This window comes from Gasterosteus aculeatus, chromosome 2, assembly GCF_964276395.1.
Source record: "Gasterosteus aculeatus chromosome 2, fGasAcu3.hap1.1, whole genome shotgun sequence".
NCBI lineage: Eukaryota > Metazoa > Chordata > Actinopteri > Perciformes > Gasterosteidae > Gasterosteus > Gasterosteus aculeatus.
Window position 1 is genome coordinate 3,590,205 of NC_135689.1, and position 242,895 is coordinate 3,833,099.

Below are 242,895 nucleotides of genomic sequence, written 5' to 3' on the forward strand. Positions count from 1 at the left end.
GTTGTTTCCCTCTCTGGGCCACAGTTTAATTTCCTGTAACGTAATAAACAGGCAATTTATTACCGCCGGCAGAGGAGGGCTCCTCGCTTTCTGCTCGTTTCCCATCAGCCAGCGGGAGACTGCCATCGTCACCAGACGCAGAGGATCCTCTTACTGCATGTAAAATAAGAGATTTTGCTGCCAACCGTAATAATCCAATAGAAATGAGCAAGATCACATTCTTGCCTTTTTTTGGGGGGGGGGGGGGGGCGCTATTGGACTCAGCATCCGGTTCTGAAGCGTGGAGCTGATGTGCTTTGAACCCTGCATTTCTGTTACTGGCCATAAGGGGGCGCTTCCTCCGGTTCAAAAGAATAAGTCTGATTGAATAATAGTCTGAGATCATTATTCTACTCGGCTCGAGTTTTATGACCTCAGCAAACATTGGATTTAAAGTTTTCTTCAACTAAGTATGATGTTCTTTTGGTAAATTGCGGTTTTAAAAAAAACAACGTGATCGACAAACCACGTTAGCTTTTTACATTTCAGTGAATAAACCTATTATGTAGCCCGGGTCCTTTAAGTGTTCCTATTAGAAAGGATTCAGCTGTATTCAGCTCCAAAGTACATCAAGGCCTAAAAGCTTGAGACGCTCCATCTGCAAGAAACTAATCACAGAACATTTATTGACAAGGACTGCTGCTTTATCTGGATGTATTCTTCAGTGAAATGACTTTCATTTATGTTGATTTCTTTTTGCTGAATGATTACGACAAACTGGTGTTGTGCTGCAGGAAAAGGAAGCTTCTTTTGTAGCAGCGTTTATTTGCCGGAGAGAGAAGACACAGGGTTTTATTTCAGAATGAGCGCTTAAGTAACCTGTCATTTTGTAACGGAGCGAAACTCAATGAAACGGTGTTATAATAGTGGCAATGTAATGTGTCTGTTATCCCTCCTCACAAAGAGTCTGCAGTCTTTAAAGCAATGTTTGAGTGGACTTGATGCCCCAACCTACCAACTGCAACCCCCCCCCCACAGAAGGCAGATGTTATGGAGCTGTCAATAATCTGCTCAAAGGACATCACTTCATTTTTTCTCATGCTATCAGAGGGGTTGTTCGTCCCGTTTTAGTTTTACAGAACATGCAATGGACGCAAGATCTCATCCAGGTGTTTCTATGACAACAACTGCCGTAACGTTTGATTGAACGGATACAACGAACCACCGCGTCTAGACGGCGGCGGCAGCAGACATCTTCTCTCAATCAATGCAGATACGATCTTCTCTCTCTCTCTCTCTGGCGGTGCAGCTACACGGTCCGAGACAAGAGAACTGGACAAACTGTTTTTCGCCGAGGGCCAATTAGAAACGGTGCGTGAGCAGTCAGTCCATGGCGGAATTAAATGCCGGCCGCCGGAGGCCCCTCGAGCACGCAGCCACAGATCGGGCGCCCACGTGTCGGCCGGTCTGATGCGGCGAGATTAGTCGCGGACGGACAAAGACGCGGGCAGAGACACTTTTGAAAAGTATTAAGTCGTTTATTCGCGGCGTCCCCAGGGAGCCCGGATGGTAGCTTTGTATGTTCTATACGTCGGTAAGCGTTGATGTAAATGAAGGTTTTATTGAAACCCTCTTTGTTGCATTTATATCCGCTGCACATTGTTAATTAAATCACATAATTGACCACAACAAACACAGTACATGTTTACTCTGAACGCATCTGGCTTCTGGGGGTTTAAGGACGCACTCTCTATCTTGCCACTGTGGCTTCATCAAGGTACGTCATCTTTCTGTCCCTCGTTCACTGTCACATGTCATTGGATTTGCTTCGGGGGAATTTTTAATTTCATAAAAGGAGCAGATTCCCCTTTGACCTTTGACCCTGGCTTACCCCGTAGGCGTTGGGTCTGTTTAAAGACACATAGGAGTAATAAAGCAGAGTATATTGAATTGAGCCATCTCGCATATTAAATTCAACTCTCTCGTGCAGATTTAACCCAAATAGTAACGTCGCTCTAGTTATACTCTGACTTAATCCTTTGGCTGATTTTCAGCTCCCGCTCACATTTTGACGCTGTGATTCGTGGAGGAGAGCAGCTTTAATGTTTGCTAGAGTTTATACCTTTATGACCGTCTGCAACATCGAAATGCCAAACTGTTTCCCATTAGATGAGAATAATCTTTCAAGTATCCTGAAGTACATGTTGTGCCTCACGTCCGCGGTGTCTTATGCGACCTTGCAGAGACGGGAGTTTGAGTAATACAGTCACCAAAAGGGATCATCTTGAAAGGTGAAGAGAACAAAAAAAAAAAAGAGAGTCAAGTGAAAGTTGTGAACCCGATGTGCAAAGTAAAAGGTTGAAACGTGAATAATCGGATGGCAGGAGAAAACGCTTGCATTGTACCAACCTTCTGCGTGGAAGCAGCAGCCGAGTTGGAGCGGCTCCCAGCCGACGCAGAATGAAAATTTAATGATCCCAACCGAGATGCAGTAATTACGGCGGGAACGGACTGTCACGCCGGAGCACTTTGTGCAGAACTCCCTGGCATGTCTTGATTAGAGCCGCGGTGCCATCGCCGTGTGCCCACATGTGACGCGGGGGAGGGGGAGGAGGGGGGAGGGGAGCAGGTCGTCGCACGCGTCGAATCGCATTCACGAGGCCGTTCTTACAGCTTCAGACGTGCGTTTGGACGGAAACCTCGACGAGACACTTGATGATGAATGCTATTCTCTTCACGAGGACAGTGACATATGAGTGTGGGTTGGATTCATCGGCCTTGTAAAGCTCTTATACATTTACCTGCAGGCTGCAGTACATCTCTAAAGCACAACCTCAAAGCGGGATGCAAATCACTTTTTTTTTTCTTCACTTTTACGTATTTTTTTGAGGCCTTATTTCTCGTCCTTCTGTATGTACATTAATTTATATAAATATGTATTTTAATATATCATTTATATATATATTATTCGTCCGAGGGTTCTGACATTGATGATGTGGTTCCTACGTAAACAGAAGACAAGTAGGAAGTAATTTCCTAACCAACCGTTAAAGTATTCGGTCGGAGCGTCGATCGGGACTTTAATGGAATACAAACATGATGAATGAGGCAGAAAAGACGAGCGAAGGCTGCAGCAGACCGTTTAATTGAATTCATTCTTTGGTTCCCGCTCGTCCATTCTGCCGCCAGCAAACATACATTAAGGTTGTTTTGTAGAAAGTCTTACTTAAGTAAGGAAGTCCTTCAACTGTCAACAATAAAACGGAATATCACAGTCTTTGTGAGTTCAGGTGTTGCTTTACATTAAAAGGTCCTTCTGATATCCTTCCCATCGGCCCCAAAAATGTGCACTAAAGTGAAGTATTTTGCGTCCTGTCCCAGCACTGCTAAGTGATTTACTCCAGATATTTATTCCTGCATTTGCTCCGGTGATTTATTACTGCCAGCCAAATGTACCGACATTTTTGCAGCACTTTTTAGAGGTGACACTGAAACTGGCTGCAAACTGCAGTTTGCGTGTCACTTCCAAGAGTTTCTGCGAGGCTCGCTGCACCGCTTCTCTCCGTTGGGCCCCTTCCACCCGCCGACGAAACAACAACAACAACAACAACAACAACCAGCGGCAGCAACCCTTTCCACCTGCGGAGCTCTTAGGAAACGTGAAATGGCGGCAGAGTAGTTGTCAGATAAAGAGACGTGAGCTCCTGGTTCTTCGACTCCTCTCTAGTCTTGGCGACGGCGCCGACGCCGGCTCGTGCCACGTGCGTTGATGCATAAAGACGTCACTGTGAAGCGGCATTATTCTACGGGCGACCCGTCATCTATCAAATCGAAGCAAACACCAGCGTCCTCTCGTTGGAACGAGGGTAAACTCTCACACACAAACCGCTTGTGAGAGCCAATGAGGACCGGTTCGCAGGCGGGCGGGCGGGGCCGCACGCGCTGGCCAACAAGTCCCACCGAATCCAAGTCGGCGGGGGCCCCCGAAGGAGCCGCAGAAGCCAGCTGGGGTTCGCGGTCCCTGCCCGACGGCGCCGCTGACCCGAGTTCAGCCGGAGATGCGGCCGCCAGACGGGTTAATCGCACCGCCAGCACAACAAGAGAGACGTGTGATCGACCTCGGCGGCGGCAAACGCGCCCCCCTGCTCAGCCGGTGGAAGTGGGGGAGGATTTGTTGTCTCGGTTGTGTGTGTGTGTGTGTGGGGGGAAGTTTCACACGGCCGTATCGGGGTCAGTGATCTATCTGGATGTTCCTTGAAGCTACGCCATCGGCCCTCGGTGCTTGGAGCCAACATTTCATATTTGTTTTGCCACCAACATGCTTTCTGTCTGCTCACGTAGAAGCGTCTGCTGATTGGTGCATTAATTATCCTAATTACTGATTATTCGTAGCTCGCTCGGGGTAATGGGGATGGCAGCAGGCTCAAAAGGGGCCCTAGTGGATCTTCTAGGAGGAAACAAATCGGTTTAAAGTTTTCCTTTGTGATGACAAAAGGTCAGCCAAGTTTTGGAGATTTTCTTACGCCCACTTAGTTGTAATATGTGTTCCTGCTATATCTAAAAACATAATTCTCACGTTGGGATGCAAAAGTGTGAGATAACGGCGAAAAGCGACCAGGTCCAGAGGCTAAACTTCTCTTCGCCATCCCCACAAAGTGCAGCATCACTGACAGTGCCCCTAAAACCGCACAGCCGTTTGCATAATTCATGCGCGTGGATCTGCAGAATGTGTAAATACATTGCAGCACACACGTATATACGTGAGCGGAGGGAGCTTATGCCGGGATGCATCAAATCCAAGCCGGGGCGAGTGTGTTATCAGCCAAAGGTTTGAGAGCACAGTCTCACCTCGAGGTGGCAACGCTGCAGAAAGTTCTAATCCCAAGTTCTTCTCGGGTGAGAATAAGACCTCAGGAATCTGACAAGAAAATGAATAAACCCTCTTTATTTTTATTTTTTGTAAAGAACTTGGATCTCTAGATGTTTCAGTGTAGTACTGACATATACTGTACACTGGTTGTCAGACAGATTGGTGTTCTTTTAAATGTCACTATTCATGCAATTTTTATGCAAAGCCCCGGGGGGGAATCAAAACACAGACGGGAGATTACAGTGAGCAACACTACGTAGTGGAAATGCAAATGTGGAAAGAAGAATGCAGATTCTTTGGTCTCTCAAAGCTGTATGTGCTGTTATCTTCTTCTAGTTTACACTCTTCATCATCTGCTCCATTTTGCATCTCCACACGCCCGTTTACAGACAAATGGATCGTACCCTGAGAACGACTGCTGCCTGCACAAATGTGGTACTTGAACTAACCCCGTTACGTGATGGCGAGGATGCGTTAAATGTAGTGCTGGTATATTCCTGCATAACGTGAGCCGAGCAGTGCAAAAAGAACGGCATCGAAGTGAACCTCGAGGAACTTAACTAGCGCTGTAAAAATAACTTTATATAGAACATGTGCCATGAGAAGCAGACAGACAGGTGTGTCACTGGATGCTGATCCCAATGGGAGGAAGTTAACTTCCCAAATGCAGGAATACGTTTCAGGTCAAGGCCTTTGTAGCAGCGATCCACTTCAGTTCATTTAAAAGGACACGAAGACGCATCTTTTCTCCTCACCGCCGTCTGCCGGTGCCGGGATTCTCCCTCGGACGGAGCCATTTCTCTTTGTGCACGATTACAACGCGGTGGCTTCCCTCCGATCTCAGTGTTCACGGTTGTGACCGCTCCGTGCGTTCCTGCAGTGACCGCGAGTCCTCGTTCTCTCTCTTCTGCCCAGTCCTGCTCGATTGATGGTGGAAAACATCTGCTTCCCGGCTGGCTCGCCATGAACGGGATCATCATCCGCTGTGATCACTGTGTGGTCACATCGTTTCAATACACTTCTTTAAAAGAAAATGTGGTTCGGAGGCCAAACCACATGGTTTTCAAAGGCTAAAAGCGGCTGGTGTGTTGTCGCTCGTGTGTTGTGTGTTGTCATGCCGGGGCAGATCCATCAGGTTGAACGCGTCCACACACGTCACCCTCTCGCGCAGCTAACGCGTCACACGGAAGCCGGTCAGGGTGTTGTTTTGAAGGTGTTTTTCGGTGTTCTACTCGGCGATGAAATGCAAAGGGCAGCAGAGAAAGAGAGGTGGATCCGTCCGAAGGAATCAATCGCGTAGCTGCTACAATTGATCTAAAGAAACTGGACCCGGTTTCATTATTCTATAATTAATATCGATCTGCCCAACTTTGACACCAAAGCCTCTTTTTATCGGGTGTAATGTTTTTGAATTGAGGTGTTTCATCAATCGTCAAACACCTGTGCGGCACCTGGACATAAAGTACCACGTCAGCCTCGGCGCTTTGATGGCTCAGCTGATAAACGCAAGCAACAGCTCCAGCAGGAGACACTGGGATGAAAGTCGGAGTTGGGGAGATGGGGAAATCGAATTAGACGCACGCTGTGATGTTACTGCCCGAGTCTCAGTGAAAAGGAGCAATGCAGCATGTCGGATGAATACAATTTATTGAATTCAAAAACAAAAGGGAACTGCATAAAACCGATCTCTCTGAGACGAATCCCACGATAAAGCTCGACAGCTCTTTGACTCGACGTGACCAATCGCTGTCCGTCAATCGCAATGAATACTTGGTCGTGAATAGCTTGAGGAATCTCGACTCTCGCGTGAATCGATATTTATTTCCCGCCCAGAAACCCCCGATGGCTCGCAGCAGGATGCAGGCCGGTGTCTCAGTGTTTACCACTCGACACTATAAAGCGGACGGCAGCATTGCTCTCCGTCGCCCCAATTCTACCCAAGGGTGAAATTGCCTTTTCATAATTTCCATTATGCTTTGAAAAAACGCCTCTCACAAAGCTGCGCTGACATTGGGCAAGTTTGTTTTTCTTCACGTCTGAGACCTTGCGTTGCCCAAATCGCTGTTAGCAGCGCTGGCTTTTCACGTTCGGGCGGGAACTTCTGAATGAAGGATCTCATTGTGAAGAGACCATCGAGCCCCGTGACCTGCGAGCTACCAGCCGCCATAAAAGGTCACGTAGCTGCAACGGGAAGAAACACGCTGTTGCTTCGCAGTTTTCTCCAGCGAAAACACATGAAACGAAACTATTGATGCTACTGGGTGAATTAAAGTCACAGGTCATTTATTTGTTTGGTTTGCGTCCTGACTGGGAGGAAGGAACGCAGTGTGATTATAGCCTTAATAATGTTTGACATTTACAATTCACACAAATGTTACAAAAACAGTTCCGACCCTTCGTGCTCTTTTCCATCAGTCGTCGTCCTCAGATTGTGCCTCAGACTGCGAGTGCTGAGGGTGTGAGGTCACGGCGGTTCCACTGACTGCAGCGGGAAGGTGAGCGCGTGGCTCCAGGACGCCGCTCATCCGCCGCCTCCACTAAACTGCACAAAGGCCGCCTGCCAATCAAAGGAGCAGCTTGAATAGAAAACGAATGGAGCCGTTCTGCGGCAGACGTTGCTGCTCTATATCTCGGCGACAGCAATTAGTTTGTTGTGCTTTATTGATTTTTAGAATATTAAATACAGCTCCTTCAAAGAAGCAATCATTTAAACGCAGGCCCAGTCTGGGTATGTATTCAAACAGAAATATCTTCCACGCTATTCCCATGACACCCTTTTAATTCTTTGAATGTTGATTTCAAGACATCTAGTCTGGTGCGAACGACACCTCTTTCCTTCTCTCATTTTATGAATGCCCAACGGGTCGGAACTCCTCTCGCACCGAGCTCGAAGCTTCTGAGGCATCGAGTATTCCGCATGCGTGCTGCAGTGTGCACTGGCAAGTCGTTCCTGCCCCTCCGGCACCGAGCGGCGGCTGTTTGGAGCGGAGCAGAGTGCGGCGCCGCCATATGACCACGTTTTGATTTGGAACCTCCGGAGACAGCGATCCGACGAGAGGAAAGCTCCGCTGTAGGTCCGACAGCTGAATCCATGCGATGGGGGGAAAGAGAGATTGAGGTCACGTCAAAGTATGTACTAATGTGGTGCAGAACTGTCGCTGCCAAATACGTTACGGCACGCAGAGATGTGCTGAAATCACAGAAGCAATATATCTCATCTCCTCCTGTCCCGGGTTAAGAGTGAGCCCGGGCATATTTTTCATTGTTTCTGGCCTCTGGTTCTGGTTCTGGTTAGGCCGGGAAATGTTCTCAGCTGTGGATCCAGTTCTCATGTTCCTCGTCGCAGTGTTCCCACGCAGGCACGATTTAAGTGGCTCGGCATGAGCCCCATAAGGCCGCCTCCTTTTAAAGGGGTACGCGGACTCGTTCGCTGGCAAGCGGTTTAAGAATTTAGCCTGGCCTTAAACTAATCTATTTCAAGCACCCAGATGGTTTTTATATTGAGCGAATGCGCGGATAATTGAATGGAATAATTTACTCACTACTGTTGCTCGGTGTCGGGAGAATCCCCCACGCTGCACCGATCCTGGAAAAGACATAAAGCGAAACACCGGGGAAAGTGTTGCCAGGAAATCACCATGCTGCTGGAAAATCAAAGCAATTGGCAAAGCAAGCAGCACAGAAATCTGCAACGGGCCTGTAGCCGCAACTCATTATTTGGATTTGCCTTTGTGCATTTACTGCCCCCCAATTGGATCTGTGTGATGAATTAACTTATGTGTATTGTCGTGTAGGCGCCGCCCGTCCTATGGGTGCGATGGGAGCGCCTGCGAGCGCAGCATTGCGCCCACCTGGGGAGCCGGAGCGCTCAAACACCCCCCCCGGTGTGTGCACGTTTACCGCAAGAGAGGGAGAGAGAGCGAAAAAATTGTAAAAAGAGGGCAATGGAGGGGAATAGGTAGAGGATGGGAGGGGGGTGGGGGTGATATAAAGAGGGGAGAGCGACAGAGAGGGAGAAAGAGGGATGGAGAAGGAGAGGAATACAAAGAGATGGACCGGGGGGGACGGGGGGGCTGCTGACTTCTTCAGCCGTGCCCCTCCGCCTCTGATCAAAGCGTCCCATCAGCCTTTGGGGCATCTCGTCCCACAGCCTCCCGTATAGCTGCTCAAAATTCTCCCCGCCTTGGAAGCGATTCAGCACCTCGCCCAAACATATTTTTTTTGTCCACTTACGAGCACACACACGTCCCGCCTTGTGCACATGAACGCGCTCTCCACGTGTTTTCCGGTGTTGGCCCGCGACAATACACTATTTTTTTGTTTTTGAAAAGGGAACACGAAATGCTGTGCGGTCGGTGGGCCGGGCCTGTTTTCTTAATCCTAAAAGGTTGGCGTGCAATTTGGCAGCCGCACGTGACAGCCGACGCGGGGACGGCAGATAATGCAGCGCCATCAACATCGGTTTCCTCGTACCGGCAATTCAGTGTGGCGCCCGTGGGATCGTAGCAGCGCGGGAGCTTCACAGGCTGGAGGTCTGACTATAATGGAGCTTGAATTTTCAATTTCACACGTACAGTACTTCAGACAGGGGCCGTGAGGCTCTCAAACGCACCACAGGATTTGCAGGACTTATGAGTTGAAAGTCTTTTAATGGCACAAAAAAGGCGCATATACCGCCTGACCACTTTACTCTCTCGCCATGCGAGGTTCACAGGCTGAGGGTCCCGCCGCTTCGCATTGTTCGGCTGACCCTCCTGCAGCTGGCTTTGTGATGTCTGAATATCGTGCGGCTTCATGCCGCCGCCAGCGCCGCTGGGGATATTCAGCCTCGTTTCTTTCCACTGTGTCCCTCCATCAAATACGGGAAATTAAACAATAGTATTCTCCGTTGTCCAAGGCCATGACATCCCACTCCTCCTTCCACCCCAGATGCCGGCCTGTGTCATTGTTCCAGAGCTGTCAGCGGGTCTTTGAATCCGTCATCAACCTTTGAGGGCCTTGCCTCCTGAGTCCACCATGAGCAGTACCACAGGACACTGGGGCCAGGACGAGGAAACCCCATAGGCCGCATAATCCAAAAGGAATGGATTGGGTCACATCCTCGTCGCACAGACGGATTTTCCCAAAAAGAGAAAATAGTCGTTCTGACAAGCTAGTCCATCGGCTGACAAAAGAGTCTGTCTTTGTCTGGAGGGAAAGTCCCTGATAGCACATGAAGACGGAATCCATTAATAGTTTTTTACAACGGTTGGTGCCGGGCTCCATGAGTTCACTGTTTTACCTTTTGCGCTAAACTTTTTCTCTTTATAATGTGCAATAATGGACAAGACGTAGGGAGAGAAACAAGAGACTGGTCACTGTTCACTTTAGCGTAAGGGACTAGCCATCCGGAAGGCTAATGTTAACTGCTATATCACCATTATCAGCAGAGGACTGTACAGCTTAAAGCCACGCTGCCTGTCTCCCATACTTCCTTTAAACTACCAATAGATCCGGGCCGTCCGGCCACTTACTACTCCATAACCTTAAAATCCTTTGACTTTTTTCAATAGACGTAGTTAATAAGCATCTACACAGCACAGCTGGGCAAGTTGTGTCTTAAAAATGGCTAATGGCTAATCATAAATAGGATTTTTGCAATGCAGTTGTTTGGACACACGTGTCCAAATCTTTTGACTGGTATCCACAGTATATACAGTAAACGGGATTATTCCAGCCATTCAAGATTCTAGCTGGTAAATATATTAAGCATAAATACTTGTTAAGAGTCCCTGTAACTGCAGACGAAAACGCGGTTTGGTAGCATAGAAAAGCTGAAAAAGATTCCTTCAAATCACCAGTTTTTGTTCAGTTGTTGTTGAACAGCTATTAAATACAATTTTCCACATTATTACTGTATAATAGTTGTTTGGCTGATGCTCCCTTAGCAGCCTAACAATGAACAGCGTTTCTGTGAAACTCTGCCAAACACTTGAAAATCTGCCCCTACTTAACATCCCTGGCAGTCTGAAAGTTGCAGCAGGAAACGTTCTCAGGCCGTGTTTGGGAAATCTTTCTTTGCCATGTTTACAAAGACCTGTCCAAAGCAAATAATACTGATACTACTTTTTCTTATACTGTTAATGGAATCGGTACAGAAAATCAACGCACACGTCCTTTTCCGCTGACCGGAGGTGATGCAATACAGGACATTGGCGGTTGGACGTCAATGAAAAGGTCACTTGTCGTTGCCGGAGCAGCGGCGGTTGAATCCTTCCAGGTGCTTTTGTTGACCGTTAAGAACGTGGCTTACAAAACCAGCAAATCTGAAATCTACTTTCATCGTTTGGCAAATGTTGCAGTAAACGAATGATGAATGATGGTAGCTGTGTTCCATTCTCAGATTCTTGGAACCCGGTACTGTGTGTGCTGGGTCGCTGGCAGAGACCTGCGCTCCGCCTGCTACGTGGAGGTTGTCTTCTATTCTCCTGGACACACGGGCAGCAGTAGTTCGGAATGGGTCCAATGGGAGCTTATATCAAACCGCAGACCCGAGGGGACCGCTAACTACTGAGAACAGGTAGTTATGGTGTCATCTTCTGAACTATACGCTTTGCTATTGTTGCTAACCTAGCTTAGACAGCTGTTAACAGTCGCTTGTTAGCTGAGCTAGCTAGGTTGTTCACTGCTTTATCTGAACGAAAACATGCACAACTAATAATATTATTTTGATATCATTAACTGTTAGGGTCGTTGTGGCGCAGAGAGGGTGCGCTGGGAACCTCAAGGTTGGCGGTTTGAGTCCCAGCTGCCCCATGTGAAAGTGTCCCTGAGCAAGACACCGAACCCCTAATTGCTCCTCGGGCAAAAATGTAAAAAGCCATGGGTTAAAAATACAATCTAAGTCGCTTTGGATAAAAGCATCAGCTAAATGACATGGAACTTATCAAGTAGCTCAGCAGCACTCCATTTAAGGCCGAGAATGCCGGTAGTCAGGGTGGAGGACATGGGTGGGGGTCTGAAATAATCTTCATCTTGACACCACAAACCTACAAAGAGCCTCTGCTCATAGATAAACACATTTGGGGTTCTTACCATCTCCTACGTTTTCTTGACACGGAGGATGAGGAGGTGTTTGTGACGAAAGACAATAAGAGCTCTAAAAAAAAAGTATTGCGTGATAACTATACGCGTTAAAAATAGGCGAATGCTGGTCTGTTAACCTTGTAAACGGGTCTCGTGTATTTCCCGAGCTCAACTGACCTGTGGATACTCGGAATGAGTGATTCAAGCCAGTGACCACAGCAGTAAGCTGATGGAGGTCAGCGTGGGTGGATGGTGCTTGTACTGACTCTCACGGCTGAGACCAAAATTCAATTCCCTATCTCGGAGCTGTTTTCCCAGGTGCTGTGCCCCTTTTCTCAGTCACCATGTTGACATGTCCTTGCAGGGCAAACACAGGTGTAATAGATGATGTGAATTATGGTCCCATTCCATTTAGCGTGTCACAGCCGTTCCAGTGAGCCGGCATGGACGATCCCAGAGCTCACCTATAGTTAGTGTTATTAATGGCACCCGTGTTTACCCTGCAAGGACTTGTCAAAAAGGCTGCCGGGAACGGGGCCCATCGTCCAATGCTGCTTGACGAAAACATCTTTGGTCATTTAAGAATGTCCTACTCAGAATTCAGTGTCACTTGGCTCCACCCGCTCAATTCGCATTTGCTTCCAAAAGAACAAACAGCGACTGAGAAACGTTCCACAAACCAATGGGCGACGTCAGCAGAACGTGGTGAGCGATGCTTTTTCCTCAACACAGATTTGTCCAAACAACAATATATTCAGCGGATTTGTTCAAACATCTATCACGCGGGGAGAGAAAAAGCGGAAACCGCCACGGTGAGCTGCTGGATGAGGAGATGCAAATGACAGGCTCTAGTGCGCTGTGTGAACGGGCACTTCTCCAACACGTCGTCAAGGTAAACAATGCCTTTTACCTGCTAGCCTGAGTAAACCAGCCCGACTGTGCCAACACCGTTTCAATGCTCGTCGTTGCTTCTGTCTCAGCGCAGTGCAAATATCTTAAAACCATGCCAACATCTTTATTAGTCAGTTGTAGGTGCTGAAACTTGGCTAATCACACGATGGTTGTAAAGCCATTGCACGGATGCGTCATTTGAAAAAATCGAATTATAATTGTGGCCGCTTGTGGTTGTAGTAGAAGTCTAATGAGAAAATGACCGTACATCTCACTTAACGTATACATTGTTCCAAAAACATCCACTTTTAATGATCTAAAGTGTTAAATCCTTCTTTGGGCCGCACACACAGGCACGGACACGTGCCAATCTCAGTATTTAACAGCACAAGAATCCAAACCATGTCACAGAGCCCATCAGCAATAATAAAAAAGGAGTGGAGAGAAGTGTTGAAGCTCATCCTCGGGACTGAGGGATACGGATGAGAGAGGTGGTAAAATGCCTTGAAGTCATACAGAGGAAATTGGCTGAGCAGCTGCCCACTAATGCAGAGTCATACTCTTTTTGATAGGATTAAAGCCCATTGGTTCACTAGGCATATATATATATATATAGAGAGAGAGAGGGGGAGTGGGAGCCCAGTCAGCCAATCAGAGGCAGGGGAATATAAGGGCCATTAGCTGCTAAAGGATCTAACAGGCCTACCTCCATATTATACTGGGTTTTTTTTTGAAGGGAAAGGTTTCATGCAGCCGCGAGATGCTGGTTCAGGCACACAAACTGCTAATGGTCAGAGGTCGTTTTGATCAGATAATACTCGAACGTGGCCTCGTCAACCTCTTATTAGTCACACGACAATTCTTTTGGGAAAACCGAAGGGCTCCCCTTTTGAAAAGCTTTCAAGTTGACCTTTGTTCAGATTGTCTTTTGATGAAATTTCCCTTTCATACTCAGACGCAAGAAAGGGTTGGCTGAGTATTGGAAGCAAGCCGGAGTCATAATCAAAATACCAACACGATTAACTTGGTCCCCGCACAAAAAAAAAAAGAGGGCATGACTTGATAAACGGAGGGATCAAATGGCACAAATTGAAAGATACGGAAGCTCCAAACCCAAAGCAGACTGAGGGTCAACATCTAGTTCTGTATTCCTATGAGCGCTTCAGTTTCACACACACACACACACACACACACAAAGTATACCTAGTTTTATTCAGTGCGGTAGACTGATTGTTACTCCCGTCTATTAAGTTTGAGTACTTCAAACCGAAAAATAATTCAAACGAGGTTCATCAATTTGTTCCTGTGGATAGAAGATGACCGAGATGACATTTCATCATTCCAATTATTGCCCAAATGCCCAGATGCTCGTACATCTTGTGCTGCTCATTGTTGTGTGTTAGACGTGTTGTCTGGTGCTCAATACACTTTATGGCTTTGACGGACACCAGCTTAAGAACCCATCAACGTGATGACACGTAAGTAAGTGGTCTCACAGTGATCAAGATGGAGCTCAGAGGGGAATGGGGGGGGGGGGGGGGGGGATTATAGCATGTTTTTTTTTTTTGCCCCCCTCCCCTCCAACCTTCACCTGCGGGTCACGTGGCACACTACACCGCGGTCCAAGGTTGAATCTCGCGGGGCTCCTTCGTCACAGTAATGGAGAGCAGACGGGCCCGTTGGGGTCTCTCCCGATTAGTGACCTGTCAAACAATCCAACAATGCACGGATCAGAGGTCGAGGCGACGCGGGAACTTTTCACGCCTGCTTGTTGACGGCTCTGCCGCACATGCGCGCTCATGGAGGCTCCGGGTCGGGTTTAAAAGAGCCTTTCGTTCGCAGCCTTGAAGCCTTCTGAGGCGCCACGAGGAGAGAGGGATTTAAAACACACACACACATATATATATATTCATATTTATATTTATATTTATTTATATGTACCAGGGGGACCTCGGAAAGACACCAGGCAGGCGCGCTCATTTGCCTCCCAACGAATGTTGCTTTAAGTGCGTGTGCCTGCGTGCGCGCGTGTGGAGTTTTCCCGCACCGGGCGGTAGGAGGGGTCGAGGAGTGACGCTGGCTGCGCCTCGGTGCTGAGCGTGGCGCTTACCTGCAGAGGAGAGAGCCGCGCACGGGAGGAGAACTCGGGGACGAGCCGCCGCAGCAGCAGCAGCAGCAGCAGCAGCAGCAGCGCAGCGCAACAGCGACGGGAAGCGCAGCAGAGGAGAGAGAGAGAGAGGGAGAGAGAGGGAGGGAGGGAGAGAGGGAGGGAGTGAGGGGGACGAGTAACGAGGAGGGGAATTAACTCGCGCCATAGACCGGAGCGTCAGTACGCATCTACCCGCTGTTATTTTTTGGTTCCCCGTGCAGGCAGCTCGCTCGCTCGCCACGATGAGAAGCGACTTCGCGCTGGTTCTGACTGCGGCGCTTCTGCTGGACTCGTTCTGGGTGAGATCTCTTCCGCTGACGTTTATTGGGAATGCTTTTGGAGCAAGTTGTGAGAGTGGGAGAGGTGTGTGAGGGGGCTTGAGTTTGGAGTGCATGGCCCGGTGGTCCAGTGTCGGTGCTCGGTGCCGCAGCGGCGCGCGGCGCTGCGCCCCGGTCCTCCGCGGGTGCGCCAATTGGTCTGAACGTTCTAAATAAAGTCCGCCTGCGACGCTCGTCCGGTTCGTCTCTGGACCCGTCAGCGGGCTTTTCACGACGCGACCCGAGTTCCGAGCGCTTCCGAACCACTCGAGATGACGCCTCTTCATAGTGTCCATCAAACCAATGTGCCCGTGAGGGTTATTTCAGCTTAATCTCTAATCTCTCCCTCTGTGGGGCCCCTTTGACCCCCCCCCCCCCCCCTCCCCCCAAAAGCATCCGCCTACAACAAGTTCACCTTTTAAAGTTACGAGGTGCTGTTCCAACCTCCCCTCGTCGTTGGATCGGTGACACGAGAATGGAGTGCGCGCCGGCGGGCGTGAAACGCGCCTCTCTGCGGCTCTGCAGCCTTTATTCTCACGGATTTCTAGCAGAACCACGCTCAGACATCCACCCCCCCCCGTTATTCATTCTCCCCATAGGGGAAGAGCAGAGTGCGTTGTGCCTCCTCTTCTCCAGAGAGAGTGTGTGTGTGTGTGTGTGTGTCTGCGCGTGTGTTTGTGTGCTTTGCTGCGCACTTGTTTAGGCGGTCAGATCAATTCCACCAGCAGTGAACGTTACATGTCGGGGGCAAAGTTTTCTGCAGGCCGTTCAGTACAAACGCCTCACACACGCATGCATAGCTCTGTACTCCCCCCCCACACACACACCACCACACACACACCACCACACACACACCACCACGCAGTGTAAAACACATTAAAGATAAGACACCTCTGCTGCATTCTTGCTGTTTTCTGTGTGTCACTTAACCCTTGTTACACTTAAAGAATCCCCTCACGTCATTGGCTGGTTTCTTTACATGCAAAGCCTTTTTTTTTTTTTTTTTAAATCTGATATTGTCCGAGTGTGTGTGTGTCTACCGAGCCATGCGCCTTCTCCCGCTAGAATGCCGTCTATGGACTTGTTGATGAAATAGATTTCCCGCTACCCTCCGTACGACACGCCGCTCCTCTCCTCTCCCGGGCTTTAGGGCCAGAGAGGAAGCGACCAATCGATGGAATCCATGTTCATCGATGTCTTGCTTTGTGTTCCCTTCCCTCCAGAGGAATAATGGCGAGCGCGCTTCCGAAGGTCCTTGCCGACCCGGCTTCTCTCGAAGCTTCTACTCCCTGCTGATTTCAAGGGATGTACTGCGAGGCCGGGGCATACGCAAAGGTAAGAGCTCCCCTCGCTCGGAGGGAAACGCTTTGGGTCCATGCGGACGCCCGTCGGGTGTTGTGGTCAAGTGCGGCTGTGAAATTTGGGAAACCGGGGAGCCGCCTCTTCGAAACGGTCGGCTGTAGCCGTGGTCGTTCGAACATCTCGTCAGATGTTTCCACGTGGCCACGGATCGTGCCTTTTTTTTTCCCCTCACGCTCCTCCCGAAGTTCCAGAATGTGTTTTTCTCATTGTTCAATATCATCGCCGTCGTCATCGTTTGTCCCGCCTCCGTCCCACGGCGAGCCCACCGAGTTTGGAGGGGCCCGATAGTGCAGGAAACGGAATCGACATCCTGCGTCTGATCTGGCACCGCTGCTGCCGATGTGGGCTAATTGCAATTCTCTATTGATCCCCGTGTTCTTTTTGTTTTTTTTCCTTCTCCTCCCTCACAGCTCAGCTGAGCTGTATTGTTTCGCCGTGGGCGCACAATAGCTCTTTTGTGGGTCGGCAGTGTCTCCGGGCAGCGGCTCGATGTAAATGTCTCACTCTCCTTAGCAAGGGAGGAGACCTGGTGGGGATGCGGCTGTCTAGACTCCCTCCCTCCGTCTCCCCCTTTCTCTCTCTCTCTCTCACACACATACACACACACACGAACGCACAAGTTCAGTGTATTGTTTCTAGGCTGGTTTCCTCTCTGGTGTCGGTGTTGTTCTTTTTGCCGGAGCGATGCACGTTCTGGGGGTGGGGGGCGTCGGCCTGATTGCGGTGTTTCATTAACTTGAGTGGCGTCGCCGGGCAGCGATGCCTTCCGGCCAGCAGGGGGCGTTAACGCAATCACAAACCATCACACAACGAGCCGTCGCTGCCGCCCGGGAGAGCCGTGTGCTTCTTGCTCGGGTCTCCCGAGAGACGAGCTTGTCTCCGTTCAGATGGGCGCTGGTCGTCCGAGGTTCCTACGCGGTTGTTTCGGCTGTTGAGGATTCGGTTCACCACCAACAAGAGAAGTTTCTGGTGTGACGTTCCAACGTGGGCCTCACAAACACTCACTAAACTCATAAAAACAGACTTCGGTCACATATTTTGGACCATTGGGTCAGCGATTAAGCGATTCCTGCTGCTCTCACAGCTGCAGTGGCCAGACACACGCACACGCACACGTGTGTGATTTACAGGGCTCAGGCGGTTGATTTATAGTTGGTAAGCGTGTCAGCGGAGGGAGGAAGGAAGCTACTCTGGAAAGGCTTTAATAATAACGTTGTTTAACCCAAAACCATCAAGTGGGGGCAGGAGTAATGACTCCCCCCTCATGCACACACACACACACACACGTATGTGCCGGTGGGGGAATAACGGGAAGGACAGAACTAGGACCTTGGCCATGATGGGGACGATGGTTTTGGGGTCTCGACCGTTTGTGTATTCCATCATCCAGCGCGTCGCTCTCTCCTCTTCGTTTCTCCAGCGTCTCGATTTTATTCGTGCTCGTCGCTCTCGGCCCTCCCACGAGACCGTCCTTTGCTTTGTTCCTGGTTGAACTTCCTTTTCCCGTCGGTAAAGATTGCTCATTCGGATCGTCTCGGGTGTTTAGGCGGACGGCGGACGGCGTCCAACGAACGGCCCCTCGATGTGAGCGCGGCACGCCGCATCGTTCCTGCCGACCGGACCGATTCGCGCTCTCTGTTCGTCAGGAAAACCGAGTCGCCGCAGTTAATGACGGCGCTGTAAGATACGCCTCGCATATCTTGGAGGCATTCGGGTCGGATGGTGTCGATTGGTGTCTGATTGGAATGCGCAGGTCAGAGGTCAAGGCCACCATGACTTCCCCCAAACCAATGAATATGCCAATTGTAAGAACTTCACACAAATGGCCGAACGTTGGCACAGATTAAATGACGACGTCGCGGGCAGTCGCTCGCGGCGTGGAGGCAGAGCTGCCAGAGTGGAGCTCGGTAGTTAACATCATTTAATGGTTAAGTATTTGAATGAATTAAATACGTGCTGCGGATTTTGCTCCTGGTACTTAAAGCCCGGGGATGGAGGTCTCAGCTCAGCCGGCCCACTCTGCAGACCTCTGTTTGGGTTACCTTTGCTTTGACTGGCTGTGCTTTCCGCACACTGTGTGTGTGTGTGTGTGAGAGAGTTAAGGGGGGATTTAAAGAGCCATTTGTTAAACTCCCCATGTGCTTCCTTTGGACGCGTCGGTACCTGAGCTATTACATCGCTGACGTCCACAGTGCAGCTTCTCACATTTTCTCTGCAGTCATCTTTTTTTGTGGGTGGTGGGAGGGGGGGGGGGGTCTTTGCTTCAGTCAAAAAATGTGATCCCCTCGGGCAACTCCTCAGCTGAATGGCCTGGATGCCTGTATCATGGTGACCATATCTCTCCTCAACCCTCCTGGCCGGCCTCAGGATCGCTATTGTGCTCATAGATACGTTTTCTCTGATGCACTCTCTCTCTCTCTCTCTCTCTCTCTCTCTTTCTCTCTCTCTCTCTCTCGCTCTCTCTCTCTCATCCCAAGACACACACAGTCGGCCTCTTACACACAATCAATGTCTGTGACTGCGTCCTCACATGCTGCCATTCAGTACAGACGGCAACGCGGCGGATGCCATTTCCCTCTCTGACCCAGATTCCGTCCCCCCCCCCCCCCCCCCCCCCCCTTTGGGTGCCACCTGTCGCCCACCAGGAGGCCCCCCCCCCCCCCCCCCATAAAGAAATCTCCTTCAGCAGGGACCCGGGAGGCCCCCGGGTGATGAGTCTCACTCGGCTCGAGAAGCTTTTCTGTGAGGTTTGAGGAGATTTCCCCAAATATCCACTAGCAGGGCTTCTGTTTGCTTTGTACCCTGAACTTCATTTTACAACTTGAAGCGCAGAATTTAAATTCCAATGAGGTTTAACTATATTTCACGGGGGGGGGGGGGGGGTGGCGGCTCAATATTGCAAAAAAAACTCACAGGACCCTTTGCCTTCGATGTGAAGAATTCAAGCACAATTACCTCCCTTTTACCCAAAATCTGTGCCAACACACACACACACACACACTTCAGTGGCTCGGCGTGGCGGTGACGTGGGGACCGGAGTCCACTACGAAGCTCAAATAGAATTAGATAGTTTTGATTTGCTGTTTACCTTTTGGCCCAAATCTCGCAATACACAATATTATCTGGGTCGATGGAATATGGCCTTTACCCCTGTTCTGCCTACATAACCCTCTTTGTTTCTACTCGTTATAAACTCTTTACCACATTCAAAGCAATTTCTTCTTTTTGTAGTTCAGAATCATTCGTGTGTTGTGGCTGCAGCCTCCCTCCTGTATGAACATCCATCGTCAAACCACCGATCCTGCACACAGGGTCACAGGGGGGGGGGGGCTGGAGTCAATCCCAGCCAACTTCAGGTGATAGACGGGGTCCATCCTGGACTGGTCGCCAGCCAATCGCAGAGACACACAACCATTCACACTCACACACCTACGGTGTCACCAATCAACCTGATCCCCAGTCTGTGCACTGTGGGAGGAGGCCGGAGTAACACGCAGCCTCCACGCAGAAAGGCCGTTGGGCGGATTCGAACCCAGGACCTCCTTGCTGTGAGGCGACGGGGCAAACCACCCACGCCACCGTGCCGCCCCTGCACGAACATGATCTCCTGAAATAATGCAAAATAACAGCAAGAACCCTTCTCCTCTCTCTCTCTCCCGCCTGTTGGAGATGTTGACTGTTTGACGGACACGGCGCCGCTTTATGCCGTCCGGGTGGGCCGGAGGCTAATCTGACCTCGGGGAGCCGCCACAAAGAAACGGGTTGACCCGTATTTACTTAACGCGCAACCTGGAGCCCGATGTGTGTGTCCAGGGGTCTTTCAGGAACTGCGCTTGGCTTTCCCAGAGAGGCTCGTATAGATGATTTAGTCAGGCGGCCGAGCGTTTCTCACCCCGTGAAGGTCTAGACCATGAGTGGTTTCTGTTGGGGGGGGGGGGGGGGGGAGGTGTTCCACCTGCAGGAGTTCCTTTTGATTAACATTGTGAGGCCGCGGGGACCCCACGCCGCCGAGCACTTAATGTGTCCCCGCCTCGAGTGCTCCGAGGCGGCGGGCCGGGCGCTCCGGCGGGCCGTCGGCCAGGTTCTTATTTTTCCAAGCCGGTCATTAGAAAAGAAAGCAGGAGAGCGGAGGAGACGAGCGAGGAGGCAGGGGGAGGGCATTACTTTTAATGAGATTTCTGACATCTCGGCTCCTTTTTGGTTTTAAGAGGGGAGACGGGGAGCGAGGGAGGGGGAGAGCGGACTTCCTGCAGATTGAGTTGTGCTCGTGTGTGTGTGTGTGTGTGTGTGAGAACTCTGCATACTTGTCATCTGCTCGGTACATTAAGAGACCTCCTGCCTGGGTGTGATGGGTCTTCTGGGGTCCTACAAGGACCGGGGTTACGGCCCTTCTGAAGACATTAAAGCCCTTTTAAATAGGTTGCCTCTTTAATGCACAGATGGTCTGCACGGGTTGATGGCAAGGGGACGCTCTCTGTCTCACACACACACACACACCTACACAGTTGCCCATTTTGTGTGAGGTTAGGACTTTTTGTTGTTCTTGTGGTTGATGTCAGATTAGGACTCCGCGGTGGCGGCTGTGAGGTGCCCCTGCTGTCTTTTGGCGAAATAGTTTGTCAACAGGAGCGGCGGCCCAGGCGCTCCCGGGGCTGTCCCTTCGCCGGGACGTGGTGGACAGGGGATTACGCCAGCTGGATAACGATAAGCCCGCCAGGCTGTTTTCCTCCTCCTCCTCCTCCTCCGCTCGCGTGTCACACTGACCATGTCCTTCAGCGGGGATACTGTCGGAGGGAGGGGGAAATCGAGGCTGTTTGTGGAGAGAGAGAGAGAGAGACGGGTAAGATAAGGCTCCGTGTCCCCGAGCAGCAAGCGCAGCATCATGTGTGCTCGGGTCGCTGTGGAACATCCATGCGCGCAAACATAGGAGGCAGAAAAGGGGATTCAGATTCTACAAGCTGTCCGGCCACCACGACTTTGTCTGTCCACGGCGGCGTTTTTTGATTACGTTAGAAAACGGAGCCGGCGTGACGCCACCAACACAGTGAGGATTACCCAGTATTTTGACTATTCAGGAGCCCTCAATTAAACACCCCTCCTGCCTTGAGATTCCCCGGATTCCAGATCGTCATAGTTAATTAAAAGACTTCTGTCCCTTTCTCACACTTTTCTAATCAGCCAGAAGACGTTCTATGATCTCTCTGAGAATGTGGGCGGGGCAAATCCGAGCGCGTTACAGCCTCGTGCGCTATTCCTTTTGCTTGCAGATCCCTCGCCTGTGTTACGGGACGATGAAACGTTGGAGCCCCTCAGAAGACGCGGCTGTCTGCTAATCGCTAATTGTGTCCTGAACTCCTTGTGAACGTCCCCCCCCCCCCTGATGATAAGTTCTTGAGTTCAGCGCACAGTCGAGGGGGACGGACGGAGGGAGGGAGGGAGTCGGGGGAGGGGTGGAGGGGCTTGGGGGTCAACAAACAGAGCGGCAGTCATGTTAATTAAACCAAAGACAATGAAGAATCGCACAGTGTCCCGGCCCTTCTTCCTTCGCCGGGCTAACCGCTAACAAGGCGCTAGCAGAGGCGCTTCCAGAGCAGCTCTGATCTCTGCAAACGGCGTCTGATGATTGGTGTCGAGATAGATCTTAGGGGCGTATTGATTTCCTCGCTGGGGGCTGGAGGTCTTTACATCTCCTTGTAGTTTTGGGCAGAGCGAGGAAGGCGAGTCAAGTGGTTGTTGGTCTGCAGGAGTGCAGGATGCAATTAGGTGAAGACGTTCAAAGTAACAGCTTTTCAAAAATGACCAAACCCCATTGATGTGAAGCGGAGACTAATGCTGAGTGAGAGTGTGTCAGCTGTGCTTTCAATTGGCAGCTTTATTACCAGTGTCTTCAATTGATCCCAAACTACAATTTTCAAGTACGAAACGGAATCAAATCCTCGTTTTTTTTTTTAAAGGTTGAACTAGTGAATGTTTCATGCTTCAATCAAAGATTGATTAATAATTGTCCCTTCAAGACCACATGTCCAAAGTCACTATTAAGGCACGCTGGGACGTTGGTGCGTCAATTCTGCATCACTGCTATTAAAGTGAAGTCTGATGTTGAGTTAATGCGCACATATCTGAATATTCATCACACGGTAACAGTGAGGTCCCCATTTGAAATGGTTGTCATGGAGTTTTTAAATAAGTTGCACATTCTCATTTACTCTGATTAACATTTGCACTGAGCATTGGATACATTCACCTCTGCAGTGAAGATGACTATCTATGGTTACAATCCAGGCCACAGTCGAGTGTGTTTACGTGCAACCTTTAAAATACTGCACCGCGTTGGGAAGCGTCCAACGGGAGTGTAAACGGCAATCTGTCGCTGTGTTTACCGGCTGTGGCGTTGGAATCGGCTCGCCTCTCATAAGACGCTGAAGAATTGGAGGCGTGCAGCATGTCCATCACTTACATCATCAAGGCGTCGTGCTCTTGGAGACGGCGGGCCACTGCCGCCGAGAACTTTTATCACACTTTTGGCTGACGCTCTGTACGGCGCCGAAGCTCAACGCCAGCTCCTGTGCAGCATTCCTCCGTCTGTTCGGCGTAAGAAAGGCCTCCCAACGCTGGTTGGTCCAACTGCACGATTAAATGGAGGCTCCGACCGGGCGCTTCCAGCCTCGGGAGCGACACACTTTAAAAGGGGAAAAAAGGGCACACGGCCCAGAAGTCCTTTCTTCTCCCGCTCGCTTGTCGGTCTATTGTCTTTTTCCGGCACATCAGAGGAAGAAGGGTAATAAAACGGCCCCGCTCTCCTCCTCCGGGCCCGGGAGAGAATGTAGGGAAGCAGATAAGTTGTCTCGCTCCCAATCTGAGAATGTGATCAAAAACAAAGTGAATCCTTTTGCCGCGAGGGAGCAAGCTCCTGTGAGGGATTGGGGGGAGGATACAGAGGATGAGGAGGAGGAAGGGGGAGAGAGGGAGAGAGGAAAAAAACGGCATTTGCTCATCTGTCGGGGGGACGAGGGGCCGCAGACGGGACTACTTCCTCTGCTCGGGGTCGGGCGGATTCACGCCCCTGTGTGTCGGCGGTTTGGCGTCTCGTTGGCCTCATTGTCCAGTAGCGATGGCGGCTGCTTGGTTGGCCTTCTGCGAACCCTCGCAGAGGTCAGTCTCACGAAATTAAACATTGCACGTGCCCCCCTCCCTCTCTCACACACACACACACACACACACACACACACACACACTCTTAGATCGCTGACAGTCCTCAGAACCAGAAGGGAGGGCCGAGATACAGAGATTAAAGGATTACAAAGCGATGGTGTAATCCAGCTGTCAATCACACCTCATTAGCAAACATAGGTTTTTAGAACAGGTGACAGGTAGTGAGGCAGGAGGGGGGAGGTGGGGGGGGGGGAGGGCAGGATGTGGTGGTAGGGGAGAGTGAGTAAAGGAGGAAGGATGCGGGTATAAGGGAGCGGGAGGAAGAGGGAAGTGAAGAGGAGGAGCGCAGGTAGCAGCACCGCTTTTCTCCTCAGAGAGCTTTTATTAAGCTTTCATCCGCCTCTCGTCTCCCCCCCCCCCCTTTACCTCCCCCGCCCCCCCCCCCCATCACCACCAGCAGCCCTGACAGAAGCAGATGCAGGGAGCCCCCGCCATGTCAGTCACGTCTCAAATGCACGGTTCGGCTTGTAATTCCCTGATTAATTAAGAACAGTCATTTGTTAATTTAATTATTGGTGTTGGGTTGGGGGGCGGGGGGGGGTCTCAACGCCCTCCCTGTCTCTCTCTCTGTCGCTTTCTTCTGCCGCCCGCTCCCCCCCCCGTCCTCTTCTAATTTGCCCTGCAGCTTTGAGGAGGGGAAATGAAAGGTATAGCGGAGGAAGCCTTCAGATGGTTTATTAAGAATTGATTTGCCACGGTGGCGGAGAGAGACAGACCCGTGGGGAGATACGGCGCTGAAGTGCCTCCCAGCCAGAGACACCCCCATGGGCTGTGTGAGGGGGAGTGGTTGGGGGGGGAGGCAGGAGTGAGAGACAGAGAGAGGGCAAAATGATTGTCGTACTGCCGGGGTGTCTACGCCGCGTACAATTCAACGCCTGCACGGCCCTCAGCTGGTTGCTAATGCCGAGTTGTTTTTATTAATGGACTCGCATAAGCAGAATGCATTAAGCCCCCCCCCGACCCCCGACCCCCCGCCCGCCCCCTGACCCCCTTTAGCTAGTAGATACCTTCAGCCTCTGCCCTCAAACTCACCTGTGTTCCTCGTGTCAGGTGAGCTCGTTTTTTCTTTCCCATTTCTAATCGTCGCGAGCTGATTGGCCGCCGCTGCGTCTCACATCCTCTCGCTTAATTCATGCACAAGGTATTCATGGTTGCGTTCGCCCGTTGCGCGTTAAGGAAACCGGTTGCACGGACGCAGCTCAGCGTGTGCGTCCGTTTGTGTGCGCAACGTCGGCGGCGGTCGGCGAGGATGGAACTGGAGGCCATCATCCGGCGAACGGAAGGAAGAGGAAGAAGCCGCATGAAGACGGACTCTGCGGGAGCGGGATGAAAGACCCGGGCTCGCGGGGGGGGGGGGCGGGGGAAGGCGAGCGCCGCGTTCTCAGCCAGGTGACAGGCGACACGCTTGAGCCTGAATTAGCTGCCAGTCAGAGGCGCTTCAAAGAACTTCACACATCCGCTTCCTCATTGCCGACTTGACTTGAGATTATTAAACGGGCGGCGATGTAAACACCGTGATGTCAGCGACCATAAAGGCGCCGCTGGTAGTTCCTTTCAAACGAAGGCCGTCCATGACTGCCGACCACGGGGACTTTCTCAAAAGCTTCTCGCCGGTTGACGGGTTGCCTTGATCTCAAAGTGCTCGACGTGCTGCGACGTAGTAACGGCGATTTAAAGGAGCATCGCGGCGTTTTGCTTCCTACCCGCCGACCGGCGGCCTTCTGACCCGGAGGCATAAGCCTCGGGCCTTTTTTTTTTTACCTTCACTGGAAAGTCCACAAAAGGGGCCCGGGAGCGGCGCTCGTCTTCTCCGAGGAGGATGCGTGGAACCCGCTGGCCAGTGAAAATGGAGACAAATGATGCCGCGTTGAAGGGCAAAACTCTCCTGAAGCTGAGAAGGTAGATTATTATTCGCCGAGAAGACGCGATCTCAATGGGACCGTGTCGCAGAGGGAATAAAAATCCGTTTTTTTCTTTTGAAGCGCACATTTGCACACAAGCGTTCAAGGCCGAAAGGGAACCGTCGACGGAAGTAAAACGCGACGTCACATCCAATCCATCTGCTCCAGCGTTGTTTATCGCGTGTGGAGTTTCACCGGGCGCGACGGCGCTCGGGTGTACGTCAGCACAGAAGTGATTTGTCCTGCAGAAGCGGACTAATGAATGAGGCATCCTGCTCGTGGGATGATATTAGCCTGGGTAGCAATTCCTTTGATGTGATTAGCTCCATGCACTGGCTTGACAAATTGGTCTGTCCTTACCTCACAGCTGAAACACTAATCTATGCCAAAAAACAAAGAAACTCCTTCCGCCTAACAGAACACGTCGCGTAGTGTGTGTGTGTGTGTGTGTGTGTTAGATTGATGAAGAGAGATGGATAGAATTGAGTTAATAGTTAAAACAAGAGTCCACAGCCGCACTGAGGATTTCTAGCATAATAATGTTTGCGGTTGAAGCCTTTGCTCGCAGGGGGATGTGACGAATAAATAGCGTATTTGGGACAACGGTTCAAGGAAATGTTCCAGTGCATTTGAGTTTCCTGTTTCATGAAACAATCTAAGTCAATTTGAGGAGTAAAGGGCTTTTATTGTGAAAGCTTAGACCTGGTCTGCTCTTCCTAATTTACAATTTAACCTTTAATAACCCGTTCTAACTTACTTTTGTTTGTTTGTTTGCTATTTTTTTATAAATTTTGTATTTATGCATGACAGTACTGCACTGCATTTATTAGAGATGCAGACTTTCACCCCGCCGGCGGCTTTATAAGGAGACGTTCTAAATATTGAACTGTAATTTAGACACCAGTGCACGGAGGTAATTGTGCTGGAGAACTTGCTCTGAAAAGTCTTTTACATATTGGAAGTCCATCAGTTCAGCCACTTACGATGGTGTTTAATGAATTCCGCGGGCGCTGGATGGGCGACCCGAGGTGGAAGACAAAGAGGTTGTATATATTACAACTATCTGATGGGACGTCTTCAAATGAAGCCGAGAGTATTCTCACGTCATCTTCAGCGGGGAAAAGGGGATTTGCTTATCTCGGACTCGGAGGAACGGGGTCGTCTTCTCTCTGACGGCAGTAATTGAGCCCCCGTCTGCACGCGCCGTTGGAAAAGGACTGACGGTATTATTAGATGAAGAGGCTGCTTCTACGAGAGAACTTTGCTCGAGCAAACAAAGGAAATCGTGTTGATAAAAATGGTGAAAAACAGAAAAAGTTAGATGATAATATATAGAATTAACACTGGGCCTCGTAGTAGATGAATAAATGCCCCCACCAACATGAGGAACAATGCAAGTGAGAATCTCAACATCACTCCAGCCTCTCCGTCCTTCAGCCCCCCCCCCCCCCCCCCGTCTCTCCTCAGTCCTTCACTGTGGCAAGTGGAGACTCTTATCATTGATTTTCCCTTTTCTCCCCTCTGTTCGCTCACTGCAGCGCTTCCCAACTTATCTCCTCTCGGAGGCAGCGGTGCCGCAGTGGGAGGGCACTCAAGGACAGATTATTTTTGGGGTTTCTCATTCCTCATATTTCCCCCCCCCTCCCCTCCGAACTTCCTCGGCCGGTGTGTTCCAGCTCTGTTTACGTTGTTTATCCGCCTCTGCCACCTGCACCCGCAGCCACCGGGAGGCCGCTTCGGGCTTCTCGCCTCGCCGGCGGATGCGTTGCTCGGGTGAATGTTGCAGCGGTTCTTGCGCGCGTGTGTGTGTGCGTTTGTTTTGCTCCTCCGGTGGCGGCGGCGGCGCCTCCTCCGTCTGAGCCGTGGTAATCACTGTGCTTCAGCGCCTCTGTAGGAGTCAATGAAGCTGAACTCATTGTCTCTCTACATGGAAGTCAACAATTGTGTGAATTCCCTCGCGACACCGCCGCCACCGCTCAACCGTCCTCCTGCATTTTTCATCAGTCCCCGGCGTGTCTCTGTTTGTCCTTTTTTGTGTCTCCTTTTCTCCCTTTCTGTGTGTTCATGTGTGTGGTTTCCTCGTCCCACCGAGTTCCATCGAGGGTAATTGAGCTTAAGAGTGTTGTGATTTAATTCCCATGTATGTATTTAATCTGAGTCATGGAGTCTATTTAAGGTTGCTAACAGCATCATAATCTAATTTGCAAACAACAACAGCTGAAAGGCATCTCGTGAAATTCTAATGTTGTTTTGAGTTGCTGTTTTTTCCAAATGGATGAAAGACATTTAAAGGGATATTTCTTTGCAGGCTTAAAGTGCAGCTGGTTTGGGGTCTGTTTGTGTCGTTAAAGACGGCGTCCCGCGCCGCCCCTGGACCGCGTGTGCAGGAAGCGCGTCCCTGCTGAAATGGAAAGAAAATGCTATCAATAACTGCGCGGAAGCTAAAAAAAACGCCGCGACCGCGCCGGCAAACCTGACGTCCGCCCCGAATCCTGAAACTCCCTTTGACAACGTTTGACCTTCACGCTGCACTGCAGAGCACATTAGACGGTGGGCTGGTTTGCCTCAAAACCCAGGCGACCTCAATGGAGTGTGAGGGGGGGGTCATAAAAAGGAGGTTAGCTGTGCGGAATGTGTGCAATGGGATGGTAAACCAAAGCCAGGGAGGGTTAGCTGATTGCCGGGTGGGAGGGGACGGGAGGGGACGGGAGGGGACGGGAGGGGACGGGAGGGGACGGGAGGCTTTTCAGCGTTTGGATGGAAGTGGACTGAATGTGGATCTAAATATGTTGCAATTTCGTCTTCTGCATATAAACACTTGATCATATTTATGTCTGTGTGTATAATAACACAACACAATTATTAAAGGGTAATAATAGACCCGGCTTATAATAGAGTGATTAGGGATTGCTATTGGCAATATGTGGTAGAGTTACTGTGAAAAAGAGCAGGGGCTTGTTTAGGGGCGGGTGTATGCAAATGGGATTGATAATGGGATTTTATTGTCCAATTAATTGCGTCTACTCGCGCCAACAGAAACAGCGCTCATGCAATTACTGCAAAGAGCGAGAGACGGAGAGAGATACTTTTGCATGCCAGCAGCGTGCTGTGCGAGTCTTTTCAGCACCGGTTAGCTTCCCTTGGCCCGATTACAGCGTATAAATCGGTCCGCGGCCGGGTTGGCTCGAGAAACGTCCTCCTCGCCGTCCGTTTGCTTCCATCGCCGAGGCTCCTCAACAGGCCGAGTCTTAGAGGGCTCGCTCCGCGGCCGGTTGGCTTTGAGCTCAAGTAAGATAACTGCTTCCCCTTCCAGCGGCCTGTCTGACCTCCAGCCAGCGGAGCGCCCGGACAGAACTCTCTCCGTCAGGGGGGACAGAACTCTCTCCGTCAGGGGGGACAGAACTCTCTCCGTCAGGGGGGACAGAACTCTCTCCGTCAGGGGGGACAGAACTCTCTCCGTCAGGGGGGACAGAACTCTCTCCGTCGGCGGGGCGGTACTTTTCCGCTCGTTGGGTCCGTAAAATGAAGGGAGGTGGAGAATTTGTGTTGAGATGCTTTTTCTTTGAATTCGGGCCTTTTTGCTCGGAAAATGTCACACACAAAGCGCTCAGGCATCGGGGAGGGGGGGGGCACTCTCAAGGCCGAGGCCCCCCCATAAACATGAGGTGCACACGCGAATATAATATATAATACAATCGAATACACACCGATAATTAATCAGGACTTCAAGAACCTAGTGAGGCCTGTTTGATGCAGGGCGACCTGAAAGCTGCCAGCTCCGTACCGACAGAGCTTGTTTCAGTTTGGAAAGACTGCAAATGTCGCCGTTACGGAGAAAGTCATCCAGTTCAATCTGTTGTGAAATAACAGATTTTCACCGTCGGGGGGGAGGGACACAAATGTTTGTTGTAAAAGATCCCACAGGATATTAGTTTTCTCTTTCCGCATCTGCATCTGTTTGTATTTCTGCACTGTGGGTCTCGTGGGGGTCTCGGGGAGAGAGGGGGGGTCGGGGGGGGGGGTTTAGCCTGCTGAAGCAGACCAGTGGAGACACTGACATTTAGAATCAAAGGCTAATGGGATGCCTGTGTCCGCCCCTGCACTGTCGGCGTGTTTTCAGATCAGACCGTCTGGAGCCCCGATGCACGCTCGCTCTCTCTCTCTCTCTCTCTCTACACCCCCCCCCCCCCCCCTGCCCCTGCCCCCCCCGCTCCCCCCTTCTCTGTCAAAACGCGTCGACTTCATCGTTTCGTCTCCACGTGTGGATGGGCGGTCAGTCTGGCCGTCTGCGTGTCTCTCTGGTGGCTGCACTTGTCTCACGCCGAGAGAGAGAGAGAGAGAGAGAGGGGGGGGGAGGCCGAGGGGAGGCAACCAAAGAGAATATCGGTGTCTCCTCTAATGGAAGGACACATGGAGCTCTGGCCTTACAGTGGCAAAGCGAGACCTCCGTCAAACCACTCATTTATTCTGTCTAAAGCCTCGTTTATTGTAACCCGAGGCTCCGTCGTGGAGAACATCCCTAATGATGAGAGCTGCACCCGGTGGGTCGAGACGTGGGAACGATCTCCCGTCCCCCCGCGTCTTCCAGTGACCTATTATTTGACCCCCTTCGGGGGCCAAAAGCTGCCTCTTGCCTCTCGGAGCCTACAGACTAATTTTCGATCATATTTCACCAGTGCACATCCTCACAATACTCAGCGCTTAAATACTTTCCTCTGCAGACATTTCGCCCCTTCAGGGTAACGGACGCTGTGGCCCAAAGACCCCCCCACCCCCCCGCACCCCCTTCAGGACATCAGTAGCCGAGGATCAGGAAGCACACCTGTTACAGGAGTGTTGTAAATGTTACTTTTAAGTGGTTTATGTGCTGATGGAATTGCTCTTCTCCCCCCCCCCCCTAAAAAAACGCAGTAACATTTCAAATATAATAGAACGACAGGAAAGGTTTATTTTGCACTCGGAAATATCAACTTAATCAGGAGGAGCGTATCATTGACAAATCCGGCCTGACATTTAGGTCGCTGGCAGGTAATAACAGAGAATCCCATTTCACGCGTGTGATGAGAGGCGTGTCGTCCTGATTGAAGAGGGGGCAATGCGTTCGGCACAGCGCTTTCCCCAGGTGTCCCAATCAGTCCTGTAGTACCAGCTGTTGGTCTCCGTCCACAGTATCCACACATGCACGCGCCTCCGCCAAAGTTCTCCTCTCAAATGACCGTTTTTTACAGTTGTTGCTTCACAGTTGGTCCTTGAAAGAGTGTTGGAAGAATGTGGTTAATGTTGCGCCCGCAGAGACGAGCCCCGACAACGACGGCGGCGTCCACCCGGTGACGGGCCGAACTGTATGTTCACACATATCATATCTTTAATCGGCAATTGGCCAAACTGCTTCACGGACCCGCCTCCTGTGGGCCAATTCTCTGTGGCCCACCCGAAGGATCAGACTGGCAGGCAGGACGCGCGGGAAAAGTATATATTTTGTGCCAGATATCATATTTGACCAATTGTATTTCATTTAAACATCTCCATGGAAACCATAGAATCCTTCAGCCGCCGAGAAAGACTCCTGTTGTCTTTGAAGACGCACCACCTCGACAAAATGTCACCGTCGGCGTTTCTTCTCCTTCCAGACCGTCTGTTCCATTTCAGGGCTCCACAGGGGACGGGCCCGAGTGGTGGCGAGCGAAAAAAAAAACCTACAGCACCACCATCTGTTCGCATCGCCATGTCTGCGAAGGCGGGTTTTAGGCGCCAGCCAGGGCGCGGAACCCCTCAACGCGACGCAACGGCGCCACACGTTGCTGGCGGAACAAGAGGCTCCGAAGAGGCAAAGAGAAACCGGACGGCTGCTCGGACGGAGCGGTTCGCGGTGTAGACTGAAGGGGAGGAGCCGAGTGCAGCCGGGACGCTCCCTCCTCAAACCCACGGGACCTCTGGTCTCGGCGAGACAATGAATAAGCTCACCACCCGGCGGTCTGCGGGGGGGGGGGGGGGGGGAGGGGTTAATGCCCATCACCCCGCGATTACCTGTGCGCTTTGCCACCCCTGATCGGGCACGCCGGGTCTCGCCGCCGAGTCGCTTTGTGCTGTTTTCCGACGGCCTCTTGTCCTGCGTGTACCGCACACCCACTGTAGGGTGCACCTGAGGGAGACTACCTCGCTGCCCCGCAGGGCAACTTCACCCTGCCGCTCTGCAGCGGGAGATGGATGTCAGGTCGGGGAGGCCCTTCGCTCCCGGTTTACCTCTATAAACAAATGTGAATAAGGGCTGCAGGGGATGATTTGTTTCCCGCGGTTTTAGCAGGCGCAACGCTCCCTGATATCCATACGCCAGGAGTACTTGACTCATTCGAAGGGGAAGAAAAAAACACAACAGCGACGGCTAAAATTGAGTTCACATATTCCTTTCGGGGTGAACGGGATTGACAAATTCAGCGTTTTCTCAGACAGCGATGCTGAACACACTGCCAAGCTGTGAGAGGTAATTTCTGAGGAAGCAGCCTTATCTGTCTCCCTCTTCCCCCCCCCCCCCCCCCCCCGCACCGCCCTCCCACTTCCACGGGGGAGGAGAAAAGGGGGAAAAGAGCGGACAGGAGATGAGAGCCGTCTAGAGAGGAGGTGGATGCGTGCAGTGCGATCGGAGCTCGCCGTGTGATTGAGGCAGAGGCTTCGCGCACACACACACACACACACACACACAGACGGGGATTTCACAAGGCCTCAATGTTTAAAATATGTCCATGTTCCAAATCTCCTGCCATCCACAAACATCATGTCCCGTGACCTCACCCTTTGGTGCCTTCCAAAGTGGGCGGATCCGCCCGCGCGGGACGCAGCCCGTCCCGAGGCTAATCCCAGATACAGAGACGGATGCAAGGTGAACAAGCGGAGAGAGGACAAGCGGCGAACCTGACGCAGCACCCGGCGGTCAACCGCGCCTCGTTTTAAGCTTTAACGAAATGTTAAACGTGTCAGCGGGAGAGAAAAGGCTTTAGAGGTTAATACTTTCTTTTCCGATCACAGGCTGTGAACATACCATTTTGAGCGTGTGCTGCTAACCGAGCTTGTTAGCCGCACACGCTGTGTCGAGCGAAAAGTGTTTATCACAAATGTAAATCTGCATAACCTCCTCCTCTGCGGTTGGCGTTGAATGCACGTTCCGCAGTACATTGATACGCTCGTGTTATTATTTCAAACGGAGCTCAGGTTTCCAACTCCTACATTTGTTACGTGTGCGTGTCTTGCATGTTTGTATAAACACATATATACACACAACCGCTCAAATGTGTAGCTCTGATCTGTTTGAAAAATGGAGAATAACTCAAATAAAATGAATAGCCAGCGGCCCGAGAAGCAGCTCAAGCAAATATCCGTCACAGCTCGTTGCTAAATTGTTTGTGGAATCATTCCCACCTGATTTATGCATCTATTTGAAAAGGTTGTTTATGGGAACAATAAACAACATACGGGACACCGGGAAGCCTCTTTGTTTCGTTTAGGCGTGTGCACTGTGCGAGTGAGAGACAAGCCGCTGCGTAACAAGCCCTGAATACATCGTTTTTTTCCTCCCAAGCGCTCACAGAGGCATTGTGGGAATTACTGCGGGCAGGCGAGGAGGAGCGTGCTCACTTTCTACGGTATGCATCGGTTTGGCAAAATCCAATAAATGAAGTGTGTTATGCATTAATTGGTGCATTTAACTTTCCAAAGGAACAGCGTCGAGTAACGCTGTTACTTCACGTCTTTCTCTGCTGGAGAGAGATTGGTTTCGTATTATCAGCTGCAGGCGCACAGCACCAACAATTGGAAATCTACCCTCTATTTTTCCTTTCTCCCTCTTTTTAAAGATGACAACTTTTTTTGTGTTTATTCGGTATCGACGAAAGGTGGCGAGTCAACAGACGCCATGCAGCAAAGGGGCCTCCGGGCCCGCGGCGCTCCACACGGGCAGCTGCTGGGCACCCTCACGTTTTGGGCCACGGATATTCTCACGAAGCAAATGATATCTATTTAAAATACAAAGCGTACTGTTCCTCTCAATTAGCGTTGCATTTCGGGGCTGAGCAGATTCAGTGAGTCCGCCGTTTGGGCTTCGTCAGTGAGCCTCGTGGGGGAACAGAGGGCCTCTCAGTGCTGGCGGGCTGAATGATTTGCATGCCCCTCATGCTCTCGGCACCGCGTCATCCCGACAACAGAGAGAACGACGACTCTCTTCCCCCGACGTTAACCGCATGGATCTCATCAATAACGAAGTCTGGTGCTCAATACGAGAAAAAAAAAAAAAAAAAAAAGACAGAACTCACAATGCTATTTGTCTCTAGAAGGAAAACCTTGCTTTTGTCATTCCGTGTTTGTTTGTTTTGTATTCATCCGCAGCGGTTGACGCCTCGGCTGGAATAATGGCCGAGTTGTGCAGGTGCAGCCTGCGGCAGGTGCTGTTCTGATCTGCCTACCTGGTTAAATGGTGTGTATGAGCGAGTGCGGCGGTGCATGTCTCATGGCTGATTGCATAAAAATTCCTCAAGAACACCCAACAATACCAGCGGCCTCAGAAGTCGTAATCTAAACCCGTTGAAGGACTGTGCGTGTTTTTTTTTTAAATTACGAAAACCTCTTATCACTGCATTCATGTGCTTATTGAATTCATTTGTCGATGCGGCAATCTCCCCCCCATATTAGCTGTATAGATTTTTTTTTTTTCATCAACATGCATTCAGAAGATAAGAAGAATAAATGAAGAGAGCAAACGGATGCTCAGTGTTTCTGAGACACTGCTGATCTTTTCAGTTGCGAGGAGAAGATCAAAAAGAACAAATCTGCCGAGAGGTTATTGCGATCCATCCCTCTCTCTCTCTCTGCGTATCCTCCGTGTCCCGCCTCCCTCTTTCTGGCCATTCATCACATCCCCGTCCGTTCGCTTTCTGAACGCTCTCCTGCTCTTTTGTCCTCCGTCCCCCCTCACTTCCTTTCTTCACCATCTACTGTCTTACCTAACTGGGTTTCCTTTATCCAGGGTTCTGTTATTCACATTCTCCTAAACTGGCCGGGATGAAAACCTTGCTGGCGTCAGCGGAGGCCCAAGAGTCAGAGCCCCCCCCCAACGGGGTTAATCGCCATTTACAGAGAAAAAAACCCAGTAGAGAAGAAAGCAACAAGATGCAAATAAATCCACACATGGGTGACAAATGAGAAACCGGTCGGTTGTTTCCGTCGGCGTTTTCCCCCCGAGCGGCTCCTTCTCCCGGCTTCCTGTCGCCCCCCTTCCCCCCGTCCCCTCCCCCCGTCCTCGCTCGCCGCGTCGGGACGGTCTGAGAAGAGAACGACGCAGATTGCCAGCGAGAGAAAAAGCGCGCGGTCATTAATACTGGGAGAATTGATCGACTCGGGGCCTCCGCGGGTTAGCCTGTCCGCCGGTGATTGTAGTTGCGCTCATTATCCATCTCTGCTCCAGGTAATTACCGGCTTGTTTTGATCGGAAAGCTTTTAATTAGCTGCTCATTAGCATTGTTTAATTAAACTCACCCCGCGCCTTTTATAACGCCGGAGCGCCGCTTCCCTTCTTGGGAGATAACGGCTGGTTTTGTTTACGCGTTTATTCAAGTCACCGGAGTTGGATACTTTAGCGCGTATGTTGCATTACGCTCAAATGCCGGCGTGCTTGTAATTAAGTTTCACTGGGGGGGTCGAGGGGGGTCGAGGGGGAAAGTGGGAGGACGTGGACCATCAAGACGCCGACAGCGAGAAGAACGGCAAGCGCTCGTTTCCTCTCGTCTGTCTATCTCTCTTTGCTTTTTCTGTGTCGCTTCCTCTTTCCCACCACGCAAACGCTGACGCGGCGTTCTTCCAGCTGAGCGCTTCACCGAAGGACGGGGAGTGTCTATATTTTAGGCCGGGATGTCTGTCCGCACACTGGGTGGTGGTTTTGTTTTCTCAGCACGTCCTGGCGGAGTGTGACAGGGAACAAAGCGCCAGTGTGCGAGGCTCATGGCGAGCACGCCAGCGAGCCGATGAAAGCTAAAGCCTGCGAATGTGGCTAAGCTAACGGGCTACGTAGCCTGTGGCCCGGGGAGCGTCACGTGACCCATTTGCCAGCGGGGGGGAACACACTTTTAGAGAATGAGACATGGTGGACTTCTTTGTAACCGGGCCAACACACACACACACACACACACTCACAAAACCCAGAATCCACCCAGAAAATGGGAATACTTTTCAAAACACCCGATCAACATCTGTTATTCTTTTCCGATGATTAATCTTCAAAGGTCAAATGGACATCTGCATAGGTCCTGTCCTCTGGAGCTCCTAATGTTCCACAGGCGCAGCTTGTTGTTTTAGCGTCAACCAAAAAACAGGAGGGTTTGTGTTTATTTATGTCCGCTTATCTCTCCTTGTCACAAGAAATCAGCTTTTTATGACGCCCGCAGGGGCAGCAAACTAACCGCCACACTGAGTCATCTGAAGTTTCGAGGCTGTACATCCTAGGATAGTAATATGTTGAATTATCTTGTATTATGTCTACTCTTTTAGCCTTAAGATAGCTGTGGTGTCCCTCCCCCCCAACCCCCCCCCCCACACAGCAGCTTCCTCATTCTTATCCTTATAGCACATTTATATACATTAAGCTGACGTCTCCTCCGAGGTGAATTAAATCTCTGTGCAATTCCACCACTCATCGCTCTCCACTGCTCTCCATCCTCCTGCAGCTCAGTTCCCAGCGGTGGTCTGTGGGGGGTGGGGGGGGAGGGGGGGAGAACTCGAGAGTCGTCAGCGCCCAAATGCTCCCAGAAAGCTACGGGAGCGCCAGTTCTTTTCTTTTTTCTCCTCTACTCGGGGGACACTGGCGCAGTGATTCGCGTAGCCGTGTCCAGGAAGCGGAAGACCCATCGAGCCCATTGGGGAGCACGTGGAAGTTGGTGAAATGAGCCTGCTTGGCATTGTGGGTAATGCAGCAGGTCGCGCTTAAGTGTACTCGTGTGCGCATATATAGGCGTGTATGCATGAGTGTGTGGCTCCACAAACACACACACACACACACACTGACATCAACGTGGACACAGTGAGGTCGCTCATCTGCTGGAGACCCAAACCGAGAGTCTGCAGAAGGTGGAGAAGGAGGTGGATGAAATAAAGGTGAAAATTCAATGGCTTTTAGTTGCCGACCTTCACGCGTCCCGGCGCCTTCCTCTCATGTGCAGCGCCGATAACCGGCTGACTCTCGGTCGGGAGAAATGAACTCACTGATGCAATGCGCTCATTTTATTCAGCACGTATACAGAAATCAGAAGAACGGGTCCCAAAGAGTTGCCACGGGCGAGGAGGAGGAGGAGGAGGAGCAGTCAGCAGTTTTTGCCGAACGGAGCCGCGAGCCGTCGATTCGTTACTCTGCATATTACTCATTACTCAACTAGCGCTCTACATCACCTGACCCGCACACACCGGCCCAAACCACACAGCGGCTGTTTCCAATCATTTGAACATGTCCACCGTGTGTGTGTGTGTGTGCGTCTGACTTCAGAGGGCCGCCGTCCGGCCTCTTCATTTCGCAGCGTCAGCGTCGGCTTTGGCAGAGATGCTCCTCAGCGATTTCTGCAACACAAAGAGTTAAGACGGCTGTGCTCTTGACTCGGTGCTAATCCTATTACTTGAGAGTGCTGCTCTTAGAGGGCTCCAACCTCACTTTTATTGGAAATCCTTTTGCCGCCGTAAAGCCTTTTAGCCTTTGGCCGGCCGATTGCTTTCATAAATCTAGTTCCCGGCCTTTGGGGCGATTCCCTCATGTTTGTATTATTCGCAGTGTCACCTATGGACACGCGTGCGCGCTGACAGCCCGCGGCTGTGCCCGTGATTGGCCCGCGCCGTTCGCCCGCACCTTTCTTCTTTTAATCGGTTCCACAGTTTCATTAGCGACGGGCAAAAGTCAAGAAAACAACCCGCCACTTTAATTTCCTACTCAGCCGATCCCTAAATGTTTGCGCTTTGTCACTGCCACTACGCCGCCGGATACACCCGCTCCCCCACCCCTCCCTCTAATGCATCTCATTTCCGCTGCGGGGCGGGGTTCAATCCCCCACCTCCTCTCCCGGCTCCTCCGTGTTCCCGGGCGGGGGGGGAGGTGGGAGGGGGCGGCGCCGCGTCTCGATTGTTGCCGGTGGCGGGGGGGGAGGAGGAGGTCAATTGGAAGAAATTGCGCTGCGGCCGCCGCGGAGCCGAGGCGAGAGGGAACAAACTGGATATTAGCCCGGCCCATGTAGGCTGGCTTGTTTACACCGTGCACGCGCATCACCTCCTCACCGGGTGACCGCGCCGTCGTGGCGAGTGCGCCGATAAGTGCATGTAGTTCTGTTGTACGTCTGCAGTTCCACTTTGAGTTTACGTATTCACGCGTAGGTGTTGATGATAATGAAGGATCAGCTGGATCACAACCACGAGCAGCTGGGAGGCGCTCCGTAGCCCCGATCCCAACGGAAGAGGACGACGCGCCGCCGGCCTCCCGCACGCGCTAATGGAGGTTGGCATCCGCAATTTCCGGCGGAGACCTTTTTGTTGTTGTGATGAGTAATTAACAACGGCCTACAAAGACGTCGCTGTGAATATTTAATGGCGACAAAGCGGGGGAGTGAGCAGACGGCGTTAAAACTACGGCTCATGTATAATTCATGCCCCCCCCCCCATCCCTATATCCCAGGGTGCACCGGGCTCCCGCTGTACAGAGGAGAGCCCAGCGTGTGGTATTGGTGGTAACGAGGGGCTTGGTGTGGTTCTCTGTGTGAGGGTTTGTGCGTCTCTCCCTCTTCAGCCCCTCCCTTTTTCCATTACTCGGGTCTGACTCGCTGTTTGCCGTGGCTCTGTTATCTCCTCGCCCTCGCCGTCTCTCTCTCTCTCTCTCGGCGTCCTCGCTCGCCCGTACAGTCCCCTCATTTGTACAACTCTTCACCTCGCCGAACGCAGGTTTTTTTTCCTTTTGTGCGCACACTCACTCCCTCACCGATACCATCACAACCAAGAGCACAGAGGGAAGCACACGCGCACACGCGTGTTTCATACGTACACGCCTTTCTGTCCCTCGCGCAATCATTCGTTCTCCGAACACGCTCGCGGTGTGGAGCGGCGTCACCGTGGACCCCAGACCCCGGTTCTTTGTTTTTTAGGTCTTTTTACCCAACCGGTGTCCAGCAGGCTGCTCTCCCGCGGCGTGGGGAGCAAGACGGATGGCGTGATTAAAAAAGAACACATGGTTTGACATTTATTAGTTGCTTTTTTAGTTCAGATGTTTTCTCATTTCCTCGTAGCATTGGACAAGGTTTCTTTCTTTGCTTTTTTACAACAGAAATTGATTGCCTTGTTACTCAGCGTCTGTCTTTCACTTACACACACGTGTTCTCTCTCTCTCTCCCTCTCTCTCTCTCTCTCTCTCTCTCCCTCTCTCTCTCTCTCTCTCTCTCTCTCCCCCTCTCTCTCCCGCTCTCTCTTTTTTCCGTCCCCCGGCATTCGGAGGGAGTAAATCACTATTGATTTCGGGCCGACTGAAGCTTTCTAGCTAAGATGCTGTTGCCGTGCACCGCTATTTATCTTTTTTCTATTTTCGCTTCATGTTTTTTTTTTCTTCTTTTTTTTTAATCACACAAAAACCAGTTCACCAAACCAAACGAGCCGGGCGCCTTCTTGAAGAATGTCCACCTGAAAACCGACCAGCTGCGAGATGATCCGTTTTTTTTTCTTCGCTCTCACCCACCGAGATGCTCCTTGATGGCGACGAGGCGCAGATGTCCGCGCAGACGCTTTACTGCGCGTGTGCTGATGTGCTTAATGGACTCATTAAATCAGCCACAGCGAGGCATGTGTTCCCGCTCATGCTGCACCCGCGTGAGGCGCCGCGCTAATGCCATCCGCAAGCCTCCCCGGTTAGCCACATGCGCTAACGCCCGGCACCGGGCCAACCTGTACGGAAGCCTGTGCGATGGTGAGGTGGACTCGGGACGTGTGTGTGTGTGTGTGTGTGTGTGTGTAGGGTCCTAAATGGAAGTTAGGGAGACTGCTTCCACATTTGGCCTCTTTAGCACACTGGGGAAATTTTGTTAGCCAGAGAGACGTCAGCTTCATTAGAGTTTTCACTTTATTTTTAATCAGGCGGTCCAGTGAGGTAAGAGCTAAAATAACAGTCATTAATAGAGACACACAATGTCCACCAGGATCTGAATGTCCTACAGCAGGGAGCAAAAAAATCACCCAGACAACCAGAGCGAGAATTTTTTTCTTTTTTTTAAAAATCTTTCCAGTCATAACAAATTAACCTGCAGCTGCCGAATGCAAATGACTGATGTTTTTATGCACAGCTTGAACATCTGAGTCATCCTCGTTATGGTGTCATCCCTGTCACCTTTGCTTTGGCGCAAGACTTATACGTGTGTGTGCGTGTGTGTGTGTGCGTGACCTGGCGCTGGCCTCCGTGACACACCAGCGATGTAGACGAGGGGACAATGGGATCAGCGCGGCTAATGTCGGAAGGGAAGGCGTCATTGGAGATCGTGTCTCGCACATTTCCTCTTGAGGGCCAGAGACCAACGGCCGAGGCTCAACGTTTAAAACACGCCGCGCCTCCCTCTCGCTTCCGTCCTGTCACTCGCCCGCCCTCAACGCTCAGCGGATCATAAACGGATAGCGTCACGGATCAGAGTCACTGGTCGGATCACAGAAAGGGAAAAACAGGGAGCAAGCACAACTTCTGGAGCGCCATGATTGTGCTTTTTTGCTAGCTAGACTAATTGATGATCATTGATGATCCAAATAGGCAGATACAGATACCGTTGTGGTTTGATTATAGCTGCTGGTATATAAGGCTTTAAACCGTTCTATTCTTTGAATAGAAACTACTGTTCTTCACAAAAAAGAAAACATTTACATTCAAAGCCAGATCTTACACTTTTAAAAAGGCCTCTAAACGTCAACCCAACCTCCATATCTGATCAGTGATGCCAGTTGCTGAAGGTTGAGTCTTTATTTGTTATATGTACATTTTTCATTGGACTCAAAGGGGTTTTCCTTTAGGATTTACCGCTACGCAATAGCAATAATACCAATGCGATGCTAATAATACCAAAACATTGAGTCTGCTGACATTCACTGAAAAACACACACCTGATATTGTATGTTGTTCAGAGTTCATAATATATCCCATAATTCAACTTATCTTTACTTGCCTATATAGTTGCCGTTCCGTGCAGCACTCACTGAGGTTGGCAGTAGAAAAGGTCTCTCGCTGCAAGGACACGTTGCTTCAAAGACTTCTAGTGCAGTAAATTACACAATTATGACCTTTTATCACCAAAATTGTGGCGAAAGACGTAAATTTGCTCCCCATCTCCCCTTCTTCCCCCTCTGTGACTGAGCACCTGGGCCTCGCCTGTGTGCACCAAGTCTCCGATTTATGTGCTCATCCTCGGCGCCACCTCACATCAACCCTATTAATGCACTCCAAATATTAGTTTTCTCCCTCATTACCAAGCCGGGCGCCTGAACCCGCAGCGGCCCTGCAGGATGGAGGCAGCGCGTCTGTGTGAATTGAGCCAATTACGCTACATTACCCCGGCTTCGCTTTTTGCTCCGAGAGAATATTTTTGCGGCCTTCCTATTTGTTATATATAGACAACAAGTCCCCCCCCCCCGTGTAGTTATGCTGAGAAAGCCGTGGCGACGGCGGCGGCGCTTGTTTGTATACGAACGCGTTCCGCTGAGAGCCGCGCCAGGTCCGCTAAAGAGCCGCTTCTCGCTAAGCCGAAGTGGGAGACAAGTAAACAGAGAAGGAGAGGAGAGCGGCGCGTCGCGAAATCCCCATCTGCTGTAGAGCGGGCCGCTGACACTTTCAATCTGTTGCCCCCCCGTCCACACTCCCCACCCCCCCTCCTCCACTCGCTCTCCATTATTGCTCTCATCCTTGATCTCATCCCTCTGTCTCCCCCCGGTCGGCTTGGTCCACCGATCACAGATCCGCCCGCGGTGACGAGGCCCCCGGCTCGGGCCGCGTCCGACGGTCACCTGTCTTTTTTGTTTGTTTTGGTGAGTCAGTTCCCGGGAGGTTGGCGGGAGACGTTGCGGGCCGTTGCGGGCCGACGCGAGCGCTCGGCGCCGAGGACAGGAGGGATTATTTTCTGCTCTTTCGTCTTCAGATGGTCGAAGCGACTGGCGAGGTTGTAGATGCAAACCAATTGGATTTGGTCAAATGTTTCTCCATGATTAGGAAGTAGGCACTTGAAATTGAAGGAGGATGTTTCCTTTAATGGTCGGAGGCCACGTTATCAGTGGTTATATTGTGGGGAAAAAAAACCCTTGTCTCTTGTGTGTGGCGAGAGCAGCAGGTAAATTCATTCAATTATCAGCCTTTATGAGCTCGGTTAGGTCAAGAACACCATTACGTTAGATCCGATCAGCGAGAGATGGGAGATTGGCTGCTCTAAATGGGATTTCTACACGTACGTGGATAGATTTTCCCCCTCGTGGAGATGTATTTCCTGGATGTGTCAAATAGAAACATCAGCAGGACTACCTGCAAGTTGCATGGAAAATGGACATTTAATTGATTTCCCTGCGAATTAAAAGATACCATTAGTTTAATTTATTTCATATCCCAGTTTATTAAATGTGGTCATGCATTGCCGTTACTATAACAACTCTCTCCTGCTCTTCTGGCGATGGCAGCAATGTGGAAAAAAAAAGAATGACGACCAAAAAGTCACATAAACAAATCTTAAAAAGGAAAAATAAGAAGAAAAGAAATGCAACGATGACAAACACACACACAAACACACATACACAATCTGTGCTGGTTAGTCGAGGGCTCTCTGTGGCGCCGAGCGAGAGGGACCAGGTTGTTGGATATGAAGAATGAGGAACTGCGAAGTCCAAGCGAAAGACGGAACGAGGGGTCACTAAAAGGGTCACAGCAGCCGGTCAGCAATGTACGACCAGATTTCATTTTTCTCTTGGTTTATATTACTGTGTGTGTGTGTGTGTGTGTGCGTGTGTGTGTGTGTGTGTGCGCCTGCTGCTTTCATCAGGCCAGCGGCGGGTACATATCCTTGTAGGAGGAGATCATTCTTGTTCCCGGTGCATATGCCGCTGTTTGCTTATTGTCCATTGGTGCACGTGTGCATGCGTCCGGATCCTCTAAATGGTTCTCCTCTCCTTTCATACGGCAGATTTAACCATCCTCCTCGTGGGGCTTCTGTTGGCCTTTCACACCTCCGACTCAAAGTGCCCTTGTAAATGCGAGATGGCAGCATAGGGCTGCGATGAGGGGGGGTTGGGGGTCTCTGAATCACCGAAAGCTTCAACACACTTCAACACTCGCAGTAGTGATGTGTTGAAGACACACAAAAGAGGACGAAGAGCAAACTATTACTTTCCATCTTCTGAGCATCGTTATCGTAATTACGCCGCGGGTTTCCATCCGTGGGAATCCATTTAAAGTTTACTCCTCACTCTCCACAGCGTCTCGCCCCTTTTTACCTGCCGCTTGCTGCTACATATGAAAAAAATGCCAATCGCAAAAAAATGTCAAAGCCATTAGTGACTGCGCTCAACGGTTCCTGTTTTTTGAGTCCGCCTGTGTGGTGCCCACGCACTTTAAATCACCGCTTGTGTGCGGCATGACCAATACCCCCCAGTCCACCTGGAATCCAGCTTTCCTATGCCCCTTCTTTAAACCCCCCTTCTTCATATCTGCTTCGTACCTTCTCCATACCTTCTTCATATCTGCTTCGTACCTTCTCCATACCTTCTTCATATCTGCTTCGTACCTTCTCCATACCTTCTTCATATCTGCTTCGTACCTTCTCCATACCTTCTTCATATCTGCTTCGTACCTTCTCCATACCTGCTTCATATCTGCTTCGTACCTTCTCCATACCTTCTTCATATCTGCTTCGTACCTTCTTCATACCTTCTTCATATCTGCTTCGTACCTTCTTCATACCTTCTTCATATCTGCTTCATACCTTCTTCATATCTGCTTCATACCTTCTTCATATCTGCTCCGTACCTTCTTCATACCTTCTTCATATCTGCTCCGTACCTTCTTCATACCTTCTTCATATCTACTTCGTACCTTCTTCATATCTGCTTCGTACCTTCTCCATACCTGCTTCGTACCTTCTCCATACCTTCTTCATATCTGCTTCTTACCTTCTTCATACCTTCTTCATATCTGCTTCGTACCTTCTTCATACCTTCTTCATATCTGCTTCATACCTTCTTCATATCTGCTCCGTACCTTCTCCATACCTGGTTCATACCTTCTTGATATCTGCTTCATACCTTCTTCATATCTGCATAGGGCTGGGTGGTCCTTTTCGGTGTCAATGAATTATTGTGTTTACCTGAAAAAGCAATACCCTCACAAACAGGGATACCGTCTTTCTAAATACCGTGACATGGATTTTTGACCACACCGTCCGGCCCTATATCTGCATCTTATCTACATCATATCTTCTTCATATCAGCATCATACCCTTTTCAAACATGCGTCACATCTGCTTCACACCGTCATCATATCTTTCAGCTGTATTTCAGCTTGTATTATTCGGATATCACCCACGTCCACCATCACTCTTTGTAATTCGAGGGTGGGGCGAGGGAGCTTTTCCAGAGGAGGCTGGAGCCCCAAACGGTGGAAGTTGACAAGCTCTCTTGTCCCGTGTGCTCTTGCATCAGCAGCTGATCGCGCTCGGCAAACCAGAAAAGACCGAAGAAGAGCGACCACTTCACACTGGAAAATTGAAATCACTTGGAAAGAAAACGATCCCCTGTGACCGACCTGAGGCCTTCAAACTGCTGCCCCGCCCCGGTAGTTTCTAAAGGGCATCCTCTTTTCATTTGGCAGGACATGACTGAAAAGAGATGATAATGCTGACCGTGCACTGTGTGCCAGATCCATTTGTGCAAACACAAAAACCCGCTGACGGCCCATCCGGCCTCGCGCCGCCTGAGGTTCGGGGGAAGGCGGAGACGAGAAAGCGCGTCTCGTTTCGAGTCGTCCCTCTTCTCCCGTCTCCGTGCGAGTCGGGAGTCGGGAGCGGGGGAGGCGGATGGGAGCCGGAGATGTAATTCCCCGTCAGTCTGTCAGCCGCATGACAGGCGGCGCCCTGTGAAGAGCGATTGCGGTCCCCCGTGTGTGTGTGGTTGTGTGTACAGTACGTACCCGTCGGTGCGTATTCCCGACACGCATCGGTGGATCCGAGGCTTTGCCGTGCACCCCCCCCCGCAACCCCGCCTGCCGCTGGTCTGTCGGCTGCAGCTGGCTGCCATGGTTTTGACGTATCCCTCTTTTTTGCCCCCGTGACCTTTTCATTTGAAGGGAGAGAAGCCGTTGGATTTCAGCATCCACTTGTTATCGTAACCAACAGGGACTGATTTCCACGGCAGGATTCCAAAAAGTACCTGGGAGCTTTATTAGAATAGAATGAATGCATTAACGTGAGGTTAAAAGGTGCATAATTAAACATAAATGCACTTAACACCCGCATTTATTTTGAATGGGTTTGCTCTGCCGGCCACTCCTCTCCTGCGTAGTGCATGCGGTCTGCATTCTAAGACGGACAGAGACGGCGGTTCGGAGCTTTAAGAAAAGACGCCTGCAGCTTTCTGCTCGGCTTCGTGCCAGACGGCGGGACAAATCCACCTCTAATGGGGACAAACATCCCGCTGAGGATGTGATACCAACATCAAACAGCACAACACACTTTGAATCGAGTCCGGCTTCTCCTGGACTAGTCGACAAAGCTGATGACGGACAGAAATAAGGTTTTTATTTGCTTACGGTGCTGACGGCGACGGGTTACCAACAGCAGGAAGCTCACTTCCTGTTTCAAAGGTTTAAAACATCTTTGCAAATATCATTGCAGCGTTTCTCTTTTTTGGTTGCTCTCCCTGGCGTCGCCCTTGTCTCCGTCTCTCTGCCCGATTCCCCAATGGGGGGTTTTAACGCTACGGGGGTGGGGTGGCGTGCAGGGTGAGGCCTCCGCCTCATTATGGATCTCCTCTTCGTAGCGATTCCTTATTCAAAACATGGCCACGGATGGATATTATTCTTTCTCCGTCGATCGCCTCAAGCTGTCTTAATAACCGCAGCGAGGGCGCAGTAAGTCGACTCCGGGGGGGGTGGGTGGGGGTCCTAAAGCCAGATCCTTAAATAAAGGGACAGTTTTACAAACGCGACAACATTCAATGCCAGATTCCCGCCTTTTCACCGCCTCCGTCCGTCCGTCCGCGGCGTTCCAACCGTTTTAAGAAGCGGGGGGGGGCCGAGGGGTGAGAGGGGTTGGGGCGTGCGGGAGAGTGATGGAGATGAAGGGGCGAAGGTGAAGGAGACGGAGGAGAAGCCAGTGGTGCTGAGCAGGTGGAGGGCCTAAGCGATGCTGACGGGGACGCGCTCGCTGCAGAGCTGTGGAGTGGTGTTGTGTGAAATTGAAACGGCGGCGCATCGGGAGCAGTTATTTGCAATAGATCTCAACTGCTTCACCCCTTTGAAGGTTGCCCCCCCCACCACCACCACCCCCACCACCCGACTGCCTTGCCCACTACTCCTTCTCCATTTTTTATTTTTACCTAAAGCTCTCTCTCATCCTCGCCTCCCCCCTCAGCGTCGCGCTGAGCAGTAAGGGCATCGATACCCACGGACCCTTTTCACATCAGCAAGTATTTCTAACAATCAAAGGCAACTTTCTAAATATTCTAATTGAGTCCATTTGAGCTGTCAGTCTTGTGATCGTCTTGCCGACAGGAAATGGGAAGTGAGACGTGAAGTTCAGCACCGTCAGCCCCGTCGGGTCGTAGATGCTGTGCTTAAAACAGGAATCATTCCACAAGCGTTCGGACATTGTCCACTGATGCTCCGATGGAACTAAAAAAAAACAAGAGAAAGGAAAAAGATGTGTGATTACAATCAAAAGTGTGAAACCGAGAATGTCCTCCACGCCCCAGTCGCCCAACGGGCATCATGACGCATTTGAATGAATACGATTTGCACGCACTCGCGGGGCGCTGCAGTGCGTGATGATCGCTCCCGAATGTCAGTGGGCACGTTGGACCGGCAGCAGAAAAGGGGCTGCAGGTGTAGTTTACTTTTCAAGTATTACGACAACGATTCATTTACCCCGAGAGTGTTTCTCAGCACCCAAAAACACACACACGCGTCTCTCTCCATCAGGCTGGAGGACGACTCAAGGATTTAAATCACGCATCTTGATTGAAATTCGTGCATCTTGTTTGGATGCATAGGAATTTAAAGTGGAAAGAACGCTTAACATTGTGTGTGTGTGTGTGTGTGTGTGTATTTGGATGTAATTACTCCATGTTTGCAGCCCGAGGACCTCTCCATCGGCTCTGTGACGCATGCTGACTCCTGAGGGAAATGTTAACATGCAATATAAACTACAATACGTTGCATTAATTATAGCAGACCACAGAAACACTCGTATCAGCAGCCATTTAAGTTGTGTTAATCCACGCTTCTGTTTTTGTATTAATATTGATGCGTTCGTGGGAGAAAAAAAACGCCGGGCTCTGATTACTAGGACCTCCAGGCTTTTGATAAAGGGCTTTGGGGATTTCTGAAAAATGCATGAAACATAAAAGTAATATGAAAAGTTTATTAACTCTAAACATCCTACTGCACACGCAGCTACACGCCGCTAATTAAAAAAAAACACTCCTGCGTCCCCCGTGGATCACGCGGCTTCGTTTTCGGAAGCCTTCCGTTATCGCTTCCTGCGCGTTTACCTGGAGCCCGAAACGCGTGGCGCCCGGGTCCCCCCCGCGGAATTCATCCCAACTTATTTCTTTGTTTTTAAAAATCAATTTGCATTTTTTTTTTTTACCTTCGCCGTGCTCCCCGGAGTCATGTCACAGGCGCCGGGGGGGCGGCGGCGGCGGCAGAGGTGGCGCATCGCTGACAGGCCGGCGCGAGCGAAAGCAGCGTGCTCGCTGCGCTTGACCCCCCCCCCCAAACCCCCCACCCCCCCTCGCTCCCAAAGGAAGTGCTCGGCTGCAGACGAATGCATCGGCATGTTTAGAAGAGCCCCTCTTCAATCACACTGCTTTTTTAACTTCTGTGTTCACGGCGTCCTGACGCAGCGATATAAACAGTGGCTGAACTCTACCTGGTGGCCGGGGGGTTAAGTTGATGTGCTAGCCTGTTTATATTCATATAAAAGAAACAGTGGTGGAATACCAACCGTCAGTGAACCTGTGGCTTTTTGCATTCATTCGCTATCAGTCCTTCAGCTCCTCTGCAGACCGACATCAACTGTTTGTCACTGTTTCAGCGTCGCTTTCTTTTGTCTCTTTCTGCAGCCGGCGCTGGAGGCTGACGTTTTAATGTTTCTCCCGTATGGATTTTCACGACAGAAGGCCCAGTTTATTCTTGGCGTCTTGCTCACAGTGACAATAGGAGTTCATGAAATGTTAACTCTTCAGCCCCCCCCCCCCCTTCCTGATCTCTCTTTGATCCCGTCTCCAAGACGCTCTCCGTCTGCGTGTCGATCCTTTGTGTTTGGCTCATTTTCATGCATAGACCACATTCCCTGCTATTATCCATTTCCTGCCTCGCGTCCAGAGTTGCTCTTTCCTTTCCGCGGGCACAGCAATTTTTATGTGTGTGTGTGTGTGTGTGTGTGTTTGTGTGTGTGTGTGTGTTTTACAGCTCGAGTCCGTGTGATTCCAGGTCAGAGAAATGATGTCAGCTTGTAAAAAGTCAGGTCCTGGTGTTTTTAATTCGTGAAGATTTTCAGCCTTCCTCAAGTTTATTCTTAAGAAGAAGAAGAAGAAGAAGAAGCCATTTTTAGTTGGAGCAGATCTGCTGCCGGGGAGCAGTGAGGGGATTGGTGTCTTGCTCATGGACAATTTGACATGGGACATGGAGCCGCCGGGGTTTGAGCCGCCAACCCTGCGCTTCCCGGCGAGCCCCTCTCTACTCCACCCTCTATACTCCACCCTCTCTACTCCACCCTCTCTGCTCCATCCGATCTACTCCATCCGATCTACTCCACCCTCTCTACTCCATCCGATCTACTCCACCCTCTCTACTCCATCCGATGTTCTCCATCCTCTCTACTCCACCCTCTCTACTCCATCCTCTCTACTCCACCCTCTCTACTCCATCCAATGTACTCCATCCTCTCTACTCCACCCTCTCTACTCCATCCTCTCTATTCCACCCAATCTACTCCATCCTCTCTACTCCATCCAATCTACTCCATCCTCTCTACTCCATCCTCTCTACTCCATCGTCTCTACTCCACCCTCTCTACTCCACCCTCTCCACTCCACCCTCTCTACTCCATGCGATCTACTCCACCCTCTCCACTCCATCCGATCTACTCCACCCTCTCCACTCCATCCGATCTACTCCACCCTCTCTACTCCATCTGATCTACTCCACCCTCTCTACGCCATCTGATCTACTCCATCCTCTCTACTCCACCCTCTCTACTCCATCCGATCTACTCCACCCTCTCTACTCCATGCGTCGCGGCGGCCCCCTTCTTTCAGTTATTGTTGCCGACCTGGTCGCCACGCTTTTATAGAGCCGATTGCAGATTCATGTCTACGCCAACGACAAAATGACATATTAGAAGTTAGCGGCTAAATGACCTAGCTAACGGCGCTAACGCAGTGACCCACTGGTGGAAACCATAACCAGCACCTGGTATATTTCCTATATATTGTCATAGAATTGTAATTGTATTTCATTTTTGCGCCTCCATAGAAACATGCGAGCGCGAGACCTTTTGACACGCGTGCAGCAGAAGCCAGTGTAACGGCCAGCTCACGTGTCACGGATCAAAGGGACACAGGTGTGTTCGCCCTTAACCGCCTCTCCGGCGTTATTTTCCGTCTGAAGAAAGACGAGACGTGGGGGCCACGCCGCGACCTCAACCTCCCGCCCACATCTCCTGTCACCACGGCGATGAGCGATGAGGTTCAGCGCTGGGGTTAAATGACCAGGCTCAAAGCCCCGATTGCTGTAGTAACCCGGTAACGGTTGCCGAGGGAAGAATAATGGGGGTGTTTATCCCACCTGCACAGGTAGAAATCTAGAAATGTGTGTTGCGTCATGCAGCGACGCAGGGAGGGAGAATGAACGACTCGGAGAAGCTACGAGCTCCGAAGGACAGAACGTGTCTGCGTGCATCTGTTTGTGTCCCGTGACTGTGTTTGTGTCTCGGCGTGTCAGGGTGTGTGTATCGGTTTGGTCCGTAGCAGAGGCCGGTGTCGCTTCTAATCTGGGACAAAGCCGGGGAATGAAAGGTCAACTCTGCAGTGGAACACAGAGAGATAGAGACACACACACACACACACACACCAAAGATACGGACAGAGACAAGCAGCCATATAGACACATTGAAACCAAGCGCACAAAGGACGATATTCATGGGAAACATGACTGATGTGAGAAGGTTATGATTCACACTGGGGATTCGCAGGTATATGCCACCTATATGTGTGTATATGGAGGTGCACACAGACTCAACAGTGGAAAGGATGAGCGTGCCTCTGGAACCTCCTGGGAGGCGGGAAGACAATGGAAGCAGAAATGAGAGAACGGAGGGAAAGGAACGGAGCCAAGAGAGTTGAGTGTGAATTTCCTTAAAGTGCTCCATTTGGTGAATGATTATTTCCTCTAAAGCTGCAAAGAGCATTCGTTCCCCCAAAGGAGTCGCTGCTGTACCCACTGCACCCTTCCGCTCCTACAGAAGGACGTTTTACGGGATGACTTTGCCGCACTCGGAGCCCGTGCGGGGAGCGTCCCTGATGACTCCAGATCCACCTCAGAACCTTTGCGTGTCTGCTTAACGAACAGCACGTCAAATCACCGCTCCGCGTCCATCGCGTCTGCCGCCACGCTTTGTTTTTTATTTGCCTTCCTCCGCGAAGGCTTCCGACGGATCGCGTCTGCGCCGCTGCTTACTCACGCACATCTCGTCGGCCCGTACGATCGGCTCAGCGTGACGAGCCGGGAACGCGGAGGGAACGAAGCTCGCTGTCGCCGCAAATAGACGTCCGGGCATCCGTTGGTTGGGGGGGTTGGTGGGGGCGGCGCACACGCGAACGCGCCGCCGCCCCGTGACGATTCAGTTGTTCAGAAGGTCGCAATCCGCACCCTGCGGGTTTATTATTTTTTGCGATCCGCGGAGACAAAGCGCCTCGGCTCCCTCCGGGGGGGGGGGCGATGAGCAGATTGGTCCGTCGTCGGGGACGAGACAAAAGGCAGCCCGGCCCACACAAAGGTTTATGAAATGGCACGGCGGCGCTGCTGGAGAAGCTCACAGGAGCCTCCGTGGCTTACAGGCTTAATGCCAGGAAATGTCACTACCTCACATCAACCGATATGCAGATCCCCCCCCCCCCCCCCAGGTAGCCAGGGGACGCCTTTCATCGGGGGTCACAGGCCGATTGCTGTGTTGTGGCTCATGGTCCCCTGTGCATATTCAGAGCCACGGCGCCGTCACCTCCACGACAACAAGACGCCGTCTTCCCTCCACTTTGGCGCGATGGACGGCAAACGTTCGGCGGTCGGCTCTCCTCACCCCCGTCCCCTCCCCCCCCAAGATGGGATGGGCTCCAAATGCTAATGACAATTGATCGGGACGGGCATATTTAAAAAAGGAAAAGAAGAAGGAGAAAAGGGAATCTGGGGTGATTGCTGTCACAGCGCTCAGTGTGCGGCTGATTCAGAGCATCATAAATATTAATGTTGGACGCCCATCAGAGACGGCAGGACGCCGACGGTCCCGTGATTACCCGCAGAGTGTCGCGCACGGCAACCTGTGCGAGCCATTGGTTCAGTCACACACACACACACACACACACACTGGGGGAGTGAGAGGTCTAATTGAAAACATAAACAGCGGTGGTGATGTGTGGTGACAGAGTTGATTAGGCCGCACACGATAACCTGGTAGAGCTTTATTAGGAGATCTGGGAGAAGACGTCTGTCAGTGACACAGCTGGTGTGTGTGTGTGTGTGTGTGTGTTTATATATGAATTAAATAACCTTTCTCTGATGTCATGACCATCGGTGGCTTGACAAACCCTTGTTAAATAAATCGCTACGGGGGTCAAAGGCCAAATGCCAAGACAGTCTTGTGACTTCAGGACAGTTTTCACTTAATTCCAGCAAAGGAAAACACCTACGGCGCTTTACAATATATATATATATATACTATTAGTATAGTAAAGCTCAGTCTCGGTCAACATTTCATCTCACAATATTACCGCCCCCCCTTCAGTCAACAGAGATTAGTAATAAGTTGTTTTCGATCCTTTTTCTATACGTTTGTATCCAAGAAACCTATGACCACATTTATGGCACATTAAGGACATTTCAACGCAAAAGTTCTTTCTCATGGACTTTAAAACGGGGCCGAATACCCTCTTCTGAAATGACCCCCCCCCCCTTCCCTTTGAAGGGTGCCATCGGCTAAGCCAGGCACGTCCGTATTGATGCACGTAGTTGGCAGTCTGCGGGCGAGATCCACAGAACATCCAGGGCCACGGAGAAAGTCGATGGTTCCCCATCTCTGCTCGCCCCTAACGGACAGCGAGGGGGGGGGGGCTGTTTATTACCTCGTTATCGGCCCCAATTACTCACCGAGGTTATGCGTCATAATCCACCGCCCCCCTCCGTCGGCCGTCTTTGACCACAGCTCCCGGGAGCGTTGGCTGCCTTGCGGCTCCCTCTCTCTCCCCCCGGGTCTTTTAACCGAATTCTGGCATTCCGGTGATTGAGCTCTTTGTCCCTCGAGTCCGAGCATTTGGCGTTTCACCTGAAAACCTCTGCCCTCTGTGCCACGGCCGCGCCCCCCCCCACCGTGACCCTTTCTTGTGAGCGCGCCGGCTGATCCGTTGAAAACAAGCCCTCCGTCGCCGCCGTCTGCGATCTCTGATCCCCGTCGATGGCAGAGGACGGGTCTGCCTGCCGGCCTCCCCCCGGGGCTGTCAGCCGCGGGCCTCTCTAACAAGGAGGGGCGAGGCTAATTGAATCCTAAATCCTCCCGCCCGACACTCGGGTTGAGTGGGGGGGGGGGAACGGACGCCGCCCTCCGACGCTTTTGACCGCCATAAACGGACGTCAGCGAGACCTGCCGCTTTCTTTCTCTGTGCTTCCGCTCGCTCTACAGGAAAACGGAGGCGCTTGTGGGTGGGGGGGGGGGGTCGCGACCTCAATCTTGGGCACAGCAGCAAAAAAGGCCGAACGCGCTCGCAGGAGTCAAACGATTTCCAATAAGATGAAGTACATTAATGAATAAAACAACGTCGGCCTTTGTTTGAAAACAGCAACCCCGAAAGAATCCCCCGTGAATACCAAGCCCAGCGGGGGGGTCCGGACCGGCGCCTTCGTCTCAGTTCTCTGGGCCGTTCCTACCTGTAACTTTACCTGGGAGGAATGTCTGCAGGAGCCCCCCCCCTGTCCCTCCCCCCCGCCGTGTCTCTGATAGAGAGAAACATCGTCCGAGATGAATCATTCCGAGGTCGTCGGCGAAGCTGCTGCCACTCATCCGCTCCGACCGACCGCCTGTGTCCGATTCCTCGTCTCATCGGTCCGTCTGTTCTCCCCCCCCCCCCCCCCCCCCCATCGGTCTCTCTCTGTCTGTTTCACCGGCCGTCCTCCGTCTGCTCGCCGCTCAACACCGTCCACTGTGCTGCAAAGTCGGCCTCACGGGAGCATTTCAGGTTGTTAAACACACCACGCGTCCACTGTAGGGATTCATTATTAGCAAACAACACCCCCCCCCCCCCCACACACACACACACACACAGAAAAACAGACACATGCAACACGTATACACGTCTTAGAAAATGGATTTCCAGTAATTACTGCTGTTGTCGCGCGTCCTCCCCCCTGTATTTCCTCCCGGCTGTTGTGGGTTTAAGTGGCTGTTGTGGAACAAGACGAGCCCCCTAATGAAATGTTTAATATTTGATGGCGTTGGATTTCACCGCTGATAAGCGCCGCGTGCGTGCGTGCGTGCGTGCGTGCGCGCCTCCATTAGCCGTCCGGAGAGCCGTGCACAGCGCGGGTCGCGGCCCGTCCAGCTAATGGAGCGGCCCCGCGGACCCGCCGTGATGGAAAGTAACGACGCCAACGCCGTTCCACGGTTTTACAATCACAGGTCATCAATTATTCACAGGCGCTGCTTTATGGTGTTCTGGTGCGTGGCTGTTTGTGCCAGGGGACATTTAAGAGATGTTTAGTTGGAGGAGTGATGGAATATTCCAGAGGTGTGAGACTAGTGTTTGTGTGTGTGTGTGTGTGTGTGTGTGTGTGCACTTTATGGAGAGACAAATGTGTGAGAGAGAGAGAGAGGAAAGAGAAAGAAGGACTTGAGCTCTTGCAGTATTGATGCTGCCGACGTTCAGATGTAAAAGCAACTTTTAAAAAAGAATAAATCTAAAGCCCGTCGTACTGAACCGGTATTCAAGGTTGACGCGTACTTGTGTGTTTTCTTCATGCCGTATATTCCTAACTGAAACTCTTCTCTTCTACATGTCTTTCCACCACATTGTCGTCGTCTTGGGGGGAAAACAGGTAAGAATAAAACAGTTACTTCATTCTTCTAAATGATTAGCCGCCTCCCCCCTCCTCCTCTTCCTCCCCCCTCCTCCTCTTCCTCCCCCCCCCCCCTCCCCCTCCCCCTCCTCCTCCTCCCACCTCCTCCCGAGGAGACCAACGGCGTCTAAAGTCCCGACCGCCATTGACTCTGGGCGAAGGGGGCAGGGGCGTTTGGGGCAAAGTTGAGGCGGTTCGGTTGACGGTGGGTCGACGAGATGGATGTGGTCCGTCCCCGTGAGTCTTCCCCTCGCTCCCCTCGTTAGACACACACACACACACACACACACACACACACACACAGAGAGCGACCGCCGGCCGCCGCCACACTGTTCTGACCTAACATGCCCCATATCGGTGGGAGCCACAGAGCCGCGCCATCGCCTCGCGTTCACCCGCCGGGCGACTGTTTTGTGGGACTCTTTATTTCGGAGGACGGCCCCCCCTTTAAACGAAATGAGCCGGGGACCCTGGACGTGCAGCGGCGTGCTTCTGTTGTGTGTATCGTGTACGCGGCAGCACACAGTGGGGGCCCCCGAGCCGCTGCTGATCAGATATGCAAAGGGTTTCATTTGCCGATATTAGCCGTGCCGGCGCGTATTCCCCGCTAAGGAAGTGGTGCTCCCCCCACAATTACATTTAGATTACAGAGTGGGAGCTAGCTGGTGTTAGAGCTTTTATTTAGGGAGGACCAAAGGTTAGAAAGACTCCCCGGAGGAGCCGCATGGAGTATAGTCATTAGCTCAGCGACCGGGAGCACTATAATATACATTTTATTTTCATTTCCCTGTCCTCTCCTCTCCCTCCCTCCTGCGTTCCCTCCATCTTTCGCACGCGGCACTGTGTGATCCCCGCGGAAGCCGCCGCCGCTGCGGCGCTCATTAATGCGGCATTTTCAACGGCTATTCGTGCCCTTGGCGGCGCTTAAAGTCAGCGGTGGCCACCGCTCTAACGTAAATGCTGACCAATGCGTCACAAAGGCCAAAAATGCAGCACTTGTGTTGCAACGTATAAAGTTGGCTGCCGGTGTTAAAGAAAAAAAGAAATGTTGAAGCAGAACCGGAGGCGGATGAGTCGCGTCGTGGTCGTCTCTGGTCGTAGACCTTCAAATCCTGGGGAACGCTGCGCTGCTCAGATCCGCTTTGTGCTCCAGTCAACAGTTTGTTCCTAAAAATAAATAAAATAATAATAATCGCAGCGCCAAGAAGGAAATAGTTTGAGGCCAAATTCATAATTAGACGTGAAATTTGATTACTTGGTCAGCACTTCACGGCTCCTTTTTCGATTTGTGCTTGAAGTCCGTAACTACGTCAGAGAAGAAATAAATACTAAAAAGTATGAAACCGCTATCCAGTTACTTTTTCTCGATCAACATTTTTTAATTATAATCGGAGGGTTAAGCTCCCATTTATTAATTTGCTTGTTCTTACTGAGGAAAAAAAAAAACGTTGTGTGATGTGTGTTTTTCCCAAATCGTCACCACGGCGACTGTGACGTCCCGCTGGGAGGCCCCCGAGGCGCCACAACAACAGCTGATCCCGGCCGGGCTGTCCGTCAAGCCACAAGTGGGGGGGAGTCGGGAGGGAGGAAGGGAGGGAGGGGGGCGTTAGTTCCAGAGAGTCTGCCAGACACAAGTGATTAATGATGATCATGTGGCTTTACAGAGGACCCGAGAGGGGGGGGGGGTTAGTCATCACAGCAGATGTGCCGGGCCTCCCGCCGGTCGCGCCTCTCACCGATGCAGCAACACAACGACAGCGGCGGGGCCACGAGGGTGTGGGGGGGGGGCCGGGGGAGTGAAAAGATGCTTACAGCACAACAGCAGCGCGCCTCACGAAGCGATGGAAGACGCCCGCCGGTCGGAGCTCGAGGCGCGACGGTCGTCTCGGCAGCAGCGAGGGGGGAGAAACCGCGAGGGTCGCCCCATGGTAAATAGAATAAAAACGCACGCAGCTCGAGGAACGTGGAGCGGCGGCCCGTTATTCGCCATCCCCGAAACAGGATGCGATTCGGTTGGGTGCGGCCTCCCCGCCATCCTCCCCGTACGCGGGGCAAGGGGGCCGCGTCCACACACACACACACACACACACACACACACACACACACACACACACACACACACTCCCTCGCACTCAGTCACTCGAGGTTGTTGTTGGCCCCCCCGACGCGAGCGGCTTCATCATCCGCCCGCGACATATTTCACGCCAAGCGATGGCTCCAGACTGACGAATGAGACGCGTCGTTGGACGGTAAACAGCGTGATTTATGGAGGTGATTTCACGCGCCGCTCCCACTCGCCGCTCCTCCGACTGCCCCTTTATTCCGCTCTAATATTCACGCAGAAAGGAGACGCGTAGGATATTTGTACAGCCGCATCGGCCGTTAGAGAGGTGACACATCTTCCCTCCTTGGCACTTAGGTGTAATATTTAAACCCAGAGGCCCCGGCGCCCTGCGGAGCCGCTGATCGGGCAATCGAATATGTTAATGGGGAAACAGTTAATCAGCAAAACCGCTCATCTGGGTGACGATGACTGCGGCGGCGAGGAGGAGGAGGGAGGAGGGGAGGGGGGGCCGAGTGGCTTGGCTCCACGCGGCGCAACGAGCCAAAGGCAGCCGAAGGAGGCGTCCTCGGGAGTCAGACGTGAGAGCTGTGTGCTGAATCCCGGAATAGCCTCCTCGCAGAGAACGAGGGAAAGAGTCTGTATTTATTGGAGGAACTCGCTCTGGGATTAGATCGGCAGGACGCTCGCCGCGTTAGAATTAAGGGGGGTTTTGCGTCATTTGCGTGTGCGTTCGGTAATCTCCTCGCCAGCACTCATCCGCGGCTCCCAGGAGATGACGGCGAACGCCCCACGCCGGCATATTGGCCGCTGACGCATCACTGTAGGCATATTATAGAATGTGACGTGAAGAAGATATCTACAGCACATTTAGCAAACACACACACACACACACGAGGGACAGGAAAGGAGGCAGAAAGGGGAAAGGAAGCAGGAGACACGTCACGCGGAGGGACGAGGCGGCCCTGATAGTAATTAAAGTCACACTATTGAACTCCGATTGGCTGATAATGAGGAAATCATTGACTGGGGAGGACAAACGTGTGGCAGATCCCGTTGATCCGGGACCGGCTCCTCTTTTTGTTGTTGTTTACGTCCGTCTGTGTTTGTTTCCCCCTCGGACTCCTCGGTTGATTAACTGCGAGTTACCTTCAGACTCGCCGTGACGTCCGTAGTCACTTTGATTGCAGCGCCGTTTATTAAAACCAGGGACGTGTATTCACAGAGGGGGGGGCAGGTCCTCTGCTGGAGGGCTTTGAAAGAGGGTTGAAGCTCCTCCGCGTTGTCGGCTGGGGGGGAAACAGCTGTTAGCCGGCGCGAAAAGCAATAAACTTGAGTGCGAAGCCTGTCGAGCTGCTCGGCCGTCGCTGTGAAACGCGGCGCGTGTTTGAAGATGCCTCTAGACTGCAGCGGCGTCAGGACCCCGCAGCGAAGGCCTGGCGGATGGTCGTCGGGGGGGAGGTCTCGCAGAGGTCACGATGTTTGTGTCCTTCCTGATGACCTTTCGATGTGGCTGGAAAGGGAAACAAATCAGCGCGGCGCGGCTTTTGAGGGAATCGTTAATGCGATTGGAGCTGCTGCGTTCCCACAAAATGAGAGTTGGAAAGCGACGCGAAGGGGAGACAAATACGCTCCGCGGCGTTAAACGCCGTCTCCGGTGCTCGTGCGCGACACGGGACGCTCTCTTTGTCTAAACGGAGGAGAGAAAACACAGGAGCTCAACATATAATTAGTCAGAAAAAGCAAAGACAGCAGCTGTGAATAATTCAAGATGGCAGTTTATGCAAATGGCCCCAAATCTGGGACACGGCGCAGGAGGTTTTTTAGCGTTTTACTGCTGACGGGAAGAAACGGCGGCGCGTCGGCAGTGTGTGTGAGGCGCGTTCAGTCCGAACGCTTTCCGGCGCCACTTCATTACTTTCGCATTTCTTGCAACCAGGGAAAAGGCATCTTTTGGCGGCGAGGGCGCGGCCTCGCCTCGCCCCCCCCCGCCGCGCCTCCTGCTAACGGTGCATTTAAAAAGGCGAAGGAGACGACTCTCTGCCTGTGATCATCCCGAGCTTTTCACGAGCGGCTGTCACACTTTGAAATCCGATTCAGCCGTCACGAGCCTCCATTTCCTTTTTCCCCGTCGTTTGGGGTTTTTATTGTCAGTGACGGCAGTCAGACGAGGGGGGAGGGAAAGGGGGGGAGGTGGGGGTCACTCCTCGTCAGTCTCCTCCCCCGGGTTCCCCTTGATGCCGGCGGTCTCTCGTGATGAAACGGAGCGGCGCTTTGGAGGACTTCTTGAAAAACCCGAGCACTCACCTCCAAGCGCCGCGACACTCAAAGTGAAACTGCGATCTGAGAGCCGAGGCTGTTGTCGCCGAAAGCACCGTCCTCCTTCTGCCTCCAGGGGCCTCGGGGGGGGGGAGGAAAGTTCCTCAGCTCACTTTGCTGCAGAGACGACCGCGTCACACCGGCGGACTTCATCACCTGAGTAATTGGACTCTAATTAGGTCATTTTAATATGGATTGTTACACGCGGTACCCGACGCACATCACCTACGAACACGTTTTTTCCCCCCCGACGATATTCTTGATATCATCGAGGTCGCTGTCGTTTAGGAAGCGGGCTTGACGTTTTTTTTCCGTTGTTGCTGTGAGTGGAGACGCGGCGCGTTGCCTGGATGGGCTCAATAATTATTGCCCTGTAGCGATCGGGAAGAGTGGCGAGTGGCGAGCCTCGGGCCGCCACAAAGGGGCCTTTGTGGCGGTGACAAGCAAATCGATTTGCATGAATCCGCCTCATATGCCTCCGACGCGGCTTCCTTCATCTGCTCAGGCTCCCGTCCTTCTTTGTCTGTGCCCGTGTTCTTTCCTCAGCCTTCTTTAAAAAAAAAAACTAAAAAAATTGCTTTCTTTTTTCGTGGGTGTTTTACCGCCGCTCCCCCAGCGCCGCTCGTGGTTTCCTCTGTTCGCCATTCATGCCGTGGCGGTAAACGGTGGCCGCCTCCCCGTCACCCCGGTGAACGCTGCCCTGGATCCCCCCGCGTCAGCAGAACGGGGCTGAAAAACATCAATGACCATAAATCCCTAATGGCGGAATATGGATCGCGCCGACACCGAGCGGTGGGCCACAGCGGAGACACCCCCCACCCCCCCCCCCCACCCCGCCAACTCAACGCCGCGTGCCGCTATCTGTGCTTTTTGAATGGCGATGCAGACGCCGCTTCACAGGAGTCCACCGCCTCCCTTAAAATTCTAGAGGGCGCGAGAGGATGCGCGACACACGCTGACGTACATCGTAATAATAAATAGGAATAATAAACCCACATCCGATAGAACTTCACTGATACTAAGGGATAATATTTAGTAGTATAGTATTTTAGTGTATCAAGTTGTGCATCTTGTACTTCTGTAGTGATATTGTTGAAAATGTGGTTGAGTATTAAATATTGATATAATAGCTCATTTCACACTCACAACAGTTGATGTAATTTTTCTAAAAAGCTCCATTTGTATTTTGATGCATCATTCTATTATTTAGAATGAGTCATTTAGGGGATTTGAGCTATTATTCCTCGTTTGAGTTCCAAGAAGTTAGAAGAAACGACCTTTCTTGAGGAAGCGATGGCCGTATTTGTCATCTGTGCTCGCTATTGTTAATGTATTCAGCTCGTAGTCTCGCGACTCTCAAGGACAAAAAACGCTTTTGATGAAAAGATTCGCTGTTGCAGCGCTCCGGTCTTAATTTATTACACGTTTCATTTTAATTTACCACATTTCAGACACAATTGCTAATGGCCCATGTATTATGTTGTAGGCATCTGCTATTATCAGCCAGTGTGAAGATTTATAGCCTCAGGATTTATGGAGAAGGGCCTCTTCTCTCTGTTAATCCAAGTCAAAGCACCAATGCAGCCCGTGAAAAAAGGTATGAATACACGCACGCACGTCCATGGGACGGGAGGGATCGAAGACGTGTCCCAGGGCAGAGCTCTGCATGTTGACCCGCTCTGCAGCCGGGCCCGGAGGGGGAATAACAAACTAAGGATGGAATGTGCAGCTACGTGTTTGCTGGAGTTCGGTCGACTCGCGTTAAGAAAAGAGACAACTCGGAGAACGTACCTCCAACTTAAACTGTGATTAATGCTGAAGAAAAGCCAGAAGCATGTTCTTTTCTTCTTTTTTTCCCCCCCAGTCTCTCACTCGGCACACTGTCCTCACCGGAGTGGCGAGATACGGACATGAAAGCGCTAGTCAGAAAAACAAATTAAGTTTAATCTATTGAATTAAGACGCTCGCCGCCCTTCACAGTACATGTCCTGCTTCAAAGCCCCCCCCCCCCCCCCAGGATTCGATAACTATGTGTATATATACTGTATATGTATATGCACATGTATGTAATGATGCCATTACTGAGCCGGGCGCATACTGAGTCATCCAGGCCTGGATTTCCACACTGGAGGAACACAGAGGTGAGATGAACCGCTGAGGTGTAACTCATAAGCCATAATTGTATTTTCTCTCTAAATTGCCCAGAGGACGGGAACAGTGGCTGGTTGGGGATTAATTCCGTCTAAACTGATTTAAGCGCAGTGCTTTTCAGCAGTTGATTAATCATCACCTATGAGCTCTTGATTTTATGTATCCATTAGCTTTTAATATGATTGCCTTGTTTTAGAGACGTAACCTTTTCCGAGATTGCATTACTTATCTGAGGCCGCATGTTCTGGAAAATGAGGAAAAAAAGGGGCGAGTGGCTGCGAGCGGGGGATGCGGGGGCTCTGCTTTGCCGGCGCAGTCGCTTAAAAGGTGAAGCGGCAGAATCTGACGGTGTTAATATAATGCTTTATGTGCGACGAGGGGAGAATATTAAGCAGCTCGCACGAGGCAGGTCTCTTCACAAACACTTTGCACGCGTCTGTCGGCGAAACTGTTTCGCCGAGGTTGATTGCGACGAAGGAGTGATTGTTACACTAGCCTGACCGCTAGGTTAGCGTCTACGTTAGCGCCCACGTTAGCGCCCACTTTAGTGCAGGAAATTCTCGGGTGGGAGAAACGGAGCTGGTTTCACTGAACTCGACAGCACTCAAAGGGCGTAATATTCTATCAAGGGTACTGAAATACCTATAGTCTGTTTTACATAATACACGGAAAGACTGCGACCAGAAAGATGCTAATTTCCAGTTTGTGTGCGTGCACGTGCTTTGCCCTCACTGAAGGGGACAGGTTGCATGCTGGTTTGTGATGAATAATTTACAAAGAGGTTGAATTATTAAAGTAGAATTATGCTAGTATGCGAGCCACCCTTAATTAGCTGACCCCTCAGTTTGCTAATTCAACCTCCATTAAGGGTTCACTGAACCACCTGAACTCTGACCTCCCTCTCCTCTCTTCTCCATCATCTTCCATCATCTATTTTTTTTTTTTTTTGGGGGGGGGGGAATATAGGCTCATATCATATTATAACATCGTAATGAAACCGAGACAACACAACTCTGTTTTATATCACATTACACTGGATATATTTGGGTTTTGGATTGACAAGAGTGGCCAAATGCTACGTTATGATTGGCCAGTGTGTGTTACAGGGCGGGACTTGGTCAAGGTGTCAATTCTCTACTGTTCAGACCCCAGAATGCATTTTGTTACCATGTTTTCCAATGTAACTTTACTAGGAAAATAGCATGCAACAATAATAACATTGAATAAAAAATACACAATATTTTATGTATCTCCTCTCCTGTAACTCCAAATGTAGCTTCTAAAAATAGTTTTTTCTTCATAGATATTATTAGAGAGAATTTAAACGTGTTAAACTTCACAGTCCATCGATGCCGAGCTCCAACTAAGCCAGCTAAACCTCAACCAAACCTACAACCACCGTGCCACAATAAAACAGTTAAATCCCGGCACCCACAGCATGGAGATGTTCAGAGAATACAAAAAGATCTCAGGTTTCTTCTTTGAGCTCCTTAAAACCAGATCAACATCTACGTTCAGTTGGTACACAAGCCTTCCAGTTCCGTGTGGCACTGCACACCTACGAGCCCGGCCGCGTTCCCTCATTTAGATTTAATAAGAGAGCGTTATGAATTATGAAGTATTTGTATACAAATGAATAAGTCAGATGACTGTCGCTGGTCTTAAGTGAATCGAACAACCGGACGACCCTGAATACCACTCGCCCCAAAGTGGCTGACAACAAACAACAATCATGCTTATGAACTGCACTTTAAAATAAAAAACATCAGGAAAAACATGAAGAAATAGCCAAACCTATTATAAAAATCCCAAGGTTATCTTATTAAAAATGTACACTTGGATGAAACATAAATCAGCACATTTGACAGCGGACATATTTCATATTCTTTGGTTGCATCGGGGCCATTTAAATCTTGTCCAGGTTGTGAGATCCGTTCACACGGCGGCTGCAGCTCGCTGAATCCCTTTCACCGCATCATCTCCAAAATGCAAAACTGGCAAAACGCCGAGGGTGCGCCTCAATGTATATAACTTCTGATAAAGTTAACTTCACACTGTGCGTAAACCCACCTGCAAGCCCTCAGTGGATTTCACTCAGTCTCCTTTTATAAATGATTGCCTGCAGGGATCTTTACGCTCCTTTTACCAGCCTCCTCCTCCGGCTGAACTTTAAGAAAGCTTCCATAGCGTGTCATTTGTGGATAAGAGCTTTCACCCTGCGAGTAAATTAAGCATAAAAACATCATCTGAATGAACCCTGGAGAAGAAGTCTTAAGATATTTAATGGAGCGCACTGAGACGTGTCAGACGTTCGAGCTGCGATTAACCCTAAAAAAAAAAAAGGCATCTAATGCTCCTATTTGTCCAAAAAACGTTCTGCTCTGTGGATCGCAACCGTGGACTGTAGATAAAAAGTGTCAAGAGGACTTTTAGATGGTTTCTGTTATCACACTGATGGAATTCTTCTTTTTTACAACATTATCCAATGCTGTAAAATAAAAAAAGAGGCTTCATGGCTGACAGCTGTGATTGACAGCTGATAAGTTAAACACAGACACAGGCCTCACGATGTATTCATTCTATATACTCATAGAGACATTATGGTCCCTGTGTTCTAATGAACACATTTAACTAAATTACCCAATATGACGTCCACTTGCACTCCAGGTCGAAGGTCACAAAACTATTTCAGGGGTTTAAATGAGGAGGGATCCACTTTCCTATTGACAGACGTCGATGTACCTGCAACATGACCACGTCGCGGCCGTGTCCACGTTCAGTACGTGGAGGCCTTTTCTCGACTAGAATGAATTCCCCGCTGCTTAAACAGACAAACATCTCCTTTATCCTCCCCCCGCCTCATCTTGTTTTTGCAACCAACCCACACGGTGAGACGGGCTAACACTCCCGGCTGAGCTGCTGCTACAACTAGATGTCAGGTCATTGGGCGCGTCCACGACGAGAGTCTGATGGACGATTGTCCCCCGAAAGCACGACGGAGGAGCGGCAGCGGCTCTTCTTCATCTCCGCTGCAGCGCGGGCCGCACGTCGGCCCACTGCCGCTCCGTCTTCATCCCCCACAGAGGAGGGACTCTACCCATAGTGGTCAAAAAGGACACTTTGTGGCTCTCACGCCCGACCGGGATGCTCGCGTCCTGGCAACTCGCAATCGAGGGGTCTGAAGATTAATAGCAGGTTGGTTGCCTCTTTGAGGACCAGTCGCCATGATGTCTGCTGGTCTGCAACATGATAATTGATCCTTACACATGCTTACTGTGGTTCACGCCACCAACAGTACAACTAATTACTAATCTCCGTGCTTTATTATTCTTTTTTACCCAATTAGCTCCACCTGCGGTGTGCAGTGCTCATTCCGGCACCTGCTTTTCATTTTGTGTGGAGCTACGGTCGCACGGACCCTTTTCCCAGCCGCCATGTCGACGTGTTGTTGTAATTAATCACGTAAATTATGGGCCTGCTCCTCTTAGGTGGGCCGAGGACCCGTTGTTCTGCACACGGGCTCGCCGAAACGCCTGTGGCACACCGAATGGAATGCTTCTAATTGTATTTAGCTACACCTGTATTTACCTCGCGTGCCGACGTGGCTGCTGTGTAAAAAGCCATTTAAGGTTTTCCTTTCATTTCCTCCCAACACGGACTTAATGTCATGCTTCTGATGCGTGCATGTGGTGTAATCCCTTAAAATGTTCATCCGTCATCTACCGGTTTAGTAGAGTATTCTTTTTTTTAAACATCTTTTTAATTTATGCTGCTGTGATTCAAACAGTGACCAATAACTATTTGGAAAAGCAGCAGATGTTAATTGGGCTTCTTTTACTGTCGCCAACCCGTTGTTGTTGCAATTGAGGGAAAACCCTCTTATCATTGACGGTGATATCAACGCGCCGCTCGCCGCGGCACGCCGTGTCTCCTGGTGTGATGATGTCAGACAATGCGAACGTAGATTACAGCCAGTCAATGACATTGTGTTCAGCATGTTTACAATGTAAGTACCTCAAATGAGATCCATGGATTCGGCTTCAAAGGTCGTTTGCATCAACAGAAAGTCTTCGAGGGATCCTTAAATTGCGTCGTCATTTTCTGTCGACTTGCCCTTCACTTGAGGGAGACGAGTGCAGCGTGACAGAGTCGTTGATCGGCGCCTGTATGTGTTGCTTCGGTCCGGAGCTTTTAACGACACGTCGCACAGCGTCAGTGTCAAACCCGCTGCGTCACCTCGGCCCTTTTCCCATTTAAGCAGCGGAGTCTCGTGTCGGTTCACATTCTGCTCCAAAGAAAGAACGCAATCTAAATGGGCAACGTTTCTTTTGACAACATAAGGAATCCGACGGGATTCATTCTTCCCAACGTGAATTCCCAAATTGTATAAGTGAGTGGGGTCGGATGGGACACTTTAATGGGGGCGGATTGTGTTTTTCATGATGAACAACGGTAACCATGGAAGTCAGAGCTTGGCCACTCTCGTATTATTTGAATCCCGTTATTTAAAACTGATCCCAGATTTAATCTTTTTGAGGATCAACGACAGATTTTCCTGCTTGAAGCCACGGCAGCACGTCTCGTTTTTGTCTCCGCGTCCTGCGGGAGTTTGCATGTGCGTGTCCAAGTCGGAGGTTGGGTGTATATTTGTTGCATTTCCACGCCTGTCACTCATCCTCCCAGCGGTGGAATAAAAAGCCAGATCCAAATACTATCGTAGCGTCTCCGTCCCCGCGGAGAAAAGGCCTCCGCCAGCAACCCGAATTATTCATTTTCTTTTCCACCAAAGGAGATCCCGCCATCAAGAGCGAAGAGGGGCGCTCCGGAGGGAGCGCGTGTTAATGTTGTTTAAGGCTCCTACAAACGATGCGTTATAGGAAAAGAGCAGAGCGGAGACCCGGGACGTGATTTGCATTGATTTTTTTCGCTGATGGCTACAAATAATGACGTTTCTCTTGATCCACGGGAGGAACAGGATGGACTGTGAGGCCCGAGGGCACGCAGGCGGGCTCTCACATGCGCTACAGACGCCTCTTTAAAAACATCATATCACACACACACACACACTACGACATTTGCCTGTACGCATTCAGGTCATCATCTTCTCCCATGCAGCCCAGATACAGACTGAACACACACTGGCATCCACGCGGAACACAGACTGACAAAAACTACTCGGACACACACACACACGCACACACACTCACTCGGGCCTCCTCCGTAGCGCTTAGTTTCCCCTGGGGGGGAGGGGGGTGGGTTCAGTTTAGATGAAATGTCACTTTTAATGGAAATGGGGAATGGAATAACAAAACGCACGTTTTCTTGGATTGCTTTCGAGGCCGAGGTGTTTCTGCTAGACGGCACAACGACCACGTGTGTGTGTGTGTGTGTGTGTGTGTGTGTGGCGCTTGAGTTCCACCCAGGGCAGAGGACGTCGCTTTCGTAGTCCGTCGCTTCGGAGCGCAGAGCGACCCGGCGCCGCTTTTGTTTTCTTTCCCCTGGAGGAGCACTGAATTATGGAGCAACGTTAAAGTGTCTCGGGAAGAGGAAACGCATCTACTGTACGAAGAGTTTCCCTCCGGCGGACCGATCCACATCCACGGGCAGCGCGTCCAGTCTTCAGCATTGAGAGGAAACGCTCAAACAGCCACCGGCACACTTGGGAGTGGCGGATCAAAGGATGGCGAGGCCGACGCGGGGCAGGTGCGTCGCCCCCCCCCTCCTCCCTCCTCGAAACCGCGATAAGGGGCGGCGAGCTCCTCCGACGCGGCCGTTATCTCCACGTCCGTCTCCTCTGCCGACTGCCGGCGTATCGCCGCATCTCCAGATACGGCCCTCCTCCGCCAGAGAGGAGATCTCAGGGGACCCGACCTTATCGTTACATCACGGCTTTTCAAAGGGCCTCCCCCCCGTCCTCCACCCCGCCCTCCGATGGCGTTTCGGGAGGGACGCGGAGAGCAGCAGGCCGCTGTGGCCTACGCATCCTGAAATGTCATTAGTCTCATACTTTAGATTTCCTTCCATGCGTGACCTTTCCTTTGACCTTAGTCTTCCTCTTTATGTCCTCATGATCACGACCCGCCGCCGTGCGTCCCTCCAAAGTGTGCGTGCGTGTGTGTGTGTGTGTTAACCTGCGACACCAACTCGCCTTTCTGTTTGTGCTCCATTAACTTGCTCTTCCAGTCTTTAGCGTTGTTTGGATTGGTGTCATGCCCCTAATCCCCCCCGCCCCCCTCGTTCCCCTCGGCTGTGCTCATTTCTTTTACTTACATTGTCCAAAACTATCAATCGGTTTTCCTCTTCCTCATGCAAAATATACTGAATGTTATTTGACTCATAATTCATTCAGAGTTTGACTTTTAGAAGAAATCAATTCTGTCTGCACAGCTCCACTCCTTCTGGAATTGGGTTTTTCTTCTTTTCAGGAAGATATATTATTTCATTTAGTTTCATTGTAGTTGTTTATTTTTTTTTTTTTTTGCCTTGTAATATTTACAATATTTACCTTTTATGTATTTGTCGGACACAATCTTAAATGAAAGGGGGGGGACATTGAGAGCAGGTGGAGTTATCGCAGCCCGTCGGCCGAGACGGCTTCGCTGCTCTTAATTAAACGAGGATTTACGGACGGACTAAAGACGCCGCGCGAGACTTGACGCGGGACACTTTGTCTGCCTCTCCCTTCCTCTGTTCATCTCTCTGCTCCACACACACCGCCTCCACTTCTGCCGAGGGGGGTGAAAGTTGGAGACGAAGGACCGAGACCCTTCAAACCCCCCCATCCTCTCCTCCTCCACCCGTCCGCCTTCTAAAACCTCTCTCCTCTAGCTGTCTCCTTCACTTCTTCTCCGACCCCCCCAACCCAGTGAGCCGTCCAGGTCCGTCCCCCACCAGGGCAGACACAGCACAAGGTGACTCTATGTAGAGCCCTCCCCAGGAGATCGGAAACACCTGCTCCGACATAGAGACACGCACACACGAATAAACACAACCCCCCCATCATGTCCACCGTTGACGAGTCGTCGCCGAGGACTTCGTACAGAGAGACGGGGCGGACGTATTCTGCTGACCATATTTTGATCTCCGATCTTTACGCCTCGATAAGGTCAGTGCGCTCGTAACAACCGGTTTATGGAATATTGATCCGCTATTGAGTCCGGTTCTTGCCAGATGGCGCCCAGCAGGTGGCCTTGAGGCGTAATCAAGTTATCGGCAACTTTAATCGACAAAGACCTCTGCGATGAAGACAGACCGCGTGTCCTCAGGTAATCCAATAGAGCCGCGTGCGTCTACCAGCTGCGTCTGTTTCGGTCTTCTCATGTCTCCCATTTTCATGCAAAAGCCAGCAGTGATAGTATTCAAGCGAAGGGCGCCGGTGATCCTCTCCCCTCCACCGCCCCCCTCTTTACTCCGGCCTCTTTTCTCTCTTTGTTTCCTCCACCTCCACGTATCTGGTCGTGTAGGTGAAGATGAGTTATTGTGGTCGCGGCGATGCCGCTGATAGATGAAGGTTAGCTCGGCTCCGGCCTGCAAGACGGCAGAGGACAACGGAGGCTGCCATCCATCCTCCACGCCACCTACACGCCGCAAAAGCCTCACCCTACTGCGTGGCCTCTTGGTGTGCTTTAAAATACATTGTGAAGAGAAAAAAGAAAAGAAAGTAGTGTCAGTAGGACGTCACCTTTTTGGTAAATGAATGTGTGAATGAATCCATGCGTCGGGTGTGTCAGACCGGCCTTTGGATGTGATTATAAACCACAGGTTTACTCCTGCTGGGGCATCACTCCGCTACATGCTACGTGCATGGAGAGGGACAATCATGCGTGTGCGATATGCAACGCGCGTTCTCACTTTGCCTCCAAAACTTCCCGGCACACGTGACCCCCCCCCTAAATCAAAGGCAGCGGCTCCTAACATGTGCCAGACTCGGTTTTCGGGGCAGTTTCGACACGTCGCGGTTTAATCGGCGTCCCCGCTCCTTTATCGGCCACGTGACGGCAGTTGGGGGCGGCGAGCGGCGCCGCCGCCGCGGGAGGAGGGGCGGGCCCAGAGTCCCAGAGTCCCGCTTCCTTATCCTGCTCGCCCAGGTGCCTTCCTCTCCCACGGCCGCTATCGGCAGGAAATTACACGCACCTTAAGCCCGTTACCACTTCAAAAGGAGCGGCACGCAAGCCGTGTGCCGCGCCTCTTCGCCCTGTCGAGAATATAATTAATAATGGCAAATTCATTAGGGCTGGCAACAAACAGCACGCAGGTCATCCCGGGGTCTGCAGGTAAAGGAAGGTGCGGCGTGCAAATGTCAATACGTCTCGAAGCGTTCGCTGCATTGAGGTGTAAATCTCTTCCAGGAGAACAGGTGCATGAGGTGGGAAAAAAATAAATAAAACGTCTCGGGATTCATCGCTTCGCTTGCAAAAGTCACGGATTAGTATTATTTATTTGACTTGTGAGTAGGCTGCATTTCCCTGCAGTTTTGATGGCACACCAGAGAGCCTGATGATTATACTCTGGCCTGTAACTAGATACGTTACCAGCGGCTGACACTTCAGTGCGTTAGAGGCACATCCGTCTGCGGGGAGACGTGTTTACCTGTAAACGAATGCGTGTCTGGAATGAGGGGAAAAAGAGAGTTATCACCGCCGTCGGCCGAGTCGATTTGCGTGTCGCCGGGGCTGCTCCGTTAGTTCAGAATCCATCACTGCAGGGGAAATGTGCCGCGGTCGCTATGGAAACAGAAGCAGGAAGTAGAGACAGCGCTGCCCCCAAAAGTAGTAACGGAGTAGCGGTGAGGACACACATTAAATTGAAATTTCCTTTCAAGGGAAGAAAAGAAATAGAAAAAGAGATGGAAAGATACGCTCGGTCGGACAAGCTATGCAAGTCTTGACTGTAATGATGAAATTCTATCTGGCGGCCGAAGTGAATGTGTAGGTGGGCGTGTGCGCGCGCATATGTTCCAGTGCTCCACGTGTGCGCGTGTATTTTGTGTGTCAGTGCAGAGGAGATGAAAGCATCCTTGGGTGTCATAACACATTACGGTCTTGTACTTATCTGGCTCTTATCTCTCCCTGTGTCCCAGCTTAACTCACTCGGCCCCCCAAATGCTACACCCATGCTCTGACCCACTAAATATATTCGACGGGAGACTTGTGTGTCTTCTGCTGAGCTAAACGAAGCAGCCAAACTCCTCCATCCTTCCTGATTGGTCAATGCGATTAGTAATCCATAAAAAAAAAGTCTGCCCACATGTTGAATTTAGTTTGGGTTTGTGAATTCTGTTAAGCCTTAACGCCCTTTTCGCTTTTCGTGTTGTCCGCTGGTTCTAAACTGCAGCTGCACATGAAAGGGATGTAATTCCCTTCGAGGTTGTGGGATCCGTTGCCGTGTTTAATTAACGGGGTCACCGGTCCCGACGCTGTGTTTACGGTCAACCAGGGCGCGAGTTTGGTAATCGAGTTTGGGGCACCTTTATGTCCGTCAAGCAGAGAACAACGGGTCCCATACGGCCGTGTTGTGTTTCCCAAAAAAGATCACACTTGATGAAATGCGGCCCTCTTAAGGAAGTTGTCGTGGTTGTCGTGTCGTGAAACCGATGATGATCCGTTGATTGTTACAAATCAAGTCGCTGGACGCCAGCATACGCCGCTATAGCCGCTGAAATTAAAATATACAACACAACCAAAATCAAACCGCGACCTTAAGACCTGCAGCCAAATGAAATTGTGGATTTAACAAATAAATGACTACCCGGCATCCTGCCACAACCGCAGTGGACAAAGTTCAGTTACAGCTAAAGAGCATTACTAATATCGCCGTATTTTCTGCAGGACTCTGTTGTGCATGTTTCATCCATCACACATGATAAGAGCGGATAAGGGAAAGGTACCCTCTCTGCACTCCGATCAGGTTCAGCCGTGAGGTTAATATGCACCGGGCTGTACGCCTGCCTTCTGCCCTTTTAACCCTCAACGTCAATACTCACCAGTGTACGAACACATCGTTGAGGCGCCTCCGTTTGATTGGCAGTAAGACGTTGACCCCTTGAACCCTCCATCATACCTATGAACTCCTTTCTTTAGGTGTTGGCCATTCGCAGCAGCCGAGGGGCGTCGGGTCGCGGCTGCTTCCGTCGGCGGGCGTGTTCTCCAGCACAAAGAGTCCAACGTGAACCGCCTCTCGTTTCCTCTCAAAACAGAGGCATCAGCGCCTCCTCCTGGCCTGGTCTGCAGGGCTCATTTCAAAGGCCCCCCCCGTTTCTCCGCGCGATAATTACCCCAACAATCCAGCTCGACGACGAGCCGTTTGCGGATCGTCTCCACCGGTAATCCCAGACGCCTGTGTTACACGGTGGCGTTCCTCCCTCCGACGGCAGGATCCGCTGGTGTTGAGGGCGGGAGTGGAGGAAATCGTCTACCACAGCGGTATCTCCAAAATAGCCCAAAGGCTCTATTGCAGATTTTCCCTTGAAAACACTGGAGCCATATTAGACGAAGTCATCGCAGCTTAGTTCCATGTCCCCGCTGTGCTGATGTCCCAGTGTGTTCATCTGATGAGATGATCTCGATCTGTTTGCAAATGCAAATTTGTCCGTGTAATTTCTGGCGCGCACTGTTTTTCATGCCGGGGTGTCTTGGCAGAGAGTCTCTTAATATTTTTCTGCCTCCAGTTCACTGATCGTTGGTTTCGTCTTTTACTCCTAGCGCTGTGCTTTGGCCCAGGATCGTTAATATCTTGGATCTACACTTCAGCAGCTCGATCCTGCAAAGTGATGAGGGCTTTCGCTCTCCTCGTCCGAGTTGTACGAGTCCTTCATAGAATCTCCTCACACCTCTGCCTTCTGAGGCAGCTCTTCAGATCTCTCGGTGAAGAGAAACCCTACCGAAGTGTCCGGTTGGAGCAGTCGCCGCTCCCCCACCTCCGCCGCCCGCGGGAGCCAAACAATTCGACGGATTAGGCGCGAGGAGCATCCGCTGCTTTTATGGCGGGTCCGAGGTCGGCCTGAGACGATGGTTTGAATCATATTTGCGCCTCCTCGTTACCCTCCCGTCTGCTGCCGTGGGGCTCAGCCGGGATGCCGGATCGCCGGTCGACTTCGAGAACAACACACCTTCAAATACTCTCTACACTACGCATGCTAATCGCAGTGGATGCGCTCGGCAAAAGGGCGCTTGGGAGGGGTGTCAAGAGGGACGAGTGCATGTAATTGGGAGAAAATCGGGCCATTTTTCTAAATAAATAAATATATTTTTTGGTGGTTGAGGCTTCAGTATTGAGTTGAGTCGGTTTAAAGATCCTCACAGTAACAGCAGCACTGTGTTAAGGGCGATAAAAACGTTTGATGTTATCACGCGCCTTCTTTTCATTGCTGATATTTAAAAGAAAACGACCAAGTCGACATGCCTAAAGGAAACGGTCCGTTAAACACAGACTCCATTAAATGTAAAGCGTTGGGTCAACAAGTCATTACTTCCCGGTTTGCCGAAGGAACAAGAGTGTTGTGATTCACAATTAGCTTGGAGGAGCTTCTCCACAATGAGCCGAGGAGTGACCTTGACGACGGGCGCGTTGGGGAGAGACAGCTGGTTCTTATCTCCGAGGAGACCCGCCGGAAGTCTGCTGTGCGACAGTGATGTCTATCATTCATTTAGCTGTGACCTCGTCCTCCTTCGACGCCGTCTCACCGCCGCCACACTTTGCAGGGAGAAAAAAGCCCTCCGATGGTTGAATATCATTAGACAACAGAGGAAGTTTTGCCCTTAGTGAAAGTCAAATGATGTTAGCAGCTCAGGAGTTCTGAAATAATGACATTGAAGGAAAATATCAGTTATAAAAACGACCCCGCCGTACTTTGGCTTTTATTGTATTCACTTTTTCGTTTTCTGATGTCCGTAATTGGATTGTATGGACCAAGTAGCAGAAGGGAAAGCATTTATTAATAGTTAAATGTTGAATCAATTGTGGTTTATTAGACGCTCTCTCCTCTGTCGTATCTCAGCTTGTCGGTTTAAACGCCCCATCTCCCCTGAGGTTTGTTCAGCCTCTCTATTATGTGGTCCTTTTTTTTGTATTTTTCAAAGAGTGCTACATCCCTCTGTCACTTCGCTCTGCTGGTATTTCTTTTTTCTCCCGTGTTTTGTCGCCATGGGCAGCGCGAGGAGGCTAATTACATTTCCAGCAGCAACCTTGTTAATGACAATGTTGTAATGCCTTTCAGTTATTGTCGGATTCACTTGCGACATTTGCGTTTACACAACTGTCGTTTGCTTAAAAGCTTTTGCCTCTTGTACGGGCGCGCGACGACGGGCTCAATGCCGTGAACAAAAGGAGCTTCCAGAAGACTCCGCGGGGGGGCGGTGGGGGGGGGGGGGGACCTTTGGAGTGGTTGACTTTGGTGCAGTGCACATTAATTTATGGAGTGTGCAGGTGTCAGCGTTGTTTGCCGTTTGATTCACTTGGGGGGGGGGGGGGGGGGGGGGGGCCTGAACGGAGGTACAAAAGGTCCATTAGAGGTTGTTTGTGGTTATTTATTCACAGCTCGCGTTCCTTTTATTTTTGTACAAATCCTTAGAAATGCAGCGTCCTTTTCCTGAATTCTCTTTTGACCTCGGCTTGTGTCCGTCCTCTTCTCTCCAAACGTGTTTAAAACTATTCTAACTGGGCCAGCAGGTCTCAGCCGGCCCGTTGGCCAGTTTCTAAGGGAGCACTTTGGGTTTGTATCACACAGACGGGTGCACATGGATCCTTTGTACCGTTTCTTGTCAAGTTTTACTTCTATCCCACTTTTCCCTAATCTTTGTCTTCACTCCACTGGGGAAACAGAACTTTGTTTTTCCCTCCGAGTGTTTTATCGCCGTTGGCGCCTCCATTCCATCTCCGAGTAAATCCTTCTTTCTCAGCCCTGAGCGCCACAGTTCTCCCGGAAGAGGACCGCCGAGAGAGAGAGCAGACAGTCCTCAAAGAGACGCTGTGATAGGACAGTGTTTCCCTTCTTCAGCCTGGAGAACAGGTCCTCCACCTGTGGGGGAAGGAAAGAGCGAAAAATGAGAGCGAAGCGGATGCTGCATTTGAGCTTGAATCAGGGCTCGCTGGCTCGGTCGGTTGTTGCTGCGCTCTGTCTCTGGGCTCAACAAAGCGGGACGACCGGGGGACCTCGAGGACTTGGCTCTGGGAGCCAATTGACTGCAGCACTCGGAGTGGGTGGTGTCTTCCTTTCGGGCCCTCTCAAACCCCGGGAGCCGTCCTCGGCTCTGAATCAGGCATTCAGCCGGCAGTCGGTGGCCTCCGAGGGCTGTTGTGTGGCTGTTTTTTCTTTTCCTACTTCTGCTACATCGCATCCACGAGTGGCTCACAGAAAGTCCAGCACAATGCGGTGCGTTCAGGGGACTCATGCCTACGAGGAAATGGGTAATCCTTTATATAGAAAGCTGCACTATTCAGCACGCTCGATTACTGTAGTCCGCAGGATTTCACGCGGACCCATCTCCAACAACCTAGATACGCTACAATCTAGATTAGCACATCTTTTATTTAAAAGATGCAATCATTTAACGTAATAGCCGTGGTTTATATTTTCAGTTTTGAATTCGCCGTGTCTTTGGAAATGCGAGGTACACACTGAAATCTGAGCTTACTCGACCTCACCAGAACCTGTGAGTCGGATTGGCTTTTCCACTTCAGCGGATTGAATGCCAATCGCACCCAACGCCTGTGAATTACATGCAGCTCCGGGAAGCCGGACGACATCTTATCTCACACGCACGTGTGTGTGTGTGTGTGTGTGTGTGTGTGTGTGTGTGTGTGTGTGTGTGTGTGTGTGTGTGTGTGTGTGTGCCAGCCGGGCGGACGCTGTTCCAGCACACCGGCTTTCACCGCTGCATCCTCCAACATCCTGGAAAAAAAAATAGACAAAAATACATGTAGACCTTGTGACTAAGGACAAGCCGCTTTTATCACAGAAGAGGTTTGTTTTAGCAAAGGACTAAGGATTAAATTAAGAATGAGAATCTCTCTCTCTATATATATATTTACGGATGTTGTTCAGTTATATGTACTACTAAATACATACATTGGCTGGGAGAACAGACTGTATGGGCAGAAGTTTCACTTTCCAACAGGACTTGAACATATCATGTGTTTTCTCAGGAAAAGCAACCAAATCAAAGCATAAAAAGTTTGTTACTTCATCAAAAATCAGGTAAAATACTTTAAATTCAGAAGTGGAAAGCTGTGATTGACTCGGATGAGACCAACGATCATAAAATGTTGATCGGTCGGTAAATAAATAGCTTTTATTAACTGAATCCACGTGGTGTGTGTTGATCTAGACGTAGTGTAGCTGTTGTGTGTCAGCAAATGTGTCCTCAGGCGTAAGATTAAAAGGCGTTTTAACGGGTGATTGCCGCTAATTTTCACGATGAAACACTCCGACGTTTCCAATGGAAATGATCAACGCTGCCCGTTGTTCAGACTAACAGCTTTGCCCTTCACACCCCACCGGCGTGCAGACTATTTGGCTTTTCTTCGCTCCTTATCAATAACAGGAAAAAGACGGTATTTATGCTCAGGAGCTGTTCGTCTTTAATTCCACACAAAGGAGGAGCTCGCGATGAGCTGCAGCGACTGAACGATCGGGTTGGAGATGCACAACGTAGCCGGAGGCCCGTTTTAATTCTCATCCCCCGAACCTCGGCTTTATTATTAAGGCTTTATGGAGAAGTGCAAAATAAGAACATCTGTTATGAACATTTGCTTGTGTGTGTGTGTGTGTAGATGAAAAAGTGGGCAATAAAAAATGTAATTTTCCAAGAGGGCAACAATCTGTCGTAACATTTTCTCTCGGCAGTTTTGTGGTAAACGCTTCAGACGGATGTTATCGCAAAGGATATTATTCACCGAGTAATTTATTGCAACTTTGGCTCCCAAAAATGTAGATTACAAGATCAGCAGTAATGTGCAACAGCTGTTGAGCCCTCAGAGTTCAGGGGTCTGCGTTTTAGAGAGCGACTCCGTTCCCCCGCTTGGTCCTTTCACTCCGGTTCGACTCATCTGCCGTCAGCTTCATTGAAATAAATGAAAGTGCTTTTGTCGGGGGGGGTAAAAAATAAACCTTGATAAATGATGATAAAAAGAAGGCTACGTACCTCTCGTTTGCTACAATGACAAAACTGAACACGCACTTTGTGGTCGCCGCCTACGCTCTGGTTAGGTTTTTGTATTGGTGTGCGTGAGCTTTTTGTGTGTTTGTGCTGATTGGGAGACGCATGCCAGCACTGTGTTCCAGTCAGTACATTGAGCAGTGTTCTCCGGTGGTGTCACCTGCCAGATATTTGCCTGTTTTTTTACACAATACCTTTTGATTGAGCTGATTTAAGGGGATTAGGAGGATTTTGTACCTGTATAAGGCAATGAGCTGTTGTGTCTCTTTGAATACTGAAATCAGACCGGCTGACAGGAGGACTCGCACATCACATAGAGATGTAGATATATATTCATATCTATATAAGTGTAGCACAGCGTGCATACCTGATGTTTCTGGCGCAGAGAGGAAACGGTGGGAACCGGTAAACAGGAGAAAGGTGCCACATGAAGACGGGTCAAGGGTACAATACGGAGAGAGAGAGAGACGGTACATATTTGACAAAAGTGGACAGGAGATTGAAAAGCCGAGGAGAGAAATCTCCCGTGGACTACTACTCCATCCTGCGTCTGATCCGTGGGTGGCAGTGATGAGTGATGGAGGACCACTCAAACCGAAGGTCGTATCCGGGGCCCTTGCCATTTAAACTGCCACTGTCGCCGGGGAGGGATGAATAAAGCTTTCACTCCGGCGTTTATTCACCCGGCTTTCGCTCTGTGGCTTTGTCAGAGGAGGAGGGAGAATGGATGATGGGATCGTCAATAGGTGATTCAGAGATGAATATGTATTGGATTTATCTTATCGTTCTTATTTTCCACAAAAGACATTCCAACACCCTCAGATTAATGTAACGAGACTGGAATCCTCCTTTTCATTCTGTCACTCGACACACAACGAGTTTCTCTTTGGATGTTAGTTGTCCCACAATAGGGACACTGAGCGAAGGGGAATGAAAAGATCGCTTCCCTCAATCCAGCTCAGTCGGATTTGGGCGATCGGTGTGATTATTTTGCACAAGTGAGGGAACAGACAGCGACGAAAATGACAAAACCATTTGTTGTCGGGGGGGGGGGGGGCGGCGCGGGAGGGGACTAATTCCTGGAGGGAAGCAGGGCGTGTGTCTGAATTTGGCACGGCCGGATTGTCAAAAGACTGAAGGACAGCGGTCGATCACCGTGGTCTGGCCCGGGACACAAAGCCCTTCGTCTGGCGCTGAAACCGGAGCCGGGGGCTCAGATGGGGCCGTTATCCCCCCCCCCCCCCCCAGATCCCCCAGGCGGGCCGGATTCTTTCGGCCAGACGACCTTCGCTGCCCAGACTCTAATATCTGATCAAGGACCATCTGCTGGGGCTGCCAGAGCCCAAACGCCGGCCCAGACCTCTCCGAGTGGAGCCTGGTGGGAAATCAAGCTATTAGCGGGTAATCGGGGTGATTGCGATGGCCGTCGGAGGGGGGCAACGCGGCACCGCAAGATCACCGCAGGGACGACACTGTGGCTGCTGTATTGATCACACAATCTTCTATTCTGAGCTTCTTTTTTTTCCCACCACCTCTCCGTCTAATCAGCTGTTTCTGTTGACAGGTTTGAATATGTTCCTCATTTAAATGTGAACCTTTTCTACAACACCGGGATGCGCAACAAGATGAAGTTTGCCATCCGAGTTTGCTCGAAAAAAGAAAGAAAAAAAACATACCTGAAAATAAAGCCGCTCCGAAATCCGGCCGTGTTGCCTCGAGCGGACAGTGCGGCTCACAGGAAGTGGTGCAGCACCGATAGCGGCCGGTTCAACGGGCGATGTGCCGCACCGGCGCGATGCTGCACGCTCTGTTTTCGTTTTGCTGCTGCGGTGCAGTAATTAATCCAAAGGATTGTGCTGGCAAAATAAATGCTTTCCATTTTCATTAATAGACAACTCATTAGCGCATAATGAGCAAGACGGCAGCCGCTCCCCGTGCACGATGAGCATGCGCCTCGCTCGACTAATTAAAACCCAGCATTTTCATTCCGTCTTGTTGTTTTCTTGTGTGAAAGCGGCACCGGGCATTCTCTTTTAAAACGTTGCATGGACGAATCACCGCTGAAGGCAGTGAAAAGGTGTCTGTTTTCATCAGGGCGTTCCTGTGGAGCTTCCTGCTGAAGGGGACATCGTCCTCGAGAGGACCTGTTGCACCCGGTGGAATAAGAGTGGTTCTGATTGACATCTCTTGAGAGAAAACTCACTCGGGATTCTGTACCCTAAAGAATAAAAAACAGAGCACACTTGGAGACATTTAACACGGAATCATGTGATCCTCAGCGTCCAGGTCAACGGTCACGACTGACTGGTGTCGCCATCCGGCGCGAGCGCGATGAAGAGAACGCTTCACCGCTGGAATTCACCCTCAATTGCATCATAGGGACGAAATATCAGTCGCGGCTAATCATCTGAGGACAGACCCTCTTGTTTCCTCTCCTTCACACGCCAGAGCTGAAATGCAGTCGTCCTTATCTCGCGCTCACTTGCAGCGCCTTTTCCGGTCGCGCCGCGGTTTTCTAATGTGCGCAGATGAAGCGATGATTAGCCGCGGAGGATTCCTCACTTCATGGCGCGGCTAAAATCGAACCCAATTGCTGGCTGTAATTAAAACTGTTACCCGAGCGAAACCGCTGCAAGGCCACAACTTCAAGAGGTCAATAGAAGACAGGTTTCCAATAGCCGTCTAATTTAATCAGCGCGGGATGTATAGTGTATGTTGGGGATCAGCGGGTCAACACGTGCAAAGGTTTTTACCAGAGACGCAAACAACAACGGCGTCTGTCCCGCCCGAAGCCGCGGCCGCGCAGCGTTTGTGCGCCAGAAAGGATCCAGCGCAAATGCCGCACAGCGCTTGCGACTGTACACGAGGTGGAGAGACACATCTGTGCCCCGTCCGCCGAGAGGCTTCCCCCTCATCGTTGACGACGCGTCCATCCGTCACAGCGTGCGCGGCGGCGTTAATCGAGCCCCGTGCGGGTGGGCCGATCCTTCATTCAGACACGCGGGGACGGGGGGGGGGGGGGGGGCGCGGCGGCAAAAGCAGCTCATTGGTCACAAACCAGAGGAAGGATCCTCACTCAAGCTGAAGCTCTCCTTGCACATCACGTCCTGTGTTTTGATGCTCCCAAGTGACAGATGGCCCGCAATGTGCCAAACTGCGCCGGAAAGTGCTGACGGCGGAAAAAACGTCGCTTTCAGCAGCGCGGCAACTTCGGCGCCGTTCGTTACGTGGGAGAGACGTCCGACCGAGACCAGATGGGGAGTCGTTTCACTGTTTGAAGACCCGATCTGCCGCCGAGGCGGGCGGAAGGACGTCTTCCCTTTTCCTCGCTCGCCACTTTGCACGTCGATGGCAACCACGGGGTCGACTTCCATCCAGGAGATCTGGTGTAGAAAAGGCCGTCCTTACTTTGAGTATTCCTCCGATTCAAGCACAGCCACGAAAACGGGGAGTTCAACCCTTTAGGGCCTTTAAAGTTTTCCGCGACTTCGCTTCTGTTTCATCAGCCTTTAAAACTGGAAGCTAAACTAAATGTGAACATTGCTTGTTTGCCTTTTGACTCTCTGTTCTATTGAAACGATGGAGATCATATCGCATTCCAGCGTAAGGATGAGAGGGCGCACGTCTGCTGAATAAATGAACCGCGGTAGAATCCCGCTTCTTCATCATCTTTGACATCGAGGGGCACAAATAGCTGGAATGCAAACATTTCTTCAGAAGCAGGAGATGTTTGCTTGCTGACTTATTTTGTAAACCGGTCTATAAAGAAGTAGCCGTCGGTGTCCTCGGGCGTTCTCATGGCCAATTCTTGACTTTGCGAGGCTTCCATACGTTCCCCGGCTATCGACGCGCGGCCCGCTTTACATAATACTCCAACGCGCCGGGGGCCCATCAAAGCGCCGCCCGCATACGCACTGCAAATTAGTCTCCAAATCCATACAAGCCCGCTGAAGGAATGCAGTAATCAATGACGGAGGTTTTTCCCTCCCCAAACGGCGGCGTTGTTCACAGCAATCAAGCGCGGCGCGTCTCTGCTCCGAGCCGGGCCGAGGTGCTGCTTTCTGTTACAAGTTATTATCGACGAACCGACGGCTGTCTGGTCGTTATTCATCATTACCCAAAAAGGGTTTGTTCATCTTCTTCTGATTCCTCCCCCGCACACACACACACACACACACACACACACACACACACACACACACACACACACGATACACACGACACGTCTCGCACCCAAGACTGGTTGGCCGTGCAGCAGCGCAGGGGGGAATAAATGAGCCGCGATTGACGTTATTCGATTCATTTGTGTTTCGAGTGGAGCCCGAGCGTTCTCCACCCGCGCTGGTCCAGAACATCGCGATGCAGGTTCACACGTCCTGCAGTATCGTCTACAGCTGCTGCAGGTGTGCTCGCTTGCTCACAGGCGTGTGGCCATTCTAAAGGAGTCAAAGATGGAAGAAAAGTCTTTATTTTACCGGTGTCAATGAGGCATTAGAATAAAAGATCGTTTGAATTTGCAGTTATTAGTCATCATCTCGTTTTTCAGATTTTTGAATTTATTCTGAATGTAAAAATGGGAATTCAAATCACTTCAGATGACATGCGTCCCTCTTTGTGTGTTTTGTTGAAATGTTTATTAATCTCATTAAAACGGATCTTCTCAGCTTCGAGAAACCTTGAAGACAGTCGACTTTTGCTCAGGCACTTGCCAGAAAATCTTTTGCCAAATTCTGTTCCTTTTTTCATTATGCACGTGAACAGTAGAGTTGGGAGCAGGATATACGAGCTCATGTCTTATCGTCTATGTGGCCACGCCGAAGGTGAGAGTCTGTAAAGCCTTTCGGGTCAGAAGGAAAACGGTACCACGGGTTCTTCCTTCGGTGACGAGCGTGACTGCGCCGGGACTCTCAGCGCCCCGCCAACTAATTAACGGACGCCTCCGCTCAGATTCCGGCCGCCGTGCAGGCGGACGATCAGACCGCGTAATAACCGGGGGGGGCCAATATTTGCTCAAATCCACCGTAAACACCTCGCGAAAGACAAAAGTGTGCAAAGCCTTGACGCTCGGTCCAATCCCACGGCACGCTGCCCCCATAAACAGCCGGGACAGCCCCCGCAATGGGCGCCATCTTTGCTCTGGCAATTAGGCGGAGCTTTTTGGATTACGACTTCTTGAGCCCCGGCGCACCACAAATCCATCCGGATTCAATTAGCCCCCCCCCCCCCACCTCTGTGTCTGTGACCATTTGGGCTTTTCGGGCACAAGGCCAGTAGAGAAACATTCAACAAAGTTACTATAACAAAAGAGCTTTTTATTTATTCCTTCACCCCCCCAAGTTTGACAAATCTATTAAATAAAAAATGAAAGCATGGGAGCTCACAGGCATCGTCCGTGTAAATATTTTATGAGAACTGTAAGCTGGATTTGGTGTTTTCTCCTCCGTTGTCGCTGATGGGCTCCGAGTAACGAACCCGACTGTAAGGATGAGTCTCTCTCTCTCTCTCTCGGGTGTCTGGAGGCTCATCTCTCTACGCGAGGCCTCTCGTCCACGCGTTTGCTCGGTGATGGAGTGTTTGCGCTTGTGGTCCCGCCTCCTGCACGTGATGCGTGTGTTGTGTTGTGTTTGTTGCCCGCCGGCTCTCTTGACACGTCTCCTCTTTTCCCTCCGCAGATACCGCGCTGCCACCGCAGAAAGGTAAGGCGGCACTCAGTCAGGCACCTGTGGATCTCTCTCTGTCTCCTCTGAAACCCCCGAATGTTCCCGTTAACGTCTCTCTTAAAGAGTCCCTTGTTTCCGTTGTGGAGACGAATCACCGTTTTGTTGATTCGTCTCCACAACATCGTTTTCAGAACTCCTTCCTTCCATATTTGCATATGCATACATATCTTGGGAAAGAAGGGCATGGAACTGGGGGGGCAGTCAGATGGTCTAAACAGCTCCAGGGGGTCTACTTCTGAGTTGCAGCCCCCAGAACGCCGGCTCTCAATCGCGGCGGAGGGCGTGTCACGTGTCAGTGACATAAGGCAAACGTTTGGATACGTTTTCTAATTTGATTGAATGCGAAAGTGTCCAAACTTTTGACTGGTACTAAATATATACATTTATTTTTTCACCTTCAGATGCTTGTAGATTCTGTGCCTTGATATATAATCTGTCTGGGTGTCAGGCTACGCTTAGTGTGCCTCCTCCACACACACACACACACACACACACACACACACATGGCGCTGTCAGATGGGCCCGTAAAGGTAAGTGATGTGTGTCGCGGGAGCGTCACTCTCTGATAGATGCTGAAGGGGAGCGGAGGCCCGTCCAACACCTCCGATTGAAATCCGTCAGCGGAAGCGTCTCCGTGTCCCGTGCGCCACGAGAGAGACGAGCCGGCGCTTCCCGTTGGTACACCGAGTTGTATCGCGGCCACCGGAAGGGTTTTTCTTCTAACCTCAGCGATATCGTGATTAATAAAGGACCTTTTCATAATGTGACCTTATTCTTTAGTTCGCTACTCCTGCGGAAAAATCCCCGCCCCACCCTCTACCATGACATCCTTTATCTCCCCCCTCCCCCCCCCCCCCCCCCCCCCCCCCTTACACTCCTCCTGCCTCCCCCTCCTCTGCCAAATGAAGTGTATTTATGGCACCTGTGCTGGAAAAACTGTCTCTAGGAGACGTCCCTCTAATTTCATTTTCAAAATGCCAGCGATAAATTTATCAAATGGCGCTGGATCGAATCGGAGTCACACGCAGTGCCATCCGTCACAGGCTGTCCCCCGGGGGGCGGGAGGGTGGGGGTCAGGGGGGGGGGGGGGCGGCGTAGGCGTACTTAAGCCAGCCAAGAACCTCTGCTGGCAGGAGTAAAAGACTGAGCGTTAGGGGACGGATCTTCTCGACGGGAGGAGAAACCAGACGAATGTGCTGGCGAAAAAAAAAAAATAACGCGCTCGGGCCCACGTGCGTCAGGTCGGGAGCCTGCGTGAGTGCAGACGGGGGTCAATACTGAGTCCGGGCCCCAACCCGGAGGCCCGGCGGTGGGATCTCCGCTCGGCGCGATGGCTGATTCACTGCAACATACGTTCATTGATCGTTTGGCCCGTTTCTGCATTCGCAAATCCCTCTCGGGTTCAAGCGCCGCTTTGAGCTTCCTCCCGTCGCCCGCCTTTGAAAAACGCCAGGTTCACACGCCCTGTGGCCTCTCAATCCCCCCCCCCTCCTCTCCCCCTCACCTGACTCTGGCAACTTTTCCTCTCTTCATAAGTGCGCTCGTGCCCGGGCGCAAGTGAGGGCGAAGCCGCTCAGAGCTGACGGGGGGGCCGATGAAGTCGCGGCCCGTAAACTCCTCTGCCGGGGACACGCGCTCCGATTGGTGGCGAGAAGCGGCTGTTGTTTCTCTGTCGCGCGTCCCTTTGCACATTTTGGCGCGTGCACGCACTCAACCGCTAAGCGGCCCGTCCATCACGTGCGCGCTGTCACGCGCAGGCTCTGCTCCCACGGCTGCGCAGACGTTGATTAACGACTCTAAACGCGGCATCGAGGGAATTCGCGGCGAGGTGACGGGTAGAAAACGAACGCCAGAGATTCAGAGAACAATCGGGCTATTGATTCCTGTCAGGTGGAGGGGAAATAAAGAGTGGGAGATTTAGCTCCCGCGTCCATGAGCAGATTGTAAACAGGCGCTGTGATCCCAGCCTCTCATCGCTGCCGAAACCCCCCCCCCTCTCCCCCCCCAGAGTGAAACTCTGCTAATCGATCAATCAAGACAAACGACAACGTCTCCGAACGTTTTTCAGCTTTTCAACTTCATCTCTCATTTTTTTTGGGTGCGCATTGGTGGCGGCTTAATGTGCGGTTGTGGGGCGCAGGTCAGCGAGGGGGTCAGCGGGGGGGGGGGGGTCAACAAGCTGCCTGCTAGGCGGCGTGAAAGGGGGCGCAGCTGCTCTTTGGCCCCCATTAGCCCCACGTGCTAATTGTCCACACAACGCCGTCGTCTCTCTCTCGCCTTCGTTCCTACCAACCGCCGCATTTGAAACATTCTGTCTTCACGCCGGTGATTTTGTGTGAAAACGGCTCCTTTAGCTCCAGTTAAACAAATGTGTGTGTGCGTGCGTTGCTGCCTCCGCTCACGCGTGTCTCTCGGTTTGCGAATCTCCTTGAAAATATACTTTCGCGGAGGATTGAATCTTATTTTGAGGCAATGATTGATGTAAACGCTGTAATTGGGAATATGGGGCATCCGGCTCCTCCGGGGCAAAAAGATCTGACCCCGGTGAGCAGCTTTGTCCCATCGTGTGTGTGTGTGGGGGGGGGGGGGGGGGGATAAGAGGCCAAATATACAGCATCTTCTCCGTTAAGGTGGACAAATGCTTTACATGTGCAGACTTCCTTCACGCCGTGTTCTGCCCGGAGCAGTTTAGAGTTTTAAATCTATTTATAATTTTGAGAGTCTAGTAAACTTACCACTAAGCTAAAGGCTACTTCTGACAGCACAGCACACATTTACAAAGAACACGTCAGAAGGCCTGTCATTGGAATGCGATGGTGAAACTGGGCTCCTGGTGTGTTTTGGCACGCGGCCCCTCTAACGTAGTCATCAGAGTTCACAGCTTAGCTCTCACAATTGTTAACTGATAGCCGCCACGCACTGGTCCTCACGCGATCTCAACTCGAATCCGGCTCCGAAAAGCACCGCCGAGTGCGAGGAGACCCGACGGTAAACATGGAGTTGACGACTACTGCAGGGGTCTAAATGATGATGTGTGAGAGACCTCGTTAAAGGAAAGACAATGCAATTAAAAGCTCATCATGCCCACTTGATTCTGCCGTTTTAAAGCCCATCCCTGAAACCCCTAATGTTTATGGTGCTTTCATTTTTAAGTTAATTTGTACCTTGTCGTTACTGTTTTGACAGTTAAGAGGTTAAATGTGGCAAGAACGACCATGAAGAGAACGATGCTATTCACACTAAAAGCTATTACATTTGGATTAGTGTTTTAATTACTAATATGGCTTTCTAACGCATTACATAATGAATCTGTACGTGGTGAATAATGGTAAGTACAAGAATCGCAACATGAATCTCAAAAATACCAAATGTTTTACAACCGTTATGTTGTATATGATTATTTGTTAAAAGTAATAAAAGAGAGTTGAGCCTCAATCTAAAACACGTGCAATGTGTGTCCTCATGTAGGAGGGTGTCCTTTTATCGAAGACCGTCAAATCCACTTTTATTCAGATTACTTCATTTGTTCCCCACTCATTTGGTTTGTAGGATGCATAACTAGACTTAACTATTCTCTGCATTTCCTTTCCTCTGCTGGTTAATTACCGGTAATTAGATGTTGTATGTTGCTAATGGCAAGCTGGGTAATGAGGACAAAATATACAAATGATATAAATCCAATGCGTGTCGCAGGGTCAAGTGACTTCCTTCATTTCTATAATGAAAACAGGACATTATTACACATTATTATATCAGCCGCAGTAATTATTTTGGTTGTTTTTAAAGCGCCCGATGATATGATGGTGGTGCTGTGATTTACTGTTGTCAGTACGCTGTCTTTACTTCTGTTAGTTATACATTAATACAATAATGTGTCCTTTTCAAACACAAACATGGCAGCAAGGCCGCGTCCTTTTCTTGAACGCTTCCCACTGTAATATTACAGCCTTTCTTGCTCTAAAAGGGATGAAGCCTACGGACGTACCCGACCCCCGACCTCTCCTTTAATAACAGTCCTTTAGTAATGGTGGGCTGAAGACTGTGGTGCCTGCAGGTTGAATCTTAATGAATCGTAATCACTTGATGACGGTTAATCTTGCACCATTGTCAAGTTTGTGTCCGTCCCAATGCTTCGTTTAACGCCTCACTCAGCCTTCACATGTGTGTTCCGTGCTGTTTAGCTACATTTAGCTGCTTAAATCATCAAACCAAGTTGGCGAGCATGTAAACAATTGCTCAACGATGGCTTAGCAAACCCAACACTCATGCACAGGTGCTGCTGTGCACTCTTGGACAGTCGTGTTCATCTTCTCCCTCTCCGTCACGGCAGTGCAGCAGTAGTATGCTGAGTGAACACAAGCCCGTCCATGCAAGATGAATTTGAATGACAACCCGCTGCACAAATAGGCTTTTATAAACTTACTGTCACAAAGCTAGTTGACATTACAAACACACATTTTGTGCGTGTCCAAGGCCGCCCACACAAAGGAAACAGCATTCTTACTCTAATTTACCTCCATCAACCTGCTCCCACGTTTTTATTTAATGCAATTAAAAGCCGGGAGTGCAACAGGAGTTGCTTTTGGTCTTCCAAAGCACACATGCATGTTCTCTTATTCATTTGTTACTGCTACTAATAATACCGACTGAGATGGGTTTAATCTAATTACATTGACCTTAAAGCACGTGTCCTTTTTTAAATGAAATATTGCGTACTCTGCAGGGTCGTCACAGGCCTGATCTTAGTCTACTACCTCCTAATAAGGTCTGTGATGTGTTGGATTTAAAGGCCACCAGAAGACGCTGTAAGTTCACGCTGGACCCTCGAAGACGAGCGAAAAATTAAAACTTCTGTGCCAGGATTTGGGGGGACAAAGGACACTGGTTGTGAGCGGTGGTCTCTACTGCGACGCCCCTGGACCCATTAAGGCCCCCCCCTGCACATTGAGCCAGAGACGAGTATAACAAAAAGAACGGAGATGGAAGTCAACGGAACACCACTCTTTCCTTATAGGATGTCGTTCTTAAGCCTTAGCTGCCAATTAGATATGAGAGCCGCCTGTTCCCTCGAAGGGGGAGGCGTTAATTTGAAATTCTGTACTCGGCGCGGCACGGTCCCCCCCCCCCCCGATTGCGCTGGTGGACGGAGTTTTCAGACCTTCCACACAGGCCAAGTGTAATTGACCGATGTAGAGATAGACGGCGGCTTGTCCTCAGCGCTCTCTCTCTCTTGGGTGGAGCGGTTTCCGTTCAAGAGGCCCGTCGGCGCCGTGTCTGGCGGCGTGCGGCAGGTATGGACCGGAAAACAGGGCGGCGGCGATTCCCGCGGAGCCAATAAAGTCCCCGCCGGGATCGGAGAACACGTTACTGTCACACGGGAGCACCCGCTCCGAGTTACTCGGGACGATTCATACATCTCTGTCTGTTTACCCACAAGGCGCCGCGGTTCAGGCCCGGAGCCCAGCGGAGGCCCGGCGTGTGCCGGGGGAGCCGGTGGCATATTGCACCCAGCGTGGGGGCGGCTCCCGTGCGGGCGCCGCTCGGCGGGAGGATTCGGTCGGCTTGGATTAGCTCAGCGGGGAGAGAACCACCGGGTACATCAATCACTCCTTGGACACCTGAGAGGAACACCAGGAAAAAAAGCGGCTTCCACTTGGTAAACAAACCCCTTCAGCCACGTTCATCAACAATTACACAATGGCTCCCTCTTTGGAAATGGTTTCAACTTTCTAGATTTCTCCCGTTTACTTTTTAATAATTGTGATGCCCGTGATGAGATAAACACGTCTGCTGACTCCGCAGTCCAACTAATGGAGCAGAAGTGTGTCACCACGGTAACGGCAGATGGGAATTTTGATGCCAAAAATGATTAAGAGAGTTGAATCGTTAAAAGAAATCCACAAACGGGAGAGAGCGCGTAGCCGGTCGCCGCTGACAGACCGGTGGGGGGGGTCGTGTCTTTGTTCGCTCGAGCTGGTTTCGTTTCCGACCGTCGGATGGACGCCGTCCAAGAGTTTATTACCGAACTTCATATGCAAAGTTTTCTGACACCGACGAGGGCCAAGAAAAAAAAATGAATGCGAGTCTGGGCAAATTGGCGTCACTCACAGGGGCCCAGTGGGAGGACATTCTCAAATGAAGAAGTCATGTCTTGCTTCGCCTTCCTGCCCGGCGTAGTTCAGACTCTCATTTCATCCCTCACACTTCACATTATCTGTTCAATCTATGCGCTTTACAGCATGAGGCGCTTTTTAAGCAAATCATTCATTTTATTAATTAATAATATGTTTTGTCACAGGTATTGACGGATGATGCAGCATCACAGTGCGAGGTGTATTTGCTTCAAGCCCCCCCCGCGTTCGCTCCTCCGAACGCCGCAGAATTCCCACGCTTCCGTCGCTGCTTTGAAGGCGAACAAAGGAAAGCCCCGTAGGCGTTCGGAGGCCGTTTGTAGGGACAGAAGGACGCTGCAGCGAACAAACAGAAATCCCATAATCAATAGAGGCAGCAGGGGAAGTGACTGGGTGAAAGAGTTCTGTGGAGGAATCATTCAATAAGTCTCATTATAATGAGCCACCTGAGGGAGAAGGAGAGGGTCTCTGAGGGAATGCGGCGCTGCTTCCCGGATCGGATCAGGAGGAACTCGTTGGGGAATGAGAACAAATATCTGCGGAGTGATTAGTCTACGAGTCTCAGCTCAGGTCATTAAAAAGAAAACAGAACAACCATATCTGTAAATGTTTTACCAACGCATGTCCTGTATTTCCGGCGGGACCACTCGAGATCTTCGGTCACCGTCCCGTAGCGCTCTCAGGGTCCGACGTGGCCCCCGGGTGGATTATTCTTCCGGCACAAATCAGCTCGCGGCCATCAATAATTCAAGCGGAGGTCTTTGGGAAGTAAACACTGCTCAGCCCATTAGGAGGGCCGATTGGCACCAACGTGGTACGCGACCCCAACGCCGCGCCCAGGGGCCCTGCTGTGCATGGACGCCCGATGCTCGGCAGAAGAGGCGGGAATCCCCGCGGACCCGTCGTGCGTGGCGGCGTTAGCGTGCACTCGGTGCTGAAGATGAGAGCAGACGGACAGCTGGCTCTGGGGTGTGTTGAGTTTTCCCGCGTTGACCTCCGGCTTTGTTTTTTCCGAGCATGGAGGAGATCGCCCTCCGACTGCGCGCCCCGGTTCTACCCTTCCTTCTCCGAATGGATGGCTTTCTGTCCCGTTTACCATCGGTGGTTTGTCTTTCGTGTGCCTTCTCAAGGCCCGTGTGAGGCGAATGCGCAGCGAAGAGATCGGGAGTGGTCTGTCCGTCCAATGCTCATTAAAATGAATAAAGTAGGAGGTTTGTGCACTGTACCTGCAGTCGCTCTGTTTGTTTCTCTCTTTCCCTCACCTCGCAAAGCTCTGGAGAACGTCCATCCAGTACAAACAGCATCTGTCCGGGAGAATAAGAACGTCTATAATCGCTCCCCAGAGTGACAACCGTGGAGAACAGACTTCTTTCTTCTTCTTTCCTTTTAAACTTTTGTTGTATGACGTGTGTCTGGTCCTAAGTTATCAGCGATAAACATAAGTTGGCAATGACTCACGTATGATAATCCCAGTTCCAGCCTTTTGGAACACAGCTCAGCGGTACACCAGATGGGATTTTACGAGGAGATCAAGTTGCCGCGTTAGATAACACCCCGAAACGTGCGATAGCTGTAGTATTGTTCTGCTGCCTCCTCTCCTTCCACCCCGCCTCTGATACGGTCCCTGAACGCTACCCTTTAACATATAGCAATCAAACAGCAGCTGCTGGAGGGAGCTTCTTCGTCTTTGTAAAATCCTATGTGATGGAAAGCATATTCACACCGGACCGCATTTTTTTGTTGAAGGTTTTCATGCCTATTGATTTATGTCTGAATGCAGAGAGGAGGGAGACCGAAGGAGTCGGCGGGGATCCCACGTGGAATAAATACAGTCTTTTTAAATCCGTGCATCTGCGTCTGTGTGTAGCGAGCTCTGCGAGGGCGTGAAGGTGAGCGTGGGCCCACTCCTCTGTGTGTGTGTGTGTGTGTGTGTGTGTGTGTGTGTGTGTGTGTGCGCGACTTCAGCGTGCGCTCGGGTGGCCATTAGCTCCTTTCCTAGCCAGAGGAGACCAATCAAAGCCGCCGGGGGACCCGGGGGCCGCTGTCGGAGCCCCCGGCGATGGAGAGAGGGTTTGGAACGGCTGTAAATAAAACCGTAAGTTACTAGCGTCGACTGCCAGTGAATTGCAGTTAATTCACAGTAAAATTTGTTCAAGTTTACGGTAACATACAGTAATCCATTTTACGGTAACATAGTGTAAAAACAATTTACGGTATTATACCGTAAAATAGCAGTAAATTCCTGGCGTCCACGCTGCCAGTAAAATACCGTTAATTTACGGTGACATTTTTTAGAGTGTACCTGCGGACGGTTCTGCTGTGCTGCTAAACGTTACCGATGTGTTGAGGAATCCGTTTTCCTCCTCTTATCAATCACGTTGTGCTGCCCCAAATTTGCATTAATGTGCTCCAAGCAAAGATTATTTCAACAATTATTGTTATCGTCGTCTCCACGGCCACAAGAGACGAGGCTGAGGCATCCACGAGCTGAAGGTCAGCTCGGTCTATTACGGGGTTAACGCATGCAGACAAGTTGTTGCCGATGCTGATTCTTAAGGGGCCGCTTCAATGCAGCCTCAGGCTGCGAGAGCATCGACGTAGCTCTGCCTTTAAAATAATAAATAAAAAATGGATTAGTTATTTAAAACGCGTACACCTCTCTGCTATGAATCCCACGTTTTAATCCAGTAGAGAATTAATACAGATTTCACTTACAGTGTTCATGAAAGGGAAATTACGCCCTACTTTTGACCTTATTGTCGCAAGAGCCGACGAAAAACGCATTGATTTAAAAAGAGAAGAGAAGCTTTCCACGGCGCGAGGATGCTCGTTGGAGCGAGTTTAAAACAACCCCCCCCCCGTCTCTCCCGAGCCGGAACGCGGAGAGAAGCGGCGCGGCCTTCCCAGTGGGTGTTATTATTGTGCGCTTCTCCTGCAAGCCTTTGCGCGCTGAAGCGCCTCCCGTCAGCCGGGCCCGGGCCACGCCTCGGGGCTTTGGTGTCATACCCTGTTACAAAAGAAACAACTGCCCCCTCCCCCCTTCTGCACCCCCCCCTGGCCCTGAGGATCAGTACCACAGAGTCTCCTCCGTAGGTAATAACGATGAAGAGCTCCATTCACTAGAGCGGCTGCTTTCCCTCCACATACGAATGACACCTCAGCAGGCGAACTGCAGGCTGGGAGCCGCCGGGCCTGATTGCCTCCCTCCGGGCAATTTTTTTTGGGGGGGGTAACCTTCGCTATACCCACCCAGCTCACTGAGCCTCGTCCTCCATCCTATCGTTTCCTTCAGTGGGGACGCTATTTTCTTTTTCCTTCCTCTTTGCTCTCTTGCTCGTTGCCTCTTTTGCCCCCCCCTCGCTCTCTGATTTTCTCTCTCATCTCCATCATCAGCTCTTGTATGTTTCCCCTCGTCCACCTCCTGCCCCGCACCTATAGCCGGTCTTTGAGGTCCCTATGCACTGGAAGTCACTGATGCATGTACCGGTCACCGGTGCTCATGGGTAATGTGTAGATCATTCATCCGCTGGACAGGTACGTAATGGAGGCGGCGGGGACGGAGGGGAGAAAAGGGGGACAGTGGGAGATCTCTGGAGGTATGAGAATCCATTTCATCGGGACTCAGTGGAGCATAGAAGCTGAACTTATTCTCTCCTCGAGCTCCTCTCTCCATCTCTCTCTCGCTTCCCCCGCTCCACTATCTCATTGCTCTCTGACTGCTTGCACTGATCACAGTCGTTAGCGACGCGCTGGCCAAGAAACTGGATAAATCCCAACACAAATTAGAACACAGTAGCCATTTATTTAAGTCAACTTGTTCTCTGCAGTCCAGAAACTGCGGAATAAAGGAAACTCGCTGTCTTTGCCTCCTTCCAACGCATCTCAGCGGGCGCGGTACGGCATCAGAGCAAACAGGAAAGGCCGAGAGAGAGAGAGAGAGAGAATCCCACTGAGATTTCCTCTCCAGTGCTACGAAACCATGGCGGTCGGCCCGCTGCGCTTGAAAAAGCACGTGGAGACCAGCAGCAGTGCCGCGCATCCGTGCTCTTTCAGTCACCTGTGAAATAGAGCCGTGGCTAAAACAGCGCCGCGCGCCCGCGCCCGGGACCTGTAGCCAACGACGCGCACGCTAATGCCCTCTAATGGCACCAGCATGCGGCACAGGTTCCACTTCATAAAGCCAAATGAATGACTGTTCGGCTGACTAACACACGCCGTTTGACCCGGCACACCGGAGGAAAAAAAGACGGCGTGGGAGACGGGCAGAATTGCTCATCAATCAGGCCCACGGACGGTCAGACGCCCTCGTGGCGTCGTAGCAATGTGCCGTGAATTGATTATGGAACAACGAGACGGAGTAAAACGCTGCGTCTCGCGCGTTTATAGCAGAGTGAACACTTCTTCTTTCTTTCTTTTTTTAAAATTTATTTTTCTTTTTTTCCATCTCGGCCGTAAAAGGTTGTAGCAGATGTTGATGTTTCTACACGATGCCTTCGATGGAGTGTCGGTACTCTGCATTATGTCTAATTTGGAAAGGAGACAGTGATGGAGGAAGATGACGAGTGAGTGTGTGTGTGTGTGTGTGTGTGTGTGTGTGTGTGTGTGTGTGAGGATGAAGTGAAAGACACAGACAGCCATGGGGGGTTTCGCCGAGTGGGCTTTCCACTCTAGTAGCACAGAAATGATGCATATCTCCACAGCGCACACTTTAATTGCCGCTATTAATATCAGTTAAAGTTTTAACACCTATTTATTAAAACTTTAACTTTTCCGAGACCTAATGTGAATAGCATTACCAATCTCGAGGGCTGTGCTCTATAAAAAGGCTCCGGCATAAATTATTTATGCGCTACCACTTCATCTGGAAGATCTCACTCTTACAGATTTGTTAAAAAGGAAATAGCCCAAAGGTCTTTTATTAGGATGGATTTTCGCCGTTAAATACTCGACACGCGAGTTCCGTTCATTCGTTTCTTGAATAATTCTGTACGCGTCACCTCCTGGTTGCCTTTAACCTCCTCGTCGTTAGCTTGTGCAACATGACAGGACGTCTCCGGCCCAAAGTGGTCCTGCAGACCGAGAGCATCCCCAACGTACACTTCAGCCTAATTTGTCTGTTTGCATCATTAAAGAGCTCCCCTCTGTCCGACAGTGTGAAAAGCCCTCGCAGAAACGTTCTTCTTTAAGAAAAAGTGGGCCAGTATTAAACCGGGGGAAACATTTTTCTGAGTTATTTCCAGTTAATTACAGTTGAAAGATAAGAAACGTTCCGCCCCGGCACCGAGTTATCTGCCGTCCGCGCTGTGAAGTTTACAACAAGTTTTTAAGAACATTCGACGGGCGACGGAAGCAGTGTGAAATGCCTCAGCGACGCCGGAGGAGATAAAAGCAGCGGGTTCCTGTGAGATCAGCGGCAGCCCAGCGGTGTGTGTGTGTGTGCGTGTGTGTGTGTGTGTGTGTGTGTGTGTGTGTGTTGCACCGGCACGAGGAGGGGAGATGCGTCGTTGCACTGGACTGACGTCATTCTGATACCACACGGGGGGAATAACACGCGTCTTATGTCTTATGCAGAACGTGAACACACACAAGGTATGTTTGATGAAAAAAAAAAGCTTTAAAGCCGTGTTTTTATTTTTCTCTGAAGGTTTTTATGGACGTTTGTCAGATAAAGAGGTGGAGCTTTTTTTCATGGCGCCCGAAGCCGTCGCTTGGGACTTATAAGTATTTAATCGACTCGGCATAGCGGCTCCTGCTTCTCACTCCTTTCTGTCTCGTCTCCTCGGCCGACCCCTCGCTCTTCTATTTCATCAACTTCCTTCTTTCCCCCCACAGTGGTCCCCCCCCCCACCCCCCCGCCCTCCGCCATCTCCACTTCCCGGCTTCAGCTGGAGAGTAAGAAATGAAGCTCGTACAATTAAATATTAACGGCCTGCTGATGAGGGGATTGAGAGCGAGGGCGGGTGGTGGTGGTGGTGGTGGTGGTGGTGGTGATGGGGGGGGGGGGCACACACCACTGAATCCTCTGCCCTACTTCTTACTGCTAATGTCCACTGGGAATTATTCATGTATCCGCTAACCTGCACTGGCACCCAGGAAGGCACGGGGGGGGGAGGCGGGGGGTAGAGGGAGGGGGGAGGCAGAGTGGCACTGAGTGAGCCTGGGTCGATCAACATTAATAGAAATTCTATTGGGGCAACGTAACTCCGGGGTGGACGCCGGCTTTCATTATTAATCACCCCGTCCGCGGGGCCGAGAGTGGCTGCCGAGTGAAGTTTCTTCCGCCTCTGGTGCAAATTGAAAAGGTAATTGTCGACACGCCGGCGTGTCGGCGGTGCGGACCAGCGGGTAGCTCCAAACACGTCAACGCGTCCCAATTATTCCTCCCCACAGCGCGCCGGCGAAAGTTTGTCCTGGCGTCTATATACCCGGAGTTAGATGACGGCAGTCAGGCGTAACGCCAGATGACTTTTTAAGAGGGCGCCCCGGTTTTTTAATCCACGAGCTATTATCATATTTGTCTTGGGCTGACTCGCGGCTTAACGCGCACTAATAGCAGGAGGAAAATGTGTAAACCCTCCTGAGGGACAATGCATGTTCCAGTTCTGGTGTTTGTGCAGGCATTAACATAAACAAGTCCTCATAATCTCTCCAATTAGACTTGATTAAGCCGGGTTTATGCAGCATCCGAGCAGCGCGGGTCCTTGGAGCGCCATCGCGAGGATCTCTAGAAACCTCGGTACTCGTTCTCAGGCTGTTGGACCCCCTCTGCGCGGTTCTGTTTGCGACACGCGGGGAGCGGGTCGGGACAACGTTCCCTGCCACTGCGCCTTTAAAACGGCGCGGCGAGACGTCCGCGTTCAAAGAGGAGGCTCCACGCGGCTGCAGGAGGCCGCGGAGCAATTAGGGCGAACGAAACGGAGGGGGGCCCCCCCCCCTGCGGCCCCCCCGCGGCGGGAGGACGAATCGCGGAATCAAACCGCTCCTGGAACCCACAGGGGACGAACACCCACCAGCTTATCCCCTTATCCCCCCCCCCCCCGTCCCGCCACTGGATCTCCCGCTCGGATGATCGTGGAATCCAGCTGGGCGGTGCTTTTTCATGGGGACTTTTTCCCCATGAAAAAGACACACACACACACACACACACACACACACTCACACCTCCGCAGGATGCACGGCAGGCAATTACACGGCCCTCTTGTTTTTTTTTGTTGTTTTTTTTATACGGAAAGACCCAGAAACTCACCTCTGAGTTGGAACTTGAAATAGCTGATGAAGGTTCTCGGCGGGACAGCAATGATTTCTGTCCCCCTTTGGAGTTTTAAATTCCAAACGTGTTCATTGCCCGGCTTTCAAAGGCCTCCCAGCAGCTCACAGGAGCTATTTGGTATCCGCAGTCCGAGGAAGAAGGTTTAGCCGGAGAGAGAAAACACATTAGCAGGGATAGAGAAGAGAGGATGATTTCCCCTGCTACTACTCTGGCTTTTAAAGAGTAAACATAATAATTGTGCCCACCTTTAAGTGTCTGGGGGTTCTAGGAGGGGGCCCGGTCACACTCGGCATTACGCTTGGATGCGGCGCTCCAAATATCCGCTTTGTTTTATTAACTCTCACAGGCTCCCGTCACATCACTGCTAATGACGCCATTACCGCGGCGACCGTGCATCATCAGCGACATCGTTATTTTCCATCGCTATTTTTAAAGCAACATAAATGACCGGATGATGATGAAAGAGATTTAACGGGGAGGGGGGGGGGGGGGGGGGGTTAAAAATGAGATCCAAAACAGTGATCATTTAAATGAAAAAAGGCAGTTCATGGACTATTAACTTAAGATAATTACGTAAATGTTTGTTTTTAAAAATGGGCTTCAGAAGATGATTCTGACTGAGCCTGAAGTCATTGTTGAGTTCATTCCAGAAAACACGATAGCAAAGACCATCAAGGAACGACACGCGTCACATTCTCTTTTTGTAAGTCTCTCAGCGCCGGTGCTTCAGCGGCGTTTTGTGTGGGATTAGCAGCGATATTGCTTGTTTGGTGTTGTTGATAATGTGATTCAGCTAATGACAGTGGTAATTGCAGTGGGAGAGAAGGAGGACTGGCCTGTTTGTTGCTGAGCTTGTAAAAGAGTGGCTGAACATGCACCTGCCATCTCCAGAGATGCTCATTAAAGAGGAGGAAAGCCGAGGCCCAACGTCTCACTTCCCCCCTGCACACACACACACACACACACACACACACACACACACACACACACACACACAACAAACGCACTTTGTAATCAAAGTGGGATTTATTCCAATTTTCCCTTTTAAAATCTGCCAATTCTGAAATTACAACCTAAGACTTTGTATAGATTAGATTAGATTAGATTCAACTTTATTGTCATTGCACAGGGTACTGAGGCAATGAAATGCAGTTTAACATCCAACCAGAAGTGCAAAATAGCAAAAAGTGCAAAGTATGTGCATATGTAAAGTGTAATAAGTGAATAAATAGATATGTACAGTAACAAATGGATATACAATAACAGTGCAGTGTATGTACATATACTGGTTAAAGGCGTGAGACGATGACATCACACCGCCAGTCACGATTCGAATTCTGCCACATGTGGCGTGTTTAAGCCGTGTTTAGTCCAAACGCCACATGAATGCAGCGGCACGTAAGTAAGTTCCCAGCGACTCTATTGAGATTGTGACGGTATCTCGGTATGTGACTGTTTTGCTTTTTCAGGTAAACGCATTAATTTAACTTGCCTCGCAACTGTCCGGCGGGTCAGCTTGTTAGCGCGTTAGCTCGTCGTGGCTGCTGGTGTTTCCACCAGCGGCTCAGCAGACTTTGCAATAAATCGTTTTCTGATCCAACTTACGTCATGTAGAAACAGAGTTACTTCTGGTTGTGAGCTGTTCCCAGCATGCAGTTCGGCGGGGTCATTTTTAAATATGTACAATTATAAGGGCCACACGTTGTTTATGTGTCACAAGCTGTTGTGTCGTAGTGTTTTACCCTGTTAAAGAGTGTTTGTTGTGCGTTATTCATTGTTATTATAACTCAAGCGCGACACACGTAGGACCAGTAGCCCCGGCCGCTGGGCGCCCTGCCGTGACGTGTACAAATAAATTCAGCCCCGTCAGCAGTTGCGGCGTAACAGCTGTATGAAGCGGTACGTGAGAAATTCCCACCGTACGGAAATCTTACACCGTTGGAACCGGTACACCGTGCAGCCCTGTGTGAGCGTAACGAGCCTCCCAGAGGACGGGAGTGCATCGATGTGTGTGTGTGTGTGTGTGTGTGTGTGTGTGTGTGTGTGTGCGGTTTCCTTCCTGCAGAAAGAGCCTGGAGGCCGAGCATGTGACTAGAAGGAGGATTTTGAACTTTAAACCGTCTCATCTAATTGGCTCTCCGGTTCCTTTTGGCTTCCCGCTGCTTCTCCGCCGTTCCACCACGAGCCCTTCTCCCCCCTCCCAGCGAAATAAAGAGCGCCCTCGCCGAGTCTGTCATACCCCCACCCTCCCCCCGTCTCACGCCGTCAATCACCCCCCCTCGCCGTTCCACCCTCCCCCTTTTAACTTCTCTTATCTTTGCCTTTCAAAAGCTCCTTGTCTCTTCCAGCCGCCGCCCCTCCCAGCGTCATTTGTTCGACGCCTTTGATTTTCCCCACTTGAAGCTGGGGGAAATAAAAAAAGGTTAAGCGGCGTGATTGTTAGCGGCTGGGTTCCTGTCGGGCGACCTCTTTAAAGGGTCGGCAGGAAGAGCAGGAGACGCGGATGGAAGAGCGCGAGGACGACGCGCCGGTCCGTCCGAGAAGTCGACCCGTTGTCATTCTGCCACACTTGAGTGTTTCTCTGTGCGCCGTGTCCCTTGGTAGCATGTTCTCTCTTCAACGTCTTCAACCGCGGGTAGAAACGATGAGTATGTACCTGAGTGCTCGTGTTTCAAACAGTTTTTCATCTTCGAATCTAGGTTTTTCGCTTTCTTCCACACTTCTCGGAGGGAAAGGAAATACCCGGGGATCTTTTTTTTACCTCCGTCCTCATGGCTGATTTTGCTCCACGTTGCGGGTTTGCAAAGAACGGATTGATCCCGGTCGCTTTGTGTCTTTGTGTAGCCTCTGATCAAGACATCTTAAAAAGCCGAGAATAACACAAGAAGGAAGTGATGAGCCACAGATGTGGCAGGCGGAGGTTATGAATGTAAGGAATAAGGGAAACGTGTTGGGATTCATCATACAAGGCTTTGTATTTCATAATAGTGCAATGTCTTATATCCATGTACCCGTATCAGCCGTATTTCCTCCTGGATCACAGATAGATTGATAGACAGATGGATGATTGTTTGGATGGAGAGATGGATTCATGGATGCATTAATCAATGGATTCATTCATGGATTTATTGATGGATGGATTAATTGATCAGTTTATGGAGAATGGGATTAAGGAATCTTTTTTAACTTGTTGAAAGGCAAAGTCTGCCACTTTCCTCCTGTCTGGGTCGGTGGTTGGTTGGGTTGGGTTACAGACAGAATACATATTAAAGATATTACGTATGTCTCTCCCTCCCCTGATGTGTGTCTGTGTGACGCCTCGACAGTGTGTCTGCACGTTACGATCTCATCTCCTCCTTCCAGTTTCTGCGTTTTCTTTTAGCTCCACTTTCATTTCTCTGCGCTCTCCCTCCCTCTCTCTTCTTTTGTTGTCTGCGCCGTGCTTCGTTACTCTGATTTTACCGTGTGTCTCAGGTCGGCTTTGCACCCGGGGGGGGGTGGGGGGGGGGGACTGGGAACGCGCGGCGGCGGTGGTTGTGAGCACGACGCCCCGCCGGGCAAATAAATCCCCCAAATAGCATCACCAAATTGCCTCCTGTCAGTGCTCCTTAGACAGCAGACGGGTTGGAAGGGTCGCACGGAGACAATCCGAGGCCGTGCAGATGCATCCACCTGGACACACACACACCAATCTACCGAGACCCACTAATGATGTCCTACGGCAACCGTGTATTTTGGGATGGACTCAAATACCTTTTAACTCCTTATCTGCGGTATCTGGTTTTATACGGCACCACGATAAAACAAAAAGCCTCTCAGCAGACGACTGCAGAGTAATTACAGAGTTAGTTGAGCTCCAGTTCCCTCTTATCTCGTCCAGGGGGAGAGGAGCCCCATGGACGGACTCCTCTGTTACCTCGTCCTCCCCAGCAAGCAGCAAATCGCTATCAGTAATAGATTCACCCTGCGTCTCTTTCTCCTTCTCTGTCCTTTTTTTTGTGGCTTTTGGTCTGTAGCATTGCTCCGTACGTTGACCCGTTAAAGAAGACGTTCACACACACACACAAACACACGTTCGTGGGAGGTTTTTACCGCAACGTGGCGCTGAGCTGCCCGTCGGTATCAAACCCGTCACAGAGAGGAGCAAAGTCTCCGTCCCCCGTTGGATCCGCCAAACAGCGGCCGACTCTTAACGTCACTTAACGTCCTCAGCCGCCCAACAAAGACACACCGGAGCCTTTAGAAGAAGGAAGCATGACAACAGGAAGCTCAATCAAAGTATTTCCCCTGAAAAAAGGGGACCTATGTGTTACTCTCCCCTCTCCACTGTGTGTGTGTGTGTGTGTGTGTGTGTGTGTGTGTGTGTGTGTGTGTCTTTGTGCGCGCGGCTCAATGCGAGGTCTGTTTGTGCGTTCAACAGGGGACAAAAACACAAATGGACTGTGAATGCCGAGTGTAACACGAAGAGCCCTCGCCGCTGTTTTGCCTCGTCTCCCCTCTGCTGAGGACAGCGGCGGGTGTCAAAAACCACAGCGGCGCTTGACACGCCGACGCCGCCCGAGTCTCGGGCCAGCGGCTGTCATTTCGGCGAGCCGGAGCGCCGACGGCTCGGTGCCTCCTTTGAAAAGGCCTGTCACTTTGACGCGGCGCTCCCTCGCCCGTCGGCCCGCATTCCTCACCGCCGAGGAACCCGTAGAACCCCGTGTCACCCGAGAGCGCGTTTCCCGCCCACTCTTGCAAGTGTCGCCCCACCTGCTGACCTCAGAAAGGGGGGGGGCGGCGCGTTAAAGACAGCGGGTTTGCGCAGGCGGAGCAGCCATAATGAGGCGGCGGCGGCGGCGGCGCTCGCCCGGAATATGTTTAATGGATGCGCTGTTGCCGCGCTGAGAGAGAACGAGCAGGTTAAACGGCGACGTCTGACATTCCCTCGCCTCTAATTGGGGAGTCACAAGGTCAAACGGCAAGCGCTGCCACTCCGCAGCTCCCCGCCTTCCGACCGCACGCCAGGGGCGGAGGTGGAGGGGGGGGCCGGCGAGTGCACGGCTGGCTGTCAGTTTGCGAGTCAACGCCACCCCCCACGAGCACACGCGGTGACGCTCCCGGCTGTTGAACCCGTGAGTGGACTTGCTAATGCTAATGGCCGCGTTTCGCTTTGGAGGGCAGGAAACAGTTAATAGAAAGCAGGAAAAGGGGCGGGAGGCGCCGCGCGCCGCACATCTCGCTTCTCTCCAGAAGTCGGCTAATAACGTAATAACGCAGCGGAAACACAAAGCGTCCCCTTCAAACGGCGCGGCGGGAATAGGACGAGCCGGAGACAGTTGTGTCGGTCTGATTTGACCTCGCCCGGCAGACTCGGCGTTTTTGCTCAACGCCGCTTTGACGGCGATATGAAAATCACGCTCAGGTTTCCAGGCAACCCGCCTCATCGTTGTAGCTGCTGGCCGAGGTCTTTGCACAGCGTTGGTGCTTCTGGATTACCGGTATCTTATTTATATGTTAGAGTTCTGGGGTCATAGTCGTTCCCCTGTGTTGAATTATTTGAATGAACAAAATATATTTTCAAAAATCAAAACGCAGAAACAACTTCGCTAATGCGATCAAATGAAGTTTGTCCATTTGCGTAGAGTAGTGACCCCCCGAGTACCGCGCGCCGCGTGGAAACCTGCACCGGATGCAGCGAGGAGCAAAAGGTCGCATGTAGGATGCAGCGGTGACGCACAGCCTGTTCCAAGCGGAGGCGGTTAGTCATTGAACTTCCAAGGCTTTTAAACTCTTCCAAATGGAGGTGATCCTTCTGCTGGGAGAGAGAGAGCAGAGGATGGCTGGAGGCAGAACATCCACCTTTTGACATGAAGAATCTATTATCTTAAATCCAGCATTCCGCGCCGCCTCGTTAGAGCCCGTTCTGAGCGGCTTCTTCTTTTGGCGAGGACTGAAACCAGCGATCGGACTCTGTTGGACTTCAAAGAACTTTGCTCAGAGGTATAAATCGAGTGTATATATAAAAAAAAGTGTATACAGCATATGCAAATAGACGTCAGGTGCTATTTCCAAACCGCGTCCAATGTGCAGGACTTCCTGCAGCATATCTCCTTCTAAAGGGCCCCCGCTTACTATTCATCCCCTGTGTGAGCAGATGCCGGACGGCCCCGCGGACGCATCCCTCCTGCTGGGAAGGAGATCCTTTGTTGAATGGATGCGTTGATGAATACTCGCGGGCGATGAAGCGCCCAAATGTTTTGGAGTCGAGGGGTCGCTTCGCGCTCCGGACTCGCTTACCCGAGTCTGCGGTTCCACTCGGGCCGCGCGGAGCCTTTTAGCGTCTCAGCATCTTTCAGCTCTCCCAGCGCCATGTTCTCTGGGAAGCTCTCTAGTGAATGTCTAGTGAAGAGGGCATCACAGTAGCATTGAAATGATAAAAAAAACATGTATGCATGAGTGTGTGTTCACCTGCTCCCAGGAGGCTTTTGTTGAAAAAAAAAAAAGATTAGAGATACATGAAGAAATACATGCACAATGATGTCTATATATATATTTTATACCACAACAAATTAGATGGTCAAACGGTCAAATTAAGTCTCTTACCAAACCAAACATGTCAACACACATGCCGAACACGTGCAAAAACACACACGCACTCCGTTACTGCACTCGAATATAGCGTCCTGTCCCTCTCTGATCTAATCCCAAGGTTCTAAACATTCACCCCGGGCCAACACACTATCTGCTCTAATCTCTCTGTAAGTGCATTTCGGTACCACGCACAAAAACACAAATCATAGCACCTGCGTCCGCGCATCGCTCCGCCCCGAGAGCGGATCACGGCGTGCGCGCTGCCTCTGAAGGCAGCCCGAGCTACAGGGGAGGTAAACCCTGGTTACCCGAGACACGCAGCCCGGGCTGGACTCCCTCGATAGATCAGAGCAGCCCCCCCGGGGGGCCTTCTGTCCACAGCCATCTTCCCCTCTCTCACACACACACACACACACACACACGCACACGCCGGTGCTTTGCAACGGTGTCACGTTTCTGGCCGTCAGCGGTTTTTGGGGGGGGGCAGACGGGGGAGTCCTCAGAGCGAGGCGCGGTGGCCCGTCAGCACGGCCGGGTCGGTTAGCAGTGATTTCCTGAGGCGCATAAAGCAAGCGCCACGTCTGCGCCGATACCGTCCAACGGGCAGACGGCGCCGAGCCGAGCGGACGGGACGAAAGGATCTCCAGCCACAACTTGAAAACTACGTTTTTTCTGGAGGACGTCTCAGGGGGACAGGCGCAAAATTTGGATCATTTTAGACGGATGGTCGTACAAAGTCGAATAGCATCAGAAAAATGATGTTGACATTTTGCAGTAGAAACACATTCTACAAGCATGAACCCAGAAATGTGCATGATCTGCTCCCTTTAAGCTGCATGACAACAGGGATTGAACGAGATCTCTCTGGGTCACTTTCATTCAACCTGATTGGTGTCTCTGTCGTGATGTCCAAATTAGGACTGTGATGACCAATACATGTTTTCAGTTAATTAAATGTATAATTACTTTAGCAGTATTCCTCTCAACAAAACAAAAGTCTGGTGTGAAATTAAGAGAAACAGTCAAACATGAACAAACAACTTTTTTTAATAAAAACAAATTCAAAATGCTACCAAAATTACTGCTTAAAGAATGTTTTGTCTTATTTTCTTCTTATAATTATCAATTATCTGTATAGAAAAATAAGCCCATTAAGTGATATTTGTTACTCACTCATTAACCAAAACATTTTGCATGGAGAAAAGCACAAAGCGCTTGATATAAACACGACGGTGGCGCTTAGAGTAGAGCGGGTGGGCCGGGAGCTGCGAGGTTGGCGGTCTGAACCCCAGCTGCTCCATGTCCAGGTGTCCCTGAGCAAGAGACACCAAACCCACAACTGCTCCCCGGCTTACAGCTGCACACTACTGAGCGTTACAAATGTAAATCCATGGGTTAAAAATGCAATGTAAGTCGTTTTGGATGGAAGCGTCGGCTAAATGACACGAAGTGTAACGTAAAATACGGATCAAACTATCATGAATCTGTTTTTTTGTGTCTGTGTGGGCAAAATCAGCTCCACCGATCGCTCAATGGGTCACTGAACCCAGCGTGGAGGCTTGTATTTTGCGTGTGTGCGTGAGCGACCGATCCTGCTGAGGCTGCATTTGTCAGGTAAATGGTGACGATGACAGCAATAAAGTGGAGACGCTAATGGTCATGGAGGCAATAAGGAGGAGTGCGTGGAGCCGCCTTCCCAGCAGACTCGGGTTGAGGTGCTACTGAGACTGAACTGCTTTCGGAAACGGTTATGGCCGTCATTACAACGCCTCCGCATCTCTAACAAGGATTATTGTTCGGAAAAAGGACACGCCAGGGGACTTTTAAATCATCTTGTTTGTTCGCGCCCGTGTGTGTGTGTGTGTGTGTGTCTGTACCTGCCACCACGCGCCCCCTGCGCGTGTTTTATGTGCGTCTGCGTTGCTCTCCGTTTCTCAGTGAGCGCTCCCAGTGGTGTGTTTAAAAAGCGACAGGCGAGGCGGGGGAGCCCGGGAGCGACGTGTGCTTAAAAGCACGTGTCATTTTCAATAGAAGATGACAGAGTTCACAGGTCTGCTGCTGCATCCTGTTCCCGCCGTGCAGCTGCAGGCGCCGATGTCGTGGGATCAAAATTATAATGTGGTGCAAATTGTGTTCACTTTGCCAGGTGTCTGTTTGGGGAGGGGGGCAGGTGGGGGGGGGGGGGGGGGGGGTCAATGCGTGCGGCTCTCCCGAATGTTTCGCTCACATTTTCAATTCTGTAAATTTGCTGTTCATCCTGTTGTTTATTCCTCTCAAAGCGGAGACTTGTGCGTTGTGTGGTTTCCTGCACATTAGTCACCTGAAGCAAAGCAAGCCGAGCACACGCAGACGTGCTGACAGACAAAGAGAGGCAAGCGCACGCCGCATCGTGTCCCCCGTCATTACCTCACACCATTATGCATGCACGGGGAGACAATTCTCTCTTGTGCTCCCAATCAAAGGACGGGTTGTCAGCATTTTGTTTTGCGCCAGGAGAACATGAAAAGACACTGTATACCGTGCATGAAGCCTGTGTGTGCACTGTAAATGCCCACGCACACACACACACACAAAGGCACGCACTCGCAAAAGGGACGTTGGTGCGAACAAATATGCAGCCGCACAATCTCCGTCTGCGTGTATTTCTCTGCACGCGGGCACCAGGAAGCGTCCTCACTCGGAGACACCCAGAGGCGCCGGCCGAGCTCGTCAGGGCAGATCTCCTCTGGAGACCTCTCCATTTTAGAAGACACGTAGCCAATTGAAAATGGGCAGATGAGACCGTGGCTGGACGTAAGCACGGGGCGGAGGTTCTGTATCAGACTTACTGTGATTCACTTCAGCTCCTTTCTGCTGGCGGTGACCGTGTGCAGCTCCGATATCATCTGGACGGGAGGCCGACTCGATTGTTCTGGTGTAGCCGGTAATTCTTTTGGCTGCGCGGATGTGATGAGACAATTTAGAGGAGAAATGAAAGCTTCGGCTCCTCAATGAATCTCCGTTATGTCAGATACCTGTTTCATCTTTAAACATCTTCATTATTTATAGTGTACATACCTGGTGGGTATCACTGTTGTTGGTTGTTGTTGGAGTTGGCCTGTGTGTTTACTGAAGGTTCTCCGGATGAACTACAGATGTAGTGAGGTGCTATATAATAAATATGCATTTGTGACTTCATGGATATGTGCAGGAAACAAAGAGTGGAATAAATTGTTTAATCCGTCAGTTTGACCATCAATTGTTTATTATGCAAAACCAGGAATGGAAATGTGCAGCATTCCTTTGCAAACGTAACCGTGGCTGCGTTAACATTATGAGCAGCTCGAATGATCCAATTAGCACATTTAAAAAACAAAAAGCTTCTTCACTCTGTCTTTAAAACAGACCAAAGAGTCGTTAAGAGGTTGCATTCAGTACATTCACTCGTGCATGGACACCACACACTACACACACACACGCACATGCCAATGAGCTCACTCGACCCCCTGCCACGTTCTGATTTAAGAGTAAATGCGGCCTCGTGTTCCCCATGGTGACATTGATGGGCAGCGCTGCGCTCTCCTCACTTCACAGCTCCAGATTCAGGGCGTAAGGGAGGTGGACTCGCGGGCAGCGACGAGGGGGGGGGGCGTGTGCCGAGGGTGGAGCAACCGTGGGCGCCTCCATCATCCGGCGTTATTCATCCACTCTGAATAACGATGCGCTGCTCCCTCTGATCACACTCCCTCACACAGTGACCCACTGACAGGCCGCACATCCCACCCTCCAATAGAGATGTATTCAAGCCCCTTGGGCGGGGCTACAGTCCGGGCCTATGGGTAGTTCTGAAAGCCTTCCCCGTGTCACGGAGTCCACGGAGAGTGAACGCGGTGCTTTGGGGGTTATTATCATACAGCCCGTGATGCTTTGGCTTTTTGTTCCGGTTCTCTGCACAGATCTGACGGCCTGTCCGCCCGCTCTTCATCCCCGAGCCTCTGAAGCTCTCGAGCTCCACGCCGGAGACACGGCCGTACATATTCATGTTCAGGATATGTAGCCGGACTTTGGGAGAAAAGTCCAACAGCGCATTTCGGTCGTTGCATAAACGGAGAAAATTGTGTAGCGCCGTGATGGAATAACTGTTAAGCACGATGGAATTCGTGGTTTTATTTTTAAATCAAAATGCAGCAAACTTTTAAACTGTCTTGGAATCATGGAAGAATAAATTTAAACCTCTGTTCAAACATTAGTTGAGTTCTTGCTCTAAACCTAGATTAAATATAATTCTCTCAATATTTAAACTCAAATTTAAAACGTGATCCAATATTAGCTTTAAACGGAGGTTTCATTTTTGAAATGTTGGCCTTTTTTAGTTTTAGTTAGCAAAATAATATTATGAGAAAACCCTAAGCAAGGATCCTGATGACTAAACTGTTTAACTTTTGGCAAAACAAAGATTAGCTTTTAATTGCATCAGAGCTACCTCCCACTTTCTAATCTCATATTATAACTCATTATGAAATAATATGAATCCAGCCAATGTGGTGCTGCAGAAAAACCTCGGACACTGTCACCATGACACTCACTGTGCACACATCCAGATACTTCCCCAACCCGTATACCCTCATCCCTTACTCACTCATCCCTTATACCCTCATCCCTTACTCAAACATCCCTTAGACTCTCATCCCTTACTCACTCATCCCTTATAATCTCATCCCTTACTCACGCATCCCTTAGACTCTCATCTCTTACTCACTCATCCCTTATATCCTCATCCCTTACTCACTCATCCCCTATACCCTCATCCCTTACTCACACATCCCTTATAATCTCATCCCTTACTCACACATCCCTTATACCCTCATCCCTTACTCACACATCCCTTATACCCTTATCCCTTACTCACACATCCCTTAGACTCTCATCCCTTACTCACACATCCCTTATAATCTCATCCATTCCTCACACATCCCTTATACCCTCATCCCTTACTCACACATCCCTTATACCCTCATCCCTTACTCACACATCCCTTAGACTCTCATCCCTTACTCACTCATCCCTTATAATCTCATCCCTTACTCACACATCCCTTATAATCTCATCCCTTACTCACACATCCCTTATACCCTCATCCCTTACTCACTCATCCCTTATACCCTCATCCCTTATACCCTCACCCCTTACTTACTCATTCCTTATGCCCTCATCCCTTACTCACACATCCCTTATAATCTCATCCCTTACACCCTCATCCCCTTTTCACTCATCTCCTACACTCTCATCCCTTACACCCTCATCCCTTATACTCTCATCTCTTACACTCTCTTCCCTTACTCACTCATCCCCTTTTCACTCATCTCCTACACTCTCATCCCTTACTCACTCATCCCTTATACCCTCATCCCTTACTCACACATCCCTTAGACTCTCATCCCTTATACTCTCATCCCTTACACCCTCATCCCCTTTTCACTCATCTCCTACACTCTCATCCCTTACACCCTCATCCCTTATACTCTCATCTCTTACACTCTCATGCAGTATGACAAGAGGGGCTCTTTTGATCCTTGTGTGCTCTCATTCTCTATTAATCAGTGTGAGAGACATCGGAGTCCCATTCTGTTCCCGATGTGCACCAGCGTCCTGCAGCTTTCTCAGTGACAGCTCTATTCTGAGTTCCTCCGAGCAAATCCAGACTGCCTTTCTCCCCTGCGGGAGCCGTAGACGAGTCCCCTCCCTGTTCCGTCAGTGCAATGACAACCGACTAATGGGTGGTTCCCTCCCCAGCTACCTTTCTTTGTCGCGTGCACACGGTGTGTTTGTGGGAATAGGAGAAGGGGCCGCTGGGACCGTCTTCACATTTTCTAGTAATTGGTACTTAAGATTTGAGTGCTGCTAAGCAACCTTGTCTCAGTTGGCCGAGCCATCGCATTAGGTTGCATGTGGATAATGACATGGATATCAGGTTTACGCTTAAACTCCTTCCCTTTTTTCTTCAACGTTCGTCCTGAGACAACTTTTTAATTAATGTGTGATCTGTTTGTCATTATAGCTTTGATGACCTTAAGTGATTGTGCGAGTGTTAGAGGAGTACAAAGCTGCAGGGTTTCATTTCCATGTGTATCGAGGATCCTTATTTACCCTAAAATGTGAAAACCTTCTAGTGAGACGAATAGAAACCTACTTGGCAATAGTGTGTTAAGTCACCTTTGCTACTGCATATGCATGAAGGATACAACATCAGAGATTAGGAATAACTGTTATTTCTAGTTTTCCAGTTTCCAACTCTGGGATTCATTCATCTTTAAACATCCACACTCTATATTCACGCTATTTTCATCCCGTCTCGGCAGCTCAGACACAATACTTCTCCTCCATCCTTCACTGTGGGAGGATCGTTTGAAACCCGCGTGCCAAATAGTTTTTCCATCTCCATAGAAAAATCAGTCTTCCTTCACCGGGCGAGGCAGAGTGAATGAAGGGGTTTTTCAGAGGTGACTGCGCTGTGTTCTAATTATAGTCAGCACACAGTGCCTCATAAGGAGAACAGCATCAGCCAAATAAAAGCACCGTGAATCACTAGATCTCCATTTGGAAATTGAGCCCCTCGCTAATCCTGTTTTCAGCCATATCAATTACATTTAGCTTCTCACCTCATTTTCCCTCCAGCACTTCCATTTAGTAGACCAGGGCTGTTTGTGTCCTTTCCCACACACGAGCAGCCCGGACCACAACAACAACAAAAAACAGAAAAGCCATTTGGCTGATGTGGCCACACAAGCTCGACATTTACGGCGGCATAAAATAAAGTGCTGTTTTCTCCTTCAGCAGCTGAGTGGACAGATCAATGATCGTCAGAAAGCCTCCCGGTGTGTGTGTGTGTGTGTGTGTGTGTGTGTGTGTGTGTGTGTGTGTGTGTGTCCATGTCTTTATGCTGTGTTTTGGTGGCTTCTCACCCTTCGATGTTTTTCCTCTACGGCACAAAGGTGCACTCATCATGCCTTCAAGTGTGCGTCACGGCTCAAACCCACTGTGAAGGGAAAGAGCAGATTAAGCGAGCAGAATACACAAAAACAAAAAACAAATGAGCACACAAATTATGCTTCAGCGGCTCTTTATTCTGTTTTTTAATATTAACATTTAAGTGTGAAAACCCATTTCAAACGTGGAGACTTTGCGAACGTAATTTGAAAAGGGCTTTTCATCTCATCTTTGCAGCAACCTCCCAGAGAGGTTTGAAGCCACCGGCCGCCACTGAATGCTGCCCACAATTAAAATATATTCAAAGGATGGTTCATTGCTAATGTTTTCTGCTTGAAGGCAGAGTTTAGGTATCTTAAGTGAGGACGTGTGCATCTTTGTATTCGTTGAGAGTTTTCAACATCAGGAAAACGTTTCAGTTTAAGTATACACTCTTTTTACAATATTCCTGCCGGTTTATTTTGCCAACTGTTTCCAACGGGGAAAATGAAGCTATTGTATCAAATATCACATATTTAGTATCTAACCCAAGCCACCGGACCGTATTAAACTAAATGTTTGCCGTGTACACACAGTGGCTGCCGGTCTGCCGCTGCCTGGATTATTTAGTTCAGTCTGCGTCGTTTTGGCTCCACTGGCCACATTCTCCATACTCTCTGCTCCTAAAGTCCTATTGATTTTCCTTTTTTCTGATGCTTTGTCTACTGCTGTCCTGCTGCTGTTTGTCCTCTCCTTAAAACTGGTTTCCTCTAAATTGCCCCAGAGTGCCCACTTGCACCTCCGAGTTAATGATTCCTAGGATATAACAAGTCCTGACTGTTTCTCTTCATCTCCTATCTTCTATTTATTTCAGTCCAAACATCACTTTTCATTTTCCCCCTGACATGTGATGGTCACATTTAGACGTGAACCTGCCTGCCATGTATTGGTTGATTACTTTTGATTCATCTCATTGTTCGAGGCCTTTCCTTTCCCAATGCACTGATTGATAATTGTCACTGATTCGGGATTAGTTTCACTGTTTTCTTTGCCTTTTTACATTTATATTCACCCAGGAGACAAATTAAAGGGAAACCAGACGAATTGAGCGCAGAACGAATCATTTCAAATGTAGATGTTTCCATAAAGGGCAGCAGAGGTAATTAAAATATTTCAGCCTGGGATCCATGTGAATAATATTCCACCGGCTTTGTAGATAAAGCAGAACTCAATACGAGGTGTTCAACTGGGGGGAATCCGAGTGCTTGGATGAAGTACCCCCCTATTGATTTGTCTTTGCCCCGAACCCATCTGCCACTGGCGCCATCGGCCACACTCATTGACTCGCTGAGTTCTCTCTCTTTTCTCAACAAGAACCACTGAAGCTGATCTTGTGCATTGATTTAGCTCAACGACAAGTGAAGAAATCAAACAGATTGGAGAGAGGGGTGGAGGGAAGGTGGGTTGGGGGGGGAGAAACACTAGCACACGTCCATCCCGCAGCCCCTGGGATCCGTGACCCCGCCCACCGGACAGTGACGTCACCGCACTCAAAAGGCGCGTTGGGAGATCGAACTGTGCGTTTGTGTCGTACCGGCGGGGGCCTGCAAGCAAGGGTCATGTGACCTCGCAAAAGGAAGGGATTCACGTCATCGAGACAAGTTTCTGTGTTAGGCGAGGGGGGGAGGTCAGACAGCGCCCGGGGGGGTCGGGTCGTTAGGTCCGAACCAGCCAGGGAACATGTAATGGAACTAATAAGCACGTATCCTACTGACCCCGAGCCCGCAGCCAGCGAGCGAGCGGGAGAACCCGGCCCCTTTCGCCTCGACTCCGACGGTCAGTCACGTAGAACGTCTGAATACGCGGGCAGCTCCGTAAAAACGAGCAGCCCGACGAGTCCTTCAGCCGGCGGAGGAGCCGGGCCGAACCGAGCGGCTTTGCCAGGAGCTGATTTATCCGACGATAAACTTCCCTCCGTCTCGGCGTCGTTTCTCACCTCATGCGAAATATGACCCGGCGGCGGCATTAGCGCCGCGCAGGCTGCCGCATTGTGCCGATGTCTCACGCGTCTCCGTCCCCGCTGACACTGTTATCGCGTCTGTTGTCACGGATCTAATCACCGGCTTTCAAAGACTCGCACTTTATGATCTTCCTTTCTTTTCTTTTTCTGGTGCCCCGGTCCTCCCTTCACTGTGACTGCACCGAGTTTTTGTCGGCACTGGTTCACTCGTAAATAAGCATCTGCCGTGTATCTGACGCACAGCACGGCAGCCGCAAATCAAGTTCCAGCAGGACTTCGAAATAAATGAGGCTCGCTCGTACCCGTGGAGAGCACATTTAGGACTTGCAGGGTGTTTGTTTGTTTGATGTTAAACAGCAGTGGTAATTAGTGCCGATCCTTGCTCTGATGGCTTTGTTTGCTTTACTTTTCACAGTTTGGATCGCGGCCTCATAACCAAATGCGGCTCTCCTCCTTGTTTTTCCCCCCGTCGCGGTCAAGGCCGGTTAACTGGAGTTCAGTTCTTCAAGCAGAATTCCCTCGCAGCTCCAGACGCTTCTCCGTTCACGTTCTCACCGTAATTGCTCGCGGACGGAGAGAAGGCGGGCGAGGTTTCTGACCGCCGACGCCCTCGACGGGCCGTGAAAGCTCTGTTAGCCCGTTAGCCGCGGTTGTAGCAATCCGACGGCCTCCACGTATCCGACGCTCCTGTCCGAGCTTTGATGAGCTGCTGGCTCGCGTCTCTCTTCCATGTGCCAAGAGACGGAGCTGTGAGCTGTGGGGCCGTCGTTAACGCCTGCCCACGCTCCGCCTCGCCATTCCTTTTTTCCGCGGCTAGCCTCCTGCTAGCCTCGGGGGGAGACGGGTCGCGTGGGCGAGGAGAGAGGGTCCGAGGCCTCTCCGTCCCCTGACTCCATCCTTCCCCGTTCCCCCCGCCAACGCTCCCTCGTGGTTTACACAAATGCCTGATGCCGTTATCTGCTCAGTGGCGAAGAGAGAGGGGGGGGGAGACGCTTCAAGAGAGAAAGGAATCGAGAAAGAAAAGGCGACGCCGGGCTGCGCGAGAGGCACGGGGCTTAATGCGGCGTGTTTGTGTCTCGTACAGCCAACGCGAGCGCGCACCTCACATCTCACAGATCCTTTTCATTCTGTGGACGCTCACAAAAGGCCAGTCGCCGCAGTAAGCGTGGACAGTGGGGGGGAGGGGGGATGCGGGGGAGGGGGGGGGGGGGCGCAACCCTTTTCACATCCAGCGGTGAAGTCTGAATCATTTTCTGTTTAATGGCAATCATAACTCATGGTGCCGCTGTAATGTGCACCGCATTAACAGTGTGGGAGCTGGCCGGGGCTCATCTGTGCCTAATGCGCTGTAGCTGCAGGCGGAGGGCGCTCATCGAACACTGTTCAACCATCGCTTCCTCCTCTTAAAGTCTTTTGTTTACTTTGTCCACTCCTCACGCCCACACTGGGCCGGGGGGGGGGGGGGACTTTCGAGACACCTCTCGCGGTGCACCGTCTCTCTCTCTTGAGGCCACGGTTACCTATATTTAGCCTTTAGAGGTTATATTTGCTCATTATTTCAACAGAGCAGTGCAAGCGAAGTCTTACTTGTCAGGGAGCAGCGCGCCCTCCGATGCTAATGAGGTGATCCCGTGGCCACGTCCACAGGCCACATCCCGGGAAAGTGTCAGTGCTGCTGGAAGCCCACTGGAGCTATTGCGACGTCTAGGAATAGAAGCGGCGCAGGTGAGGTGATTCGCCCGAGCGGGCGGAGCTGAGAATGAGGAGTGATGGAGAGTGATGAGTGCGTCTGGATGCAGATGCAAATCAATGAAGCTTCGGCAACAGATCCAATGTGGTGGTTGTCAGTGGTGCTTTACAAGTAGAGTCACGTGGAACTCTCCAGCTGGAAGGCTCCATTAAAGGAAAAACAACAAGCAGAGGGCATGATACGTTAAAATACAGCAGGTATGCACAAGGCACGACATCGATTCTTTCCAAGAAACACCACGAAGCCAACGCACCTCCTGGCGGCTCTGATTTGTGTTCACCTCGCATCTCGGACGCGTGTCACGCCGCAGTCGGGCCGCCTCCACGCTGGTGATTTAAAACAGATCGGCTGCACCTGCGAGGACGGCGGGCAGGCGAGACGCACACGGACCCACGCGGAGACGTCCCACCTTGATCCTTCTCCTCTTTTTTTTTTTTTCACCCCGCGCCGTCGACCGGTTCGGTCCGCTCGCCCCCCCCACCCCCCCCCCCCCCCCCCCACCCCCCTGCCCCCTTCCCCGGGGGGGGTTTAAAGAAACGCCGCCTCCACTCGCTCCACGCTTGTTTGCCTGAGGCGTGCGAGGATTAGCTAAAGCGATTATCACAAGCTTTCGCAGTTTTGTGGAGATGAATCACGGTAATGCTGCACGGCGAAGCGCCTCGTGCGTTTCTAAACCCCGCTCCTCGGTTTGTGATTTTACAAACTCGCGGGCAGCCAGTTGGCTTCGCCTCACTAAGCCAGGTGCAGATGAGTCAACTCTGGCCAAATTGGCAACTTGTCTCGTGTGTGTGTGTGTGTGTGTGCGCGCATCCACTGTGCACACATGTTCGACCATGCACACCAGTCTGTCGAACTCAGTGTGCAGCACAGGCGGAGATGCACAGACAGTGACGGCGTGCACACTCCCATTCGGCACATGCACGGCGGGTCGCGCGGTATTCGTTTGCATTCCAGACTTATCCGCACAACGTTGCAGCTTTTTGTCGTCTGATGTTTGAGTCTGTTTGCCTCAAGTGGAGCTGTCACACGTCCTTCGGGGGACAACGCGCGGTTCGTGACACTGCTGCAGTGGTGTACAGCACATCTGCTCATGTTTTTATCTTTCTTCTAACTGCCAAATGATGTTTAAATATTATGTCCCGACTAAATAGAAAATATTGTTTCCGTTCTGACGTCTTCGTCAAACTGCACTTTATTTGTCGTCTTTTCCTTTGGCAAAGTCATTTCCCTTCATCCCTTCTCCGCCGCTCGTAGTTCCGTCGCACCGTCAGCGATCTCCCACAGATGGTCCGGTCTAATTGTGTCGGCTTTTCGCTGTTCTGCAGCCTCCCTCCTCCCGCCGCCGTCTCCCGGGCTGAACAGATGATCGCGGGCCTCTGGTTTCTCTCCGCGGCTCCGGAGGATGTTCCCATTAACAGGAGTCGTCAGAGCAACCTGCTAGCGCTGCTAATTTATTCCCCCTCATGTACACGCAAACCGTACCGTGAGCCGACGCACGCACCAAACTCGCACTGACGCGCGCGCGCTTATTAGCGTGCAACGCCGCGCCGACACGCGCTGGGCCCACCTCGCATAAAAAGTCCTCGCGTAAACGCGGGCCCTCCCCTGCTAGTTTGCACAACAATTAGCTGCGATAGAAGTTGCTGCCGCATTCCGACTGCCTGACAAATGAAACGTGCGCAATGGTTTGTCAGAGCGTTTGTGTTTGTTTGTGCGTTGCGGGCGGATTTGGAGGGGAGAGTGTGGGCTGTTAGGCCGCCGTCTTTGTTTGTGCCCCTGGGAGCCCTTCTCTCTCTGCCAGCCTCCTTCAGCTCCTGTGATTCTCTGTGTGTGTGTGAGTGTGTGAGAGGCTTTAAGGGTGTTTGCCGGTGTATAGGTGTTACCTGACAGGCCCGTCATATCAGTGTGCACCTTATCAACGGTTGCAGCAAAGCGTTCCTGTTTTTCACACGTTCACCCACAGGAGAGATATTTGGACCGCTCAACCTGTGTGTCGGCACGTGTGTGTGTGTTTGTGTGGACGCGTACAAATGTATTCATGCGGACACACAAACATACTAAAACCACTCACCTCTACCACCCTGCTGTTGCCTGCGAGCCTCAGGACCCATTAAGCTGACGGTCTTAACAGCTGCATCGCAGAAAAACATGTTCTCACTGACATTATGACGCGGACGCCCTCGGGAAGATGTTGCCGGTGATCATCAGTGACTAATGTTTCTCCTCCTGCGTGCCGGATGACACCATACACTAGCTGGCAGGTTTATAACACACGTTGTGGACCCCCCCGGGTGGACCCACGTCCTCTGGTTCTTACCTCCGTCGCGTCCAATCGCAGTTTCTCGCCACAAATGAGAGACGTAAATCTACAGGTCGGCTCCGCTGATTCCGAGCGTGTTTGCGGCCCGTGGAGGGGATAACTGCTCGCGGGAAGAACATTGTTGCGTAAAGCCTGTTGTGACGCGTGAGAATCGGCTGGACTGCCTCGCGTGATGCGACTTCAGGCTGCACTGGTCACGACTGAAAACCTGCGTTTTGAAAAAAATGCGTCGTTCAAACGAGACGCCGTGCATTGTGGGTGACGCAATAGCACTCTGGTTGTTGTTGTTTTCAAGTCGCCTTTGATCCCGTTGAACGGGGGAATCAATGCGAAGGGTTGAAAATTCTTTGCATGCTCTACTCCACGGTGCTCTCGGGTCGCCGATCCCTGTTGACCAATCACCGCTCTGCCGCGTCCCGCTCGCCCTCGCAGTCATCGATTTCGGCCGCCTGTTGAACTCTCCGCTCGTTTTCCCGTCTCAGCCGGACTTTCAGACCCACTAATTGTGCGGCTCAGCCGGCGTAGTCCTCCATCAAGCCTCCGGACCTCAGGGGATCGCAGCCTGATGGCCATCTTTCAAGGAGAACAAAAAGAAGCGATATAACCTCCTACTAGTAAAAACATGTTTTATTGTCCTCCACGCAGATTGCCTGCTTGCATGTCTCCCCTTTTCCACGGTTTAAAGGCCGGAGGGGATTCTCTGCTTTATGCTCTGACCCCGACGATTGGAAAAACAGAACGTTTTCTTAAGGTTTTGATGGAGAGATGTTGATTAGATTTGAGAAATACTCTCTGTGTTTCCTCCAGCAGTTGGGGAACGCAATTTAGTGCAGTTTGCTACCTTGGGGAAGCAAGAGAAAACAATATGAAAATGATTTATTTTTCTTTACAACTCACATATTTGGTGCTCGCAGGCAAAGAGTGAAGGAATAAAAGGCAAAGTTGCGGCCTTTGTTCGTGGCGTTCCGTACAAAGCTGCCTTTTTATGCTACTGTATCTTTATTCATACTCATGTTTCTCTGTGCGACATAGAATACAAAGTCATGCCGTTTTTCGTGTAGCGGATAAAGACTGGCTTTCCTGGAGGGATTAGTACGCCTTCTTTCACACCCAACGCCAAGCACATTTTCCCTTTTGTGTTATTCGCGGGATTTTTGTTGCAGGACCTTCAACGGTTATTTGTGTCAGTTGCTTCGTTCGCGCCAGGAGGAGTGGCTTATCTCCATGGAAGCCGTTATCAACCAGGCCACTTATGTCTGCAAAACTAAACAGAGACTTCTTATGCATAAACTCTAGTTTGCTGCAGCTGTATGAGCCCCAAATAAACGACCCCGCTGAAGGGACGCCGGGATATCTTCCAACGATGCGACGACGTTTGTACCATATAGTTTACACACATGCATGTTGACCATCCAGTGGGGGGATAATAGCACGTTCTATATATAAACGCACGAAATCAGGAGAGAACCCGGTCAATTTTCATCGAAAGGACCACTACCGGTCCGCTGCCCGGTGGTTGGGGACCCCTTGCATTGGGGTTAGCAAAATTAGAATGCATGAAAGCAAAGCCAAATATTGCAGAGCCCGGCTTGATGTAAATTGCTGACGGCAGCAGAGTAAACTGCGCACCGTCAGAGACTAGACGCCCCCCTCTCCTCCCTCCCTCCTCCGTCTCTGCAGCCTAAATCAACACCCCCCCCCCAACGTATCCTCTCATACCTTGCAAACCACCAGCAGTCCTGCAGACGCCAGACCGCGTTACGCAAACACACAAATGCCGACCTCAGACTGGAAGGATCCCTCCCTGCAGGGTTTCAGGCGTTGCAGAATTTGCCGCAGCGGTGATTCAAAAGTCGGGCCAAGGTCTGAGACACAGTGTTTGTTTCAAATATGTCATTCGATTTGTATCGATCCACAAAACTCTTAGAACCGCAACCACAAGAGCGCTTGAGAGTTGTTGTTCTTTCCCCCTATAGCCACAGAGAAAGAGGAAGGGTAAAAGGCCAAATGACTGCTGGGAGGGCATGCTGGGTAAATATCTTTTAGCTGTGTTAACCTTGTGCGTGTGCGTGTGCGTGTGTGTGTGTGTGTGTGTGAGCTCCACAGCCCCTAAACTTCCCTTTATGGAAAAGTTGGGAAAGTTTGTGCTTACTTTCACTTACTTGTTGTTGTTTTTTTTAACAAAGGGGCTTTTCTCATCCTGGGAGAGGCTTTTTTCTGCTTGATCTCCCCCCCCCCCCCCCCCCCCCACCCTCTCTCTCTCTCTCTCTCTCTCTCCCTGCCTTCTCCCCTAATCACCAATAAAGCCAGAACTTATTGCCAAAAGACATGATTTTCTCTCCTTTTCTCATTCTCTCTCTCTCTCTCTCCGTCTGTCCCACATTCTCTTACGTCTCACCACAAACACACAACGCAGAGGAAAAAAGTGGTGCGGTGAAAATATCCCACAGCAAAGCAAACAAGAGTGGAAGCTGCATCGCGATGTAGGCCGTCTTTGTACCTATTGGGGTGGATGTAAAACATATAGCTGGAATACTCAGTACAAACTTGACATTTCCGTGTTGGTTTGATGAGTCGCTTTTCATCGTCGTCAGCTGGTCTGAGTCATGGAGGAGGCAACACGCCGATTGTTGGCAGAGCCGACTTCAACAAATACAGCCCTTCTGTGCTCGTTTAGAGGAATACTAAATCATTCGTTGGAAAGATGCTGACCGGGCAAAAACAACGTCTTTGTGGTGGTTGTTGTTGTTGTGCATGGATGTGCACGTGTCCTTGTGCCTTGTAATACCGACACAATGTTGATATATTTCCCGTGAACACAAAGAGTCGGCTGCTCTCCTTACACGATATATCACATGCATTTCAATTGAGGAGCATAATCCCGTTGCTCCCGTTGGCCTTAATTCGTTCCTTCTTACTGTAGTGAAGAATTTTTTGGGGGGGGAAGGAAAAAAAAAAACCCACCCACTGATCCCGTCGCCTTCCAGGAGCCGGGGAGATGTGAAAAAACATCCTTTCCTGCCAAACTGCTCCCCTCCACCGAGTCCTGGTGTTGATTTCTCTGTTTCCCGCGGAGCAGAAACCTTGGACGACTGACTGGAGCACCAATCTGAGAGTAGGTGCACGGAGACGAGTAATTGAGTCCGTTACCGGCCAACCGCGCCCGAGCCAAGTCTCCGGCAGCTCCGAGATCAGCGAGCGTGTTAGCACCGGTCACCCCCCCACACACACACACACAAGGCCTCTCTTGCAGCCCCTTGATTAGCCACCCAACTGAGCCCGGCTAATTCATTTGTTTTTTTACATAATTTGGATTTTCTAGCAAGAGAAGTGGGGTTTTTTTGCGCCGGGTCGAGCTGCTTCGCAGCGTAACATACGGCGCCACAGGCCGTCCGCGTCCCGGGACACGAGACGCTTCCAGCTTCCCTCCGTTGGTGCGCGGTCCTCTGCAGCAGCAAAGCCCGGCACGTTTTTTAAAAGGAAATTAGTGCAGGAATGATTGAAATTTAAAACGACCTTTTCGTGGTTGGAATGAAAGCATTATTTTGTTTTAAGTTAATGAGATGGGCCTTTGTTTCCCTCATTCCGTTCCCAACGAGCATTTAGCTAATGCCAACAAACAATCTTTTTTCCCTTTCTAGCTCTCCCTCTCTCTCTCCCTCTCTCTCTCTCTCTCTCTCTCCGCTGATGCAGAGAAACAACAAAGTTGTGCTTAACATTAGCCGTCACATCACCTCATTATTTTCTTTTAATTTGCTCGTGTCTTTGTTGTTTGTCGAGCAGACAGCAGCTCATTCAATTTCCAACGAGCACGTGGAAGTATAAACGGGCGGAAAACATAAAGCAGTCGGATAATTGAATCGTTGGCGCTGGTTTGAACCGTTCTTTGATGCACCGTTTCAGTTTCCCGTCAAACTCGATGCATTTGTACTTTTGCTCGGCCTCTGTGTCTTTGTTTGAAACAGCTTTTGAAACCCATTTTGGCTTTGATGAGCTGTCTCCACGCTCTCTGCCTGGACGGTCATGCGGAGTTCGAATCTCTGCGGCCGTGTGTGTGTAACGCGAGCCGCTCGCTGCCGTCGAGCGTTTGCATGAGAGGATCAGAACGCCCGAGCCCCCCCCCCCCCCTCCATCCCCCATCGTCCCCGGGACCGGCTTCAATGGGCCGGTTTAATGTTACTCCGAACCCCATTTTCCCTCTCACAAGTCCGTCCCCCCTCCCATCGGTGGCGAACGTTGGACCTGGCTCAGCCCGCTCCTCTGTGATTGGACCCCACGCGCCCCCCCCCCCCCCCCCCCCACTGTGGCTGTGCCTCTCATCCGCGGCCACACTCGCCTCCCGCCATCCGCCCGCCTCATCCCGCTTCCATCTCTCCGGGTGCCTTTGTCTCCCTCTTTCCCTCCCCTCTCTATTCTACCCATCCATCCATCTGTCCCCTGTCTCTCTCTCGGGAGGCCGGCCCAATTAACCTGTTTAAACAGGCATCTGAGCGTCCCATCCATCGCAATGTGGCCGCGCGAGAGAGAGACAGAGAGGGAGGGAGAGAGCCAGCCGCCCTCCCCCCCCACCCAACACACACACACACACACACTCCCCCTCAACTCCAACCCTCCCTTTTGCTGGCCTCCCCCTTCCTCCTCCGCGTCACCTTCCCACTCCCCTGCCCTCAATGGGCCTGATTTGCAGGGCAGAGGGGGGGGACATGTGATCCATCGCGTCCCGACTTTGACCGATTCCACCAGCTACGGCTCCCCTCGGCGCCGCCTCTGGAGATTCACGCCACTTCAGCAGCGGCAACCTGCCTACGAGCGTCTTTCGCCTAACCCCCCCCCCACCCTCCACACATGCAGCCACACTCTGCACAGTTTCATCAATCTCTCTTCTGCCCTTCCCTTCTCCCCCTTCTCTTCTCACCCCCCCCCATCCCCCCCCCGCTCTCTTTCTCTCTCCCCTGACTGCATCCTCCCTTCCCCTTTCAACACTTGTCACTTCCTGTCAGGTTGGCCGGCGAACGCGGCTGGAAGGTCACCGCTGTTTTCACCGTCGCTCTCCTCTGTGTCCTTGTCTCCTCGAAAGGGGCGGGGAAGAAAAGTTTAATTGGGAAAAGAAAAGAAGAAAAAAAAAAGGGGGAGGTTTTCGGGCTGCGATGTCACCCGAGGAACACTGGAAGCGCCATTTCACCGCCTTTTTCTGAGCGGCGTTTGTGTGCGTGTGTGTGTTTGTGACCGCTCACGTGGTCGAGGCGGCGGAGGAGAGGCGCGCTGGCCGCTCGCCGCGCTGGGGCGTCTGTGTGCTTTGGCCAGATCAATGTTCAACGCGCTTCAGACGACTTGTTAATGTGCAGCGCTGTGCCGTTGGGCTCCATCGCTCTGCTGTTGGCCGACTTTTATAATCTCTCTTACAGCAGTATCGACCCGACTGTGAGGGAAAGGGCCGCTATGAGGAGGTGTGTGCGTTTGTGTGTGTGTGTGTGTGTTTGATTGAGGGGTAAAATTGGAACTGTCTTTTCTCTCTTTCTTTAATTGGAGGCAGAACAGGAGCCTCCGGGTTCTCTCGCCTGTCGATGCGCCCGTGCGAGCCCGTCGGTGCGGCGAGTTTGGCTCGACGTGGTCGAGACACGCGGGCAATCACGGAGAATAACCGCCGACACGAATGCACGCGGGCACGCCGTATTCCGATGGCCGTACACCGGCCGCTTGCCTCGCCGTTTGCCTCAATCGATTTGGGCTCCTAATGATTTTCATGGAAAGATTTTCTTGCCGGGTACACGAAGCGAGTGCCGCGCACCAAATCAGCAAAACGGAGGCCGCTGGCATGTTATGTTTGAAAACGGCATCCTTCTATCCGGGGCGGCCGGGAGGTCGGGAGGTCATCACCGAGCAACCGGAGCCTCACCGGCTGGAATGAAAAGTAGAGAAATGTCGCCGTCGGTGTGTCGGACCGTTCCACCGGCTGCTGCGTCCTCCTCGGGACGGAAAGGGCAAAGCAAGCCAAATGTCCCAGGATGGGACGGTGGCGCTCTGGGTGGGCCCGCGCGGAGACGATTCACTGCTCCTCAGGTATTTACCCGCGACTGATGCCCCCCGGAAGAAGGAAAACACAACGCGGCGGCTGCGATGACTGCTGTGTTTTCCTTTTTGCTCCTGGTCACATGACCCGACCCCACTGGCTCGCTGCTTTCCCCGGCCAGGACGGGACGGCACAACGTCCCAACGGCTGCAGCTCCTTTACACCACTTTTGTACGGATTGTGTTCTTTGAAAGTACTTTGCACACTCATTCATTTAGTGCTGAGAGACGCGTGTTGTTGTTGTTGTTTCCCCCCCCTCTGTTTGCAGACACTAAGCCTGGAAAATACAATAAAGCACGCTTGGAATTCGATTTTTAGATTTTTCTTATTGTCATTAAAACCCGACAGCCTTCCAAAAGTCTATTTGCACGGAGACGTTTGCCAACTGGCATGTTTGTTACCGTCCCCCCCCCCACCCCACCCCCCCCCCTCCAACCTTGCAGATCTAATCAGAATGTGAAGAATAACAAAGAAAGAAACGGATTGGGATTAGACAAAGAGCAGGCAGACTTCTTCAGTGGTTTGTTTGGGTTGGAAATGTTCGGCTACACAAAGAGAGGAGCGGTCTGATCGACAGCGCCGGCTTTTCTCTTCCTCGCATTGATCTAATCCGTCTGCCGCGTCCCGTCTCCTCACTGAAAAGCTCTGACTCGCCTCCGAGTGACTCTCTGGACGTCCCGCTTTGGAGAGGAGGAGCACCGACTCGGGCAGGCCGGCACATTCAGGGCCGGACGGAAAAAACAAAAAAAGATGGCGGGAGGGGTTCCGTGGGGTTTATCCTCCCAAATGCCGTGCACGCGTGGGGAGAGGAGGGGAGGAAAGGCCACGGAGACGAGGACGGGAGGCCGATGGTTTTACGCTTCACTCGTCTTCTCCAACTACGTGACACTCATAAGACACCAAACACATGCGATGCGGTTCGGTTCCGCCCCTCGATGCGGCGGAAATGGTTTCTCCTGCCGTCACCTCCCTCCGGTTACCTCGACGCCCGTGTTCCATCTCGTTAGAATACGTATCTTTATTGTGCTCCGTTATAAAGGAGGTTTCCAGCTCATTTGCTGCACATCGGCCACCGTTTGCGATAGTTAACTAATAGCTAATGGCTGTTTTAGTTGGGTATCAATCAAAGCAACCACAAAATGTCTTCATCTTATATGTGAATGTCACTGTCAAACGTTCATTCACACTTTTGGTGGGTGAGTTTTTTTTGTGTCGGTGTCACATTTTTTTTTATTTAAATTTGTATGGTTGTGTAAACAAAATTGACCTGATGCAGATTTCCCTTCTGTGTTTAGAAGTGAGACTCCCTGCAGAGTCGTTTGTTTAGTGTGACTGCAAAAGCGGTTTTAAATTCCCTGAAGCGCATTCACAAGCTCCTCTTTGAAGATTCCCTAAACGTGTTGTTTCAAAGTGTGACATGCCGAGTGCTGCATGCAGCGTTCATGCTTCTCGCGTGTCTCCAGTCCGTCTCGCCTCAGTGTGAAGAGGACGGGACGCACCGGACCTCCTGGCCGAGAGCTGAGTCCGGCTGCCAGAAAGAAAGACAACAACAAGTACAGCAATTTGCCCTTCAGATTAAAAGCTGAAAGCAGTGTTTTGTCACTCAAGGATGAAAAAGAAAAAACGCATAGTTCACTTGAGACGCGAGTGGACAGAAGGGCGCAGCTTGAGTTTGTTTTGTTCATGGTTCTAAATGTCCCGTTTATGCAGAAGACGCTGAGTGTTTTTTGTTTAGTTTGCTTTGAGCCGTGTATTTCCTTTAAACGTCTCTTCAAGTGTAAACCAGACCTTCTGCTTGCTTACGTCTACATATGTGCAGCCCGACTGGACCACAGCAGCTCAGCGTCACGTCGCGGCTTATGAGAACTTTTTTCCTCCTGACGTTTTTTAACTAATGGAGAATAAAGTTGAGGTTTTCCAGCGTTAAAGAAGGATAAAGTGACAGGATCTTTCTATCCGGCGGCTTAAAACAGCGCCGGTGCAGTTACATCTCCAATGTGCGAAGTGAAGGACAAGAAGAAATCACATTTAATCAGCATCGGTTCTCCCTCGTGTAATATATTATACCCTTGTGTTGCCGAACTCTAAGGCATAATCTGCTTTATGGTCTATTTAACTCAAAAAGCAAGAGGAACATCATGCAGTATTGAAGAAGACATCAAACTAGAGATTGAGAGCGTAAACTCGTGTTTGCAATGTTCACTGAGGGAACACATCCATTCTTATCACAGACTTCTAAACAAGCTGACATCTTTCTTTTTCTCTGTATGACCCCTTCCGACGGCGAGATGAGTTGAGACGTTATCTGACGACCCTTTAATGCTGAATCGCTGCCTTTTCTCTCGCCCGCAGTGGAGTTCGACGACTGCGCGGGCAACGACGCTGTGGTTTTCCGGAGCAGCGACCCAAACTTCGGCGCGCGAGCAGACGGCTCCATCTTCGCCCGGGCGGAGGGCGCCGGCCTGGACCGGCCGGTCCAGTTCAAGCTGACGGCGAGCGGCCCGCACACGGGCTCCTGGGAGACGGTGGTCCAGCTGGCCCTAATCGAGCCTCCATCACTTCGGCTCCACGGAAATGAGGTGAGCCTTCGCGCCGAAGCACATCGTGCTTCAAACTCCAATTATGGCGGCAGAGTTTCTTCGTCCTCCCCTTTTCTCCAGCGGTCTGGTGATAGCAGCCGGCAAGAATCAGGTCAGAACTCCTCGGGGCTTTAGAGAGAGAGGGAGGGAGAGAGAGGGAGGGAGAGGGAAGTAGCAGTGGCACATGGCTCAAAGTGATAGAATCACACTGCCACAGGGGGGAGAGTATGATTCCCCTCCGCCATAAGCTGTTATTGGAAAACATCCTGTGCCTCGGATCCCCCCGGGGGTCCCCGACTCTTCCACCTCCATTTAAAAGCTGTCGGCGGGGGGGGGCCGGGGGGGGTCAGCCGAGGACTGAGCGGCCTGAGCTCCACCGCGCCCTTGATTACAGAGCCGCGGCGCTGAATGTCCTGATGGAACCCCAGATGGGGGCGAGCGAGAGACAACACATGCACGCGGGCCCGAGGTCACCGGCGCGCTTCCTCGGGTGTGGTCATTCATTGTTTCCGTCTCAAAGCGCCGGTCGGTACCGAGTTAACCGCGTCAACTTCGGAGCACATGACGCGCGCGTGTTGCTTTCGTAGACAGATTCAGCTGTTGTTGCAGGAGTCGAAATTAACAGAATAGATGCAAATTGTGGGACTTAATTCCACTTTCGTTTGCCCTTTATTGCAGCGCTAAGCCGAGTGAAGAGTCAAACACCCTGGCGCTCATAAATCAGATATGTAAACAAAGACCTTCACATGAGGATTTAATAAACCCTGAACTCTCGAGGTGTGTGTGTGTGTGTGTGTGTGTGTGTGTGTGTGTGTGTGTGTGTGTAGTGTAACCAGAAGATAAAAATAAAAGCTGCAGCGAGGTGATCTTAATGAACATTCTTCTAATAGTTTTGGAGTAGAGTAGATTTTGCTTCCGGTCGGCTTTTCTCTGTAGTGCGGCCAGAATAAAAAGAGGAGGCGGCAGCTCACAGTCTTCATCGCGCGCCCGGAGACAAACGGGACGTCGGAGTGGGACATCGTAACAGGTCCTTTCGTTCCCGCGCTTTGGTCGGTGTGGTGCGAATCCCCGATGGGTTCAAGGTCAAAACGTTGGGCCAAGCGTGGGGGGGGGGGGTTCAACTAACGCCGCGGAGGTCGGAGGTCAGAAGGAGGCCCCGCCTTTTCACAAACAGGTGTGCAAACGCTGAAACAGAATGTGATGTCTCTTTGTGGAAGCGGCGCTTTGTGGCGTGCCCCGTTGAGTAGTAACTTCCAGATGTTTGGGTAGCTGGGGGCGGGCTGATATCAAAGGGGTTTTGGGGTAGAGCAGCGGCATGGGGGTGCAGGAGGGGGGGGGGGGGGGGCTGGGACCACCGCCAGCTGGCTGAGGCACCAGGGCTTACGGGGGAGTTAAGGGGGGTTCATGACGCCGCTGTGTGTGTGCGTGATTGTTGTTTGTGCTCCTTTTTTTTGGGGGAGGGCGGCGAATCAAGTGTGAATTTTGCGAGTGGCGCGTGGGATTTGTCATTAGCGCGTGTGGCCTGCGTGGCGGTGGCGTCTTTGTCTAGCGCCCTGTGATCGGAGCCTGCAGACTTTCCTCCTTCCTCCTCTGGAATCTGAGAACTTCCGGGGCTTGGCTCCTCCCTCCCTCCCTCCCTCCCTCCCTCCTCGGGCGCCGACATCGCCGCTTTTCTTTTGAATGGATTTCATCACCTTCCTGTACTCTGTCTCTCACTGCCGGCGGAGCTGAGCTGCAGTTTGATCAGAATTACACCGTGGCGAGCGAGAAGCCCACTTACGCCTCCAGCAGCAGCGATGGGCACAGCCATCTCCCTCTCTCTCTCCCTCCCTCTCTCTCTCTCTCCGGCTGCTTCTCTCTGTTTTTTTTTATTCATCCCTCTAAATTTTTCTTCCACGTCTCTCCTCTGGGAACTCACTAGTACCTGTTAACGTGTAGATAAAAGGATTTGGAGCATGACTTATTTAGGCAAGGGGAGGGGGTGGGCTAGCCACATCTGTTTCTGTCACCCCCCCACTTCCCCTCTCTCACTCGCTCCCAAACACGTCCCCCCACCCCACCTCATGCCTCCCCGACGCTGCACTGGCCGGATGTGGGGCAGCCGTCCCCTGCAGTCAGCCCCACCGAGCCGTCCTCTTTCTGCAGGAGATGAAGACGTTCCTGCAGACCCGGCTCACAGCTGTCTCACCCCGCCCAGGCTGACAAACCCTGTTTGCGCACACGGGCATGTTGCGCTTGGCACAGGTCGCCCCCCCTCACAAACCCCTCCTCCCCCCTCCCCGAACATGAACCGACCGTCTCGGTGAACTCGTCGCGCGCTGCAGCGAGCAGAGGATACGGTGACACGTGCACAAGGGGAGGAGGACGGAGGGTTGCAGCTTTTTTGGAGGCCGTGACAGCAGGTGCAATGTGATCTAGTTTTTTGTGTTTCAAGGGGCTTCAGCTCCCCTGGTGGCCAAAATAAACATTACACACGCTGTGTTCTGATCATATAGAGACAATAGAGTCAATAATAGAGTCAATATTTGCCCGGTTTTTCCGTCATGTTAATGCCACAATCATTTATCCGTAAACCACCTCGGTGGATTTTACAGTTAAATTCCGGACCAGCTGTAGTATCAGAATTGGCGGCCTGATATCGCGTCCCCTCGAGGACGACACAGACATCCGCATTGGCCACCAATCATGGTTAAATACACGCTTCATCTAAATTGCATTGCACAGTACACGTTGTCTGAAATGCAGCGTCTGGTTGATGAACCCTCCTCCAAACCCACCCACACAAACACAGAACACACCACATGGCGAGTTACCGGGCACATTTTGTGTGAAGCCGCCACAAGAGCTTTCCTCTTGGGCGTCCATCTAATGAAGTCAGCCTTGAAAGCCTCGTTTCTGCCGGCGGATCCGAGCCGAAAGCCTCCGAGGGACGTTGACCAGGCGAGAACAAACGGAGGGAGATGAAGGGAGAACACTTTTTATAGACGGCGTTGAGCGGGGGGCGGGGGGGGGGGGGGGGGGCCCTAAACTTTCGATATGGAGCCAGAAGCCGCTGGCATCTTCCAGCGTCCGTGTCGTGTTTTATTCCTCTTCTCAAATGTCAACTGCTGAGGAGGAGCGGTGAGGCCGCACTCTGCACATAATATAAAACAACGAATCGGAGGATGGTAATAAAAAAATACCACGCTGTTATTATGTAAATGTATGGTGATTGGACCTCTTTCTCTTATGCTCCCAAATTCACGGATTTTTCTAACCCTCTGACATGAAAACCCTCCCGCCCACACACATGGAGCCCGCATACACTGTATATCCTTCACTCTCTTAACCGTAGTGAAACTGAGCAGGTCTTGTTTTCCTCTCATCTGTAGCGCGCGGCGTCCAATCACCACCTCTTCTCTTTGTGTAAAACGGTACCACCGGGGGTTATACGGTGTCTACATTATGAGTCAATTACGGGGCCACTTGACCCGGCAGACGCGCAACCGGACACGTGATCAAACACACCGACTGCAAACTGCCAAGAGGAAACGAGGCTTAAAGGATATATACAGTAATATCCAATATACAGGATTGCTCACGTCTCGACCCGTCAAAATGTTTTCACCTTTTTCTACCTTTATCTGCAGCCATATATATTTATAGACATACCTCCCTGTATGTACAGCACCAGTCAAGAGAAGAAACCCAAATGACTGACATGCACCGCCCCCCCCCCCCCCCCCCCCGCCGGGTGGGCGAGGCTCCGTGCTGCCGTTCCACCGCCGGGCAAACGTCGAGGAATCACTGTTACTGAGACGAGCTGTCGAGACCCGCTGACTGGGAGGAGAGAGACGGGGGGGAAACAATAACGCTGTGGGTGTGTGTGTGTGGGGGGGGGGGGGGGCCTCAGGGGATCTGGCTGGAGACGGAGAGCGCAACCGATGCGCAGCTCCAGCAGTCACGCCTGTGACTGAACCGTCGACGTGTTTTTAACTGGCTCGTAAAAGCCTGAGAAATGTCGGCAACTTCCTCAACAACTCTCCAGATTGCCAATTTATTGCAACCTTTTATGTCGCGTGTACACGGCAGGTCTACTGTGCCCCCCCCCTCCCCTCCCGGGGACACAGCCGGTAGTTAAAAAGTAGGCCTTCGGGTCGATGGGTGTAACACGTAGCTGGATTAAGAAGCTAATCGATCGTCGAGCAAAGTTCTTCTACTGTGTTTTCTTCCTCACTGCGCAAGGGAGCAGAATGCGTCTCACCCGCCGCGTGTTCTGTGCACGAGGTCATTCATTTAGATGGGCGATGTCTAAGATGGCTGCTGCCCTCCTCCCCCCCTGACTCATGGGTGAGTTAATGCTCACGAGGAGGTGGGAAATTGGCCCCTTTCAAGCCTCCTTATTTGAGCATCTTTCAAGGCGACAGCTTTGTGGTGGTCGTTTCTCTGCGGCTGCAGGGAAGCCGTGTATGAATGTATGAAGGGAGAAGCACATAATGGGCTTTTTATGCGCGCTGTTGACAAAATCCACACTTTATGGTCGGTTCCGCATGCGCGCGTACAGACGCGCAGGCTTTCTCGGAGACTTCGCGTCCCGCTCGAGGCCGCAGCACGAAGACACGAAGAACGCGGACAAATAACATTTCATGCTTTGGTAAATATCACAGTTAACTAATGATCGGCCACAGACAGCGTGATACACAGGGAGGCTCCCTGGGTTGCTATGAGGTGTTTAAATTGCATTTAGTTTACATTTCCTCAACGTAAGAAATTCTTTAATTACACATTAACATCAATTATATTGCCTTTGTTCAACTCTTGGCCCATTCTCAACATCTCTGATTTAGCTTCACGATAAACAGTCTATTAAATATGGATACAGTGTATATGATGTATATTCCTCTTCTTTCTGTTATTCAAGGCATTTTTAACACAGACTTATTCTCATGAATCAGTCTCAGTATATGATGCAATATCCCTTTTTTTTCTCCTCATGATGTTTCGCAGGTTTTTCAAAAGTCCTCTGATTCCAAATGCGATGCATCAAGGTAGCTTGACGCAACATTTGGCAAACTCACATTTTGTTTTCCATAAAGAACTCCCACATTTAATGATGCCGGTGTCCCGTACAGAGCTGTCACGGGCATCTGCGGCGTATTTCGGGAACCTTTCAGTACGCGCACCTTTAATGCACCTGCCGCAAGTTGCAGCAGGCTGCAAACCGCCGCCGCCGCCGTAAAGTCCTCTGTCCTCTGAGTCGTATTAGACCGCGAAGGTGTTTCAACGACCCTTGTTCTCGTCGCCAAGCTTCTCAATAACCAATTAACAGAGAGACTAACCCCTCGGCGAGCACGTGAGTTATCGTGCCGGCGGGCGGGCGAGCGAGTGAGAGGATGAATCATTGGAGCCGGAGCGCTCTGTTTCCATGGCGACGTCGTGCATTGCGGTAAAGCTACAGCGGTGACAGAATTAGTGTTGGTCCAAGGAACAAGCTCGGGACGCTGCACAACGGAAAAAGCATTGCGAGGAATTAAAAGGTCGGAGCTATTTAAGTTTCCCCCTGATGCGTTTCTTTTTCTTCCCTCTGCTCTCATCAGTGGCTGTTAGCGTTAACGCCGCGTCCAGCTTCTTAAATAAAGCTTTGTGTCGTCTCCTAGGTCACGGAGGGGAAGGCCGCGGCGAGGAAGGAGGCGGAGGAGGAGCCGTCCCGAGCCCCGCCCCCCGTCATCACGTTCTCGGGCTCCAGGCCGAACGGCTCCAAGGGTCTGCGGAGGCAGAAGAGGGACTGGGTGATCCCGCCCATCAACGTGGCGGAGAACTCTCGAGGACCCTTCCCCCAGATGCTCGTCAGCGTGAGTGACGCTTCTTTGTTTTTGTTTTTAAATACACAGCTGGGGGGGGATTTCTCCAGGGCGCTTCAACAAGCGCCTCGCCGATTGGTCGTGATGGATCCGGGGGGGTGGGGGGATTATTTATCTCGTGTAACTACACCCACAAACCGGCAGGGTCTAAACAATCCTCTTTTTGCCCCGAGTCGTTTTCCCATCAGCCCACTAAGCAGCTCAGCTCTCACCACCGCGTGACGTCCGTCGGGGGACCAACGAGCACACGGTTTATTCCTCCTCTCTTTTCCCTCCATCGGGCCATTTCACCAAAGGTTGCCCGAAGTTCAGGAAGCGCGGTTTTCATGGCTCCTTTTATAAGAATACGATTTGTCACGGGTTCTTCACCCGAAGCCGTAACTCTGGGTCTCCCGTGACGTATAAAGAGAAAGTGTGAAAAGCGGATATTTTAGAGCCGGGGCGGTAGTTCGTCCCTCCAAGCCCTCGTTAAGGACGCGAGGCTGTAAACCGCGATGATGAACACGGATAATGAACTGCAGCCACGTCTCCGGAACCCAGAAAGTCCAGATAGCAGCACCTCAGCCGCTGGTGGCTCATTATTCATCCTTTATCCAATAAGCCCGTCCTCATTTAGGATTCCACATTTCAACAACCGGCTCCCAGCGCTGCATATTAGATTCCCGCAAAACTGCTACTTTGGATAAGTGCAACAAAAAAAAAAAAAAAACACAACATGGCGAGGGTCGGAGGTCGGGCCTGTGCGAGCCGCTACTGAGAAGAAGAAGAAGAAGAAGAAGAAGAAGAAGAAACACAAATAAATAACGGTTTGTGTGAAATGTGTTGTTGTGCGACAGACTCAAGTGCTTAAAATTCGGAGATTGTGTCGCAGTTCGCTTCTCGGTGAGCAGAGCTGGAGACTCTTTAAGCCGGTGGCGTCTGCGGCTCTTCATCAAAAAGCATCATTCCGCGCCCACTCTGCTTCTGCCTCCAGCCGCCGCATCCAGCCGTCAGCTCACAGAAACCTCCCCAATCTCTTTTGGGTCTTAAATTGTGCAAAAAGAAGCACTTTTGTTTCTGTTCTTTGCTTTGCTGCTGCGTGTTATCCGATCCCCGGGGGGGGGTAGAAACGGGCTGCTGGAGCCGCTGGAAGATACGATGCTTCTCTTCACAGTGGAACAAAACTATCAATCAAAGAGCGGAGAGTCTCTGTTCGGCAGCGCGGGCGTCAGAGCGTGGCCCCTTCTCGTCTCCACCCGAGTGGGGCAGCGTTCATCTGCTTCCTTGGGAGGGAGGGGGATGGCGGGGGGGGGGGGGGCAGCAACACTTAGAAGTATTGTGTTGTGCATCCAAACACAAACCCTCTTTGTGCGGTAAATAAGTGCGTCTGGGGGGCCGGTGGATGGCCTTCGCGGCGGGCGGGCGGGGGGTGGGAGGTGATGCGTGCTGATGCCTCCGCCGGCTCCTCGGGCTCCCGCCTTTCTCGTTAGCGATGACTGGAGGGCATGCGGGGCCGCGCGGAGGCCTGGAGGTTTTAACAAGGAGACGGGGGGGGGAGCTCGGGGGGGTTCTCATACAGTCTGACCTCCGCGGCCGCCTGTTGACGACCGTTCAAAGCTATTTTGTCTCGGCGCAAACAACGACAACCAAAAAAACCCATTTAGTGCAATTTCAAGTTTTGTGAAGGAACACGCGGCATCGGGGGCTCTGGGGGGGGGGGGGGGGTCTTTCCATCTCCGGCGTCCTCTCCTGTCTCGCTCGGCCTCGGCTCCTCCGTGTGCGGCGCTTGTGTGACGCCTCCCCTAATGGCCTGCGGAGTCGCTCCCTCTCCTAATGGGCCGTTCTGTCAGCCGGCGCGGCGCTGAGTGACACGCAGGAGGCGGACTCCCCCCCCCCCCCCCCCTCCAGCCGCTGTCCCTTTTTCTCCGCCCACCCGAGCGGCCCTCACCTGCGTCTCCGTCACTTTGACGGGGGGGGGGGGGGGGGGGGGCGGCGCGGGACCGGGCAGGTGTCAGGACGCAGGGGCCCCCCGGCCGACCGGCCGCTGACGTGGCCCCGGGGAGATGTTGACTGCTTGGGTAAAGTCCTGACAGAGCGCCCCCCCCCCCCCCCCTCACGTTATCGACTTCTTTATTAATAGCAGCTCTGAAATAATTGCTCCAGACTCCTCAGTTTGTGCTGACGGGTGACGCACGCGGTCACTCCAGTGGCTAAAACCCCCCCCCCGGTGTCAGAGATGTTCAGAATGTTGCTCGTCATTAGCTTCACGGATGTTGCATTGTCCCGTCCCCCAGATGATGGACAGCAGGGCTGCGCTGGAAAAACTGCAGCAGCTGCAAAGAGAGGAAGCGGCAAAGAGTCGGCATCAGCAGCAGCGCGGCAGCCTCTTGACACGACGTGCATAAATGCATGAAGCGGCGTGCAAATGCGACGGCGCGCTGAAACATCTCGACTTACAAGAGACGCCAGCGCCGCACGACTTTCAACAAAACGGGATTCTCTCTCAGCCCCGTGGAGGAAGGCGGTTTCCTAGGAAATAAAGAGAGGAAAAGATACAGAAAGACTAGAAACAAAGAGCGGGGGGGGGCGGGGGGGGGGGGCATTTTCCACAATAAACAGGTGTTCTTTGTCGTTCTGTATCTTCCGCAGCCAAACAGCCATCAATAGCATGTAAGGGACATCGATTTTTCACAGAGGCTTTTTGAAACCTCCCATTGATTCGCACACTTCTCCTACGGCAGAGAGGCATCGATTTCTTCTGCTCGGGTAAATAAAGACTCAACGTGCCCCGCCCTCCCCCCCTTCCCCCATCCCATCCCACCACCAGCCAACTCCCTTAACCCTCCATTAGAACAGCAGTCAGCAGAAAAAATGGAGGAACGAGACGAGCTATTAATAAATGTTTGTCCAGCGAAATGTCTTCTTCATTCTGCGGCAGCATCGGTGAGACATCTGTAATCATTCAACATTTAGAGGGATGCTTTTGGGAAATATGCTTATTCGTTCAGTGCGCGCGAGACGGTATTATATCATATGACGCTACAGGAAAAGGAGACTAACCAGGATTAGGGCTAAAAAAAAGGGTTAGAGGAGGCTTAAAAAAATGTTTTTTTTAGGAAAATCTTTTACAGATGCACGTTTCCTTCTACCGCTTTTTTTTATGTTGCCGTTTGGAGTATCAGGAGTTAAATGTTAAAATTCAACTAATGATTTTCTGAGTAACAAATAGAGGGTTGCAACCCTTTTGTTTGAATAATACAATATATTCAATAAAACTCTGTATGGAGGTCGATCGATCCATTTATCATCCCGTCCGTCGGTTGGCTTGTCATCAGTGGGTGTGGATGGATGGAGAAAACACACAAGGTATCGACTAGAGACAGTGAGGCAAACGATGACAAATGTGCCCGTGTTCACCGGCGAGACAGCCATTGAAAAAGAGTCGGTCAGCACTGCAGGTACTCGCTGCCCTCCGATGTCTTATTGTTGAGTTGTTTTTAATTTCGTTCGTTTTTGAACACTGTTACCGCGGCGCGGCGCTCTTCTCGGGCCGGTTACGCCCCTCGAAACAAAGCAACGACGACACAGTTGCTAAGATGATATTCAGTAGGATACTGCGACTTAAACACGTCAGTATCAAAAACCCGGTGAGTAAGTGTCCTGATGTTGGCTGGAAGCGCCGTTTGCCTCAGATTGCCAGTCGTCTCCTGTCCGTCGCCTCGCGCTTAATGGACAGATGCAGACCGGCAGCAGCCTCTTTTCGTCCTGTCTTTGGCTGTTAATCCACTGCAGCACTTTTGTGCTTTTCTTCAGCCTGGTCTCCTGCTTTAATGAAACGACAAGCACAGTTATAGAGCGATTTACATGTAGGAGGAAATACACACACGCAAATACGTGTGTTCACATGCATGATGAACCACATCTCCACTCAGACAGACGGCAAAAGAGTTTCATGATGGAATGGAGAAGACTGTTAGGAGCTTTGGACCTTCCATTCATCCTCTCTTCTCTTCTCAAACCTGTTGCTGAGAGACGGGACTTTTGGGAGCTGGAAAAAGGGAGGGAGGAGGGGGGCTGTGAAAATGCTTTTTTTTTTTGCTTTTACATCCGTCGTCTTTATTCTACCAGCTGCCGTCGCGACAGAGAAGCCAGATATTTCAACAGAGCGTTGCTGCATCCCTCAATAATCACAGGACATCATCGACAGAAACACCACAGGAGCATTAGCCGCAGCGATGCACCAAATAAATGGCTGCTTATCTTAAGCCCTTTATGCACTGACATAAGGAGGGAAATAGGTTCGTTTGATATCATTTGCACCAATAATTTGCTGTAAGCTATTTATTTCTCTGTAATAGCTTTAGCAAACGTGTCAGATAAAACCTGAAGCCTGAATGTTAAACAGAATACCTCCATTTGTATGTGATTGGATGCGCGTCTGGCGGTGTCCACTGGACTCGCCGTTTCCACGCGTGTCTCCGCGTCGAGGAAAGCCGCGTGTGCATCCGTCTACCGGTGGTTAAAGGCCGCTCTGCTTCCCTGAGGACGGAGACGAAACCGAACAAAGAGAATCCCGAGGAAACAGGCGGGACAACGGGCGCCGTACTGTACCAGAGAGATGATTGGATCGGAGCAACACGAGGAGGAGCTGGAAGGGGGGGGGGCGGCAGGGCTAGAAGGGCATTAGGGACACTTCTGGGCTCGGGGGTTTTGGGTCTCATGGACCTCCCGGAGAATCGGTGTCTCCTCGCCGCTGAGACGCACACTCACTCACTCGTAAGCCTCAGCAGAGCGCGTGTTGCTTTTATATGTGTTCGTTGTTTGGGGGTTTGTTCAGTCACATGTCTGCTTCATCCCCGAACAAAGAAGAAAACAGACAAACAGGATCTTGATTTAGTTTTTTTAGCAGCAGCAACATCGGGACGCTCGTGTTTTAGGATCACAAGTCAAGCCAAATTTTCTGGGCGTAATGAATCCAGGCTGTGAAAGCACTGACATGTGGAATCACTGAGTCACACATCCGCTGCACATGTGTTTATTTATATATTCCGTCTCAAAGTGGAGGTACTTTCTCTTAGCAGGCGTTCAACTTCAAGAGAAGAAACGCTAAACGTGTTTCAGTTCGGGGCAGACCTCCTAGAGACTATGAAGACGCCCGGTCAGCGTCTGCTCTTTGTTTCACGCAGTAACTCAGCTTTAAACTCTTGTATTTTTTGACCCCCAGACGCCAGGTTCCTTCCAGCACAAGCGCCCCCTTGTTTGGGAGACATTGCAAATCATTTGGCCAAACCCTTTTTGGCGGTTTGACGGTGTTTTGGAGGGCGTGCGCGCTCCGTCGCTCTGATCCGCTCTGAATGTAACACACTCGCCACCAGCAGAAGTCAACGTTTGGGGGATCTTAGTCAAAGGGGAATGAAGCTGCAGCTGAGATAACAAGCCGAGGCCACATGCGTGAGACATCACATGATGTGCATGATCCCAAACCGGTGACTCTCGCTCAGATTACGTTATTATGCCAAGATCTGAGCTCATATGAATCTGCAGATTATTTTCAGGGAATATTGATTTTAACAGCGTGTTAAAGTGTTTGTGACAATTTGTGATTTTACTTAATTGTTAACGTGTAGATGTGAACACATCTACGTCTATTGGCTGGATAGTTTTCGCAGTGGACGTTTGATATATTCACATTAATGCCCCCCTGCAGTGTGCAGGCTTAACAGGGAAGTATGGAAACACCCTGTTTAACGGTCAGCCGTAGTGCCGGCTGGTGGAAGCTGGTCCTGACTTTTGATTCTGAAGTGGAGCTTCCCGTTGTCCCTCCGGCTAATGGAGGCTTTGTGACGGAGGAACACCCTCCGATCATTAATGAAACATTCGAGTGTAAAAAGCAGTTTGACTTTCTCCTTAAGAGGGGGAGGTGAGGAGGTGATGGAGGGAGGAGACTCGGTGTCCCCGATTCTCTCCTCTCGGCTCCCCATTCGTTAGGCGCTTACCGCCCTGGCCATGAGAAATACCGTATAAACTCATTTTCCTTTCCTCCAATGGAATTAGCGAGATCAATGCAATTACGTTTGTCAGCCCGAGGAGATGGAGTCTCCTACAGTCTCCTGGTAACGGCAAGAAGAACAAATTGTTTCTACGTTTCTATATTTGTCCGGAGCTTTTGCCCTTTGTTTTCCTGTTTGTGTTCAGGGAAGTGTGACCGAAATGTAATTTTCACTGTTTAATATCTCATTATTTTTAAATTAGTGGCGTGAAGTGCCGGTGCATTTTCATATCGTTCGTAGCTTCGCCGCTGCGGCTTGAAAAATTGCGGCGAACGCTTCGACATCCGAATCTTTACAGTGACAAAACACACACACAACATAAATAAAGCATATCACACTGGCTCTGCACACACACACACACACACACATACACATACACATGTTGACAAATCCCTCCTCCCAAGACATTCCTGTGTGATATGACATGAGGCTGCGTCCCTCGTGGCTTCACTCGGTGTTAAATTAAACAGTAAATCATCTCAACAAGAGACGGCAGAGTTATGAGTGAGTCAAGGGCAACAGTTCTGGGCTCTTTAATAGGAGATGAGAGGGACTTTATGAAGGAGATAAATAACGGCTTAACAAACGGCCCGCGTCGGGTCCCCTGGAGGTCGGCCTCGGCGACCCTGCGGCTCGGCGCCATGAAGGAGAGCCGAGAATCTCTCTTCCCTCTCAAGACGGGAAAAATACGACGCGGGGACGAAATTGGAGGAACGTGGGGACCAGCGATGAAGCCCAGGGACCGACGGGGGGGCGAGACGGTCGATCAAAGAGGAAGAACACGTCTGTGTTCTTTGGCCACTATTTGTGGATCCTATCGCTTTAGCCGCGTCGGAAGATCGGGTCCGGTTGTCTGACTCGCCGGCTTTGCCCCCGAGCAGAAAACCAGGAGCAATTTCTGTTTGCTTGATTGAAATTTATTGAAAAACATGAAATAAAGATGTTATTTTTGGTTTGGATGCCCGATGATGCCAATCACCATCGAGGGAGGTTACAGGGCTGAGGCCGAGGTGAAAAGACGGTACCTGCCGTAACCCGGCGCCCGCCTCTCCTGTAGGGGGCACACTTTGCTTTTAACACAAAAAATAAGTTTTAATACATGACAAACTTAAATGCGGCTCCTACACGGACAGAGAAGAAGAAGAAGAAGAAGAAGAAGAAGAAGAAGAAGAAGAAGAAGAAGAAGAAGAAGAAGAAGAAGAAGAAGAAGAAGAAGAAGAAGAAGAAGAAGAAGAAGAAGAAGAAGAAGAAGAAGAAGAAGAAGAAGAAGAAGAAGAAGAAGAAGAAGAAGAAGAAGAAGAAGAAGAAGAAGAAGAAGAAGAAGAAGAAGAAGAAGAAGAAGAAGAAGAAGAAGAAGAAGAAGAAGAAGAAGAAGAAGAAGAAGAAGAAGAAGAAGAAGAAGAAGAAGAAGAAGAAGAAGAAGAAGAAGAAGAAGAAGAAGAAGAAGAAGAAGAAGAAGAAGAAGAAGAAGAAGAAGAAGAAGAAGAAGAAGAAGAAGAAGAAGAAGAAGAAGAAGAAGAAGAAGAAGAAGAAGAAGAAGAAGAAGAAGAAGAAGAAGAAGAAGAAGAAGAAGAAGAAGAAGAAGAAGAAGAAGAAGAAGAAGAAGAAGAAGAAGAAGAAGAAGAAGAAGAAGAAGAAGAAGAAGAAGAAGAAGAAGAAGAAGAAGAAGAAGAAGAAGAAGAAGAAGAAGAAGAAGAAGAAGAAGAAGAAGAAGAAGAAGAAGAAGAAGAAGAAGAAGAAGAAGAAGGAGGAGGAGGAGGAGGAGGAGACGCGGGGCGCCGCTGTTGGCCAATCGGGTGAGAGCTCCCCTCCCACCTGTGGGAGACAGACCCAACCAATGGATTCTGATTGAAAACAAAAGCCACGGACTTTAAAGCAAATGGAAGTCCTCGGGCGTACGATTGAATTGAATGGAAGCGCTTTCGGATGTCGTGTGATGTCAGACTGTAATCTCCTTTAACGCGCTGGTGTTTTTCCAATTCCCTCTTTGGCGCTTTCTGTCCTGGAGGTAGAATCTAATTGGAGGCCTGCGCCAGAATAATCTGATCCTATTTACTTTGTCGTTTAAACTGAAAGGCCTCAGTCACAATCTTTTCAAGCGAGTATAATGAAAACTGTCATGGGGTTCACGTACACACACACACACAGAGCCGCACAGACAAACACGCATTAACAAGCGAGCACACATTAGCAGTGTTCTCATGTGGAATAAGATTCTTCACAGAGCAATGAATTGCTTCACAGCGTCACAAGATGAAACCGCTCTTAAGATAAACAGTGTTGCTCTGGATGAAAAGTTGCCGTTATTTTATGAGGCGTTCTTAATCTCTGCAGGTTTCTCATTTGCTTCTGAGTGTTTTCTGCCGTTTGCACATTTTTATTTGCTCTTCGTTTTTAGGAGGACAAGCCCATTTCCTGCCAACGCTCTCTAAAAGCTTTACCATCCCACATTGTCCATAACAGCGGCATGGCGCCGGCTTCACGCGCGGTGATTGGGGTGGTGGGGGGGGGGACGGGCGGCAGGGGGGGGGGGGGGGGGGGGTCGATGCACGGCTCCACTCAGCAATGTTTTTGCGATGACTTCCGGGAAATCGAGCGATGTTCACGAAAATCTCCCCTCAGCTGTCTCTGGTGCGTTTTCTGATCTCCATCAATCAATGAACGACGAGCCAGCTGCTTTTTGGAAAGAAGAAACAAGCAAAACAACTAAAACACGCACACCAGCCATCTGTGTGAGCCGTCCTGGGAGTGTTCACACACACACACACACACACACACACACACCTCTTCCCTCTTCCAAGGTCCATTTGTCAACATGACAGCTGGACTCTTGCTGCGGTGGAGTTCGCCAAGCAGAATCCCTCGCTCGGCTAGCGGGAGCCAGAACATCCTGGGAAGCATCCTGACACACACTTACAGGAATGCTCTCCATCTGCGTGTGTGTGTGTGTGTGTTTGTGTGTGTGTAAATGTGCAACTATTGAAAACCCCCATCATGCAGCAGCGCGACAGGGTCCGGCCCCTCTTCAGCTGCCGCCCGTGCTTGGCAGCGGGCCGGCTCGGCGGGGAAGCCGCCCAACACCTCGTCGGGGCTTCCAGTGGCAGCTCGCTGCTCCCGCCTCCACCCGCACCCGCGTAGCACACCTTCTCTCCTCCACCTCCTCCACCTCCTCCTCCCCGCGGGCCGCGTCCACCGCAGTGAAAAAGACAATGCGGGACCGTTTGTTGTTCTCCCACGGAGGCCACGTGTCTTCTGGCGTCTCCTCTTCCTCGTCCAGGCGACTTCTCATAAAACTTCCTCGCTCTCTGCCGCGGAGTTTTGCTGATGCGGTCAATTCAAAGCCTCTTTCACCCCCACCCTCCCCTTCAGACTCGCACTCTCCTCACTCTTTCTTCCCTCCATTTTCCCTCTAGTCTGCATTTCTTCACTGCGGCCTGATGGATTTAGAAAGCGAGAGCGGGGGAAAAGAAGCACGGGGGGAGAGGGGGAGTCTGAAAAGTGAACGCTACAGAAGTGTGTGGGTATTGGCGTTGGGGAGGAGGAGGTGGGGGGGGGGGGGGGGGGTAAATGGCCGGGGAAAGCGCAATAGCAGCAGATTCCGTGCCACTGTCACCCCTCTCTCTCTCTGCTTCGAGTCGCCAACACTCTTTCCTCTAATTACCCAGATTGTGTTTCCCGCGGATGAAGGCACGATGGAGGGAAACGGGACCAACGGGGGGGGGGGGGGTCCTTGATATCGTCCTTGTCAAAGCCCCGGGGGGAGAGAGGAAGGGGGGGTGATAAGTCATTCATGCATCCATCACAGACCCGATTTCACAATTTAATCAATCCCCTAATGAAAGAGAGTGACGGAGAGAGAGAGAGAGGAGACTCTAACCCTGCCAAGCCGGAGCGGAGGGGTGCGGCCGCTCTTTGTCTGACACCACAATGGCCGCCTTACTTTCATTCTCCCTGCCCGGAGGGGGGGAGGGGGGGCGGGCGGCGAGTCCCTCCATTGTTAAGTCCAGGGAGAATAGCACCTCTAATTTGCCATAAGCCGGCACTATTAAAGAGCGGGCTCCTTTCACACTGCAATAATTGTAAAAGTCATTCACTGCTCAACTTCCATTACGCCGTGATATTTCCTGCTAATGTGGAGGAGGGTCTCCTGATAATCTCACCTGCGTCCGTTTCCGCCATCACTCAAATGGCACAAAAGCCCACTATCTCTCCATTAGGTTCACGTGGCTTAATAACCCCGGATGAGTCATCGCTGAAGATCTAACGGTGGCATCTTCAGCAAACGGAGGTTTTGTGACGTACGAGTCTCTACGCGTCCGCGCGTGGGAACTATAATCAGGGTCATTCTGAAAGGTCCACGTCAGCGACGGCATAAAACGAGCCTTTGGCCGCATCGAAAACACAACAGATTCAACAATCACCAACTGTGTCGCGACGTCCGGTCTTATTTTGTAGTTTTCCGCCACTCGTGTCCCCGGGTAACTTCACTTCCTGCCTTGTCCTGTCATCCCCTGTGATTGTCTGATTGTTTCCACCTGTGTCCAATCCCCTGCACCTCCCTTGTGTATTTAAGCCGTGTGTCTCTTGTGTCACTTGTCGCGTCCTTGTCTATCGTCCTGGATGTCTCTAGTTCCTGCCTGCCGCCCCCTGCTTTTTTGCCCCCTGGTACCTGTTTTCGTTTTTGCCCCTTGGCCATTTTGTGTTGGAGTTCATGACTATTAAAGTCCTTTTGCTTTAAACGTCTGCGTTTTGAGTCCCGCCTCCCACGACACCCCTGACAAACTGAGTTTACAGTTACACGCCAGCCTTTGTTAATTACCATTAAACACAAAATGAGGCGAATCCAGAGACAAATGTCCCCCCCTGGAGACTTGCATGTAAATTCTTCTCACACATTCAACAGGTGTGTCTTTCATTACCGCACAGAACGTCTGTTCACGTGATCCTCCCCCAGCTGTGAACACAACATGTTATGCAGCTTCTGTTTCATCTTTAAGTTAGTTAGTGCGTTTTCTTTAAAGACCGAGGTACCGAACATCAATCCCGCGCTCCCTTTTGAAGAGATACAATGCTCCACTTTAAAGCCTGAGCAGAAGTCTGTGTTTAAAAAAATACAGCAAAAGCCTTTAATTCAGACACTCTGCTGACTCATAGCAACAACAAAAAAGGCCGACAAGTTGTCTGTTTTATCTCGCGTCTGACAGACGGGAGTTGGCATGTGATGTAAGCTTCCTCTCAGACATTCTGCTCGTGACCTGCAGGCCGATACCTGCATTTCCTGCGCTGCCTGGACTGTTTCTGCCGTCCCGCTGCTCACTGTCCGCATGTTCATTCATAAGAAAGCTGAATATATTCATATATGGTGCTCACTTTTTGTTCCCCCTCACAGTAGAATTGTCTCCTCCTTCGTGATAAAGGTGTCGGAAAGGTTTCATTCACAAAGCTCTGTTGAATGAAACGCGATCTTTCGTGTCACCAGATGCAGACCGATGAGCCGCGTGTGATTTACGGGCTCTTCTTGTGTCATTTGTTCCACTAAAACAAAAGCAATGACGAGACGGTAAGAAGCGTCTGATCCAAACCACAACACTGGAAGTCAATAGCAGGGTATTTTTACCGTTATTTAAAGGGGACACTATTAGGGGAGTAAGATGCGCCTACATAGTGGGTTTTAACGAGCGAACTGCTCGTTAAACGCACAGCGAACCCGCGGAGGCGTTCGCGCAAACACGCCGGTTCCCAGCGGCGGAAAAAGCAGCTTGTGTTTGCCGTTCGTCCAATTTGCTGCACCTGCCTTTTTAAGGTAATGGGAGATGACTCGATCAATTCATCTTACGCCCCCGAAAAGGAATAATTAAGAGATTAAAAACTCGCACTTTGCATAGCTAGTCAGTTCCTTCACTCGTGCGTCTGTCAGCCCGCAGAACGGATTAAAGAAGAGTTGATCACATCTGGAATACAGGAGACCAGCGTGGAGTGGAGCTTCAGTGTTTGCAACGTGGTCCATGTGGAGGATTCACAATAATTAGTCCGTTGCACACGCCTTGGTTCTGCACAGACATGGTGTCATCTTCCACTTTGTATTTATTCATTTGAACCTCAAGGTCAACAAAGTCGTTGCTTTCACAGCAAAAGTTTTAACCTGAGACACCTGAGACCAGGCAGGGCGACCGCGGTGCTTCTCTGTCTGCTTCCGTGCTTTCAGATGTAGATGTAAAAAGTAGATAAAAAGTGGCATTACATTGGCCAACGTGCAACACAAAGCAACATTAGCCTTTCTGTGGCTAACCTTCACTCTCCTTTAAGCTCGGCTTTGGTCTCCACCAACTCCAATATATCTGCCCCTGATGCAGCTAAATGCACAGCTATCATCAGCAGCTGCCGGTTAAATGTGGCTGGCATTGGGCGCGTTTATAAGTGTTTATTTTTATATCCGATGACTCAATGTAAACGGCTTATTCAGATGTAAAAGCATCTTCGACTACGGCAGGAAGCTCGGTCACATGTCGGCGTACCGGCGGTTTGATACAAACATGCATCTATAACTGAGAATGGAGTCCTCTGCACAGCAGTAACCGCGCTGGTACCACTGTGTTGTTCGCCCCTCGCTCTTCATCTCCTCCTCGCTCCTCCCCAAAGACCCGGTGCCTGGATAATTTCTCATTTCATTCAGTTCTGCCTGACAGAAGGGAGCTAAGCTCACTGATAAGATCTCCTTAAGAAGCAGACAAGTTGTCAGTAATGAAGGGAATTGCTTTGATCCGTCGACAAATAGGTCATTTAGGCCGCGTCTGGTTTCTGATGTGTGGTGATGCAGTGATGGCTCTCTCTCTCTCTCTCTCTCTCTCTCTCTCTCTCTCTCTCTCTCTCTCTCTGTGTCTCTCTCTCTCTCTCGCACAGCATCTCTCTCAGCTGAGCGCTTCTCCTCCACGATGGACACACAAACACACGACAGCACAATTAGAAGGAGCGAAAAACGACACAAAGACAGAAAAAGTGATTATAATTGACTCGAAAATAATTCCCTTTATTAGCTCCTTTGTTGAAGTAAAAACTAATAATGCAGCTGTTTGCTGCTTGGTGCTCATCTCCTGCTGAGCTCTTTTCATCACCATCTCTCCTTTTCCACAAGCTGAGACGGCGGAATGATAACGAGAGCCGCTCACTATTCTGTCAGAAGGTTCTACGGCAAAAGGAGAAAGCGGATAATATGCAGCAGCAGCAGCTGCCATTATAGGACCTGTTAATGCATAAGCGTAGCATGTGATTTTTTAAAAATAATTTACTTTACATGCATTATTAATCAGGAGCCAGAGAAAACTTGCATGCTTTAATTTGCACACCGCTGTGTGTGTGTGTGTGTGTGTGTGACCACCCACAAATGTTAGTAGAAGCAGATGAGGACTCTGGCATCGTCCCTTAACAATTTTGAAAGCGTTTACCACGTGAACGTTGTGGGAGGGAAAGCTAATTGGCTCGGACGGCGTTGGAAATGTGGGGTGGGGGGGGGAAACCCAAATGGAATTATGGAGAGCTATCACTTCCTAACTGGTGAGGATTTATACGCCACTGCCGAGGCCAACGGATGGAAGTAATTTCATTTCTAATGCACGGCTCCTGTCCCCACAGAGGAGAGGAGGGGAGGAGAGGGGAGGGGAGGGGAGGGCAGAGGCCACGGGGGAGACGGATGAGAGGTGGGATGCGTAATCGTGGCTTGTGTTTCCTAATGCGACGGGAGGGCTTGGGGACGGGGTGCGGGGGCCTCCGCCCGTCGACGAGCGCGATGGAGGCGCAGCCCGCCGGCTGGATGTTGGTTCAGTCGGGTGGTGTTTAACGGGCGGAGGGTTCCTTTGAAGTGATTGCAGCCTGCAGCTCCTTAATTATCACAGCTGTCAGCACCGATTGGCTGAGATGTGTGCGGAGCGTTCTGACGCAGCGCCTCCTCCCCCTGACGAACACACACACACACACACACACACACACACACACACACACACATTGCATTAGCTGTGGCAGCTCTTACAGGGGTCGTGTGTAGCTGGTCACATTTGTTGGAATAAGCCACACCCCCAGGGGAGGAGGGGGAGTGGTGATAATAGCAGCGTCGGCGAGGATGACAGTCCGGCTGACACCTGTCTCACACTCCACGGCCGTACCGTGTCCTTGTTAGTACCTCTAGTGTGTGTGTGTGTGTGTGTGTGTGTGTGTGTTTTCCTCTCGGCGGGGCCGAATTCCCAGTGTGTCAAAAGTGGCTAAATTGGTTCCTGAGTGGTGAAGGATGGAGACAAATGTGGACAGGCCCACTCTTCTGGTGCACTCCACGGAAATAGTCATTGGTTAGAAGTAAAAAAAGGTTGGCCAAGGTTTTTGCCCGTGTGTGTGTGTGTGTGTGTGTAGTCCGTGAGTAGAGTGTGTGCCCACATGCTGCAGTAAGTGTATGATTGAGTCATTTTGATACAGCGGCTGATGTTCAAAGGTTGTCATGTAGTTAATGGACAGAGACCCGGACTGAATTCAGGCATTAGAATGAAAAAACTCCTCCAAATGAGACCCAATTACGCAGCACTTGAATCCCAAATCACAGTACTTAATGCACCTGGTAGAGCAAAGTAAAGAACATCCTGCTCCACCGTCTCACGCGTTCATCCAATGATTCTCGCCCGCTCTGCACCCGTGGATCTGTTGTTTTCTTCCGGCCCATTTTTGCCTTCTGGAAAACGTGTTTTCTGCGATGACGCCTGTTGTTGTCTCCTAATTAGCCAACAATTACATCCTCGCTCTCCAGTCCTAATTGTCATTTTTCTTCACGACCTCTCCGTGTTCCCCCGCTCGGCTCCAGCAAAGCTTAATAAATCACTGCTTCACTGTCAGTTAACGGTAAATATATGTTGATTTCATTTCTCTCTCTCCAAATATTGAATTCAAATTTGTCTTTGAGGCACTCCGATTCTGCCAGGCTCAACGCGCGGCGCTCCCTGCGGCAGCACAATTAGAATCCTTGAGAACGCGCCAGCTAGAAATGCCAAACTGAGATGCGTGTGTCTGAATAATGTGCAATATCAGATTTCAGAGGTTGTGTAAAGACAAAATTATTACGCCGTGTGGGGGGGGGGGGGGGCGTTCTTGTTATTAAACGGCCCGCGGCGGATGTGAGGGGGGGGGAGCCGGTCGCCCGTGGCTGTGACAAAGTCCGACTGATGGACTGATGGACTGTTTTGTTGTGCTGCAGATTCGCTCCGACCAGGACAAGGACATCTCCATCAGATACAGCATCACCGGGGTGGGGGCGGACCAGCCGCCCAACGAGGTGTTCAACATCGACCCCGTGCTCGGAAAGATGTTCGTCACCAAACCTCTCGACCGAGAGCATCGCTCTTCCTACCACGTAGGTCTCTTCCCCCCTCCTCCCCCTCCCCCTCTCTCCCCCCCCCCCCTCTCTCTTCCTCTCACGTTACACTGAACAGCCTTTGCCCTATGAAATGAAATGCTGAAACATTACTTACAGCCAGTTGACCCTTTAACACGTTCATGTGAATTAGAATAAGTATAGCTCCACGTTATAAAGAGACTATGAATAATTGATATCTGAATAACTGATCTTACGTCTTTTTAAAGTGTTGTACTGAGTGGATTTTTCTTACATCCGTTTACATTTTTAAGTGGTTCAGTCGCGAGATAATTTTCTGGAGCATCTGTTTATGAAATCAAGTCCATCAGTTGTATATAATCAAGTATTCAGTTGACTCAACACTCAAAAATAATATATCAACACGGCACTAAAATGTGTTAATATGAATTATCGTGAATGAGAAAAACACCTGACCGCCTACGTCGTTACGTCAAAGAGTAGAGGACTATTGTGCGAACGTCAGAATGAACCTCTAAAACAAACTAACTAGTGTATACACACACATCTCCTCTCAGCTGGTTCAGGCATGAAAACACAAAAGAGTCAAAAGTGCAATCAGACTTCAGGAAAGTGCCGACTCGTGTGCAGAGCCGCGTCACTTCCCGTCTCCGGCTTCCTGCGTCTCTCACGCGGCGACGTTTCCCAAACCGGCCGACCGGTGTGTTTCTGTTTCATCTCCATCGGAGCTTCTTTGAACACGTGAGTCTCGTGTCCGTTTGTTGGCCTCCCAGCGGGATGCGAGGGCAGCGTGCGGATATCAGGTGCAGGGCAGAGCGCACGAAACAACGATTGACCCTTGAGGATCCTCACCGCCCCTGAAGAGGGATTCAGCGGCGAGAGGGCTGTTCATTCCACAACGAGCTTCCAGGCTCTTTTCACTCTCTCCTCCGGTGCAAAGAGCCCCTCGACTCTTCGTACATGGCGGGAAAAAAGACTCACTTTTCTTCTTTATCTGTTCCCGAGATGTTTTTATTTATTTCTCCTCCGGCCGCTTCCAATCCCCCCCCGCTTTCCCTTTTCCATGACTTTGGATGAATATCCCTTACATCAAATACGGTGGAAGGGGGCTGGAATCGATTGCAGGCATTTTTAACTGAATCAATGTTTACCTGCGTGCGCCGTTAGGAGCAGGATGTAGATAGTATCCCCCCCCCCTGTATGGTATCAAGTAAACATCCCCGGGGCTTTCAGCAGACAGGATGTATCGCTGAATAAGTCATGTTCAGGGATATAAACATTCCCAGGTAAGCAGAAAAGAATCAAAACAGCTTAAGAGCTGCACGGAGTTCACTTTGAGATTCGTCTTCGGCCTGTTGGTTTGACCTCTAAGAACGGAGCGAAATTACGAACCACCAGGTATTTCAAATCAGCATTTCGCTGATAATTCCTGTACTTTTTCCGCTCTGGTTTCATTTTCTCGCCGAGACGCATTCGGAAGACGTTTTACGGCGCGTATCGATATCCAGTACGAGTCGTAGTCGGTGAGTCCATTGATCTGAGCACGGCTCAGTTGAATCGGCTGTTTGTGGCTTCAGAGGGAAGGGGAGAGATTTCAGAACTCTCTTTCAAACAAAAGCAGACAGAATGTTGGCCGGGCATCCAACGCGCTGATCCTGCAGCAGACAACTCGCCTTTGCAACAGAGCCAACTTTTTACAAATAAAAGCCCCAAAAAAGAGATTTTTTTTTGGGGGGGGGGGCTTTTGTGAGATAAAAACTTCCGCGTACCAAGTGTAAAGGAGATAAGAAGTCTGGGGAAAGTACATATCTGCAGAGAAAATATTCCATTTCAAAGATTTAGTGTTGCGTAACTTTTTTATACTTTACAATTTAATAATGCAGATTCCATCAGCTTGTGTACTCACAGCAGAATTTAAATTCAGAAAACAGTGCAGAGGTGTTTTTCTTTCTTTTCCGTTTGCTTTCAGACGTTTTCTTAGAAACTAAAGGAGTCACCTTGAAGCATAAGAGGACTTTCAGTGAGTTGGTGTTTTATTCATGTGGCTTCTCTCTCTCTTTTGTCCACTCCTCGGCTGAGAGGATGAGGGCGTCGATCCCACGGGGGATGAAAGAAGAGGGAGAAGTGATATTTAAGCATGACGACTATTAAAAGATGTAATAAATGAAGCATACAAAGAACTTCAAACTGAACTAAAGTCACCTGAAATAAATACGTACGGCTGATGTTCAACGCTCGTGTCTTACACTCTGATCCGTGCAGGTCACATCCTCTCTGTGAATAAGCGTCAGGCCCCTCCGATGAGAAACGACCTTTTTCATCCATCATTCATTACTTCCCGCCGCCATGATGACAATAATCACAACCTCACATGTTGGCTCTTCCTTCCGTCTCCCAGCTGCGAGCCCATGCCGTGGACATGAACGGGAACCAGGTGGAGAACCCCATCGATCTGTACATCTTCGTCATCGACATGAACGACAACAGGCCCGAGTTCAAAAACCAGGTCTACAACGGCTCCGTGGACGAGGGCTCAAAACCAGGTGATGAAGCCCGGCTGGGCGGGCGGGCGGGCGGGCGGGCGGGCGGATGGACGGCGGTTGGAGGGAGGGCAGCTATGGTCTATCGAGAGGGGTTTGGTTGTCCCCCCCCCCCACCCCCCCCCGAATCTCCGGGGAGAGTTTTCCATTCCCCCTGATTGGGCGGGTGGAGGAAGGATGCGTCTCCCCCGCTGGAGGCCTTTCATTGGCCATAAACCAAAGAGGGTGCTCGGGCTGGAGAGGAGACTGAGGATTAAATGTACCCCGCTGGAGCACCGCTGGGACATTTAATGTCTATCCTCAGACGGGGGGAATCTAAGAGATGAGCTCTCTGTGAGCCAGATTGTATTACTCGATCCCGGGAGGCGTTCAGGTTCTCGCCCTTTTTTCTTTCTTTTCTGTTTTGTTGTGCTCTCTGCCGCCGTCCCGTCCCGTCCCCCCTGCGGCGTTGCCCCACACAGTGGACGAGTCTCTGCGGCGTGCATGACATTCAGCCGAACAAAAATCATAAAAAAAGGGGAGAGCTTTAGAGTTTAGAGCTCCAGCGGTTTCAATGGAAGGCCAATTACAGACTTGAATTAGTTTGCAAATTAAAGAGTCATTATGGGGACCTAATCCTGTCAGGCACAGCTTAGGACGCCCGTACAAAGGGACCACATTAAACCCCCGAAGAGTGCAGCTTAATGAAATTACCCCGGCGATGTGCGACGCATTGTGACTCTTCATCTCCTTCGCTCTATCCCTCCATCTCCAGAAAGAAGAGGCGATGGGCGGATGAGCGCGAGTCAATCCACTTGGAATCAAACCAAACATGGAGCCTGTCCTCCTATTTCTCTCTCGGCCTCTCTCCCGCCCTCATTTTCCCGCTGACTCCCCCCTCCTCCCCCCCCTCTCTCGTAGCGCTGAGAGGCCTTTGGAGTGCTCCCCGCGGCCGAGTCATTGACAAACGTTGCTTTGAAATGTAATGAAGTTTGAAACGGGAGCTGCGGTTACAATTATCCGCGGACAGGGCCTGTCACTGGCGTGATATCACTATCTCGGGCAATTAGAATCGGCTGCGAGAGGGCGGGAGAGCGATCGGGTGACAGGCGGCGATCCCGCAGAGTTATACGAGTGCAGCGAACACGTGGTGCATTCAGGGGCTCCTTCTCTCCGGCAGAACCCAGTCCGCCTGATGCTAAATGTCTGCGCTCAAGTTGGATTAATTATCATTTTCAGTTTCAGTTGAATCAATTTAGGATCAAATCTCTTACTTACATAGTAATTATCATCACAACAATGTGGTTCTGATCAAAAAATACAATTTAATGCGATCACACCTGTACGTGTGCATATTATATATACACGCGTGTCTTTATTGTTCACGGAGCAGGTGTGCGACGTTTCCCTGCCGACGCCGGTCGGTAAAGATGCTCTCACGTTATAGCAGGTGTTAACGGACTGCCGAGGAGCATCCAGGTGGTTTATTATCACCCCAACGTGAATATCAGCGTGATTATTATCAGCGCGGTGTTTGTCGTTAACATCTGCTAGTGGGACGGTTGGTTAAGCGGAGCAGTGAATTAAACGTTGCGTAGCTCTCAGATGAAAAGGCAATAGCACGAAATAATGCAACGTTTATTTTGAGGAAAACTATGTTCTGTAGTGCAGACAAAGGGGGTGGAATGTTTTCATTTTGACCACTAAAATCATGTAGTAAAGTAGAAACGAGTCCTGGGGTCAGCTAACTGCTAGCGATGTGCCTTAGCGACACGTTACCCACCATAAGTCTGCACACTACGAGTTTTATCCAAAAACGGGGGATTGTCTGTTGTGTTAATTGTCTAAAAGTCCCCCCTGGTTTGCTCTTGTCCTGCTGGGACACAACGCGCTGACAGCGATGCTTTGCCCCACCAGGAACCTACGTGATGCACGTGTCGGCGTTCGACGGCGACGACAACACCACGGCCAACGGGATGGTGCGCTACCGAATCCTCTCCCAGATGCCGCACAGCCCCATCCCCAACATGTTCACCATCAACAGCGAGACGGGGGACATCGTGACCGTGGCGCCGGGGCTCGATCGAGAGGTCGGCCGTCTCCACTGAATGAACGGATGAATGATCACTCTGAGAGCGCGACTCGCTAATGATGTTCGGCCATTTGTCATCAGACACACACACACACACACACACTCGCATTTGTGAATTGCCTCTGTCTGCAATCACCGCGTGAACGGAGCTGCAAAAGTTGTGACAAGTTCCAAATGTGTTTATTCTGGCGACATGGACGTGTCAGGAACAACTCTGCGAAGAAATCTCTGAGACGGATCACCCCCCCCCAAACCGTCAGCGGTGACAGACCTATTAACAACACATCGCACTGCAGTGGCCTGCTCACGGCGTGTGTGTGTGTGTGTGTGTGTGTACTGTATGAGCTTGTGTGGTAAAGATAAAGTGGAAGTATCTGAGCTGGAATGCCCTTGACACCTGTCAGAAACACACAGGGTCCATATAATCACATCTGCTCTCCATAAAACAACGGCAGCAGAGTGCGTGGGGGCCGAGAACTGAAGTGAGCGAATAGAGCTGAGGCATTACAATGAGTATTACAATGAGGTGGGAATTTGGCGATGAAATAGCGTCGGCCATCAACACCGGAGCACGTGAGAACCAAGCTGCTCCCTTTTTTTACGGGAGATCATTTGAAGTTGGATGTATTTACAACGTGGATCGCTGCTCGATTGAGCCATTGAGGATTCTTCCTGTGCACATGTGGACGTGTGCCGGGTGTGGGTGCGTGAATGCAGAGGTAGTCCATTCATCTCCCACCGTGCATTGCACACAAACTGTCAGGAAGCTGCATGGCGGGGAAGGCAGGACTCAAACGCAAAGTTTTCCAAAAACAAAAAGACTTTAATCGTCAATAAGGTTTTCAAAAGCAAAAGGCAAAGGGGCAAAAACGGAGACAGGAAACGGGAACGGGGACTTGGACATGGACTTCCATACATTGAACAGTGACGCGACAAGTGACAACAGACACACATGGCTTAAATACACAAGGGAGGTGCAGGTGATTGGACACAGCTGGAAACAATCATGACATGACAGACAATCACAGGGGAAGACAGGACAAGGCAGGAAGTGAAGTTACCAGGGAGAACAGAGGCAAGAAACTACAAAATAAAACCAGACATGAACCCAAACTGTGAGACAACGTCACACACAAGATGCTAGGCGTGCACTCTGCGCTGCTCCCCATGTCCACTTTCACTTTGGAAACTTTGAAGGTTTCCTCTTTGCCCTTCCCCTCTTGTGTCCGGGGTGTTGGAGGCGTGAAAAAAAAAAAACACCGTCATCTATTTTTGGTTCTCCTCCTCCCTCGCCGTCTTTCATCCTCTTATGTTTTCTTCCCTTCCATCACAAACTCCCACACTGGTTCTCTTCTAAAGGTTTCCAGTGGTCCGCAGCGGACTTTTAAGGGCTTGTTGACAGTAACGGACCTCCGTCCTCCAGAGGAAGCTGCGTGCGCTGCCGTGTTGCAATGCTGAGAGGTTCGGAGGAGCTCTACATAATTACTCCCTTGTCTAATTAGTGAGAGTGTTGTGTACACGCTGTACACTGGCTGATGGAACCGTCAGCCAAGCGCTGCCTCTGAACATTAAATGGAGAGGTGTGTGTGTGCGCGCACGCACAAGGGTGTTAATGAGAGTGTGTGTGTGTGTGTGTGTGTACGGGGTTGGAGTTCAGCATCTCGTCTAGCATCGAGATGAGAGGAGCTGTCTAATCCTCCTGATGTGGCATCTTGGCCTAATTGGGATATTTACTCGGTAATTAGCAGGTGAGGGAGACACTGGGAATGTAATTGGGAATCTCAGTAAAGAGACCTATTACCCGGGCTGTCGGCTCCCGCGCTCCATCCTTCCTGCAGCCCATTAACTGCACCGCGGGACAGAAGACGAGCCGGGACGCCGGCAGAGACGGCGAGAAGCAGCCGAGTGCAGAAAAAAACGAAACGAGGCGAGCGCATTTCGGGCTCCTCGTGAAGTGACGCGGCGTCATTTCAGAGGGAGAGATGGCATTCATCATTCCCTCCTGTTATTGCTCCGTGGATCTAGTCTATTAATCTCTGTCCGTCCCCCGATTCTGTGTTTCAAACAAGAGCACGGACAGCTGCTGTAGAACAGAACCCCGTCCCCTGGGATGCACACTCTGCGGATGCTGCTCTGGGCTGACGGAGGAGACTAATAACTGCACGTTGTGTTGTTCCTTTCTCTCCGCAGAAAGTCTCGCAGTACACCATCATCGTGCAGGCCACCGACATGGAGGGCAACCTGAACTTTGGCCTCTCCAACACGGCCACGGCCATCATCACCGTCACGGACATCAACGACAACCCGCCCATGCTGACCTCCAGGACCGTAAGTCGCTGCGATAAGGGAGGAGGAGGAGGAGGAGGAGGAGGAGGAGGAGGCGGTGGAGACGATTAGTGTGTTTGAACGGAAAAGGAACAGAAGAAAAAAGGGCTAAAGGGTGACAGGTTGTACTTAAGAGAAGAGGAGGAATGGAGAGTGGAGAAGGAGGGAGGGATAGAATAAGGAAATGGAGACAACACTTATGTCGTTACAAAGGAAGATTTACACAAGGGCAGTGAAGGAGGGTGGCTCACACACACACACACACACACACACAGGAACAAGGAATCCATACCATTGACTTTCATCAGCAGGGAAACGAGAGCCAGCAAATTGTTAATGATTGTTGTCACGACAGCGGTTTTCAAAGCGATGATCACGTGGCACAAGGTCACCACTGAGAGCATGTGAAGAGGAAAGAGCCCAACGTAATGAAGAGTATGTCATGTGACAGCAATTCACAAGCACCGACACAACATTTACAAGTGAAGCGGGGCACTTTGCCTTGTTCAGAAGTTGACTTTCCTTTCCTCCGCTCTCTTTACACTCAGTCTCTTAACGGATACGACCCCGAGCCAATATTTACAATTTTATTCTTTGTTTTTTTCGTCTTCTATTTCATGTTGCGTGTCGTTTGGGCTTCGGGTGTCTCCGTGAGTTGTGTCGGTTGTACAGTGGCGAGAGGAGCCTGCCGCTACGTTAGGCTCGGCCCTTTGAGGCGCTAGCAGAGGAGTTAGCGTTAGCATTCGCGCTAACCATCGAGACCCGTTAGCGGTGATTAGTTTGCACTGGCGCTGAGCATGCGTCCAAACCGTAGAGCTCATCAGAGAACATCACACACAGCAGGAAGGAAGAAGGAGACAGACACAAAGGAGACGGGAGAAGAACGGGAAGTGGGGGGAGGGGGGAGTTATGAGCGGACCACCCTGTTGCCTCCGAGACAAGAAGTGATGAGGGAGCGATGGCGAGGGGAGAAGCAATGAGGGATCGTTTCGGTCACAGGAGCTGTTTTCTGCTCAGACGCGCCCTGCTGTAAATCAAAGGCCCTCCCTGAAACCTCCCGCCACCCCTCACCGATTTAAGATCCCCCACTCACACTGGCGAATTGATAACCGCGGCTAGCTATAGATTGATATTCTCTAACTGTATTCCACCATGTTTGAGTGCATTTCCATCATCGCCGCGGAGGGGAGTTAATACGGTCACGGATATTGATGATCAGCTTTAGTGGAGGCTTCGGAGTCACGACAGGCACAGCTCCCTCAATAAATCACCCGCGTTAGTTGTGCGGTAACGTTTTAAGAGCCATTTTGTTGAGAATGCAGGCCATTATGCAAATATTTAGCATTTGCAATAAACCCCCCATGGGTCTTTCAACGTGTCCCAGAAACATAAAGTTTGGGGAATTTGTCTTTTAATGTTGATGATTAATATTTCCTCGCCGCCCCGTTTGTCGGAAGGCGGCCCGAGGTTTGGTGCACGCGGGGGCTCCGGGTGCACGCGCGCTGTGCATCGTTTCTCTCGATGCAGATAAATGTTCCTGCGCCGGCTCACGCGGGACGTTCCTGCATAAAGAGACCCACCCTCACTCCGTCGGGGGGCGGCGTGTCTCAATGCAGGACGTGCGTTGTCTTCAGCTGTAGTAATGACAGAGGGGCGAGAGGCGCTTTGCTGCGATAAAAGCAGAGTGCACTCTGGGCCATGAGATCCGGTGAGAGAGGAGAGACGCCACCGCCATGCGTCAATCCGCTGTCAGGACGAACCCCACCACAGTGTACGGCGCGCTAGAACACAGCATTCGGCTAATAAATCACCGAGAGTGAAGGAAAGGGAACAAACCCCGAGGTTTTTCCCTGACAGATTGAAATGCTCTTTGTTCAAGCACACACGCGTTGAATCAAAAATCCACTTTTTTTGACAACGACGCTACCAAGACGTCAAAGCTCCAGATGAAAGACTTAAAGAAGATGGAACAATGGCTCAGTGAGCGTGAATGTAGGAGCCGCTTCTCTGAAATGCAACCTGAGCACAGTCGTCTCAGTTATTTGACTATTATGTTGGTCAAGTCTCACTGCTACTTGCAGCTGAACTGAAATTAATTTGCAAAGTTATTACACTGATGTTAAAGGGAATTAAAGAGCCGGCGTACAATGTAAGAGTTCCCCCACGGGAAAAATAAGGCTATTAAAGCTGGAGCTCCGGATGCTTGTAACTCCACCCGCCCGACAGAGAGCTAATGAGAGGAGAAGTGCGTAACCGTACGGGTGACCCCTCCCTCAAAGTCCTCCATCATCACCGGTTAACTCTCCTCATTACTGCCAGACAGAGAGACGCTCGAGGGCCCTCAGGAGCCACCTCCGAACAGCCCGCCGACTCATCCGGGGCGGGCAGCCGCCTCGCGGCCGGCCCCGGACGCGTCCGCCGTCTTAAGAATGTCACCGAGTCTCCGCGGGCCCCTTAATCCGCCCCGCTGCTGTCGGCTGTTTGCTGGGTGATGCGCGGGGTTGCCAGGCGGGGTATTATGGTCTGTCGGCGTGTTTGGTCGGGGGCTTTGCTCCTTGATATCCTGCACTCACATAAGCGGCTCAGTGGCTCTTCTGTCAGCCCGCGGCGACCCCCGCGGCGCCGGGGGCGGGGGGCCTGTTGCCCGCGCGCCAGGCGACGACACGCCGGCCTCCCCTCGTCGTGGCGTCACCTGATCGGATGGAGGTCCGGTGGGTGTTTGGGGTTTGCAGGGTGGCGTTGCATTCTAAGCTGTCGTGGGTTCGTCTCTTATTGGGCTTCATCCCCCTGAGCCTGTGCAGCTTTGATCAATCCCCACCGCAGCAGACATATGACGGACAGCGGCTCACTCCTCATCAGGCTTATCGGGACGGAGCACATGTGTTTGCACAGCAATGGGGACGACTAAAAGCCCCTCACATGCACTCAAACAGCTGTTTGAACCCTCCCCGCCGCCGCCTCCTTTCTGCTGAGCCATTCTCCCGTCCTTTGTCACACCGGCTTTCAAGGGAATTAAATGTTACTGCTGGAGTGTGGGCAAAAAACAAAAACTGCAGAAAACTGTAAAAGTGGAACGACGCCCTTGTGTGCGTGTGCTTACTGGTGTGCAGCTGTTTACTGCACGGTAACTACTCCGCTGTGGAAAGGAGCCCGGATCATTAAACTCACTCTACCTGAAAACTTGAAAAGGATGGTCGGCTCTATTGAGAGAAATCTTTTATTAACACGTTGTTTTCCCGTTTTTTCTTCTGTAGAATGTGCCGGACTTCAACGGGTCCCAGAGCAGCAGCCTCAATGACCGCCTTGTTTTCTCCTGCGTTCCGCAGTTTTCCGGCGAGGTCCCGGAGAACCGAGTGGACCTGGCGGTGGCCAATCTGACGGTGATAGACGCCGACCAGCCGCACTCGCCGAACTGGAACGCCGTCTACCGGATCATCAGCGGGGACCCGTCGGGGCACTTCACCATCCGCACCGACCCGGTCAGCAACGACGGCCTGGTCACCGTGGTGAAGGTAGGATGCTGGCAGCGCTCTGGATTTGAACCCCGGGCAGCAACAATAGAGCGCAGGAGCTGAACGGGCTGCAGTCTTTTGCCCTCCGTATGCCCCCTTACGTCCCACTGAGGGATCGGAGGCCGCTGCGCCCTTCAGAGGGAGAACCCCCCCCCACCACCCCCTCTCCCCTCGCGCGCAGACTTAAACACAATGGCCGGTGAAACCACTGTGGCAAATGAGGTATTGATTTCTCAATTACAAAGGCGACGCTTTTTTTATCCACTCATAACGTTGCCGTGGCAAAAGACAGCGACAACAAAAGCGTGTCTTGTAACAACCTGCTGTGTTCGTGTTCAACCTCTCAGACGCAGATTGTCCCGAGGGGCTCTATCCAATCCGGAGCATAATAAAAGAATAGACTAGCTATTGTGCTTCTGCTCTGTGTGCGTGTGCGTGTGTGTGTGGATGTATGTGTGTGTGCGATGGGCTCATCCGCGAGCGGCTCGCTGTGAAATGTGGCCATCGCGTCGGGCCGCGTTATGCGTCACGCCGCGCGTTCGCCCCGACCCCGCGGACCCAAACAGCGTTCGTCTTCTCGTCTGAGTGCCGCAAATCACATCGCATCACATCGCATCGCATCGCATCACATCCTACAGTACTGTTTAGAAAATAGCAATAACAACAGGCTGTAATTCCCGCGGCGCCCCGAGCGACGAGCATTGGCATTTGGCTCCTCTTCATTATCTCTAGATGGCTGCCTTTAATAATCCATTCCGCTCGCTGATGTGAAATCCAGCGGGCGGCCGAGTAGCAGTGAGCTTCCACGGGGATATCAGGAAGCCAGGAAACAAGAGGCAGGTCACCCCCCCGCCCCCCCCCCCGCCTCGGGGGGGAGAAATATTCCGTCTCAAGAAGTAAGCAGAGAGGCTGCGGCCGGCCTGTCAGACCCCGATGGAGGTAAAGAGCAGAAAACAACAGGAGTTTCAGGGTTTCCTTCTTTCACGGCATCAGGTGCAGGCGAGGGAATGCGGCGCCCCCCCTCGAGGGACCCGGGCGCCTCCGTGAACCCGGCCCGGGGCGGTAAAGGGGAAGTAAAGAGTCCAACGGAGCAAATTAGGTGAGAGGGAAAAGGAACGAGAGAAAGTGAAAAGCTCACGAGGCTGAAGATGGAAGCCGGGTCATTGACCTCTCACCCCCGCCCCCCCCCCCTGTGGCGTCCCCCCGGGGGGCCCGGGTGTGCGTGCATGTGTCGGTTGGCCCGCGGCTGCACTCTGTGAATACCGCTGCAGATCGATGAGCCGCGGCTCCTCCTGCAGGTGTGTTCCTCCGGGTCACACTCACAGACACACACCTTCGTGCTTCCTTTTGCTCGCACAAACTACAAGCGCCCGCACAGACGCATCGTCTACTGGGCGTCCTCGTCAACCCGACCAGGCGACGCGACGCCGTGACGCGCTCGGAGTCGTTAGCGTCGCCGCCAGACGAGGCGCTGATCATCAGCCGCCCATTTAGGAAATGTGCCAGCAGGGCCTGCAGGCGCCGTATTTGTTTTCTCTTTTTTTCCGTGCTTGTTGTTGTTGTCATTTGAACCTGATTGTGTAGTCTTCATTAGTGAAGCTCGGATCTGTCACTTTGGTTTAGGCTCAGCGGGTAAAAAGCCCTGTAGAGTACACACACACACACACACACACACACACACACACACACACACACACACACGCTCTAAAGGCTGAGCCATGACAGCACCCTATGAATAGTCTAAGCCCCACTGCCTTTGCTCGGGATGTGTGTGTGTGTGTGTGTGTGTGTGTGTGTGTGTGTGTGTGTGTGTGTGTGTGTGTGTGTGTGTGTGTGTGTGTGTGTGTGTGTGTGAGGAGAATATGGGTCTATTTCATCAGGGGAACACTTGACACGGCATCTGTTCATTTATCACGTCCTTCATCATCAACGAGGTTCATCGCATATTCCCCAGTCACAGAGACATATTAAGAGGGGATTTTAACACTGCCGCTTAAATTCATGGCATGGTGTGTGATAGTGATGATAATACTACCAACAGTGGTAATAATCTATTTGTATTACCTGTAAAGAAAGTATTTTTAAAGCTTTTAATTTGTTTTTCTGGGAAAATGTAAATCTTTCACACTGCGAGATACATTTATATATAATAGATGCATATATTGGAAAACGATGCAATAAAAAACATTAAAATCGACTTTATAAATCCATTTCATCAGAGGTGGATTGTGGTGCATGTGTTCATTATATTTTGTCTACCCACTGTACAGATTCACACTAAAGTATAATACTGACTATTAATAAATAATTAATAAAAGTATTCCTATGTTATTATTGGTGATGTATATATAAATATATATACAGTATATAGATAGATAGATATTCTGGATGTGAAGAACATCCATATGTAAAGATACAGGGCAGTAATGTCTAGAAGGACTGAAGTCGCCGCGTTGAGCACCAATCCAAACGCCCCCCAACCGCCGGCTGCTCCACCTTTTAAGAATCAAACACCGTTAACGCGCCGCCCCTTCTTCCCTCCCCCCTCCAGCCGGTCGACTTTGAGATGAACCGGGCCTTCATGCTGACGGTGGTGGTGTCCAACCAGGCGCACCTGGCCAGCGGCATCCAGTCGGCGCTCCAGTCCACCGCCGGGGTCACCATATCCGTCCAGGATGTCAACGAACCCCCGTACTTCCCCACCAACCCCAAACACATCCGCTTTGAGGAGGGCGTCCCCGCCGGCACCAGCCTGACCACCTTCTCGGCCTCCGATCCCGACCGACTGCAGATGCAGCAGACGATCAGGTACCGGGTGGCCGCGGCGCAACGCGCCATCAGATGTTCGATGAGATTCTTATTATGAGGACAGTGCAGTCTGGTCGAGGTTTGGCTTGCTGCATTGTTAGTGCAATACTGGCCAGGAATACCTCCGTATGCACTAACAGCAGGATAAAAAGACTCTTGGATGGGTTCCATGTCAGTAGTTAGGGGTCGAAGTTCACCAAGGGGACTGTATTTTGGCACCGGCGATCTCTCAAAGTCTGACTGTGGGAAGTTTATTAGCCACCAGAGAACTGTGAGCGGGGAGGGGAAGGTTAATAGGGAGCAAGCGCCTCTGGGGTAATCAGAAGCGTGCGCATTGTGTAGACTGCATGTGTGCATACGTGCAGGTGCACACACACACACACACACACACACGAGTCGCAGGAGAGCGAGAACGGGAGGGAAAAAGAGGGGGGCGGGATAAAGAGAGCAGCTGGCTCGAGACCAGACGCCTGACACAGCGTTACGTCCACCTGCAGTGTTCCTCCTCTGCGCTCGGCCTCTCGGCCTGGCTTTCAAATGGAAACCAACCTCTAAATGACCAGCAGCTCCTTCGCCGCCCCGCTGGCAGCTCGACAGCAGCAGACGACCGCTTTGTGGCCTCCTACTAACTTTGAGGTGGTCTGTTGAGTGCGCTGGGCTCGGAGCGGATGTGTCGAAGGGGAGGAGCTTAAGGTCGGGCGTGGCGGTCCCGTGCAGGATGCAGTCCTTGTTTATGGTGGTGGGCGGGCCGGTGTGATGCTCGACCAGCAGCGGCTGAGTTATGGAAGGCCGATAACACCACCGCGCTGCAAGCCTCGCACTCACACTCACACTCCAGCAGCCGCTTTGTTCCCATTTTCTCTGGGGAAACGATGTGAACACATTTGCATGCTAATTTCCCTGCAATTGAGAGTGAATTGGGTGTATGTTATAATTTAGAAAGGCGGCAAAGTCACCAGCTGCGTTCTCTCTGGACTCACTTTGACCTCATTGGTTCCGTACCTGTTTTTTCCTCCGTGGCCCGTTCAAGAGTGCCATTCTGTGCATCTTGGGAACAAGTTACAAGTAAACTGACGTCCGAGACGCGTGAAGAGGAGGGTGACGGGGGGGTTTAACGGCCAAAGCCCAGCATGGTGAACGGGATCCGGGTCGGGGTTTGAGCGGTCGGGGCTGCTCACCAACAGAGGGGCCGACTGGCGCTGTGCTGTTGGGACTGCGGAGGAGGTGTTGGGGGGGGGAGGAGAGTGAGGCATCGTGCATCGCCTGCCAGACACCCGACCGGTGAAGGGGGTGGGGGGGGGGGGGGGGCACAGGCACCAGAGACACCGGCATAAATGATTACCCGGACCTCCTTGGCTAAGCTTGCGACATGCATTTTTCATCCTCAGGGTCAGGGGTTTGAAAAATAAATGTCATCCTCCCCCCTCCTCCCCCCTCCCTCCCCCCCCCCCCCCCCCCCTGCTGCTCGCTGAGATCACCGACCTGCCGCGGCTAATCATACATCCAGTACACTCGCGCAGTGAAATGAGAGGAACCTTCAGGTGGCGGACAGCTCGGGAAAAGCAATTGGAATGAACCACAGGAAGGAATAATTCAACATGGAGGAGTTAGACCAGATTTAACTTGGTTTCAAGAGCAGCGCCAAAGTCAATATGGACTGTTTACCTTTCCGCAAAGACACAGAATTGGCCGAGCGTTTCATTAAAAGTTAGAGACGGGGACTGGCAAGTGTCCACAGCAACTTCGGACTCGTCAACAAAGACACTGTTGGCTGTTTGTTCGATCCACTTTATAACTTCCAGGTCCAATCCGAAAAAGTGACTTTTTTTTTGTGTCGCGGCTTTTATCATCAGAGCCACACGGCAAAGAATCAACCTCACGCACAATTTCCAAAACATTTCCATTTATTGTCCTCACTTTTTCGGAAAATAGCGCGAGTTGGACGAGCGGATGGAATCTACGCTCATGTGTGTTCATTAAATAAGAGGTTGGATCGAGGAGACAATTAGCCGAAGCAAAAAGGGAGGTCAAGCTAACCTGGCTCTATCACGGAATAAATAAATAAATGCTACGCTAATTGTACCCTTTAAAATTTCCGTGCGATGCTCTGTCTATTTGCACCCTTTAGTTTCCGTTTTCCCGGTAAAGGTTGCAGCAGCTTGTCTGCCCTCCATCGCACGGAGAAAATAATACACATTTCTATGTATTTCTATGTATTTCAGCCGTGACAGAGTGCTAGTTTGGCACAGCGGACAGACGCAGAGCAGCAGCGGGTATCGAGTGCGTCCTAATGGGCTTCATAAAACCATCATCACACAGCCGTGCTGTCTCCTCTCCCGTCTCCCGTCCCGGGCTCCCTTGCTCCCCCCACCCATCAACCAGCATAATCCCCCCCTCTTTTATTACCCCTCCCTCCCAGTGTGTCGGGCTCACTGTATTCAGTCCTGCCGGGGGCTTCGCAGCCCGCCGGTCAGCGGCAGGTGGGCCGGAACCGGCCCGCGTCACAGCGTCTAGAGTGTGGGAATGTCATCGCCGTGATCCCCCTTCCCCGCACGGCGCGGCGCGTGGGGATCATGCCCACTGCCTGCTGGGAAAATCCCACCTCCCTCGCTGCAGGGGAGAGATTATGCTCTCCTCACCGCCTCCCAGGCTTTCACTCTCCTCCACCTCCTCCTCCTCCGCAAGCAAGCAAGCAAGCAAGCAAGCGTACGTGCGGTATTTTAATCAAGCGCAAATGAACGGAGAGAGTTAGCAGGCCGCAGAATAAAAGCGAGGTTAAGGTCGGGTCCATTTGAAATGAGATGGATTTAAAAGCTGGAAGCGTTCGGTGCGTGAAGCCGGAGTGATGTGGAGACCTCGTTGTGTGAGGCCAAGGTTCCTCGGGAGCCGGGCGCCACTTGATGAACTCGGCGTCGCGGAGGGAACAAGCCGAGGATGAGAAGATACGGACGAGGGATAAGAAAATGTATGAATACAAAAGCAAAGGAAGCCGAGGCGGCGGCGGCTGTGAGATCTGATAGAACTGAAAGTGAGGAACAAACGCCGGAGAAACAAGAACAGTGAGATCAGAGTGAGATTGCGCTTCAATCCCGGTGATGATCCCCCGTTCCTTCCTCGCCCTTTATCCCGGGGGATGTCGCCACCTGCCACCGCATCCCGTTTCCTGTCTGACGATCGGTACCGAGATGCTATCACCCCCCCCCCCACACACACACACACACACTGTGACATTTGCAAACCTACACACTCTACATCAGGCGTGTGCATGGACCTGCAGGAGAGCTTAGCTCCCTCCTGCATAAGCAAACACTTCCCTGAATGTGGACACGCGACGCACAGAGGCGGGTGCAGCAGTGCTTAACTGGGGGGCTAATTGACTTCAATGGGCGGCACACGGGAGTGAAAAATGGGGCTGGAATTGACCGTCGGCCGGCGGGCTCTGGAGGAGAAGTCGATGAAGAATTAAAGCGTGTGAAGGTCGCGCTGATTCGGCGATCTGTCTTCCTGCGTGTCTTTAGGTACTCGAAGCTGAGCGACCTCGCCGACTGGCTGTCCATCAACAGGACCAACGGGCAGATCGTAACCACGGCGATGCTCGACCGGGAGTCCATCTATGTGAAGAACAATATATACGAAGCTACATTCCTGGCAACAGACAATGGTGAGAGTCACGCGGTTTCATCAGCGAGCATTTGTTGTCCGTTGTGTGTGAGTGTGTGTGTGTGTGTGTGTGTGTGTGCATGCATGCGTCCTCTTCCCCACGTCTTCATCGCACAGATTTTACAGACGTAAAGTGACTCTTGTTATACGGTGCAGATGAAAAGTGGATTGCCTTTTCTACAAAAACAATGCATTGTTTATCTGAATATGTTTCCTGCTCATCTTTTCTCTGCGGAACTAAAAAGCATCGTGAAATAAAACCTTTGAAGCGCTTTCACCTCCAAAACCGCGTACGCTTGACGCACGCTCGAGGTCAAGGGAGTCAGGTGACGACGCGCTGGAGTGACAGACAGGGTTGCTCGGGGTTTTTTTTATTTATTTTTTTAAACATAGACGTATTCAGCGGCGGCGCGAGGACGCTGAAGCTCCGCGGCGTCCATGTGCCGCGCGTGTGCGGGTCGACACAACCTGGTCACACCAGCGACGCTGCCCTGCCCGGCCTCCTTATCTGCCGCCCGCCTCCCCTCCCTCGCTCACAATGTGCCATTTATATTTGTTCTGCCTCAGAGTAGAAGCTGGAGTTTAACTGAGCACAAACTCAATCACAGCAAACAAATACGCCCGCCCCTCTTTCTCAAGTGGAAGTGAGTGGTTTTTGGTGTTTTTCTTATTCCCTCGTCCCCGAATTGCCTTATCAGTGATGTGCAGTGTACTTGTGTTTTTACTCAAAGAGCGAGCTGGCTCTGGAACGCCGCCGCATTTGTACGCGTGTGGAGAATGATCGCATTGGGAGAAGCATTAAGGTGAGCCTGTGTGCGTGTGTGTGGCGTCGCCGGTGACTGACAGAAGCAGACAACAGATGGGCAGCAGGAGGCGGGAGGATTAGAGGTTGACTCGCTCCTCACAAACATCTCACCTCATTTCCGTGTTGTTTGCGGGGACTTTGTTTCCTCTTCAAAGTTGTTACCTTTTGCTTGAAAAACTCCTTCATCTGACCTCCTTCATCTGACCTCCTTCATCTGACCTCCTTCATCTGACCTCCTTCATCTGACCTCCTTCATCTGACCTCCTTCATCTGACCTCCTTCATCTGACCTCTGTTTAGTGCACTTTTTCGAGCTGCGATGTTTGTTGAATAAAGGAAGTTGTGAATCCAGCGGTTACCGTCTGTGTGTGTGTGTGTGTGTGTGTTGCTGGAGTGCCAGCTGTCTCACCGTGAGAGGGATTATGGTAAGAAGTGCTCTGACACACTCGGGACAGGAGGACGGGGACGTGAGGAGGTGGTGACAGCAAGGCGTCGCCCCCCCACCCCCCACCTGACACAATCTGACAGGGCGAGACCCTCGTCAGACGCACCCACCTGCTTCTGTTCAGCTTTTTTTCTTCATAGGAAAAAACGGTCGTCTCTCTCTTTGAGTCCTTTCGCCGCCGTGCCTCACGTCTCTGAGCCGCCATCAACAAAAAAAAAAAAGGGAGTTAATACAAATCCTTTTGAGGAATTTACACACACATAATTATTTATTTAGCTGGTTAAAACCCACATAATGCTCCTATCGGCCGCGGCAAGCTGCTTCCACATGTCCCCCATACGTGACTGGGATTAACACAGCCGCAGGGTGGAAAGCCTCCGCATGTGAGCCGCACACGTTAACGCTTCTCCGTGTACCTTTCTCAAAAGGGTGCACGTTAAAGGGGGCTTTCTGGGGTCTAACTTTTAGAACATAGTTTCCATATTACATTACAGGTCATTTAGCAGACGCTTTTATCCAAAGCAACTTACATTACGCTTTAAACCCATGGTTTTTTTCACATTTTTGCCTGGGGAGCAATTAGGGGTTAGGTTACATGGAACATGGGGGCAGCCTGGACTCGAACGAGCAACCTTGTGCTTCCCAGCACACCTTCTCTAACCCCTGCGCCACGACGACCCACATTGTAGGGGTGTACAACCTATTGTAGTATTGAAGGTCACCGCTGTGACCTTCAGACGCAGAATGAAGCTACCCAGCGAGCATTTTTTGGTTCAAAAGACGAAGTGATTTAAAAGTGAAAGTTTTTTCAACGTCTATTCGTAGAAACGTCTATGTTCAGACCTCATTTCAACACAATTTTAATGTTACAATGTTAAATTACGTCTTATGCTCACCGGGTACATATGCTACGTTACGTGTCCCCGTCAGATAAAACTTTTCATCTGAACATTTTCACCTGAATATACAGCCAGAGACTAATATCTATTGGTTGTCTTGTCTCATCGGGACCCGGAGTGTGACAGAAAGTCCAGACTGCATCTCTTCTCACAGCCACTTGCCTCCTGCAGTCGGACCGAGCTGCCTGACTCACTTACAGCCGCCCGGCTCTAACCGGCTCCGGCTCCTCACGTCGCCAGCGTCCTGCTCCGCTGCCGTGTTTAATTGGCAGATCTGTCAGCTTTGCATAAATCTTTGGAAATTACATCGGCCTTATCTCCTCCCGGGGACGGGCCTCCCGGGGTCGCCCCATTCCACCCGATGGCTCGGCTAGTGGGGCATGGCGGGGAAACGACTCGTAATTGGTGGCGGCTACGGGTCGTCGCCCCCTGACACCCACTCGATAAACAGCTCTGAGCTTTATGCGGCTAAGCGCTCTGTTTTCATACTTACACGTACACATTCATGCCCCCCCCCTCCCCCCAAACTCTACTATCTCGCTCCGATTCTTTTAAGTGTCCATTCTCTACTCCCGGCTCTCTATAAAGTCTGCAGCTCTGTTCAATCAATGCCGAGGGCTTCGGGGGGGCCGTCTGCAGATGAGCTGTGTGTCTGTGTGCATCGGCGCATGTTATTACAGTAGCGATGCAGCACCTGCAATGGCGGCCGACTGCAGCAACACGGCAAAGGTCTCAAGCCGCCACGATCATCTCCGCCAATTGACAAGTGTGGACTGTGCAACAATTTCACCGGTTTAATAGCAGCCTAATTAGACACATCTGCATGTAGAGTAGAGCCCATCCAGTGCTCAAGCAACGGTGTGCAGGAACAGATTCCTGAGGTGGGTCGGCTCCCCCCCCCCCCCCCCCCCCTCTTACGGGGTAATTTGATCACATTTAGTTCCCGATTAAACCATTGATTAATGCCGGCGAGTCCACTAACTTTAAACCACAGATGCGCTGAATCCGAGGCTCCGCCGCAGCGCCGCGGACTTAATGAATGTGCGCTGCCTCCGTTGAATAAACCGAATGCATCACGCGATGCGCTGTTAGTCTGCCAGCGGTCTCAATAGTCCCGACTGCCTTCACGCTAAGCAATTCATTACCAGGAGCGATGTGTGGGCAGGACGGGGTTTCATGCGTGTGTGTGTGTGTGTGTGGGGAGGATCCTCCCTGCATTTAGGTGAATGGTGCGTTGGAGGCCGCCGGACTGCATCGGTGACCCGGCGGGCTGTAAATACGCACCGACTTGTCTGATTGTGTTGCAGTCATCGTTGTTGCGCCTCTGATGGGCTTCGACGGGGCGCCGAGGCCAAACGGGCAGATCGTCCTGTGGCGTCCGTCCCTCTGACGTGAACCCCGTCCCCTTTGTTCTGTGACATCACTGGCCTCCCTCCCAGCGCTCGCCTTCCCTAACTACGTTGCCTCCCGTCCCTCCCAGGCTCTCCGGCAGCCAGCGGAACGGGCACGCTGCAGATCTACCTGATAGACATTAACGACAACCCCCCGGCGCTCATACCCCGCGAGTCTCAGATCTGCGAGCGGGTCAACAAGAACGTGCACGGCGTCAACATCACGGCGGCAGACGCCGACACGGACCCCAACGCCGGGCCTTTCGTCTTCGAGCTGCCGAACTTCCCCAGCAGCATCCGACGCAACTGGACCATCTCTCGGATCAGCGGTGAGGACGAGGATCACGTGGAGGCCGAGCGTCCATGAGGGCGCTGCTGTGTATTAGTTTCGAGTCTTGATTCTATTCACTAAATGACTAAAAATCAGATGAGACGCTCGTTATGAGGCTAAATTTATCATTGGAGGTAGAACTGTACTGATTACATATATTTTCCATATGATATATTTAATAATAATAATTTTTCAAACATGATTTTAGTGGGTTTATTACAAAGGGCCCTTTAAAACCAACAAAATCCTTTTTGGACCACATTTTCTTAATTATGAATAAATAATGAAGATATTTAGATGTTCTTGTGTGAAGTAAATGAATAATGAACACCATCATTTTAAGCCACTGAAGCATAGAAGTGACTCTTCTGCACGTGTGCTGATACGCGTCTCCTCTCCTCTCCAGGGGACTTTGCTCGCCTGGGGCTGCGGTACCAGATATACTTGGAGCCGGGGGTGTACGAGGTGCCCGTGATCGTCTCCGACTCCGGGAACCCGCCTCTGTCCAACAGGTCGGTCATCAAGGTCAAGGTGTGTCCCTGCGACGAGCACGGAGACTGCACCACCCTGGGGGCCGTGGCGGCCGCCGGCCTGGGGACCGGCGCCATCATCTCCATCCTCATCTGCATCATCATCCTCCTCAGTGAGTGCCAGCTCCCCTCCACACACACACACACACACACACACTCTGTTTTTGTTTAGAAACATTCACCCGACTGCGGCACAACAACGCGAGCGATAGTTTGTATTATGCATTATGGCCTCGTCCGCTCGGCATCTTCTCCGGCATCTTTCTGTCTCCTTTTTTCTGCTCGTGGAAAATGATCTGCTGATTTCTGTGCTGCCAGTGACTCGTGCCGTCGGCTGCGGGGTTTTGTCCTGCATATTTTAAACGCGTCGGATGATTTCCCACCACCGCCGGTCTGGGGAAGTAACTCACATGTAGTCCTTTATTCATTTCGACGCGTTTGATCAAGCGCTGCGCATTAGGCTTCGCCATTTCTCTCTCAGGGAGGGAAAATAACACGCAGACGCGACCGATGCATAACGACGCGGTAACAACAGCCCAAACGATGAGGAGGAGGAGGAGGAGGAGGAGGAGGAGGAGGAGAAGGAGGAGGAGGGAGAGGAAGCCGTGAGATGTTGACCAACTGTGTAAAGCCTGACCTGGTTCGACCTAAGGAGACATGGTGGTGAGGGTTAGAAGAAGAAAGAGAGTGAGGGACTCGAGGACACGGGACGGACACTAGTCCTCTGGCCTCTCTTCTTGTCGTCTGGTGTGTTTTTTTTTGACGTCCAAAGAGAAGCGGCAGCAATGCGCTCATGTTTGTGTTCGGCTCCGTCCGACACAATCAGAATAAGAAAGACGTTCTCCCCCCAAATACGTCTCCGGCTGATGACATTTTGGACCGAAGGGATGCGGACTGCATGGGGCACTGATGCAGAATATTGCAGTGTGGCCTGAAGGTTTATCGTGCTCCTGTGTGTGTGTGTGTGTGTGTGTGTGTGTGTGTGTGTGCAGGCATGGTGCTGTTGTTCGTGGTGTGGATGAAGCGCAGAGAGAAGGAGAGACACACCAAGCAGCTGCTCATCGACCCCGAAGACGATGTCAGAGACAACATCCTCAAATACGACGAAGAGGGAGGCGGAGAGGAAGACCAGGTGAGCCTCTGAGAAACACACACACACACTATGACACGCACCGCGTTGTGCGCTGACGTGTGTGCCTGCGCGTCCGTGTAGGACTACGACCTGAGCCAGCTGCAGCAGCCCGACTCCTTGGAGCACATCATCAGCAAGCCCCCCGGGGTCCGCAGGGTGGACGAGCGTCCCGTCATCCCCGAGTCCCAGTACCCCATCAGGCCCGTGGTGCCGCACCCCGGGGACATCGGGGACTTCATCCACGAGGTAAATGCACGGGGACGGAGTGTGTGGGGGGGGACGACACTTCTGGGAGACGTCCAATGTGTAAACTCCAGAGTGGTGATGGGAGGGGGCGCGGAAATTCGCTTTCACGGTAGCTTTATGTTGACACACACACACACACACACACACACAACTCCAGCGGTGCGGGAGGATGCTGATTGACAGACTTGACGACAACACGTTCACACTCCAGAGGTGTCGGCAGCTGTTCGGCTTTGATCCACCCAGCCTTGACTCTCTCTCTCACACGCATGTGCATCACCTGATCTCGCTCCAGCAGTCTGGTAAAACACAAACACGGCAAACACATGGTGTTCCTGCCCCCCCCCCCCCCCCCCCCCAGCCAACCCCTCCCTCAGGGGTTTGAGGCTTTTTAGCTGCTCAGCGTCTCCCTGTGTTGAACGGGATGAAGTCGCTTCTCGTCGGGGTCCGTCGGCCCTCGTTCGTCGATTTAAGTTACGGGTCCCGTTGCTCTTTGATGCTTTAGTGGAAATTCTCATTACATCACGACTGCAATGAATGAATCGTTTTAGCATGTTTTGCTCTAGTTAGTAAAGATTCTCAGCCTCGCCTTTAGCAGACACGATATATTTATGAGCCGGATGCATCACATCGTTCATTATTCAACTAAAGGTCGTGATGCTCTTTGCTATCGACTGTACGTTCGTGTTTCTGCTGCTCTCTTGCAGAGCAGATCCTGATCTCAATGCGACTACCTGATTAGATAATGGTGGTAATAATTTAGACCCTCTAAGGCTTTACCGTAGTATCACAACCCTCTGAAGCCTGTATTCTTTCTTAAAGAAGCCTGTTAAATATTTCACTCAACTCAACTCAAATATAGGGACAGAAATTGCATGATATGAACTTTATTCCACGTGTACCCGGGACATGAAATGCAGAGCGAGTACAACATCAATATAATGTTTTTTCCACAAGTTTTACATGCACGATGCAGTGGATCCCAGTCCAACTGTTTTTTTGTGATATGTGAATTGTGATATTGAACAAAGAATAGATAAATAACAGAAAGCACCATTCTGAGCTGGTAGTTCATACCTCTGCTGTTGTTTAGAGTTTTGAATTCTAGATACAAATATCAGTTCATGAAATGGAATGCATTGTCATATATTAAATTACCTAATTACCTAATTATGCGACACAAGTAGATCATTTATTATGAAATAACGTCGTAAAGAAAGCATTAATCACCATGCAGCTGTTTTCTGCAGGGCCTAACATCTCCCCCCCCCCTCCTCGTCCCCCACAGGGTCTGCGGGCAGCAGACAACGACCCCACAGCTCCTCCCTACGACTCCCTGCTGGTGTTCGACTACGAGGGCAGCGGCTCCACCGCCGGCTCCGTCAGCTCCCTCAACTCCTCCAGCACGGGGGACCAGGACTACGACTACCTCAACGACTGGGGCCCCCGCTTCAAGAAGCTGGCTGACATGTACGGAGGAGGGGAGGATTAGATCCGACCACTCACACACGCACGCACACGCACACACACGCACACACACACACACACACACAGTCAGCTGGCCCGCCATGCAGTGTCCCCGACACACACACACACACACACACACACACGCGCGCGCCCTGATTGACCCCAAGTTAACAACGCCATGTTCGCACCGACCAATCAGACGAGCCGCTGCTGTGTTTTCGGGGGCTTTTCTCCGCCGTCTCCTGCCGAGAGACTGAAACGGAAGATCTGAATCGCAGGCGTCTCACAGTTTGTACTCGCTTTCCTTTCTGGTCTGATGCTCGGTTCAGGTTTTTGGGGGGTTTTTTTCAAAGTGGTTTTCCTTTACTGTGACTTTACTTCCCTCGCTCCCCCCGCCTGCCTCTCTGCAGGAGCTTTAGGTCTGTCTGAGGCAAACAGAAGAAGAACACAGATATGAAAGTCCTTCCTGGTTTCATTTTCCTTAAATAGAAGCACTGTCATTTAAAGAAAAAAGAAAGGAAAAAGTGCCTTCAGTGGTGCGTATTACAGCAGACTCCCGCTAACTCAGGATCGGTTGCCATTTTCTGGGCTTACAGGCCTCCACATGACCCCCCCTGACCCTTTAACTCAGACTCCTTCCCTTGTCGTTTTCTATCGTCCTGCAGGGCTGGGGTGTCTGCGGGAGACGCCAGTGGCGATTTGAGAGGAGCGCTGGCTGGCTTTGTGTAGGCGTACTGTGCGCGGCGGGCCTGCAAGCGCGTCTGTAAGTGGTGGACAAGTCATTAACTCTTCACGCCGGCCCCGCCCGTGCTCGTAGATCACGGGCGACTCGAATGCGACGGCCGACCTCACAGAAAAAACACATTACGGGGTGGGGGGGGGGGGGGGGGCGTCCGTTAGAAGAAATGCATTGTCTCTGTTCGTCGTGGCTTCAGTAGCAGCTGTGTTTGTTTCGAGCTGTCTGTATTTGCACAAAAAAAAAAGAAAACCTGCTCGTGACTAAACTTCCAAGTGTCACCTTTCTAATGTCGTTGTGTGTGAAGTGCGTATGAGGGTTATTTAAGGAGACGGTGCCTTTAGGACCATTTAACGTTGGCATGTTTGTGGGACGACTGACTCGGCGCCGGCGTCAAAGAAGACGATATAAAGTGTTGAAACGCGAGGGGAGCGAAGATACTTCAAACAGCTGTGATAGCATCACATACAGCTGTGAGCCGAGAGCCCCATTCTCATATCTCTGTTTTTTATGGGGGGGGGGGGGATTTTGTTGATTCATCGTTGTTTCCCAGCGAAACTTTTAATGTACCAACTTCGGTGGCGTTCGGCCGTCACAGGAGCTGTTGAAATTGAGCCTCGGCCCGAGGTTTCAGCGCCTTAACAATCTGTCTCTCTCCAGCCAGCGCTGGAAACAGAGGAAGTCCGTTTACCAACTTCTGTGTTTTGTCCAAGGAGACCGAAAGGCGAACCAAAGCTTCAGCCGCAGCGCTTTAAGAGGCGCTTCTGTCGTGCGTCTAAGCGAAAACGCTCCGGCTCCTGTAATCTCGTTCCAGACGCTGGAAATGAAGAGTTTCAGTCTTTGTGTTCAATCATTCAAATGTGCAGAACGCTGGTCGCTGATCTGCAAGTAAGCGCGTTTCCCGCTGGACGCGGATGGAGCAGATCTATTGATTATGAATCTGCCCCCCCCCCCCTTAAACCACCTCCGTCTCATTCTCCGCCAATCGTTTCCCACCTGCCAGCAGTTCAGACGAATATCCAGAGAGTCCATTCCCGCAAATAGTCATTAGGAGGAATGGATTAATGAGGGGGGGATCTGTTGGGTGGGTGGGGGGGACAGACCTAAGGACTGGAGAGGATAAACTCCCACAGAACATCATCACAAAATAAACACAGCTGTTACTTTCTGCCATTTGCGATCATTTCCGACGCCCCACATTGTTGTACATACAGAACACCGTTTTTATACATTTGGTTTTATCCGTTTCTGTGTTGTCGTTGCACTTTTTTTGAACCCCAGTTTTTGCTTTCACTCGGCAAGGTATATATTTCACCACAAGAAGCCATCGAAGAGATTCAGAACGACTCTCTGACCCCGCTCGAGGTCGCCTCCAGCGCCCAGAGAAAAAGCCGCTCGCTCTCCTCTCGGCCTTACTGTACATACCTGAGTGTTCTGTATTCTATGAGCGTCCGCGGACACCTCGGACCGGCTTCAGGGCCGAAAAACATCGCAAGAGGCCCACACACACACACACACACACACTTTACACAAGGTAACTGACAACTGTAACATGTCGCACATCCCTACGTGACACAAGGACATGAGACTGAATGTTCTAAAGGACTCGCAGTGACACTCTGCCCGGTGTTAGTTAAAGGACACACACACACACACACATACAGGGGAGGCTGCAGCAGACGGCAGACTTTTGTTCGTCGCGGCCCAGAAACCACAGAAAGACAGACGGACGGCAGCTTGGTGCGAGTCCTCTGCTCGCGTCCGAGTGTACATAATTTAGTATTTGCTTGAAGCTAAACCGTTAGGCAAACTGTACCTGTACAATTGGAGCTTTTTTGCATGTGTCTTTTTATAACGGACAGATGAGTTCTATTAGCGTAACCATACAGCATTCTCAAAAACGTCTCGCAGCCGGCATGACCGAGGTTGCCCTCCAGAGGGGACGGGGGTGTACGATACCGACGGGGTTTCAAACGGAGGAGGAAATTTTAAAAAAAAAGCTGAAAAAGGGGGGATTGCACAGTTATCGAGTCGGAAGACGTTTTTTTTTTTGTAAATTGTCAACAGCACAAATATTTTGTATTGTTGTTTGTACTATTTTGTAAGAAAATTAGGAAAGAGAAAAAAAAAAAAAAAAAAAGGGAAAGAATGTGTTGTTTGAAGCGTGTGTTTATAGTGCCACTGCAACCTTGGTTTCCAAATACCGTACCGTTAAACGCGCCGCCTCGCAGAGCAACCGTGTAATATAGACGCTGAGCCCGGACTCCATGTGTTATAAATAAAGATGTCCCCCCCTTATAAGAACGCTGGCTCCTGTGTCTTCTGTGTCGCCCGCTGATTGTTCAATTCACTGAAAGAGAACTTCCCTTTATTTACATTTTACTTAAATAAAAACCATATTAGTTTCAGTGTGACGGCTCTGCGTCTGCATTTCAGTATCACCGTAAACCTGCATTTACACTTGAATCAACTGTATTCTCTAGTATATAGAACAACATTGTAAATAGGAGTAAAAAACGTAAAATGTTTGCTCTACTACACTGTGACATTTTTATCATGTTGTGACAACAATTTTTATTAAAATATTTTATTATAAAAAAAAAATGTCTGGACAAAATATTTGACTTTTTATTGATCTTCAGGAAATAATATACTTTAATATTTAATGGATTTTTCAATGGCATTGTTATGGCTTATGCAGTGTGCGACAGGATAAAGCAGCTGGAACTAATGGAATAATTTCCAATAATTCATGAAAAATAAACCAACAGAAATGTCTGGATGTCATAAGAAGTCCAACAGGCCAAAGAAACAAAATCCCACTGGGCTCTTAAACGAACCACAAAACACGTCCTGCAGGTACGCGGCTGGTTCCCCCCCTCAATGCAGACGGAGGGTCGAACCTCGTCCTCCTGGTGCAGGTTTTCTTTTACATATTAAAGGATGACGTTGTGTCAAGATACTTCACAATTACCCTTTCAACTGTTTTTTCCAAGTTCCATAATGAGACTTTTTAATGAGTTTTCTTCTCAACAAACTTTAACATTAACATGTATTTTCTGTACTCATGTGTCGCTCCGCAGAGCTTCATTTAATGTGATCGTGTCCAAAGCCTCAGACCTTCTGCTGGAGGACCTTGTTAAGATCAAAGGCATGGAGGGATTCCTGCGTTTTAAGGCACCATGTATGAAATGTTAACCAGCTTGTGTGCACCCACATGTGCAAACTAAATAAGTAGTTTAGTTCTTCTGTGTGTTAAAATGAGACGTAAGGAAATAGAGGGACTCGTTTGTTTCCAGCTTTCTGATGTGCTATTGGTTGATGTATTTTTTATGACATAGCATAAAATAGCTGTTTTTATTGGATGAAAAAATCTTTTTCATCGTTTTACACTGACTGTCTCAAATAACACCATTTTTGGCCAAATTTGTAGTATTATGGTTTTTTTATTGTATCCCATATTCTGATGTTTTTCTGGCATAACACATAATAACAAATAGTTTATGGCACTATTGTGACATTTCTATGACATACGTATGGCATTCTGTACTTTGTGTGCTACAGCCTCCTATAACACGCCTCTTTAAATTTAAATCAACCACAAAAACAATCAAATATTTGTACGGGTATATAAGTGGCAAAAACGTGAAATGTCAGTATGCAACGTTTAGTAATGTAACCAATGTAGTATTTACAACAATATCAAATTAAATGGATAACTGCAACAGATTGTTTAGCGTGAGATGGTTTTCTGATCCTCGGTCAGTGCGTTGCAGGTACCAAATGATCACATAACCCTCCAGCAGAACTTCATTATCGACATTCCTGCTGTGTTTGGAATCCTAATGTAGCCGCGGCCGCCGTACGAACCGAACAGGGAGCTCGGTTTGTAATCAGGCAGTCTGAGACGACCCTTCTTTGGGGCCCAGCGGGTCGATGAACCCCCCTCATCGACTGACCTGTCGGAGCGCGTCAAGGAGCAGGCGGGCGGAGCGAGTCACGCCGCTCGCACATCAAGCCACTAATCCGCCTCCTCAAACTACAAGAAAACGGCGGCCAAAACGACCTCTGCTGCGGCCTCCCAGCAGCCGTCCGTGGTTGACGGAATAAGTCGAGATGGATTAACTCGGTCAGCGGTTATATGAATATTGGTATTGCCCCATGCTGAAGTCTGATACTGTGCAGGATCATCTTTATATGTTGGTATTGATCCATTCTTCTGTGTCTGCTGTGGTAAGAAGAGAAGAGTATCAACTTAATCATCCAACAGAAATGGAAAAAGCTTATTTCCCTAAAACACCCTTGTTGTATTTTAGCTGCAGGGGTTTATACTTGGAAAAGGAGACAAACAAACACTTAAAAAAAAGCACAAACAGAACTTTTCAGATGACAATGTTGTCGTATGGAGTCGAGTGGGGGGATTGAGTGCTGTATTTTCTCCCTTTCTGCACTTTACCGCGGCATCCTGTGACGTTGTGTCACCCACATTACTAGTGACTGCTTCTGTAAAAGGTCATTCTATGTTCTCAGAATGAAAGGGTCAACATTAACAAAACTCTCAGTGGTAACACTCAGAAAAGCTCCAAACTCTCATTCTCCAGTTTAGCGAGAAGGCTGAATTTGTTTTTGAACTACGTTTCCGAAGCTAATTAATTCACATGTTCTTGTTTAGCAAGTAGGCGCTAAAAAATACTGGGAAAGACTGATTCCCTCCTGAGAAGCGACTGTTTATTGCTTCATGTTCTCTTGGTGTTTTTTGACTTGATAAATACATCCAGAGGCCCCATTCGCACTGCAACATTATCACATCGGATAATGAGTCTGGGGGACCAAGTATTTTTGAGGTTATTTGAGGGGAAGTAGTAACACCACAATGTAGGTATGTAAGTCCCGCACTCAAAATGTCCCCTAAACGGTAAGTGGACCCTAAGTGGAGACAGATTGAACCTAAAGTTCAACATTGAAATCTAGTCAAAGCACCTGCAGGCACATTGAATGTTTCTGGTCTCTGTATTCGTTCTTTCCCTCCGTACTGTCGCCAAGGTGACGCATTCTTCCTCTTTCTGTGCAACTATCAATGCCAGTTCAGCTGAAGCTGATTTTGATTGAGCTGATTTCCCTCGAATTAGTGTCAGATGAAGGATTGATGTGTAGCAATTGAGGCGGTATTGTTTCACTATAACGTACAGCTTTGATTCTTTAAGTATTTGAGGTAAATGCAGTGATTAACTTTGAATTACGGACATTATACTGTTGTAGAATTATTGTGCTGTATGTTGGGTGTTTTCAAAAGATATCCAGAGGTACACATGCGTGACATAAAACATGTCCCGTGTTCATGCTCACCGCTTCGGTGCGTCGGCATCTGCCAGTTTCTGATTCCAAATTCACACTTTCTCACAACCACGAGCCAGACAACACGTTGTTATAAAAGAAAAGAAAAAACACCTACAAGTCCAGTTTGATTCATATTTCTTGAACTATTTAGAACAGAAGAGGAATAGACTCAATATCAGAGTTGAGGGTTGATATCAAACATGTTCCAGATGTTTCCTATTTGCTTGGAATATATTGTACAATTCCCTTTTTATTTAAGATGAGAAACTAATACATTCTCTAATATTTGTTGGCGCATATAGCCAAGTGTGTGTGCCTCTGCGTGTGTGTGTGTGTGTGTGTGTGTGTGTGTGTGTATATATATAGATACTCGTTCTCTCGAAAAAGTAAAAAAATTAACTAATTAATCGTACATTTTGAAATATATTAATCGCGATTAATGGCGATTACAAGTTTGTTTGTTTGTTTTTCGACACAGCACCACTGTTTACTTGGGGCACACCGGAAGACCAGAAGTAAACAAGTTGTGTTTACTGCGTTTTATCGCATTTATCTCGGCCACATTAATTGCATAGAATAAGGCGTTAATGTTGGTGGCAGCCCTAATATATATAAAGACAAATATATCTATATACAGTATATGGCTATATGCCAACGGTATATCTTCCCTCTGTAGACATAGACCCGTCATCCATCCATCTTTACCATTCCCTCATATTCTCCATCAGTGACTTTCATTTCCTCTATGATGGCCGGAGGATGTGAGGGACGGAGGAGGATGTGGGAAGGTCCCATTAGATATCTATCTAATGGTTGCTTTAGCGAACCGCCTGTGGACCCAGACAGAGAGACACGTGGAGGGAAAAAGAGATGCCCCGTGTTCCGAGTGCTCTCCCGGTAATGCGTTTATGCTGCGAATGATCCAAAGTGCGCTGCTCTGTGCAGTAAGAGCAAACAAATGGCCGCACCGCATTGGCTTCATTGTCCCACGTCGATGTTGATTTATTCACAGCAGCGGCGGGCTGTTTTATGCAGATTGCCCGATTCCCCCGCGGTGAACTCCTCCTCTATTCCTCCCAGAGAGTAACTACGCCGTTGGGGGAAAGGGGGGCTCCGATGAGACACGAGAGAGGGTTCAAACAGTCAAGAGAACCACACTAAAACGTTTATCCCGGCCTTTTCCCCCGCGATCACGTCCACGACAGGTATCACATTCACGCACATCCAAGAGGAACCTCAGTTTGGACGGCAGCGTGTTATTATACCACGAGAGCCATTTCAAAAAAGGGGCATAGAAGGCGTCTAAAAGGCGATAATGTTTCCTCGCGGGTCGGCGGGACCACGCCCCGGAGAGAGAACAGCTGCAGCTGACCACGTTACGGCTGGCGAGGGACGGAGATAAAGGAGTGAAGCTCTGGGCCCATAGTACTGCCCGAAATCCCATTTAGATTCCATTCTTGCATCCAAATCGTATTACGCTGCGCGGCTATTCACAGAGAAGCTATCTATCACTCACGCGGGCCGCGCGCACGCAGCGTCAACACGAGGCCGACCATCTGCCGCCACTCGGAGACGCGCCCCCCCGACGGAGGCGCTGCATTATGGGGTCGCTTTGACGCACCTCTCGAACATCTAAATTATTGCATCGTTCTGCATTAGCAAGCTTGAACGGTAGCGTTTGTCTTTGTTGGTGCGCATCTTCCGATTACATATTTTCATCATAAATGTTCTCCAAAGAGTGGAGTCTGATTTATGGGATCTCAGCGCCACAATGAACGCTTTGCTTACATGACTAAAAGTCTAAACTATTTATGTGAAGCAACAGGAGAGGGATTTGCGAAAGTGGAATAGCTCAAGAAGCCCCTGCCAGAAAAAGAAAAAAAAAAAAAAGATCTTATTGTTTTGCTCGGTGGGAAATTTCTTACACTCAAATCCCCTCGGTGCTCTCTTGCCGGGTTCCAAATCTTCCACTTCCTTCATTTCCACGGGATAGCGTCTCAAGAGTTCGCATTCTCCCATGCGGGGGGCCTCCACTAATTGGGTCTCCATCTTGCTTTGGCTCGCTTTGTGTTACTGCTGAGCTCCTCGGGATCTCGTGACGGTTCGTATAATCACCGCAGCCTCCAGGACGGCGAGTATCTATTCCAGATTCTCCGCTGTGCACAAACGAGACAATCTGCAGCTAACCTCTCTGTTCCTCGCTGAAGATGCACAGATCACCCCCCCCCCCCCCTCCCACACACACACACACACACACATTGTGTTTATGATTGCAAAAGGTCAGCTGTTGATTGGTGCACTGCAGCACATAATCACGGACAGGATGAACTGAGATGCCTCTAACATGAGACAGAAATTGGCTGGTGGCTTACGAGGAGGAGGCTTAACACACTGAAAATGTAAAAGGTTCCCCTCATTTGTTGCAGAATTGCTTTAGCTCCCACGGAAACAATGGTGATAAGTGAACATATTAAAACACACACAAAGCAGCTATGATGCAGTTTTAAATTACAAATCAATTACTTTCCGGTGGCGCTGTGACTATAAATGTCACGTTTGCATCCCGTTACAACCATAAAAAGACACCAGCAGATTCTATGTAAGAATTATTTTTTTACATCTTGTTCAGTGAATTAGTGAATTACTGTAAAGGTTGTATATAGATTTAGAGAGAGAGAGAGAGAGAGAGAGACTCCACATCTGCTCTTTCTGTTCTTTTCTTTCTTCTTTTCTTCTCATGTAATCCTTTCATGGTGTGAACGTGTAGTTCTTCACCACAGAGCTGGCAGCTTTCCCTCATCGGTCTGTGTGTGTGTGTGTGTGTGTGTGTGTGTGTGTGTGTGTGTGTGTGTGTGTGTGTGTGTTTTAGCGGTTTGAAATGCATGTTCCCACGATATAAATCACAACATTAGAGACTTAGTGGTAAGGGTTAGAAATAGAAAGAATCCAAGAAAAGAATGTCAATAAAATGTCCCCAAACGTCACAAAAACGTTCACGTGTGTGTGTGTGTGTGTGTGTGTGTGTGTGTGTGTGTGTGTGTGTGTGTGTGTGTGTGTGTGTGTGTGTGTGTGTGAGTGAACGTCAAAGCTCAAAGCTTTGTGAATAAAAGCGCAGCGTCGACTCACTACCTGCTTTTCTTTACAGCTTTCCGAGGCGAAGGCTCCACTCCGGAGGAGGAGTGTCGTGGTAGTTTCCGCGTTACGCGTTGACACGTCGATGACTTACCGATGAATGATGATACTAATGAATGCAGCTCAAAGTCTTGTTATTCTCTCCCCTGCGAGATTACACGTGCTGCATAACGCTTTGAATATCAACTATTTTAAATCTACGCCCTCGACAGACGACTGGAAGGCTCTTTTGTTTCCGCTCGTTCATTATTCCTTCAGTGTGGGATTTCCACCTTCAGGGGACACTGGGGTTAAAAAATTCCTCATCAGGTCAGTTGCGCTCGCTACTTTAAGGCAATTAACCTGTACAGCTATACTTTTATAGCCACTTAGCGTCCCCCGAAGAATGCTTCAACTTTTTAAACGGCCATTATTGCCCCGGGTTTCTCACTCGGCTTGATTAGCGCGAGAAGCGATGTCACGGCTCGCGTTGCCGGCGGCCTCGCCGTGGCTGGAGGAGGTTGAACCAACAATGGAAACCCGGCGATAATAATTACACTCGCTAGTCTAGAAACAGAAAAGAAAAAGGGAAACTTCCAGAAAAGACCTTTCTCCCAAAACGGCAATCTTGACAAAATGATTTTAAAATAAACCTCTGCTAAGTCGTTGTTTATTGAGGCAACACGAGCGACGAGGTTCGGCCTATAGAGTCGCTTATGGACGTATCGCAATGCTGATGCACCTGCAGTACTTTTACTGCTGAATTACTTTTCTTTTTTCAACCCCTTAAATGGAAAGTCTTAATCAACCAGGGTTTAAATCTTCGGATTTACACTTTAAAAGAAAGTGCTCGGACAAACTCCGGGCAGCCGAGCGGACCGGACACCGGTCGACTGCACCTGTAATTCATGGACACTTAGCATGCCGTGTGCGCCCGGCGGTTTGTAGAATCCATAAAAAGAGATGTTGAGGTAATTACATCTGTCGTGATATATTGAAAGCGGGAACGGGAGAGCGAGATAATCAGAACGGCCGACAGCTGTGGCATGCAGATGCTTTCAGACCTCTTGTCCACGGCGATAAAACGAAAGCGGGTCATTTTAACAGGTAACAGCTGTTCACCGCTAATTTGTTCAATCATGCGCAGAGGAGGCCGGCGGCGGTTGTTTTCGCGGCCCCCCCCCCCCCGAGGGGCCTCCTCTCTCCTGTTCCTCCGCTTTCAAAAAGAGCCCCGTAGTGGGAATCCATCACCCGAAAAAAAACATGCATGTTGAAAAATACAGTACGAAGAAGCGGGAACGCTTCTCTGACGATGCAGGTGGGAGGGGCTTCGGTCAACGGAGGACGCGGTCAACGCCAGGGGCTGAAAACAGAAACGTCCGTGAGTGATCATTGGCCTCCTTGACGTGACAGCAGCGGTCCTGGTGGGCGACCGCCGCCACGGCAGCGCGGGAACGTTCGAGAAAACACCGGAGAAACAGGCCCCGCCTCCGGTGGAGAGAAATGCATCATGGGACCATGGCGATCACTCGCAATCGCAACGTTACCGTTAGCGTTGAAAGGTCGTGGAGCCGGGGATTGATTTATTGCCACGAGGTTCCCTCTGCAGCACGAGCTTGCCTCGGCCTTTTCGGGAAAAAAAAAAAAGAAAAATTGCATTTTTTCCAGCAATTAGGGGCCAGTAAAACCATTCCAACCAGTCGATCACCTGTGGGGGAAAAAACAGCTGTTTCCAACCAAGCATGTGCTGAAAATAAACCAGCGAAAAGCTGGAGACGGAGAATCAATGCAGTAAACGATGACTTATGGCAACATGTTGCAGATCATTTAGAGCTTTACAAGGTTTGCTAGATTTAATTATTGGGATTTCTGTTCATTTGAACTTTTTGTCTTTCTCTGTTTTCTTTCGGCAGGAAAACTTTTAAATAAACTTGTTTTCCAGAGTTTGCTTTAAACACGCACGGCTGGGGGAAAGGTAGTATTTAAGAGCTTAAATGTTTCTAATATTAATCCTAAAGCGAACCTTTCGTGTCTGACAGCTACAGAATGTCAAGACGGCCTTTTTTTTTTCGTTCCGATTTGTTCACTCGGAAATAAAACAGCCATTTCCGATCCAGTGAGATAAAATCTAATCTCGACATCCATCTTTTCATTTTCAATTTATCAACGTGCAAAACCAATTTTAGATTGGATGCTGCTGGGACGAAAACAGTGAAACTTTACAGTATAAGAACTTTGTCACCTGGTGAGCCATCGACTTCTAATTCTAAAGCATCGGATTGTATTTATCGTATTTACAGCCCTTTTAAACCTTTCTGTTCCACAGCTGGAGCTCCGTCCACATGCTCGTAGCGGCCTCAGCTCCCTCAGAGCAGAGCTCACAAACAGGGCGGCTGACGGATGTGAAGGCAGAACCTCTTCCGCCCCCTGAAATCCTCCGACGCTGAAATGTCAGAAAGGAAAAAAGCAAACGCTGAAGCCGAAATGTTTTTGTTTTTTTAACTCAAGCGGAGTCGTGAGGCCATTTTTATCTGAACCGTTGGGGACATTTGTCCACAAGCAGCAGTTTAAGAGCTGCTAACGAGGTCTCCTCTTATTTAAGATTAAGTTCTGTTAAAACAAAGCCGAGGGAATGCACGAAAACGCCATCGCTTCCAAACCGCGACGATGATGAGGAGGACGGCTTCGCTAAAAGACAAATCCAATCATCATCTTCAATCTCTGAGGATGGAAATGTTTTCTCCATCCTCAGCTTTGACGTTCATGGTCCCCAGAGGATGTTTTCACGGGGATCATGTGACAGAGGCTTTAAGTCAAACATCTCAACAAACGGATGGATGGTCGCACACGTTGACCACCTGGTGACTTTTAATGAGATGCCGTCATTTCATTTCATTGATCGTAAACGTGTTTCCTTCTCTTGCTTCTGCAGCTCCTTAAAAGAAACACATTTTTTGGCCGGTTGAAATACGGGCGGATATTTTCAAACCGTAAACAGGTCTAATCCATCTGATTTGGCTGGTTATCAGTTCATAGCGGCAGGCTGAACAAACAACAATGTTTTAATGTGCAGTCTTTCCTAAATTGAATAATGAATGAATATTCAAAGGCCTTGCAAGCCTCTGCGAGGGATATCGGGACTCAGTGAAGTCTCTCTTGCAACATGTGTGAAATGTATTCACTCATCTTCATAGCTGTCACTCAGGGACATTATCCGGTGAGCAGCCAGCAGCATCTCATTATGCAAAATCAAACAAGGCAGTGGAATTGAGTTCGGTGTCCCAGAGTAACGTAAGTAAATATAGCCTGACGGCTCATATCGGAGGAGACTTAGAAGACTTCCTGTGCTTGGATATCGAAGACAGCGAAGACAACGGTTTGGACCGCAGGCTTCGGGATACCTTGCCTGCAAAGGGGGGGGAGCGGGACAGACAACTTCCTAAGCCTCAAATCCCACAAATCTGGAGGAATACGAGACGCCGGTTCGATCCCCGGCGGAGGACGTCCATCTGCGCGTGCAGGGGGTTCGCATCAGATCCTCTGAAAACACATCTTAAACCGAAGACAATGCAAAGCACAGAGGAGCTGATCTCCTCAGACACGCTGGTGCTTTGCCGGCTCTACCGCGTGCTGATGAAAGACGCCAGGTGACAGGTGACGCGCGTTGGGGTCCAAGCTGGGGCGACAGCGCCCTCCTGTGGAGACTCTCCGCCCGCCGTGCCGACGATCACAGACGCTTCTTGAAATACAGTTTATTATTCAGGTATGAAATGATTGTGGTGGAGCAACACATCAGATGACTTTTATACAGTGGAACACAATGGAAATACTCCAAATTACCTTGAAAATCTTCATATTTCAGTAGAAATACTATTCTACTCGAGTCAAAAAGGAGGTACAACACAGCGTGTGTGTTTATGTATGTTTTTTGTTTTTAAGTCAGCACTTTGCAGGCTGCTGTGTAGCCTCACTAGAAGCAACCAGACCGTTAAGGAGGGCGAGCTGTGAGGTGGAGACGGTTGCCCCGGTGACCGGCGGTCTTTCAGGAGCAATAACGTCCTCTTTGGAGCCCAGCTGGCACTTCCTAATGGGACTTTACGATTGCTTTTACCCTTTAAGGGACGGCACTAGTAGGAGTAAATAATGTTTTAAAAAATACGCCGCTAGGTGCTTTTCCCAGCGGGAGAAGCCTGTCCGCATGATATTTGAGGAAGGAAGCGGCCTTTGGGTCCACGTGCGAAGCACTATCTCTGCAGCGAGGTCAAAGGGTCACCAAGGAGCTCAAACTGGGCAGTGCATCACTTTAAAATATTCCATATTCATAAAATGAAAGACCAGGTGAATCATTTATGCAGAACAGCTTCTTTCACTCGATCCCCAGACCCAGAAATATGACCTTTTATTCCCTGGTTGAACAGGTTGAAGCCATTTTTTTGAACATAAGACTAAAGGACACGGTGATTTAGGCCCGACCAGCACGGAGGTCTACGTTTCAGTGAGGACGGGATCGAAATACATCACAAGCATCCCGTCAATTCTAATCTCTGGATAAAGTCATATTGCACAAAAAAGAGGGGGGAAGAAAATAGGGAATATTTCCAAAAATCTGAATAAATGAGTAGTGTGATTGAGATGAATGCATGAACATCCCCTGAATGAATTAGAATGAAATAAAAACAAAGCAGGTTCAAAATTGTTTTTTTGACGCCCGCTTTCTTAAAAGTGTTCAGCTGAAAAAGGATGAATCCGTTGTTCTACATGCGTCTGTATAAACACTTTCTCATTCTATTCTATTTTTATTCTCAGTTTGAAGAAAAAGTGACACACGTCTGAGCTTCACAACATGAACAAACCTTCCACAATAACAAACACAGTCGAGATGTAAATATTCTTTATCTTTTGTCTTTTTAATAGAGATCTTTCTCTTTCAGTCCATTATAAAATAGCAATTCAAAACTTTTTTAAAATTCAGATATTTACATATAAACAAGTGGCTGTGCAAAATGTACAAGATACTGGCAACAAATATGCTCTATTTGTCTTATTTGTTTTTTTACAGGTTGGAAAACAAGACAAATCTCCCAATTTAAAGTCGCCAACTGATAACCTTACAAAAAGAAAACTAAATATATACAGTAACAAAATATGATAGTAAACACTCTCTCATAAAATAAGCAACGGTTTTAAGACCAATATTAGTATGTGCACTAAGAATATAAAAAGTTAGAGTGGGTAAGTTCATTAGAAAAGTGATCATCCTCCATTGTTCATAAATAGAAAAACGTGGACATAAAACTCATAACACATAAAATGTGTTACAGGCTTAAAAAGACTAAATCAATAACATTATCGGGATTCATTTCACAAAACTCAAGTAATTAAATTCACATCACAGCCTGGATGCTTTACATTGTTAACAGCCGACTTTCAACCTTTTTCATCCATTCAGCCGTGCAGAGAACAGAGCGAGCAAGTTCACGTCAACGTTCACCTATTAAAAAGGTTCGCTGCTCTCTAGGTGGATTTCATCAAACAGAAAATTTACTATTTGAATCTTTCGCCATTCTTCTGACGTTTTGGATCATCTGCAGGCGATGTGAAGTGCGGTGGAATCAGTTGTCCGCCGCCGCGCAGGGAACTTTTCTTCTAATCAAATTTAAATGTTATCGCCAGGAAAGAGATGAATGAAAACCGCGTCTTTGTAGTGAATGCGCTAGAATCCCAATTAAAAAGGTCGACCACGGCGTCACAGTGAAAACTACGAGTGGCGAGCGGTCGAGAACCCATCGGGAAAACACAGAAGCGCCGCTTTCCGTTTCCCCGCGAAACACCGAAGGCCTCCTTCAAAGTCCCGCGAAGGTTTCGAGAGGACCTGACGCGACTGCAGCCGGTCGGCGCGTCCCGGTCCGTGCGGCTCAAGAAGGCGGGAGGGCTCTGAGCTGACTCCGCCTCCTTCACGCCGCTATTTGAGGAAGCCTCGGTAGAGCAGGTGGGAGCGACTGGTCCCCCGCTCGTTCTCCAGGCAGAAGAGCAGGTCCCTGAGGTTCACTCTGGTGATGCGCTGCCGCGTGAACTGCCTGGAGCTCGAACCGCCGGAGCCTCCCGGCTGACAGGGGCCCGGCCCCGAGCCCTGGGGGCGCAATGCGGAGCCACAGGTTGGACACGACTCAAAACAAACACAAGCCTTTTGCCGATGCCAAACGGTGCCGCGTTGCTCACCTCGGCGCTGGCGCCCCGGACGGGAGAGTCCATTTTCCGCTTTTTTCTCGGGCCGATGGCCGCCAGCGCCGTCAGGTTGGCCTCCCTCTGTCGGATCTGAGCCAGCTCCTGCTGCTGCATCTGGAATACGAGCAACAACACGCGGCTCAGTCCAACGCACGCAAGCGCGTCCACAGCGCGCCCCCCGGAGGCCGTCATTTCACGCGACGCCGCCCGGCGTGTACTTGCCTCTTTGGCCTTCTGCTTCAGTCGGAGCTGCTCGGGGTCTTCTTGCCGCGACCGGGACTGCCGTGAGATGAGAAGGACATTTTAATATTTAACCGTGGATTATGTTCAAGTCATTCAATGTGCTGATTTATTCATCCATCGGCAGAGGAATACATGCTAGTGACGCTGAGGCGAGGTCGCCGTCACTCATCCCCCTGCGGCCGATGACGTCATGTGACGTTGTGCGAGTATCCTCACCTTGGCAGCCTTCAGGAGGATCTCTCTCTCCTTCTCCTCCTTCCTTTGCTTCTCCATCTGATCCAGCTGTTCGAAGAACCTCAGCTGGGTCCGCACGTCGCTGGCCTGCTCGCACCGCTCGTCCTCCTGAACGGGGGGGCAAGGCGCCGTGTGAGGCTACGGGTCGCACCGGCTATGAGGTCAGTGAGAGAAGAGCAATGATCACCTTGAAGGTCCCGTTCCTGTGCTGCGCCACGAGAGACACCCTCTCCAGCAGGTGGCGTAGCCGCTGCTGCGTGGCGTGGGCAATGAAGTTGGCGGCGTCGGGGCCCAGCTCGCTGACGCCGAACTTCCTACCTGTCACGTCGGAAGGGGCGGGGACAGGGATTTAGAACCTCGCATGCGGGGACACGTTCATTTGTCTCTTTAAATCCGGGGTTCAAGGGTCTCACCGATCTCCAGAGCTCTCCGGGCGAGTAGAGCGGTGGACAGGAAGGCCTCGTCTTTACAGGATCGAGTCACCGCGCCGACCAGCTCAGAGTTGGTTGCTAAGATACGGTCGCTCTCCTCCGACAAGTTGACCCCGGCCATGGAGGCCACGTCATTGATATCGTCATCATCCCTGGATAAAACACAGTGACACAATTTACACATTTTTGTGTGGAAAACATTCAAACTAAATAAAGTTATCACACGTCAAAGAAACTACTAATTTTAAAAGTCCCTCCGCTGGGAGTACCAATAACGATTAGCTTCAGATTCCTCGGGCACCACGTGGTTGCCCATCAGACAGGAGGCTTCTTTTCTTTCGTGCTGTTCCACCGAACAGAAGAAAAACAACAGACCAAAACGCGTTGGGCTCTAAATCAGCTTCTTATGTGAAGAGATTCACGGCATTAATTGGACGATTACCTGAACCCGTACGGTCCAACTCAATCCGATACAGTAGCCCTGTAATGAATCCCGCCTACATCTGCATTTATTACTTTTGACAGCTGTCTGCCAGACAAACTCACATTAAGGATTTGCTCTTTGTAAATGTGGATAAATGTTCGCTTTCTGTCGACAGAAAAGCGCTAACTACCATGAAATATTACCCACAAACGCTACGATTATGAGGTGATTAATCACCGCATTAATTAGATGAAATGTGTGTGCGTAGTGATCAATTTATCATCAGCTAGAAGATGAACGGAAGCCAGCACACGTCAACAAGAGGACGTCTTACAAAGAGAAACTGTTCTCAGAGAGATTTATTCATGACCGTGTCATTCTTAACACGTGTGTGTGTGTGTGTGTGTGGCAACATATGGAGAGCTAAATGTTTAGTAATGTTAGTTTCCAATGTAATTGACTACATTTTGCCTCTTTGTTTGATTACTGCAGGACTTTCCCCCTCATGAACAATGCACAATGACCATGGGGACTTTGTCATATCCCTGCATCACATTCAAAACCGGCGTTTTTTTACACACACACACCATCTTTTGTTAAATCTAACCCATGGTTCGAAACCCCCCAACGGTTTATTAATACGGAGAGAAATACAAATAACCTTTGTTGCAAACAATGAAAGGCTGAAACGTGTGCCGTTGTATGAATAAAAAAAGTTATTTGGCAAACGGCTGCTGTGTTTCCAAGGTAACGCAGAGTAATAGAAAAGATGTTACGGATTCTGAACTGCCTTTGAGAATGTAAGATATTGAAACTAGGGACCTCTGACCCTGCCTGAATGCAGTTTCTCTGAACGCGTCACAGACCTGAAGGTTCCTCCTCCTGCTTCCTTCAGCTTGTTCCTCTGCGCAGCAATGAGGGAGGCCTGACTGACCACTTGCAGCCCTTTTGCCCCCTGAGCCAACGTCTGCTTCATTGCTGGTGTTACGGACGCACACAAACAGAAATCATTAATTACTAGCCTTGAAAAAAATTATACATTTTGATTACATGAAAAAATGCACAATGAGAGAAATTATGTTATTTTTCAAATCAAAGTGGCTCAGTTTAGTATCCTGCAATTAGAAAAACCTCCACAAGGTGGCAGCACTTCCATACCGTAAATGGAAAGTGGGCAACAGATTAAAAAACACAGACCGACTCAGAAGGAACCAATTGCCTGTTAAGTTCACTTTATAGAGAAGACAAAGAGAAATAAAAGAAGCACAGGTGCCCCTCAAACACACACACACACACACACACACACACACCTGTCGGCTGCTGCTTGACCACCTGCGGGTGGCTCACAACGATGCGGCTGTGAGGTTGACCTCTGAGGGTCCCCATGGGAGACTGAGCCAGCGCCACCTGCGGCCTCACCAGCGTCCCGTGTTGCTGTGCACAGTCAGAGGCAGAAGAATGAGAAGCGGAACCACAGCAGAGACGGGAGAAAAAGCCCCAGTCGGGCTTAAATTACCAGCGCGGGTTTGCTGGGAGGTGTCTGCGTGAGGCTGATGACGGTGGTTTTGGTGGCGGCGGGGCTGCTGGAGGCCGTGGAGACGGGAGGTCGCAGCACCACGGCGGTGAGGGCCGTGGAGGTCGCTGCAGCGGGCTGAGGCAGCAGGCTCTGCTGGATGAAGGACTCAGAGTCCGGGGTCATCTGACGCAGCGCTGGGAGGCTCCTCTGCAGGCGGACGGAGTCAAGTTGATTAGTCCCACCATAGTAACCATAGTAACCATAGAGTAAGCTGCAGATGGTCTAAAAAGCAGTTCAAACACTGGTCACGTTGCAGCTGAGCTTCACAGACGACTTGAAGCTTCCCGTGAGTGTGAGCCGTTTTCTGTCTACCGGTTACCGGTGTTGTTCTACCAGAATATGTGTGTCTGCCGGTGGTGGTCTCACCTTCAGGAAAGGCACAAGGTACGGCTGCGGTGAGGAGTTGAGCTCACGGTACAACCTACTGGTGAAATCCTCTGGCTCTATCTTCGCTTCCTGTTGCCCAATAAACACAGAGGACAGAACAGAAAGTTAAGAAAACCACCCGGAATGACAGAAAAGGAAGACGTTTTAAAGGCGGGGTGGGAGGAATGTACCAGCAGATTCTTGACCAGCTCCTTGACGTTGGCGATGGTCTCTGAGGATTGCTTTCCACTGGACGCCAGCTTGATCAACGTGGACAGAAAGTTCCGGCATTTCTTCACATTCTCCAGCGTCTCCTGCAAGCACATGCACACAAACGGCGCTCTTCCTTAAATGTACAAGTCCGGCATACAGCAGCAACATATGAATAAAGGAAATACCCGTAAAACGAATGAGCGTCTGCACGTTTTAGTTTTGAAAGTTCACAAAAGACAAAAGCATCCGAGGTTAGTACTTCTCTCTTACAGCTGTGACAGCTGTTGGAGTGACAGGCGTCCCGGTGGCCCTCTGCGTGGCTGCAGGACCGGCCTGCACCGGGGTGGGCGTTCCCAGCGGCTGCCCGGGGGCGGGGGCCGCGCCTCCCAGCACGATGGTGTTCTGTGTGAGTGAATAGGCGGAATGAGACTTCCAACGTAGTAAAGAGCGGGGCGGGCTTATTTTGTACCATTCATATTTTCTTTGGGATCTCTTAGTTTTCTCTTCTGACAAACTGATCAGTGACGGATGATGTAATGCAGACGTAGCAGGTGAAAATCTGCGTGTCCTGCAGAGGAAATGTTGATCTATTTACCCGCTGCAGCAGCAGGTGGGAAACAAGTCTCAGACCCACTGAAGCGTATTTTAAGTGGATCGCTCTAAGAGTAAAACCTGTGTGTGTGTGTGTGTGTGTGTGTGTGTGTGTGTGTGTGTGTGTGTGTGTGTTGGGGTTACCTGCAGTACAGGGGGCCTCTGCAATGTGGTGGTGGGCGTCACAGTGGCCTGGACAGCGGACCCCTGTTTGATGATGGCGGTGGGGGCAACGGGACGAGCCAGCGGCGACGCCCCCGGAGCCTTCAGAGCAGCAGTGGATTTCAGAGGAGCACACGTGACAGTGAAGGAATAATTAAGGCTGCTAATTGTTTTATCCAATGAGCACGCTTAATATTACTGCAATTTACTCCGAGGGTTTATTTAATTGTCATATGAAACGAGCAGCCAAGATGTAATTCAATCCAGTGATAAAAATGGATCAGATCCACTTTGTAGAAGAAATAAGAAGTGAGTTTTCATTTCCTATCAGACCGCAACAAAGTAGATATCATAAAATATATAACAGTAGGCCTAACTTCACTTATGACTCTTATCATTTTTCATTACGTGCCGTAAAGTGTTCAGCAGAATTACTCTGTTTCAGTAAGTAACAAGGAAACAATATTGAAGGTGCCGTCACATCGGTCTGTCAAACAAGGTTATTATTCGCGTGGACCCTGAGCCAGTAAATCAGCGTGTTTGCCGTGTCACCCGGTCCTGGTACCTGAAGGGACGCGATCTGGACCGGTGGAGTGCTGGTGGGGGCTGCCGCTCGGGGTGTCATGGCGCTCTGCGACTGCGACTGTGCCTGCATCTGAGCCAAGGTCTGCTGGTGAATCACCAGCAGCTGCCCGCTCTCACTGCGTACCAGGACCATGCCTGCAACAGGCAGAGGACATCAAAAGATCAGGGCTCTTCTGTCCTGGTCAGTCTCGCCAATATCCTGTTTGTGTGTGCGAGTCAGGTTTGTGTGTGTTGATGACTGCCAAGACAACAAAGTACAACTTCTTCTCTTTTCTTGACAGCCGATGCTTTATTGTGGGCTTGTATATTACTACGCACTGCAGACTCGTGTTAACAGTTCACACTTCAGTTCAAAGAAAACCGTAACCCTTCACAGCTGAGGGTAAAAATCTAAACCTACCAGTGCAAAACCTTGTTTATGTCACAGGTCTAACAATTCGCCTTTGAAAGCTGCTGTTGGTATGAGAATAACAACAACAAGACACATAATAAAGACTAGTTTGACATACAGGCTAAACACGCTGACTGCCCTTGGCGTTCCAGAATTAGAGTTCCCTAGTGTGTCAAACCATTTATTCACTTAACAACAGCTGAGAAAGGTCAACAAACAACAACAACAAAGTGGCCTATGAGAGAAAGCCATGCAGCTAGATGGCGTAAAGGTTCCCACACTGAGAGAGAGAGATGATCTGACATCCACTTACCTGGAGGCAGCTGGATGTTCTGGATGTTCGGCGTGGCCTGTTGCGGCTGCGTGAGTCGAGGAGCCAACACCTGCGGAGCGATGGCTCGTGTTCCGCCGGGGGGAGCCAGCGACGGCCTCGGGTTCTGCAGCACGGACGGGCTCCTCGCGGCGATCTGCATCGCGCCCTTCGCCGGGTCCAACTTGTTGACGCCGACCGCCGGTGACGTCAGCGCCGCGTCGTCGCCGCCGCCGCCGCAGCCGCGCGAGGCGTTGGCGGGAGTTTGCATAGGCGGCCTCGCCAGAGTGACGGTGGGCGCGCACCCGGCGGCGTTCGGCGCGCTCGCCGGGGAAGTTTTGATGATAGCAGTCGGTGTTGCGGCGGACGCCGTTGTGCTTGCTTTGCTCACAGATACCGGTCCGTTGTTGATGAGGGGGGCGGCGGGCTGGGGGGAGGAGGGGTGGTGGTGGTGGTTGTTGTTGTTGTTGCCGGTGATGTGACAGGTCACCACAACGGCACTTCCATTCATAGTCCCCGGCTTAGACGGACTCTGAGCGGCTGTCACGCTCGACGTGGTCCCGGCCGCTCCGTCCACGCTCGAACCGCCGGACCCCGTGCTGCTTATGACACCTCCCCGCCCTCCGGTCCCTACGGCGGCGGAAACGCACGACAACAACGGGTGAGGAGGGTTGTCGAACCAACTCGACGTTTCCCATTAGTTTCGGGTGACCAACACAAGTGAATAAACGTTAGCTAAAAAAATCTAAAACGAACCTGTTGATCAACGTGACCGCAATTAGCGCGTGTTAGCGAACCAGACTGAGCAGCTACATCTTACCTGCTTTGGCAAGCTCTTGTTGTGAAAGTCCCATTTTGCTGCCCTGAACATTAGAGTTGCGACCTACAGCGGGGTTTCCGGCGTGATTTGACGTCACCTGGACGTCGGTCGCTGCGTTTACTCGCCTCTCTCCCGTTAGCTCGGACTCCAGAGATCCGACAAGATCATTAACTACTTTTTCGTCCACCTCTGTGTTGAAGAAAACATCATCCAGCAAATCGGAGCCCGCCGCCATCTTTGCCCAGCTGCGATCGCCCCTGAGACGCATGCGCCGATTGGGTGCGCTCTCCGATGACGCGGCCTCGGCGGGCGCTTTGATTGGTCCTCCGAGTAACATATAAGCCGGAACAAAAATAACAGCGAGTGGAAGCGCGAAGTGCACGCTACTTCGGACAATTCGGCCGGACGGGGACACTCACAGAGCAACCTGTAACGTCGCTGCACATTTATACACAGTACCGAAACATTTTTGTCTACGCATGTTAGTTATTTATCGAGACCCACCATCCTCCGGCGAGGGGGCCGAGCAGCGGCCTCCGGGGAGCCGCTGCGCCCGGCTGAGGCGACTCCACTACGGATACTCGCACCCGCTCACTCCACACCTCATAACCAGCGGGGGGGGACAGAGACGTCTTCAGGAGCTCCGGGCCGGGCAGGACCCGCGTTGCTTGGAGAAGATGCACAGTGGTCCGCTGTTGTGAGTGGGTGTATGGACAGTATTTGGCCAGGAGGGGGCGCTGTTTCGCCTTATATTGCATGGAGTCACGTGTCACTGATTACGCCACTACGTATAAGGGGGATTCCCGCGAGAGTAGACTCGCGGGAACGGCCATTTCCGCAATTGTGACAGCAGCTGACTTCATGACGTCACCACGTCAGCTGTCTTGCTAATACCTTTTAATACAGCTCTTGATTGTTAAGTATTTTACTATTATCAAGCTTTTGTTTCCTTATCATTCAAAACTATACACGTTGTGTGTGTGTGTGTGTGTGTGTGTATAATAAAATGGAGCACCATAGTAAATGTATATCAATCATAAAATAATTTGGCAAAATATCTCAATGGATCAGATCAGAGTTGTTACACAGTCGCTTTTGTATTACATCAGGAATCAGGAACATCACACTGCATTAGCGTTATAAAGGTTCCATAACGTAAGAGGAGGTTGGAAACAGTAACAATTACAGTTAATATTTTATTGGATAGGGTTACATTTCACACACACACACACACACACACCTACCTACTATAAATTAAATTGGTGATGTACCTGAACCACTTCTGTGTGTCTACATTAATAGTGATTAACCACATAGTATTTAATATCTATGATTCAGTGATCAATGAGGCTACATTCTGTAAGATAGGTGACCTCATTAGTACTTAAACAATAAACAGAGATCATGGAGGCTACAGATAGGTGACATAGTGATTAACATAATTAATATCCATGATAAAAAGACTAACAAATTGTAGCACTTGTAGAGCCATTGTACTTATAATGGCTCTTATCTATAGCCAGTTGTAAATCAGCTTGACTAATGACATGTCATGTAATATGATCTAGGCATCAATGGTGCTGCAGTTAATTAATTAATTAAATAAATAGAAACATTTACAAGCATATGCAAGCAACTGACTAGATATTAAATATGTTATAGAGAAATATACTAATTCAAATGTGGAAAATTTGTATTTATTATTATTACAATTCACAGATTCTTTGAAGCTGACGTCATGCTGCCGGTTTAGAGTCTCGATGACGGTCCTCATGTCCTTTGATTAAAACATGTTAATGCACAATGATGGACAATAACAAGCTGCACTCTCTGGATACAGACAAGATGTTGAAGTTAAATTTAAACATGAAGTTATGAATCTAAACTCTCTCCTCAAACAGACGTAACGTTACCGGTGAACAACATCAGTCTCTGACACCACATTAAAAGGTATGAACACCTTTTATAACCGCTACGGAGACGTGTAAACCAGCGGAGCATTTCACAGAAGACTTGCAGAAAACAGGCTGCTCTCTGCGGGTTGAGATGAGCTGACCGCCCGGTGCTGGAGGAGTCTGACGGTCCCGTTAACTGGACCTTAAATCTCCGACATCCACGGAGCAAATGGTCACGAATGCTGAATGTTGACAAACCAAGTGCAGAAATGTTGCTTAAACAACTAACTTCTCGTCTGAAAAAGTCCTAAAATTACATTCCGTGACTTAAATATAGTAGTATTTATAAACTTCGATCTGCAGTAGTGTTTATTTTCCTCTGTCGTTGCTGAGGTGAAATGCATTCTGGGATATTTGGCTCTCACAAGAACAGACGAGCCTGCTGCGACGCATGCCCGGTAAAATGGGCGGGGCGAGTCCCATCCGGGTATTATCACCGTTCTCGGCCAGATGCGGACTTTAGAATTGTCGCAGTACTCGGGCTGCGACTGATGACGTTTCACGAGTCCACGAGAACAAAAGTCCACACAAGAACGCGTGTTGAGAAAGGGTCCCCCTCTCTCTGTGCCTGACGCTCACGCAGAGCCAGGCACGTGCACAGACACGTCGGGATGCTGGTGCTCAAACCAAAACAAAAGTGCACCGATTGCCCAACTTATTAAAAATGAATAAATAAGTAAAACACAAAGCATGATATTTACAACTTATATATTTATTTTTCGTTAAAACTAACTCAATGTATCTAATTGAATGAATAACAGGCAAAAACTGACAAGACAAGGCCATATTGTACTTAAGCAATAAGGTACTCGAGGCGAGGCAGTACTTTTATTGTTACTTACTGTTTCCTGTTGAAGCATGAGCAGCATTAATATACCACAATATTACTCAAACACCTGGATCACCATTTCCTTTAAGAAGGAAGTGATATCGTATTTACATTGCTGTGATCTATTCCTGTTTAATTAGATAAAAACATCAGCAGGTCAAATACTTCACATGCAACTTTTTCTCAAAGACAAAATGTGGAAAGTTAAAGAATGCAGCTTTAAGACACTTAACTGCAGTGACTACTTTAACTATTTCACAGAGACATTTTAATTTCTTTAGATGAATCTTACTAATGTGATGCAGGAGGAGCATGTGAACATAATTGCTGTAAATTTACGGTGCATTTCTAACGGTATCTTACAGTATGTCATAATAACTGTAATATACAGTTACATTTCCATCCCTTGCTTGTAAATTAACGGCCAATGTCATGAATAAACAGTTAAAACTGTCAATTTACAATAATAGCAGACTACCGTAATTCAACTGCATGTTACATATATTTTATGAAGTGGTGGAAATACACATACAAGTGCAGTAAATCACAATCCATCTACATCTTTTGTAGGTTAATGTATGGAAGCCCATGTCAGCCACTGAAAAACAGGTCCTGTAAGTCATCTTAATGAGATAGTATCTCATGAGATACGATGATGACTTTGACTTACAGAACGTCACTATACAAGCAGCTGTCACTTTTATCCAAAACGCCCACAGGTTTGACATCATTTTATGTGGAGTAATCTGGGGTTAGGTGTCTTGCTCAGTGACACTTCAATTTGGCACAGAGAGCAGCCAGGATTCGAACCGCCAACCTTGCGCTGCATAGCGCACCCTCCCTATCCCAAGCGCCGCCTTCCCTGTTGTTTCAGTGGTTGGAATGTAAAGATTATAAATATTTGTATTATTCAAAGTGTTCATTACCTAAAAGTCATTTGAGTGTTAATCGTGACCGACTGCTCCTGAACGCAGACGCGTAATCTCAGTTCATCCAGAACACCTGTGCAGTTCAACATCGGAGGAGTTTCTCATTGCCTCGTCTCTCCAAGTAACGTTGGTAAGTGTTATTTGCCTAGCATGATTAACATTCTCTTTCATTCTCTTTCCTTACATCTTGTTGTCTTCATCAACTTTGTAATTTTAATATTTTACCAATGACAGTGTTTCTAAATCTTTTATTTTGGTTTGTTTTACAGAGGCTCTGGATTAAGGACGCCAGCCGTTTGCTGCGGTCAATTGACCATAGCGTGTTCCATAGCGTATTGTTGCAGTTTACCTTGTTCCTAATGATTTTATGATTCATTTTTCTATTATTGTATACATGCAGCATATTTTATGTGGGTTAGAGAAGGTGTGCTGGGAAGCACAAGGTTGGTGGTTCGAGTCCAGGCTGCCACATGTTCCATGTCGAAGTGTCCCTGAGCAAGACACCTAACCCCTAATTGCTCCCCGGGCAAAAATGTGAAAAAAAGCTATTGGTTTAAAGTAATGTCGCTGAAGTCGCTTTGGATAAAAGCGTCTGCTAAATGACCTGTAATGTAATGTAATGTAATGTCTTAAAGGCATCTAATAAACTCCAACCACTATGACCGAATTTCTTTAATTTGCGGGGAATTGAATGCAAAAGTATACGGTTATAAGTAAACGGTAACATTCTGGTATTCATAACACAAAAACAGTAATCGTATCGTAACAAACTGTAATCCAATATACGACAACATACCGTAAATTACTATAGGGCACTGTAAATAAAACAGTAAGTTACTAGCGTCGACTGCCAGTAAATTGCAGTTAATTCACAGTCAAATTGGTTCAAGTTTCAAGTTTCAAAAAACCATTTACGGTATTATAACGTAAAAACTGTAAATTCCTGGTGTCCTTGCTGCCAGGAAAATAACATATCATATATATATCATATACATCATATACATCATATATATATCATATATATATCATCATATCAGGAAAGAAGAAGTTGACACAATAATTACTCAGAAAGACAAAGATGTGGTTTTTCATGTCGTCATCCGTTCCCCTGGTTCTGTCCATGCAGATGTTTTTATCCATCTGATAAAAGAGATTAAAGGTTATTTAAGAGTAACAGGTGTAAGTGTTGTGTTTGATCTTTGCTGACTGCTGGTAGTAATACACAAGTACACTCAGATTGTACTACATGGTGTGTTGTACTTGAAGTACCTGCAGCTGTTTCCATCCTCACATTTTCATAAACGCTCTCCTCTGGTTCATCATTCGTCCCTGTTAGAAGGATCAGATGAATGCATGAAGAGACACTTTATTCTCCTTTATTAAAGCTCTGCTGGCCTACAAAAGCATCTCAACTACTGCAGCTTGTTCCCTTATAGAAGTATTCACATTAACCATCAATGTCTTTAAGCTCAAACACAGAATCTGTGACATCATCGATACACTTTGTCTTTAATTTAAAGGACGGTCAACCAGTCACTTGATCATCTGATTCTAGTATTTTAACAGCTGTGTGATGAACACACAGGATTTACTGCACCATGTTCAGGTTCCTCAGAGCCTCCGATTGCGTCATAGAGACAAGAATCACCTGCAGAGCAGTGAGGATAAAGACAAAGTCGTATCAATCATTTGAACCACTTTGTATCAATTATAGAATCTTCTCAAACAGATAACCAGAAATGGAAATGTTAGCATTAAAGTTAAGAAGACATTATTAAATAAATCAGGATTAAAGCTGACCATGAAGAAGAGAAGCGTAATGTCCGTCTTGAGTTTCACCCTGGTTGATCATGTGGTCTGTAGCTGCGCTCTGATTGGTCCTCTGAGACCTTGTGGGTCCAAAACATGAAGTAAATACAGAGGATTTAATGAGGAACATGTAAAGTCCTGCTGCCATGTTCAGAGTGAGAGAAGAGAGGCTTGTACCGACCTGCTGAGGCTTGAAGCTGCAAGAAAAAGGTTCCACATTGATCATTAATTTGTGTGTGTAATAATATCTGTGACTTTGACTTATTTCAGTGAAATCAGTCTGATATCAGAAGGAAAAGATCTCACCTTCTGACTTTCTGTAGCGACGCAGAAACAGCAGCAGGAGAATAATCAGTAAAACTCCAGAAACCAGACCAACAACCAACGGCACGAGAAACACAGAGCTTGATGCTGCTTCTTCAGGATCTACACACAAGTACACACCAACCATGAAGAGATACACAAGTAACAATAATAATACAGTTTATTTATAACACACTCTTCATCAACAGATGTCAGTTGCTCAGTTACATCTTTAATTAATGCTCAATATGTCGGGAGACAAATGTCCACTTAGTGGCAGTGAGCTACAGAATGGTCTAAAAGGTACAAAGTGAGCAGATAACTCTACAGCTCCTCCTGGTTTGAAGTCAATGGTGGATGTCAATGGTCATAAAGAGGAAAGTAAACCACAAAGACGTGTTGGATAATACAGAGAAATGATACTGCAACAAACTAAGATTGTTGAATTGTTTGTTGAAATAAATATTGAGTTATATTGAGATATAAAACCTTTAAATGAATATAAACTCACTGTGTATAATGATGTTGGCTGCATTGCTGAACTGTGTTTCAGACTCACACCAGTACACTCCACTACTCGCTCTAGTGTTGGTGTTGCATGTGGATCCATTCATTTCTCCCCAGTTATAACAGGATGATATGTGGCCATCTTCATCAACCCTCTTCACTCTCCACTTAGTAGAGTTTCCCTCACAGATCAGTGACAGTGACTCTGTGCTGAAGTGCTGCAGTCTGTGAGGACTCACTGTGAGAGACGCTGCTGGATTCACACCTGAAGACACATCATTAGGAGACACACACAGGACAAACAATGTCAACACAAAAAGGACATTTATTCCCTTGTTCAATAATATAAAAGTCTGAACAAACTCACCTCCAGACCAGACAAACTTCAAACGACTATACTGAGTGTAAATTGCAGGATCTCCTCTTCTAGCTCTGCACACATATCCTGCTGTGTGTGTCTGTCCATGAAGAATGTAGGAACCCTGTTCAGTCCCAGTGGTGCCACCAGCTAGAAGCTCATAGGTGTAGTAGGGGGAGTAGTAGAGGTATGGCATGTTTGGAGCAGCCTTATACCAGAAGAACCTCCATCCTGCAGACGGAGGTTCAACACTGCAGGTCAGAGTCACTGAGTCTCCAGGACTCGTCCATGATGGAGACACTGTGAGGACAGGCTGAGGGACACCTGTTGGAAAGAGGTTTGACAGAATAAAGACGTGTTATGATGAGTCCTTGGTGGATTACTGTCACTGCTGATGTCCTCCATCTTTTCATCTGTCTTCAGGTGTTAAACAGGTGTTTGGGTACAATGTCTTTAAACATAGTAACTAATCTCACATTTCAAATATTCTATTTCAGATTCTTTGTCCTTAAATCTGCACTTGTAAGAGCTCCCATCAGACATCAGAGAAATGGTGATTTCATGTGTGTGTTGATGGTTTGTGTCCATCTTTAATCAACTTTCCAAATCGGCTGGCGTTGACGACAGGATTAAGGATTCAGCCCTCTCCAACCCAAACAATTTTCTAGCTGCTCCAGAGTCCAGCTGGCCCGTCTTCACTTCCAGCCCAAGCAGCTCCCCAAGAAGGAATACTTCTTCTATATGGCGTTATATTTGTGCCACAATCCTGAGCGCGTAATTTTAAGTTTTGAGCACAGAGAACTATATTTTAGCAAAGAAAAACATATTGCGTGCGCGCAGTTTACTCAGGTGCCCTCTCCACAAACTGGTTTTCGGCGCGCAGGCAGCCGTTGCTGCGCTCTCTCCACCTCTTCACTCTGCGCTCGCTCGACGTTTCACTCACGCGCTCGCTCGACTTGCAGCAGCATTACATTTGTGCCACAGAACCAACCAATCAGAGAATTAAAGAAGGTCCATTGTGATTGGCTGTTGGTCTCCAATCACAACGCTAGTAGAACTACCTACAGCATCGCGGAAGCTCAGCGAGTTGTTGAAGTTTGCAGCATTTGTGCTAAATGCTAATGGCCTGGATTAAAACACTTGCTGTTCTCATCATTTGCTTCGGTCATGTCTGATGGTGGCTAGCCGGACTTCTAATATCACTTTTTTTCGTCATCTTTAGGAAGCGTTGTGATTAGATGAGATGTGTAAATACTTTAGATATAAAAACCTTTAAATTAATGAAAACTCACTGTGTATAGTGATGTCGGCTGCATTGCTGGACTGTGTTACAGACTCACACCAGTACACTCCACTACTCGCTCTAGTGTTGGTGTTGCATGTGGATCCAGTCATTTTTCCCCAGTAATAACAGCGTGACAGGCGGCCATCTCCATCAACCTTCATCACTCTCCACTCAGCAGAGTTTCCCTCACAGCTCAGTGACAGTGACTCTGTGCTATAGTGCTGCAGTCTGTGAGGACTCACTGTGAGAGACGCTGCTGGATTCACACCTGAAGACACATCATTAGGAGACACACACAGGACAAACAATGTCAACACAAACAGGACATTTATTCCCTTGTGCAAGAATATAAAAGTCTGAACAAACTCACCTCCAGACCAGACAAACTTCACATCACTATACTGAGTGTAAAACACAGGATCTCCTCTTCCAGCTCTGCACTGATATCCTGCTGTGTGTGTCTGTCCATGAAGAATGTAGGAATCCTGTTCAGTCCCAGTGGTGCCACCAGCTAGAAGCTCATAGGTGTAGTAGTTGTTGGTGGATGACATGTCTGGAACAGCCTTATACCAGAAGAACCTCCATCCTGCAGACGGAGGTCCAACACTGCAGGTCAGAGTCACTGAGTCTCCAGGACTCGTCCATGATGGAGACACTGTGAGGACAGGACGAGGGACACCTGTTGGAAAGAGGTTTGACAGAATAAAGACGTGTTATGATGAGTCCTTGGTGGATGACTTTTACTGTTCACTGTTTTATTTGAAATGATCAATATTATGTGATAATTGATCAGCTTAAACAAAGATTAGCTAATTAAACTGCATCCGTGTCAACTTTCTCCTATGCTAGTTAACATTTATTAATTATCACTACATTATATTACATTGAAGATTGTATTACTTTCTCTTCTAACAGGACGGATTTTGTGATCAGCAACACAATGATATTCACCACTATGTCCTCTAGTTAGAGATGGTGATTTATATCTATTTACTGCTCTGTTGGTGGTAAAGAAATGATCATTCTTACTGAATGAGTAATTCCAGTCAGTGTCGTTTCCTTCCCTTGAGTCACATATGAAGGTAACTTTCTCTCCAGTAAATAAAGGGGACCAGTTTACGAATCTTTCTTGTATTCATCATAAATTAACTAAAGAGAACAGAAATATTAATTGTAAAATAGTGACAGAAGGTGTTTGTGGTGGCTCGGCTGCAGAGGGGACGGAGAAGGGAGTGGTTCGGGGAACAGTGCCGGGGGAGGCATAATCAGCCTCAGCTGAGATTAATCAGTGTTTGTGTTCCTCCTTTAAGTCAGAGAGATCCGGCGACAGCGAGGAGCGAGGCGAGGAGGCTGGAGCCGGTCGTGCGTTGTAAAAAGGATAAAATAAAGACTGTACACTGAAACCCTCAGCCGCATCCTCATTATTCCGGGACCCCCACGGACCCACACGTTACAGTGGCGCCCAACGTGACTGGGGAAAGGAAGCGGCGGACGACGACCACCAGCAGGGGATGGCGGCCCAGCCGATTGTGTCGCTCGGCCAGATGATCGGGAACCTGGCGGCCATCCTGAGGGAGCAGGCGGACGGAAACCGACAGTTCCTGGGGGCGCTCCAGGCCCAGGTGGGGAGACAGGCCCAGGCGCTGAAGCAGCTGGCTGCACGGCCCGGCGACGCAGAGGCCCGCGACGCTCGCCAGTCTCCCGCTCCACCGGATGTCGGCAGGGGACGACGTCCAGGCGTTTCTGCAGGCCTTCGAGGCAACGGCGGAGGCGTGCGGCTGGCCGGCGGGGGAGTGGCCGGTTCGGCTTTTGTCTCTCCTGACCGGGGAGGCTGCCACCGGCGGCGCGATTACGCCGACGTCAAGGAGGCCGTAACGGACAGGCTGGGGCTGTTGCCGGTGGATCACCCGTTCGCGTTCGGCCAGCGGCTGTGAGACGCCGTCACGAGGTGGCTGCAGCCGGACGGTGCTTGAGGGGTCCAAGGGGTGATGACGCGGGTGGTGCTGGAGCAGTTCAGGTGGTGGATTCGGGCTGCACGCAGTCTATGATTCACCAGAGCCTGGTTCGGCCGGGGCATTGGTGGAGGCAGCGCGGGTGTGTATACGGTGTGTGCATGGGGATGTTCATGAGTATCATGTGGTATTGGTGGAAATTAGATATCTGGGGAAAAAGCATAGAATAAAGGTCGCGGTTAGCTCCCGCCTGACGCACCCCGTCATTTTGGGTACCAATTGGCCGGGGTTTGATAAGCTAATGGGGGAGGCTACGGGGGTGCGTTCACGACCGACAGAGTTATGCGGGATGTGTGCTGTGCTCAGCGGTGACGCGGGGTCGTCCGATACTGCAGACGGGGAGGGGGAGCCAGCTGTTGAGACCGTTGAGACTCCGACGGCTCCCGAGTTTCGCTCCATGGAAGATTTTCCACTCGAACAGTCTCGTGACGATACCCTACGCTCAGCCTACGACCAAGTGATACAAATTGATGGTCACCTGGTGCGCCCTGACGCAGCACAGTCATTTCCGCACTTTTCATTGATTAGGGACAGACTGTATAGAGTGGGTCGTGACTCGGACGGGGAAGGAAAACACTCAGTTGCTGGTGCCGAAAAGCCGCCGCTGATTTTCCAGGCGGCTCACTATAACCCGATGGCTGGTCACATGGATACGAGAAAAAGCTAGACCGGATAATGACCCGATTTTATTGGCCAGGCATCCGGAGGGACGTGCGCCACTGGTGCGCGTCCTGCCCGGAGTGTCAGTTAGTGACACATTCCGAGGGCGTCGTTGCGTCCTCTGCCGTTGGTGGAGGTTCCGTTTGAGCGGATCGGCATGGACCTCATCGGGCCGTTTCACCGGAGCGCACGCGGATATCGCTTTGTGTTAGTTCTCGTGGATTACGCAACGCGATATCCGGAGGCAATGCCGTTGCGCAATATCTCTGCAAAGAGCGTCGCGCAGGCTATTTTTCAGATTTGGAATCCCTAAGGACATTCTGATTGGCCAGGGCACTTCGTTCATGCCGCGCACACTGAGATAACTTTACGGGTTACTGGGCATTAAGTCCGTTCGTATGAGCGTGTATCACCCGCAGACGGACGGGCTGGTGGAACGCATGAATAAGACTCCGTAAATTTATTAGCGACGAACGGAATTGGGACCACTGGCTTGACCCTCTGTTGTTTGCAGTGCGGGAGGTTCCCCAGGCCTCCACGGGATTTTCTCCCTTTGAACTTTTGTTTGGCAGGACGCCGCGAGGGGTGCTGGACCTGATTAAAGAAAGCTGGGAGGAAGGTCCGAGCCCCTGCAAGAATGAAATCCAGTACGTCCTGGACCTGCGAGCAAAACTCCACACATTGGGCCGGATGTCACGAGAGAATTTGCTGGAGGTCCGGGAGCGACAACAACGGCTGTACGACAGAGGGGCCAGGCTGCGACAATTCACACCGGGAGAAAAGGTACTTTTATTCCTACTTCCAACTCTAAACTCCTAGCCAAGTGGCAAGGGCCCTTTTGAGGTCACACGGCTTTGAGGTGGTGCGGTCTGACAGGGGCGGGGGTACACAGATATACCACCTGAACTTCCTGAAAGCCTGGAGGGGGGTGGAGTCCGTCGCTCTGGTCTCTGCGGTATTGGAAAGGGAGGAGCTGGGGCCGGAGGTTCCAAAAGCAGGTAATCATACCTCGCTCCCTCGAGAGGCTCATCTCTCCGAGAGCCAGAGGGCGGACGTTGCCAGGTTGCAGGAGCGGTTTGCTAATGTGTTCTCTCCCTTGCCAGGCCGGACCGACCTCATAGTCCACAGTATCGAGACGCCCCTGGGCGTGACGTTGAGGTCACGACCCTACAGGTGGCCCGAACACAAGAAAGAAGTGGTTTGGAGGGAATTGGCCAGTATGTTGGAGTTGGGGGTAATAGAACAGTGCCTGGTGCAGCCCCATCGTCCTTGTGGCTAAGAAGGATGGATCTGTACGGTTCTGCGTGGACTATCGCAGGGTGAATGACGTGTCACGGTTCGATACCTACCCAATGCCCCTTGTCGACGAACTCCTGTACCGGCTAGGTTTTTTCACGACACTGGATTTAACCAAGGGCTACTGGCAGATTCCTCTGTCGCCTGAGTCCAAGGAGAAAACGGCATTCTCCACCCCGTACGGTTTGTACCAAGTTACCACACTTCCCTTAGGGTTGTTTGGGGCCCCGGCAATGTTTCAGCGCCTCATAGATCGGGTGCTGCGTCCGCACGCTGCATATGCTGCTGCCTACCTGGACGACATTATTATCCACAGCACCACCTGTAAAATGTAATTGTTGACCTTACTTAAAAAAATGAGTGCCCTTAACACATTTCTGCCGAATTTGTTGACAATACTAAAGGAAACTTAGTAAAGTACACTTTCTGCTCCAGAAAGTTATGAAAGTTATGATTTCAAGTAACGTTTACTTAAAAGAATGAGTGTCGAAGAACTGCACTACGCATGCGCACTTGACCACCGAAGATGTGATTTCCTTTGAGGCGGCTGCTGGAAGCGGAAAGAAACCACTGCTCGGTCCAGAAGGTAAGTTTCAGCTAACGTTACATGATCAAATGTTACCGTTTACTGGCACCGTTCTACCTAGCAAACTTACTCGTCTGGTTGCCATATTCTTCACCTGTTAGTTAACCTTAGTTTTTGGGGTTTAACTTTATCTCTTTGATTTTCAAAGCTAACGTTAGCTGTTAACATTTAAGCTAACGTTAGCTTGACCGTCAGTGTGGAACCTTCTAGTATAAACGTAAATGTTAAATATAACAACAACTTGCGTTTCAGAAAACTCGGAATGCTTATTAGCAGGTTCAAAGATAATTTATGTTAAGTCAATCTTTCAGCGCCACTTTTGAATTCGGTAAGAATGTATTTTTGTTAGCTTGTTTTATTGTTTGTCTCCTACTGTTTTCTAAGAAGCGACCTCATCGGGAAACATAGTCCTGTTTATCAATTTAACGTTAGTAACGTTAACTTGCACTGCACTTATACAACGTTACGTTTCACTTAGCGCTATTACATTTGATGTTAACTTTAGTTAACCGAAACATGTATTAACTTATTTAACGTCCAACAGGAGGTAGCGGTTATTAACGTAATCACGATTAAAGAACGGGGCCGCCTAACGCGCGTGCGTAAGCTCTACATCTTCCTCCTTGTCAGGGGGCAGATAAAATTAGTGAAATGTTAAAATCTTCCATTAAACAGATGGGTAGTTAGCGGTCAATGTGCATCTACATGGGTTATTTACAGTTTGACTGTTTGCTTTTGTTGTTTCTTTTGCAGCTTGCAACTTCAGGAATATCTGCAACAAGTCACTCCGGCAGTAAGTTTCTCAAGCAAAGTACTAATAATCATGGGGTGACCAAAGTAATGCCACCGCATGCATAGCTGTCAATCTTAGTAATTATGTGTGTTTGAAAAAAAATTCAGAGTAGGCCAACAGCAGTCCTCCGTGGCCTTCCTGTCGTCCTTGGAGATGAGAACACAGACTTCTTTAAGACATGCTTTGTAAGTAGACTTTACTCAAAAATATTATCTATATGTGAATTGTGAGATGCATGTACTGTAAAATATATTATAACATTGTTTTGCGCCAAAGCCGTGTCTCAAGTGTCCTGCATTTGACCCTGACATGCAAGGAGCAGCATGATACAAAATGTTAGTTTGCAGCTGTGTCCTGAGAAGGGAGGGCGGTCGACCCGATCTCATAAACGCTTCAAAACAAAGGACTTCTGTTCATGGCCTTAGTTCATATCTTATTCCGTACGAAAGTTCCGGATCCACGTTTTTACTTATACTAAGTACTATGTCAATTAATTATTATTTGCACCGGCCACTGAGGAGGATCTTGTGTGTGTGTGTGTGTGCTACCCTCAGCTTCACCTGGGTTCTTATCTCAACCTAGTTTGCAGCTTCTCGTAACTGGCACGGAGAATGTCCTTCACATGTGTATAAAAACTCAGCGTTTTTACTGCTCGGAGACGCCATTATACCAAACGCTGAGATACGTGCTTGTGTGTTTGACCTCCTGCTTGCAAGCAATAGTTAGAGCCAGATATCTGCGGGGAATTGCTCATGTAATATTTTTCTCTTCTAAATACTCTTACTCTAATCTTACTATCTAAATCAATCACAGTAGCTGTGTCTCTTCAATGCTCCGATAAGTGAAATTTGGGGAGCATTGTTTTTCTGTGAGGCATACACATGTAACTTATGTGTTCTACTATAGAAATGCAATTTGACATGCAATTGTGGTTTTAATGCTGCTATTGTTTTTAGGACTCTCGAGACATGTCTCACACCTCCATGGGGACAGTGATTGCCGAAGACGATGCCGACTTTCTTCACACACTGCACCTTGAATCCACAACTACTGCGGCCATTTTGGAAGGAACACTGGTGATACATTTCCCATCAAAATCTGCCACATCCCGTGTGCCTGCTACCCTCAGACACCGAGGAACATCTTAGGGTTTGTTCAAAGAGTGCTTCTCTCACTTGGACCAAAATCCCTCAAAACCAAACTACAATCACTCTAAAACCTACTAATGCAGTGAGGAATTGTCTTCATGATGTTTAAGGTCTGTGACATGCTGCGTTAGATCCAAGAACTTCACCCTTACTCTTTACTATGGAAAATGTTTTGTTCATGTTGTCCAGACATTGTCCATCTGTTACAAACCATAGTCCAAATTTTTCATGATGCAAGGCATGCTATTTTCATATTGTGGGTAATTGCATGTTTTTTGCAAACGTTTAGTTCATTCTAATATTTGAATACAACAAACAATTAACATAACATTGATTCATATTTAATTGCCTTTAGTCTTACAGTTAAATTGGATAGGACAGACTTTTTTTTATCTGTGGGTGTGGTGGCATCTTTCAAATTCCATTAGCATAAGAGAGGCAATCAGTTTATTTTATTGCAATGTTAAGATATTTTAAAAGTTTGAGCAAAATGTCCACATTTCAAAACATGTCATTTTTAATTGGTTTAATTTTTAATCACGTTTTAGATTAAGATAATGTGTGAGGAACTTCCTTAAAAATAAACTTTGTCATTGCATTACAACCAGTGTTGGGCAAGTTACTGAAAATGAGTAATTAGTTAGTTACTAGTTACTTCTTTTAAAGGTAATTGAATTACTTACCAGTTACTGTGTATCAAAAGTAATTAGTTACTCTGGAAAGTACCTATTTATTGTAATCAACAGGCCTTCAAATCAAGCAATAGTACAAAAGTCCTTTTTAATACTTAACTTAATACAAAATAACTTTCAGGCATTTGCCTGAAGGCAACGGACTCGACAGTTGACAGGATGCATCTCATCTTCAACATAGCAATCAGTCTATTCAGCTCTGCCCGGTTTATTGGCTGCACTGCAGTCCATGTAAAGTGGAGCCGTGGTTGTTTGCGTGGAGCGGCGCCTGCAGCATCCGCGGGGCTGCGCTCCTTCGTCATGAGTGACGCGATGCTGTTTACGTGCACGTACGGCGACTATTCTGTGACACACAACGTTTGGTGGCCTATTGGTGACTATTTTGTGCTGACAGGCAGCTATTTACTTACTATTTGCCGGCCCTCCGCTTCGCGTCACAAAAGAGTAACGCGAGTAACAAACTCATTTCAATCTCAGTAATTGTAACTGCGTTAATTTATTTAAAAAAATACTTTGTTACATGCTCGTTACAGCTAAAAGTAGTGGAATTACAGTAATGACTGTTCTGTCTTTGTTTTCAAAGCTTACAGTTTCTAGTTCAGCTTACTTGAAAGTTTTCAGGCAATCGGTTTCCTGATTATTTCTTAGTAAAGGGAATGGTTGGATTAGTAAATTTAACCTTTTCTTATTAGTACTGCTTACTTAATATAACTCAGATCTTTAAGTTGTCTGAACTGACTTATTTATTTACAATTGGACGGGTGGAGGTACGGTATTTGGGGTACCACTTGGGGGGCGGGCAGGTGCGCCCTCAGGTGGACAAGACGGCAGCTATCGCAGCCTGCCCGCGGCCCAAGACAAAAAAAGAGGTGAGGCGGTACTTGGGGCTGGTGGGGTATTACAGGCGGTTTATTGGCGGCTTCGCGGACCTCACAAGCCCCTTGACCGACCTGACCCGGAAAGGTGCGTCAGATGGCTCCACCGCATTAAAGATGCCAACGCCCGGATCACTCGGTGGTATCTGGCTCTACAGCCTTTTAATTTCAAGGTGGTCCATACCTTAAGGGGGGGAGTAGGTTCGGCCGGATGGCTCCCCGGCCTAAGTCGGGCGGTGGGGGTATGTGGCGGCGGGCGTGGTTTGGCTCGGCTGCAGAGGGGACGGAGAAGGGAGTGGTTCGGGGAACGGTGGCGAGGCATAATCAGCCTCCCCCTGTTTGTGTTCCTCATTTAAGTCGGAGAGATCCGGCGACAGCGAGGAGCGAGGCGAGGAGGCTGGAGACGGTCGTGCGTTGTAAAAACGATAAAATAAAGACTGTACACTGAAACCCTCAGCCGCATCCTCATTATTCCGGGACCCCCACCGACCCACACGTTACTGTTTAATTGTCTTGAGTGAATGTATCAAAATAAAGAAAGTTGTATAGAAACCTTGAGCGTGTCCACAGTAGAGGAGAATATTCAGCGCTAAAATAAAGTGAGAAACATCATCAAACTGACAGAAACTATTAACTTCTGGCATTTAAAAAGTTGTATCTATGAAAACTATGATTTAAACAGAGAAAGTACTCACAGAAAAGCCCAAACGCACCAAACAAGGTTTGTCCCATCCTCACGTCCACGCTGACACTCAGCTTGTGAGAAACGCTTCCGCTTCGTGTCAAGAGACAGTTTGAAAGGTGTGAAAGATGCAGAGAAATGTGGAAATGCAGAGACAACAGATAATTATCAGATGTGAGGTTTTCTCTAACTTCTGCTTCTGTTTATGATCCATTCTTTATTCTACAGCAGCACATTTTATTTAAAATATATCCAGTGACCCAGAGAAAGATGTTCCATCCTTTCAGAACGACTGATATAAAAACCCTGTGAGATAAAGAGAAGTGAATTACAGGGGTTGTTCATCTTTTTTGTATTTTTCAATAGAAAGATAAAAACTACATGTAAATATACATTTAGAGAAGGTATAAATCGGCAAAACCTGTAAAACACATAAAAAGAGGAAACGGTTAAGATGATTTCACAATCCACCTCATTTGCATAAGACGAAATGGAGATGAACTCTTTAGTTCCTCATCGGCAAAAACATGTTGAGAGAAAGGAGAGAAAACGACTAAGTTTATTATATTATATATATATATAACCCCTAATCCCAACAAAACAAATGGTGAAATTAAATAAACCGTTTTCATGCATTGTGCTTTTAGAGAAAAGCAGCCAGAGCGTGAGAAGAAGAACCACAAGGCTTCTCAGAATAACCTTTCTTCCCCTTCACACATAAAAGATGTGTTGCTGTTGGTTGTGTGGTGTCACATGACCACATTCACACCAGGACTCATCTGCTTCTACAGAGGTGTGATACTCTGTGATGTAAGATAACAATAGGGGCGTAGCCAGGACATTATTTCTGGGGGGGCCAGCTCTGGCCAGTCTTTTATTTGGGGTGGCACTTGATTGTCAAAAACTACTATTTTAAAACCCACACACTGCATCACTCAGAGCAGCTGTTTTCTAACGGCTCATCTAGCCATAAACAATGGATTGAACCTTCTTATGGACACTAATGATGTATTGATAATCTGGAGGGGTTTTTGTATTTACTTTTTTTTTTTTGCCGTGCCGTGAGGTTGGGGGGGGGCGACAGGGTTTGCCATTCTCTGACCAATGGTGGCCGTGGCCCCCCCTGGCCACCACGTGGCCACGCCCCTGGATAACATGTTTTATTTCTAAAAAGTAGACATTAAGTTCTTAAACTGCAAAAACAAATCATTTAGCACTAATGCAGTAGACCCGTGCATTAGTGCACGTGATGCAGGCCTGAGCAGATGGTAGATCACCAGGGGCCTCGTTTATAAAACCTTGCGTAGGATTTGCGCCAGAAGTGGCGTACGGATGAAACATAGGACGTGCGTACGCACAGAAATATTCAAACTTATAAAACCGTGCAGCGCAGCTTTTGCGGCTTCATGTCACGCCCATAGTGGCCCATGTATAGTCTGTGGAACGCCCACAAACGCTGAGAGCAAAACGAAGAAAACTCTGTGTGAAGGGTTATCTAAATCGATACAAATGCACGGTAATTTACTGGCCCTCAAATCACGCACCTGTCAGGCATGAACAAACAATCACAGAACTCCGTCGTAGGGACAGTCAAACACAATCGAGCACCGAGTGCTCGATCCAATATACCACACCTTCAGGCAAATGCCTGAAACTGTTATTTTATATTAAGTTAAGTATTAAAAAGGACTTTTGTACTATTGCTTGATTTGAAGGCCTGTTGATTACAATAAATAGGTCTAAAAAATAAGTTTATTGTGTTTGACTGTTCAGTACTATTTATATTCATTACATTTAAAAAGCAGACATAAAAGTAACTTAAAAGTTACTTTCCAGAGTAACTAATTACTTTTGATACACAGTAACTGGTAAGTAATTCAATTACCGTTAAAATAAGTAACTAGTAACTGTAACTAAATACTAATTTTCAGTAACAGCCCAACACTGCTCGTAGGGGCCGATTAGGGCGTCTGACGTCCCCTTGTGGTCCTCTGAGGACATTTCAGACTCGGCTGCTCGGTGAGGTACGGGGAGGCTCTCTGGGAGCCCGGTGCCTCTTCCTCCACCTCGTGTCCGTATCCACGCCGCCATCGCCCTCAGGTGACCATGTGTCTGCTACTACAACAGAGGGGGATTCGATGTCTCTTTTGGATTTATTAAGCCTGGAAGGACATGCAAACACGTTTTAAAAGACAGGCGAGTGGCCCAAAAAGGGAAGAAGTATTTTCCCTCTTCCTAGTGTCTTGAGTGAACTGTTTTGATGCTGAGTTCAATTCCAGTTACTTTTTCACATAGCGCCAAGCTAATTATGGTATTCTAAGAGACACGCAAACGTGTGTGAAAGTGTGTAAAACTGTTGTGTAAAAGAAACGCCAATAGTGCCTCTCATCAATAACACGAAAACCCGTTTGATCGATCTGCAGCGTAAAACAAACAAATACAAATGAACACATTTTCAAAAAGAAAAGTGAAATATGTTCTGCAATAATATTGGCATGTTATGCAATTCATCCTCAAAACACAGCTGTTGCTTGTGAGATGCAGTCAAACGGACGGTAATAAAATGCCATGATGCCATCACAATGCGTAATGACGCTGATGGCTGATCTTGCGCTCTTGGAAGACGTGACACATGGAAGGATTGGCGCTGTCGTGCAGCGCACCATCGGCCTGTTTAAGGGCAGATGGCGCTGCCTCGACTGCGCTGGAGGGAGGTTGCTGTTTACTCCTGATAAGGTGTGCTGGCTGGCGTGTGCTGTGCTACGTAATGTGGCACAGCTTCGAAACGTGCCTCGACCCCCTGACGCCGATGCCTGTGTTGACCCAGACCCTGTCCCCGATCCCCAATCATTGCCGCCAGTCTCTCATCAAGAGGGGACAGCTCCGGTGTCCCCCCCGTGGCAGGAACACTTTGCCGATGGTGCGCTAAACGCTTTTTTGCATCCACTTTGATGTCAGACCATTTTTTCTTTATTTCGGCCACGGTCCGAGGTTGTGAGGCTGCAGCATTGCTCTGCAACCTTTCGCCACTCGAGTGCCTTTTTGGCATTAGTGATGTCCATACTGTGCCCTCCAAAAGGCATTTGACTTCTCCTTTCCACCTCGCAAATGATACTTTCCACTGAGTGAAGTTACGTTTCTTCGTTTTCCTCTCAGTGTTTGTCATGATTTCGCAATCGATGAATATTAATTTATGGGCGTTCAACAGGCTATATATGGGCAACTATGGGCGTGACATGAAGCCGCAAAAGCTGCGCTGCATTTAGAAGTGATTGCGATTTATTAAGGCAAGGCAAGGCAATTTTATTTGTATAGCGCTTTTCATACACAAGGCAGACTCAAAGTGCTTCACATAACATTTCGTACAATAAAGTGAAATAAAATGCAGGAATTAAAAGACAATTAAAAACAGCAAATAAAATTATAAATGAAAATCTTATTTAAATTGTTTAATTAAAAGCAGAGGTTAAAAGTGCAATGTAGGTCAAATTTAGCAGAAGGCGAAGCTGAACATAAAAGTTTTCAGTCTTGTTTTAAACGTGGTCAGAGTTGGGGCAAGTCTTAAATCTTCAGGAAGTTTATTCCAGCTGTTTGTTGCGTAGTAACTAAATGATGCTTTCCCATGATTTGTATTTACTCTGGGAACCACTAACAGATTGGTGTCAGAAGATCTTAGTGATCCTGAAGGCTTATGAAGTGGAAGCATATCAGTGATATACTTTGGCCCTAAACCATGTAGTGATTTATATGTGAGCAGTAGGATTTTGAAATTAATTCTCTGACATACTGGGAGCCAATGTAAGGATTTAAGAATTGGTGTAATGTGCTCACATTTTTTGGTCTTTGTTAGAACTCTAGCAGCAGCGTTCTGAACAAGCTGGAGCTGCCTGACAGAATTTTTTTGGAAGACCTGCAAGGAGACCATTACAATAGTCTAGCCTACTAGTTATAAAGACATGTACAAGTGTTTCTAAGTCTTGAGCTGACATGAGCCCTCTAAGTCGTGCTACATTTTTGAGGTGGTAGTAGGCCGATTTTGTCACTGATTTGATGTGACTCTCCAAGTGTAAATCTGAATCCATAATGACCCGCAGATTTCTGACTTTATTTGATATTTTCAGGGACAGAGAGTGAAGGTGTTGGGTTACTTTAAACCTTTCTTTTTTAGCACCAAATACAATGATCTCAGTTTTGTCTTCATTTAGTTGTAGGAAATTTTGACACATCCAGTCTTTGATTTGCTTAATGCACTGGCACAGAAGATCTATGGGGCGATAGTCGTTTGGTGATAGCGCTACATAGATTTGGGTGTCGTCAGCGTAGCAATGGTGGTCAATTTTATTTTTTTGCATGATTTGTCCTAGTGGGAGCATGTAGATGTTGAATAAAGTCGGCCCTAAGATCGAACCTTGAGGGACTCCACACGTTACGTCAGTTGTTTCTGATACGAAGTCACCAATGGAAACAAAATAGTTCCTGACTTGTAGATATGACCTGAACCAGCTTAAGACTGTGCCTGAGAGCCCCACCCAGTTTTCCAACCTGTCCAAAAGTATTGAGTGGTCGACAGTATCAAATGCAGCGCTGAGGTTTAAGGGAAAACTGCGTAGGACATGCGTGCGCACGGTTTTAAAGTCTGAATATTTCTGTGCGTACGCACGTCCTATGTTTCATCCGTACGCCACTTCTGGCGCAAATCCAACGCAAGGTTTTATAAATGAGGCACCTGACCCGTATTTGTCATTATTGGAGTTGCGCCCCCCGACTCCTCTAACCTGAAATGACTTTGACACCCTGATTTACAGCCTCACGAAATACTGTCCTCTTTGATGGTGTTATGGACATGGTGACCCTGTCTTGTGTCCACTTTTCCTTAGCGGAAACCACACATGTAGATCTTACAAAGAAATATTCAGTAATTCATATTTGGATCTTTACATTTTTTTTCTTTGTAGTCGCTTTGAAGCTGATGTCCTGCTGCCGGTTTCAATGACGGTCTCCCCACAAGTCCTTTAATTGAAACACTTAGTTTTAATGCATAATGATACACAGTACAACAAGACTCACTTTATGGATACAGACAAGACGTAATCGTTTAATTGAAACAAAGTTGTGAATTTAAACTCTGCCCACAAAAAACGTAAACAAACAGCAGTCTCAGGTTAAAAGTTATAAACACTCAGCCTAGTTTTACTATTCTATCTTATGTATCTTAGAACCGCTACGGAAAAGTGGATATAAAATTTCCGAGGAAGCCAAGTGAGACACAACCTCTAAGCTGTGTAGGTTTTACGGGGGCAGCAAATCCTATGTTGCTATTTCATGTAGTCTGGTGAATTATTACAGCGCCCAGCATCATTTTATCAGGACTTACACACGCTTGTTGTCTAACCGACACTTTGAGCAACGACGCTCTCTGTCAAACACACACACACACACACACACACACACACACACACACACACACACACACACACACACACACACACACACACACACACTCAGTCAGTCATCTTAAACATCTCATTATTTTTGCAACCACCCTCCCAAAAGCCACGGCGTCACATCACAGGGAGACTGAACAGGTGAGAGAATCACTGATGCAGATGGAATCAAAAACAAATACATACAAATATTTAAAAATGCCTTAAGAATTAAAACAAGGGTGTGTCTATAGCGGTTACATCTCACTCACACACCTGGATCACCATCTCCTTTAAGAAGGAAGTAATATCGTATTTACATTGATGTGATCTATTCTGTTTAATTAGATAAAAACATCAGCCGGTCAAAAACTTCACGTGCAACTTTTTTATCAAAGACAAAAAGTGGAAAGTTAAAGAATTCAGCTTTAAGACATTTAACTGTATTTGAAAGAGACACTTTCATTTGTTTAGATGAATCTTACTAATGTGATGCAGGAGGAGCATGTGGACATACGTTCCCTGTAATCTCTAATATTCATTTAATTAAAGAAATGACTGTAGGAAACACTGCTTAGAAGTTTATTGATGCATAAAAAGGTTAAACACAAACAGGTTAAGATAAAATACAAACAGCACCTGTTAAAACTCTTTAAAAGTCAAAGATAAACATTTACTTTAATCGTTTAAATGAAAGCATTACTTCATATTGAGTAATATCACCAACGTTCTGAAGCTCAAAGACGTCAAACTACTTTTTTCCATTTTTCAAACAAGCCTCCGAACCAGCCTTCAAAAAAACTTTTTAAAAAAGTGACTGAGGAGATAAAATGATATGTACAGTAAACACTGAAAACCAACATTTGAATAAGTAAAAGTATTAATCTTCTATTTTAAAGACATATGATGTATTTCTTTTAAATCATCTTTTTGTGGGTTAACTACTACTACTACTACTACTACAAAATACTGTCTCATATCAGGAAAGAAGAAGTTGACACAATAATTACTCAGAAAGACAAAGATGTGGTTTTTCATGTCGTCATCCGTTCCCCTGGTTCTGTCCATGCAGATGTTTTTATCCATCTGATAAAAGAGATTAAAGGTTATTTAAGAGTAACAAGTGTAAGTGTAGTATTTGACCTTTGCTGACTGCTGGTAGTAATACACAAGTACACTCAGATTGTACTACATGGTCTGTTGTACTTGAAGTACCTGCAGCTGTTTCCATCCTCACATTTTCATAAACACTCTCCTCTGGTTCATCATTCGTCCCTGTTAGAAGGATCAGATGAATGCATGAAGAGACACTTTATTCTCCTTTATTAAAGCTCTGCTGGCCTACAAAAGCATCTCAACTGCTGCAGCTTGTTCCCTTATAGAAGTATTCACATCACCATCAATGTCTTTAAGCTCAAACACAGAATCTGTGACATCATCGATACACTTTGTCTTTAATTTAAAGGTCAACCAGTCACTTGATCATCTGATTCTAGTATTTTAACAGCTGTGTGATGAACACACAGGATTTACTGCACCATGTTCAGGTTCCTCAGAGCCTCCGATTGCTTCATAGAGACAAGAATCACCTGCAGAGCAGTGAGGATAAAGACGAGGTCGTATCAATCATTTGAACCACTTTGTATCAATTATAGAATCTTCTCAAACAGATAACCAGAAATGGAAATGTTAGCATTAAAGTTAAGAACACATTATTAAATAAATCAGGATTAAAGCTGACCATGAAGAAGAGAAGCGTAATGTCCGTCTTTAGTTTCACCCTGGTTGATCATGTGGTCTGTAGCTGGGCTCTGATTGGTCCTCTGAGACCTTGTGGGTCCAAAACATGAAGTAAATACAGAGGATTTAATGAGGAACATGTAAAGTCCTGCTGCCATGTTCAGAGTGAGAGAAGAGAGGCTTGTACCAACCTGCTGAGGCTTGAAGCTGCAAGAAAAAGGTTTCACATTGATCATTAATTAGTGTGTGTAATAATATCTGTGACTTTGACTTATTTCAGTGAAATCAGTCTGATATCAGAAGGAAAAGATCTCACCTTCTGACTTTCTGTAGCGACGCAGAAACAGCAGCAGGAGAATAATCAGTAAAACTCCAGAAACCAGACCAACAACCAACGGCACGAGAAACACAGAGCTTGATGCTGCTTCTTCAGGATCTACACACAAGTACACACCAACCATGAAGAGATACACAAGTAACAATAATAATACAGTTTATTTATAACACACTCTTCATCAACAGATCTCAGAGTGTCACAGAGCCATAAAAACATACTTAAAACAAAGTAAAACTAGTAAAAACACAGGTACTAATGTGTTGTAGTGCTAAACAAGTACTACAACACACACACTCAAATACACAAACATGAACCCTTGATCACACAACATTCACCTTTCACTGCTGGTCATGTTACATCTCTAATATTATGTGTTTTTACTGAACATGAACATCTTTAAAACTATATTGTCTCACACAAACAAATAGTTTATCTTAAGATTACTTCTAATTCAGTGACACCTTTTCTCACTCAGACTGTAACACATGTTACAAAACTCGTACTCACATTTCACTGACAACCAGCTCTCTGCTGAGGTCAAAGTCTCCAAACCTTGAGGTGATTTCCTTCCTCTACATTTATAAAAGCCTTCATCTGACTTAGTAACTGCAGAGATAAGCAGCTCCCCTCTGGCAGGATTTGGGATGAGTTTGTCATTTTTATAGAAATCCACATTATAAAGAAGGTTTTCTGTCCTCAACTTGCAGCCAAGAGTGACGGAATGTCCCTCAGTCACAGGACGGACAGAACTCACCAGGATGACATCACCACCTGTAAAGAGACCAGAGGACAGGAAGTCAAACAAGCTGATGAACAATGAGGAGAAGACATTTATAGTTTACATTTGTTATTCACAGTCACACAGTAGCTGAGCGAATAGCTGCATTTCATGGATGGAAGAGACGGCCCTTTGGTGACGTACATGCTCACAGTTACATCTTTAATTAATGCTCAATATGTCGGGAGACAAATGTCCACTTAGTGGCAGTGAGCTACAGAATGGTCTAAAAGGTACAAAGTGAGCAGATAACTCTACAGCTCCTCCTGGTTTAAAGTCAACGGTGGATGTCAATGGTCATAAAGGGGAAAGTAAACCACAAAGACGTGTTGGATAATACAGAGAAATGATACTGCAGCAAACTAAGATTGTTGAATCGTTTGTTAAAATAAATATTGAGTTAAACTCATCATAAAGTCACCTTAAAAATGTCAGCACTCTATAATAAGATGTGTAAATACTTTAGATATAAAAACCTTTAAATGAATATAAACTCACTGTGTATAGTGATGTTGGCTGCATTGCTGAACTGTGTTTCAGACTCACACCAGTACACTCCACTACTCGCTCTAGTGTCGGTGTTGCATGTGGATCCAGTCATTTCTCCCCACTTAGAACAGATTGACCTCTTGCCATCTTCATCAACCTTCTTCCATCTCCACTTAGTAGAGTTTCCCTCACAGATCAGTGACAGTGACTCTGTGCTGAAGTGCTGCAGTCTGTGAGGACTCACTGTGAGAGACGCTGCTGGATTCACACCTGAAGACACATCATTAGGAGACACACACAGGACAAACAATGTCAACACAAAAAGGACATTTATTCCCTTGTGCAAGAATATAAAAGTCTGAACAAACTCACCTCCAGACCAGACAAACTTCACACCACTATACAGAGTGTAAGACACAGGATCTCCTCTTCCAGCTCTGCACACATATCCTGCTGTGTGTGTCTGTCCATGAAGAATGTAGGAATCCTGTTCAGTCCCAGTGGTGCCACCAGCTAGAAGCTCAAAGGTGTAGTAGTTGTCTCTGGATGACATGTCTGGAACAGCCTGATACCAGAAGAACCTCCATCCTGCAGACGGAGGTTTAACACTGCAGGTCAGAGTCACTGAGTCTCCAGGACTCGTCCATGATGGAGACACTGTGAGGACAGGACGAGGGACATCTGTTGGAAAGAGGTTTGACAGAATAAAGACGTGTTATGATGAGTCCTTGGTGGATTACTGTCACTGCTGATGTCCTCCATCTTTTTATCTGTCTTCATGTGTTAAACAGGTGTTTGGGTACAATGTCTTTAAACATAGTAACTAATCTCACATTTCAAATATTCTATTTCAGATTCTTTGTCCTTAAATCTGCGCTTGTAAGAGCTCCCATCAGACATCAGAGAAATGGTGATTTCATGTGTGTGTTGATGGTTTGTGTCCATCTCAATAAGTGTTTTGTCTTTGTAGAAGTCAGCATTCTTCTGCTTTCTCTGGTCTCCATGTCGACAGTGAAGAGTCACTGATTCTCCTTCATACAAGGAGGACGCAGGAGTTAAAGGATCACATCTCTGTCTGTGGAACAGTTACTTCTTTGCTTTACTAAATCAGTTTCATTAAATGAACAATGATACAAGATATCAGTGATTTATGTTTCCTACATAATTATAATTTACATTAAGTTGCAGACAGAAGAAGATGTCAAAGTCAGTCTCCCTTTAATAAATAATAAAAGGTTCACTGAGTAATGAGAACATTTCACCTGGAGGAGGCGCCACACTCTGCTGATGTGTTTGATCCATTTGTGTTATCAATAATTAATCAATTTGTCATTAGGGATAAAATATGGGATGGTTTGTCTTAACTGTCCATCTTTCTATTGTTTTATTTAAAATGATCCATATTATCTGATCCTTTTAAACACACAGCTGATTAAACAGCATCAGTATCAACTTTATTACACTAGTTAACATTTATTAATCATAACTACATTATATTACATCAGCACTTCATCAAACAGGTTTATTAAATCAACATGTCTCATTAATATAAAAGTGCTTTAATGAACTCGCCGTGATGGTAAAACTTTGATCACATACCTGATGAAATGATACTGCAACAAACTAAGATTGTTGAATTGTTTGTTAAAATAAATATTGAGTTAAACTCATCATGAAGTCACCTTAAAAATGTCAGCACTCTGTAATAAGATGTGTAAATACTTTAGATATAAAAACCTTTAAATGAATATAAACTCACTGTGTATAGTGATGTTGGCTGCATTGCTGGACTGTGTTACAGACTCACACCAGTACACTCCACTACTCGCTCTAATGGTGATGTTGCATGTGGATCCAGTCATTTCTCCCCAGTAAGAACATGATGACACGTCACCATCTTCATCAACCTTCATCACTCTCCACTCAGTAGAGTTTCCCTCACAGATCAATGACAGTGACTCTGTGCTGAAGTGCTGCAGTCTGTGAGGACTCACTGTGAGAGACGCTGCTGGATTCACACCTGAAGACACATCATTAGGAGACACACACAGGACAAACAATGTCAACACAAAAAGGACATTTATTCCCTTGTGCAAGAATATAAAAGTCTGAACAAACTCACCTCCAGACCAGACAAACTTCACACCACTATACTGAGTGTAAGACACAGGATCTCCTCTTCCAGCTCTGCACATATATCCTGCTGTGTGTGTCTGTCCATGAAGAATGTAGGAATCCTCTTCAGTCCCATTGGTGCCACCAGCTAGAAGTTTAAAGGTGTAGTAGTTGTTGGTGGATGACATGTGTGGAACAGCCTTATACCAGAAGAACCTCCATCCTGCAGACGGATGTTCAACACTGCAGGTCAGAGTCACTGAGTCTCCAGGACTCGTCCATGATGGAGACACTGTGAGGACAGACTGAAGATCTGTTGGAAAGAGGTTTGACAGAATAAAGACGTGTTATGATGAGTCCTTGGTGGATTACTGTCACTGCTGATGTCCTCCATCTTTTTATCTGTCTTCATGTGTTAAACAGGTGTTTGGGTACAATGTCTTTAAACATAGTAACTAATCTCACATTTCAAATATTCTATTTCAGATTCTTTGTCCTTAAATCTGCACTTGTAAGAGCTCCCATCAGACATCAGAGAAATGGTGATTTCATGTGTGTGTTGATGGTTTGTGTCCATCTCAATAAGTGTTTTGTCTTTGTAGAAGTCAGCATTCTTCTCCTTTCTCTGGTCTCCATGTCGACAGTGAAGAGTCACTGATTCTCCTTCATACAAGGAGGACGCAGGAGTTAAAGGATCACATCTCTGTCTGTGCAACAGTTACTTCTTTGCTTTACTAAATCAGTTTCATTAAATGAACAATGCTACAAGATATCAGTGATTTATGTTTCCTACATAATTATAATTTAACATAAAGTTGCAGACAGAAGATGTCAAAGTCAGTCTCCCTGTAATAAATAATAAAAGGTTCACTGAGTAATGAGAACATTTCACCTGAAGGAGGCGCCACACTCTGCTGACGTGTTTGATCCATTTGTGTTATCAATAATTAATCAATAACTAATATATAATTTGTCAATAGGGATAAAATATGGGATGGTTTGTCTTAACTGTCCATCTTTCTTTTGTTTTATTTAAAATGATCCATATTATCTGATCCTTTTAAACACACAGCTGATTAAACAGCATCAGTATCAACTTTATTACACTAGTTAACATGTATTAATCATAACTACATTATATTACATTAGCACTTCATCAAACAGGTTTATTAAATCAACACGTCTCATTAATATAAAAGTGGTTTAATGAACTCATCGTGATGGTAAAACTTTGATCACTTATCTGATACAGTTAGAGAGACTTTATTACTTTCTCTTGTAACAGACGGATCTTGTGATCAGCAACACACTGATATTCACCACTATCTCCTCTAGTTAGAGATGATGATTTATATCTATTCTCAGTGAATGTATCAAAATAAAGAAAGTTGTATAGAAACCTTGAGCGTGTCCACAGTAGAGGAGAATATTCAGCGCTAAAATAAAGTGAGAAACATCATCAAACTGACAGAAACTATTAACTTTTGGCATTTAAAAAGTTGTATCTATGAAAACTATGATTTCAACAGAGAAAGTACTCACAGAAAAGCCCCAACGCACCAAACAAGGTGTGTCCCATCCTCACGTCCACGCTGACACTCGCTTGTGAGAAACGCTTCCGCTTCGTGTCAAGAGACAGTTTGAAAGGTGTGAAACATGCAGAGAAATGTGGAAATGCAGAGACAACAGATGAACATCAGATGGGAGGTTTTCTCTAACTTCTGTTTATGATTCATTCTTTATTCTACAGCAGACATTTTATTTGAAATATATCTAGTGACCCAGAGAAAAGTGTTCCATCATTTCACAATGACTGATATAAAAACCCTGTGAGATAAAGAGAAGTGAATCACAGAAGCTCGCTGAAACAGACCAAAATAAATCCACCAACTTTTAATTAGCCTTAAATATAATAAGTGCAGGAGGATTTGGAGCATTCTGGGACGATGAAGATTATCTTGTATTCTGTTTATCTTTTTTGTATTTTCCAATATAAAACCAAAAACTCTACATTTAACTCTACATTTAGAGAAGGTATAAATCTGCAAAACTTTTAAAACACTTAAAAAGAGGAAACAGCTTAGACGCTTTGTGAGGCGTCAGGACTTCGACTCAGTTGCAGAGCAATAAGGCAACGTAAAACTTCTTCCCAGGTTTGGAACCTTTTACTTGCAGAAAAAAAGTAATGTGAAACAAAAGGTAGCACAGGCGACCTTCACACGCTCTGGTAGAAATACAAAAAAAGGAAAAGGGCCTGGAAAAGAAGTAACACAACAAGATAACCACAAACCAACACTTGGAATACCAGAATACAAAAACATGCAACTCGGGGAGGGCGGAAAGACAACCTGACACAGACGAGTGGGGAACTGAGGCTTAAATACAGGTGGAGGTGATTGCAAACTAAACGCAGCTGTGGGGAGAAACGAAGGGTGAGAAACTAGATACAGGAAGTGCAGTGGTTACAAAAATAAAAATAGGAAATTAATCTTCACTGTCTCTTCGAGTCGTCAGATGCTTTCACAAGAAAACTGCAGCCAGAGTGTGAGGAGAAGAAGCACAAGGCTTCTCAGAATAACCTTTCTTGTTCCCCTTTACACATAAAAGACGTGTTGCTGTTGGCTGTGTGGTATCACATGACCACCTTCACACCAGGGCTCATCTGCTTCTACAGAGGTGTGATACTCTGTGATGTATGATAACATGTTTTAATTCTAGGAAGTAGACATTAAGTTCTTAGAGTAAGAGTAAGTAGTAGAGTACTCTTAGTAGAGTAAGTTTTAGAACTAATGCAGGAGACCCGTGCATTACGTGATGAAGCCCAGAGCAGATAGTCGTAGATCATTTTAGTCGATGTATTCAGAACGAACAATGTAGCATCATTTTCATCAGAAATGATGGCTATAAATGTTGATTTGACAGACATTGATTATGTAATGAGATTGTGGCTACAAGGCCGATGGGAAAAGGATCTGCTGGCGATGGGATCATACGGTACAGCTGTAGACCCAGAGGAGTCAACACATCTGTCCACTAACTGCAGTCCTCACAGTGATACATGATGGTCAAGAGGATGTCATTTTTCTCTCTACTTGGTCAGATCAATACCAAAAGTATCGATACTAAGCTTAGTTTCTGCTATTGATCTTGCTAGGATCAATTCGAAAGACAGTGATCAGGCTCACGTTAGCTCACACTCTGGTTATAGAAATAGTCTTTAGTGATGCACTCGCCTCATGAAATGTGACAGTGTAAAAGTATTTATCATATTAGGAATCAGAAGCAGCGTCTATGCGGTGAGGCTCACTTCTTGTTGCCAGCGTGTCTGATGCATCAACTTTCACAGCTCTAGTTTAACTTGTCGTGATATTTGGGCTCTCAAGTGTCACGCATTGAACGTTGGTTCCTCTTCAACCTCCCCGGCGGTAGGTCCCCCTCTGGCCCCCCTCTGAGAACCGTAGCAGCTGCTATCCAAGTAAGTCGGACTACAAAGAATCAGCCATGCCAAATATCAGACGTCCAATGAAAAGTTCCTCAGCGAAGCGGCTGCCAATAGAATGACGTAGAAGCCAGGTGCGATTAAACTGCAATCAGTGGGCGTGGTTTAAAGTCAGCCGTGGGAGCCTATAAGTGTTTCCGGTCGCTGCACGGCTTGAACGCTGCTTCATGACTTCCTGCTGACATTCGCCAACGAACCCCCTCCAGCCATGAGTTCATCAAAACCCTACATTGGCTGTAAAATAGGGTTGATTTCCAAAGCTCAAAATCGTTATGAAGGCATTTTGTACACGATTGATAAGGTGAACTCCACAGTAGTGCTGGCAAAAGGTGAGTGACGAGAGCCTGTGTGCGGCAGCCTGTTATTCCACGTTTCCCTTTTTGGCGGCACGATTGAAACTCATTCATTTCTATAACCAGTCCGGTGTTTTGGGACTGAGGGGCGACCCACAGACCGACCAACACCGGCCAAAGACGACGTCTATGAGTACATCACTTTCCGGGGAAGCGATATTAAGGACATCACGTTGTGTGAACCTCCGAGATCGCACCACGGCCTTCCCCCGGACCCCGCAATAGTACAGGTGACCAAAAGTTGCATGCACAAAATGTGCGAATAACCAAGAAAATGTGCATGAAATTGTTCTAAATTATTGTTCTAATTGTTTCAGTCAGCCAGTGTAGGCCCTCAAGGTGTGTACCCCGCTCTGGGGCCATTTAGCCCCCTGAGGATGCCTGCCTACAACCAGCTGGCCGCCAACTCTCTGCTCAACCAGCAGTATGCAGCGGCTCTCGGCCTCGGTAAGTCAAGGAACATGTGTCGACCCTTTAATCGGCACCCTCAGTGAGGCCGAGTACTTTTCTCTAGCTTGTTTGCACACTAAAGGGATTTTTGTTTTGTTCACGGAGGGCCAGTGGTTCCTGGTTTACAAGTCAGGAGGGGCCCAATGGTGGAAAAGGCGAGTCAAACTCTGCATGTGGACCGACTGAGGCAGCGGGGAGGCTTCGCTGCATCCCAGGAGCCGGCGCAGCAGTGGGAGAGGAGGCCCCAGAGGCCCAGACGAGCGAGTCCCCAGAACAGAAGGGCCACCGGAGCCAACCGTAAGACAGACATTAGCCTGACAAAAGGCCAAAATGAAATCCTGATGTTTTCTAATATACTGAAAAGAGATGAACTAGCGTTCTCAGAAATTGCTTAATCGGTTTAGGAAATGTCCGCCTGTGCAATTTAACGTGGGAATCTTGAGTGACTGTAAATGTTTATAATTTCAAGTGAAGTCCGGCCCCGCTGTGCCCAGTGCTCAGCAGGAAACTCTGCCGCAGCATTATGACATCAGGCCTCCACCTAGGAGACCAGGTAATTGTGAAAAGCATCAACTTTATTTTGGATTGTCTGAAAACCTTAAAGTTCTTTTTTAACAATCAATGCATTTTGGATCACAAAACGCAGGAGCTCGGCGAAACAGAAACCGGAGCCGAGGCCAGCTGATGGTGTCTCCCGTTCCATCGGCCATCCTTAAGTTTGACACCGACTTTGATTTTGATTCCTCGAATGCCCAGTTTATTAAAGAGGAGCTGGAGAGGGAGGTGCAGGACCGGATTAAAGGTTGGTTAAAATGTTCTCTCCGTATGAGTTATTTATTCCAGTTGACTTGCTTTGCGTGACTGTCTGCAGATGGAAACCCTGAGGTAGGCGAGAAGGAAAAGGACAAATTGCACTCGACCGCAAAAGAGGACAAGTTTGGCCCCAAATGCTACTACGACAAAGCAAAGTCTTTCTTTGACAACATCCCGTCCGATAACAAGTTCAGGTAAACTAGTGGCCTTTCTTCCCCCTCACACATGCACATCGCCGCGTCTCCTGTACGTTGCGCTACAGGCTTGTCCCTCTGTCCGTGTCCACCAACCGTTTCAGACTAACGTGGGCAGAGGAGCGGAAGCGCAACCTGGAGACTTTTGGGGTCCCGGGCCGGTTCCTGAGGGGCCGGGGCTTCAGAGGTGGCTACGCGGGACGCAGAGGATGCGGCGCTGCTCAGACGGACTCTCCTCACAGAATCAGGACGGCCGTGGAGTTCTGAGATGTTTGCTGAACCTAATGGGACTGATGCCCGTTATGAGGATCAGCACAAGCGGATTATTATTATTATTATTATTATTATTTATTTTTTTTCTTCCCTGAGGCAGTTTTCCTGCCCCATATTGCCGGGATTGTATTTTTTCTTGTTTGGCCCCATTTTAAATATGGATGCCCGCCTCACTAAATGGTCCACCGTTTGAGACCAATTGGTCTCTCCTCAGAATGTCGGCGAGAATATTTGTTTTTGTTTAATCTTTCAATTAAATAGTGAACTTAATTTGGGTTTTTTCTGCTACTTGGAAGAATTTCACTACCAAACGTGTATTGGTTTAATAAGAAAAGGATCCGGCTTTGCCTCAGCACACTTATACAAATGTAAAGTATGAATATTAATCTAAAATGAACTAAGTTAAAAGTAATTTAAAAGCTCTGTATTGTGAATTTGACCGGTGTTGTCATATTGAAGCAACAAGCTAATTCAAATAAACTGGTAATTGCTGATGTGCTTTTTTGCTGAGGATGAGTCACGTGATACTGTCAGTTACTTGTATACATGTCAACCTTGGGTTGACATTCTGTGAAATGTAACTAAATAGTTCCCTATTGGCGGTATTATGCTTACTTGTTCCTTGTGGGTTGTTTTAAAGCTGCTATTCGCCCCAACGGGCATCTGAGCCCTTTTCATGCTGCTATGCTTTTGGCAAAGTGATTTTACTCCACCACTAGTATGTATCACTTCCTTCCTTTTTCTTTTCATTAAAAAATATTGTCAATTGTGGGAAAGGTAATCGCAAGTAAAATAAATATTTTTGCTCCTTCGATAATTAGACGGACTTAAGAGGTAGTCTCGTATATCTGGAGGTGTAGAGAAAATCAATTTGTGGGCTACAATGTGACTGATTGGCTTCCTTTAATCAAAGGACCGCGGTGTCGGCTACTCACCGTCCGGGTTGTACCAAATACTAAGAGGGGGGGGGACCTGTCGCGTAACACTTCATATACGTGACATTTATTATCGTGCATAGCAATAAACGACTAAGCAGACGCACGTGGTTAAATTACATTCGGTTAAATCCAGTGTCTTAATTGCCCCCCCCCCCCCTCCTCCCCGTGACGGGATATCTCACCGTAACACCACTACCCCCCCCTCCCCCCCCCCCCGTTTCCCGGTGATGGACGAACTGTACCCGCGTAGAGCGCTGCGATCGGAGTGACAAACATTAGAATGAAAGAAGCGCTTTTGGTTCCCACGTGACAAAATGTCCGTGGCGTTCCCACCGGCGCGGGCCAGGGCCAAAGGGCACGTGACGCAGCACGCGATCCAAACGGTAAGAGACACAAAGACGTACACGGCAGCGCCGCGGGCCACCTGCTAAGTTGCGCGAACCAAGCAAAGCCGCGGCGACGGTGACAAAACGCTGGTTCCCGTCGCGGCTCCTGCCCGCCCCGTGACCAACGTGCTCAATTTGCGGGATAAACAAACGTCAGCATGTCAACGATTTATAAGGGCAACACTTGTCACAAAGCGTCGCGGCAGGTTCAAGCGGTTTTTATGGACACAAGTAAAAAGAGCGTTACACGAATAGCGAAGCCCGTGGTAAGAAAAGCGCGGTGGTGTTTGATGGAGGGAAACTGACTGCTGATTTAAAAATGCAATAACTGACCCAGAAAAGGGGGGTGGGGGGGTTGAAGATCTGTGAAAATCCAGGACGACGCTGCACGTCGTTTTTCATGCACTGATCTGAACTGTTGGTGTCGCCCAAAGATGCTGGATGAAAATAATCATCTAATACAATGTATTATGGATTACCAAAGCAAAGGAAAGAGCGATGAATGCACACAGTGAGTGCTTCCTTTTTTTTTAAATTCCTGACTGCTGTTGAAGTGAGCACATGGACTGTTTCATTTCCCCCTTTTTCAACAGGTATCAGCAGATCCTGCACAGAAATCTAGTGTACTTGGCCACAATAGCCGATTCAAATCAGAACATGCAGTCACTACTACCTGCAGTGAGTCCTCCACAAGTGACAAATATAACAGTAAAGATTCCTTCCTGTCTTTGTCAGTTGCACTTTGACCCGACCCCTGACTCTCAAAAAGTAAATTACTATATATAAACTTTTGTTTATATTTTGTACGGCAATTTGTCTGCTGATTAATCCATAGCGCAAGAAAAATGGAGGACGGGGTTTCGGACACGCAGTCTCACCACGTTTTTTACACTTTTCTAGCCTCCCACTCCCAACATGTCTATGGGTCCCGGAGGGATGGGCCAGAGCGGGGGACACGCTCCAAACAACCTCAATGACGCCATGGCACCAGGACTGCCCAACGCATCAGTGATGCAGAGCCAAATGAGCAACGGTGAGAAGCTGCTTTTGCTCAAACTTGATTTCCCCCCCCCCGCAGACGCCGACTCGTCGCCCGTCCCCGTCTCGAGTGCTCTTCTGATCCTGACTCCGCTGCGCGTCTTCTGCAGAAGCTGTTTGTCTGTCCGTAGCGTGTCAGTCGCCTGCAAGCATGCGATTTAACTCGAGTTGAGCCGAGTCCGATTTGTTTGCAGCCATTGCAACTTCTTCCTTCTTTCTCCGGTTCTTTCTTCTTCTTTTTTTGACACTCATCCCTCCATCTTTGTACAAACATGCAAACTTCCCTATAGAGATGAACTGAATGTGGGCCCCGCCCGCTGATATGCCATGGCCCCCCGCGTTTGGACCCGTTGGGCTGCTCTGACTGTGCGTGTGTGTCGTCAGGCTCTAGCCACGCCCCCCATGCAGCAGCACGCCGCCCAGGTGCAGGCGGCTGTTCCCCCCCGCGTCCCTCAGCCTGCGAGCGGGCGGCTACGGCCGCGCTGCGCCTCCCTCTCAGGGCAACGGGCCTGGTTGTGGCCCTTCCTCTTCCTCCACCCGCGGAAACCTCAGCGTGCAATCCAGCCAAGGTGAGCCGGGTGTCGAGCAGCCTGATCACCGGGGTAATCGGTTTGTCTTCTATCAGACGGAGTCATATCAGCCGTATGATTTCAACACGCCAAGAAAACGCTGTCAAACCGCCGTGGTTGCTGCACTCATTAGTCTTTTTAAATTCCCTCCAAATGGAAATAACATTCAGTTCATCAACGAGGCCTTGACCCCAGGATGCAGCCCCCCCCCCCCCCCCTTTTTTTTCTACTTTTCTTTAAGAGACCCCTGTGTGACACACGCCCCCCCCGCACCCCCACTCCTCGTTTTTGCCCGGGGCCACAAGTTCCGGGGACCTCATTTTGCATTTGTTGTATCTGTTGAATGCCGTCCCGGTTATGTGCGTGAAAGCGTGTTGCTGCATATTAACGCGCAGCATCTCTTCCCAGCCTCCATGATGCATCAGCAGTCTGCTGCGCCGCACTACTCCTCGGCCCAGGTCGGGGGTCAACACTATCAGGGACAGCCGGCCATGATGGGTGCGGGCGCTCAGGGAAACGGCGTGATGCCCCAGAGGCCCCTGGGATCCTACCGCTCCGCACAGCCGGGTAGGTGGCGAGCCTTCTTCCCGCCTGGATGCGTGTTTTTTTAGTTTTTGAAGCTGAAGCGAATGAGGCCATCGCCGTCGCCTCAGTGCGACTAGCGGGCCGACCGCAGATGACCCGCCCGTGTCGCAGTTGGTTTGCGTCTTCGGAAATCCCTTAACTTGTGCGGCGTCAGCTCGGGCCTAATAATAGCTCCGCCCCGTTAAGTCCGTTAAAAGGGTGGAGGTTATGACCATGTGTACAAAAGGGCGGGATATGGTTTCCGGGGCAACGCGCCATGATCGCACGTCGTCGTACACCCTGGTACATTTCTGTTTCTCAGTTTCATCAGTCGTGTGTCTCTTCCAGAGAGTTGTTGTTCTGTTGGATTCCACTGAAGGAGAAAGGAACCGTCTGGTCTCTGCACACCACCGAGCGGAGATCGCTTCACTGTCATTAGTGTTTGTTTTTTTTAGGTCAGCGCCCAACAGCTTCCTCCACAATATCATTTCAGCCCATAGAAAACCACCACCGGTGAAAAATGACATAATTAAGTTAAAAATAAAATTGATATTTAATATTAGAAATAGCCTTATAACTACATAATGACTTCCAAGAAAAGCTGTTCAAAAATAATCATCCTTCATTATATACTTCTATCATTTATTCTCAAACACACATATGCTCACACACAGACACACATAAACACACAATCTGGAACCCTGAATCGCCCCAAATGTCCTGGCACAGGAGTCCGTGGGATGAGACGGGTTCTAGGGAGAGCAGCATGGACCCCGGTGGTCTGTGTCCACATTGTCCCCTGCTTCCTCCCCGGTGTTTCTTCATGCATAACATGAAGCCTCGGCCTTGTTGCTTGTGATTCCCTACGAATGATTTAACTTCAGACTGCGAATGCTAATCCCTCTTGTCAACGCCAGTGACTGTTGCTTTGCTGCAGCGGAGTCGCTGTGTTAACGGTGCGCTCCACAGGTCACGGGGAGTACTCGTATCAGCAGTCCTCATATGGCGAGCAAGGCTACGACGGATCCTTCGGCGACTCCCCACAGCATTACTACGAAGGAGGTAGCCGTCCGTCATCTTGTGTTCGGGGTATGTTCTTCTTTTCACGGTCACAGTGGCGCCTCTTATCATTTGGATGCACCTCCAGGCAACCCTCAGTGCAGTCAGCAGCAGGCCCAGTACCAGCAGGGATCCGGCCAGCAGCAGTATTCCTCTCAACAAGGCTACGGCGGAACGCCACACGGAGGATACGGTCAGAGCGGCTCTCACGGCCTCCCGCGTGCCAACGGCGCATGGAACAATCCGCCGCATTGACTGAATGCGACCCCTCTGCTGCAGGTGCAGGCCAGGCTGGATCCTCTCAGTATCCTCAGTACCAGCGGGGTCAGAGCGGTCAGTACGGATCCTACCGCCCCTCTCAGGGAGGCTCCGGGGCGCCGACGCAGAGGCCGGCCGCGTATGAAACGGTACGTGAAAGTAGAGCGGATCTCCCGATTCTCTGCAGCACAGACGGATACCGGCGCGACAGATGGGAAAGTATGTGTATCATCCACATGATTCCCCGGTTCCGTTTGAAAACCGTATTAACTACCGGCTTCATGACGTAGCACGGTGAATTTTATCGTGTAAGTAGTTTGAGGCATGAACATCATACGGTCTAAAACTCTTTTCTTGGTTCCTGTATTTTCAAATCGAGTATAAAACATTAAGAAAGCAGATGGGTGCAGCAACGCGGTTGTAACTTGAGTTTCAAACGATGTCTAATCTCTGGGTTTAAATCTTCTTTTACATTGCAGGGTCAGTATGGGAACTATCAGCAATAAAGTAGCACGCCGCCGTCCAAAAACCGGAAAAAAGAACGATTCAACTGTGGATTAGAAGCTGCGTCAGATGTCTCAGCCTCTCATTAATCACCAGTAGAATACATAATCAAATACGATGCGTCTGTTCTGCTCGCTACAGAGATGCGTCGCTGAGGTTCTTCAGCGCTGCTGGCCTCCTTACGGACCGTCAGGGGGCTTTAATGGAATAAAAGCAGTTCCGTATGGATTAAATAGGCACTCGCGTGATTCAATGGGCCTCAACAAATTGCGTGCATTCTTCTGTCTTTGCCCTCCACTTGTTTTTATCCGAGCTCAGGCTTCTAATATAAATCTAATTTAGCAAGTCTCCTATTTTTGTGCTTTTTTTTGTGTGCATAGAGCAGGTTCGGGGTTTGTGAGGCTGAGGCGATAAAAAGCAAATGTTCCTTCATATTTATCCAATAGGTCTGCAGCAGTAACGCGGAGAAGGAGGGAAATAGAAGGACATGGCGGTGAAGTCGTTGGTTCTTAAGCCTGACTTGATCGTGGGCCCGTGTTAGTCAAACATGTGATGTGTTGCTGTGTGCTCCAACACGATGTGCTTTCACTCTCTATGTCCGTCCGTCTGAGGTGATTCAAAGAGCGCGTCGTTGTCCACGCGTGTCACGCAGGGTTGTGGTAGTCATTTATTTTTGGCAGTCTACAGCGACACGTCGTTGGGTCAGAAGAGGAGCACACTTCCCAGACGCCAATCAGTAAAAGGTCTTTACATGAAAAACACACTTTATTTTGCAATGACAGTCTGATATTTTGTGTTTTAGTGCGATTTGGGCCTTTTTTTAACAAACCATCTTCTTGAAGCCAAAGTAGCTCTCCGGCACCTCCTCATTTAGTGCAATACACTCATGTTGAGATCAGTTTAAACTGTATATCATTATTAGTAGTTGACACAATGACTATAGGGCTGGTTTGTCTAATGCTATTAAATATTATGTTGCGGGTTTCAACTGACATATTAAGGAAAACTATGGTCTCTATTTATGTGACAGCTTGTGTGAAGTAAAGTTTTTCAGTGATCAGGTTTATCATTATCTTTTGTATTAGATGAAAAAGTGATGTTTACGATAGAATAAGTGGTGAAAGGGTTATTTTCTTAGTTTGAGGAGTAATGGGGATTATTATTGTGGTTGTGAGGCTCCAGTTGTGCAGTTTATTCTGAAAGTCTAACTTGACTTGCCTCACAGAGGTAAAATAATAATGGTTATAATAATAGTTCATGGGCTGTCAAAATGAACGTGTTAATCTATGCGATTAATGTGGCCGAGATTAATGCGATAAACTATATTAACGCAACTTTGTTTACTTTCGGTCTTCCGGCGTGCGGGAAGTAAACACAGTTGACCCCGGAAACGCCGCCGCCGCCGCCGCTAGCTGCAGTCAGTTAGATCGGAGAGAGAGAGAGAGAGAGAGAGTCGGTAGCTGAAGATGGAGAGAACTTTTTGCATTGGAAAGAGAACAAAGAGAGGAGAACTGGGCCGAGGAATTCCTCCACCTGAGAGCAAACGGACCTCTTACATTTAAGTTATTCACTTCTAGAACAACCACTTGACCCTTTGTTTGGTTTGACACAGTATACGTCTGTTGCTGGGTACACAGGCGTTATGTGCACACCCCTGTACACCTTTATTACTGTGCTGAGTAGCATTACAATGTATCTCTTCTGTCTTGTTGAAATGAAATGTGTTGTTTATATATATATATAATATATATATATATATAATTTAAACCAAATGCTGTTTTTTATGATACTTCAAATGCAGAATGATAGAACATTTTGTTGGCAGCCAAGTGGTGCTAGACGAAGGGTTTTAAGGGAAAAGTTACTGTGCCGTACGTCACAAATATGGACAGAGATAACTAGCGTTTGAAGTTTGAAAAATCTGATCTGGATGACGAATAAGACGGAGACTCACCACCAAGTTACATCGTCCTTGAATTCCAATATAAGTTCATAGATATAGAGTTCATAGATAAGGGCTACGAGGACAATGGTTCATTTGAAGAGTGTTATTAATTTATTTGTAAATTAATTTTCATGTTTAATTAGTTTATATTAGTTTGCAATTGTTAACATATATAAAAATACTCCGTTTCCTGACAGTCTCCGCGTCTCCTTCTATCCTTGTGTTCCCACTTACAGAATACCAACTTCAGCTTTACTGATTAGTCAAATGTTCTCATGTGTAACGGAATTTCAGCTTCAATAACACTATTCATTGAAAACAGAACAAAAAATAACCTAAATTGAGCAACAAATAACCTTATAAATAGTATGTTTTAATAAACTGTGCCATCTAGTGGTGGTCTCGTGGCAACAGGTCAATCCTCTATAGTGGCAATAAGGAAAATAGGTTAAACTAAGTGAAGGTTAGAGACAAACAAAACAACATAATCAGCTGACAAAATCCCAATAAATTAAGATATTTTGAAAAATGAAACCCCACGGTGGTGTGGTGGTTGTCACTGTCGCCTCACGGCAAGAAGGTCCTGGGTTCTGGGTCCAACATTGAGACTACGAAGGACAATTTCTGCCGGGCAAAGAAGGCAAAGATCTGGCCTATGATCAGATGGTCTGCGAGCACAAAACAACGCTTTCAGATCACCACATCCAGAACCCGTATCCTATCGAGCAGAACGCGTGTTTGGTTCTGAAGCTCACAGAGACAGAAGAACAACTCGCAAGTGCTGAACTCACGGTCAACAACCAGACGTGGCAGCAGAAATATGACGATCTGGAGGAAAAGAACAACAACAGTCCTTGGAGTCTAAAGCAACAGGGTTACTCTCCACCAACATCTCTCTACAGCCGGCAGGAGGCCGACAACCAACAGTTGGAAGCAGAATACAAACTGCTGAAGATCAAGACAGAGGCTCTGGCTGCTTTACAAAAGATCCGACAAATGGAGGACATCATCCCCAAAGGAGATCAGATCACCAGGATCCAAGAAGCAGAGGACGACAAAACAGTCCTTGAGAACATCTGCCCAAGGTTATTATCGTTAACGAAAGCGAGGTGTGATTTTTTTTTTTCGTTAACTGAAATAAAAATAAAAACGAGCCTATATAAAAAAACGATAACTAACTGAAACTGTATTGTGTCTTTACAAAACTAACTAAAATAAAACAGAATTATGGAGAAAATGTCTTTAGTTTTCGTCTTTGTCAATGCTATAGAGTTTTTATTGGGTTTTAGATTTTTTTCAGATTGAGGTCTCTGAGACTCCCGGCTGGCCTCTGGTTAATGACACAAACACACTGACTGACACATATTTCATAGTTGTCTTTTGTGGATGGCTGTCCATCGTCCTAAATACATTTTTAAAAATGGTATGTTTTGTTGAGTTTTTATTACTTATTATAGCTTGTATCTACAATTCATTTTGAGCATTTAGTTTTGCAAGCAAAAAATGAAGCTTCCCTGACTGCGCCCCCCCCCCCCCTTGGTCTGTTACATTCTGCGGTAAAGACTAAAACTAATACTGAAACTAATAAAAACTAAACTAAAACTAAGCATTTTCAAAAAATAAAAACAAAACTAAACTAGCAAACCCACTTTAAAAACTAATTAAAACTAAACTGAAATTGAAAACAAAAAGTCAAAACTAAATAAAAATAAAAACTAGTGAAAAATAACCTTGCATCTGCCTCGACTTAAAAACAAGAAGAGAGGCATCGTGGGGAGACGGATGGAGCCGCTCCTCCAGATCCATAATCATGATGTTTTTAGACTCCAGCACAGACGGTGGCGGTAGAGGGCCAAATCGCCCAAGAAAACCCCCGCCGTTATTAACAATCGCATATTCACTGTCCCTCCGCGGACTCCGTAGTCGCGGTGCTTGCTGGTCCTCTGCGCTCACCGCGCAGGAAGTAAATGTAAATATGTGTTCGCAGTGAGATAACTCTTAACATCAAAGATAACGAAAGATAACTCTTTCATCACCGTTGACTCAGCAACGCCGAAGCAACAGTCGCGATGTTCGCCTCGTTGTTGAGACTTAAAAGAGCCCGGCTGCTCTGCCCGGAAGTGCTCCTGGGAGCCCCGGAGGCGAGGAGCGCGGGGTCCAGTTCCCTCGGTCCCGGCTGTCCCTGCGGGCCGGCGGCGTGGAGGCGCAGCGTCACCGCGGCCGCGAGGGACGTCGCCACCTGCGCTCCGCTGTGCGCCAAAGTCCGCGCCAGCGCGCACAAGAGAGATCTGTCCGAGAAGAAGCTGGTGGGTGTCTGAGCTAAACTCAAATGTAGCATTATTTAACCCCATCTGGGTTACTTGGGGGGAATAACACTAGTGACGGTGCAGAAAGAGATCAGCGCACTACTTTCTGTGTCTTTATCCCCGAAGTTGCCTTCAACAAAATATATTTTTTACATGTCACGTGCACAATCCTGAACAAAAATTAAACTTTTATTAGACTTATTTATCTGCATCTAAAGTCAGGTAAATTGTCAATAAAGTGATGCTCAAAAGCGTCTCCTCTGGGTTTGATGTTTCTGCTTTTATATACTCATTTCTCATAAGAATGTACCGCTGACATACCAGCTGGTAATAATCATTTGCTGAGTCCTTCTGTGTGCATTCGGCCAACGGTCTGGTTTCTCTTTCCCGATCGGGCTGGTAGACGCGTCACTTCGTGGACCACCGCCGCGTGAAGCTGCAGGCCGGCTCGGGCGGCAAAGGGGCGTCCAGCTTCCACAGCGAGCCGCGCAAAGAGTGGGGAGGACCCGACGGAGGGGACGGAGGAGACGGAGGGAGCATCCTCTTCAGAGGTAACCGGGTCCGGGTTCTGCAAGTCGTCGCGAACCTTCAACATTGAGGCTTTTCCTTTGGCCGGAGCTCGTTCTTCGTTTGCCATCAGCTCAAAACGTGCTGCCCTCATTCACTCCTTTATTATTATTTTTTTTTACTGGCTTTCAGCGAACAAGTTTGTCAAATCGTTGGCGCAGCTGCTTCCGGTTTACAGGGGAGAAAACGGTCAGTCGGGGGGCAACAAGAACTGTTACGGCAAGAACGGCGTCCCCACTTGTATTTCTGTGAGTCCATGAATTTGATGTGACGGTCATTTCTGAGAGTTTTGTGCACGTTTCTACCGTAAAGCTGACTTTGGTGCTTGTTTGTTCTACAAAGGTGCCTCTAGGCACCGTTGTGAAGGAACACGGGGAGATCGTAGTGGACCTCGCCGAACACGGCCAGGAGTACCTGGCCGTGTTCGGCGGTGCCGGTGGGAAGGGGAACCGCTTCTTCCTTTCCAACGAGAACCGCGCCCCCATGACGGCGACCCCGGGGGCGGCGGGCCAGGAGAGGATCCTCCAGCTGGAGCTCCGCACCATGGCCCACGCCGGACTGGTGGGGAAACACGCTCGGCACAGAAATGGCGATCGGCATGCGGCTTTTTACGACTCACGGGATATGAGCTGATTTGAGTTCTCCAACGCTTCTGGTCAGGTGGGGTTCCCTAATGCCGGAAAGTCGTCGTTGCTGAGGGCCATCTCCAACGCTCGGCCCGCTGTGGCGGCTTACCCTTTCACCACGCTCAACCCGCATGTGGGCATCGTGAACTACGGGGACCACGAGCAAATCGCAGGTAGGACCGTTTGTATCAGACAGTTTGTGTGTTGTAGCTGCAGCTTTTATTCCAGAGTTCGACAAACGTTCGTCTTTTCCCTCTGCTGTGCGTAGTGGCCGACATCCCGGGCCTCATTCGAGGGGCCCACCTCAATCGAGGCCTCGGCATCTCCTTTCTGCGGCACATCGAGCGCTGTCCTTTCCTCCTCTACGTCTTGGACCTTTCCGCTCCGGAGCCGTGGACGCAGCTGGAGCACTTGCGTTACGAACTGGACCAGTACGAGACCGGCCTCTCGCAGCGGCCGCGGGCCATCGTGGCCAACAAAATGGACCTACCCGAGGCCCGGGAGAAGGTGGAGACGCTGAAGAGCCTCGTCAGCGAGCGGGTCATCCCCGTGTCGGCCCTCACGGGACAGAACGTGGAGGAGCTCATCCTCCACCTCAGGGAGCTTTATGACGGCTACCTCTGTGGAGAAGGCAAACCCTCCAGGTGGTAGTGGCTCCACTCGCTCAACTGATTTTTATTGTTTCTATTTATTCTGCTCAATAAAATACTGCAAACCGGACATATGTTGAGAATTCTAAATGTTGGGATTGACAAATGCCCTTTTAGGTTATTGCAAAATGAATACGTTATGCAAATTCAGCCAATGGAAGGATATTTGTGTGCATGAAGATGGTTGTCGAGGGAAATAGAGTTTGTTAGACGGGAGGGCAACCACATCGTTTACACCAGCGATTCCCAAAGTGTGGCCCGCGGCCCACTGGTGTTCCGCGAAGGTACTGCAGGTGGGCCGCGAGAGGTGATTTACAATAAATAAATAAACAAAATGTTTTTTAATTTTCAATTTTGAAAAGTTTGAAATTAATATGAAAATATTTATATTATTTGAACAATTCTAGCGGCACATTAGTTGATGAAGCACAAACAATTTAAACGAACAGATTAATAAACAATAAGGCTCTCGCTCGAAACGGCTGCTCTTGTCCGCCTGTCGTTAGTCAACAAAACAATGTCAATGGGGCCCCTCTTGTAGTATTAAAGTAAATAAATATGAGCTGAGAAAATGGTATACAAAACATACGTTGTCGGTTAATACATTTTTAATCGGTTAAATTCTTACGGTCATATAATCATAGTTCATGTTTTGATCACAGTTGCGATTAAAGGTTTGGGTGGGCCGCAAAAGATTTTTAGATTTCAAATTGGGCCGCGGCATTCTTGAGTTTGGGAGCCGCTGGTTTACACCATTTGTTAATCTACAATTATAAGTTGCAATTCCTAAACGAGCCAGCAGAGTGCGTCCGTCTCACCTAGTTTGTCCTCCGCGTGGCCCTTCATTTAAACTAACTAAAACAGAAGCAACAGTTCTGGTTCGTTTAAGGGCAAACCGCAAATGCTGAATGTGCAAAATGCATTTCTTATGTGTTGGAAATCTTCTAACGCCACATCTACATGCAAATTCAGTTTCCTTTATTTGGTCCTATGTCAAACAAATTCACAAACGATATCGTTCTTAGGACTGAAAATAGTAAACAATAGACTCAAAGTACTTCAACTTTTAATGGTTGACCATGACACTCTGATTAGGAGTCAGATTTCCCACTAAGGAGTGATTACTTCACCTTTGACTACAGTCAACAACAGATCATAGGTCACTTCTGCCAAATTACAAACACATCCGTGTGATTGTGCCTTATTTTGATCGCACACAGTGTTTTATTGTCATCATGACGCTGTAACACCGCAGACGGGCATATAAACACTGGGCAAAGTACTCCAAACCCTCTTCCAGTAAAGTTCTGACAGGACGACACGCACACACCTACACACACACATTAAATAATGCACTTGCTGGCATTAAGGCCGAGCAACAAACCCTTTTAACTAATACAGAATTTCTTAAAAGTGGACCCACATAGAAGCTCATTCGTGTGCACACACGCACAAACACACGGGCAGAAAAAAACTGGCTCGACGAGCTCTGGCTGGCTGCCTTTACCGTGGAAATATGATGAGGTTCTTTATCTTTATCATCAGTGTTCATAGTTCTTCCTTCCTTGGAAGGGCTTTATTTACCCGCTGACACACCCGCACGCAGTGATTGCCCGCCCCAACCGCCGCCCCAACCGCCGCCCCGCAGACGCACACCCAGCTTCCCATCCGGGGCCGATGTTCGCCCTGCTCTAAATGCTGCAGAGAAAAGACACACGTGGTGAAATGTTTGTCTGCTTCGTGGCAGTCCGACCGAACAACAAGCAAATGTTGCAACAAAAAAAAAGCCTTTCACGCGACACAACAATTGAAGAACAACTTGATGCTTTCTTTACTGCTAGAGCCCACAGAAAATGTACCGAAGATAAACTAATCCATGAGAACGAAGTCACCAGAGAGATTACTCTAACAGCACCGCAGAGCGAGTTGAACATTTAGGACTGATAACCGGCCCACAGTTAGTTCACAATGCGTTGTTGGGAAGCAGTTTTAGCCCCGGAGACATCTCCATGCAGACTGACGCCAGGTCATTGAACTTGGAGTCCAGCTCCAGGTCCAAGTCCGGCCCGGAGGAAGCGTCACAGATGGAGATGGCGTCGAGCTGGGAGCCGGCGCCTGCGTCGTCTCCCTCCTCGGCGTACACGCAAGGAGCGTAATCACCCAGCTCCTCTCCCGGGTGCTCGAGGGCGGCGAGCCTCTTCACGGTGCACAGCGAGAGAAGAAGAGGATGAGTTTTATGAAAGTCCCGCCCTTAAGCGTTTGGAGGATTGATTGGACTCTCATGGTTACCTGCTTTAGTTTTCCACTCAGCACCACGGCGTTGATCCGCACAGAATTCTGATTTGTAGAATATCTTTTGCCTCCACCCCAAGTCCGGTAATTCTGAAGCAGATACAGATTCAACTTTAAGTGTCACAGGTGATGTGGAGAAGTGAAACAACAGAAAAGGGTTCGTAGCGGTGTACAAACCCAACGGCTATCTGTGTTTCTGTGCTGACTGCTGTTCATGGTTGACGATGCTCCGCTTCCCTGCAAAAACAGACAAGGTGGAATTGAAGGAACTGCAAATGTCACAGCTCATTAGCACTTTTGGAAATCTGCATCTTTGAACTTGGGCACGTCAAGGAGAATAATATCAATAACAAAAGGAATCATTTCTGTACACATTTTCACGCCTAGTTTGTTTCCTGTGTGGTGTTCATTGTTAAATGGGAAAAACAGCATGTTAAGCAGAGGCAACACGTCACTTTTAAACATTATGTTTGCAATTTATTCCAGATTATTCTAGCTACCAACAAATCTAACGAAAAGACCAAAGTCACAAATTAATTCATTCCTAAAAAAAATTGGGAACCTTTACAAATATTATCTTTTATTAAAAAGTAGGCAAAATAGTTGCATGAATAAATAGTAGATATTAAAGACAACAGCAGCAAGGTTTAAAATAGAGAACTCGTGTTCATTGTTTTTAGGGAACATGTCACCTAAAATATAATGAATTCACATACCCAATTCCAAGCGTAATGCTGGTCTACGGAATTGGCACTTTGGTGCATTCCTTCCCACACCCCAGCATTCTTGTTTGTTGGTATAGACTGCAAAAAAAATAAATTCAAATCAAGAGCACACATTAGTAATAGAAAAACAATAAAATCAGTATTTCGATATCCGTAGCAGTTACTTACAGCCTGTTTCTCTGGGATTTGCACCCAATTTGGCCATGCAACCTGTTAAATAATGAATGACTTATGATTTACAACAAGTCACACTTACATTTATCATTTACAAACATATATGTAAAAATATAGGAAAAATGTAAAGATATAAAAAAAAGACCTATAAGAGCAATAAAAGTATTTACCGTGCAGTCAGATCCCGGTTTCTCAGTGTTGCTGCGCATTAGAACTTGTTCTGCGGGATCATACGGGAGTGGAAAGTTCTTTTTCTCACATGTCACCAGCAGAGACAAAAGCAGCAAACCTGGAAGAAAAAAAATACAACTTAAAAAAACAACACAAAAAAGAACTCTGGGATATTTCCCAATCACGGAGCCTGGTCCTACCCGCAAGCAGCAGTATGCATAAAAAAACAACCGCGAGGGCCCCCACTCCTACTGCGGAGCTGGCGGCTCGCCGCTGGCGACAGTTGGGCGTCGCAGTCGCGTCCTCGCAGGTGCACACGGTAACCGACAGGTTGTGCGAGGCCTTCACGCCCTGGAGGTCGAACACGTCCAGCAGCAACTCGTATTCTCCCGAAGGAACCGTGGGCTCCTTCACCAGGTGGACCGAGTACCCTGTCCATGAAAAGACACACGTTCACGCCATCACCGGTTCGCGGGGGGGGGGGGGGGGGGGATCTCGGGCCGCGCTCGTGCGGAGTCTCACCTTGCGTGGCGTCGAGCTTCCACCCGGCCGTCTCCGTCCCCTTCAGCTGGAAGGTGAACGGTCCACCGTAGGGCGGCGCGTCCGGGTCCAGGCCCGTGATGTTGGCCAGTGAGCGTCCGTCCGACTGGCACATGTCCATGGCGCTCACAGCCAGGGACGGGGCGTTGTCGTTTTGGTCCAAAATCTGGATGTTCAGGGTCGCGGTGCCCGTCATTGGAGGCCGACCTGGTAACCGAAAAACACACGTTGTGCGCGCGGGGTGAACGTGGTGAGGACGTTGTAACGTGGTGAGCAAAGGGTGTAAACACTCGCAGTTCTTACCGTTGTCGACGGCGTACAGTGTGACAGTGTACACGCCGTCTTTCACAAAGGTCGACTCCCGGTCCAAGGCCTTGGTAGTGGTGATTTTCCCAGTCTGGGGGTCCACTTCGACCCAATCAGCCGGGTCGTCTCCCTTTTTGTAACTGAAACACACTCGTGCGGCGTGAGACAAACGTTTTCTGCTAACGTGGAACATTGTTTGTTATGCGACAAGCGACTCACACAATCGTGTTGCCGCTGGCGACGTCGGGGTCCACGGCTGTGAAGGTCTCCAGGTGCTTCCCGGCCTCGGCGTTCTCGGCCATCGCCACTACTTTTTGCGGCGGTTTGAAGGCCGGAGGCTCGTTGACGTCCTCCACGATCACTGTCACCTGCACGCCGGACGTGCCGAGCGTCTCGGGCGCGGCGCCCCCCGTGGTCACCTTCCAGAGGCCGATGGCGCTGCGCTCCACCACCTTGCACGAGGCAAAGGGGATCTCGTTCTCCACGCTGATGGTCAAGTTCTTCACGCCGCCGTCTTCGTAGTCCATCGCCTGACGCAGAGATGAAAGGGAACTCATAAAGTTCACCACCGTTGAGCTTCAGTTGCTGCATTTTAGCAAAACACACATGGACAAAATACCTTGTTCACAAACAAAAGCCCTTCGTTTGTTTTGGGATCGGTAGAGATTCTGAAGTGGTTGTTCGCGTCTCCGTGGATTCGGAACTTGGCTCTCCAGGCCTCCGTGCCTCTGGTGTCGGAGTCCGTAACTTGCAGACTTTTGATGAGAACATTTTCTTCTCCTTCTCTCACCCTGCCTAGACCCTGGAATAAAAAGCATATTTTTAATAATAAAGAGAGAAAGTCCAATCACGGCCTTGCTGCTGAATAAGTACTCGCTCACTGTCTGTCCAGTTATCACAGGGAGATGGTTATTTCCATCTTCTACATGGATCACAACGGTGGAGGAGCTGGAGAGCTGCGGTCCCGCTCCTTGGCCTCGGGCCTCAACTATAATGGTGTATTTCTCTGCTTTCTGGCCGGGGAGAAAAAAGAAAATACAACCAAATGCAACCGCTTAGACTTTATTATTCGAATTGAAGGCGATAGAAGTTCTGTGGTGAAGAGATTTTGATGTAGTCGATTGGGTGTCGTCTTACCTCATGGTCCAGACACCCTTTAAATGAAATGGTTCCAGTTTGATACCTCTTGGTGATGTAGAACTCCAGACCGGATGGTTGAGGATGAACGGAGACTATTTTGAAATCAAATAACTGATACTTCTCCGTTATGTCCTTGTCAGTTACCGTGAGGAGCATCAGTTCACTGCCTGTTGGTGTCGGGAGGGGAGTTGTTTTACCTCATTATCATCGTTCCATCACATTTGCCGTGAAGATTAGGATTAGAAAAAGCAGGTCACCTTGTGACGTGGCCTCCTTTGTGCTGACCTCGTACCGGTCGCGGTCAAACTTGGGAGGGTTGTCATTGGCGTCGATGATCAGAATCTCAACGCCCAGCTCCGTGTCTATGACGTGACTTTCTCTGTCGAAAGCCCTGAACTTTACCTGTGAGGAAGATGTGAGAGCTGTGAAATAATTGAAACTGTTCTTCACACACACAGACACAGACACACACACACACACACACACACACACAGGTCAAATGATAATAACCATTAAAGATTTGTCAATCTCATAGTCGACGGGGCGGTGGACCGTAATCACGCCTGTGTTTCTGTCGATCCTCAACACGTCCCGGGGTTCTGCCTCAACGCCTGGACCGCTTATTTCGAAATAGATGAGGGTCTTTTCAATTTTGATCTGTGGGGAGCAAAAAGAGAAAAGCAGCAGACTGAGTAACGATCTGTCTGCATGTGGTCACGCGTGGCCCATTGCAGAGGGACACTCACTTGGTCCAGGACGTATGGGAACGGCCCTTTGTAGCCTTCGTCGATACTGTAGGAATTGATGATCCACCTTCTTTTTTGCCGCTTCAAAATTCCGGGAGATGAACTTTGCAGAAAGTCGGCTCCCAAACACTGTGGAAACAACACAAGCCACGGAGGATTGGGTACCTTTAGGATGTTTTTGCTTGTGTATCCATTTACAAATACACTTGAAAATCATTGGCTTTTAAACTCAAGTCACTCCGCGTGGCGACAGTAAAAATATATTATCTAAAATCTCTAGTGTTGACAGATAGCATGAATTCTTACCAGCACCAGGAAGAGACAGAGGTGTATTGTCGACATGGTTACTCCAGATTGTGTGTTTTTACGGGCGCTAGTTTCCCCGTTGATAGATAGCGCTCGGCTGAACCTCAGTGAAAGTTCAACTGCATGCCAACGCAGGCTGCAGGTACCTGAGGGTGGCTTGTGTCCTCACAAATCTCACTGCAACTTTTATAGGTTCATCCCGGAGCGGCTGGGTGTGACCAAAGCACAGTGTGGGTGGACCTGTGGGTGAACAGTTTCGCTGCATGTTTACACAATGCAAAAACTACATTCATGTGGCCCATTTTACTCCATAAGGCAAACCTTCATCGCAAAAAGGCAAACAGGACACAGCAGTAAACCTCACTTTGTCTTTGTGAAAATAAATAAGAGGAATTTATAATAGTTTGTACTCCGAAAATACAAACTCAGGCCCGCCACCCCTCTTTGACTGGCCGCCCCAGCCCCTCTGCCCCCGACTAACCGGCCCAATGAGGCAATCCCCAAAAGGTCATCATGGCACAACGTTCAGTTCACTTCCGATTGACTCACTTGTTGCGATGTGGCCTGAGGTGAAGTCGGTGCTGACAGTGTTGGCAAGTTGCTTAAGACTTTTTTTCCCCTCTGTGCCGAAAAGACGGTCACTCTCTCTCTCTTCGGAGCCTTTACCGTCTTCTAAGCTAAGCGCTGTCTTGCTCTCTTTCCCTCGCACATATTAATATATATATAAATAGGCATGTAAAGTTGCCGAAAAGTCATGGGAATGTATTGGGTAAAATGTGTATGAACCCTGAATATGGTGCTTCTTGTGTTCAATCTGTCATCCCTCCATGCCGGGGCTCCAGAAGGCCCCCTGAAGTGAGGAGAGGAGATGCATCAACAAGTGCAAATCCAGCTCACCTACATATACTACTGATTTTGATTCCCATTATTCTGTATTATGGTTGTGCTTTAGTTTTGAGCCTACTGCTCATTTCATTTTCACCTTGACCTAAGAAATGTTTACTGAACATGCTCACCGGGACAGGCATGAGAGCTGGCTAGTCGTTCTATTATTCATGTTATTATAATTTCAATGTTTTTTTAAATGTATTTATTTATTTTATAGGCCTATTTATTTGACCTTTTTTAAGTGCTGCACACAATTATTATTCATATTATTATTAATATCAACAGGCCTACCTATAATGTATCATCTTTCACTCACCTTTGCCAGTGTCAATCACCTCAACTATGCAGATGTTTCTTACCTTGACAGCTTTTTATTTGAAAATAAATAAATGCAATATCTGTGATATTTCAAATTAAAACAAAGTGTGAAGACTTGATTACTACT

The 242,895-nt window shown here is 49.3% G+C and overlaps 7 protein-coding genes and 1 long non-coding RNA gene across 15 annotated transcripts; 5 read left to right on the forward strand and 3 right to left on the reverse strand.

Moving 5' to 3' along the window:
- The first annotated feature begins 14,872 nt into the window (after positions 1-14,872).
- On the forward strand, positions 14,873-169,802 carry LOC120828854 (cadherin-4-like). 3 transcript variants are annotated; one of them, XM_078086313.1, is made up of 18 exons: positions 14,873-15,253; positions 16,495-16,606; positions 81,712-81,735; positions 123,191-123,417; positions 129,054-129,248; positions 144,516-144,671; positions 147,052-147,196; positions 149,090-149,262; positions 151,455-151,592; positions 154,916-155,101; positions 157,653-157,909; positions 161,428-161,570; positions 165,198-165,437; positions 165,846-166,082; positions 166,962-167,101; positions 167,183-167,347; positions 168,636-168,817; positions 169,480-169,802. In XM_078086313.1, the coding sequence occupies exons 1-18, from the start codon at positions 15,197-15,199 to the stop codon at positions 169,541-169,543; spliced, it is 2,841 nt and encodes a 946-aa protein (XP_077942439.1). In that variant the 5' UTR covers positions 14,873-15,196; the 3' UTR covers positions 169,544-169,802. The 3 variants fall into 3 exon arrangements, with proteins under 3 accessions (XP_077942439.1, XP_077942446.1, XP_040048442.2); XM_078086320.1 differs by lacking the exon at positions 81,712-81,735; XM_040192508.2 differs by lacking the exon at positions 169,480-169,802 and having other exon boundaries at positions 168,636-169,338.
- A 13,084-nt stretch (positions 169,803-182,886) lies between these two features.
- LOC120828855 (transcription initiation factor TFIID subunit 4) lies at positions 182,887-191,590 on the reverse strand. 2 transcript variants are annotated; one of them, XM_040192509.2, is made up of 16 exons: positions 190,570-191,590; positions 189,753-190,379; positions 189,029-189,183; positions 188,446-188,565; positions 187,981-188,112; positions 187,689-187,811; positions 187,498-187,587; positions 187,072-187,278; positions 186,866-186,989; positions 186,422-186,533; positions 185,114-185,283; positions 184,888-185,018; positions 184,683-184,808; positions 184,446-184,502; positions 184,218-184,337; positions 182,887-184,128 (listed from the first exon to the last, which is right to left on the reverse strand). In XM_040192509.2, exons 1-16 carry the CDS (start codon positions 190,904-190,906, stop codon positions 183,961-183,963), a joined length of 2,799 nt encoding a protein of 932 aa, XP_040048443.2. In that variant the 5' UTR covers positions 190,907-191,590; the 3' UTR covers positions 182,887-183,960. The 2 variants fall into 2 exon arrangements, with proteins under 2 accessions (XP_040048443.2, XP_077942464.1); XM_078086338.1 differs by having other exon boundaries at positions 182,887-184,337.
- A 3,720-nt stretch (positions 191,591-195,310) lies between these two features.
- On the reverse strand, positions 195,311-219,045 carry LOC120829536 (uncharacterized). Of its 4 annotated transcripts, XM_078086363.1 has the most exons (11): positions 218,178-218,478; positions 217,815-218,075; positions 216,428-216,736; positions 216,065-216,325; positions 215,296-215,559; positions 214,768-214,887; positions 214,643-214,658; positions 214,453-214,541; positions 214,250-214,300; positions 213,927-213,986; positions 213,280-213,797 (listed from the first exon to the last, which is right to left on the reverse strand). In XM_078086363.1, exons 1-11 carry the CDS (start codon positions 218,356-218,358, stop codon positions 213,790-213,792), a joined length of 1,620 nt encoding a protein of 539 aa, XP_077942489.1. In that variant the 5' UTR covers positions 218,359-218,478; the 3' UTR covers positions 213,280-213,789. The 4 variants fall into 4 exon arrangements, with proteins under 4 accessions (XP_077942480.1, XP_077942489.1, XP_077942495.1 ...); XM_078086354.1 differs by lacking the exons at positions 213,280-213,797; positions 213,927-213,986; positions 214,250-214,300; ... (2 more) ...; positions 214,768-214,887; positions 215,296-215,559 and adding exons at positions 195,311-195,422; positions 195,552-195,611; positions 196,906-197,166; ... (1 more) ...; positions 198,552-198,812; positions 198,915-199,223 and having other exon boundaries at positions 218,178-218,489; XM_078086369.1 differs by lacking the exons at positions 214,250-214,300; positions 214,453-214,541; positions 214,643-214,658; positions 214,768-214,887 and having other exon boundaries at positions 213,657-213,797; positions 218,178-219,045.
- Positions 203,610-205,643, forward strand: LOC144386247 (uncharacterized). The gene is made up of 2 exons (XR_013451937.1): positions 203,610-204,076; positions 204,848-205,643. It is a non-coding gene; the product is annotated as an uncharacterized LOC144386247 (long non-coding RNA).
- Positions 219,046-221,792: 2,747 nt separating the features above from the next.
- LOC120828869 (protein LSM14 homolog B-B) lies at positions 221,793-224,244 on the forward strand. Of its 2 annotated transcripts, none has more exons than XM_040192528.2 (8): positions 221,793-221,998; positions 222,089-222,252; positions 222,340-222,469; positions 222,578-222,769; positions 222,942-223,025; positions 223,119-223,274; positions 223,344-223,479; positions 223,584-224,244. In XM_040192528.2, exons 1-8 carry the CDS (start codon positions 221,878-221,880, stop codon positions 223,744-223,746), a joined length of 1,146 nt encoding a protein of 381 aa, XP_040048462.2. In that variant the 5' UTR covers positions 221,793-221,877; the 3' UTR covers positions 223,747-224,244. The 2 variants fall into 2 exon arrangements, with proteins under 2 accessions (XP_040048462.2, XP_040048463.2); XM_040192529.2 differs by having other exon boundaries at positions 221,806-221,998; positions 222,584-222,769.
- A 674-nt stretch (positions 224,245-224,918) lies between these two features.
- On the forward strand, positions 224,919-231,210 carry LOC120828874 (calcium-responsive transactivator-like). The gene is given in 12 exon segments (XM_040192535.2): positions 224,919-225,073; positions 225,511-225,587; positions 225,670-225,754; positions 225,977-226,109; positions 226,499-226,514; positions 226,516-226,560; positions 226,562-226,683; positions 227,092-227,250; positions 228,217-228,309; positions 228,395-228,499; positions 228,586-228,713; positions 229,044-231,210. Coding segments are annotated over 12 exon segments (1,059 nt in total). The 5' UTR covers positions 224,919-225,004; the 3' UTR covers positions 229,071-231,210.
- A 1,705-nt stretch (positions 231,211-232,915) lies between these two features.
- Positions 232,916-235,237, forward strand: mtg2 (mitochondrial ribosome-associated GTPase 2). Its single transcript, XM_040192525.2, has 6 exons — positions 232,916-233,319; positions 233,723-233,870; positions 234,019-234,134; positions 234,229-234,447; positions 234,547-234,685; positions 234,781-235,237. The coding sequence occupies exons 1-6, from the start codon at positions 233,083-233,085 to the stop codon at positions 235,161-235,163; spliced, it is 1,242 nt and encodes a 413-aa protein (XP_040048459.2). The 5' UTR covers positions 232,916-233,082; the 3' UTR covers positions 235,164-235,237.
- A 974-nt stretch (positions 235,238-236,211) lies between these two features.
- Positions 236,212-241,808, reverse strand: LOC120828856 (cadherin-like protein 26). Its single transcript, XM_040192511.2, has 17 exons — positions 241,563-241,808; positions 241,257-241,385; positions 241,021-241,167; positions 240,768-240,912; positions 240,508-240,677; positions 240,252-240,383; positions 239,990-240,172; positions 239,590-239,900; positions 239,368-239,510; positions 239,047-239,271; positions 238,725-238,955; positions 238,524-238,642; positions 238,348-238,389; positions 238,171-238,257; positions 237,632-237,691; positions 237,452-237,544; positions 236,212-237,359 (listed from the first exon to the last, which is right to left on the reverse strand). Exons 1-17 carry the CDS (start codon positions 241,596-241,598, stop codon positions 237,126-237,128), a joined length of 2,487 nt encoding a protein of 828 aa, XP_040048445.2. The 5' UTR covers positions 241,599-241,808; the 3' UTR covers positions 236,212-237,125.
- Positions 241,809-242,895: the final 1,087 nt, after the last annotated feature.

Bases quoted from the DNA above. Each gene is read 5' to 3' on its own strand.
- LOC120828854 (XM_078086313.1), top strand. From the start codon at position 15,197: ATGAGAAGCGACTTCGCGCTGGTTCTGACTGCGGCGCTTCTGCTGGAC. The intron at 157,910-161,427 runs GTACCGGGTGGC...GCGTGTCTTTAG, and splicing joins CAGATGCAGCAGACGATCAG to GTACTCGAAGCTGAGCGACC. The intron at 165,438-165,845 runs GTGAGGACGAGG...TCTCCTCTCCAG, and splicing joins GACCATCTCTCGGATCAGCG to GGGACTTTGCTCGCCTGGGG.
- LOC120828855 (XM_078086338.1), bottom strand. From the start codon at position 190,906: ATGTTACTCGGAGGACCAATCAAAGCGCCCGCCGAGGCCGCGTCATCG. The intron at 188,113-188,445 runs GTAACCCCAACA...TCACTCACACAG, and splicing joins AGAGGCCCCCTGTACTGCAG to AACACCATCGTGCTGGGAGG. The intron at 187,588-187,688 runs GTACATTCCTCC...ATTGGGCAACAG, and splicing joins AGCTGGTCAAGAATCTGCTG to GAAGCGAAGATAGAGCCAGA.
- LOC120829536 (XM_078086354.1), bottom strand. From the start codon at position 218,358: ATGTCATCCACCAACAACTACTACACCTTTAAACTTCTAGCTGGTGGC. The intron at 218,076-218,177 runs GTGAGTTTGTTC...ATGTGTCTTCAG, and splicing joins GAAGTTTGTCTGGTCTGGAG to GTGTGAATCCAGCAGCGTCT. The intron at 199,224-216,064 runs GTGAGTTTATAT...TCTTTCCAACAG, and splicing joins AGCCAACATCACTATACACA to GTGTCCCTCGTCCTGTCCTC.
- LOC120828869 (XM_040192528.2), top strand. From the start codon at position 221,878: ATGAGTTCATCAAAACCCTACATTGGCTGTAAAATAGGGTTGATTTCC. The intron at 222,470-222,577 runs GTAAGTCAAGGA...TTGTTCACGGAG, and splicing joins TGCAGCGGCTCTCGGCCTCG to GGCCAGTGGTTCCTGGTTTA. The intron at 222,770-222,941 runs GTAAGACAGACA...TATAATTTCAAG, and splicing joins AAGGGCCACCGGAGCCAACC to TGAAGTCCGGCCCCGCTGTG.
- mtg2 (XM_040192525.2), top strand. From the start codon at position 233,083: ATGTTCGCCTCGTTGTTGAGACTTAAAAGAGCCCGGCTGCTCTGCCCG. The intron at 234,448-234,546 runs GTGGGGAAACAC...GCTTCTGGTCAG, and splicing joins CCATGGCCCACGCCGGACTG to GTGGGGTTCCCTAATGCCGG. The intron at 234,686-234,780 runs GTAGGACCGTTT...TGCTGTGCGTAG, and splicing joins GGACCACGAGCAAATCGCAG to TGGCCGACATCCCGGGCCTC.
- LOC120828856 (XM_040192511.2), bottom strand. From the start codon at position 241,598: ATGTCGACAATACACCTCTGTCTCTTCCTGGTGCTG. The intron at 241,168-241,256 runs GTGAGTGTCCCT...TGCTCCCCACAG, and splicing joins TCCCATACGTCCTGGACCAA to ATCAAAATTGAAAAGACCCT. The intron at 238,643-238,724 runs GTAGGACCAGGC...TTTTTCTTCCAG, and splicing joins ATGCATACTGCTGCTTGCGG to GTTTGCTGCTTTTGTCTCTG.